A 227,361-nucleotide genomic window follows, 5' to 3' on the forward strand; every position below is an offset into this window, starting at 1 on the left:
CTGCAGCAAGCAGGCGTGTCTGTGTGTGTGTGTATGTGTGTGTGTGTGTGTGTGTGTGTTTGTGTGTGTGTTTGTTTGTCTGCACTGTTGCTGCTGTCAGCCCTATATTTCTACATTCAGTTTGTCTTTGTTTATGGCCATCAGTAATCAGTAATTGTTGTTGAGTGAAGAATGTATGCAGAAAGCAATTGCACCTGCACATGTGTAAACCTATACCAGGTTTGTCCCACCATATAATGATAAATATAATTTTAGACAACAAAAAAGATCTCTGACATACTGTTTTGTGCTCTTGCTTCAGTGTCAAGGTGTGTGTAGTGCCCTTTGCCCCCTTCTCCCTCAGTTTCTCTCTCTGTGTCTCACCAACACAAACACCTTGTCGCCATCACAGTCCGATTGACCATCAGCAGCACCGGGATTCATTCTGCCTGTGTCTGTGGCCCACGGAAACATCCATTAAGATTTTACCATCCATGGAAGGCAGGCAAGGATTCAGCATAGACTCAATAGATACTGCCTTCCCTGTGCATGATCACGTGACAAGCCACACAGCTCTCAGCAGGCAGACAGACCTCAGTGAGGCGTCTATGCTTTCCTTGGGTAGGAAATTATTTCAACACATGCTTGGCCTTAAATGCAGAAAGACAGCCACAGTGATCTGGACAAATATAACCTGCGTGGAGCACTGGTGGAAAGTGAGGAAATATGTGTTTTTGTAGCTTGATGTTGTGTTGATGTTTATTCGGATGGAGCGGAACAGGCATGTGGACATACATGCCAAATGATACTTCATTCTGATGCCAGCAGATTTTCTCTGGAGAAACTGACTCAAAAAGAAAACACCTGAGTTTCTCCAGGAAGTTCACTCGATGCATCTGTAGTAACACGGTGTGCTCATAGACTGACACATTCTGTGGAGTAGACAAAGGTGAGGAAATATTTACTAACAACTATTGACTTTGCTTGCAGTAGCAAAACCACATAACCAGAGCCAAACACTTAAAGGTACAGTGTGTAGAATTTTGTGATATCTAGTGTTGAAATTGCATGTGACAGCTGAACACCCCTCACCTCACCCTCTCCTTCCAAACATGAAAAAGAACCTGTGGTAGCTTCAGTTGTGATAAAAACTCAAAAGGTGTTAAGTTTGTCCAGTCTGAACTAATGTAAAAAACATGGCGGCCTCCGTAGAGAGGGTCCCCTCAATGTAAATATAAAGTATTTAAATATAATACTTACTAAAAGAAAACTACAATTCATACAATTTAGATGAGACAAATTAGTGAACACATCATGAGGATTATTCTACATTAAATACATCACTTCACCTAAATCTTACACACTGGCCCTTGAATTTACAGTAACATCACAGTCCTTCAACAATGTGGATGAGTGTTGTACTCTGCTTCAGAGTTTGATGACAGCACACTGTGAGAGACAGTGACAGAGGGGACAAACCAGCTCCTGTTAGAGTAATACACTGATACTCAGCCAAAATGCATTGTTGTCTGTGTGGAGAGCTTACCTGTGATTCAAATAGTTTCAGCACAGCCTGGCACACCCACTGCCACTGCCACGTCTTGAAACTTGCATGACTAAACTTGGAATTTATGAAAAACACTTGATGAAAACAATGCAACAAAAGCGCACTCAGACAACATTTTTTGCAAGACAAATATGCTCATTTGCTTTATTTCAGAGAGTGAAAAGTAAGATTTATGTCAATCTGCTTTCTGTGTAAAACTAGAGGCATTGTAAGACGTTCAAAACTGAAATGTTTATCAGATTTAATTTGTGGCTAGTTAAGCATCTTATTTTAGCATTTAGCATGTTCATGTTGGAGCTTAAATCACATCTGTGGCTGATGGGAGTGTTATTAGTTTTGCAACACATAAAAAAAAATCGTACACACGTATACAAAATCATCAAATCAGCTGTTTTGGCATTTACAAATGCAAGGAACATGAAGCAACATGGCAAAGCCAGCAACACTGACCACATCCATCTGTTGATACATGCAGCAATGTGAAACATCAACAACGCATAGATAAAGATAGAAATAATCTATAGTCAATAATCATGAGGTCAATCTAGATCAAATGCTATAAGGTGCAGTTGGCAGTAAGTAAATGCCACTATAATTACATGATGATTATGATGATATTATTTTATATTGCTTTATTATTGCTGAATATAAGTTGTTGAATTAAATATATGAGGGCATTCACCAAATAGCCTTACTTCACTAAACCACCACTGAGCACTAGGGAATTATGTCAAACTAAATCTATTGTTGCCAAGGGTTTTCTTATTGTAAGGTCTCATCCTTATTATGTAAAGTGCCTTGAGCTACTGTATGCTGTGATTTGGTGCTATACAAATACAATTTAATTGAATTAAAAAGCCGTGTAGTGCAGGGTTTAAGAACATGGCTATTGAAAAACATATCAAGGTAAAAGAGCAAATATGGCATAAAATGGACTAACTCAGCTCTCAAGACTTAAACAGGGGCACACAGAGACCTTATATGGTAAGTAGTCTGGCGAACACAGAGAGGACAAGCTGCGTTTTTTCTGTGCCATCATTTTGAAACTGTTCATCAGCTCGTGCTCTTCAAAATCTAGTATCAGTTGATACTTTCACTCTAAAACTCATTGTTTCCACTATGAGAGACAGGATCTGACACATAGGTGTGGTGATTCCACAAAGTGAAAAAAAATGACTAGTGTTTGGCGAGGACGGTTATTTTTCAATCTGTAGGTTAGAGATCGAACTCACAGCTCAGGAACATAATTATGTGAATGCACTCACCATTCAGAGATCATATTCCTGCGGACACTTGCTGGACCATTAGAGCGTATTCAGAGTATTTACCTTGTACATCGTGTGGCTGCTGTTCACCGAGGTTCAAGTCAAATGGATGAATATTATTTTTCAGTTTAGAAGGATGCAAATTTTTACTGTTCAAACACATTTCAAAGCTACAGGCCCATATTTCACTTGGCTTATTATTATGTATGATTCCACCTGGCAAGACAAGACAAAGAGCAGTGATAGCTGTCTCTAACTGCAAGTGCTCCTGTGTGTGTGTGTGTGTGTGTGTGTGTGTGTGTGTGTGTGTGTGTGTGTGTGTGTGTGTGTGTGTGTGTGTGTGTGTGTGTGTGGGCAGAAGCCATGCACTGCGGGCTATAGTAGTGCTGAAACTGGATGTTGGCAGCACTCCAGGTGGATGGAGGCTGAGCGACGCCTCGGCGCGCTGAAATATTGATTCAGATAGCTGAAGCAGCCGCAGGCCACAGGCTGCATTTGGACAATACATGCAGAAGAGTGTTAAAGTTCAATCCCTGCATTTGTGCATAGTGTTAGACGACTGTAACATCAGACTGAAGAAAGCTTTGGTTGGGGGGCCACCATGCAGACTCCATTTACACAGCCCACATAGTTGTTTGTAGATTGACGATACATTTGCATTGACAAATGTGCTTAATGAGGTCACAATGTGTCTCTAACCCTGTGGTTAGACCAGTCAGATCGTGATCTGTCCTCAGTGCATCTTGGGCGCATTTACAACTGCACTTACTGACATGTTGTCAAGCACCATACATTTCAATGCCAGGTGTAAGTGTTGCTATTACATAGACGCCCTCCCCTTACATTTCCCACTCAGTCAGTGGAGATTAAGCCGTCACCTTCTACTGACATCTTTATAAACATTCTCACAGTGCCTTTTCCTCTGGCTTGTTGCTTTTACTAGATTAACAAGTTATACCTGAGCCAGGTTTTGAAGCTCAGTGAAAAAGAAATGCCATACTTACTGTATGTCACTGCTCGCAGGATTCATTTGCAAGGAATTCTACTTTAACATCTAACTTCCATGAAAATTTCAGGTCTAGACTTTTCTCCCTCTTTATGGGTTAACAAAAGAATCTCTTATGCTGAGATATTTTTATTCCTTTTGTGTTTTTCATTTTTGCATTAGTTGTGTATCACTCACTCACAGTGAATCCTACTGTTCTCACATGGCCTCCTCTAGACTCTCTGGAGGCTCTCACTCGGACATTTGCAGCCCCTGAGAAAGTCCAGAGGAACTCCGGAGACACCCAACAGTTCACACAAGGAGCTGCACTGATGGAGGGAAAAGGAATAATAACAATAGTAATAATAATTGTTGACTGTTGTTGGTGTCAGATCTGGATCCTCCAGCTTTAGAGTCAGAAATACCAGATACCAGTTGTTGGTCCTGGATGGATCAATGATTTGTAATAGTCACAGACAGGATTATTACAGTAGTTTATTTTTCACATCAGCAAATGTTTTATGTAGTTGATTCACCTGTCCATCATGTTAAAATCTTCTCTTTATCAATGTTGTAAATATTGGAATTTTGATGATACAGCTACATAATCCTTATGAGACAAATTTTGATTTATGAATATGGGCTTAAAAACTAAATTTGATTGATTTTGATTAAATAAAAGTCTTGATTAAACGTTAATTAAATAAAACACAATCTTTAGCATTTCTTACAATTAAAAATGTAAACAAATGAAGTTATTCATTGATTAATCGTTTTAGTGTTTCTGTCTAAATCTTGAAAGTCAAAGTGGATTTAGTATACACCCCAATGTAGGACTTCTGTGCAGTGAATGTCACACTTCCTGGACTGGGTAAATATAGCCAGTAAACATAATCCAGAAGTGTGGGCATGTGAGATTTTCATTTATTGTTTTTTTTGTCTGCTCCCACCTGTAAAATGAATTTAGTGTGTATTTCTTTTAGAAAGTTTTTACTTTCCACTGTCTAAATGCAGTTCAGCAGGAAGATAATTAGGAGGAAACAGTTTGGATTGGGATTCAGATCAGAGGGAGCAGAGTTTGTCAGAGACAGTGAATGGAAGGGTAATAAGACAGTGTGTGCTCATGTACGTACTTGTGTGTTTCCTTGTTGCTGTTTCAAGCCATATGCATGTTCAGGGCCCTTGAGTGGAAACTGTAGGTTTATGTTGCCTATGTGTGTATGTATGTTTGTATGTATGTATGTATGAGGGGGCTGTGACTGACGTGCTCTCACTCGGGCTCCACAAATGTTTCTCTGCCTCACTAGGGGAGGTGTGAGTGGTGCTCTCTGTGTCTTTCACTGGGAAAGCCTCTGTGCCTTTGATTAATTTTTTAATAGTCCCCTGGAGCACGAGCTCCACGCTGCCTCATACTCTGCCTGTTTTTTTTTGTTTTTTTTTCTACTTTTCCTCTCGTCTCTGCTTCTCCTCATTGAAGTTTTCTTTTTCTCTAAGTCAACAGATTTACCACTTCTTTCCTCCTCCCCTTCCTTGTTACTGCCTCTAAACCGACGTGGTAGCATTGATAGCACTTTCGCCCCTTGTGTGACGTGTTCCTTTCAAACTGAATAGCTAGATCCTGCAAGTCTCGCTCCAGTGTGTTGGAGCGTATAGGCCCCACAGGAGACGTGGTATGTAAATGACAAGAGATCAGTAAAGTATTTGCCACATTGGTTTCATTTGCGGGCAATCAAACGAGTCGGCCCCTCATATTCCTCCATCTCCTCCAAGATAGCAAAGACAGAGTAGGAGGAGGAGGGAGGCAGCCAGCCCATCATGTTTCACTCGTCCTACTTCTTTTTTCGTCGCCCTTCCCCCTTCCTCCCATCCCTCAGTTTTTATCTCCCACTGTCTTACGCCTATGCGTTGTGTTATGTCTCTTCCTGCACAAGCTCCATGCCGCCTTCTCTGCACGTAAACAAACGCGCACATCCACAGCACATTATAAGAGCCGCACTGTATGTACACGTGACAGCAGCCCGCTGTGCAGCGCTAACGGTCACGTCACGCCAGCTCAGCCTCATCAGTGTGACGTCCCAGCTCCTTCCCTCAACAACTGCCGATTACAACCCCCACCCTGCACCCACAGAGGCGACGTGGCACCCAGCATGGCCAGTCACCCCCCCCCCCCCCCATCCTCTGGGTGCTGTCTAGTCATATTGTCTTGACAGAGCCTCAGCCAGCATCTTCCCTGGGGGAGACTGTGTGATGCTCTAACCTTTCTTTAGGAATTAAGCGTTGAAAGTGAGCTTCTTTCCCTTTTCTCTTCTCTAAAAGCCGTTTTTCTTTTTTTCCCTGCTCTGGATTTTCCAGCTGTATCCCCAGGTATCTCCAAGGTTTTGTTTCTTTGTTTTGTTTGTTTTTTTTTTCTTTTTGAAGTCTCCTGTTTACAGGGTTTACTTGGATCGCTGCGACAGCCGTGTCTCAAGGGGAGTCCTTCATAGGCTAACCGTGCTGGAAAGAGCGCAGGGTGTGGAGGGCTGCTGGCTGCTGCTACCTTGTAAATTGACTAACCACAGTGAGAATCTGTGGCCTACATACTTCTCACCCTGCAGTTTTTTTTTGTCACCATTCCCCAGATGAGCAGTACGGCCTGTATGAGTCACCCACAGGTGCCCACAGTCTCTATGAAATCGTGCCCACACAGGCCTGGATGAAAGCTGCTGGCGAGGCATCCTGTTCACTCCGTCATGTTCTGTGAGGGCACACCCGTTCCACCATCCACGAGGCCTCTGCTGCGGAACTGTTCAAACACTCGTGTTCACATCTTTAACTGATTTTGGCTGTTGTGGTAATGATTCATGAGTCAGAAACCCAGGGCACCCTTACAACAGGAATGTCCTGAGTGTTTTCTGTTTTGGTTCACTGAGAACCGAAACAGCTGTTGAGCCACACAGATCAATCCGAAGAAGTTCCTCTTGAACTTAGCTTATGTTTGATTGTCCACAGAATGATACAGGTGATGAAGCAATAACATATTTGAACTGTGTGTATGTGACTGTTGACAATGGCCCTGTACACACCTGGTGTTAACATCCTTCCTGAATGTGTCTCCTCTGACCACTTGTGATCAGACCTCACTTCCTCACTCTACAATTTAACGCGTATGTCATCATGTTACTTCAGATCAAATGGTGTTGTTTTGGCCCAGTCTGAGTTTACAGATGTGTCCGATGTCACTGTTTATGTGTGTCTGTGTGTCGGCATGAGAGAGAGAGAGCAGTCGAGGAGCTGAATGAATCTCATGCAGCTGCAGTGAAGAAAGATTTCACCAACTTAAGAAGAGTACCAGTCATGATGTCGTGGTCAGTGTTGATATTTTGGCAATGGCCGCAAACAAATAAAAATAGGTTCAGTTCTTAGTGAAACTGCAGCAGATTCGAGGACGTCAGCTGAGTAGGCGGTCCTTCACATGTGGCCTAGGACACAGTCACATTCACACTGCTAATAGAATGTAGACACATGTGGCCCAGACCACCTCCCAATGTGATCTGGCATGATCAGATCTATTTCTGGGATTTAGACCACACAAACCACATGTTAAAACCAGGTGTGCACAGGGCCTTTGAGATGATACTGCACACTTAGATGTATTTTTGAGCTGTAAACTAAAGTATATGATTGTTCTTTGATTAAATACATTAATGCTGGTTTTAATATCACATTTATTACCAAATTTTTAAAAAGATCACATTCATGGCTCTTAACTCTTAACCTAGTGTTTCAAACTGTCTTGGACCTTTCAGGGCCAATGCTCAGGTAGAGTCAATAGTTTGGGACGTCTTTAGATCATGACATTTATATGTAGGCTGTATGAAAACACCTTCTTATCAAAGGTTTGTGGCTACTCGTGACAAGAAGCAGTGCTGAAACCAAAACACCACACCGTCTACCATTCACAGGCGTCCTCCATCTTCTTCTCCTCCTTGGCTGTCTCACAAACACATATGATGTTTGAAGCATTAGCTCGAGACAACCATGGTTTTCTCCATGGAAACTCCAGGGGTAAAAAGCTTCTACTGCATAGGACAGTTGTGTCACAAAAGTGTGTGTGCTGCAACTGGAGTCCTAGACAACTTAGCGTTAGCGCACTGTTTGTGTGGGGGGTAGATAGGTGTGTCTTAGCCCCACATCCCAGAACTGCTTTCTAGAAGCATTTTTCTGCGACAGAGAGACACTTCAGCCTAAACTTAGGGGTATCGTAACACTGAAGCCAGGATATTGTTAGCTTAGCTTGGCATAAAGACTGGAAGCAGGGGGAAACAGATGCTTTTTTCATCTATGCTCCAACATAAACCAAAAGATCTCTCTCTAAGGGATCCTGTGTCTTGTGTCTATGGCAGTGATATTCTGTCAGGAACTGTAAGGTAAGTAGCGTTCAAACAACAACTTTCAAAATGCAATGTGGGAGCAATCTCTCTCATTATCTCTGATGTCAGAACAGCAGACATCCTCACTGTCAAATTGCTTGTTGCAGGAAGCTGCTCACAGCCCCGCTGTTGTCCACCAACACATAGCTCCAGCATGCATCTCTGCAAAGCCACAATGTTTAGCTTTTACATAAATGAGACATGACTAACATTTGGTCTACTCTCTCAGAAAAAAATGGAAGGCTAATTGAAGTCACCCTTCCACTGAGGGCTTTTCTTTCTTACTTCTATTCTCTTGGGATCCATGCTGAATCACCAAATCACTGAGGCATTTTCATTTGACCTTGTAAGCACGCTGTGCCAATGCCACCTCAGAGTCAATTTGTGAGTCATTTTCAAGAAGCGTGCTTTCAGTGGCCACTCAGCAGTTGGTCTCTCTGTGTTAAACTGACAGCTAGGTGTCAGGCAGCTCGGCTCAGTTCACCTGGAGGAGTCCGCCTGCAGGGCTGCATGAAAGGGCACTGTACCACAGTGTCTGACAGTATGATAATGTCCTGAAGTTTAAAATCAGATAGGTTCAGTCATTGTTTTGGATGGATATCTCAAAGTTTTAGTTTGTGCCTGATCATGGTGGCAGCTGATCATGGACTATGACTACAACAAGACTGCTTGACATACAATATGTCTCCTCAGATACCATTACTGACAATAATTCCTCAATTCATTTACGTTCCATCATACTACAAACTATTTACTCTAACCAATGCTGTAATTATTCTACTATTTCTCTGACGTTCTCCATTACACTTGGCATCAATGCACTTCTGTCCTTCCTGGGAGAGGGATCCCTCTCATGTGGCTCTCTCTGAGGTTTCTACGTTATTTTTTCCCAGTTAAAAGGTTTTTTTGGTAGTTTTTCCTTATTCTTGTTGAGGGTTAAGAACAGAGGATGTCACACCTTGTTAAAGCTCTATGAGACAAACTGCGATTTGTGAATATGGGCTCTACAAACAAAATTTGACTGATTGATTGATTGATATCCAAACATGGACATGTGTATTAGGAGTTACCATTTGTTTCATTGTTAGAGGTTCAAGCACAAACGGTCTCCATCAGGATTCTTCTTCGCTGATAAAACCACCCACACATACCAAAACACTCATGACCACCTGAACTCTGAGGAGATGATCGATTTTCACCAAGATCATTTTGAGATAGTCTGGCGCAGCTAGTTATGCGAGCCACAAACTCTAAGCAGTTTTTGAGAATGAAGTGTGAGAAGGTACAAGTGTGCATGTTTACGTTAAAATCCTTCACAAACACATTCATCACATCTTTTGTATTTAACACATATAAAAATAGAACAGGCAACATTGTGGTGCAACATTATGGAGAGTTTTACTGACCACCAGCAGCTAGCTTAGACTCCTCCATGTGGGCGTTCCAATGTCTAATGTTAGCAAGCCAGCTAAAATACACAAGACGTGAATAAGTGAATACAATTTCTTCACATTTCTCCTTGTGTGGCAGAGATCAAGAGCTACCTTATGGCTCCAGCCTCCAGCTGCAAGACAACACATCCTGGACCAGTGTCTCCAGCGAGTACAAGCCGACACCCAGATGTCAGCGTTACATTAGTAATGAAATGTAATTGCTGAATTTCATCTCTGAAGCTTTAAAGCTCTTCACTGCTGAAGAGCCCTGTCAATGCATTTTAATGAGGTACACATGTCTTTTTGTAACAATTAACCAGCTTCAGATGTATATTTCAGTCAGGCCCAAGCACCATAATCAGCTTGGTTTTATGCACAGAAAGACTGGACCTAAGATTTCCATCATTTATTTATTTTATTAAACTGAGACTTGTAAGTGTTTGTTCTTGAAATAAAATATGTTTAGTGGCAAGAATGGGAGAAGCAGTGGGCTTAACATGATGATGATATTTCTAAAATGAGAACAATATGAAGTCTCTGGGATTTTGGAGGGCCCAGACTTGAATCAGAGACGATCTGAAAGCTTGACCTAATGGAGCCTCTACAAAAAAACATGTCTTCTTTCTCTTGAGAGTGTGAGTGTGCTCAGCAAAAATCCTGCCATCATCAGCTTTCGAGAAATCCCGGTCACAGACAAACACAGAAATGGACTGAAGCTGTGACCTAACCTCAGATCAGAAGCTGTGAACACCGGGAATCGAGGTAAAAATGGCTGTGTATGAGGGAGGTGGCGCAGCGAGAGGGATGCTCTGAAAACTGCAGGATTTTGAAACCAGAAGACCAAGGTTCACATCCTGTGTCCTGTGTGTGGTTGAACCAGGGTTTATACTCCTTCCAAACAACACGTCCAATGCTGGATGGTTGTGGAAACACGTTCCAACATCGGATTAGCAGGGTCTGTGTCTCCTTATGAAGCTGATGATCCGACATTCACACTCCTTCTTCACATGATGATTGCACATCTTTACGAAGGTGAAATAGGATCCAGGCACTGTACCTCTCTCTCTCTGGCTTTCTTTTTTCCTGAGGTATACAACTATCTGTGGTACTAAGAACGGGCACTGAAGATGCAGTCGAGATGGGTTCTAAATATCCTGGATACGGGTGATACCATCTTGCATTTTAGACATAATTTAGAGCCAGAGTTTGCACAATAGTGATCATGCAGTGGAGCTGCAGTATTAATGTTACACTGATAGTGAGTCAGTTTCAGCTGTCAATCACGATGTTTCACACCATTTTTATCAGAAACATGAACACCTAAACATATATCAGTGTGATAAGAACTACCTAAAATGACGATGATGTATAATTTGGTCCATCTTCCATCTGCTAACATGGAGGAAGTGGAGTTCATAATATATACTGCAGTCAGCCAACAGGGGGCGATCAAGATGAGTTGGTTTTACTTTTGAGGAGCTGTCATGTTGTCCATCTTTATATACAATGCGCTGCATTTAGCCACATTCTTTTAGTAGAACATTTGAATGTGTCCTGACCACTGAAGAATCGACTACTCAACTGAGAAAGTATTTGTTTCTTCCTCATTCCATCATTTGTTTAATTGCATTAGCTAGTTTTATCCAACGATTCATTTTGAGGTTGTTGAATATCTTGGGTTTATTGATTTGCCTGGAAAACGTCAAGGAACAGCCCCAGTCAGGGATTTCTTCTATTTTCTTTATCAGATTAGGCACTGCTTCCTCCCACTAATCACAAACTTTCCAAATGGAAAAGATATGCATGTTTATTTGCTTTGAGAAGTGAGACCTGGTGATGATTGGACACTCACGCGTGGAGACACATTCCAATACCAGGTGTGGATTGGCGTATTTGGAGATATCCCACTTGTGATTGGATCACCTAAGATTCACGTAAATACCAAGTATGGGCAGGGCCACTGAGAGGTGGGGTGCACTCTGGGCAGGTCAGCAGCCCATCATAGAGACCATTCTCTCTCACATTCACACCCACGGTCAATCCTCTGATCAACCTAAGCCCCAGTCTGCATGTTTGAAGAGGAAACAGTACATTTCACATAGATAGACCTCAGTTGAACTGGGATTTGACACTAAGACCTTCTAGCAAGGCATCCACTGCACCACCATGCCGACTACACTTTGACCAAATCTTCTAAAATCAAAGCGCAATTACTTGCTTGTTCAGGAGCTTTTGATTTCATTACAGTCTTCATCAGCAGATGGGGTTTTCTCAGTCATTAAACTGTAGATTTTCACACTGGGCACATTTAGAACTTTTGTTTTTGCTCAAAAGCTGAACTTGACCATTAATTCATTACCTTCACAACCACTCAAGTGATCAGCATGCTTCAAACAAAGATCAATACTCTTTGTCAAACTCACTCTGCTCATTCTCCACACAACTATTCCAGTCATTGCACTGATGTTAAAACTAAAAGCCAGGTTGTCCAAAATGTTCACCATTATCTCCATCATAAAAACTTCAAACCTCTTGCATCTTTTTGCGATGGCACATTTGTTGTCCTGCCTTGTGTGACTGCTGGCAACAGTTAAGATACTCTCAGACATGCACTGAACTCCGGATAACATCAGGAGATTATTAGGAGGGGCTATGTGTGAGAATGCAAATGTCCAAGAGTGAAGCTCCTGACTATCTCAGGAGTTCATGATGTCCCTCTCCAGACCTGGTTTTAACTTGACCAGAGAGATCTGACCACAAGTGGTCAGCCCCAAATTCTTCTGTTCTCACCCAACATTAAAATGTGTCCTGAATGTGTCTCCTGTGACCACTTATGATCGGATCTCACTTCCACACTCCATATGCTAATACACACATATGTAATTTCTGTTAGCAAATACAAAAAATTGCGTTGTTTTTACCAAGTCTGAGTTTACAGATGTGTGTGTGTTTGTGTGTGTGTGTGGTCTGAGTGATTGGATCTTGAGATACTTTGAGGACACATTTAAAGTGCGTTCACTCACCAGATCTGACCACTTGTGATCAGACCGCTCAGGAGGGGAGTAGACACATGATATGGTTAAATTGTGTCAATACTCGTTTCCACTGCCCCTGTCTGACAATAAACATTTGGTTACAGCAGGTTTCTTCTTATGATAACAGTCGGATTTATTTTATTTTATGGTGGCTGGTGAGACTGGAGGCTTTATGAAAGCCAATAAAGAAAGAAAGTAACACACAACAACAATGATCCCATAATCCTGTATTAGGATTGAAAGCATTTACATGTCCATCCATCCATCCACGATATGCAGACATCAGGCCGTTTCAGCTCCACATCCATAGTGATTTATCCTTCAGGTTGGGAAAAACCCATCTTATTGGCTCTATCCCAGTGACATCCTGCAGGGCTTACAGCGATGGCAGCTGATGTGGTATGTGGAGCTGCTGGATTGACAGGCAGAGTGCCTGAGACGCTGATCACTTTTGTCAAGCAGAGATGGTAAAATGCTGCAGCAACCCATAAATATTGAACCTGCCTAGGGGCCATTGACCTGCACCGGCTGACTGTGGCCTTTCTGGCAAACCAAGTGGATGTTAGAGAGAGATGAGTCCATTAGGCTGCAGGGGAGTGTCCATTTAGAAAGAGATATGTGGGGAGAGTCTATAGTCTGTTGTTTTTGGTGAGTTTTTCTAGTTGGAATAATATGTTAAAAAACAGCATCAACAGATGCATCCCTTTCTCAATCACCTTATGTTTCACTGACAGCATACAATCCCTTTTCTCAGCCATCAGTGTCCATCATGCTGTCAACAATCAGCAAAAGTCAACAACATCATTAACACATAGCACACTATTATACACTATTATTATACTGGGTAGTTCTGGCCTCAAAACCATATGTTGGAGACTTTCCTTTGACATTCTGCTCCATGTTGACATGACGGCATCACATCATCGCTGCCGATTTGTCAGCTGCACACCCGTGCTGCCATTCTCCTGTTCTACCACAGCTCAAATGTTCTTCTGGATTCACTGGGGGAGAGGTCACTGAAGCTCCCTGTTTGACATGACTTTTGCTTTCCTTCCTGCTGGTTTTTAGAACCTCATACTCACTTTATGTTATGATTCATACATTATCTCAAGGCACTTTACATGGTGAGGTTGAGACCTTATAAAAAACAAGCAGCGCTGAAGACTGTGGCGCGGAAACATCCAGAACCAGACTCAGTGTGGGCGAACATCTACCTCGATTGGTTGGGGTGAGCGGAGAAAAATGGAGGAGAGGAGAGGTGGGTGGAAAAGAGAAAAAATGATCCAGCCTTCTTTCCAAAGTGTCAAGATTGCGATTGCTAAACAGGGTTTGGTTATATCAAAAACCTGTTTAGCCCTAATTAATATTTATTTAGAAAAAGTAACATCATTTCTTGTGTTGTTGCTGTGTAGGATTATATGATATTTTTCATTTCATACATAATAATAATCATGCATCTTTGCTGCATGGTGCCCAAAAGAAGTGCAAGCACGACTGAAAAAGCCTGCCCTGCCGTTCATAAAAAAGAAAAATCCTGGAACTGTACCAAATGAATTAAACATGACTTAGTAATTGACTGTACATTATAAAACAGCAGGAGACACGGAGGCAGCGTATAAGACTGAGAGCCGCAGAGAGACTCCAGAGACTAATGAGCTAACTGCGGGGCGTTCTTCCTCATGTGACTGCTGTAATTGGGTCAGTCAATAGCCCAGTGTGGTGCTGCTGCTGGGTAAGAGGAGCTGAGCGCTGTCTGACAAGCCGGCCCACACCGCTCTGACGATTCAGGCCACAGCAGCAGCCAGAGACCTGCCTCTGCTTACTGTATGGGTGGAGCCGTGATCAGACACTGGGGGAGGAGCGAGACAGCAGTGAAGAAAATCATCACCATAATCATACTGCATTTGTTCGTACTCTTTAGATGTACGTTTATATGGGTCAATCATTTCACCCCTACTCTTAAACAGGGCATTTTGAAAAATGCTCATTTGAACAAATATACATCAGCTATAGAAAACTAATTTACTTATGTGTAGGCCTGTCAAAATTAATGCGTCAATGCAGGATGATCCATTTTTTTTAACGCAAATGCAGAATGACCCACTCCATATACCCCACTCACTCGCTCAGAGTGACACACACAATGAGATCAGCGCTCGTTCATGAAGCAGCAGGTCAGAGACCTCATCAGTTATCAGGACCTGATCAGTCCATGAAGTAACTCAGTGTTTGTTTGATTCCAGAGTTTATGAGACTCATTTAAACATCATGAAAAATGACTCGTTAAAGTTAAACCGGAGCGACACGGATTCATGATCCAACACCGTCGATTAATAACTCGTACGTTTGTCATCTAAATCATCCTAATGAAAAATCAACTATGAATGTGAACTACTTCAATTTCATCTGCATGAACTGAACTTTGAACTCGTCCTTTTTAAGTGTGAACTGGCACAACAATGCTGTTCATTCAGGAGCCAATGACAAGGTTTGGTTGTTTGATTTAAAAAGTTTTAATTCAACCATCCTATATTTAATTCAAAGGCCCAGTGTGTAAGATTTATGTGAAAAGGAACTATCTGCAGAAATTTAATATAGAATCATTCTCATGATTCATTTCATCTAAACTATATGAATTGTAGTTTTCTTGACCTCAGAAAAGGCCCTTTATATTTAAATACTTTATATTTACATGGAGGGGACCCCCTCTATGGAGGCCGCCATGTTTTTTACATTAGTCCAGACTGGACAAACTAAACACCTTTTGAGTTTTTATGACAACTGAAGCTACCACAGGTTCTTTTTCATGTTTGGAAGGAGTGGGTGAGGTGAGGGGTTCAGTTGCAACATGTAACTTCAACACTAGATATCACTAAATTCTACACACTGTACCTTTAAGAAAAGAGCAAAGGCTAACATGCCCCAATTGTTTAGGATACAGGTTATCTTTTATGATTTAAAAACAAAATTGTAAATAACATCATTATTTTTTGCATAGCAAGGAGAAAGCATAGCAAAGAGAAAGCATAGAAAGTATTTATTATTTTTTAATCTCAATAACGCTGTCATTGGACTTAATAAAAAAAAACAAATGTTAAATGCAAATGTAAAGATTTTTCGGGCATATTTACAAATGGTGATAAATCGAAATTAATCCACAGCTACCCTGTGATTAATCTGATTACAATTTTTAATTGTTTGACAGCCCTACTTATTTTACAAACTAACTTCATTTTTCAACCATGAAATTGTAGTCTCAATTTTTTTTGTCTAGTATAGCCCAGCCAGAAGTCATGTTGCGGGTGGTCATGGAGTAAGAAGTACTTTAAGTGGGACCTCTGACAGTAATAGTATTTGGTTAATCACTACAGGCGCCAGCACAAAATCATAACACTTGGACGGCATGTTAACAACCTGGCACTCCCTGATAACTATGAACCCCTGCCCCATCACATGTGGCTGGAAGACACCAGCACAGCAGCGTCAACATTAAATTAAATGTTCCAACAACAGAGCACATATGGGGAAAAATCAATGAGCCAGTTGGACACAGTAAAACAGCCAGGGTCAGTGGCCCAATAAACACAGAGACACACATTTAGTCAATTGTGTTTCAGGGAATGTGTGAGGAGAGTGTAGTCTGTGTGTCGCCCCTGATGTCCTGATATCTGCTTAGATTTTATGAAAGACATTAACTATATGTAAATATTATTTGCAGATAAACCAGGTAGGATGGAGACGCTTTCTAACATCCCTCTGCACCATAGGCTGTTTATAAAAAAAGCTCTGCACACAACATCTAGCACACAAACAGAAAAATAAATAAAGAGTGACAGTATACTCACTGATGACAAGGAATAATTCTGATGTAGCTCAGGAGCTTATCAAAGAAACACTCTTTTAATTATAATGTACATGTATAATTCACAAGATGGAAAGAGGAGATAAAACAGAGATCGTGAAGAGCGTTTCATCTCTCTGAGACCAACTGTGATTTGTGAACATGGGCTCTACAGATAACATTCGATTTATTGAGAAATTGATCATAATTCCAGAAATCTCTGTCTGTCACAGATCTGTGTACAGCAGCTTCAGCGCTCTGTGGTCTGACTGCAGTCGTGTTTTGAAAATGAAACAGAAGTTGTTATTTTTCAGTTTCTAGCATTGTCTTGTTTTGATTGGACTCTATGGTTGACTCCGAATGGCTGTGCCAGCTTCTTTTTGTCTCTCATTTCTCTTTCGGTGAGCTGCAGGTTAGCTGTCAACCAGAAACCTCTGAAACGTCACTTCTCCGTTAGCTTCATCTCCCTGCACTGGATCCTCAGCACACCCGGCCATATAGTGTGTGTGTGTGTGTGTGTCTACACACTAATGAATGTTTACATCAGATGCTGCGAGCCTGAGTGGGCGTTAACTTGAGACCTACAGTACATTCCTTTCTAGTTAAGTGTTTGCAGCTCATCTTTTCCGTTTCACTGTTTTCACAGTAATCATGGAGGTTTCTCCAGCAGCTGCTCTAAATCATATCTGTGTACATAAAGCGGATGAGAGGGTGAAACACGCACAGTGCTTAGTGTTGTTTGTTACGCTGAGAGCTGGCCTCTGCTCTGCACTGCACTCACAACGCATTCTTTGTTTCACCTGAGAGGAGTCGCTAACATGAATGACTGTGACTGACTGACTGACAGAGGAATACCATTGTTCGGCTACAGGCCGCATGACTGTTTGATGACGGACTAACCGTGGAGTTACCCCACTGACCTCTCTTCATCGCGAAAATGGTTATTATCATATGACATCATCTAGTGACATTTTGAGCAGGATGCAGCTATTTTCCATTGAAAGGAGTTGTTAACAGTTTTTAACTGCGTCCTTGTTTCACTATGCACAGTCCAGCCACAGTGTCATCCCTAATATTCTTACAGTCCATATTTAATGAATTTTAATTTTGTCTGTCTTTGTCTGTCTCCGTGTCTTCATTTTCTTTTGTGGAACTCTCTTAATGCTCTCATTAAGAATTAAGCCGGAAAAGCTGAAATGAACTTTTATCCTTTTTTCCATCGTCTTTTCAACCCATGCAGTCATAAGCTGCTTTCAGACTTGAAACTCTGGAGATCCTCCAGACTTCTTCTGGAGGGGCTGTATGTGTGAACACAAATGTCCTAGTGAGAGCCTCTGGAGTTTCTGTGGACTTTGACACAACAGTAGGATGAAACAGCAGTGTCATGCACATAAAAGACAGAAATGTCAAGAGAGCTTTTGGTGATGAGAGCCGACATCATTGTGTGCCCCTGCCTGCTGCACCGCCTGAATCCTCTTGAGATTTCTGTTTTGTTGTGAACGCACCTGAGCAGAGTTTCTCCTGCTGGGTTGTTCATGTGTGAGAGGCAAACTGATGGAGAAAGTCCGGACCCAATTCTCCAGACATGGTCATGGACAGGTCGTGTCTGAAAAGTTGTGTGTTGAAACTCTATCCCAATCATCATAGTATATATTTATATTTAAATGATTTTTTGAGTTCCTATACAAATAAAATGTATTATTATTATTATTCACATTTTCAAACTAGTTGAACTAAAAAGCTTAGTCATGTCTGGGGAGATCAACCAGGTTCATCTCATCATTGACTTAAAGATCATACATGGGCATTGTCTTGTTGCATTATGAGTATTGTATTGTATTGTATGAGTAAGAGCTCCTGCAGCTTTGTGGTCTTATTTAACTTTTTCAAAGTGCAATGCTTCGATGCTGGAGTTCAGTGTGTAAGATTTAGGTGAAAAGAATATATTGGCAGAAATTGAATATAAAATAATCCTAGTGATGTTTTCACTAGTTTGTGATTATCTAAATTGTTGTTTTCTTTACCTTAGAATGAACACTTGATATTTAAATACTTTATATTTACATCTGGAGCAGGTCTTCTCTACGGAGGCCGCCATGATTTTTAAAGTAGCCAAGACTGGACAAACTTAACACCTTTTGAAACTTCCAGTACATTTGCTGTAGCACAGCTCTGAACTTCGGTTTAAAGTACTTGTACTTTACCTCAGTGCTTCATTTTATGGTTCTTTATACATATCAGTGGGAACTAATTTGGCTCGAGATCCTTTGAAATAAAGTAATTTCTGTCAGGTTGTGAGATTTTCAGCAGCATATAATGAAAGGTTTGTAAGACTCTTTGATGACACATACATAAGCAGGGGGTGCTTTTAATGTACAATATCAAAATAGTAGCAAAAAATTAGATCCTCTCCTAAGAAAACATATTTGATATGATTAGTACCATTACTTATATTACTGATTATACTATTATTACTATTATTTACATAAGGTTCTGCTGAGAACTACATTATGTCCATGATTTCATAAAGATGGAACTTGAGGACATGTGATTGGACTTTATTGTTGTTTCTTTCTTTTATATTGTGTGTTATTTAAAAGTAATTGTGAATATATACATTAAAATCCGATTTCAACATGTAACATGACTTAGAATCCATTGTCTCATTCTATTTTGCAGAAGAGATGGATACATGAGTGAGGTGAATTTAAAGAGGCAGCAATAATAACAAACTGTGACAGTGGATCTGGACAAACAACTTTATTTCTGGTAATGCATCTATACACTGTACATTCAGTCACTGTAGTATATAAGCATAGCTATTTTCAAACATAATCTCATAAAGTCCTTTACTTTACAATATAGTCCGTGTCGTGAGAGAAGGGGAAGTGTGATGATGGAGAGATGAGGACGAAGGTGTGAAAAGATGAGGGAAACAAGGGATATAGATGAACAAGCCAAGCTTTTTTCCATACTGTATATGTGGTATTAATAAATGGGAAAGCTTACATTTACCTCTTAGATAAAAATATTTCTAGAATTGTAAGGTTTATATAGTATTAGCAGCAGCACAGGGCTAAAAAGATACATGAGGATTAGGGAGAAACAATCAGAAAGTGGCGTAGTCATGTGTGTGTGTGTGTGTGTGTGTGTGTGTGTAGGTGTGTGTGTGTGTGTGACCTATAGCACAGGTCTGCTATCTGATACTGAACATACTGTTAAAAAATATATATGAACTGGTGAAAAAAAGTCATTCAATATAAAGACTCTACAGTAAAAAATGAAAAGAAATGGGTTAACATGTTTATGTAGGGAATATTCTCTTACGCACTGCATTTACTGTTTTTGAAACATCTCAGTTAAAACACAAATTCCAAAAAACAAAAAAACAAGACAGTTATTGTAAGAAAAGATTTCTTTTTGAAAAAGGAAACACCATGTACATATATTATACAATATTGTAAAGAAAAAAATATTTACATTTGAAAATCCTTATTCAAATCTTCACACTGGCTAGTATTTGTCTATTAATATGGACTGTTATTGCTGCTTTGCTGTCCATTATTTAGCAAAATGATTCTCCTTTAGAAAACAAGACGTTGTTAAACTTTTTGTGTGGGAGAGTGAAGAGCCAATGTCGTTATTGTCTCCCTTATTTTGTAGAAAACCATGAGTAAAGTAAACTACACATTGGCTATCAATTCTTTTGAGTGTAAAAACAACTACAAAATGTACCAATTTTAGGTCTGCCAAAGTCACAGACGCAGTGTCGTCCTCTGAGCAACATCAGTAATGTTGGATAAGAAATGGGCCTTCGACATAATGCCCTCTTTATTATCCTCGACAGGTCCGCCCCGGACAAGTCAGAAAACTGGGAACAAACGGTTAAGTCTTTATGTACAACCCAAAGTAACAATTCACCGAAGCAAGTGGCTTTTCAAGATCTTCTATAAAAATTGTTTGAACATGCATATCATTGATTTCAAATGAATTTTAAAAAAGCACTCATTCAGGAAAAAAACCCTTAAGCATCTAGCCTTTGTTCAATTGTTCTCTGCATTGAAAAAAATTTGTAAACTGGTTGGTTTTAGGAATACTGAAAAAAGAGCTGCTGAGCGAGGGAGGGTCATTTAAATTTGAAAACCTGCAAACAGGAAGTTGATGAGAGGCCCCGCCCCAACAGCTTCATCATCAGTTTTCCTACTCTGGAAACCTTTCGCCCACATCCAGGCACTTGAGGTTGTCCAGCATTGCATTTCTTGTTTTTCATGTCTTTTGTTTTTTGCAAGTGTGAAGTTTTTTTTCTTTTTTTTTTAAAACAACATTTGCAACAGTTTGTTGCTTTTTTAGTTACTTCTTCCTCTTGTAAATAAGATAAATTGCTTTATGTTGCATAACACAAAAAACCCTTACATGTACAGTATCAAATGCCCAATAACTGACTATATGTATGGCAAACTTTTTCAAAGTTCATGCATAAAGAAAATATGAGTTTTCTATTGAAATAAGTGAACATAACAGACGAGCAATAAAATATCTCCACGTTTAAAAAACAACATCAACAACCAAAGAAAAATTAGCATTAACACATTGTACATTCTGATTGCATTGTACCCACTGTGAGGAGGCGGAGTCATGGTCTCTGCCTTTTGGATTGAATCTGATTTGAATCTTTGACCATTTGATTTCTGTTGAGGCTCCAATAAAAATTCACCACGGTGTCGTACAGTAAGTTGTTAATGATTTTTTTTTTTCTAAAACTTGTTACATGTTTTAACTGGGTGGTGAAGCAACAGTTGTGTCATTATATTACAAAAACGTGAGAGTGTGTCGACAAAAACTTTCAAACAATCCCAGACTGCATCAGCAAGCAACAGGTAGAGCCTTTTTTTCTTTATTTACAATACTTTGCCTTAAGAAAACAGATTTTTTATTTGAGATGCAAATAATCAACAAAATGCTTACTGGATTTATATGGTAAAAGTCACGATTAGATGATGCTTTCAAAGTAAGATTGAAGACAATAGTGGGAGTACAATGCATTAAAACAGTATTTCTGTTATGACAAAGTGCGACTTATTATTGTAAAGGAAAAAGGAAAAAAACATATATTTATATTTACATACCTTAATTTAATTCAAATGAACATTTTGTGGTTCTTGCTAAGGACGCCCCACCTGAGTCCACTATGATTTCATACATGATGGTTCTGGAATCAACTGGAGTAAAAACATGCCGGTTGTCATTCTTCTTAAAGAGAAGATAGAAAACACCAAAACGCTTACTTGTGTGTGTGTGTGTGTGTGCGACTTGTTGTGAGAACCACTGAGATGGAGATTATTGGATATTGTTATTGATCATCCAAACAAAGTGCTCACTAAAAAAGGTGCCTCTACCATGGCATGTTTTTATTTCCAGTATCTAATCCAGGGTTCGATGCAAAGAGAGAAACATATTGATTCAATGCAAACCCAACAACAGGGAGAGACGGTTTGCTTTAACTTCACACTCGATGCTTTTCCCCCCTCAGTGGACGGCGATGGCTTCCTGAAAAACCCACAAAACCACGGTGGCACTGTGGAGAGTTCAACTGCTTGTTTCGTTCATCTTCGAATGAGTTTGTATCTTTTATATTTTCAAACTCCATGAGCACAGAGAAACAGAGTAACTGTCTATTTTTTTTCTTTACATATCGCTATGTAGTCTCTTAAATAGCTTATAATGTCTTCAAAATCCTCCTCATCCCTCACCGTGACGGGAACGGCCATGGAGACGTTTTCAGGGAACTGCGGGTTGAGTGTGAGCGCTGCCCTCCAGGCTGCACTGCTGTAACACCTCTAAACAGCTGTGTAGCTCTAATATAAGACGATCATCTTTTAGCATTAGTATCACGGATGTGTATCCAAAAGTCCCCGAAAATACAGGCACAACCACGTTTTGTGCTATACATGTGTCATGTCATCCTTGTGATCCAGTTTTTTTTTTTTTTACGTCTTGTGAGTGTGGAAGGTGCGAGTCAGTGCTTGATTTAGAAACACGTGCTTCCATGTTGCAGAATTGTACTTTGCTGTTTTTAGTCGTTCTCCAAAGGAAACATTCACTTGACTGTTCATGGGCATGGATAAGGACACAGGTCCTCGTCTCTTCTCTGTGGTCCGAGGGTGAGTCTTTGAGTTGTGTGTTCTGGAGGGCGAGCGTGATGGACAGTGGTGCGATGCAGTTGGCCCAGGACTCCTGGGTGTGGTCGTGGTCAGATGAAGTTGGGGATCATGGCGAGAGGGGTAAATGGTTGGGCGGTGAGTTTAGCTGCTTGGTTACTTGTCAGCCAGCGTGTCCTTGGGCGTCCCGTCCATGTCACTGTTGGTCTTGGGCCACAGCTGCTGCTGTAGCTCCTTTACCACCCTCTCCAGGTGCTCCCTGGCCTCCCGCTCAAGCAGCAGGTCGGCTCGGAGCTGCTCGCGGTCGGCCTCTGCGTGCTGCAGCTTCATCTGGAGGTCCTCGATCTGGTAAACACATGGCAGGAAACAGATGAAGTCATGAAACAGAGCAGATCTAACTCCAGGACAGTTTGGAGTAGGATGATAAAATCACTCTTCTAAACAAGCATCTTCCAAACACAGCTCAAGGAACTATATCATTCAAGTGGCTGTTGGCACTATAGAGTCCTACAGCCATCTTCTAGACATCAGTCTATGGTTTCCTACAGCAGGCTTGATATCATGTTCACAGGTAGTTGTGTAATAACTATTGAAGTTGTGTAATAACTGTGTAAATGTGTAATAATGTTTGTGTTAAATTGTAATTATGACTGGAAACTGCAAATAACGTATTTCATTTCATCATTAAGGATATAATCAATCTAAAGTTAAAACAGTGCACACAGATTTTACTGTTGATGCAAACCCTCACAACAATGGTACAACTCTCTTGTGTGATCCGATGACATGAATATTCCAGAGCCAGTATTGGGATCTGGTGCCTTGAAACAGGTGGCGGTTTTAGTCAAATTAATTTTGGAGGACAATGGTCACTGACAAGAAGATTCTGAAAACTTCAAATAACCATCTTGCAGACAGCTGTCCGAGGGCGACTGCAGTCTCTGCAGGAGGCACACAGATGCAGTTGGAGAGCATAACCTCCCTCATGTTTTGTCTAATCTGCATTTCCCATGGTGCCTGAGGGAAGTTGACGTTTCTTCCTGTTTCCTTTCAGTGGGGGACTTACACGTCTGTGCACTTGGAGCTACACCCATTTATTTTTGACTGTGGAAGAGGAAATGTGTTTTTTTTTCTTGCCTTCTCCTCTGCTGACCTTGAGAGTATTTAAGGGAGTGAAACACTGCAATTACTCTGAGGGTGTTGTCTAGACTTTGCACACATTGGACTGTTAAGTGTGTGCCTCTATGCATGGCCTTGTCTGGTTTCATGTGTACCCATGTTCCTCTAATATACTCTCATGTTTAAGTTTCATCGCATCTTTAACAATGACAAGCCTTAAAGGGGAACAGATTCTCAAAACCTAGCTTAAGCCACATCCACATGTAACCGACCTGTGCTGAGTATTTTGCACGAAGACGTCCGGCCTCGCAGCCTTTGTCGCAGACCCTCAGCTGTCGAGCCTGCTCCAGCTCCCGCTTCAGACGGATCCGCGACTCATTGGCTTCCTTCATCTTCTTCTCGCTCTCGGCCCGCAGACGCTCGATTTCCTTCCTAAGGTTCCGCTTTGCCTCGGTTGCCTCCCGCAACTTCTCCTTTTTGGCCACCCGCAAGAATTCCAACTCCTGGGAAGAAGAGATTGTAGATGTTAGCATCGAGGAGAGGCTCAGTCCATCTGAGGTTTATACGTACATAATCAATCGCTTATAAAAGTGTATTTCTTTTGTTAAATATAAGGTTTCCCATTGTGCTTATGCAACGGTTGTGAAAGCCAGTGGATATCCAGTATCTGACACATGGCTGTTTGACTTTGCCTCTGAGCTGTTGACACCCAAGAGCGGTGACTTGTTACAGAAGGCTGCAGTGTCCGTGTCAGTGTTTACACTGAGACAAGTCAGGGGTGAGGGCAACTTGTGGGCTGACAGAAGTTAGGTTTCCTTCCTCTGAATCACTGAAAGAGTGTGTGTGTGTGCGCGTGAGTGTGTGTAGTGGTAACACGCCCATAGTCTTCTCATGGGAACCTAGCAGTTGGGACAAGCATGTCTGTCATCAAGCTTTGTTAGTTCCCACAAAAAGAGTGAAAAGAAACAATCCCCATCACACCCATTACTCTGCAGAGGCTTTACATAAGAACTCTTTGAATACCATCAGGGTTAGGGTTAGTTCATCTTAACAGAGCAGGAATCATACCAGTGACTGGTTTTAAAGTAATTCCACTATTGACATAACTTTTGGTCGGTAGGATTCACTTTGCCTCTGCACAGCTCCTCTCAACACCGATGGAAAGTGAAAGTGGAATGCACTGGAGTCACTTTTCTTTGCTCGGGGTGATTTTTTAGCTCTCCCACACAGACTCCTTCGTCTGCACTTTCTTGTTCTCAGTCCAAAACCAAAAAAAGAAATGCAAGTCTGGCCTTTCCCTTTGCAGCAACATCCGCTGTCATTGTTATCACTTGCCAACTCATGCTAAGCTTTGTGGACAGGGATAAAGACTCCATATCTACTTCTGCATTTCAATGTCTGAGCTCTAGTCATTTCCTCAGTTTGCCAACTTTGAAAAGTTTCTATCGAGTTGATTTAAAAAAACGTTAGGGTAGGCTAAAGGATTGTATGAGTTGTCATCAGCAGCTGAGGCTGGGAAATCTCATTCTCGCAGCCAACATTGACACACATCATGGTGCGTTCACTACAGTGAAATCATATACTATGTAAATATAGCATATAAGTGTGAGAATAGTGACACTTAATCACCGGGGCTGAAGAACTGAATAAAGATGGCTATAAACTGATAATAGGCTGTTGCTATTGGCAACAAAGGAAACATTTATGAGTCAGAGTTTGTATAAGTGTGCTTTTCTATTATGTACCAAACAGATAATCACAACTTTGACATAGAGTTACACTGACACGTGTGACTGCTTGGTGGCCTTGAATGACAAGAAGGTTAGTTTGGGTGAAGCAGCTCCTACGTGTGGTATGATAATTGGAAATACATTCCCTTTTGCATTGTTTTTGGTGGAGCTGTTTTAAAATCTTCCATTGGCAAATGGAAGTGAAATAACTTCAAGTCAACTTCAATAGTGTTTGTCGAGATGCAACTCTTTCTGAATCAATAACCAATAACCAAACTGAGGCAAAGTCTGTGTCAAAGTCTACAGCTCTGTTTTTTAGTTAAGAAAATAGTTTCCCTCCGCTTCTGGTGTTTCTGCCAAGCAGGACCAACAACCCCTCAGACAATAATCGGCACTCAACACACACAAATGAGACTTACATCAAAGTTCACATGTGACAGCACAGAGAGCTTCTTTCTGAGTCGTCAAAACTTTTTTTTTTTACAGATGTATGAATGAAACTTTACCTGCTGGAGGCTGCGTTTGGCCTGCAGGGCCGATCCAAGCTTCTCCTCCTGCTTAACCCTCATCTTCACAATCTCGTGCAGAAACTTCTCCTTTGACTCTTTCGAGTCGAGTCCGCTGTCCAGTGCCTGCCTTAGGCTCTCCAGCTCTGACTCCAGTCCAAGCTCTGGAGGGGTCACGGGGGCTGCGATGGGTGCAATGGGTGCAGCAGCTGTAGGGGCAGTGCCCTCGGCCGATGTGACAGTGCAAATGGGCCCTTGGGCGCATGGCGAGCTCAAGTCCTTGGCTGAGCTGCTGGATGAGGTGAACGATGGTGACGACAGGGAGGACAGGGACGAAGTGACTGGGGGGAGAGGTCAGGGAGGAGAGAGAGGGTGAGGTTAGTGGAAAAACTCAAATGTGCTGCTATTGGAAATGAGCTGCCAGCTTTCTAGCTGTCAAGACCCAGTTGGTCTTGTTAAATCGGACTAAATTGAGCTGACCAGTTGAGCCTCGTAACAAGTGATCTTTACATGTTTCGTAGCTGGTAACTTACACTCGTCACGGCTCTCCACTTCAATCTCCACCTCAGAGTCCTTGTCATCCTGAGGTGGCGGTGGCTTGCTGGCAGTGAAGGACAGTGGGCAGGGGGCCTCAGTCACTGGTGGCTGGAGCTCCTCTGTGGCTCTTCTCTTTCGGGGCCTCGAGTTGGCTCCTTCACCTGGAGGTTCACCTCCGCTTGGGTGGGAGGTGCTGGGTACTGATGGGGACAAGGGACCCATTTTACCCAGGGGTAGAGGTGTGAGGGCAACATTGGGGGCCACACCATTCTCCAGACTCTTGTAGTTGTAGAAGCTAAGAGGAAACAAGACAATTTAAATGTATTATAAAGCTTAAATGTAATACACCAAATAATTTATTAACAAGAGTGTAACTCTATATCCAAGTCAATAGAACCGCAACCACATTGCAGGGTCCAGCCGCTCCAAACCAGGGAAGAGAAACATTCAAATAAAGTGCCTGTAGCTGTTTCCTCCCACTTCATGAGACACTGGTCCAGATCAACTGTGATATGGTGGTGCCTGTACTGGCAGCAGCATGGCAAGTGGGTGCCCACATTATGAGTGTGTGTCAAATGTGTTTGAATGGTATCGTGTGGGAAGCTGTGGTACAGTCAGACTTGACCTCTGTGAAACCAGCCCACCCAGACAAGTGAGGGAGTGTGCTGGGAGCTCACCAGATCCCGCTCAACAGTTGGCAACCACTTCTTGCAGTTAAAGCTCCTCTTAGTGTTCAGCTATTTCACAGTTCCTGATTAGTTTAATTTCTAGTTGAAGTTAAGTGCTGTTTGGTGAAAGTGTCGTATGGTTTGGATCTGGCAGTGCTGTGCTGGACTCACCTGTCTCTCAGCAGGGCCAGGGGGTGATTTGTGGGGTCCTTATCACCAGCAGAGATGTGGGGGGACCAGGGCCTGAAAGCTGATGGTCTCTGTCTGGGCTGGATGCAGTTAAGCCCCTGAAAAAAGAAGGAAATAGTACTTTACATCACAAGCAATTAAGAAATCACTTTTTGTAAAACTGCAACCAGAGAGCTTAGTGACATTGTTCCATTCCTGTATACAGTTGGGACTGTATGTTTGGTTGCTACTACTGATTTGATAACTGAGGTGCAGACTCTATCTTACTTGACTTTGAGATAAAGACCAAAAATAAATCTTTTCATTTGACAACATAAGCAACATTTCTCATATCCTAAATGAAATTAACTGTTCAAGAACATTGCAAAATTTAAATATTATTATTAAACATCATATTAATAAAATCGGTTTTGATTTAAATCCGGTCAAAGGATAAATGAACAAGAATATTAATCTTTTGTGGTCTCCACTGCTTAAGTTGAGTATGTGATAGTTTCCATGATGTGTTTTATGGACACATCCAGGGTATTAAGTACTGATGTAGGGTTAGCCTCTCACATGTAGTTGATGTAGTTCAGTGTAAAATTGTGGATCCACTATGAAATTCTATTTAATTCGGAGCAAATGCAATCTCGGGTATTGTCTGATGACAAATTAGCCTCTGGGGCAACGGCTAATATTGTGTGGCTTCCAGTGTAGACAGTGGATATCCGGGCCAAGTCTCTTTTGTTTGCCGTTCACTGTTTACAGTCTGACTGGTTTCTTTTATAACAAGTTGAACAAGCCTCCACACAAAGCACAAACAGTGATACATTTGTAGGTGTTTTAGGTCCAGATGGTTATCTGAGGGCAACTCTAGGGCAAATGTGAATTGCCTTTTGAGACCTGTCACTGTAGACCTCTCTTTGACCTTGGGTGTGGTTCCACAGAGATGGGGCATTCAATAGTAGAATATTACAGGTCTTGATACAAACATTGGCTTATTGGTGTGACAATGTGCTGCAGGTTGAGGTCAATGTTTGCAGTTGTTGTGTTAATATAGTCCAAAGTCCATTAATTAAAAGGGTGTGAATGGGCCTGTCATCATTGTGCTCGAAATTTAGAGTTTCATGTGTTTGGTGACTGGAGAGGGGTCAGTAGGACGATTAATTGTTGAAGACCGTCTGCAGGGTAGACACTTTTTTTTTAAGAGAGTATTGATCTTCACAGTTGACATCCATCATTAAATTGTGGTTATATTCTGTTTCACTGGTCTCTCAAACTTTGCTCCATCTCAGTAAGCAAATCTGGGCAGATCGTGGCATCTACAGTTACCCTCCTCTGTAAGCACAGCTTGCCAAATCTAAATTTAAGCACTACCCTCATCTGAAAACTTCTGTATAATATTACACGACATCTCATCTCATGCACTATGCATCATTATCATCATCAGCATCTCCGTTCTGAGCTTAGCAACACCAACCTTGGTTGAGGCGGAGAGGGATTGTAGCCAGTCGAGCTGTTTCTCTTTGTCGGCCAGAGGGGATTGCGATGGGAAGTCTTCAAGTTTGGACTTTTTCATCGGGATGGGATCAGATGACTGGAAGAGACAAAGGACATTTGTTTTAAGTTTCAAAAATGCAGGACAGCTCATAAAAGCGAGGTCAGGTCCTTTTCCATTCAGTAAAAATTCTGCAATCATAAATCAAACCAAATCTCTACTATGTGAAACAAGTTTGATTGTGCAAACACATTCAGGTGGATTACTTTTCCCATGTGATATGAACGCACCACAGGTTGCACACTTGGCACGGGCTGTCAGTGTCAGTGAACTAAAAATGTAATAGTGCCAGACAGACCAATAGCTTTGTGTGTGTGTCAATGTGTGTCAATGTGTGTGCATGCGTGTGTGGACGCCTGATAGGGGAGTGCCAACAGAGGTGTCTGATAGCTGGAAGTGTGACTGTGTTTAAATTTAGGTGTGCTGTTGACTTTGTGTGTATTTGTGTGTCTTTCTGTGGCTTGGGAAGTTGTTTCAGGGTTACTAAGTTTTACACACACACACATGCACGTACACATACATCATATTTGCTCATGGGCAGCCAAGAGAGGAGGCAAGAGGTGACTGGGGCAGTGTCTGTCTGTCTGTGTTTTGTGTGTGTGTGTGTGTGTGTGTGTGTGTGTGTGTCTATCATACACAGATACACCCATACATACAGACAAGTAGGGGTTTGTTTCTCTACCTCCCTTCTGGCTGGCTTTGTGGCTATGACCTCAGCCTCTCCAAGCTGTGGCTGTCACTAGCTGCCACACACACACACACACACACACACACACACACACACACACACAGCCACACAAACTAAGAGCAATTGCGACGAAACTGAAGTCAAGGTATTACTTTTCTTTTCGAAACATTCTTCAGAAGGTGATAGTAAGCAGCGCCCCCTGCAGCCACAAGTGATAATTAAGTCTGTTGGGCTCTGAGTCGTAAAGGATTCCAAGACAGGAAGTGCTAACACTGAAAGAAATCTACTAAACCCAATTGTGGATGTTTTGATATATTTATTTATTTATTTTCCAGAATTTTGCAGACGTCTGGTAGCTGATCTACAATTTGGCGTTACTGTAGAACATGGTGGGCCTGACTATTATTACACACATTCGACAGGAGATCATATCTGCTCGACAAAGTTATCAAGTGTGAGAACTAGAATTTGGGGTGTTGACTGGTAATGAAAGAGGCAAAATTCTCTGCAAGCTGCCATTGTTAGATACTTGAAAAAGTAGAAGGTGAGATTGTGAAGTGGTGGAACTCCAAACTTAATAACAATCGAGTTATCGAGGATTGCTAATGTACCTCGCGTAACAGATTTAATGCCAATCCTCCAACATTTGTTGCAATATTTTAGTCTGGACTTCAATGGTGACTGACCAACTGGTTCAAGAAATCTCAACCAATCGCCCCCAAACAGCAAAGTCACATTTATGTTCTATCACTGGCTACAGTTAATAACTGCAGTAGCAATAAGGAATACATTCACAAACATGGTCCAAGTTTGTACAACTGATTAGTGTTGTTTTTTTTAATGGCTTCTTTAAAATCTTTTTCTTTGTAATTATATTTGTTGAATGTAGTATTTGGGCATATAATCCCAAACAATCATACAGAGGAGACCTGACTGTGCTTGGTAGGTCTCTGTGTTATATTAACATAAAGAGATATGTCCTATATAACAGGGCAGCAAAGCAGGGCTAGAGGCAAGAGACAAGTCCCTGCAGTTCAGCCCAGATCTCACACACACACACACACACACACACACACACACACACACACACACACACACACACACACACACACACACACACACACACACACACACACACACACACACACACACAGAGTGCTGCCTCAGGGCAGACTGTCTGTGCCACGTGCCAATCCTTGTCTCGTGGATTACCAGTTGCCAACGCCACAGCTCTCCGTCAGGGCGAGATCCGGCCTCGGTAATGTTGGCCATAGAGAGCGTCGGAGGTCAACAGAATTGGCAGCTGAGCTGTACGGGCTGAGCGGGGGGGGTGGGGTCAGGGAGGGAGAAATCTGCATGTCTCGATTACTGAGCAGTGGGACTGTGAGACATGAGGCAAAAAAAAGACACCCGGTGTGGGAATTCCTTATTTTTAAAAGCACCCCTGTGATGTCTGTGGCACTGGTGCATAGGGTCCCATGTCTGGATTAGGGGGGATCTAGTGCAAAAATGAGCACTGGTTAAATTTCACTATAATTTGATTCACTTAAAATGATCCCATTAAAGTGTGTGATATTCCTCTGTGGGTCCCTGGGATTAAACAGTATCTAATGGGGGACTGTGGCAGAGGGCGTGTGTCCTTTGACATTTCTACACACTCAGACCCTGAACGAGGGGTGAGTGAGACACTTTTCACGGACACTTGACAGTGCTCTTCCGAAAAGCCTCTGACTTACAGAAAGAGCCGGGCTAACTTCAAAGATACACAAGAATGCGTGTGAGTGACAACGCAACCCACCTCCTCATGATCCAGGGTGGATTACACAGCATGGACAGGATGTCACACTTCTAAGATAAGGCCTTCCGATAAGTTGAGGTGAGTGTCAGACGTGCTCAGACTGTGCCGTCTATGTGCTCAGTGCCAACACCCTTCAGTGCCAACATGACACCTCATAATATCTACACAGTGGTATTACACTGCTGTCTGGGGGGTTGACATTGGCCTTATATAAAAGTCAGATATCATTTTATGATCATAATCCCTGCTTCCAGTTAAATGTTCCTGCGCTCTGTGGGAGAGCATCTTTTTATTTTATTTTTTTCATTCTTTTTATATGGCAAAAAATATCAGTGCTGGACCTTTGAAGCACATATCCATCAAAGGCTGATATACAACCTCTAATTTCAAACAGGACTATCCCCTACATGAGAAACTCACAAATCCTCGATGGTGTGGAAACAGTGAGAGTGTGTGGCTTGTCTCAGCCACCATAGAGGGGGCCCTCACACATGTGTGAGCACGTGTCTGGGCAAGTGGATGTGGGTGTGCATGTCTGTTAGTATGGCTCTGTGTGTATGTGTGGCTGCGACAGGATGGGTGGGGTGATAACAGTCTTCTCGGCTGAGGACTGTCTGTGCCTTTTGTAACTCTCGCAGTTTCAGAACACTTCCTCTGTCTGCAGGCCACTGCTGTTTGTCACAGCCAGACAAAAACACCATGAACCGCACTGTTTTCGCAACAATACGAAGTTCTACTTCTTTGCAAAACCATCTTTGCTGCCATCTCTCAGTCCTTTTGAAATGGTCTTTATCCATCAGTGCTGTATACAGTTTGATTTCTGAATGTTTCCCACATGTATTCCATGCTAAGTACATTCAAATCGAATTGAACATGATTTAGATTGTACATAACTGTGAGAAATACAAGGGGAAGTGAAACTTGTTTATAAAATACACTATGTTGATCTGAGGTATAGTTAAATAATATTTTTTCTGAAACACTCTGTCAGTTCCCTAGTGGTCCCTCTATGGGGAAGCACAGCTATAAAAAAAACTGAAAGAAGGCATTAAATGTTACACTGGCTTCTTTTTTCTGTTTCTCTTTCTCTACCCTTTAGAACAAATCAGGAAGGTTGATTCTGTGAGCTAGTGAACTGAAGAGGCAAAACTAGAAGTGAGTCAGTCAAGAGAGAGTTCATGGAGAGGTTTTCTTCAGTTGAACGAACAGCATCTGATTGGAGAAATGGCCACCAAAAAAAACACAGACTGTAGCATGAAGACAGATGTGGTTCATTTATGTCAAATACCCCTAAAAAGGCATCTGATCAGTCTGACTTCATTAGAGTGGTCAAGAAATGAAAGGTTATTTTTGTCTATTTGGTTGTGTGAGGGAGTTTGTGCTTTCTAAAAACACAGTCTTTTGACAACTTAATCTGAGGGAATGAGCTCCAGGCTGAGGCGAAACTTTTGATGTGAGACAACTTACAGTGTTGAAAACAGGAGTGTCACCAACTAAAAGCCACCAGATCCTAGTGGCTTTGAATGGAGACACTCTTGTGTCTTGAGTCTTTTATTAGGTGACGCAGAATCTGCTTCTTGATACTATCCGTCATTTATCCCCAAAGTTTGTTTTTTTCTGCCACTATAACTCGTCCTGTTGTCCGCTCTATTCGTTTGGCTGTCTGAGTGTGTTTACTGTTCCATAGATTACCGGATAGCCTCTACAAACAAGCAGACTCCAGTCGCAGAGAAAGCAAGCAAGCAAAATAAGTAAGACACAGACATCAAGAAGTGTGCTTAAAAGAGAGAATTTAACTAGAAACAGGAACTTGTGAATTCTTAGGCAGTAATTTAGGACGATTGAAAGTCTGTGCGCATATATGTAAACCACCAAGAAGAAGGTCTTTTACTAAAACACTGACTGAAGAATTGACTTGCTAATTACTCCTGAAGTATTACCAAAAAACACATAAAGGCTGAGCATTGTGTGATACATTTAAAAATGGTTCGGAGAATGTAATTCTTACTCATGGTCCGTTTGATGTGCTTTTCTCTGCATCTCACGGTCTTCCTCTGCTTTGCTAAGGATGCTCTGGACAGTGGGCCTCGTGTTATGACTTTTTTGCTGACATAGTTCAAAATGTTTTCGAAAAAAGTAAAATACCTGATAAATGTAACAATGCATTCATGTCAAACTGTGATATTCTTGAAAATACCATGTGTCACATAATGTGAGTCAGTGTCAAGACCACGTGGCTGTTAGCTTGTAGTGGTATGGTGCTAAACAGGTTGCCGAGCCCAACATCCCCCCCAGGACTGGTCCAAGATGAAAGGACAAACAACCTGTTTTCTTGACTCTTTCTTTACTCTGGAGCCACACCCTGCCTGTGACCTGACTTTGGCCTTCCTGCATGTCTTACTAAGGGGCCCATGCTGGTGGAAAGGGAGGAGCCCTTCCTGGAGGCGAAGTGAGAGCTTAGCTCACCTCATACAAAACAGCCACAAAACCCCAAATAGGCTGGGAAACAAACAGGTGTCAGACAACATGTTTGTCCACTGTTTATGCAAAAAAAACGGCTGAGCGGGGATGCTCAGGCTGGATTTATGAGCTGTTGGCCTTTGAGCAAGCAAATAAGCTGCATGTAGCATTCTAGTTCCCCCCTGAGGTTTGAGCAGTTCTTATATCTGCTGAATTGCCGTGAGCAGTGTTGGAAAGGTGAGCTGTTTTGTCCGACAGTTAAACTTTCTCCACCTGTCTATGCTAATTCCTCCGTCAGAATGACTTGTAAGGTTGTCTGTATGCATGTGAGTGTGTGTGAGCAGGATAAAAATACAGCGAGCACCGTGGCTGCTCACTCGAGTGAGATTCCTCGACTGTGTGCGTTTGTGGGTTACACACACGCACAGCTCCAATTTTGGCAACTAGTTCATCCTAACATCGTCTCCTTGGCTGAGGAGTCACAGAGAACAATGGGGCCTCTGTCTTCAGTCAAGTAAATAGCAAAAACACTTTACATAGTTAGAATCAAGCTATTGCAGCACTGCACTGCACAGTGATCAAATTAATGTTATCATTCAGGAGTCACCAGTTATCGGTCTTGCTGAGACAGAGCTCCGACTTTAAGATGAACTGGTTTGCTGACCACACTTGAAATGGCCTCATCTAATATTCACTTTGATTTAATGATGAGCAAATTCTCCTGCGCTCAGCACATCAGTGACTATATTTTTTCACTTTGAGTTTGGAATTATAACAAGCAAGTGTTAACTTGTTGAGAGCAGTGTTCTGCAAAGACACCTTCCAGGTAAATGCACGGGAGTGTGTGTGCACAGAAAAATGGAAGATGTTCAGACTGTCAGGTGGCTGTGTAAAGAGAGGGGGCCCCAGCAGTGCCGGACTGTACCACCTCTCCTTCACATTACATATATATTATCCCATTAGCAGGAAAGCTTTTCCTACATTCCCCTGCTACTTAAAAAAGAATCCGTTTCAGCCCTCTTCCAAAACAGCTTGTGTTGACACCACTTCTCCACTTCCAGGAAGAGTTCGGAGGAGAAGCCTCCCAGAGCGGCTGTCACCAGCTGGGCTAAAGGTTTAACACTTGTAACAACTGATAAAGAGCAAAAAAACATCTGCCACAAAACATAACCTTTCAATTTGCAATAAAATATGTCTTTGATTAAAGGGATGTACACATTTCTTTCCATCGACTGCTGTCTAAGAAGGAAGTCACTTTAAATAAGTTAGTTTATTCATGCATCATGTTGTACAATAAAATAGTTCTGGTAATGATTTCACAGCACCAAGTATAAATGAATAAATGCCAGTTTGTTGTTGTGAATCCTGCACTTTAACATTATGTGCACTCCCAAATGAACAAATACCAACAGCATGTGACAGCTCACATTTACTAAAAAAGGGCAAAGGTAATGCTATAATAGCATAGCACTCACCATTACAAATGCTCAGTAAGGGGCTATGCCAGTCATCTCAGCTATGCTACTCTATGTGCTATGCTTAGCTGGTTTACTGTCGTCACAACTGAGGGGACAAGAGGCTAAATGAGTCCCATAGTCCCAATAGGAAATGAGATCCCATTCCCAAACACATGAGTAAAAACAGAGGGAAGGGCAGTGAAGCAAAGAGGGAGTTAAAACTGGAGGAAAAAGGATGGGAAACAAGAGAAGAATGAACAGTTTGTGGAAGGTGATCGAGTCGAAACAGAGAGGAACAGTCAGACACACAAACAGAGGATTTCTCACATCAACTCCTGCTTATCCTCAAGGAAATAAAGACAAGCAGCCTTAATTTTTAACCCGGCCAAAACAAGTCTGTGTGATGGATCTCAAATGGGGCCATTAGCCACAGAATTTTCACAACTCAAATTCCAATGTGGATAGTGCCAAAGGTTTCACTTGACAAAAGTAATATGCAATGGAAAACCAGAGTATAAGTAAAAGTAAGGAGGGAAGGCAACAAATGAGTCTGCTTGCACCGCAAGCCGTCCCACTGCTACCTAGAGGCCATGCAGAACAGCAATGAATACACACAGAGAGAAAGAGAAGGAAAAGGAAGAGATTGGGAGGTTTGGGAAGGGAGCAGGGTCTCCATTTCCTCTCGCCAAATTTGCTTTGGCAACTCTTTCCGTGGGAATGGTGAGAGACTAGTTCTCCTTAGCCAGACAGAGCCAGGGATCGGCCCACCGAGGAGACGGAAAGCGAAACGTAAAATGGAGAATGTGGGGTGGGGGTAAGTAAATACAGCTGGACTTTTCCATAGCTTTTCCTTTTCCACCCCCTTTCTTGCCTTTTGCTGTTTTTAGATGAATCCAATGCTAATATTAACAAGTTATACTGATAGGCTGGAAGTGCATAATGCAGTGTGTGGGCGACATGTGAAAGGTCAGAGATCAATATCAATTCTATAGTGACTGAAATGTGCAATGTCTCTAAATTTGGCCTTTTTTTACAATTAAGGCATTTGGTTTTATCAATTCTAGATCAGTGATCAGTCAGGATAATAATCATTTTGAGGGTGGATCACACAAACAGGCGGTTATTAAAAACCATAACAACAAACTAAAGGGGAAAAAAATGCAGTTTTAGAAGCATGTTTATGTCTTTAGCTTTGCTTTCAAAACAGATCAGTCTTTAAATGGAATGGAAAAGAATTTAATGTTCCATTCATGATCTAGGAACACAAATGTTTTAGAGCCATCTAAAAGCAGGATAACTCAATTGGCTCCATTTTTCGTTGATACACTAATGGACATTTTCCATTGATCTGGTGTGTGTGTGTGTGTGTGTGTGTGTGTGTGTGTGTGTGTGTGTGTGTGTGTGTGTGTGTGTGTGTGTGTATGACTGCACTTTAGAATATATGTCAAATATTATATAAAGACGGCTGAATGCCTAATAATTCATAATATTAGATGACAAACTATGCCTTTATACTAAGTGGTGCTGTTGAACATCATTTCCTCCAGCCTTACAGTATCTCTGTTTGTGGTTAAAAAAAAATCAAAGGCCTTCAGTTCCAAATTCATGGATTTCTTACGTTTATAGTATCTAACTCTTTTCATGATTTGGCTTGATTGACAGAGGCTGTGACGAGCCAGATTTTTGTTTGGCATCAGAGCTGTGGAACAGCATAGGAGAGAAGAGAATTCCTAGGTTTACAACCCTTGTTGCTTTCTGCACGGAAGGAGGTTGTAGGGAGGCCCGAGTAAGGAAGAATCTGCTGATGGCTCTTTTCCTTGCATCGGTGCAAAAAACTGCCCCGTTTTAAAGGAGGCCAGATGTGAATTATGGGTAACAAGGGGAGTAGTGTGTGTGTATGCAGGATGTGTGCTTGCTTGCATGTGTGTGTGTGTGTGTGTGTGTGTGTGTGTGTGTGTGTGTGTGTGTGTGTGTGTGTGTGTGTGTGTGAAGGACGGTGCATGTATATGTGTGCAGGATCGAGGAATGCAGGGCATAGGGCATATTTCTGCTTGGAGTGTAACATGCCCTAAGGTTGAGGTTGCTTGTGAAAGGGTTAAGTCGCATGGCTGAGCAAATACATAAATAGCACTGGAAGGTGTGTGTGGGCATGGATGCTGCTGCCAGCTGGCATGGAGGGAGAGTGCGTACATGCACACATACATACACACAAACTGGCAGTTTGATTTCTAAGTGTTACTTATGGGGCACTGAAACACCAGCAGGCATTTCGGGTACCCCAGCCCAGTCTGCACTGCAGCAGATGCCTTAACATGTGACATCCCAGCCAAGAGTGTTGTGCAAACGCAGACACGCACACATTGGTGTACCCTTGTTTGAAGTCACACTAACCTACGCACACTGACACACAAATGCAAACACACCAAAAAAAGCAAACCCGCCCGCTCCCACACATCAAAGGGCTCACAGCAGCAGAGGGAAGCTGCAGAGACGGGCCCCATTCCATAATGATAAATCACATCCCAACACCTAAAGAAAACTCTCACTCCTTGTTAACTGCGCTAATATAGACACCCCAAACAAAACAGATGGGTAGGTGCTCTGGGACTCCCTCCCTACCTCACATCATTTGAACACTCTTTCTTCCTGCATGACATTTTCACTAATCTGAAGGCATTGGGACAGGTTCAAGATCTCTGGAATTATGACAGGTTACAATTTGAAATCTGACGTGAAGAATTTCTTGTATTCCTTAGTTATGTTCACGACCCGTTCACCTTAACTGCTTTTAAGAAAAAGTCTTAGTACTTCTTAAAATGGGGCAAAAGAATGGCTGATAATATTTAGCCATATTGTGAGTGTGTCAAGTGTCCTTGTGCTCATGTGCGCTGGCAATTTTCTGTGCATGGCTCCTTCTGTCAGAGAGGAGGATGAGGGGGATTTAAGGGTGGGTGAGGGCTTGCAGTCAAATCCCCTCTCATCTTACAGGCATCATTACGCCTGCTAAAGCCTCATCCCTGGAGCCCTCCACTACCAGGGACCAGGACAGACCACCAATTACAGTCTTAACCTCCCTCTTGCCCTCTATGTCTCTATCTCCCTGACACCTAGAGCTGGAGGAGGGCAGGGGTTGATAAAAATGCTGCCTCATGGGAGACTTTAAAAGCTGCTGGCATTACAGACATTATCTGCTGAGCCGGAGTGAGTGTTTCCCCTGCATACAGACATACTGTATGAGGTTCACCACCACAGTTTCACCATAGCTACAGTGCATCATAAATCATACAAATTCCATTGTGACACCCTAAACTTTTATTATCATCTTCCACTGAGTGATGCATGAATAAATAAAAATAGTACTGTTGTCATGTAGAGGTAAGGTTTGACAGGATAGACTTGTGTCTTGGTGTTATGTCTTGATTTCATTGACAAAAAGCAAATAATGCTATATTTAGGCAAATGTATGTTTATAAGAGAGAATATCACTTCTTCAGATAAACTGGATAACATGCATAGGATAAATGTGCAAAGGATCTGAATGCAACCTGGTCTTGTAAGACGTGATTCTCATTTCAGTTAAAGCTTCTAGAATGCAGCCGCAATATAAATAAAGAGGCTCATGGGGTGATGAAAGAGTGGTCTGCTGTGACTCAGTAGCTGTAAATGAATTGTTGATAACATAAACAAGCCTCCAGCACTTGAGACAGCGAAGGTGATGTTATGGTTAAGAGGATAATAGAAGGTGTGAATTTGTAACGGCCATCTAATAATCTCAACTGCAACCAATCACATCCAATCCACCAGAGCACCTGCAGGAGTGCTGAGCCACAGCAAACAAGACAGCCCATTGGGCTATGATGAATGAGTAGGACTATCCTCTTCAGCCATGTGCGCCTGTGTTTACAGGTTGTGCTTCGAAGTAAACACGGTGACTGGGTGAGATGGAAATGATTTGGCACTGTAGCCAACATACTCCATCTCCACCCCAGTATGACTGCTTCAGTGATTGTCTTAGAATTAGTCCAAAGCATTTTGTCCAAAGCCCGATGTGGTCAGACACGCAGGATCGAGCAACTGGGGCAGGATGTGGTGGGACTATGTCTCTTTGCGGGACTGACACCAGAGGAGGTCAGCAATAGCAATGCTAGTTCAGTCTTCCAACCACTATCTGCTCACATACCCCCCACTCCCACCCCCGAGACTAGAAACACCGACCCTAGCCCAACAACAAAAATGAGTGAGAAACCAGTTATATCTCCCTGAGCATTTCGATATGGGGGAGCAGGGTTAAATCTTTCAACACATGCAATCTCATGGAAACCCAAAGGTATAACCGCTTGTTATACCCACTAGGGTTGGGTTGCTGATCTTTGCTGCTAATATTCATTTGGAGAACATGGCAGCTACAGTTGTCTTTAACATCCAGTACACTTTATTCTTGAACAAATTTTGAGAAGTAAGCAGTCACAGATCACCCGCACATTTCGACTAATCTGCTTTAGCTTTTCACCTTCTCCTACTGGCTGTCCAATGACTAACCCCTTGCTGTATACAAAAACAACTAGCCTTTCAGAGATCAGATGGCCATGCAGAGGCTACACTCCTTTTCCTTCCTGTCTCTGGGGTAGGATTAGGTCAAGCTGTCAGCTGTTTCAGACACCGTGACTAGCCACTGTCACTTTCCAGACCAGGCCCTCATCTGACAGGCCCTGCCCTCTGGGCTGGCCTGCTTTTGAGACAAACCACTGAACACACTGGGTCTTTACAAGCAGACAGCAGCTTCCTATATGCTGCACAAAACACCAGCTGTATCTACTGACGGCTGTGTTTGTTGTAGTTGGGCATTAAGTGGGCTAGGCATGGTCACACTAATGCATTTGGAGACATAGCGGGTCAATACAAGCACCATGCTGAGCCCATCATCTAACATGGAGAAACAAGCTCTTACACACGCTGCTTTGATGCAAACTGTGGTCTTCAACTGTTATTATGTGGAGAGATGAGGAAAAACAAGGCAATAAGGGTGAAATGAATGAGGTGTGCTGTGTAAGACTATAGGACATACTGCCGTGATGTTCGCTATACACACTGAAGCCTGTTCAGTAAACTTCACCATTGCCCTGATGTATTTCTTGCCTTTTACAATAACCTTTCCTGTGCCACATTCTTTGAACTCAACATCCTCATCCAATTGAAAATAATCTTGATGACACATCAAGTTCATATTTTGGTCAAACTGTGACTAGAAATCTTCCTCCAGGTCCACAGAATACTTTAGACAGCTGTCTTATTGGGCTGTGTAGTAGCCTGTTCACAGGCTGTTCACACACTATGCAGCAGTGTTTATCGGCTGGGCTATTTAGAGAGAATAAGCGTTGCCTTATGCCTGTGCTCATGAGTGTGTCTGCAGATGCATGTGCAACAATGTTAGTGCCACCCTTGTCTAAATTTTGCCAGCTATGGATGGAGGGATGGATGCCTTATTGTGTTGGAATCATCGTGCTGAGTAAAGTAATAGCGCAAATTATTTTCTTTCTCATTAAACCACATCATGATATGAAAAGGAAAACTGACACATTTGTTAGGAACTTCGATCATTCATAAATTCATTAAATAATATATCACAATGGATTTCCATCAGCACCAAAAAAAACCCTGTGAAAAGTATTGTAGGTTTAGTTTGCAGACCCCTGTTAAAAGTGGCGGTAGCGCTACTCCAGCGCCAGGGCAGCTCTTCCAGTTCTCATCACATTTGGAGCACAACAATCAAGCAGCTGTCAGAGCAATGCAAGCCACTGACCTGCCTGTGACAACCAGCTATCACAGTATGTTCTGCTGTATCATCTGAGCAGACATAAGTGGCATTAGGATAAGCATTAGCACCTTTTGCATCAGTTAACCGCCTGCCATTACAATATCTGTCAAGAGAATGCACCTGAACATGCCCAGTGATTGGTTTCCCTTCACTCAGACAGTCTAATGGAGATGAGAGGGTTTGTGTATTTGGTTTGACCATATTACCACTGCTGCTCTCCTCACAATAGGAGAGATTACATCTGAGCATGCAGTGTTTCAGCAGCATTTTACATCTCACTATCAAACCACAAAATAGACAGGAGGGTTCAACTTGCCCAACAAACTGAGCATGTCAGACAGGAAGTCAGCAATTGCAAAGTGAAAAAAAGACAATTGTTTCAGTGAGAGACATTAGGTCATGTGCTGCCAAGGCCAAGTGGTGCTTGGGGACCTTTAAGAAAAGAGACAGCAACCATGTTCCTTTAATGCTGCACCAGGAATAGGTGGCTATTACAAGTCATTAACTAGCAGACTGGAGTTCCAACACTTGAAAGATTTATCCCACAGGGGACAGGGCAGAGAGCATGCTGAGCTTCATCCACTGCTGTATCCATAAGGTATTTCAGGGGGAAAACTGTCCAAGCAAAGTCCCCGAACTGTCACATTTATTTTTCTGAGGTGAGAGACTCTCCATTGAGCCTCTTGACACACTCAGCGAAGGTGAGAGAAAATGGTTGCCACTGCACACGTGCTGCATGTACCGAAGTCCCATCTGAATGTCTGCAGGGCTCTGTCTGCTGCCTTTCTCTAGGAGAGGAGGGATAATAGTCTGGGTTGTTAGTGAGCACTCCAGTTGTGCTGTGATGGGAACGCTATCGACACCTTTCAGACACTTGGCACTAATGATGTCCAGCTTGCCCTGTGGCCAGATGGGATTTTTTTTTTCTTCGTCCAATAAGTGCACTGAACAATTTTATTGACATCCATACAAACACACAGAAAAAAAAAACATGTCAGCTCAGCCAGAGTGCTACTGCTGCTCTGACTTTTTCCAAGTTGATGTTCTAAAAAAATAGATGGTCTAGGTGCTTATTGTATCCTGCTGAATCAACTCATTTGAAGTTGACGATAATTTATATACTTACATCTTAAATAACAAGATGTAATATCTTTCAATAATTACTTAATTATTTAAATCAATTGTCAACAAAATGGTGTTACATTCAAGACTAGACCCCAGACTAATATCTGTTCTGGTCAAATTACACTTAGTCTGTGTGCAAAAGTGCCACATATCTGAGAGAGTCTAATCTAATTTTAGAACAGGGATGATCATCCTTGGTTTTCTTATCCTTTGGTTTATTCAAACATGAACCTAGGCCCTTTCAGATTAGGCCTCTCTTGTTTTTAAATCAATGTGAACACTTTGGTTTTCCCATTTGGGATTAAAATGAGAATTTTATTTATATAGAATTGGACATGTGAAGACTTTATGCAAAGCTCTTTTCTGTTGTTTGAGGCCTGTATGTATATATTTTGTAATTATTGGTTTTTCCAGATTGTGCTTCTAAAGCAGATGACTCCATTGAAATCCCGAAGTAAAGGTGCCTTCTGTCATGTTGAGGTAAGGTAGCCAATGAAAGGTGAAAGCCTGTTCAGAGCCAGCCAGACAGAGCGGGCAGGAGGAATGAATCAATGAGCACCAGAGGCTCCCTGAGGGCCAGCGTAGAGGGGGGGGGCAGTTATTGTAAATCAATTGTCGGCCAATTCATTTCCATTGATAGCATCAGAATAATGACATGCTGTAATAAAATGGTAATCAGGGCCTTTAGCTGCGGGCTGTAGAGACTCGTTTGGCAATCTGAGCTGCAGGGAAAGTGGCAGTAGCCCACATTCTCCACTCTTGCATTGTTGAACATGTGTGCACTCATTCATGTGTGCGCATGTTAGTATCTGCTCAATAGAACATGTCATTTGTTGTTGTTGTGGCTGGATAAGTGTGTTTGTCATAAAGCGTCTGTATCTCACTGTGCGACAGTGTGCATGAGCAACATCTCACGTGCTGCGCAGCCTCCGATTTAATCCCTCAGATATGCGGCCCAGCGATGGCAGCAGATGGCTCGGTGAGCCGATTAAAATCTCAACAGCTAACCTCACACCAACCCAAACAGACACACTTTTAAGTGAGTAAGAGGAGCTGAGTCAATTACCATACATTTCCAACTAACTCCAAGGGGAGGGAGAAAACAAACAATGTAAAGTGTATAATAATGTTAATTTTGTTTAGCTCTCCACAACCACAGACACTCAAAACCACCGCCAAACAATGCCAGAGGGGAACAATATTAACTATGGGCCACAGCTATGGATTTTAGTTGGTAACAAACAAAAGTTCAGCCAACGGGCACATGGTTTCACAGGTTGATTTGATGAACTGCCAAGTGAAACCTCTGAAAAGTGTTCAGGTCTTAAGTATGCAGAAGTGAGCATTATGCTGAAACAAAAAAGTATTTTGCACTGAAATAGTTTTTTGCATTTTCATTTAATTAATTAATTTTTTTTTTTTTTTTTTTTAATTATTTTTAATAATTCTTCTTGATTTCAAAATGTTTTGATCCTCAGTAAATTCATTGGTGATAAAACTAATTGTTAATTGCAGCCCTATTATGTTTTGTGTGTTAAGTGGTTTTCTGGGGAATAAGGAGTGGGTGCAATGGTCCTGCTGTAGAAAACAGTTGTACAAGAGTAAAAGGACCACAGTCCAATTGAACCCATCCAAAGGGCAGGTTGAGCAGGGTGAAGTTGGGGTCGCATTGCTGTTTGCCCCAAAAAGAGGGGACAGTGGTGTCTGTTGCGGGAGTTCACTTAGAGGTGAGCAAGCAGACCCATACCATAAACAAGTCTGAAGTTTATAGCCACTCTTTGGGTTTGTTGTTCGACCGCATTCTGGCCCTGATATCTGACTGGTGGGGGGTGGGCAAGGACACAACAGAGACGAGCGAAGTGAAGACGCCGTAAAAAACAAAGAGAATTTTAGAAAAAAACATGTGGCTCACAGGGAGGCCAATGGCCACTAAAAGTTGGGGTCATTCAAAGAGCAGCTTCAGGTCAAACCCTTCAGGTCAGTCTTGTTGCAATCTTGGTTTTAGTTCTTTCTCTGAATGGATAGCTAAACACAGTCGGTTACAGTACGTGTGTCATCTATTCTCCAATGCACATGCACGCACAACTCCATAGCCTTTTTCAGACATGACCTCCAATTGGAGCACAGAGTTTACCCGTAGTCTGCCTTTCACACATGCACAACACAGCAGGAGGTTTTCGCGTTCACAACAGTATCAAACCAGGCAAGTGGTGCAGCAGCCCGGGTGCAGCAGAAAGAGACAGGAAGTGATGTATTAACCCTGCTGCTACTAGGGGGCCAGGTGGCTAAAAGCTAAAGTCGGTAGAAACTGCCCGAGCCTTTTACTCTTACATTTGCGTTCATGTTTGCACCCCCAGCCAAAGAAAACACGGAGGATCTGCGGATCTGAAAGCAGCTCAAAGGAACAAGAGCAGGCACTGTTAAGAACCAAGTCCCTTACTTCTGGAAAAAGAATAAAAAAGAAACACGATGGGAAGGGAAGAAAAAGGGAAGAAAAACAAATGACAGGATGTTGCGGTTATGTGTGTGAGTCTCTGTGTGTTTGTGCATGTTTGGATGTGGGGGTAGCAGTTGCTCTTCTTTCCTCACTGGAATCTGTCATAATTAAATAGGATTGGTTTTACAGTAAGTGAGAGCCTGAGGGGAGCCGGCTGCACTGCAAACATATTCAAGGCAGAAGTGAGGGGAACAAGGTTTGGTTGAATGCTTTCGAGTTCTCATATCCTTAAACACTCTTAACATGGTGTGTTCACGAGACGGTTCTTTATGTGTGACTTCAGCAGAACCTTTATATGGATTCTCAAACATCCCAGTTGGGCCAGATATCAAAACAAGACCAGGCTGAAACCTAAAGAATGCAAAGCTGTTGGTGTGATTTGAATCTATAGAGCAAAATTTTAAGCAGCCACGAGGAACCCTGTTTTTCCTTGGTGTGAAACTTTATTAGCAAGTCATGGAAGGAACACCAAGAGCCAGTTTGGAAGCTGAGTGCAAAACACATGAATGAACCTGGAAACAACTTGCTGTATGTTCTTCAGCTCTTGTTGTTGCCACAGCAAACTGGAGAACCGAGTGGTTGCCAATGAGCAAACACGATTGTGTGTTTGTGCACGTGTGTGTACACTGGGCCTGCCTCCAGTTTCTGTCTAAGGGGGCTGGGACGACACATTGGCTGCTGTCGATCAGGGTTTGTTTAGTGGGATGTTTTAGCTGCCATGCCTTCCTCAGAAGCTACACGGACAAATACACACCTGTGTCAGCAGCTATGCCCTTGTGACAAGCAGACAGTTCTGAATTTACAGTCCATGCGTTTTAGAAAGGCCTGAATATACCACGAGTTACCATCACATTGCATGACGATTATTGTATCAATTTAACAATAGTTTTACAGGCAACCTTTGATGCTTTGGTCTTAAGTGGAAAATATATTTTCCTTGTCATAAAGTGGTGTCTCTATAGATGTTCAGAACTCCAAGATTTTCAACTGACAATGACAAAAAAGGTGTCTGAGTGTATGGAATCAGTGCAAAATATACTTTACATATATGTGTGTGTGTCTGTGTGTGTGTAAAATGCACATGAAGATCACTACATGTTCTTCTCATCTTAAATTATCCTTGAAATAATCCATGTGCCTGGAATGTTACGAGAGTAAATAAGAAAATTAAAGGTAGGCATGGTAAAGTAAATAGAAGTCAGTCCAGGCCCGCTGTGTCACTGAGTCAAGGCAGCCATCCAAGGATGTACTGAACACTTCCAGCTCTCCAGCAATGAGTGATGGAGGCAGCCAATCACATGGGAGAGCCCGAGCTTCGCCATGGCAACCAGTAAACCCATGGCTTTTGTGGAGAAGTGTAGACTAAACTGTTGATACAGAGTCAAAGCAGACCCCAGTGTGACTGATCTGTATGAACTGAATCCCCTGTCTAACTCACACACACACACACACAAGCACGCACTGGATCACTGGATCATCATGACCTGCACGAGACGGGCTATTCACTGTTGTTGTTTTTTCGGTCAAAGTGACATCAGTTTGTTCATGGTACAGGCTAGATATTTAGTGTGTGTGTGTGTGTGACTGTGTATGAAGGAGAGTGGGAGGGTGGGATAACAAGTGAAAGGGAAAGGAGACAGTGAGTGACTCACCTCGCCTGTTTACAGACAGGCAATATTACCCACGGGAAGTCTAAATGTGAGTGTGTGTGTGTGCGCGCACACATGCACACGAGCACCAATGTGCATCGTGCCAATATGTGCTGACTACCTTGCTCCTGGACCCGTGCAACTTCACTCCACAAACGTGTGTGTGCTGGCAGTTTGTTTGTGGGACTTATTTTACTGCAGGTGAGCTGCATACCATGAGCTATGCTGTAGACAGATGGACTGATAACAGACAAGCAGGTACAAGCATGACACACACACACACACACACACACACACACAGAGAGAGAGACAGATGTGGAATGGTGAACATAGAGAGATTCGATGCAGCTGTGTATGCAGCAGAGGGACAAAAAAAACAAGAGTGTTCTGATTTAGTCTAAACATTTCTGAACACCTGCAGACACACACCAATAAAGGGAATGTGTGTGAGTGGTAGCAGAAGCCTTTCTGACCTTTCACTCACTTCAATCTGTGAAATAAAAAGCACCCCATCAATCTGCTTACATACCTCATCTTTCATTCATACACACTCATACAGAGACCCACTATCAATCACATGTCAGCATGGGCTAATGCACCTCATCTTTCATTCATAGAGAGGAAACAGAATGAATAAGCATCAGCTCTGCTCATACTGAAATGTGGGATTAGCTGAACTGAACCTGGCACTGGATCTAAATGGACCTCAGGCAGGATAGTGTAACAATCACAGGACAGTTTTTTGTAGGGTTAAACAAGTGTAATTGGTTGATACCACATTGGGATGCTATGACCAGGGATGGGTGTATTTTGATCTTTGAGAAATAATCCAAATGTCTCTGTTTTTAACTGCACAATTGAAAATTATGTCCAAACACAAGCAATTCAGCCCACCTAATTTGTGTTGGGCTGAAGAGTAATGATCTAAAATCTAAATAATAAGCAGAGAATAAGTAAAAAAAGAAATGAAAATGTGAACCAGAATGGTCACATAGTTCACAGTGAATACCAAATATTAGTATTTCTTGAATTGTTAATCCCTAGACTTGGCTACATCTTGTGAATAGAATACAAATGATAGAGATCAGGACTCAAGTTCCAATCAAATCCTGTTTTTATATTATTCAAATCACTGAACTGTGGGCTACTTAACCTCAACTCCTGCTATTATTTTCACTGCACCTCCTCATACCTGTCTGAACACTTCATCAGCACCGATAACGTGCAAATAAAAAAGGAAATAGAATTAATCTGTTTCACCCTCTCCATTAAGTTACTTTGAATTGTGCAAAAAGCACTGTTAGGTCTAAGTGCAGTGGCTCATGTGAATGCCTACAACCCTCACACTTGAGATGACTCTAATAACATTGCTGTTACTAGTCTGTTCTGATATCAGTTATTCGCAGCGCCGCACTCTTAAGAAATTCTTGCCCGTCAAACCCAAAAAAGGTGCAACTTCAAAGACAGGACTTTTCAAAGCTGCCATTTTATTTCTACTTGACTCGGTTTATTCACAGACTGCGGAGAGAGCCATGTTCCTGCTCTGTCTGCTTAATTTTTTCGGTCTGCAGCACATATACTTTCGGTCTGTTGTGTCTTGCTCTCTGTGATTCCACACCCTCCAAATTCTTGGAATCAAGTTTCCCTCGTTACCCTGCCGTCGTCCCCCTCCCCGTCCTTGCGCATGCTTTTTTTTTTTTATTCCTTGTACTACTTGGAGTCTGGCATGAGCTGTGTTTTTCTCCATAGAAACCGACATAACAGTCCAACGCAGCCAAGCTTGGGCTCAGCAAACAGAGACCAAATAAAATCCATCATTCAGTCGGTGTGTGTGAAAGCCTTTTCCCCTCTCTCTTCATGAGGCACTCACGCCTTATTTTAGAGCAGTTCCAGCAGGACAAGGAGGGCGGGGGGCTTGAACAAAGTTTTGAACACAGACGTCATTCGGCAACTTGCCTGCTAAAGGCAAGAAGCATTTCAACAAGCTAGAACAATCCAAAAACACATGAAGAAAACACATGCATGCTTCAAAAACACTGAAAACTCTGAAAATAGAACTAACGCCAGACGATACAATAACAACAATCTTAAGAGGATTCCTGTTATATTTATTTTCAATGATAAAGTTCCTTATGACTCCATCACCTGGTGGATCATGACATTATGTGCGTCAACATTTAGGATGTATGTATGTGTTTCTACTCATCGTCATATTCATCCCAGCTGTTACAGACTCATTTTTAACAAATCTTTCGTGGTATAACAAACTCACTTTAAAAGCAGTTCTATACCTTCCCAGCACATAAGTGCGACTAAAATCTACCAATTCGATCCCATTCTTATGATGTAATCCCCTAAAATGTTGGATATTTGCTTTAGTTATGTAAGCCCTCAGCCCCCTCCAAACCCTCCACTCGCTCTGCCAGATGGAACAAATGACGAATCTCAGACGTTTGGCGTTTCCTGGCCAGAGAAGCAGGGGAAGGCTTACTTCCAGGCCATTTCCTAAGACGCAAATTGTTCAATGAAACCCACATATATCAGCAAGTGTCTAGAACAACAGCAGTTGAAAGAGACGACTGCACACGTTGTCATACAGGCCTGCCTTCATTTCTTTGTCACTGTAAATGCCAAGGCACATGCAGAAATTTTGATTATTGTAATCTGCCATAGATTTGGTAGCTGCAGGTTTAATACTTTTTTTCATGGATGGGATTGCATTTAAGACTAATTAGAAAAACAAGAAAAATTTGGAAAAAAGGCAACGTGGGTGTGGATGTTTCTGATGTTTTTGACAAATGAAAATCCAACCAACAGATTAAGATCTGACTATCAATAAACAGTCTGCAAAGAAACATGATTTCCTGCAAAAATAATAATAATGAGACCATTAACTAGCTTTCTAGTATTTACTGCAACTTTATGGGCATCAGGAACATTGTGGCAACCTATATATTCAATGCCAACTCTCATAAATAATGTGCTTTTGTTTTTATGAAATGCATGCATTCATTAGGGAGGGCAAACATTATGTACACACACACACACAGTCACTGTCAGCTGACACTGGCCAGCAACCCAGCCAATCGGCTGTCTGTCTGTTGCACTGGACAATCAGTCTTGCTGCCCTTAGCAAACCCCATGGACCTCTGGGATATCTGTGCTGAGAGCGAGGGAGAGGAGAAAGGGAAAGGGAGGGAGGGCGAGCACTGATGGTGGCTATGGGAAAAGTGTACGTGACACACAGACAAGAGCCAGAGTCAGACTCTGGCAGAAGACGTCACAGACTCTCTATCAGCTGTCTCTGGACTCTGTCAGCTGTCTGTAACTGTCTCTCTTTGTCTCTCTATACATATCCTTTAACCTCAACCCCTCAAGTGCCATCTCTTTGTCCTGTCTGTCCTAGTCCATTTAAAACTCTGCACTCTGACAAAGACCTTGCAGATCCTATCATATTTACCATGAAACCTAAAATCATGAATAATAGGAGCATGCATCACAAGCATCACGTCCAGACTCACTAGTATGTTGTACTAGACTCCTAGACTAGACAAGAGTCCTAGATGATCCAAGGCCTTTTCCACTGTTAAGAACAAGGTCTTTTCTCTTGTCTAGATGCTTCCTAGCCTCCTCATTCCCCCATCCTCTACAACCATGACACAGTTACATAATTGCATTTGGTAAACTATGTGACACCCCCCCCTCCTCCCCAACCAATCTCAAATCGCACTCATCTGTTATGTCTGAGGCCTAAGAGACGAGATTTCCAGACAAACTTTTCAGTGTTTTGTTACTGCGCTGTGGAACACACAGTTACTTTCATGTGTTCCTTCAAACCAAAAGATTTAAAAAACGAATTCCTTTCAATCAAAGATTAAATTTGCAGGTCGTCGTTTCAATGCTGAGAAATGCCAGATTCAATTATCTGCCCGTAATCTTCATTTTATCAGTTTAGCACAATACTACACAAATTTTCCTATTGCATTTGTGTTTGTGTGCATTTTCCTCTCAGTGAGCTCATTGTTTTTTGGGCAAGTGAGGCTTTATCAGAGCGGGGGGACTAAGCTGGCTCTTTGCTGTGGGTACAAATGTTCATTTTGGTGACGTACTGCAAGACTTCACAGAACATGTTAGATAGCACATGATGTCGAACCAACCTCACAAAGGCGGGTGCCCTGATGCACAAGACCTGCTGGATTCTGAAAATACATTCGTCAACACTAACTTTCCCAAATGAACCATGTTTGCTGTTTTCTAAACAGAGTAAACCAACATGATTCATCAATTAATATGTTGATATACAAGAACAGTTAATTGAATAAATGTCAGAAATCCATTGGTTCAAGCTTCTCAGAGTCTTCTGTGATATCAAGCTGTATACCTTTGGGTTTTGCATTTATGATCAGGCAAAAAAGAGGGTCAGCATCTAGTGGGTCTTCGCAAAGGCTGGGGTTTTCTCTTTACTGTTATGGTAAGGTATGATCTTGCTTACTCTGTCAAGTACCTAAGAATATGTTCATTACAATTTGACACTGTATAATAAACTTAATGTTTACAAAGCAGTGAGGTTCTGATGGTCCACTCAAAGAATAGAAAACAAAGACAACGCAGTCTTTGCACCACATGTTCAAACATGGTGGTTTTCAGCTATATATATATATATATATATATATATATATATATATATATATACACTATATATACTATATATGATAGGTTGACAGAGACAAATCATTGATATACTTTGGCCCCAAGCAATTAAAAAAAGCAGTCTTGATGGTCCGCCTGTCCAGTGCAGGTACTTACACTTCTAACTTGTTTTAGGTTTTTTTGTGCAAACTGTTGCAAACCTACTTAAATGAATGAATTTGTCTACTACGATACCTTTATAGGTCATGAACAGAGGGGAAAGTGCTTAAATCAGAGTAGGTGTTTTCTCTTACAGGGGTGGAGAATTAAAAGTGTTGTGTCCAGAGTCAAAAATACCAGTTGGAATTGGCAGGCTCAGAGATTTTCCATTGGCTCTACTTCCCTGAGAGGTTCTCCCTCTTTCCTCTCTCTGGCTCTCAACCAAACACTCTTTTTCTCTTCATTGTACAGTTTTATCATTTTATCTTTCCCTAGACAACATGTGAGGATAAGCCTTTCATATACACACTCAACAAAACAGAGAGAGAGAGGGGAAAAGGGAATAGGATGCATGAAGCCAGTGTGGTAGCAAAAAGAGGAAATGGCCATTTCCCTTCGCTTCCCTATTTCCTTTATTTTGTCCCATAATGTGGGAGGGAGATTACAGTTCTGAACCAGAAAAGAGAAAGTAGGAAGACAAAAAACAGAGGCAGCAAATGTAAGAAGAACAGGAGAAAGGGGGAGGGAGGAGAAAAGGCACAAGAAAAATAAAAAATGCATCAAGAGCTGAAGCAGGCAGGAAGCCGCCCGTGGGCTTAAGTGCAGGGAAATTAACATCAAACTGTCTTTAACTACGCTGCTCGCCACAAACAACGGCCCAGCCTCTCCCCTCCATCTCTAGCCTATAAAAGAATTCATGTAAAGGAAGGGAAACTTTCACGTCTTGTTGCTACCGAGTGAAACCTCGTTCAGGTTTGAATTTCACAGAGAATATGTTAATACAAGGCCAAGGTTTACTGGCGTGGAGCAGGCCGGCAAACTCACCACAGCAGATAAGTGCTATGGACTGGAATTGGATGTGGTGAATTAGAACGAAGCTGAGGTGCTAATGGCCCAAGACTAATGAGGGCACTTAAGTCAATTAGGGGGAGTACAACTATCATCCCTCAACTGGCTTCATCACTCGATTTGTCTCGTTTTATGTTCACTCCCCTGCAAAGCCAACAGATCTTATTAGTCGGGAAAAATGACTTCCAACACTTGCAGTGTGTGTTCCAGTGATAAAGAATAAACAAGTGCCTGTGTGTATGTGGGTATGTGATGGTATCAAAAAAGCTGTATAAGAAGCCTATTCACTAAATGACCACACTCTATATCGAATAAGTGAAGCTGCTTTCAGGCACGCACTGAACTCCACAGCTCCTCCGTATTTTCACCAGAGGAGGTGCATGTGTGAAAGCAACTGTCTGAGTGAGATGCTCCATAGTCTCTGTGGACTTTATCGTCCTGACCTCCTGGTATAAAGGCCGTAGAAATCCAGGAGAAGTCAATGTGAGAACACAGCATGGGATACCCCGCTGACAGACGCAAAAACGAAAGGAGCGTAGAAGACGAAGTAGAAGACACCTATGAAGATGTTAACCTGTCAAGAGAGTTTGTGTGGATAAGAGCTGACACTGTCAGCTGTCCGTGTGTTGTCAAGAAAGTCACGTGATCTCCACAGCGGAGTTAATACGTCACTTCTTGCCTGTGTGCTGCACCCAGCTGCTCCACGTCTCGCCTGAATAATGCAGAGGATTTGATGTTGTTGTGAACGGGTCTGTGCAGAAAACCTTCCACTGCATTGTGCATGTGTGAAAAGCAAACTGCAGGTAAACCCAGTAGCCAACTCTCTGGATTTAACCCACAGGTCATGTCTAGTGTGTCTTTGTGTGTGTGCGGGATGAAGTCTCCCAATGTGATCTGACCGAATCCCTTCTAGGCACTGTTGGAGTGTGGGTGGGGAGGTTGTGTGTGTGTGTGTGTGTGTGTGTGTGTGTGTGTGTTTGGGAGGGGGGGATAAGGAGGCAACCCAACACTGGTGAGTCTGCACTGGCTGTAGTGTACCAGTATAACTGATCGATTTCATTGCGTAGATTAGATTTGGGGAGTGCACTTGATGGTGGGGGTTAGGGTTATTGTTGGTGGCGGTGGCGATCATCAGGCGCCTTGTTGGTCTTGTGGAGTCTGCCTGGGCCAACCTACACACACACAGAGAAGCTAGGGGGGATATCAAGGCTGGCTTGGGGTGCAGTTAGGCAGCTGTTAGCGTTTCAGAAAAGATTAGCACCAGGTTCAACTGTAAACAATGAGCTCATTCTCTCTGCTAGGGTGCCGCGCAACACACCACATCTGTTTTGGAACAAGCAGTCTTATTCAAGGCCCACACTGAGGTAATCCACACCACTCTTGTAAAAATCTAACAGTGAAAAGCACTTGAGAGGACCTTAGAGTCCTGTCATGTCCTGAAATGCTGTGAATAATGCTGTATTTTTTAAAGTCACTCGAGAAGACTGAAGAAATAACGATCAATATTCATAAAGACTGTATGGAAAGACTTCCTAATTACTTGAGGTGGGGAGAATGATGCGACAACTTCAGATGTTTAGGTTTTATCATGTGGCGAAGAGGGTGGAAACATGGTTCCAACCAGCATTGCAATTAGCCTCAGCTTTCTGGGGCTCCCTGATTGAAATCACCAAAGGTATTATCTTTAAAAGTGTGATATGGACAAGATGCTGAACCCCCAATTGTAGTGGAAATTGCTTTGAGTGGTCATCAAGACCAGAAAAGCTCTATATAAATACAAACCATAAAGCATATCACTTGCTTTATATGCAAGTCTTTAAAAGGAAATGTTAAAATACATTTTTCGTAACTGCCATCACAAATATCCCATAATGCTGATTTCCAAACTTCTACCTCTACTAGCATGGCAGCATCATCTACATGTGGCTTATGGAAATATTGCTAATAGTTTCATAAAAGTTTTTTTCTGATTAGCTACTCCCCCTGTTTAAGAGATCTTCTTTCTTCACGTTTAATCAGTGAACTACTCTATTAACATTAGGAACTGATTGTGCTGGTTAATAGAAACTGTGGCCAATGAAAGACTGTTAGGAAATGTGATTCTCAAACCCAACAAACCCGTCCACCCCAACCTTTCCTGAAATCTATCAAAATAACGATTTTATAAAAATGTCCCATAGTGGATCTCTAATTGACATTGACAAGCCTCATTTTGTATATCTTCACTAAGACCCCCTTCAGACCTGATATTTACAGTTATCTGATCACACGTGGTTATTGTGTGTGAGCGCATCCTCAAAATGTCTTGCAATCCGATCGCTCGGAACACATTTGGAGGTGGGCTGAGACACGTGGCCACATTCTTTTTGCTATGTTTACACCAAATGTGTCCTCACATTTAACAGACTCAGCTACAATCCTCTGAATACTAGTTTCACAATGAATTAAAAATATGTTTAAGTCTTATCAACAATATCAACATTGACCACAACTTAATAATTTCCTCTTTTTTTTTAATGGCTAAAATCTCCCTAATGACTATGCTTGCTCTATTTCTCTGTTGCACTCTGTTTCACGCGTGTGCTGACACACAGACATTCATTAGACACATCGGTTTTCTCAGACTTGGTAATAACAACATTACTTAGTCTTCACGAACATAAATGGATTACATGATTATTGGCATAAAGAGCAGGAAGTGAGATCTGATCACAGTGGTCACAGGAGACACATTCAGGGCGGATTTTAATACCAGGTGTGAACAGACAGACTCAAAGTTGTCCATTTGTGTTGGATCTCTCAGGAAGAATGTTAATATCAGGTCTAAACAGCACCCGAAAGATGTGTGGGGTACGCAGCAAGCAGCAACAAGTGTACGTGCTCAGTGGCTGGTCCAAACAAACAGACAGTGGTGAAAGCGTGGGTGTGAACCTTCACCCTTCACCATGTGATGTTTTTTCCCAACATAACTGTTTGCAAAAATGTGAATCTTTTTACTTTTCTATTAAAACAACAGACTGAGAGAAGGAGTAGGTGTGCTGGCATTGCTGGAGCCCAAAAATAAAAAAGTGTCAAATGTACTGCTTCCTCCTCACAGTTTTTAGTACCATGGTCCATGGTGCGTGTGGCTGGCATGCAGGTCAAACAGACAAGAGGAGCAGGTGGCACCCAGGTGGGTGCTGCCGGGTTGGTGGCTGAGGATTGGTGGGCGCTGCCCTTTCACGATCCACGTGCCATCTGCCTCGGGCGGCGGTGATTGCGTCCCAGTGACAAAGAGACAACAGAGGGACGGAGGAAGAAAATGGCACTGCCATTTTAGAAAAACCTACTGATCGGGTGTTGATTTTCACCACCTTCCTCCACTTCAGTCTAACCACAGAGCAGCTCTGACAGACTTGGCTCCGGCTCCTGTAGTAGAGTACACTACTCTTACTGGTGTGGTATTATGACAGCAGTGCCTAGATTAATGGTGGCAGTAAATGTGTTGTGCAAAACATTGATTTGAGTCCAGCTTTTTAGTGTTGACTTACACAAACCTACATCTGTTTTGCAGCACGGACTAAAGTAGAGGGATTGGCCCTGTCTCCATAGAGACTTGATGTCACACTCTGCCAATTTAATTTGGCAAACCAATTTATGGAATAGTTAATTGCAACACTGCTCTATTTAACATTCAAATGAGCTCTGGAAGTTGTCCTCGGTCTTGTGACCTTAGAAATGTCATATATTATCAGCCAGGACTGGGAAGTGTCTTTAGCAGTAGTTCACCGTGTGCACTGTCCTTTTTGATAAGATTCAATTTTGTGTCGAGTTTTGACAGTTTCCTCTTTGCAGTTGCTTCTTCAGCTTTTCATCTTCCACATCAAAGCAGGATTTCCATGCAATCTGCTGGCGGCTCATGCTTATGAGCATCTGCTACACCTGGCTTTCTTGTTGTAAAAAAGGAGAATGGAAGAAATAAAACGGGGGCTTGTTGCGGTGCTTAAATCCATCTCAGCTTTCTCTGTCTTCCTCCCATCGGAACGAGGGGGGTGGGTGGGTGGGATGGGGGGGGGGGGGGGGGGTCTTATGAGCTATTTACGAGGAAGGTCACACTGAGAGGGCATGGCAAGGAGCCAGCAGCCTCTCTCCTCTTCCTCCTCTCTCCTCTTGTCTTTCTTTTATCCTCTGCACTCTACCTCTCTAGTAACTCTCTGAATGTTGAAACTTTTATTTTGGGACTGTTTCTGCAGCAGTGTTCAGTTTCTTCCAATGTAGCAGTCACAATTGGCAATTTTACCAAAAATGTACTTGTAGGTTATAACTGCACTTTGCCTCTGAATGGAATGACAAAGATCTCTAAAAAACATTTGGATAACACTCTTCATCCATCATGGTCAGGTAAAACAAGAGGATGTAAAGTTTGCAGCCACTGTAGGCACAAGTCGCAATGTCATTTGCTTTAAAAAATATGATCATTAGGTGACCTAAGCGAGAACTGGAACTGGAGTGGGATCACAAGCAGGAAATGATGCCTGTCAGTTACACAGACTGGATCAAGGTGTCTGATTGCGTCACAGAAGATCGATCTTCACAGTGCCAAAACCTCAAAGTCCTGATCTGAAACAGACCCCTGGAAAATCTATACAAATGTTCAAATAAAAGAGCCCTGATATGAAAGCGACCTGAGGATAATTAGGCACGCAGACCCAAGACCCGCAACCACACACCTATGAAACCCTATTAGCCAGTATTGAATCCACCAAAGATCAGGCCTTGGATAAGAGCAACTGCGCAGACCTCTGAAGAAGAAATTAAGAGCAACATTCAAACTGTACTCAAGGCTTGATCAAAGCAAATACCCCAGGCTAGGTCTTTCCTTTTAACTCCTTCTGCTGTCAGTTAGTGATGGATATATGGATGGACAGATGAACGGATGGATGGATGTATGGCTGTATGGATGGACGGATGGATGGACGGATGGACAGATGGATGGACAGATGGATGGATGGACGGAGTCTGGTCAGGAGCTCAATAATAACTTTTAGCAGTCTAGCCAGGAGGCTGGAGGCCCAGACTGCAGCTGTTCTGTCCTCCCACCTTCTATCCCTCCCCTCCCCTCCATACTACCCATCTCTCTTGCTCTCTGCCTCTCTGCTTGTTCAAGAGCACAAATGCATTCTGTAGACACACTCTCTCTCTCTCTCTCTCTCGGAGTGGCAGGCACAGGGATGCACAGCTCTTCCGCCTCCCTCTCACATCAGTTTAATTAGTGCAACCCACAAACTAGAAAAATGGGAGTGTGTTCTCTAGATAATAATGGCCAATAAATGGACTTTAATTAAAACTCCAACATCAACTGCTAATGTGGAACAGGAAACAAGTTTGATCGATATTATTATCAAGTCAATCAATGCTGCACTGCTCTTCTAGTGCCTAAACCACACTGACTAGTTATGTTATTCAGCATTATGCTTGATCAGAATGTTTCATTTTTATCCAATGATATTTGGGTAATAGACTTTTAAAAACAAAGTTGCATCAGAGGCACAAAATATTATCAATAATCGTTAAACCCAACATGCTCTCTCTCTCTCTCTCTGCAGGTCTGTGGACCGCCAAGCCTCACCATCAGCAAGACCTCCACCCCCTCATCTCCGACAACCCCACCCACCCCCACTCACACACTTGAAACTCAAGAGAGCACTCCAGCAGAAGCAGAAGAGGGTTAGATTGGGTGTGAAATACGTTCCGTGACTTTCAAACAAGGAAAGAGTGCCGTGGCATCGCTGGCGGTGCGGGCGAGCGAGAGCACCTAGTGGAGGGCTCTCCCTTTGATGTTTAATTTAGAGAGAGAGGGAGGGAGCGGCTGAGAGGGTGGGGGATGGATGGAGGCAGAGACAGTGGAAGTGTCGAGTGTGCTGAAACGCCACTGTTTTCCATCAAAGGCTTTGGGTTTCCTCTCCTTTTCATTTATTCACCAACAGTGATAAAGGAGACTGCAGGCTGGAATATAGTAGTTGAGAGAAAAGGCTCTGGGACAGTGAATAAAAAAAGAGGAGTGGTGGAGGGAAGCGATAGGGGGAAGAAGAACAGGGGGAAGCAAGGAAAGCGAAACAAGGTTCTTCAGGAGGTTCTGGTTGAGGGTCGAATCAAATCAGCTTTTTCCACCATTTCCTCTTTTATCCTCTCTTCCTCTTATTCGCCTCTCACATGTGTTTACGTCTCCTCCTCCTCCTCACTATGTCTCTCCTCCTCCCACCTCTCCATCTCTCCTTCCCCTCTCCTCTGCTGGGGAGTCCTCCTTCCTTCTTTCTGCTCACTGAGTGAAAAGTGGAGCTGTGTGCCAGGCAGAGGAAGCAATTAAAAATTAATGGAAGCTGAGTGATAGAGAAACCTGCAAGGGCGTGCTGCCTGCCACTCACGCACACACACACACACACACACACTACGGACACAGTTTCCCTCCTCTTTTCCTGTCTCCCTTCACCTCTCTCAGCTTCACTGTGTGTCTCTGTTGGAGCATCAGCCGGGACGAGGTGACACCGAAACACTGAACACATCAGATGCCAAACTCAGACACCTGCTGTCTGATGGCAGTTCCAATGATTTTGTGGTTTATTTTTATTTTTTCAGAACTACAGGCTGAAATGTGACTCCAAGTCATTGACATTTTCTATCATGTCTGACTGGGCCTTCAGGCCTGCTGATGTGGACAGCTTGTGGTTGGTGTTTTCAGACTCTCACAGTTGGTTTCTTCTACTTTGCTCTTTACCCACATGTAGACAAAACAAAATTAAATACAGTGCACGTGCACAAACAGGATGGTGGGTTAGCAGTCAAAACAAAGTGCTGCATCTGGTTTGGACTGCGAAGTGTCAACTTGAACTTGTCAGCCTTGTTGACCGACCGCTCCCCAAAACATAATGTCTGCAGCTGGCCACCAAAGTCCTGTGATTAGCTGCCATATATGTTTATGTATGTATATCTGGGCTGTGTCATTCAGACTTTTCTGAATATTCTGAATATTCTCCAGTATAGACCCAGGTAACAGATGTGCTTGGTCTTTTGTTTATACAGCACCTGGGATGTGCATATGTGGACACATCCACAAACTCAGTAGAGTCAATATATTTTAATATCCTTTTAAAAACCTTGATGTGATACATCACACAGCAAATTTTGTTGTGTTTGGTCAAAGATATTTTGTGGCTGACCTTTGTTTGTTAGAGTTTCTTGTAATATGGAGTATTGTGCTGTATTGAAGCTGTTCTAATGAGCCATCACAGTCTCATCTCTCTTTGTCTCTGGTCCTGGTTGTTCTCAGCGAAGGACATGACCTCTCACCCCTGCTCTCTGATCGCCCCTCCTATCTTCCAAACACACACACACACAAAGTGGGAGCACTTGGGGGGCAGCGACCACACTATCATGCTTATTTGCATTACGAAGAGTTGGATGCAGACCATGCTACGCTACACACACATGCAGAACCACGCAGACCCTTGACCTTGATGAACTCCTCCCCAGCTGATGCATTCCCCAGAGGTGGACGACTGGCCCTTTGTTCTGAGAGAGGCCAGCCGTCCACAGTGGGAAGAGCATCCTCCTCTTTTGTTAGTGCAGGATGAGGATTTAAATCCTCAACTAGCCTGTGCAAAATTCTTCTGCTTCAGAGAAAAAGATGTGAACTTTGCTTTTCACTGTCTCACTGGTACATAAAACAGCAACACTCCCACCAACGCTGCCTCTTGCATTGGTTTTAACGGGGGCAAACGTCTGTCTGAACGTGACCTAAATGATCTCTGTAGCATCGCTTCATCACTGGACCTTCAGTTAAGATTATTTTGTCTTAAAAGTGCTGTTATGTTTAAGAATGAACTTTTAATGTCAACTCGGTTGTTTTAAAAAAAAAAGAAATAGATGGTCAGTGGCGGCTAAAATGAGGGTTAGTGTTCTGAAATGCACCCAAGTACAAAGCATAAAGCATTGAATCCTAACTGTTGGCAGAACTGGTGTTTTACAAAGCTGTGTGGCTTTGAGGAGCTCTGTGGAGCAGGATCACATTAACTGAGAGATGGTGCCAGGCACAGTTGTGCAAAAAAGTTGTAAGATACAGAGTTCAACAGAGCAAGGCCTTGTTGTGTGCACACACTCAACATTTTGTAGGTCACAGCATGCACCAATGCTACGTGGAAGATAGCAGAAACATGTGGTTACACCCTACTCCATCTCACAGAGGCCTGTGGTAGGCGGCCATTTTGGTTAAACCCATGTTGGTCTGTGCTGGGGGTTTCACTACCGCACCCTTCCCCTCCCCTTCCTTTCCACAATGCAACTCCTCCCTCCCAAAACTACCAGACAAATCTCACTTTACACAGTTTGAAAACAAGCCACATGTATGCGAGCTGGGCTGCTGCTGCTGCTGCCACCATAAAATTACAATTATGCAGCATATGTAACATGACTAACCTGCACAGACACTTTGTGTTTTACTGCAGCTCCAGTGTAAGCTATCATTGTGTGAAAGGCAGCGATGTTTCTAGAAGCATGTGTAGTGTGTTATCAAGGTGAAAATGGACAGCAGCTGTTACATCTAACATGGTGTTGTGACTGAAGAGGGCCCAGAGATAAAAAGCATGAACTGCAGACAGACACTCACCTATAGATGAAAAACAGCAGCAGGAACACCCCCACGGAGCAATGCAAAAGGAGAGAAAAAAGAGAGAAGTTAGTCAAATCATCTTCGGGCCTTCAGTCTAACATCATGGCATTGAGCCTTGATTCCTGGAAAATGAGAATGATCCTTCTTTAATTAAAATGATCTTTGAGTTCTATGAGGTTCTCGTCATTAGTTTCACTCATCATTTGTATTTCTCCCTGATTAAAATGTGCACTTTGTAGATATGTGTGTGTTTGGTTTCTTCAGGTCTCTGGTCAAGGCCCCACAGAGTATTTTAAATCTCAATATCATACATTCCTTGATTACGGGCAGTTTTCCCTGTTAGCCACTGGATTCAGTCTGTGAGGTGTTTTGGGGCTTTTCTGTTGACCACATATGTCAAAGGTGAGGGGTTTTTCTTCCTTTCTTTTCATTCTCTCATCTCAAAATAGGCGGCTGCCTCTCTCAGTAGTGGTTTTATATTTTTCCTGCACTTGGCTTAAGTGACATGGCGGGAGGGGCCTGTAAAATTCCAGACAGCCTCATTAAAGCACAGTAATTGCTTTACGAACAGCAGCTCATAAAAAGGCCCCACTGCCCCATCTCTTCCTATAAAAGGCAAGCTGGTAGGGGGGTATGAGATGGGGTGGGGGGTTGTAGGGGTACGGGACAATGGGGGACCCCAAGTGTTGGCTGAGGAGGTGGGGATCGGTGTGTGTGTTTGGGTCAATGGTTCCTCAAATTCCCTTCCCTCCATCTTTTAACCTGACATCATGCTGAGGTTTCAGCAAATCCAGAAATGTCAGTATTGGTTGTGGTATCAGTCTTTCGCAATCTCTTAACACCCACTGCCACATCCCCACACGAGCAGATGCCTACGCTTGTGTGAGCACTAATGACTAATCATACATACAGAGTGCAAGCACCCACACAGATCGACTCCTAACATCTAAAACACAATGCTCACAACTGAGTCTGCCATGACTTGATCTTCTGCGTGGAGAGGCTGTGACCCCCAACAATATAAGTCCCACTTCTCTCTATTATGTCTTCTGGATTTCTGTCTCACCCCCCTGACATTACTCTCTCCGACACATAACCAGGGGCCTATAGGCCAAAAATGGTGTTCTTTATTGCACCAACTAATGAGGTAACAAGGGTGAAACCTCACCAAATGTGTTTGTTTTTTCACACCCGGGTCCTCCTAATTGCCTTCTCCTGCAACCCCGCTTTTTGCATAATGATGCCAGTTGACAAACCATTCTTCTCATGCTAATCCTGACTAAAGCCGAATCAATACTATGTTGGACAAACTTGAGAATGCATCTTTTCCTCTTGCGGTGTCTCTTAAGAGAGACTCACACACACGTAAAACAATTCACTGAAAAAGAGGATTTGAGTTGAACACTTTGAATAATCAGTCATGGCATCTTTCTATGGTCGTAAGTAAAAGTGCAATTTAACTGACATTGCAGTGTCCTATGTTCCAGATCCTAAACACATGGCGGGCTGAGAACTGGTTTTGATTAAATGTATTAATGTGTTGAAAAAACAACAACAAAAAGAGGAAAGTAGAAATTTTGAGGTAGAGAAATCCTTCAGAGGGTTTCACTTTCACATGCTGATTAATCACTTAAGAAGATTGTGCCCTCCCACTGCAGCCCCCTCCCTTCTCCAGCACTGATGCTCATAACAGGATTGGTCTGGCTAATGTCTCTCCGCTTAACATATTTCAAGCCTGGCTGAAAAGTGGCATGTTTTCATCTGAAAAGGCAGATGAATCGCAAAGACAAAAGACAGATAATAGTGCTTGACTTTCTCTTCTGGGGGGGTAGGGTTTGTTCCAGTGAGGCTTTGCCCCTTCATTTGCTTTTCCTCACTACATAGCTTCCTCTGTGTAGTCGGCGCAAGCCAGCAGGGGGTCCCCACTTTCTCTGCAACTAAAGGGATTAGATGTAATTGGGACAAAAGAACTGTCTTCAAGCTTTTTTTTTTTTTTTTTTTTTTACCCAGGCCCCTCCCTCTTTAGACAGGCCACTGACTACAGTCATCTCCTCTGCAGGAATCTTATCAGTTCTGATTCGTCAAATTTGTTCTGCTTGGCGCCCTTTTGAATTCCAGTTGAAAAAAATTGTTAAAAAACGTGATGACTCAACTAGAAAAACAAAAATCAAAAATGCTCTGAATCTGGCACCCCTAACAGCACTTTCCCGAGGAACTACTTCAAACACTTCTGAATAAAATCCCTCAGTGATTTTGCATCTGAGGTTAAGAATACATGTCAGATTGTGGAAGCACTTCATTTATCTGTGACATTTCCACTCATCCGGCTGTTATTTAAGCTTTGTCTAGTTCTGGTGGCGCTGAGAATGCTCACATGTTTCCTTTCTCACCATTTTATCTGACATGTCTGTAAAGCCTCGTCACCTATGAAAGTGCCACTGAGACCAGCATAGAAGGCTGGGGATAGTGTCAGAACAGCAGAAGAAGATGAAGGTTCTCAGCTGTAGGGAATGCTTTGTTTATTCAGGTTATCTATCAGAAGTCTCACATGGCGTCTTTCCCCTGTCGTCAGCTGATGTCCACAGCAAAATAATTCAATGTGTATTGAATATTGCAGCAACATCCTCCGTGTAAACTTCAGCATGCACTCTGCTGAAAGAAATCAATAAATGATGAAGGAGGGCTGACCATTTGGCAGGTTACTACAATTGTGAAGATGCTTGGGTCAGTTGTGATAACAACCTGCTGACAATAATTGTTGCAACACTGTTTTTGCTGCAATACTCCTCCACATGTGTACACAAAGAAATAAAATGTCCTAACAGGTGAGGAGCGAGGGGCAAATCAGAAGTCCTACACCCTCTCCCACTGAACCTCACCCCCAGAGAGCCCCATTAAACAGTGCAAAAGTCAGGCTTACTGGGTTGTCTTTATGGCTGCCAGATGGCATGAGAGGGGCCTGAGCTGCCTATGAACTAGCCTCCACCCCTGTAAAACAGTGACCAGTTGACCCTGGAGCCATATAACCCTGGCGTCTAAGACAACAAGGCTCCAACCATCAAGCCACAGTCAACTCCGGTGAAGTCACCTGAGGAAGCTGGCTTCTCCTTTACACTGTCACCCAACACCCCCACCCCCCCTTGGCATTGATTTTCAGTTCTTCTCTCGTCCATTGAGTTCACTTTAAGAGGGTAAAATGGCTGTGCAGAGATTCTACAAGGAGAGTGGAATCCTCTTATGTACTGGATATGACTCTGGAATCTCATTTTAAAGAGAGTTGCCTCGTTATTGCTGCATGCAATCATGTGACAATGTTTTGCTTTTACTGCAGTAGAGGTTACTTCAAATATTTATCCCACATAATGGGGTTTGCTACTTATCAGGAGCCCTAATGACGCCAATAGATAAAGAAGTGTATTCCACAGACTAGCCTCGGAGGGCTAATTTCTACGTGTCACAGAAAGTTCACGACCCTTCATGACCTCCTTGTGAACAGCCAAAGCCACCTCTTGATTGACTTTATGGTCTGGACCACTGTAAAAATAGAAAAAAGAAGAAATGGTAGAGCTGGGGGGTGATTGCGTCTGGCCTTTAGAAAGCAGGCTCACTCTGCAAACACTATCTTGAGAAGTAATCAAGGGAGGGACACTTAAAGGCTCAATTGCGCCAAATGTCCTTTAATGAGCAGAAGTCACAGCCCATCTTAACAGACATTTAACGGCATGGGAGCCCTGGCCAGAGAGAGGTCAGAGGGGCTCAGGTTGAATAACAGGCCAAAAGAAAGTTTAGGATGTAACAGCTAACAGCCCATTATGGTATGGGCTAGGAGGTTAGGATTGAGGCCCTTAGAAAAAAGGGTGTTGTGGCTTTTGAGAAAGGAGTTTGTTCTAGAAGAAGAGGCGTCGAGGCCAAAATAGTCAAGGCCAAGTGTACATCAAGAGAGAAAAAATTATAGTAGTGTTTGGTAATTGGATTTCTTTGCAGAGTGAGCAAATGAGGAAACTGTGGTTTCAGGATGCTGTGAGGCCCTGGTGTTGGGTTAGTGTTGATCTGGCAGGACAGAGTTTATCAGCAATAAAAGGGGATCCACCTCCAACTAGACAAACTGCACTGACCACAAGACAAAATGAAACTGGAGTCAAGACTAATTTAATGGGAGTTCATTTTATTTGTCGTCACAGTGTCTTTTGTCCATCCTGTTCCCTTCATTTCTCTCCTTTCTCCTCACATCTGGAAAGCAGAACTGGTTTCCTTGCCATTCCCCCTGCATGCTCACACACACACACACACACACACACACACACACACAGACTGACGTCATGAGGACCACTCTGCTTGATGGGAAGCATATGAGCTAGAAAGGAACATTGGAGGAAGGGGGTGTTGTCACCAGAACACACAATTATCTGCCAGAACTCTACAAAAACTCACTTTTTCCAGGCCTTTTTTCTTATCATACAAGGCTGCTGCTGTTGCTGCTGCTACTCTAAGACTGCCTGACATCAGATTCTTCCCTTGTTGATTGCAATGTAATCCCAATTATTAAATCAGGTGGATACAAGTCTTTCGTCCCTTGGCTTCAATCTACTGTATGGTTTAACAGGGGATCCAACATCTGTTCTATAGATATAAGTCAGTTTGATGCTTCTAACAATTAGTGCATCCTGTCCATGGTAGGTGGCAATGATTCCACTTGGCCCACACAAATAGCTTTTAATAAAAGGCCAACAACTGTAATCTTATTCACTCCTGTAATAGCTTGTAGCTATAAGTAACTCCTTTAAGAAGCAGGGATTGCTGGCTCTCCATGTGGAACTTGGGACCAGATTTATTTTTGCACTCTTCCCTCTTGCAAAACAGTGTAGGGGGGATGTTGATGAACTCCTCCTGGATCTGGCAGGACGATGTATTGCCTGCCTCCCGAACATTTGTTGGCTAACTCTTTCCATAGCTGCACCAATATCAGAGCCAACGCAAAACCCCCCTGTGCTGCTCTCCTCTGTTTGGGTGTTTGCCACTACCACCACTACCATCACTAACTTCTCCATGGTTGACACGAAGGGGGGGGACGAAAAAAAACATCACAGCAAAGAAGAAAATAACACTAAAAGTGGTGTTTGTGGGGGATGTGAACTGATACCTAAAATATATTATGAAAAAAACAATAGTCAAAGATCGAAGGATATTACCAATACTGATTTAAATTCATATTATTTGCTGTAGCCCATGACAATAATGATGAAAATATTATTTGTGATAAATTAATGATATATAACTATAAAATAATTTCTATATCAATCTGATGTTCCTTTATTCAATTCTTTTTGCATTTACTCGTTCCCTCCTCCCTCCTTTTGTGCATCTATGGTTTACACTCAGGACTGTTACACCATAGTGGCGCCACCTGCCACAGGAAAAAGCTGAGACGACTTGAAATGGTCAGTCACGCAAACACGAACAGCCTACCACACGGTCCAACTCTCACATACACACCAGCCATACGCATCAGCACTGCATCTAAACACGAGTGAGTGGTAAACAACAGCACCCACTCGCATAATAGTGAGAACAAAACAGCAAAAACAAGAATCCGATTTAAGTAGTAAGCAGGGTGAGGTGGTGCTGGAAATGAATTGTGCGTACTTTGCAGTTGGTATATAAGCCCTTCCGTGCTGAGGAACGATTACCTAGTTTGCAGCGCTGGTAATCTGAAAAGCAGCTTGGAGAGAGTTTTTAAAGACGCAGCAGTGGTGGCAGCCTGTCCTCTCTCCCCCTGTCCGACATGGGCCAGCCTCACAAGGCTGCTAAGAGGAACCACATAGAGGTGCGACTCACAAAATTTACAGATCCAATATAAATACAAAGTGCTTTGTAAAGTAGGTCAGCCAATACAAGTTGGTCCCCCATGCACATGATGGGCCTCCCACATATAGTGCATCAGTGGTGTTCAGTGTGTAAACAGTGAATCTCCTAGTCAAATAGAGGATGAAAATATGAACGGATACATTAAGAGCTTGTCAGAATTCTTGGCAGCTGTTTTGGTGGTGCTTTCACTGAGACAGCACCATATGACTACAGTATATTCTCAGTTCAGGACATTCCCAAAGGAGAAATAGGGGGCACTGCTTTATTTTTGTGGCGGTCGACCATCTCTTTTCGACCCGGAAGATTAAAAATTCACAAACAAGTCTCAATCTAAACTGTGGCTGAATCCAAGAAGAATTGGAAGGCGAATGACGGGGTGAAACAAACAAGGCGGTACAATGTATTTTGAATGATGAGAGGTTTTGTAGGTACGTTTCAACGCCAAAACAGCGCCCTCTGTCCCAAACTAGTTCAACAATTAGAAAGGGATTCAGATTTTGTTAAATGATCCGACAAGCACTGTTTGAAGCATATCGATGCTGATGAAGATTTAATGAAGAGTGTGATGAAGGGTGAAGTTATTCTTTTCTTTAATTCAACATAACCCAAGTGTTTAGCTTTTAGATTTCAACAGAACCTGTTGCTGCCTTTGATTTTTCCTTAACACCTACTCAAAGAGTTCAACATTAAACACAAACACTTCTTCGACATTACTTCCAGCTTCTCTGTAGCATAATTCACAAGACTTCCTTTCTTATATATTATATCTATTTTGTGCACCATGATAAAACAAGGTATAGACCAAACAACCAGCAGGATCATACTGTAGCGTGCAAACATATGCCTTGATAACCCTTACATAACACTTGTGAACAATGGCAAAGCTCACCCCGTTATGTTTTTGTGTCCAAAACAGAAGAATAGAATGAGAGGGAGAAAAAGGGGGGATTAGTAGGAGGGACGGAGGCCTAGGCCCACATCTGGGTAATTGGGGATGACAGGCCTCGGATCATTCCTCCCAACAACAGGACTCTCTGAAAGAAGAGGGGTGGGTGGTAAAGGGATGGCTGAGGGTTGCCCCAACCCAATGGATGCTGTGGGGGTTTTTAAGCTTTGGATGCACTTGCAAAGACTTGAATCTTTCTTTAGGGACTGAGTATGTTTGTTATTAGCACGTGGAGATGTTTGAGTGTAATTCTCTTTTTTTCCCCCTTTTTTTTTTGGAAGGGGGGGGGTGACATTAGGCTACTTACATGTTTCAAAATAAAGTCGTTGCTGCAAGTCATTGCACCATGTCTCACCAGCTGTCCTCAGTACCTGTGGAGCTTGATATTTTTTCCGGCGACCAATAGCCCAAACAAGACTTGGACTCTTCTCGTCAACAAACGTTTGGTTGATTATTAGTTGGCAGCCTGCTCCACACTGGCATGATTCCAGCAGCAGGTTGTTGTGTTAAACTGGGCCTTAATGAGTCCACAATGACGCTAGTATTATATCCCGCAATGCAAATTACAGGAAACATACTTTATCAAGTTAACATCTGGCAGCCATTAGAGCAGATCATTTTAAAAGATAATAAACAATAATCTTGTGGTTTAATATCTTGCATGGAAAAGATGATTTCTTATTTGATCCTGAACTTGAACCCAGATATGAACATTTTCTTCTCCCGAATGAGGCACACAGCGCCGCTCTCACTATGTCTGACGAAAACCATTGCGAAATTGTTCGGTTCAGTTCTACTAAGGTAAGCATACTCAGATCCTGTGGGACCCTGTGGGTGGGAGTGTGTGTGTCTGTATGTGCATGAAAAAGTGCATTCAAGTGAACTGTGCAGCATGGGCATTGAGGCACACTGTAATGTGGGGGAAAGCAGAGAAAAAGAGAGCAAGAGAAGAATGGATGAGAGAGGGAGAGAACGAGGGGGGAGAGGGGCACAGTGAGCGAGCAAGAGGGTTGGATGGGTGGATGGGAAAGAGAGAGAGAGAGAAAGAGAACAGAGAGACGCTCTGGTCAGGCACGCGATGCTTGGCTGGAATCAGGTCAGGCCCGCATGAGGCCTCCCTCGCACACACACTCTCAATAAAAAGGGTTCCACACAGCAGCGGAGAGCACTTGTGCACAGCTGAACTACATTATATGGTGCTGGAAAGAACCATTTAAAGCAACAGTCCATCATCTTGGTAACACGTTGTATACAGTCTCAAACAGATTAAACTGGAACAGGAATATGTAAATCTACTATTGAAAAATATCAGTATCAAAAGCATTGTTAAAACTTAAACACTTATGTAATGAACAGTTTGATCTGTTTTATGAAGTGATTTAATAGGTTCAAATCACCCAAACAAGAGGTTTTATATATATTCGGGTAGACATTTTGAATTAAGTTGCTCTCTTATCAAAAGCCCTAGTTTATTTCCCTTTTCACAAAGCTAGCAGTTTCCCCCTGCTTCCAGTTTCTGTGCTCAGCTAGGCTAAACACTTCTAGAGGCACAGTGACCAACGTGACATTAGTTCTTGTAAGAAGTGCATTTCTTTAAATGATGAAGAAGCAAGAGGACTGAAACTACTGGAGATGATAAGTTGGCTGATTGAGGGAAATAAGGTGTGTTACAGAACTGTGTCTCTTAGCTATCAAAGCAAGTAAAGTATAAAAAATGTTCAGGTCACAGACCACAAGTTAAAGTCCAGCTAAAGGTAATTCACTGGCCCCAGTATTAAAACAGCTTAAACAAATGAGTTGACTATGTTGTTCCTACAAGGAACACTGTCTGTGTGTTAGTTTGTAATTAATTGGATGCTTGATTCATCTTACACTGAAATAGTGATTCATTTCCTTTGAAAGAAGATATCAGAGCTAAAGCAAAACTACTGAAAAACTCCTCTTAGGTTCGTTTTCTTGATGAGTAAACATTAATTGATTATGAAAAGTGCTTTCATGAAAATACTGAACTAACGGGCTGGTTAAAAAAAATTGGACCACATGTAATATGATGTTATTTCTCTGAAGTTCCCTTTTAAATCCAGTGTGTAGATCCACAAATCATTGCCTTAAAGTTTCGTATTAGCTTTCACTTGGACACATGATGGACGTGATGGATCTGGGTAAATGAAGCAAATTAAATGTGACTTACTTATGATTGAAATGACAAATTATCCACAAAAAGTGGGTTTGGGGTGTCTACCACATCTGCACAGGTGCCTCACAGAAAGTGTGGTCCATGTGTCAAAGTAAGACATGCTCAGGACAAAGTGGAGTGGCTTAGATGTAAGGCGAGGAAATGTGACACTGAGTGTAAAGTTAAAAATAGAAGGCACAAACCCATACGCATATATAGACAGCACTACTACCCCAAACATGTTTGAAAGTGGATCTCTGCATGCACCTTCCGGCCCTTCTCGTTACCACCTCTTGACGTCTGGACAGGCTAATTACTGGCCCTGTCACTCCTAGGTCTCTCGACGAGAATATGTCATGCTGACCGCTAACCTAACAGACTACTGCTTTAATTAAAGCCATCTTCAGGAACTGACCCCTCAGCCCCTCCCCAACTGAGCCTCCATCTCGCTCTTTGACAGACAGTTGACCTGGAGCTGCCATCTCGCCTTAACTGAAACTCGAGCCAGCGACTGGCGGCCCGGTTGGTAACCAGAGAACAGGTAGTAGGCTGGACATAACTCATCAACACAAGACTATCTGCCTTTGATGAGAACAATGATATTGTGTAGGACCATCTTTCTGACTCCCCCATTTAAACTGATTGAATTAGACTTTTGGATGATAATAGCTGAATATTAGCGGTATGTTTTCTTTCCAAAGTAAAAAAGTCAGAGTTTCTGAGTCAATTATTTGACGTTTGAAGCGATATTATTCAACAAGCATTTTAGAACTGATAATTGATGACAAGTTTAGATGCCAAACATTCACTGGTTCCAGCTTTTCAAATGGATTTTTCAGTCATCACAATGAGCTTTTATTTATTTTAAAACAAAACTCAATTAATAATTCAAAACACAGTCATTTCATTAATCAATAGGCAATGACAGAAAAGCTTCAATGAAATAAATATGTCTCCTACATAATGCAATATGTTAAATGATTTTACCTCGACATTCAGCTTTTAACATTAGTGCCAGAGGAAACTGTGATAATACAACAAAACTCATGAGTGTGCCGAAATGAGAAAGGGTGTGTTTAGTTTCAAGTTCCTGTTTGCAACAAACAGTTGTTTCGTTTTCTCCATTCAAAAATTGGTTATAATTGCCAATGAAAATGACAGATTGCAGCTGTATTTAAAATTTTGCATTCTTAGCATTGGTTTGGTTTTCCACATGGCAGCGTTAAATGTTTCAGCTGCAGTGATATTACCAGTGGCCTACAAATGAACTCGGCAGCTGTGCTCATTGACTCATCTGAAGCGTTTGTTGTGGTCCGCCACTACTCTCTGGTTTGTTTAACTCACTACAGGTCATCATGTTCTCTTCCTGAGCAGCTAATAAGTGTTGAAAAAAAGTCAACAGACTCACTACATCAGATTGGAGAAAAGAACGATCCTCTCTGAGGTTGGTCTGGTGCTGCAGCGAAACAACTCTGCCATGTGCGTGTGTGTATGTCTCTGTGTGTGAGTCATGTTAGCACGCAGCAACAATGGTAGCCAAGCCCGGCCAGCCAGCCAGCCAGGAAGCAGTCGCTCCGATTTAGTCCAGGAAGACTGCATTCGCTTAGCAACCACATTACCGCTCCAATCACTGCAGCAGCATTCAGGATAATGTGGGGCCAGAGAGCTGTGCAGTGTAGAGGCGGGGCGATAGACTCACAAGCGAGCACGCACACACACACGCACACACACACGCTAGTCTGATGCCTCTTCTACTTACTGCTGCACCTCCTTCCAAGCATAAAAGGAAGCAGAGTAGTTTTTCATACACGACTGCCTGGCCTTGATGCTCAAGCTACTGCTTAGCCCACTCTGAGAGAGAGAGAGAGAGAGAAATAGAGAGAGAGAGAGAGAGAGAGAGACACTGTCTGGCACCTTGAAACACACACTGAAGTAAATCCATTATCACTTTTCCCCACCCTCTCTCTACGCCGCAGAGGTGTCTGACTGTCTGCGGCTCCCCATCCGACTTACAGACTGAAATAGAAATTTCCGTGGTAGCTGCTTGCTGGTGCTGGCTGTGTCCTGTAGCACTGACCCGCACACACTCGTGCAAACACACAACACATTTTAAGCCATCCTATCCTGGACCTCAGTGCTATTTTTGTTATAAACAGTCAGTCGTTAAGCTTCCAGTTGAGCCAAATTAACACTCTGAATGGGACTTTGTACGACACACCTAGCACACGGAGAGCAGTCAACAATTCGGTGGCCCACGCTATGTATGTGCGTGTAGCAGGTACTGAGTCATATCTATGATGCTGTAAAGCTGAGAGGTCAGGGTGGAGTAGTCAGGTCACCTCAGTGGTTAGCCCCATTATCAAGGGCAGAGAATAACATTCATGCGGCTGCCGACAAGGCTCAAAGTTCAGCAGCACTATTGTATGGAAACACACACACTCACTCGCAGAGCAAATAGAGGCCAGTCTAAGCAGGGTTAACAGAGATTGTGTCTGGCTATCTGTTTATGACTATCCGAGTCTGTGACAGTCATGAGTTTGTTATTTCTGTCAAAACACTCTCCCTGATTGTTACCGTCCCGGAGTTAAACCTCATTTGCACTGGAGCACAATTACCTGAGGACCTCATGTGACAGAGGAATTTCGCCACACACACACACACACACACACACACACACACACACACACACACACACACACACACACACACACACACACACACACACACGCACACACACAGACACACACACACAGTCTGAACAAAGGATCCATGGAAAGGGCACAAACCTGAGACATTTCTGTGCTGATCAATTGATTGCTTAATGGTTAGGAATTTCATCTTCAACAATTTATCAACCAACTCGCCAACCAGGTATCAAACGTCAGGTTGTTTTCCTGCTTTGTATCACTGCTAATGTTTTCACTTTAATTGGGTCATTGACAAAATAGTCAACAGAATTATCTAAATGGATTTTTTAACCATTATTTGAAACCCTGTTGGACGGTTTTGAACACTCAGCACCAAACATTCACATGGGTTGAATAATCAAAACCAATAATTTATGGAGAAATTTACAGGTTATAAAAATATGGACAAGTTACATGATCAAGTATTATTTGTGACTGCAATGTGCTCGCGAAGACAAACATTTGCAGAGCCATCATGGCAGCGTACACGAGGAAGAGGAATGACGGGAAGCGACCACGTGGGGCTTTGTTAGCTCAAATGGAAAACTTCCTTCCTCTGTTTTTCTCGAGCTCATTCACCAGGTTTTATTTGTAACTTCTGTTTCTGGCAGCTCCTCCACTTGGACCCGGTGCACGGGGCTGCAGGCAACCCCTCCCTGGCTGGGACACTGCTGTTAGTTTTGTTTTTAGAGGTGTTTTTTTTTTTTTTTTGCTGCTCGGGGTGTATCTTTGTGAAGGCAGAGCACAAAGAGGCCCTTTGGTTCAGTGCAGGGTGCTGGGCAGCCTCAAAATCGAGCTGGCTGGCTAGCACATACTGGCGCTTTCCACCCCAGAGCTGGACATTTTGTTCCACTGTTGAACTCTGAGAGAGGCAGAGTGAGTGAAAAAGAGACATAGGGGAAAAAAAGAGTGAGAGGCTTCACTCTGAGGGAAATCACATGGTTCCCAGTGCTGAGGGAGGAGGGCTTCAAGTGAGGAAAGAAGGTCAGGAGTGTTTTGGAAGCTTCCTTTAAATATTAAATCAAGCGATTCAGTATCTTTTAATTTGACATGGTTCTGTACCTAGGTATGTTTTCCAGTTTGTTTTGGGCTCAAATGCTGTGTACATTTGCTTCCATATTTACAAAACAAGTTACATAGCAGCACCAACTATATGATCAATAATAAACCTGATGTGTGTGAATGCCTGACTGCATTTGTTCAGCAAGTAAAGGTAGAGCCTCATATTCAAATACCCGGAGGAAGAAAAAAAGGTAATACATGAACATGTCAGAAGAAGTCTAAGACACAGTGGAGATTGTCTGTTGATGGTCTGTTATGTCAGGGGTGCGAAAGATGCTTCCGACAGCAGGGCGGAGACGCCACAGGAAGCCAGTGTGGTGTTGAAACCAGAAGTCAAAGTTGCTGCCTGCCACAGCCCTGCGGTACAAGTTCAGACTGATAGTCTGCAGAGTTGTTGTGGCTGACAGCCGACGTGCTTCTGCCCCTGGTTGTACTCAGAAAAAGGGAAATAGGAGGGATTGCAGTGCAGCAGGTGAACATGTGACTCTGCATGGGTTCACATGTTCAGCTGTGTGTACAGTACGGTGTTTTCATTTTTGTACAGAAAGGTCCATCCCCGGGATTCTGGCTGTTGTCCACTGACAGTCACCCCACACAGGTCACATGACAAAGGGGACAGCAGGGCTTCCATTGGAGCAAACTCTGGTATCAGCAACCTCTCTGACCCCCCCCCCCGTCATGAACTGTGGGCCAGACAAGGAACAACAGGATCACCCCTGGTAGAAAACATTTGCACAATCACAGAGAGAATCCCTTACAGAGGTTGGTGTTTTTGCATCACATGGCATAAACTGTGGTTTTATTCTGATGAAGCTTTGCGTTTTTCTTATGTGTTTGTTCCAGTTAGCAGCTAACTTGTTAAATTTGGGGTTACTTTTCAGTCTCCACTCCTTTCAAAAACTCAATCAGATCAAAATGCTCACTTGAACAAAGAGATCCTAACGTTGGAACCGTAAAGAAGCTGAAACGAAATGGCAAAGGAGCAACTCAACAAATGAGGACTATACTGAGTTCAGCCAAATCTGTGGGCAGAAAGGAAAGAAAGTTCTGTGTCGTTTCCTGTCCGCCATCTCATCCCTCTTTCCCTCTCCCTCTATCTCTCTCCCAGCCAGGTTGGTTTCTCCTCTGACTGAGGGAAGGCTAATGGACACATTAGCCGCCGGCTTGTCCCTCCGCGGCGATTAGATGGCTGTGAGGTCATCCTTTCACTTCTGCTTCCATCCACATTAGGGATCTATCATTTCATTACTGCTGTTGGGGAGGAGGAAGGAAGGCTGAAGCATCCATCATCCCTCCATTCATCTATCCCTCCTTCAATTTATCCATCTATCCATTTCACTGCTGCTTCTTTACAGTCACAACGTCAACTGTGGTAAAGAAATTAATGGGGGAGAGAAACATTTCACTGGATGAATTAGGCTACGTCCACCAGCTTTGAAAGCTCTGTATCATAAATGCATATCATGACCATTAACATGTAAGTAAACCGCATAGACAGGAAGCAGATTGTCTCTTTGCAGGTGGTTGCTTCGTTGCCAAATACTGTGAAGAAACAGCGATAAGTATGACCAGGGATTTATTTTCTTGCACCTAGGATTCACATCTGTTTGTCGAGTTGTGACCAAACACACTCAGGAAGCAAATGTGAGTGAGTGCATCATTGTTTCCAAAAGTCTCCTGTTGTGTCTGTCCAGAAGCAGCTCAAAATATCTGGTTTAGTGTGGACAAAGGGTGTAAACATGTGGATAAGTATGAAATAAACCCGTCAGCTGAGAATGGATAGCAAGAGTGACATTGGATCTAATGAGCACTGATCGTAATTACTAGGTTGCACATTTGACCTTCACTCAATTATAGTAAAATTAAATATTTTAGATTTTGTGGGATACCCTGATGCAAGTATTTGCTCTCATAAGTTTCTTTTTAAATCTCTGCCATGTTGGTTGCCATTGTCTGAGCATGAATCTTCACTCAGTCCCTTGAAGACTGAGTGCCTGTGGTTCCAGCACATCATCAGCAGAATGAGTTACCAAACACATCAGCTTTTAAAAATCTTTTTTTTCAGTCATCACATGCTATGTGATGCAGCCGCAAGCTTTGGGGTACTTGAGTTGAAGCACTCTTCTCCAATGCATCGCCTTCATCTCCTGTACCTCAACACAGGGTCTGTCTAATGAATAAATGTACATAATTCCTTTCAGATCTCCTTGAACTATCTCATGGAACGCCAGAACCCCACTAACAGTGTCTCTGAAGCATTTTCAGTTTTAAAAGATGGAATTTAACTGACTTGACTCCATTCATTTGATAAATTGGGATACTGACAGCTCCTCATCAGATAATGTGAAGGACATCCAGGCCTTTGCTGCTGTCCTTCATTTTAAACATAATCTGATCCTGGTGTTGTACAGTGCTCTGAATAAAAGCCCTTCTCACATATATACAGTGTGAAATCCCACTAGGTGTGTGTGTGTGCGCGCGTGAGAGAGAGAGAGAGAGGGGAAAAACATGTGTGCATTCTCAGCTGTGGATGTGTGTCTGCTGGACCTGAGATGTATTGATTGCTGCAGGAAGTGGAATCTGATGTTTCACAGCACTTCCTGAGCTGGATGGCTTCACCGCAGATGGTGAAAACAGTGAGAGGTGGGTGTCTGGAAGGGCAGAGGAAGGGATCTGACACAGGGGGGAGTAACCAGTTCAAGAGAACATGGAAGGTCGAGAGAGAGAGAGAAGGTAAAAAGACAAAGAGACATAACACCTTTGGCACTGTCCTTGAATCGAGACTAAACACTGCCTCCCATCTGGGCCTCTTCTCAGAACACTGACTGCTCTGTGGAAAAATAAAGTGAACCCTTATCATTCTGCTCTGTCTCAGTCCTGCAGTCTTGTACGATATATCAAAACAGCATCTAAATCTTGACACCATCTAGACCGCAGTACACACTTTTAGAAAAGCAAAGGCATCAGGGATGAGTTGTAGATCATGTGATTAGATGTGACCTCCTAATTCACACTGGATAACATCTATGAGAAAATGTTGCTGTGGCCGATATCTTATACCTCAACTACATTATGATCCTCATAACCATGGCTAAGGTGTGCCAACAGTGTTATTATAATCAAAGCCCAACAGATCATTCAGCTGATTTGAAAGACTTAAATAGAGCAAAACTAATTATCCATCTCAAATGAATCAACCATCTACTAACCTTTAGTGGAAAAATGTGAAATGAATTAGTCCATTTTGATCAATGGCCCACATTTGCTTCAAGTGATGCTGACTTAACTTCTTGTGTTTTAAAATGTTTCTGAATCCAACCAGATTTAAAATAATTCAACATTTCATGTCTATATACTGTATCTTGCATACATGAAGCATTTATTTCTTGGGATATGCATCAACGCTCCCAACAAATGCATAAATCTGTCATAAAGTTAACACGCAAATGTATCTCCAGCCTAAATCAGTGCACAGTGGGGTGCAATTGCATCAAGCTGACATATCAACAGATTCTTATTTTTTTCACACTTGCCTTAAGAAAAAGTTGCAACACTTAGTAAAATCGAACATCTGTGCATGATTATAATAAAATATAGAAATGTGATGATCCTAACCCTGAAGAACAGAGGCTGGAGGCAGTCTCAGTCCTAGAAAGTGGCTCTATATGGGAGATATGCATTGTTGTTGCAATGATACTGGTGGGATGTGAGTGCTATGCAAACCACAAGTGCTCTCACACACACATGCACACACACATCTGGCTTAATCCTCTGCATGAACTATGCAGACGACCAGCAGCCATGCCTGAAGAGGGGGAATTGAGGGAGAAAGGAGAAGCAGAGTGGGAGTGGAGGTGGCGTGGCAAGGTTCAGCTGCAGCCCTGACCTCTGTGTGTGTGTGTGTGTGTGTGTGTGTGTGTGTGTGTGTGTGTGTGTGTGTGTGTGTGTGTGTGTAAGAAGATAATTAAACAGGGCAGACAGATGAGCCCAGTGAGAAGGCTAGAGGTCGCATGGGATAAGTCAGCTTGTCCAACCCAGAGAGACAGACAGACACACACACACACACACACACACACACACTGTCAGCAGATGTATATAAATGGCCATAGACTTAATATAAACAGATGTCCTACTGCTCAAGATAGCCTTCGCAGTTTCTTTGGAGGAAGATGCTGAGAATAACGTCTTTGTGCTTGCTGTGGGTCGGAGGTGGTTACACACTCCGCACATTACCTTGTCTTAGAGATCTACAATTACATTAATTATAGTCCAAGGGCTTCAAGAGGTCTATTGTTTGTTCTAGTGGAGTAGAAGGAGTGTATGTGCATGTGTGTGGGATGTGAAATCAATTGCCTGATTCTGGGTAGGTGGGGGACAGTCTGAGCCTGGTGGAGGCTCAGACTGAGACCTGAGAAGCAGGCGTCCATGCCAGGAGGAGGGATCCCCTTTCAGCATATTGTTTTATTTAGCATCTGCATGGCCGCTTCATTTGCCAGAGTGCAGCTGGGATGGATTAATTCAGGAGATTGGTGACTTGGAGAGGAGGAATGGCCCAGCTAGTCTGGAGGAAGGATGTTAACCACATTATAAGCCTTTGTTTCCAGCATTTCATTCCTGAGGAGTAAACTGAGCCTACTGAGCTCTACCCCTGCCCTGCCTCAACCAAAAGGCCCTGGTTTGCTCACACACACACACACCCAAACAGACACACACACGCATGCTTTGCACCTCGACTTCCTGACAGGCTGCAGCTGAGGTGTGGCCACAGTTCACCGACTTTGTTTCTGTTTCTGCCCAGACAGCCTAAATGAAAACCTTCATGTTCTTCCCTGCCAGTCTAAACTTTTCTCCCCCGGATGGATTTAACTAAGCTCTCCAGTGTGAACTTACCGAGTGTGACTAGCCTAAACCTGCCCCTCAACAACTGGTTTCACTAGGAGCCTAATGATCTCACCCTCCAAACTTCCTATGCGTTACACTGACACCAAATCCTCTGCTGACTGCGGCACACCTGGCCTCACAGCACGTGTTATAAATGACTGTTGTGATAAACTTAGAAAGGTTATAATGGCCAATCAATCAAAGTTCAGGACAGACTTGCTTTGTTGGATCAATAGGGCAGGTCGATCCACCTTCTGATTAATCCAGTTTAAGATTAACCCTTCCTGCCTTAGCATACAGTAACTAAGAGCAGCGAGACACATTTATGAGTCAGAGCAGACTAAACAAAAGTAAAGAAGTGCTGGAAAAACACAGCTTATAAGAAAAGAGCTGCACAAGGCAGCACTAAATCTAATGCACTGAAGGGATGGCTCATTCATAACTATGTTTTGCAACAACGAACCCAGCAAAAGCCTGTAAACAAAATGCACTGCCTGCAGCTTCTGGTGGATCACTACCAGAGTATTACGTTTTGAAAGTGAATATTTTGAAGGCATACAGTCTTATTATGTTGGTCTAAACACATTCCCTCAGAAATGTAGAGGCATTGTTTTAAGGTCTTGACCTTTAAATGTAAAGTGCCTTGAGATAATGTAAATTATGAATTGGCGCTATATAAATAAAATTGAATTGAATTGAATTCAACAAGATGCATTATGACACAAAGAAGTTTATTTCTATTTATTTGGGACAAAACATATTTAAAACCATATGTTGCTTTCACATGTGAAACATTCATTAATTTACTGTTAGCACTACCCTCCAGCTGATTTAGCCATGCCGACATTGCTCTTGGTAAAAGCTACACAGTGACTGATTATGCTGGCTAGTTAGCCATCACCATCGTTTCACATAAATTCAGTCAATACATCATAATGTTCCTGCTAGCAGGATGACAATGATGAATCCAATTCGTTTTTTTTAAATATATATTTAAAACAATTTCAGTTCACTAACCCGTCAACATGATGCAGGTCAACTGCTTTTAGATTTGTTTATGTCATGTCACTGTTTTGGACAATATCAAGAATGCTTGCTCGAGAATCCGTGGATCATTGTTATGTGCCGGCAAAAAGGATGCTGACCTCAATTCAATTAATGTCCACTGTCATTAATAACATGGATGTTACATACAGTATCTTTAACAAAAAAGTATTGTATAAAATGGCTGCCTCATTTCTTTGTTTGTGCTAGACAGAGGCAGTCGTGATGCTTCCTGGAGAGACCAGCTAAGTCATAAGCAGGAGGAAGGAGGGTGGGGGTTGGGGTTGGGGGGGTCGGCAAACAATGAGAACTAGCCCATGACTCAGGCGCTTTGGGACCAGTGATCATCCAACAGTGGAGGGGGTGAGGGGTGGGTTATCACCTCTATCTGTCCCACAATCACAGATCCACAGCTGATACCCACCACAAAGGAGGTGACAATGGCTAGCCGGCAAGCACACACACACACACTCACACACATATATTCTCACAGAGCTCCTGGGAGCTGCCCTTCCACATGGCTGAGGCCAAGCCAGTATGACCCACCCCCCCATCCTTTGAAAAGTCAATGCAGACCCGGGCCTGCATTCACAACAGAGAATACATCACAGGCCCTTTCAGTCTCTCCATATACCTTCCTACCTCTTTTAAACCAAAACGAGCAGGTACACACAGGGTTTTTAAAATCTGTGTAAATCTGCGACAAAAAGACGCAAATGCACCAATGCAGCGCTGCAATACATCGCGCAGAAAAAGAATAGGTAATTGGTGCTTTCACACGGGTGTCGTTTTTCCATCACTGCAAAACCGGAGCGAGAGGCGATTAAAAACTGTTTTTAACTGCGAAGAGTGAATGCCAAATGTATCCATTCCCAGTGCAGACAAAAGCCGGGTGTTAGTTGGTGTTAGCAGGTTTTTTGATCAGTGTCTGCCTTTAGATTGGCCACCAAATGCTTGTTGGAGTTTCTCTCCAACTACTGTCACCATTCGATCCATTTGGCACTTTGCAAAGCTGCTGAGTTGACTTGGCAACTTCATCCTCAGAGCAATCCTACCAGCTCAATCAGAAATAAGATAAACACAGCTTAGCTTGACAAGCTCCCTGTAACTGCCTGCTCTGTCTCTACCTGTCCATCCCAAACCTTGAGATTAAGGATATTCCTCCCCTTAAGAGAAAGCAGTCCCCCTCGTTGACTGTCCTTCCAACTTTCTGAGAAGGACCACTAGCTACTGACATCATATTATGAGAGTATATTCTAGGCCATGCCTGGTGGATGTTGTGTTACACAGTGCCAGTGCAGCTGACAAGTCTGTGTATGTGTGTGCGCGCACATGTATGTGAATTTGCACGTGATTCTGTCTGCTTCTGTATTCATTATAAGACTGAAAAGGCATTGCGGGGGTGGGATCTGGGCACTGTGTGGATGTCTGTGCTGAAGTATGCGTGTAGTATGCAGTGTGTGTGTGTGTGTGTGTGTGTGCACGCAGGAGGGGGGCATCACTGTGGGAGACAGGCAGATGGGGATGGAAATGAGTAGGCAGTCAGCTCATGCTAATCTCCTCCTACAGCTCCTACAGCTGATCCAGGCACAAAACAAGCACAAGCACATGCACACGCACATACACACGCACACGCACACACCCACACCCACATTTACACACCCGCACTAGTACAAATCATATGCTCGACCAGCCCAATGCACAATCACCCACCAAATGAGGCAGAGGATACCTTTGCTATTCGAATGATTCCATGTGTCTCATGCATATTTTGTGGGGTGAGCCCAAAATCTTTCACTGAAATCTTAAATACATTTGAGCCCACCATTTATCACACAAGCACTCATTTCAGTTTATCGCGTTGCCTGCAGATGATGTTTTAGATTGCAGTGTGTATGTGTGCGTGTTTGTGAGGGAGAGTCTAGCTGCCTTCGTCAGACAACCATCTGCCCCGTGGGAGTTGCTCAGCAGCACGCGATTGGCCGACTCCATTTCAAGAGAGGCAAAGGGTGAGGTGGGTCACCTCTTTATTTGGGCTATGAAAGGTCGCGTGGTGCTGGCTGCTCTTCCAAACATATGGGTGCAAAGGGAGAAAATGGATGGGGGGGTAGGGCAACTCCAGAGGACAGCGCTGCTGTCATATACAAAGCATGCTCCTGGGCTGACGCAGCACAAAGTAAAACCCCCATCTCTGTCGGGCAAAGCTGCACTGCCGCTGGTTTCTAGTTTTAAACCTTCATGTTTAAAAACTACCAGGTTCTATTTATCGTGTTGTTCTTTGTTAAATATTTACACTCTACTTTTAATTGTCACATCTACACATTTTTTCCCCCCAATAAAAGCTTGATATCTCTTCAAAGGTTATGTAGGTTTTGAGTGTTTCCCTGACCACCATCACCACCCCCTCCCCCGCTGCAGCTATCGTCACAGAAACAATCTGATTGTCTGATTTTCACCGGCAGAGAACAGTTATGGTTTGCAGGGGAGTAGATATCAGTGCATTTTGGGTAAATCTGAGACTAAGAAAATGTATTCTGGCACTGACAATTTCATTGAAAATGTCCATTTATATGAGTTTACATTTTTTTTAAATAAATGATCATTTGAATCATTTAAATAAAATATATATTTTTGGCATTTTCATGATAATTATGACATGACATTTTTTATTGTGATAACAGTGTCCATTATATTTCTACCAAGACTGAATATGTTGCATGACTTACAGAGTTTGGTCTGACCACCAGACACATAAATGCAAGTTGTGTGTGATGCCGGGCTTTGGCCGGACATTGGAGCGTCACTAGTAAACATGGTTAAACAGGTTAGAAGAGGTAAAAGGTTAGAGGATGGTGCTTGGGGATGTGTAGTTAAGGCTAAAGCTGGGCTTACAGTGCCATGTGTGTTGATGAATATTTCAAAGACCCTCTCATTAAATAAACACAACGGGCCTCACTGCCTATGGTAACCTGCCATCAATATTGTATGCTCGCAAAAAAATTGACACAGTGTCGTTCACAAGCCAATGGCCAAGCCCGACATCAAATTGCACCATCTGACTGTGGTAGAGCTTTTCCCATGCAACACCTGGAGGAGGTCACTGGGTTCTTCCTTTCGTGCTGCTCTGACAATAATCCCAATAGGATACGCTCAAGGTGCTTCCGAGACTTAAGAATAGCCATCGCAAGCTGAGTGTGCTAGTTAGTTTCACTTTATAGGGAGGAAATACTTTATTTCCACGCATGCTCCTGGCTCCTCAAACAGATTTGCTATTAGCTTTGCATGCACTACTTTACCAGACAACTTGCGTGCATGGTTGCCTACAACACAAGCAACGTTATCTTCTTCTTGAGAACCATGTCTTCCCTCCCGTCTTCTTTGAATGGCTGATCGGGAAGGTGGGAGGTGTCCCCCTCATCCCAAAGAGCCTCCTTTCCTTTCCCTACCTCTTGTGTCGTCCTCCCTACATCGCACGACTACAGCAGGACAGTCCAAGCAAGGTATATTGATACACTGTCCCCTTCCATGGGCTGTTCACAAAGCACTTGGCCAGTAGCTCTGTCAATTTGTCATATGAAAACTGCTGGGGGATGGGAGAAGGGTAGAGGGGGTGTGGGGCAGACAATGACTTGCAATGAGGTTCTAAACATCTCCCTTTCTTCTTCCCCTCAACCATTCTCTCATACTGAAAAAGCTATTCGTCAAATATCTTTGTAATGTCAAGGTTTTTGTTAATCATTGGGCACAAAGAATAAGAATGCTGAAAAAGTTGTCCTCGGAGAGAAGCTGCATTTAACCCTTGAAATTCGACATGATATATTTTTAAAGCCTCAAAAACAGAATTGATCAATTTCTTAATAGGTTAGACAAATGCTTGAAAATGTTCTTCCAGTGTGATTCCCAAGTTTGGATATGATACTAGTGGCAGATTCTTATCTTGAAAAACACAATGTTTTCGTAAAGTTAGATCAAAATTCATCTCCTACACAAACCAATGACAGCCCCTTGTATGGTTCATTATATCAAGCATCATTGTACAGAAAATCAGAATGCTTACATGAACACAGGGACATTGTGCTGATGGATCGGCCAGACAAGTGACAGTAAACTCATAGTGTCACAACAAATGTACTTTCTAAATGCTTTCATCCATTGTGCGCTATCGATTGATAGTCACTGGGAAAATCCCCCTTTGTTCGCAGTGTTTTAAAGGCTTTGAAATAAACAGCTTCTGGCAGGGAGACATGCTGTATGAAAAGAATCACTGGACTTAATTCATTTTCCGCTGCTACTTCAGTAGCAGCCTTTTGAAAAGATTTTCCAGACAACACAACACGCTATATAACCTGTGATGCTCTGCCACTCTCTCTGGTTTCTTATAGCGCTTTCCTGTCTATGAGCGCGCTGGAAACACAGGCTGAGACTGATGTTTAAAGGCACATCAAAACCACTGCACAGACTTTTCATCTCATCTCACAACACAATTGTTCCTCAAAGTTTTTTACATCAAGGAATTGCAGAGCAGTCGCTCTTTGCTGAATTCTTTCTTTCCTGAGGGGGTGAAAGGAGCTAAATAAATGTAGTTTTTGCAGATGGGTTTCTTCAGGGATTAAGAATAATGAAAGAAATTTGAAAAAGGGGCATCATATGTGGACATTACCTAAACAATTCAACTTAATTATGATCTGTACACTGTACACCACTTGTTTTAATTTAAACTTTCATTTGTATTATTCAGGTTAAGAGTAACCACAGAGAAATCGGAATGTAATCTATGCCTTAACAGCAAAAATGCATTTTTGGCAAAATAACACATTGTTTTATTTTAGAGCAAACTAGCCAGTGAAGTCCACAGAGTTTAACTGAGCTTGAGATGTGATGGAGTTATCAATCACACTTGACATAAAGACACTTGAATGTCAATATGTCATTGATCTCCCGGGCCCTCAGACATGCCTTGCAGCATGGACTGAATCTCCTCCATTAGAAACACAGACTGGCAGCAGAGCAAGGCAAAATAACTCATTCTACAGGATTAAACTGTTGGCTTCTTCCCTTTTTCCAGCGTGTAAATTCTAAGGCTCTGTTCAGACCTGTGGTTAACATGTCTCAGGTTATTGGATCACAGAGGACAGCTCTAACTACAGGTGTGAACGCAACCAGGATGCATTGAGGACTCATTTTAGAGTGCATGCACAAATAATTTACCTATGGGTTAATTTGCATATAGAACAAGAAAGTGAGATCCAATCAAAAGTGCTCACTAAATACATTCTAAAAGTGTCCAAAATTTGACTGACAAAGACAAAAACATCCAAACAGACACAGATTGATATCTATTAAAAACTCTTCCTCACACTGATGCAATGACAAACTGAAACTCTGCGGCAGACTTTGGCAACAGTACCATTTCATCAAACACCCAGGAAAGGGGAATAAAAATATTCCCTTGCCTGTCATTGCAATGCACAGCCACCAGCTGCTGTCCTGTCCACCGTGTGGACATGGCTGGATGTCAGCAGGCTTAGCCAACACTGCGCCTTGCATATGAAGCAGGACATGGGCCTATATCCCCTTGGGGAGTTTACTTCCTCTGAGCCCCCACCGCCACAACTGCCCCACCTCCCTCTTGAAACAAGCGGCCCCTTCTGCTGGAGGCCAGATATCCTGAGCAGCCGTGAGGGCGTCTTGGGGTGGGGGTGGTTATGAAACTAACGGAGGGAAGTTTGAGCACATGCACACCCAAATATTTGAGTGCAATGTTTTATAATAATAAAAAATATCAAGGGCAGTTCTGTGCTATGCAACTAGCCAGCTTCTCCTACAATGAGCCATAGGATAACAATGTACAGGAATGTGCTGGCAGTCCACACTGTATACTAGCATATTTGGTGCACAAACACAAAATGGGTGCTTTGTTGTTCTCAATGAATTCTTTATACACATGAATCTCAACAAATCACTCTCCACCACCGCAGAACCAAAATTACTCACTGGAGGAAATCTTCACTTCCTTTTCAGCTGTAAGCAATGGACTCACTGGTGACTGAAGGAATATTCATGGATGGGGACATGTTTCACTCAAGCCCAGTCAAAAGGGTTTCCATGAACAGTAACTGTTGTGTTAAACATCTTCACGTAGCTAAAGATGTGGCAGAAGAAGTTTGAAATATAAGAGACTGAAAAACATCTTGTGTCCGATCCAATGACATCAACTAAAAAAACTGCATTATTTCTCAAAGTGATATAATTGGTGAAAACATACGAGACCTAGGGACTATCGCCACTTAAGAAGGAGCTTACTAAATTAAAGTCTGACGTAAACTTGCTGGTTTTGAACAGCACATGAGTCAAGCTCGAGTTGGCTTAAAGACAAAACGACCCCCCTCCCCCTCAATTCTCTTTCTCATATCTGCCTTACACAGACGGATTGTGAAGAAATCACATCATCTTGAGGGCAAATTATAAAGTTAGCAACATACTAAATCTGCAGCAGCAATCCTTATCTAAACATCCTGATGCGGAAAGCCACTGATTATGTGTGCCACCCACATGTGTACCAGCCAGAAACCAAAAGACTTGCGGCTGGGGGGCTGGCACGAGCAATCCGGAGAAGTGTTCCACACTCAGCTTATAAATGTATTTAAACAATTCAATAGTGCTCCGGCTCACATCCTCTCAGATAAGAACAGAGAATGAGCTCATGCTTCTTGTGCAAATACAGGCAGGGAGCAAAAAGTGAAAAGCTGTTTTTGCTCAAACAGCCCGTGAGTCAGATGTGTGTCTGTGTGCGTCTCGTGGGGGGGGGGGGCTCTCAGATGAGCGTCTGCGAGGAGGGAAGTGCGGCAATATCACTTCCTGTGTCTGTCTGCATGCGAGACTGCTGCTAACACTTTTGTTACAACCTTATTAATATTCACAGAGCCACCCAGTTCCTGGCATGACAGCACGCAGATGATGGCATTTTCTTGTGTGCTAAAAGGTAGAAGGCGGCGCAACGCAGTCTAGCACTTTGCCTAACATCCTCCATGAAGACTTTCAAAGTGCCTGGGCTGTGCTGAAATGTGCTGACAACAGGGAGCTCTGTTGGTGTAAGTTAAGCATTTTTCCTCAACTCCTACCCAGCATGTATTCCTTCATTAGTGTTTCTTGAAACAGGGTAGTTGAGGAAAGAAAAGGAGGAGTCGAATTAAAAAGCAGGGTAGAGGCTCAGAATGAGCCTTGAGCTTAACACTTGAGTGCCCCATCGGCACTTACAAAAATAGAGAAGGCCCCTGAAAGTGGGGGTCCTTGAGGTGTGCCCACTCGAGTCTGAATGAAAGTGTGTGCCAAGAGTGGGTATTCACCATGCATGGCAGGACTTTGGCACTCTTCGGGACTTCAAGGGTCTCCCTCTGAATTCTCTTTCTTTGGCAGATTCCCCTGAAAGAAGCCGCAGCAGGGACTTGGGGGGGAGGGCTTCTTGTAAACACTTTTGCAGTTACTTTCTGTGCCTCATCAACAAATCTGCTTCCCCCCATAAGTCCACTCCGGTTTCAGTCAGGTTGGAGTAAAGATGGAGTTAGGGGGGGGGGGAGGGATCAGTGTGAGCGGGTGTGTGTCAGAGGTGGGTGGCTGGCCTGAGTTAGGTGGATGTTTTGGGGGGTGGGGGTGGGGGGCTCCCGATGTTTGCTGAATGCTCCCCTTTGTTGGGATCATATTATGTTTCCACCACAATACTTCTAAACCCTGCTTCATCAACTCCATTCATGTGTAACAGTTCATGCAAATGGCCACACTAGCCTTTTTTTCCCCAAAAGGTGGGGTGGGGGGTGGGGGGTGGGATTCTTTTTATCAGTCTACCACCCAACTACCCTCTCTTCAAACTCCTGTCTGCACACTGAAGGACAGATATAATCTCTTCATACATCTTTACAGCCCGAGAAGCAGAGCTGAGCAAAGCACTGAGAATCCGATTAAAATGTCCGAGGCCAGAGTCTGCGTGGACGCTCGGATTCTGATTATTCAAACATTTAATAAAAGAGAATCACGAAAAAAATAAGAAAAGACTTCGACACTGATGGCAGCACTTATCAAACCAATCAAAAGCCAAACAATTGTTACAAACACTTACTGTGGCACAAAAGGCTCCCGACATACACACAGACAATTGGCAATTTTTCACATGATAACAATAATCTCACTGCTGACCAAGTGTATCTCCTGGGAACACACAGACTGATAGAACAGCCAGAATTGTAGACTGAGCAAGATATAGCCTCGGTCCCAAGAATAGAGAGAGAGAGAGAGCAAGAGCATCTGTGTGTGAGTCAGAGAGAGAGAGAGAGAGAGAGAAGGGGAATGGAAAAACTGAAAATTCTTTAAATCTGAAGAAAGGAAGAAAAGGTGTTTCCTTGTTGACATCAGAGCTGATGTTTGAGCTACACACTTCTCCTGGATGATATTTACTGTTTCCCATTGAGCCATTTGTTGGTAAATGAGACTGTATTTACAGTACAGGCCAATAAAAGCCTGAGAGGTGTTTCACAGGCAAATAATTGTTTTATTGCCACCAGAGGCGTTTTGTTGTCACTGCTGGATGAGGCCTAATTAGTGACAATATGTCAATGATGACCAAATACTAAGTGGTCTCTCTACAGGAAGGGGTCAATGACCCCCTGATAGCCGCGCATGACATACAGTATGAGACATCCATGTGGCGCGTCCCAGATACATTTTTGAAATATGCAGGTAACATATTTGTATTATTCAATCTGTTGAGGGGCCACAGGGAAGCCTCCCAAAAACAACAAGGATTCAAGGACCACAAGCTGAACTATGAAATCCAGATCTTTAGCACACCCTCTAGATGTGAACATGTCTTGTGGCATGCAGAGAAGTTTTGGCAAGTTCAATTTTAAGGGCCATAAGTTTGCATCTAGGGGGCCACACTACATGATCAAGCTGCTGGCTACTAATGTAGTGCTTTTGAAGGTTTGGATAATGTAACTGTATTTTAAAGGCAATATGAAGAATGCTCTGTGCTGTTAGAGGGAGGACTGCATGTGTGCATGTAGCTTCTGTCCCGCTGCAACAACAGTAAAGAGTATTTTTTTTAAATAAACTGGGTCCTGACAACAGGGGAAATCAAACCAAACCCAAAAAGTAGAGGGGCTGCACAGGAAGGAAACAGCTCCCATGGTGAGGGGGCAGCAACTCACCCTGGATGATGCTTTCCTCTTGTACTTGTTGGCGAAGTCAAATTTCTCCTTGATCTCGTCCAGGAGCTGCTCCAGACGGGCCTTCTCCTCTTTCCCCGTGTAATCCTGGCCCAGGAGGATGTACGCCCTCCAGTTTGCCGAGTCGAAGCCCCAGTGGCAAGTCCTGTTCTCCTGCGCCTTGTGACTGTGCACCACGAACTTGTGGGTCGGGTACATAAGTCTGCAGTCCATGCACTGGATGCACGCTGCGTTGGGGCTGCTGTACAGCTCCGGCACGAACAAGCCCTTGCACTTGCCGAAGCACTCGTGGTAGACTTTGAAGCTCCTCTCGGTGAGCTCCAGCTCCAGCGAGCCGCCGCTCAGCTCCTTCTTGCAGCGCGGCGGGTAGGCGCCTCCGTAGATCAGGGCGTTGCAGAGCCGCTCGGAGTCCGTCTTGGTGATGAGGCCGCAGGACGGCGCCGAGAAGGGCAGGATCCCCATGACTTTCAGGATCTCCAGCTGGTCCGCCGTGCACCGGGAGCAGTAGATGTGCAGCTCGTCGCACACCGAGTTGATCTGCTGCAGGCTGAAGTCCCGCAGCACCGTGTTGAGGATCTGCGGCAGGCACAGGCGCTTCTCCCCGCCGACCACGAAGCACGAGATGGTCTCGGCTTCCAGCACCGTCTCGCACCTCTCCGTGGAGCGGTCCGACGGGATGAACAGCGGACCGGGCATCACCGGCGGCGGCAGATGCTGCAGAACCGGCTCGGGCTCCTTACCGTCCTTCTTGAAGAGGAGCTCATGTTGCCACCGGGCAGAGAAAGCCGCCGGTCCGCCCAGAGAGCTCATAGAGCTGAGGTGAAACTGCTTGAGAGTTTGTTGCAGTCCCGGATGAGGCTGGAAGCTCTGCCGACTTACTGTCTCCATGTTTTTCCTGCAACTTTAGAAGCGCAAATACTTCTCGCCGTCGACCGGGAATCACGAGTATCAATCCGTTCCTGAGCCTGGTAAATCCACTGAGTCCCGGAATTGACCAAAATGTCGAAGCGCTTCATCAAACATCCAGTAAAAAAAAAAAAAAGTCCCACACGGCGAGTCGGCTGTTTAATTCCTGCGGCTACTGAGTGAACACCGGCCGGTCGCTCCCTGCAGCGGCTCGCCGACTGTCCATATCCGACGAACACGGCTCTCCAAACTCCAGAGAAGAGAAAAAGTTCCGAGGGGTCGAGGTCCGGGACGAGGAGGCCGGAGACGAGACGACAGCGGCGGCTGTGGGTCGATGCGGCTCGATGAGAACAATCCTTGTTTGAGGTGGCGTCCGCTGTCGAGGAGCAGAAACCCGCTCCGTCTGCCCCGCAGTTCACTGTGACTGAGAGACGAGAGGTCTGAGAGCCAGCCTCTCTCTCTCTCTCTCTCTCTCTGCCTGTCTAGGTCTCTCTCTCCCTCTCTGCCTGTCTATGTCTCTCTCGCTCTCTCGCTCTCTCTCTCTGCCTGCCTATGTCTCTCTCGCTCTCTCCCTCCCTCCCTCCCTCGCTGTGTGTTTGTGTGTCTGGTTCAGTCATTGAATCGCAGCCAGGAATGTGAGTGACTCTGCAGGCAGCAGGCTGAGCTCCTCCAGGAACACGCCTGCAGAAGAAGAAGAATATATATATATATATATACATCAAATCTCTTACAGCAGTTGGCTCATTGGTTTGTCAGTTAATAAAAAAAACAATTATTATTATTATTGTATAACTATTTCTTCTATCATTAATAACGTCATTACACATCTCTCTCTATTTTCACCCTCCCCCCCATCTCTCCTCTCCCTCCCCCCATCTCTCCTCTCACTCCTACCGGTCGAAGCAGATGTCCGCCCACCTTGAGTCTGGTTCCGGTTCATGTTGTTGGTGTTAATGTTTGCGTGTTGTGGGAACTGTTGGGTTTGGGTTGGGTGTCTCTCTAATATTTTTAAGGATTTACTAATACTACTAAGTGCCTTAAGATGATGTATGCTATGATTTCACACTATACTGTACAAATAATCATTTCATTTTAAAAAAAACCCAGGCGTGTGTGTGTGTGTGTGAGAGAGAGAGAGACAGGATGGGTGGTGACAAAATTAGCTCGGGAAGGGGAAATACAAATTGCACTGACTGCGTTTTTTTAATTTTCTCTTCTGCTTGAATGTGTCAAAACTGTTTGGCAAGTAGCAAAGAATAAACAGGCTTCATGTGCTGGCGACCTTGGGAGACAATCCTGCTAATGAAATGATGAGACATAAGAAAGCGTTTGTAGGTGGTAAAATCACCACCACGCTCAAAAAGAAATCAATCAAGATATTTAGATTCCTCTGTTCATCTATTGATTTTACCTTGAAACATATACATTGAAATCTCTGCAAAGGCCCTTTTTGTAGAATATGTTTCCATGTTTGTTCAAAGGAATGAAAAGATTCCTACATCCAGTTACCACTGTGGTATCTGTGCAAGAATGAATGGGTTTGGGGGTGTAACAGCCTATTGGTTCTGAAATATCTGCACAATTGTTTCTAATGTTGTCGTACGTTCAGGGGAAACACTGTGACACCTTACTTCAGGGAGTGAAGAGGTAACCTGAAGAAATAATCCACCGGGGGCTTCCACATCAAGGGGGTTGTGTGTCCACAGCATGTTCAACTCCAGCAGCGATGAAGCACTTTGCTGTTCCTGTGGCGTCCCCTAGCCACACAGAGCTGTAACTGCATCATGATGGCAGAGGGGGGGATGTGAAGGATCTGGAAGAATGTTTCAGTGCAGGCAAGCAGAGTTGGGGGGGTACAATTAAAGAAGGATGCAATTATATATCTAGTTTTATCTATCATCTATCTCTAGTTGAGACCATGGAGGGCAATGGCTCCAAACCTGGAAAAGAGACAGTAAAGTGTGAGTGAATATTATTCACCCTGTCTGTTAAAGGGAGCTTCTATGTTTGATCACTGGGTATATTGAGTTTTACCAACTTTTAACCACAGCACAGAGCAGGAGCACTCAGAGGCATATGACCCCCTCAGAGTTTACCAGTACTTGGTGGTTTGAGAATGGTGATAACAGCAATATATTCCTATAATTCTCATACATTGAGCAAACACAGTGAGGTGGTAAATCACACATTTGATCAACCTCAGATTTGTAAAAGGTTTTACTCTTTATCGAGTGTCTGTCAAGGAGTTTAAAATAATAACATAGATTAAAGAAATAATACTGTTGCTGTTGGCTGATATGAAGATTGATCATTTCTGGTCTCATCGCCAAATTCGTTCGCTCTACCATGGCTTTGTCTCCAGCAGACAGAGGGATGTAGGGCGTTCTCCCTCTATTGATCAGACAGGCCATCTCAGTATCCTCTTTCAAATCTCTTTAAAAAAACTGGACTTGTGTTTGTTTTACTCAACATTACAAATATGATGAAATAATGTTATTATCTATTTTTATATTACTTTTAACTACACATTTGTGTGTCATTGCTTTATTTGACCTATTGTCGTATCATCATTATTACTGAATCTGAGGGTTTTCTGTCTCCTCACAGTATAATCAATTCAAACTTCAATTGTATTCGCAATTACACCATACATTATCTCATGTCCCTTCACATAGTAAAGTCGAGACTTGCTTTCATGTTTTTACTGTGTTTTTATCTTCACTGTTTATGTGACACAGCTCTATATTTATTCATTTCATTTGAGCACTCCCTTGTTTCAGACCACCTAAACATGCTTGTTGGCCTCCTTGTCACATTGCATCCTGTGGATTATTGTTTCTCTTATATTGAATTTTCTTGCTTTCCTGTCAAAGCACTTTGTAAAATGGAATATAGGTAAAGTTTATGATTATCTGTCTTGTATTTTTCTGACTATTCTGTTGCCATACCCACGCTTTCAGTGTCTAGCTATCATGTGCTGGGCCTTTGAGTTACCCATAAGATAAGATAAGATAAGATACGATAATCCTTTATTAGTCCCACCATGGGTACATTTGCAATATGCCAGCAGCTACAGTCAAAAATAGGAATCTATGGGCAGCACTTTTTCTATAAGGGGCAATTTGGGGTTCAGTATCTTGCCAAAGGATGCTTCAGCATGCAGATGAGGAAGACTGGGATGGCCGACCTTCTGGTTAGAGGACGACCGCTCTACTCCCTCAGCAACAGCCACCCACTGGCCCACTGTTGCATTATGTCTGAAGGTTTTAGGACGGTATGATGAAGTTTGTGACAGTGTGTTTTAGTCATTATGAATGTTCTCCACTGATTTTCACTTTTGATTCTTGGAACATTTGGTGTGAATTAGAGAGTAATGAGTAGAATGAGTGGCGTTCTGTGAGTGCATGAATGAAAAATGATGCTTAAATAAGTGCAAACTTCAAATTTTGATTTTTAGATTTACATTAAAAAAAACACTCAAAGCCATTAATCAATTATCAGAATAGCTGCCTATTGATTTAGTGGTCGAATACTGATCAGTCTACTGGTTAATAGTTGCAGCTTCATTCCTGTAGGTTACAGTCAAGCTGTTTTTAGGCAAGTCCTGCAAAGGAACTGCTGAGAATTGAGTCCAGACTTTCTCTGCAGGAGATTATCTGCACAGACGCATTTGCAACAGCAACAAATTCTCCAGAGGATTCAGGTAAGGGGTAGTGCAGCAGACAGAGTGATGTCGGAACATATTTTTTCTGCTGCAGAGATCACGATAGAGATACTTGTTTTCTTCTCTTTTTTTCATTTTCATCAACGCACGTCATCAACACACCCACTCGCTTGCAGTGAGTCCTGCAGAGGCTCTCCTGCTGTGTTCTCACACCGGCTCTTTCGAACATTCAGCAGACTTTTTGCCCAGGGACTGGCCAGAGGAAGTCTGCAGAAACTCCAGAGGCTCTCACTTGTACATTTTGAGTTCACAGATACAACCCCTCCAGAGAATATCCGGAGGATCTCCAGAGTTCAGTGCATTTCTGAAAGCAGCTATTATGTCAGACACAGTGTTAACTGTTATTAAGAAACACACATAACTCTTTTTAAATGTGTGTTTTTTAAAGAAGACACAACATGTTAATTAGTGAACTTTAGAGGTGTTGGTAGACATGCTTTTGAGATATCTGCTCCCCCCTGCTTGTAGTCTTTATGCTAATCTAGGTACATCAGATCTGGATTCAAATCCAGCGTCTGCACAATATATTACATGCAGTGCTTTAGTGAGCCACCAAGCAGTGGCATGCAGTCAGTGGATAGTGATGGTTCCAGTGCTTGAGCCACAGGACTGGGCTTTGTCCCATCTAGCTGGCAGCTAACTAACCTTTCCGGAGGGGGACCAGAGCCTCCACGGGGCCTATCAGTCTGGCACGAAGCCGTCCTCTCTGCCAGCACTGAGCTCTGACAGCTACAGGCAGGATGTGGGCCTACAGTACTATACTGGCATACTGTATCACTGTCTGAGTGTGTACGTCAAGTGGTAGTGGATACAAGTGAGATGCAAAGCTTGTGCATCCTCCAGGCTTTTCATCCTATCAAGGCCAAAGCTGCTAGACAGTATGTGCCGTATCCCAAGCCACATTTTCAATGATTCATATTTTCCCTCATGAGATTGTCTGTGCTCTTCACTTCCCTGTGTTCTTTTTATTTGTTGCCATTCACTCTGTTGGAGCTTTTTAATTCTTCCCTCGTATCTGATGATAACCTCTATTACAGCCCAAAGTGTTTTTCTGGAGAGCTGCAGCGTCTGGTGCACAATAGACACTATCTCCTGCTCACTGTGATTAAGCAGACCCCCCCTGGATGCTGGGCCTTCCCTCATCCTAGCAAACATTGCATTGCATAATGTTTGTTGCAAAGTGACGTGATCATTGCATGGCAGTGCAGCTGCAAGTGCAAAACTATTTTGAAAACTCCTCCCTGCTGCTGTGTTCAAGAAAGCTCTGGCATCCAGGATTTCACAGCCAGGACAACAAATCAAGAGTTTCTGCTCCAGTCCATTTTTACACTGGACCAGTCAGTACATAAAGTAGACACAGGTTTTAGATGAAATATTCTGCTTTGGTAAATCACCAAAAATTCTCAGACACGTCTGGGAAATTACATTTCCCAATATGGTGGTTTCAGACTGCATTAGAGTCACCATCAAATTTTGTATGACATTAAGTATCCCAGTGATCTCTTGCCAAACCCTTGGAACAAACCTCTTTATTACAGCAGCATGATTGGCTCGTTAGAGGTTCTGACGATCTGTGGTCAAATGTGTTGGCAGAAATTAAATATAAATTAATCCCAGCAATGTTCTCACTAGTGTGTCTCACCTAAATTGTACAAATTGTTGTTTCTTTACCCTTTGCCCATTTCTATTTAGGAGGGGGTCCTTTCTACAGAGGCCGCCATGCTTTTTGCAGTCGTCCCGACTGGACAAACTAAAACCTTTAACACTACACACTGAACCTTTAAGCAAAAAAGAAAAGGACATGAAGTCAAAGTTTTTGGAGAACCCAGGCTGTGTTTTACATCTAACTCTAAGGGAACAGTCACACATATGCAAATATTTCAGATGCGAACCTTTGCCTTCCGTTAATTTCCAATCAGCACGTATGAGTGAGGGGTAAGAAAACATTCCTTCCTGTGGATACGCCAATCACAGTGTGGCTTTAAGTGGAGTTTAACTTTGACCCAAAATATACACTTAGCATTAGCATTTGTGTGACCAAACTCTGCTACAACAATTACAGTGTAAAGACTGCATATCATCCATATAACCCAACCAGGTGCAGATCAGAGGGATCAGATCAGATCACATCCCGAGGTTGCACTGAGATGGGCCTGGTGTGTCAACATGTTGTCACTGACGAAGAGCATTAAGTGAGTAAATACGTAACTGGAAGGAGTGGGAGAACTACAAAGTTTTCAATAAGTCATTTCTTCTTCGTAAAGGTCAGTTTTCTAACTGGCTACAATCTATCTGAATGGGTTTATGTTCTCAACTATCCATGGAGAAATGAACTGTTGTTGTTTGCTTCTCTTTAACTTAAATGGTTAAGGCTGCTGCCACCTCACTTTTATTCTCCTCCTCATCATCTTCACCATTGCCATGGCAGCGCAGCACAACACAGCATCACGTGGGATGGATGACATAATGTTTCTTTCCAGGCGCCGGGTTGCTTTTTTCCCAGAGTAGCACTATGTACCACAGGCCTGGCCCACTGCTCTGCCTTTGTGTTTCTTCTCATCTGTGGTTGAGGTAGGACAAACTGATTGGCCAATGTCAGCAACTCAGCGGCAGTCCTTCTGGAATACTCATCCAACGGGTTACTGTTTCCAAAAGAAGAAAAAAAAACCTCTCACCTTATTTCGAAGTGGCAGGTTTTCCCATAGTGCTGTTTTCCATTCTTTTAAATAATGCTTTCCTCTTTGCCTTCTTTTCTTTTCCTTCCGCTCAGTCCAGCTTTCCCTTGTCTTTTTCCATTGCATAATTGTAGCCACTCTCCGTTGGTCCCTCTCTTCTGGCCAAAAGCTTAAAAGGCTCAGAAAGTCCCACCATTATTATGACTTCAACTTTCCACTGTATGTGTGTCCTAGCAAAGGGAACAAAGTATTATCGTTGCAGTATTTTTGTATGACGTAAGCTTCAGGTTGCACCAAGTACACACGTCCTTATGCAAGAGTGACATAATATTAAAGTGAGTGTTGATGATTAGATGATACAAGCAAACAGTGCACTAAAAAAAGCTTTTTCCCATGCTGTTTCATTTGGAGAGAATCGAACACTGATGAACTCCATCATCTGTCCATTTTCTTTCCAGAACTATTATTCACTTATGTTCTTTCCTTTCACTGATTTTCTTTGATGACTTCACTTGTTTTACATGTTTTTAACATGCTTTTTTTCTTCTTGCCTTGATTACTGTAAAGTTTTCTCTGGAGCTTCTGCAGCCAGTTCCCTGCTATAAAGTCTGCAGAAAGTCCAGAGGAGCCAATGAGACAACACAGCAGAGGAACCTCCACAGGATTCCCAGTGAGTGAGTGGGTGTGCTCATGAAACTTCTAACACGCAACAGACACAAAAAAACAAACACAAAGAGCATTTTTGGTGATAAGGGCCGACGTCAGTGTCAATGTGCTGTAAAATCTCAGCAGCAGAATCATTACGCTACATTCTGCCTTTGTTCATGTGTGAAACTCTGCGGAGAGTCTGGATCCAATTCTCCAGAGATCCTCCAGAAGTCATGTCTGAAAACGGCTTAATACACTTCATTCAGTGATCAGCTGCTTCTCCCTCCACCGTCTCCAGCTGATAAAAAATGCTGCAGCCCGGTTTTTGACAGGAACGAAAATGCAGGATGGCCCCTGTGCTTGCCTCCCTATACATTCTGCATGCTAGATTTCCTATTGATTAAACATTCCATTGCTCACATTTAAGGTCATAAATGGCCTTGCTCTAAAATACCTGATAGATGTATCGACCTTGTATCTTCTGACCACTGAGAGCTGCAGGTACAGAGCCCTGCTTTTTACTCCCAGGTCACAGCTTGTGTCTAAAGTTCAACAGGCCTTTGCTACTGAAGCATCCACACTATGAAACTCTACCTTCTTTAAAATCCTGTCACTTTTTTATGAAAGCTTTTAGAAATTGGCTTCACCTTTCATATATACAGACTAATCCTATTATTTTGAACTTAGCATTTATATTGTTTCCACTTTTGTCATCTGGTTTCATTTCCTTTTTTGTGAAGCATTTTGTTACGATAACTGCTATATAAATAAAGTTCATTATAATGGCGTGGGTACTCAATGTTCAGTGTCTTTGCTTGGTTTTGCCATCCATTTATTTGTGTGTGCATCATTGTGACATCATTGCTTTTGCAGCACTGATCCTCAAACCGTGGAATGAGATTACATTTGCTTTATGTGTACATCTCTTCCTAAAACTTTAATCTTAAAAAAATGTCTGTGGATTTTAATTCACTTAATTGTATTGTTTCGTTGAAGCCTTCATGCTTTTGTGAAGCACATTGAAACTTTAGGAAGAAAAGAGAATAGAAATCAAGCTCATGATGATGTTATTATTATGAGTTATTATGATTATTATAATACTCTTCTTGAATAATATGGTAATGTGGAGGAAAAACACAGGCTCTGATTGGGTAGAATCGGGTGACGTCAGGTTTCAGGAAGACGGAAGTGCCGGTCGCTCAGGGTTAGCGCGCGTTTTCAAAGAGATTCAACGAAATGGAGGAAAATCCGCCAAAGTCCAAACTGAAGCGGAGGAAGACGAGTGTGGAGAAGCCGCAGGCGGAGACAGGTTCCCGGGACAGAGAGAGGAGCAGGGACATCACAGAGGAGAGCCGTGGGTGGGTCTGTCTCTACTGTCTCTACTGTCTCTACTGTGTCCACTGTGTCCACTGTGGATCAGTCTTTACAGCCCCGTGTTTCATTTAGTGGCGTTAGTTTAGTCTGGCCAGGAAACGCGGCGCCAGACGAGTGAACGAACCTCCGTTGAAAAATAGAATGTTTTAATGTTGTCTTGCCTGTGAGCTGGAGAATATCATCGAGAACACTCGTTTGAAGGCTTTTTACGAGCAAGCGAGTCACAATAGAATAATTCGGCTTGTCCAACAACAGCGTTAAATACAATGTTCAACCGATATTATTCCAAATTCCAAAATTTAATGACACTAATGTGAAATGATTATATTCTGAATGAAATGTGTTCAGCCTAATATTGTCGATATCTTATGTGTATCTCTCCAGGATGATAATAATGATGATGATAATGATAATACTGATGATGATGGTAATATTAAAAATATTTACTTCATTTATTTAGCACCTCTCAACAACAGCACCGGAACATCAACCCCATTCACTTGAAGGTACAGTGTGTAAGATTTAGTGATATCTAGTGTTGAAGTGTCATGTTGCAGCTGAACACCCCTCACCTCACCCTCTCCTTCCAAACATGAAAAAGAACCTGTGGTAGCTTCAGTTGTCATAAAAACTCAAAGTGTTTAGTTTGTCCAGTCTGGACTAATGTAAAAAACATGGCGGCCTCCGTAGAGAGGGTCCCCTCCATGTAAATATAAAGTATTTAAATATAAAGGGTCTTTTCTGGGGTAAAGAAAACTACAATTCATACAATTTAGATGAAACGAACTAGTGAAAACATCATGAGGATTATTCTACATTAAATTTCTGACAATAGTTCCCTTTCATCTAAATCTCACACACTGGACCTTTAAGTTTCTCTCTTTTTATTTCTATAGAAAATGTTAATCTCTCCATTATATAGATTTCGTAAATCATTTTGAACCAATCGTCTAATGTTAATGGTTTGTAACCACTTTCTTTTCAAGCAAAAGATTCCCTGCCAATAAGTAATCTTCTCATTAAGTACTTATCTGTTATGTCTGAATATTCAATGTAATAACACCCATATATATTGTCAGAGCATCAAATGGGATAGTGATCTGCAATGTAGTTTCCAAGGATTGTGAAGTTCCTGCCAGAAGGATGTCATTATTGGGCAATCGCAAAACAGATGATAATGGTTAGCTGTGGTTGATTCACATAACCTCCAACAACTCATTCCAGCACCTTGGAATCTCTTCTGGGCAGGGTAATACAAAATCTTATGATGCTTTTCCACCCAAACTCTCTCCAACTGTGTGAAGATGTAGTCATCCTTTGTGATTTACAAATATTTCCCCTTTAATCTTCAGAAATAACCATTCCTTCTTCTCTTTTCACATGCTGAGTTCTCGCCTTTGAAGAGACCTGGAAGCTGGTGTATAATCTAGATATTATTTTGCAACCGTCTTTGTAGGTTGAAGAGATGTTCAGTTTATCATTGTCTGCTTTTCCCATCCCCTCAGTTATGACTTCATTTACCTAGGGGCTCACATGTAGGTATCTTAAGAAAATCTTGGTTCTCCAATCAGTAATCTTTTTTTAATTTTCCAAAAAGCTTCATTACTCGTATAATGTAAAAGTATGCTGTGAGCCCTTTTTTCATCCTTGCACAAACCTTGTACAATTTGTAATATGCACCAAATTGCACACACTCATAAATATCTGTCACCTGTGATGTATTTATTTATTTTCATTAGGAGCCATGAATTATACTGTGATAATTCAACAAAAATGTTGAAAATTGCGCAATGTTCAAAATGTTGTTGTGTTATCCTGCCAACAATCAAACAAATGCAGACGGAAACATAACCTCCTTGGTAGATAAGGTGGCAAATAATTAAATATAGTTCATATAATCCAGGCACATTTCAGCTTTAAAGGTTCAGTGTGTAAGATTTAGGTGAAAGGGATCTATTGGCAGAAATTTAATGTAGAATAATCCTCATGATGTTTTCACTGGTTCATTTCATCTAAATTGTATGAATTGTAGTTTTCTTTACCCCAGAAAAGACTCTTTATATTTAAATACTTTATATTTACATCGAGGGGACCCTCTCTATGGAGGCTGCTATGTTTTTTACATTAGTCCAGACCAGACAAACAACAGCTGTTTTTTCATGTTTGGAAGGAGAGGGTGAGGTGAGGGGTGTTCACCTGTAACATGCAATTTCAACACTACATATCACAAAATTCTGCACACTGTACCTTTAATTATTTAATATACACAGAAGAGGCTCGTCATGAATCTATGTTTTATTTTGTATTTACAAATCAGACACTGAAACAAGCAGTTTAATAAAATGCTTACAAAATAATACACAAAATGAGAAACAATTCCATACTGGATGTTGGAAGATTTGTTATACATCTGGAAACTCATAATCTACTCTTCGGTTAAAATATTGAGGAAAAGACTGAGCTGCGTTGCAGAGGGAGAAGCAGACTGCACACATGGCGGTTGTTTGAGGCAGACAGTGTGTGATCTGTGCTTCACAGGTCAGTGAATCCGGCAGCAGCGTGGTGGAGCAGAGAGGAGCTGCCTGCAGTGGAGAGTCTGTGGGCGATCACACTGAAGTCTGCTCTGCCGTACCTGCAGGACCAGCACTGGCACCTGGTCCCTGATCTTCCACATCCATCCATCGTAACTCATAACACTGTCTCTCTAGTGATGAAACGCACAACAAGACTCTCATCAGAGACACACACCATCACAAAATGATCTTAGTTCAGGCGTTAAGAAGTGCTCTTGTTGTGTATTTGCATAGACTATTTATAATTCAAACAATATAGAGTTCGTAGTTGTGCTAATTTTATATAATTTGTCAAAATGACATTATTGGTGCGTGATGGCAGCAGCTAACAAATCTCTCATTATTTCTACAGCATGAATGTGTGGTTATTGTTTTCTGGATTCGTGGTTCTTCCCACTCACTGCATTCACCATCAGTTAGCACTTTTCAATATAATCCACACTAATTGCTTTACCACAAGTGGGTGCCACTGGTGAAGGAATTTTGGCTTTGCAAGATGTGAGCCGTAACTATGCATAATGTGTATTTAAGGTGCTACACTCTCATAAAACCTCTAGTATGTATTATAAAATATGAACCCTGATGGTAGATAAAAATCTTTTCACCGTGCAGCAGCAGTTGTTTGTTTCCACTGTGGGATTTTATACAAACCAGGAGAAACCTCAACATGTCTCTGTTGATTTAACACAATTACCTTTTAATTAGTATCATTTCTATGTGTTCTTTTTTTACACATTGCAACATAATCATCTGTGTTAAATAATAAAAACCATCTCCCCTTTAGTTGCTCAAAAGCTCCCACATTCAAATGAGTCTTACATCTGATTTTGTTTCCATGGCACCTCAGAGACCTGCAGCACAACAGTTAGGTGAACAATGGTGGTGTGACCTCAGAGAAGAGGTGGCCCCTCTCCCAGAACCCGGTCCACCTTCTCCGAGGACTTTGTCGAGTCCGGATCCTCTCGGACTCTGCTCCCCTCAGCAGGATGTCTCAGTACACACCAAACCTGCAGTGCACACCTCTGACACACAGTTCTCCTCTCACAGCAGCCATGCTGGCAGAACAGCACCACCTCGAGCCCTCGCCAAAAGACAGTGGTCATCCCTCCATAACCGAGAGGAAGCGGCATCATCAGCAGGATGCTCAAGTGTTAGGGCAGAGGAGGGGAGGAAAGGAGGAGAGCAAGATGAAGCCGTTGGACCGGTGAAAAGACTGCTTCTCACAAAGCAGGTGAAGGAGAGAGGAAATGAAGAGGAGGTTGTGATGGATAAAGAGAAAGAGGAGGTGCTGGGGAGAGCCAGAGGAGATGAAGGAGCAGCAGCAGCAGGAGGAGGAGGAAGGCTGCAGTGCTGCCCCATGTGCCTTCTGGTGTTTCCTGTTGGGTAAGAAATGAAACAAAATCTCTTCTTTTTTTCTTTAACACGTAAACATGAGCAGTCCTCCAGAGGATTCAGGTGAGGGGGGCCGCGGCAGGCAGAGGCAGGATCGAACGTATTAATTCTGCTCTGGAGATCAAATGTTTTTGTTTACAGCACGTCAGTGTCAGCAGCTCTTATCATCAAACCTCTCTTGACATCTACGTCAGTCGCTTCTACTTGTTTGGCACAGCTTTTTCATCCTGACATATTTGTTTTCTTTTAGTTTCTGTTCTCAGTTTTACCGTCTGTCGCTTGTTCGAAACTTCTTCAACCCCGCCACTATCTCGCGGTTAATCCTGCGGAGGATCTCCTGCTGGGTTCTTACATTGGCTTGTTCCGATGTTCTGCAGAATTGTTCACACATACACCCCGTCCTAATAATCTCCTGACATAATCTGCTTGCATCAGCAAAACTCTTGAAACTCCTTGTTTTTCTAAGTTGATGTTTGTTTCTGCTCTTCTTTGTGCATTGCTCCTCTTTTTCATCCTGAGATATTCTGTCCCATGTCAGAAGCGTCAAAAACACGCCTATTTGCCCGCTGTGAAGCCTCCAGATAATCTACTGCTGTGCTCTCACATGGGCCCATTAGAACATTATCTGGGGTTTGTCCGAGAGGGCTGGCAGGAGAAACTCCGTAGAAAGTCCGGAGGCTCTCACTCGGACATTTACGTTCTCACATACAGTCCGTGATCACCAGAGTTCAGTGCAGGTCTGAAAGCAGCTCGACAGTGTAAGTACTGAAGTGTAGGTATTTATTAAGAACTATGATCAGGATCTGGCCCAAAAAAACGTGATTGCAAGCTCCCCAGTGGAAATGCTAAGAAAGTCAGTGAGAATAAAGTGTTGGTTATGCTGCTGTGGGCCTGGACCTGGTCTGACCTGGTGACTCTGTTAACGTTGGCCTGAGCAACAGCAGCAGCCTGTGCTCTCACTCTGCACGTCTCCTGCAGAAACAATGGTCACCTCTGTGTGAGTGGACACAGAGGACCACAGACATCTGCTGCTGCCCTTACTCTCCTCGTCCTCCACCCATATTCCCCTCACACGTGCACACCTGCAAATACTATTTTGAATAATGGGACTCGCACTCATTTTTACCACTGCGAGAAATTAAAGGATCGGAGTCAGCTCAACAGTTAAATTTGTCCAGTGCTTTGACCACATACTTACACTCCAACACTAACATCTGGCTTTTGTCTGTTATCGTGACTCCCAGGTCAAATAACTCAGCAGATAACTGCAGTAGACACAAGTTTTTATCAACTCTAGCGGTGATCGAAACATAACCTGGGCAAACGAGTTAATTTGGCAAGACAGCAGGAGAGAGCTTCTGTTGTTAGCACGTTCGTGATGTTGAACCTGACGTGCCGTGGGAGAATAACAGAGCGGCAAACTCCTCTACTGGCAATGGGAAAGGAGTCAATGGCCTTTTTAGCAGGTTTACTTCAGGTTTTTAAAAATCCAACTGTCGCCACTAAATTTAGTGTAAAAGATGTACTGTCTAACATGCCAGGATGTGATGGGTTTGGATTCAGCATCCTGACACGTTCAGTTACAGCTTGACATCTTTTGTTTTCCAGGTAGAAGCCTTTGAGCAAAATGTCGTTGATATTCATTCTAGTAAAATGTTTTATTTAATTTAATCTAAGTATGTGAATTGTCGGGCTGTAAGTATTCCTATGTAAGTGTGTGTTCACGGTCAACAGAGCTAAATCTCCTTGTTCCTGTCACTCCAGGTTCACACAGATGGACTGTGACGGCCACCTGGCCCAGTGTCTGTCGGAGTTGAACGTGGACATGACCTGGTGAGCCCACAGGTGGCTACACTGGCTGCCGTCCAGGAGCTGCAAGCAACCCAGATGCCCCGCGCTCTACAGGATCACACTGTACGGTGGACACACCCAGAGCACAGGGAGCGCTCATACTCAGTGATGTTCTGACACCTTACACAGGCCGCACACTGACAGGGGAACTCCTGCTGGGACAGTGACAGCATTCATATGTTCCTGAGAGGGGTCTTTTTGAGAAATTTCCATCTGGCTTTGGTCACATAATGATGGCACCTCTCAGAGGACCCTGCTGTCGTATTTCAATTTACCCTCTTTAGACACTAGATCCCACTAAATTTGGCTCCACATGATGGTTTCCACTTGCCCTCTGGTACTTTTGATACCAGCCAGTCGAGAGGATCTCCAAACTAAAGAGACAATTCAATCCGTCACATCCTCCTCCGGGAGCTATATCATAAGTACTCATTCGACTGATTGATTGAAAGACACAGTTGTTTTCTCAGAAGAAACACTTTTGAATTAGACAACTGCAAATACATAACCACTGACTAATATTAGGCCTAGAAAGTAACAGACATGAACTCCAGAGGATGTCTGGAGAATTGGGTCTTTTTCCACGTGTTGCCTTTCACACATAAACAACAGAGCAAACAACAGCACTAAATTCTGTGTGCGTGCATGACATGCATGAACAATTTCACTTTAATCAGAAATATTCTATAATATATTCTGTCTTTCTGTCATGTTCTTCCTCTAAATGTACTTTATGTGAAGTGTAGATGGTTATGAATGTGCACACTGGCCTTGATATGCACTGTAGAGTGACTGCGCTGCAGAGTTTTCCCATGAATTTCTATAAAGAGTTTATTTTTTACCAATCAATAAAAAAAAGATAAGGATTTTTGAAGATGAAAAGTGGTTAATGGTCTGTATGAACAGAGTAGGTGCTGATCAGAGAAATACACACACACGACCTCCCCCACACACACACCGACACACACACACACAGCAGATTGTTCTGCTGTCGTCTTCAAAAAGGAAGGAGTCCGTTCACGGAAAACCAGTATCATTTTTAATAATTACACATATTTACAAAGATGCGGTGAAGCAAAATAAAGCATTCCCCACCAGCGGTATGTTACAGCTGAAAACAAGGGCCATGTTCATTCATTTTAGACGAGGACTCTGTTTTAAAATGGCCTTCACTCTTGTGTACTGTGGTTTCAAGGACTCCCAGTTCATCTATTGGTCCCTTCAGAAAAAAAGAATGAAACGAATGTTTCACCTGCTGTGTAAAAACATGACATTAACAAAGTTCAGAGGGTCGGAGGACGAAGCTTCCTTCAACGTTGAAGTGATTTCCAGCTTCTTCAAGTGTGTGTGTGTGTGTGTGTGTGTGCGTGTGTGTGTGTTCAGTGTGGTGAACTAATCGGTGACTGTGGAACTGCTTCTTTATCTCTCCTCTCTCTATCTGTTCCTTGCCTGACTGTAAAGGCCCTGCAGCTAATTGAGACCCTTTGACTCAGGATCATCTAATTAATCCTATTACGTTGTTATCTAATTAACACGGGTCAGATTTTATCAAACACTTCTCAGCCAACACACAGCTGTCTTTCCTCACAAGTGCACAGACAGCGACCAACACAAAGCTTGTATGAGAAGCAATTTTTTTTTTTAAATCCGTGCTCACGATTGATATTCACAGATGTGTTGTGCATGTGTTTGATTTTACCAGCACAAGGCTCCTACACTGTGCCGCTTGCTGTGTATAAATGTGGCAGTGTATGAGGTCAAACCTGCCGGAACTACAAACAGCCTAAAACTTCCCTGTATACAAATAAGCTCATGGCTTCTCGTCGTCGTTGTGGTTGATGGAGTACGCCCTGCACCTGCGCAGCATCAGGCGCAATGAGAATTGTGATTAAAAACCCTCTGATGAATGAAAACTGCAGGGCCGAGCAACAGCATGGAACTGAGCCTACAAACAACCGGTGCTGGAGAGCTGAGCATTGTGTGTCAGGCTGACTTTACACTGGGCAACTGTCTGTTATTGATTAAGGCTCCGACTGATGCTGAAGCTTCAGTATCAATAACAAACTGCAAATGTAAACATGGTTAACTCAATTATTATAAGTCAACTTTGTAAAAGAAGGATGTCTAAATAAATTATAGCCTGATGTGAGAAATGTTTCCTGATTTAAATTGAGACATGTGTGACCTAATTAAGCATTTGACGCCAACTTTTGATATTCTGTCTGGATATTTGATTGTGGTCGATACTCAATAAACAACAGTTCTGTTCAGCAGCGGTGCTCCTGATGTTCAGGGGAGGGAACAGTCTAAAGACAGACAGCGGACGAGCATGCAGCTGCGTTTTATCTACGTTCACATCTCTTTGCATGGTATTAAGTGTTCACAATAGCTCTGTGTGAACAGATACTGTTCGTAAATACAGTATGTACAATGATTATTGTACAAAGACCACGTTTAGCGTACACAGAGACGGTGCTGAGTAGAGCGTTCATGTATTGTTTGATAGCTGCGAGATCCCACCCCCGACTTTCTCTGATTTTTAAGGATGCGGCTAAAAACACTGCTGTGCTGCCTGCTAGTTCAGAGTCTGTCACAGCCCCTCCATGTTAACACATTAACACAAATTAGAAAACAGTTACACACTGTTACTTCAGACGACTAATTAATACACGTATTCAGTCCAGTGTGCCATGTAGAGTTGCGTCAAATGAAACATGAAGGTTGAAGTAGGAAGTGAAAATGATCATTTTCTATAATCGACCAATGGTTATGATTTATTGAAATCAGCTGAAGTTATTAAAGGTGCAGTGTGTAAGATTTAGATGAAAGGGTTCTATTTGGTGGCTGTGGCTGAGGGGTAGAGCGGTCGTCCTCCAACCAGAAGGACAGCAGTTCAATCCCCAGTCTTCCCCATCTGCATGCCAAAGTGTCCTTGGGCTAGATAATGGTGAACCCCCTCATAGAACAGAAAAAGTGCTGCCAATGATGCACTGTGTGAATGGCAAACTGTACTGTAAAGCACTCTGAGTGGTCATCAAGACTAGAAAAGCTCTTTATAAATACAAACCATTTACCATTTATTGGCAGAAATTCAATATAAAATAATCCTCATGATGTTTTCACGAGTGTGTTTCATCTAAATTGTATGAATTGTTGTTTTCTTACTCAAGAACAGGCCCTTTATATTTAAATACTTTATATTTGCATTGAGAGGGTCCTCTCTGTGGAGGCCGCCATGTTTTTAACAGTCCTCCAGACTGAACAAACTAATCACTTTGAGTTTTTATGACAACTGAAGCTACCACAGGTTCTCTTACATGTTTGGAAGGAGAGGGTGAGGTGAGGGGTGTTCAGCTGCAACATGACACTTCACCACTAGATGTCACTAAATTCTACACACTGTACCTTTAAGTGTTGAGTCTTAAAAATCTTGAAACTTCTTCATCATGAGTAACAACTGTCTGTCGTCAGTACCTGATGTTGGAGCTCTAACACCTAAGTGAAGAAAGTATCGATAACCCGATGTTTAAATTGAGAAACATAGTTTTAATCTCCATGTGAAAAATGTATAAACAAGAGAAATTTGATTCCTGAGAGTAAAATGGTGATTATTTAAAGTCTAACGTTAAATGTCCTCAGTATTTGACTTTGATTTAAAAGTCCTCATAATAAATTTTATATTGTTTCATCCTAAAAGCTGCAGTTCTGTTTAGTATTACTATTTAATGTCACTTTTAATAAAATGCTGTCTGTCCTTTGCCTGTTCTCTACAGTCAGTTTAGCTGTCCACAAAACAAGAACGCTGGCCACCCACTCTAAGACCTTCCTGAGGGATTAGCACGATTTTTAATCCAAACAGATTATTTTTGTCATTTCACTTGGTCTTTATGACTAAAGGAACAATTTCACAATGTTAGTGGCTTTGCAGTAGCATCAGAGTTGCACCATGTAAAGTCAGCCTCAGTGCCGTGATGGAAACACACAATGAGCCCGAAATAGAAATGGAGACACGTTTCCACGAAGCAGAACAACCCACCGGTCACATGACATTTTCGACTGGCTGCAGATGGTCACGCAGTGGCAGCTGGTGTGGAAGAATCCGAGCTCGGCCAGCAAGCCTGTACACACTGTGGAGGCCAGAGCCAATGAAATGCCTCTCAGCCGAAGCCCTGATATCATGTTTTTTTAAATCTGCCAGGCTGTGATTGCACCGTGGCCTTCATACACCTTCATACTGGGTTTTATCCAGCACTGTATAGACGCCCTCTGCTGGATCACAGCCACCTGTGACAGTTCAAAATGATAGTTTAGCATTGGAAAAAACTCTCGGTAAGCAGGACACAGTCATCGCTATCTATTATCTATACAGTAGACTTCACCTTTGAGCCTTTTGTCTCTTACAGCCACCAGATTCAGTCATTTATTGAAGATTCATTAAAAACCTCGATTTATTCATTGAAAATGAAAAGATTCAGTCATGTGTCGGACTGTGGCAGCTCACTTTGCTCCAAATGTATTGATTCCCCTCTAAATTTGAACAATGTGGGCCAACCCTGGCACAGCTCAGCCACAGCTGAGTCCATGATGGGTGAAGAAATGTTCAGTAAGAGATAAGTGCATTCAGAGACAAGGTCATTAATTTGATCTTTGAGGCACTTCTTAAATAAAAAGTTGTGTCCCAGTTTGCTATCCCCCCCCCCCAAGTGTTTGTGAAAACCATAAGAGATAAAGATAAAAAGGAAAGTTTGTGATTACGGATGAAAATGTGCCACTTGCATCAATAAAAAGGCATCGTCAATTTTGGATTCACTACCTACAATATAATACACAATAATAACTTATTTTTTTTCCTGTCATCGTACATTCTTGCTCGTGTGAGGCCTTGCCCCGCCCTACAAGATAAAAAAAAAAAGGAAAACAAAGTGCACATAAAATGTCAAGTTCTTTAGCAGAACTATCATATTCATCCAGGGATGTGAGTCAAGTTGAAATGTGTTCATGATGGCAGGCACAGAATCAACAACAGCTCTCTGTTCAAATTACAAAGCCAGTCGTGCTTTGACATGAGGATGGACATTCTGACGGAAAAGAGGGATGAAGCCAGGGGAGATTAAGAAAAGAAAAGAAAAGGGGGAAGACAGTGGAACAACAGGGAATGTTCTTGTAGTTCAGGGTCTTTATTTTCCTTGTAGAAAGAAGAGTTTGGTACTCCCAACAAAACAAAATCGTCCAGGAAGGAAACTCTCCCACTCCCCTGTTTGCCTTGTTGACAGGTCCAGAGGGTGAGTTCGTCCTCCCCGTCGTCCTTTACTCTTCTGCTCGCCCTACAGAGTTGGCGAGTTGCGAGTGGTTTTTGGCTGAGACGGCAGCTTGGACAGACAGTAGGTGGGCGAAGGAGGAAGCTTCGTCTCTCCTTCATACAGACTCTTCTGTGGATAGCAGCAGGGGGTTGATGTATTCAAATCCCTCAAATTCTGACTGGTCTATTCTCTTGATGACGTCCCTGAGGAGATAGGGAGATGCAACGGAGAGTTAGAGGTGTCATTTCAGCACAAACGCAGAGCACGGTGTCATTTCAGCACAAACGCAGAGCACGGTGCCATCTGCAGCAACCCTGGATCGAACTCTGAACAAAGGCAGGGACAGGTTTTACAGCATTGACAGAAAAGACTCTCCCTTCATGTTCTTTGCTTTGCAATTGCTACTGGTATTCATGTTGTGATCAGGAAGAGAATGGGATGTTGCCAATAATGAAACATGAGCTGTATCTCAGTTCAGGGGCTACATCCTTCGGAGGTGTCACAACAGCACAACTAGGCTGTCTCATTTCGAGGTTCCTTCGAATGCCCCTAAAAAATCCTCTTCCTGAGAAAAGAAGGCTTCAATGTGTGGATCCTTCACATCTCAACCTATCTCAGGATGTATTGCACTGTAGTGACAAACATTTTTCAAAGCTGTAAAGGCGTCCAAGTTTTGAGTATCCCACTTCAACTCAATGAAACAGTACTGGTTATAAAAAAAAAGGGGGCATTAAAACTTTCCCATTGTGCCCAACTTCAGCTTGTTGCTAGGCAACAGCAATAAGGGCGAGACTAGCTGGTGACGCTGATCATGGAAAGCCTCTGTAAACCAGACCGTCTCATTTGGGTTCAGCCTTCATGGTCTACATTCCAAGAAGACTTCCTCCTTCATGGGCCGCATAAATCATGTCCTCTGAAGGATGCAGCCCGTGAATTGACACAGCTATGATCTGCTTTTAGGAAAAAGACAGGTCATGTGTGATTGAAGTTGGGATGATCATTTTTTTGACAGGAGTGATGTGCAGTGAGTAAAGTGCAGAACTGTGCTTTGGTTTTTCATCAGCTCTGCCTGTTTTAATCACTTTAAAGATGACATTACTAGTAGGTAGACCTAATCATATGAGGTTACTGTTTTTTGTTGCTGATGACTGCTACAGTTTTGCCAAAGCAAAAAAACTACCAGATTGTGTGATGTTTATTTGTCAGTAAATCCTTATAACCTTATAAAAATCTCTCAGTACATGATGTCACATGAAGCAGAGGAAACATGGAGTGGACCAATCAGTGGAGGAACTTTTGTTTCCTGACGAGCTGCTTCCATTAACAAAGGCATAATCACAGGTAAATGGAGCAGAACCCTATAACTAGTAGTGGGCTCAGAGAGGCTGCATGGGTAAAAATAAATGTACTTCCTTAGTAACACTCCTGGCTTCTTCTCCTGTAGCAACAGGCTGTTTACTCATCTGTGTGTGTGTGTGTGGTGATGAGATGAAGGACTGAAACCCCAAAAAGGAGGCCTCTCTCCGGGAAAGGCTGAAAGGCTTTCTCTCTGCAGAAAGAAGCTTTGAAGTTAAAACAAAAGGTGCGTTCACTGCACGTAACCCTACTGTACCAGGTGGGTGGGGGTCTCACTTTAAGGGCCACCAGCAGAGTCACACAGGTTGCAGATCCCACCCACATGAAGAACCGGACAAGTGAATGAAATGCTACACTGTCTTTGTTTCAGTTTGCTGACCGGCATACTGATGAAGCAAATATTTTCCCTCTATCTGATCTCATGTGAAGTACTCTCACTGTACGAAGAGGTCAACCACCAATTCAACAATTACATTGAGAAACTGCTGTTTTTCTACGCTGGGGTTGAGAAGAGAACAGAGAGGCAGAAAGAAAGAAGGACACATGAAAGAGAGGGGAGAAGGTTTGGGAGTTGACCAAAACAAACAGTGTGTTCAACCAACGTAAAAAAAAAAAAAAAAAAGTTTTCTCCAGGGTTTGGAGGACTTGAAAGCATTACCAGATGCAGAGTGAAGAGGGGAGAGTGAGGAAGGGACCGAGGAGGAGGGAGTGAAGTGGCAGAGAGGGAACAAGCATGAGGCAGAAAAGAATGACGACACCTAAAGAGCATTTCAACTGGTTTGTGAAAACAGCAAACACCTTGTACCAATATTAGACTAAGAACTCCACACTTGTGTTCCTTACATTCTGTATACATCAAGATTTGACCAGAGGCTGTGCACTAACAACAATGAAGGCCTGGTGGAATCCAGATTTTGTGTTGATTTTAATATTTGTTGACAACCTAACTTTTGGAAATGACAAAACGATTGCATCTTTCATCAGTGACTAAAACTAAATGTAAAAGACCAATTAAAGGACAAATGACAAATTACTTTGGAATCACACATTATAGCTCCTGATTAGCAAATTAAAAGAATTAGTTCTTTGTTAACTGCACTGTTAACGAGAAGCGTACTCAGAGAGTGCAAATCCTAGCCCCATCTCGCAATGTAGAGGAAAGTAAAAAAAAAAACATTTGGATCCAGTCCCTTCCTTGAATCCCTTCCAAAAGTTAATGAGTTCTTCTTTGGCCCATGCCCCACCCTTCCACCAAGTTTCAATATAATCGGTGTCGTAATTTTTTCATAATTCTGCCCAACAGACAGACGTAACCCCATTGCACAGGTAATGGGCACTTTGGATTTGGTCTGTGTTAGTAACACTGTGATCTAGAAACAGATCTATGTATTTAATTTATCGACAGTCCACTGACTACTGAACAGAAGTGGCAGAAAAAAACTGCCACGAACATCTTTTGTTTTGCAAACAGAAAGCATTGTGTGAGAAAGTGAGTTACTTTAGTGAGGTACATTGTTGTATATAATACGTACATCTTTCCAAAGTCACCTTTTTGGCCCGTCTACACTGAAAAGCAACCCCAAAGTTTTCAAACGGTAAATCCTCTGTTTTGAGGGCTCAGAAGCTCCACAGTAGTGTGCACAGCAGGTATAAATGTAGCAACTGTGATGTGTCTAAAACCAACTTGTGTTCTGAACTGTAGATTTGTATTTGTTGGAAAGAAGAAAAGGGGAAGAATTGATAATTACGGAGTCATCAGCTTCCTAAAACACAACATCTATTTTGCAAGGCAACAGGTTCAGGGGACAGAAGAGAACAGTCTATTGGTCCTCGCCTTCATGTCCAACCATGAAACAACCACCAGGGGCCGAGGCAAGAGTAGACCAAAGCATGCTTGCCTAGGCCCTGGCTGCCATTTTCTAAGAGAGGGAGCTGGCACTGAAAAACTAAAGCCTCTCTCCCCCTCCTCTCACCATGCTGGCAAGCCCCCCCAGCAATTCTGGCTTTTAACGTCGCCATGTAAATCTCGAACACGGAGGGTTTACCCTTCTCTCTGCCTACACGACTCTCACTTCTCTTTCTTCTTGTGCCAAGCCCATCACGAGTGGGAGAGAAGGGAGACTGGAGAGCTTTTTGCATCACCCCCTCCTAGCGGGAGTGGGCGACGTCAGCCCCTCTCCCTGGTAACAGAGGGAAAAGAAAGGGATGGGGAGATAAAGTGCGAGACGAAGGGAGGAGGCGTGCGTTGTCTTTTGATGTACGGTGGTGTTTGATGCCAGGTTGATATCTCCACTACTGAACTGGCAATGTGCTCTCCACCCTGTTCTCCCACTCACCCCCCCCCCCCCCTTTCTCCCCTCGCTGTATAACCCCAACCGATTCGAAAATTGCCTCTCCAAAAGTCTGTCAGGGACTCCCGTTGTCAAACCCTGTCACAAATGAGCTGGGATGAGCTTCAGAGCCGTCTCGCTGCAGAACCCTAATGAGCTGCGAGGCTCACCCACTCCGAGGCTGGTTTGAAGATCAGTGTCTACTGAACAGCAGAGGTGTACAGCACCTTCAAACAGAGGGAGAGCCCTGGTAGCTACCCAAAGACATCTGTCATGGGTGCAGAGCATGATGGGCATTTAATAAGGCTCCAATTAACACCAGGAGCTCCCGTCGCTCCATGCTCTGCCATTTCACAATAGCGTATTTATTGCTGAACATGTTCACAAGTCGCACCAGCAGGAAAAAACAGGGATGGTGCCTCAGTCAGTCTCCACCCGGCGGAGTGTCGAACCAGTGGTGATTACATCACTGACTGCCTAAATGTGGCATTTTATTTTAAGGCTGCTGCAAACTAGAGGATAATCGGGTTGATTGAGTCAGACCCCCCTGATCTGGAATCTTAACATTTACAATAATCGGCTCAGACAGAGACCCACAATAGCCAGAGAGAGGAAGCTGACCGGGAAGCGTCACCAACCGGATGTTGCGTACTTGCATAGCTGCCTCCGGCTTAATATAACAATACAATTGCAACTCACTTCCAGCTTGTGCTGCAAAATGTAAAAGAAAATTCCGCCTCCTCAGTCATGACTTCTTTTGACTTTATTTGTTTTCCGATGCAAAACAGAACACACAACGTCAGTCCTCCACGTTGGATTTGTTGACTCCAGTTCAGAAGATGGCAGGAAGTTGCCTACAATTTGTTTGCCAACTGCCATAAAAAAAATGAAGAAGAGAAGGAATCTCTGGAGTGTATGAGATTCCAGTTCAAATTGCCACTTAGAAATCGTTCTGCTGCAAAGGTCAAGTGTGTGTTCCTACGTTCTGGCCAAATCAAATCAACAGTATGTTTGTTCTGATGATTCTTATCTTAAAAACCGATTAAATCTGTGCTCATGTCTGTCGTCTCCCATGTTTTTAAAACTGGTTAAAGGCTGTAAATCCTCTGGTGTGCACCAGGCTTTAGAATCTTAATCCTGCTTCATTTTAAGTCAAGAGTGATAGGTGGTACAGATGGTTCAGAGAAATGCTGTGTCCCATTCAGGCTGAGCAGAAGAACCACTTTGCCCCAGCACAGTTTATTGTTCCATTGCTGACCGAACCTCAGGCAGTGATACCTTGCGTGTTGCCTGTACCTTTAGGCTTCATTAAGTTTCAACAGTCTGTCTAAAAGGCTTTTTATGTCAAAAAAGGGTGGGGGGGCTTCTTGTCTTCTTTCTGAAACCTGCCAGTCGCACACACTCTCCAATCAGCCACACGTGCTAAGGTGCAAAGGTGGACGTCTCTCGTCTGTTTTCCTTCTTCAAACAGCTACTTGGGTTACTTCTCTTGCGCACAATAAAGTGCACGGTGAATGCTTTCAGGGCAAACTGTACGATTCATTACGTAGAGACTACAAACACAGTGAAAAGACAGAGCTTTTGGAGGGAGATCAGAGAGAGAGAGAGAGAGATCAGAGCTTGTATTGATCATTTACTGTATGTTCTCTATTCACCATTGCTCATGCAAGAACACAGAAAGGGAAATCTCGCTTTTGTTCCGTTATAGATTTTCAGAAGGCATGAAGTGTAAATCACCACCTTCTGCTTAAACTACTTAAATGTAGTATTAATGGGACTCTTATGAAGCTGTGGAAGTTCTTTATCAAGCCTCAGGTGCATGTGAGCAGCTTAATGACTAAAGACCAGTTTGGTTTCCAAAGGCTTTTAGAGTTCAACAAAAAGGGATGTGCTCTGTCTGCACTTCATATTCATCACTTCATAGCTGAGATTTAGAAAGCAGGTATTTAGGTCAGACTTTCAATTTTACAGTCGCTTCTTTTTTTCTGCAGATGATGTAGTTCCTTGGCAAACCCCAAACAGGCTCCACAGGGTAAATATTCCACATAATGGGTGAAAGTAAATGGCGACTGCAGATTCACCAAGATACAACTCGGATCATGTATTTCAAGTTCATGCTTCACATTGGTTCTATTCTTTTTATAACGTACGGTGAAGCTTTACAATGATCCTGGTCGTGACGCATAAATACAACTTTAGAAATCTTGTGTTTGTCCAGTCGTGCATTAGGGATGTGCAGCAAACACAAAGTGAGTAGAAAACAGAGCTATGTGTTTTTTCTTGGGCGTTGAAACCCGTCAGTATGTGGGAGACACAATGGGAGCCGTGTGAAGTTGGACAAAACAGTGACATGCTGGGATTGTGGGGTAAGTTAATTGACATGTCTGACAACAGAGCAACAAAACAATTCAGTTATTGGGATTATTCAGACATGATTCACTTGAGTCCGTATTTAGAAATAATGAAACACCTCTTTGTTATGCTGCTATAGGCCTAGATTCTTCCCCCTCCTCTTCCTCTTCATCACATTACTGTCTCATTAATACATGGGACTGACTTGACTTTTTTCCCTGGAGTCTTTGTGCTTTATCGTTGCAGAATCCGGATCACGGCTGCGGCCACATCGTCGATCGTGATCATGGTGGATCGTGGATTATTAGCACCAGACTGTGTAGATATACAAGGCCAAGGACTTATATATACTACTATTACTGGCAATAGCGCTATACAATTGTCATTGCTGCTCCCTTCATCTCCGTCAGACATTTTCTTCTGTATAAATACTTTACACATCAATAAGCCTCTCCACTTTTTGTTAGACACTGTCTTTTCTCATGAATGGTGTACATTTTGTTAAGTTGTTGATGTGCTCCACTACAAGCGACATCTATTGCACTTCTGTCCAGTGTGGGGGAGGGATCCTTCACATGTGAGTCTCTCTGAGGTTACTATGTTTCTTGCTAGTTTTTTCCTCACTCTTACTGAGGGTTGATGGTAAATGAGGCATCTTGTTGAGCACTATGAGACAAATAGTGATTTGGGAATATGAGCAAATAAAATCTGATTGATTCATTCTACTATTTGAAAGTGCTAATAAGCAAACTTGAGAACATGTTCTAACTGAGCCAATTACCGTCACAAGCAATGTGTCTCTCTGAGGTCTGTGCTAAGGCCTTTAACCTCCACACGGTCCCAGAGGACAGGGTGTGTCCCCAGTGTATCTACTATACTTTCTATTATGGGGTTCAACTTTTCTTCAGATTGTGTGCTGGGCATCAGGCTGCTTAATACGACAGATAAATGTATTGTATATACATGTTTACACATAACACGTGTGACATGCGTTTTTTAAAAATCAGTTGAATATGAGAGGATTGTACATGTAACCGTTTATATCTGATGTAGTAATCTAAATGTAATGCACTGCACATGCTGACAGCCCACATGGGAAAGTTCAGACGTATTAAACTTTTGTAAATATTAATTAATTTAAAAGTGTATAGAGATGTGACTGTGTCAACATTTAATGCTATGATTGTTAAAGATTTTAGGTAATATCAAGATAATCATCACACCTTCCTGAATAATACTAATATAAGAATAAAAACACAGAACAGTAACTCTGCACCTGAGACTGAAACAAACTGAAAAGTGAACAGTGTGTGATAGCCACCTTTTTTTTTTCCTGTGGCCTCTCCAGATCTTCCACTGATAAAAAATATTTCTCCTGAAATAATGTGTTATTGGATATAAACCACTCCATGAAAAACTGAAATGATGGTGACTACCTTTATGAGTGTTTTCAACGGTATTTTTACCTCTGTGCTTTCCTGCTGCCCACTACACGTGACAGAAAGCAATGTTCCATCATGTGAACAGAAAAATAAGGTTAGCATCTTCATCAATAAGGTTAGGCTGTCATACCTTCAATCCTTCGAATACTTTGGTATAGTAAATACCATAAACATTCCCATTCCATATTTTTTTTTTACGTATAGGACATTATACACCACTGTGTGGAATTACAAACCCTTATAATAGCACTAAACGCTAATAAGGATTTAAGTGGTAAGGTGCATGGTGTATCTCATTTTCAGCTCAGCGGCGTGATGAAGCTTGTCGAGATATAACTGGCTAAAATCTGTCCGATAAAAGCTTTGCAGGAAAAATATAAACATTAGAGCCTGAAAAATCAATCCAGCATGGACATAAATGAAAATCTTGTCTGACATAAGCCTGGTAATAACTATTGGCAGGGCCCAACAAAGCCTTATGGAATCCATTTTGTGATGGCACAAAAGAAAGCGGGCTGCGCTTGTGTTTGCGTGCAGCGGCTGCAGACAGTCTGCAGCAGCGGAGCCTGCACTGTGTCTGTTGTCGTGCCAGATCTCTTCAGCCTTTTCCCTGCAAAGTAAAATCTTAAACAAGGAATCCTGTCAGATCCTGAAGGCTACATGTTTGCATTGATGAAAACAATGTCTCTGATGGATAAAGACGTCAATGTTGGGAACTCGGGTGGGTGGGGTGGTTGCGTTTTTCTCTATTGGTCCTATAAGTCCTCTGGGAAGGTGGCACATTACCAGCTGTTTGTTTGACAGAATCTACTGATCATGTGTGCTGTTCTTTTGGTTTTACACATTTCACACTTGCCAAGTACAATCACTGTAATGTCCTGTGGGCTACTGCATTACGATACTACATGGATTCCGCGATTCTGGATTTTATTTGCTGATTGCGACACACTTACAAAGAGAAGATTTTAATTATGTCCTGCACTCATCTTGTGCTTCTCCCCTCTTGTGTTCTGTTTGTCCATGTATGGTCTGTGTTTGTAGCTGGGTTACAATTCAGGGCCGCAGCATAGACGCTACATTTGAAGACTGATGGCGTCACAGCAGCTCAAACCAGGCTGTCCTGGAAGACTCAAAACATGGAAATGCATCCTTGCATTCCAGAACACTGAAGGAAGCAGCCCCTGAATTGGAGCACAGTTAATGTGTTGCGTTGGTTGAATGCACGTGGCTCTCCGGTTTCCTGCTGCCACTATTTCAACAACACAGCTGAGTCGCATCATCATATCAAGTCAAGTTTGAGCACAGACGCCTAAGCTGCTTTCAGACATGCACTCAGCTCCAGAGATCCTCCGCAGTTTCTCTGGAGGAGGTCGGGGTTGCAGAAATGAACATTTGTGATTGTTAGCGGATGGGTTTGGGCGAATTAGGCAAATTAGACAAGTTATCAGAGGACAATTTGCTTTCTTTATGGAGTAACATGGCAGCTCATTCCCACAGCTGCTGCAACTTGCAAGAATTTTGTGCATTCCTGCAACAAGCACTGCACGCAAGCGCTCATTCAGCGCAGCAGGGCACATCGTTGAGGCGCCAGAAACTCCACTTGAACATGAACTTTCTTACAAAAAGCCTCTGTGGAGAAGCTCCTGAGGATCTGCGGAGTTCATGTGTGAGAGCAGCTATATCCATTTCTGCAGTGTTACTTTAACTACATTTAATGACATTACAAGAGAGAACAATTCCAAACTGTGTTTTCCAGGAAAAGTGTCAGGAGCAGTACTTACTCATCATCCGGTGTTAGCTGCACTGGTTCATTAGTAAACTGCGTGTCAAAGTTTTCGAGGCCATAGTCGTCAGAGATTTGAGGTTTGAAGGGCGGCGTCACCTCTTTCTTCTCCAGCTGAAAACAAACATAAAAATGTTTCATGCACAACTGTTTTTGCTCAGCAATGGAGACAATGGAGAAAACACCACAAAGCTCTGCAAACACATCATGTGCTTCTGATTCTATCAACTTCTGATAATCTGACATGGACAGGGAGAATCCGAATGATAAAATTCATCTTTTTCCTTTAGCAAAACCTTTTAGCTCAAATGTAAAAGCTGTGAAGGTGAGGATGGTTGTTTTCTTCTTAAGCCCCTTCTCCAATGGTCTAAAACCCCACTAACATCTGGCTTTCTTCTGCAATGGGAATGGATAAAAACGACATTCACTCCCGTGTCAAAGGTCCAATTGCCAGTGATAGAAACATAACACAGGCTGGATGCCGCAAAACGTTCTGACACGCATTGAACTTCAGGGCAACAGCGAGTGGATAGCCCTGAACATTTGAAAATAATGTGCAACAATTGTTTCTTTTCATATCTGACAAAAAGCATCCTTGGCAAGGCAGAGCGATGAGCGAGCTTCTCAGTGTTGGGCATGTTTGTGATGTTCAACATGAATAACTGGGGAATAAAAAAATAAACAGCAAGGCAAATGTCACTACTGTCAATGGGAAATGAGTCACCTTCGGGTTTAACCATGTTTAAAAAACCTGTGTATACTCACTAACTTTGGTGTAAAAGAGGTATTATTTGATTTTTTCACAATTTACTTAAAGCAAAATACATACGGATGATGCCTGGGAAACTCCAGTAATGTTCATTTAGTTTATTTTTCAATATGAACTGCAATAGTTTCTTTCAGTGTTTTCTGAGGACTCATATGGCTCAACAATTGACAGCCTGCTACGGTTTTTATTTACAACTTTCACTGGATCATCGGCACTGATTTAACTCAAATTAAGCATTTATCTCCATTTGTGGCCACTACGTCTAATTTAATTTAGTACTGGACCGGTTCGACAAACACATGTCTATGAATGAGTGACATTAAGATTTTAGAAGGACAGCTGACTTTGCAGTGCAGTGCAGAATTATGGCTGATAAATTGTGACTGGACCTTGCTGTTCAGGTTTAGTGGTCAAATGACCTTAACAAGTACTGTGTGTATTAAAGCCCGGTGTGTTGTGGTCCAAAATCACAAACACTGTAGTATATTTGGACACATAAACACTGTAGTATATTTTGACTCACTAAGCAACATATATAGATTAATCCTCTGAAATGTGAAAACAAATGTGATGTTTTCTCCTGTTTGAGTAAATGGTGTTAAAAACTACACTGCTCTGTTGTTTTAGGATAAGTTGTTGATATATTCAGTTTATGCTAATTTGACTCAATAAATATAAAAAAGGAAGAGATGCTGCACTTTTGAAACCAACAGTGTTATGCACAGTGCACCAGGCACAGTGGCTCATCTCAATACCAACTACAGCGTGAGACTAACACCTTGTTGCTAGATCGCTCTGTGGCAGGAGAAATGAAGACGGGACTGAAAAAGGGAGAAAAAACAACAGAGTGGAAAGGGTTGAGGCAGCAGAATAATTGTGGCCGAGTGATTCAGCCAGGAGAGTTTTTGTCTGTTTGTTTCCATGGTTTCACATCCGTCCCTCATCCTGTTAAAATGTGCACGGAGAACATTTTCTGAGAACACGATGAAGTCAGATGAGCACAGAGAGACTAAACATACACAGGTTTACTCTCCATCATGATTTTAGCTGTTCCCTCATCTAGGAATATACCACTTGAGAAGTAGGATTATCAGAAACTGAGGAGGCTTTAAATAGAGGTAAATAAATATTGTTTTTGATGGCTGATCCAGGTGCTCTCTGATCTGATGGATCCAGATTTTTTTTTATCCGTAAATATCATCCCACTTAATAGTTCTGATTTTTAAAATTAAGTTGAGTGCATTATTTCCTGAAAAAACATGACAATAAAACTTCCTATGTCGCAATGTTAAAGAAAGGGGGAAAAAAACCCGGATCTGCATCTGCACCAACATTTGATGGGTTTTTTCCTATCACAGGCCCCACCCCTCCAAGTTTGGACAAAATCTGCTAACAAATACACCAATGAACCGAAGACGTAATGATCCCAGTCCAAAACAAGGCAATGATGCAGTGATCTTTTAATAACTGCAAAATTGGGGCACATGGTGGTAGATACTCTGCAATACTGTGCTCATTCTTAGATGGGGAAATAATTGGATAAGAATGAAGTAATATATCAAAGCAAAGTAATATCAGGTAATGTTTCCATAGTGTTACAGTAAAGCCCAATATCAGGTTGGATTGGCTTTTTTATTCCAAATGTTCTTCTCTGTTGAAACCTGGCAACCATAATACCCAAAATGCAACTCAACAGTTGAGTTAGAGATCCAGATGTGTGATGTTAATTGCAGCTAATGTGGGAGACATTCATCAGGCTTCACACAGCTCCCTCTGCATTTGAGTACTACACACCTGTGTGAAATACAAGTGCCCCTTTAACCAAGTTGTTTTATTTGTCTATTGCTGAGCACACAGGGGTGACAGAATATGTGCTCATATGAATCACTTTTGTAATATTCCTATGAATAAAATCCACTGTTCTGTGGAAGAAAACTGGTGAGAAATCTTTTATTCACTCACTGTTGAGCGTGTGTGTGTGTGTGTGTGTGTGTGTGTGCGTGTGTGTATATGTCTAGTCCCTACAAAGCTCCAGGTTCTCCTGCTGGTTTTTGCAGATGTTTCAATGCTTCATTAGTGTTATTGGTGTCGATGTAAGAACAACTTCAAACAAACGACACAAAGGAACTCACTTTCTTCCCGATTCTCTCTCTCTCTCTCTCTCTCTTTCTCTCTCTCTCTTTCTCTCTCTTCCCATCAGTCCCTCACCACCAAATTGGCCCACCTTCTCCTAAACTTGCTCTTGCTCACGATTTGATCATTTCTTTTTCAGATTTTTCAGTGCCAACCTACACTCCTCTGTCAGTTTCACCCCCCCCCATATCCTGCCTCCACCTTCCTCCTCTCCGTTTGTCTCTGTCTTACTCATTGTCAATTCTTTTATCTTTTCACATCACTCTCCTCTCTCCTCCTACTTTCCCCAGTCTCTCTGATGTGTTGTTGGGCAGGCAGAAGCTCTGTGTGAGGGTAATGAAAAACACTGAAGGCCAGAGACGAGTCTGGCACCTTTGCACACACCCATGCACGCACACAACCAAGAAGTGCCCCTGAGGCCAGAGGGGCACATGAAAGAGTTAAGTGAGATGCCAGGGCTACAGAGGAGAGCCATGGGTCTCAGATCAGAGCACCTGTCAGTGTGTGTGCATGTGTGCGTATATGTGTCAAGGAGAAGAGTGTTGGGTGTATGTGAATATACATGGAACACTGAAATCCAAACTAAGGCTGTAGCGCTTAAATCACACACTGTGAAGCCAGCATCAGTTGTGGCGCAGAAGCACATCTCCACACGAACATGGTGATTAACATCAGAGAGGTCAAGTACATTCACTTCACTGCTGGTTTGAATACTGTAACTGTTTCTGTACGGAGCTAGCTTCAGTGGACATGCAGTGGCTGCGTTAGGGAAAAAAGTCCTGGTTCTGTGTGAACAGTTCTAAAACATGAAGGCCAACAAATTCAGACTAGTTATAGTATATGAATGAATGATTTATGTTTATTTGTGCAGAATGTCTATTCATAATCTATCACCCCACCACCACAACACCAGATAGAGAAAAATACTTACAAGATACTTGTACGCATTCAAAAATGAATTCTCTCTTCTCTCTCACTCTTAACAGATACAAGCTGCTACAGCAAAAATAAACCCGACACGTGACACGACCGCACTGAGACCCAGCAGCCACCAACTGGCGGACATCAGCACCCTGGCTGGAATGACAGTGGATTGCCTCCGGCAGTGAGGACAGAGCTGGAACTAGATGTAGCCATGTCTAGTAACCATTAGCAGCTTGTCTACACACTTCAAGTATAGCAAGACTATAAAACATAAATCAGCCACACATACTTCTAGTTCAGAGGTACGACACAGATGCAACATAGAGGACGAATATGTGGTTTACTGCCAGATGTGATCTGAGAATCAATGAGAAATAACTCTGATAGTGAAATCCAGTGAAATCCATGCTACCTGTTTCCAAATTATCAATTTCTTCTCAGTGTTCATCAACTTGACAGTTCTCTGGCAGTAAAGAAGTGTGCATTTGGAGAGGGAATAAAAGAGGACAGCAGGTAAATGATATTCAAATGTGTCATCTCTTCAGAGAGAAAGCTCAGCGCTCCCTCAGGAACTGTCTGATGAATATTAATAAGTGGTAACAACAGTAGCGGTATGCCAGGCCTGTCAGGTCTGGAGACAGGTTTGTAGTTTGAGGGCAGAGAGCGTCGCTTTTCCACTTCTCACAGCTTTGTCAACTTGTTTTCCCTCTGCGCTACACGGGAGCTTTGTCGCTGGGCTCAGGATTCCTCTTTGCTTTGATATCTTTTCCCAGTTTGCCTTTGGTGTGCACTTCACAGGCACCATGGCAGCACTCATTAACACTCACTGACAATTGTTTTCCTCTTCTTTTATACCACTGCACTACCTGCCACTCCTAATTGTCCCATGAGGGACATGGCAACCACAAGGACAGAGAAATGGCCTTAATTCATGTTAAATTAGCAATTGTGCTCGTATCTGATGAAGTAACATATCAATGGAGATCTTACAGAGTATTTGTAAAGTGGAAACAAGTGCAACTTAAAGGGATAGCTCACCAAAATGTTTTTAAAAAGTTTTTACACTGATATCTTCCTACGAGGTACATTCACAGATCCACCATCGTGGTGCTAAGTACGCTAGCTTAGCCACTTCCAGTGAACTTTTAGAGTTGAAAATGTGAAGGTCAGGGCTTGAAGACACTGGGATGAAACCACACAAGCAGTATTGAGGCATGTTATGTTATTTCTGTTGTTTTATTATGTCTGAAGTGTAGGTCAATTGTATCGGTTTTGGCTGCAAAAAAGTTTACCCCTTAAACTCCAGAAGTGTTTTGTGGACTCAAACACTTCACCCACCCCTCCATCGGCATAGTCGTGAGTAGATTCTGAGTGAATTTTCATTTTTCAGTGAACTATTCCTTTAAACAGTGGAGTTTTGTTTATTAGAATTATAGTTATATAAAATATGTCCTCCATTTTTATATCTTCCAGTACAATAAATAATGCTGAAGGAATAGACCCACCTGTAAGTATTGATTATATTAGCTGAATAAAAATATGGGCATCTGATAAAACTCCAACACTCTTCAAATTGAAAAGATGATGCTGGAAATATTCTGTAAGTTTCCAATGCAATCCAATAAAAGGTCAAAAACCAACAATGCATGAATTCATCACTCAGTTCTCCACCATTTATTTGTACTGAAGACATACAGTAACTCTCCTCTGCCACAGAAACCAGTGAGGCAGCAGCAGCTTTGTAGCTAGCAGCCATTAGCCAGTAAACACAGGGAGCAGCATCCTCACAGTCCTCAACTATAAATGTTTTTTACTCATGGGTGATGTGGAGTGATGACATAACCAATCACAAAGCACGTACTGTATTAATAGCAGGTGTAAAAGTAATCAGCTTAAAATCTGCATACGGAACTATTTTATTGGTTTAAATGAGGGTTTGCCTGTAATAGCATCTGATACTGTGAGATTCAGATGAAAACACAAGGAGTCTTTGGTCAAACATGTGTTTAAAGGTACAACCTGTACATGAGTCATACTACAAGGATTGCTCATGAATTTAGTTCATGAGGATAACTGCAGCGAAGGGAAGAAAATCCTAAACAGGACAAGACAAGGGAATGCATCTGTTAAATGGTTAATTCCATCTTGGATCCATCGTGTGTGTGAAGGCCTGGGGACCCACTGATACAATGCAATCACAGTCTTACAGTGTTTTCACACCCAGCCTGTTATGTTAAGTTTAAACAAACTGAACAACCAGAGGGAGACGTACAATACCAAGCATCAGAACATTCAGTGCATCAGACAGTGTAAAGCAGCTAACTCTACTGCTTGTTGTTAATTAAAATTAAAAAACAAGGTGATCCCAGAGTAATTCCCAGAGTGTAGCTGTTGAAGAGCCACATTTTAATTATTATCTACAGGTTTCTCTATAGCAGAGATGTCAAACTCAAGGCCTGTGGGCCACTTCTGGCCCGTGGTACAATTATATTCAGCCTGCCACAAAATATCATATGTCTATCTTAACTGACCCGCTGGTGTGCAATGCCCGGCTAGACGCACAGGGAGCCCTCCTCTCCACTCTCTGAGTGGGAGCCAGACGACGTCCACGGGCTCCACAGGCCGAACTGCTGTTCGCAAAGCCCGGCTCCTATCCACTCACTCGCCAAGGATGATGAGACTTGAGCACGGAACTTTCTTTCAAACACTTTGCTTGCATCCCATAAGCCGCACAACAGCAAGCTTGATTGATTTATTTAACACAAACATAACACATCTCTCATGAAAAGCGACTGGACCCCACAACAGACACCACATCCCACAGTCCTGGTGACCACACAAGTCAACTTAAACAAACACAACATTACCACCCAACAAACACAAATACACAAAACCCACATGAGCCAAGTCTGAACACAAATAAAACATCAGTCAAAGTGGCTAAATATCGCCAAAAAACTCCCATGAGCCCTTGTAACATGCCGTCCAATCAGAGCGACTGGCTCACCTATCGCTAGAATATTAAATTATTTTTAAATGCCTGCACCATCAAGTTCACCGTGTCTCTCAGGCTTATCTCTCTCTTTTTCTTCCTGTCTTTCTCTCTTCATCTCGCTCTGGCCAGACAGACAGGCAGAGTGCACAGGCTCCACTAGCCGAGGCTCAGTGCACAATGCCCAGCTAGACGCATACGGAACGAGCGCCCATCCTCATCTGCCGAATATTTGGTGTTAGTAAATTATTTTTCAGGTGTTCCAGAGGTCACAGTGCCTGTGTGCTGCTGTCTGTGCGCCGTCAAGTTCACCCACATGCTTTTCTCTGTGATGAAGATGAACAAAAGCTAAACATCAAGCTGCAGCCTAATGATACTTATATGACAACCTGTGACTTCTGTCACACATGAGAACAGAAGTTAACACAGAAGATTCAAAGTTCTACATGAGCTGCTGTAAGTCAGGCTACACCCACACTACGTTTTACCCCAAAAGACACAATCAGCAAGCTAACGTGAGTTTCTAAGTCATAGTTTCCTGACATCTCGATTTCTTCCCGTCTAGACTTAAGTGAAGTCCTGGAGTTTAAACCTGGGCCAGCAGCTTTTCCAAACTACCCCATTTTAGAGGCTCTAAAAGTCTAGAATAGTGTAGACGTCAGGCGCATCCATAGCAGAGTTGATGTGTTTTCAAATGAAAATTTAATAATAATAATAATAATAATAATAATAATACTTCATAATTATATTATAATTATATCAAGGGTATATTCAAGGCTGTCATAGTCGCTGTACATGGTGAAGGATAAAAATAAGGAAACAATAAAATCTTTAATACAAATAAAAAGAAAAATGATGATTATGAGGTATGGTAAGAAAAACAAAACAAAAAAAAAAAAACATGGGGTGGGGGGGTTTAGCTAGGAAGGCAAGTCTGAAGAGGTGGGTTTTGAGGGCGGAGTGTGGGGGCATTTTTGACGTGGGGGGTAATGTGTTCCACAGAGACGGGGCGGCGACTGAAAATGCCCTGTCACCCCGCTGGGTCCTAGAGACCTGCAGGAGGTTGGCATCAGCAGATCTGAGGTGTCAGGTAGGGGGGAGCCAGGTTGTTGAGGGTCTTGTAGGTGGTGAGTAGGATCTTGCAGGATATCCTGTATTTTACAGGGAGCCAGTGGAGGAGTGGGGTGATATGATCAGTTGAGCGGGTAATGGTGAGTACGGCAGAGTTCTGGACATACTGGAGTTTGTGAAGGACTTTGTTTTGTGGCACCAAAGAGTAAACTGTTGCAGTAGTCAAGTCAGGAAGTCACAAAAGCATGAATGAGAGTTTCTGCCGCAGTAGGTGAAAGTCAGGGACTGTTTTGGTGATGTGGTCGACATGGGGCGGGAATGAGAGGGTGGGGTCAAGGATGACTCTAAGGCTGCAGATTGGGGTGGAGGGGGTGACCATGGAGCCATCAATATTGAGTGTGAATTCCAGAGTGGGGCAGGTAAGGAAGTCTGGGCCAATGATTGAGACTTCTGATTTATTGCAGTTGTGTTTAGTAGTAGTGTGGATGTACAATCACAAGAAATTAAATCAAAGTGCAAAACTGATTTTCCTTTTTTAAAACGGGTTCACTGATGTACATTGGGTGGACAATATTTAGAAACACATGACCTTATGCAATACCTAATACAGAACACAAACTACACCCTCCGAACTAGTCCCTCTCTAAACAGTTTGATCTAGAATGTGACTCATAGAGCAAACCACTAATGAAGCCACATAAAAAAAACATTAAATCCAGATCTGCACACACATTTTTTTCATTGAGATCCATTTATATGAGAAATTGGTATAAATGTCAAAAAAACAAAAACTCTCTTAAAATTTAAAAGACAGTTATAAAGAAATATTCTGGATCTGCCCCTTTGAATTAACCCTAAACAAATTTGAATGGTTCCTGACTAAGCCTGATTAGCCTGAGCTGGGTGGAGTTAAATAAACTACTCACTGAGTGTAGTTTGGAACAGCAAAGATCCTTAATATTGTATGATTGTATCCTTCTTTCATGTCAGTTTCATTTGTGTGTCAGGTCTACGCCATCAATCACTCAACGTACACATCCACAGCCACTGCTTCAGTTGGTGTGAAGGTGTGTGTGATTAGGAATTCACTTTTATTTGCCTTGTTGCTGCACAGAGGGGGGAGGGCAGCAGTAGTCTGCACACAGTGTCTGTAAAGATGTCATCTATTTTTTAACACGCACACAAAGGGCTCCACCTCACTCATGTGCCTGTTCAGACTGTAAATGGGAGGGTGTGTTCTCCGCGTTGCCGGCGCTCTTCAAGTCTACAGTAGACACACACTATCCAGTTTGACAAAAGCAAGTCAGAACACAGTGTGACAGCAGTGCACTGTTCTCAGAGCTGATTGGCATTACATGTGGGTGTGTGCCGTGTTTGTTCTGTGTCTGTTGTTGTCACATTAGTTCTGCATTAACTGACAGGTTGTAAAGTCAAACCCCAGATCAGCTGTCAGCAGCAGTCTGACAGGAAGCTGCATGAAGCCGCATCTCACCAGTGATCAATGATTCTACAGTAAATATGTGTAAGTGGAACATGTGGAGGATCACCTACTCAAACTGTCTCCATACGAACAAAGTCGTTACATAACCTGGAGGTGGTAAACCCCATTCTTTCCTCTTACTGTTAAGTCCCTTTCCACTGGTCTAAAAACCCACTAAGACCTGCTAACATCTGGATTTTGCCTGCAATTGGAATTTATACAATCAGAATCCACTCCCTTGATAAATGACTGAGTGCAAACACGATACTCCAGAGAAAACAAACTGTAGCTGTTTTCAGACATGAGCTCGGGAGGATGTCCGCAGAACTGGGTCCTGACTTTCTCTGGAGTTTGCCTTTCACACATCAATGCAGTAGGAGATTCTCTGCTCAGTCCACAACAACACGTACATCTCTGTGCCAACTAGAGACAATGTGCATGAATGGGTGGAGGGATATATAAATGTTTTATCTGTATAAATGATGCTACCCAAGGACCATATATGAAATAGATTTTCTGGAATAGGGGCTCGCTCTGTCCTCCAAGAGCAGTGCACCAACACAGTGAATTGTGGTAATTTACCTTGATGTTGGTTGCCACCCGCCATTAATCCAAACAAAGATAAGAAGAAGGTGAGGGGTGGTGCAGCAGGTCAGTCGCCTTTTTTACTGGCTTTTATCCGCATAAAAAAGCCCCCAAAAAAGCCACACATATATTGATTTAGGTGTAAAACAGCTATGAGAGACTCGATATGTCGAGCACACAAGTACGAACAAGCCAGAGTCTGATTCAGTTGGACTAAAAATCTACGTACGTGGATCTGCCTCAAAGTGGATGTATATTAAATTCTCCTATTGACCAGTGGGTTTTTACAGTGAATCTTGGCATCAAGCGATGAGAAGAAGAAGAAAAGCAACTCTCTGACACTGACATCGAGGAGTTTGTTAGTGAGGTGGAGGTGAAGAAAGACAGATGGTTTGGTGGCCACAGCAGTGATGTCACTAATAAAGAAAATACACTGATACGTTGCTGCTGCTGCGGATAATAGTGAGTGAGGGTGAGGACGATAGAAAGAACGGTCTCTGAAATAAAATATAAATCTACTTCATAGGTGCAGGCAAAAAATTAAGCACACACACAATAATCTGGCAAAGTGTTGCACATATTCTGTAGAAAATGGCTGTTGTCATATTAAAGCATACACTATGTCTTTGTCATCAATTTATATCGATACATCTATGTGATCCCTGCTCTGTTTTGGTCACGAGATGTGTGTAAGATTACAGAGTCATTGTGAGGGAAGAGTAACTCCGTGAGATGACAGCAATACACAACCGCCTAATGAATAACAGCAGGATGTCTCTTCTGTCTCCTCAGGCAGCTCTTACCTGGTCCCAGTCTATATTGCGGAAAAATGTGTGTGACTTGATGTCTGTGAAGCCCGTTTGGACCTGGCATCCCAGCCGCTCCTTAGGATCCTGTTGGAACCAAAACAGTGGTTCAGGAATATTAATGAAAGCAGTTGTATTTTCCAGCAATGCAGTGCAAAAATATCTGCCCGTAAATTCCACAAACATCTGTCTGTCTATATGTGGCACATATATCTCGCAAACCATTCATCTTATCGGCTTTGTCTGTGTATTGTTAATGGCCTGAGCTAGGTTTACTTAAATGTGGGGCACAATTTGGACATGCAATACTTTCAATATTAATAAAATGTGTTCTCTGCAGCAGTCAGCAGGGGCAGAGCAGTGTGTCCTCAGTCTGCAGACTGAGTTGAACATGTCTTCTTCTACGTCTTACTACAGCAGTTGTCAGCAACTGGAGGTCTGCCAGTAGTATTATCTGTACCCACCGATCAATTTCATAGTTATTTTTATTTCACCATATTAGAAAAAAATCAGTTTCATTTGATGAAAAACATTGATTGTAAAATAGAATCCTGTAGATCATTGGCCTCTTTTACAGAAGGAAAACTGCACTCTCTCTACGAACTTCAGCATGTAGATGTAAATAACGCAGCTTTAATGTCAGGCTAGTTCTACTTTATATGAACAGCAAAAAAAGTCCATGGAAGGACTTTGTCAAAAACAATACTTCTATTATGATATTTCTGATGTGTTCCAGGTCCTGAGAGAAGACACAATCACCATATTAGAACACTGTATTACTGTTCACTCACAGAATATGACTTTCATACAACTTTTAATGATTTACTTGACTGTTTTTTTTTTTTTTCATACAATGCATGTTGGCTATTTCAATCTTAAAACACAAGTTCACAACTTTTCAAATTAAAAACTCAGTTTATATTTTGAACACTGTGCTTTTACTTTAAAGTCAGGAAGTGATTCTGTGAATGTTGCGGACATGATGGAGATCAGCCTCCATGAATGTTTGTGTCAGTTCAATATGAGTTAAAAAAAAACTTTGATTTTCAAAATGATGTGGCGGTGAATGACAAATTGACCCAGTTGCCGATTACTGCTGAAGTTTATCTGACGTAGATGAAGACATGTTCAACTGATTCAACACACTGGAGGTAAACTGCCCTCCTCACTAACTGCTACTTAGCTATGCTCACTTGTCAATTCAGATTTTAATAATATCAAAATTGTCACATGTCCAAATCACACCAGATTCAGCATTGCACTTGTTTGTTTACAATACACATGCCATGTGAAGCAGATTAAATGAAAGACTCCATATATTAGTAGATATATCAAACAAATAGCAATTTATCTCGATCTTCTACGCATCACGTTATTGAAAGTTCTGACCCCAGGGTCGAGAAACCATGAAGCTGAAACCTTCAACCACACTGGTGGAAATGTTTTTTGGCATCATTCTTACATAGAGGATTAAGGTATGATTAAAGTTTCACATTATTGTAGAACAGGAATAAACACATACACTCAGGCACCCTGAGCCCTGAGCTAAACATGCCGATTTGACTGAGCAGCAGTGTGCGCACACACACACACACACACACACACACACACACACACACACATACACACACACACACACACAGAGTCCTGATTGGGAGTGGACTGCTCTCACCTTGTTAAGAAAACCTTTAAGCACACTGGCAGCTTTCACCGACAGAGACCTTGGGATGCGAATGGGCTTCTCAAGAATAACTGTTGGCAAAAAGAGAAGAAGGACAGCAACAAAGAGGGAGAGAGAGAGAGAGAGAGAGAGAATAAAAGGACAATCGTGAGTAGGGAGGAGGATGATTCTTTCAAACTGCCTGTGGGTGACCATGTCTGCTGGGTGGGCGTCAAAGGAAGGGAGACGACCCTATTCTGTTCTTTCACTCACTTTGTACACACAGCCTTGAGACTGCTACAGCTCAACAATGTCATACTGATGAGAACAAAGACACTTTGAAAAATATTTTCAAAACCTAAATCCAAGGATGCAGTGCTCCTTAACATGTTAGTGCTATGTGCTGAGGTGCCTGCGCTTTCTCTTCCCAACCTCAGTTCACAGTGAGGAACCATTGTGTGTTCTTACACATGTGGATACTCCACATTAAACTCCAACATCGCAAAGCGGCTGCTGTGCCAAAAAAACAACAGAACAGAAACTGTGAGGAGCATGAGGTATAGTATGTCTTCTATAAACACCAACCACCTCTGGGTAATTATAGCAGCAACAATCATTTGCTGCGATGTGCTATTTAATCGACTCACTCGGGATGAGAACCCAGAATTTCACAATTTAGCTGGTGAAGCAAATGTTACATATTTGTTTTATATTCGGTAAAGCAGCAATTACACAAATGTGGAGGGTTTGGAGTTTCTCTGATGACGACGTCTGTACAAATTGGACCAAGTCTTCAAAAAGTAATACACTTGTCTGTGCCGGCCCCAGGGCCTGTGCCAGGCCTTGTGTACGTTGTGTTGTTCTTGTGTGTGTGTGTCCTGTCTTGTGTTGCAGGTGTCTGGTTTGGGTGGAGCTGGAGGCCATCAGTGAAGTGGAGGCAGCTGGCCACTGCCTCTCAGATAAAATAGAAAAGCAACGCTCATCCTGGCATTCAGATGAGCTCCCTCCTCTGCACCACACTGACTTTTAATTTTTGTATTATTAATCTGATATTCTTTTTTTGTTGGTCTGGCATTTAGGTCCTGCCAGCTTTCTTAAAATAATTTATATTTTTCTTATCTTAGTTAAATGAAAATTTATTTGCATTAAATAATTACAATCTATTTGTTTTAGTTATAGTTCTTTGCTATAGTACACGCCATCACTTCTTTGGGCTGTGTCGAAATCAGTCACTATTCACTATGCAGTCCACTATATAGTGATTTCGCCATTTTGTAGTGCTGTCCGAATGTTTAGGGACATGTTTAATACCCTACATCACTGATTCTCAAACTATGGTAGGCGCACCAACAGTGGTACGCAAGCTCTCTCTCAGGACAGACAACAGGGAGCCATGCACAGCTCCACTATGTCCACCGTCAGTTTTAATGTGGGGGATTTTCATACATCTTTGGACTGTGAAAAGTAAAAAAAAAACATTTCACTGTCAGTAATTTACATCCTCTCTGTCATTCACACTGTGCGAACCATATCAAACCAAACAGAGCACGCCGCAATCTTTACTAAGTTTACAAAGTATTGATCACTATGTGATGATCAGTGTTAAAACTGTGACAAACAAATAAACTTTTAAACTGTAGCGAGTCAGAAACGTCAGCAGAGAGAGAGAGAGACACACACACACACACACAGCAGCTCAGTCTGTGTGTGTGTCTCTGTTACTTTTCCCTCAGGTGTCACTAAATTCTACACATTGAACCTTTAAGTGTCAGAGGGCAGCAAGAACAACCCGATCTCTCATACAAATGTCAATAAGAGCAGAGCATCACAGCACAAATTGAGGTGAACAAGTTTATTTCTACGTTTAACGATGGTGTATCATGCTTTTCTCCATACATGATTAATATAGTGTAAAAGAAACATTTAAAAACCTTAAAAATGTACTGTTGGATTTTCCACCGGCCAATGTTGTCTGCGACAATGGTGTCATTGACGATGCAAAGAAAATGCCAAGCATTTTTTTTTCATCTGCCGATGATCTCACTATATAGTCCTCGAGAAGACCTTATATAGTGAATTAGGGGTTAGTCAATGAGTGGGTGATATCAGACACAGCCATGGTCTCAGAGTGGTGACATCAAACAGTGCCGAACTACATTGTGATTCTGTTGCTTTGCTTACATTATGTAGTAGAAGTTGAGAACAAATTTTAGTTTACGCAAACACAGGACCTGTGTGACATCAAACGTCAGAATGAGTCTGGAGAGAGGAGGCAGAGGCAGATGCTGAACCTGATGTGTGTTCATCTTTCCTGTGTACTTCCTTTTAGCATTGCATGAACAGTCAGCATTGCATGTGAGCAAAAAAGCCTGCTATGTTGTGTGACCGGAGCAGGAAACTGCGTTTGGTTGTTGTTGTTGTTATGATGATTGCCCCAGCGCTGTCAAACACGTCCACTGCATAGCATTTACCACAATAAGCATTATTAGACTGGTTTTTTTACCCTAGGTTTTGTCTTTAAGGTTACAGAGTCAGACTTGTTATCTTGTCTTCATGCATATTCTACATGTTACTAGATTCATGTTTTATATTTATATATCCAGTCAGCCAAAGAAAATGAACAGCATAAAGTCTGTGTTGTATTATATTCTACAAACATGCACCATCATCTTGCTGCTTCTTATTACCAGCATGAAGAAGACTTGTTGACTATGAAAGCTCTGGGAAAAAATAGGAAATTGATTTGCGTATGATTCCATTATATTTATTAAAAAGCCTCTTTTAATGTGAATCCCATCTTGTCACTGGCTTCACCACTAAATCAAATATTTGCCTGTCTCACTCTCCATGTCTGTATAAAGCTCTTGGAGTTGACATGTGGAGCACTGATACCCAAAGCAGGTCTTAGCGCAGGGTCTAGCTAGGTGGCATATGGCTGGGTGGCTCCTATGGTGGGGGGTTGGTTTCCGTTGGCAGGCACGCTTCCAGGAACCTGGTGCTCTGCCGGTAAGACCAGATGCTAGCCATAGTGCTGCACAATTCTCCTGAAAGTCCCAGCAGAGACATGATGCGTCATACAAGGCTACAGTAGCATGGAGGAATTTCTGTCATAGAGGACCATGTGGGGTGCTGCGTGAGAGAGGGAGGGAGGCGGGGGTAAGGGGACCATATGGATTGAAGAAACACAAATGCAAATAGAAGCACACATATTATAGATGTTCCTCTATAATGTGTGATCACACCCACAGTTTGTTGCCTTTGGTCCAAGCCGCCCACGTTATGTGGGCACTGAGAAGTGCCTTCCGATTGAGCTGAGTTCTGGTACTGATAAGCTTAAAGGTCCAGTGTGTAACATTTAGGTGAAAGGGATTTTTGGCAGAAATTGAATATAAAAATAATCCTAGTGATGTTTTCACTGGTGTGTTTCATCTAAATTGTATGAATTGTTCTTTACCATAAAATGGGCCCTTTATATCTAAATACTCTATATTTACATGGAGGGGGGGTTCTCTCTGTGGAGGCCACCATGTTTTTTACTGTTGTCCAAACTGGACAAACTAAAACCTTTTGAGTTTTCATGACAACTGAAGTTCACCACAGGTTCTCTTTCGTGTTGGGAAGGAGAGGGTGAGGTGAGGGGTGTTCAGATACGTTAATATATGAAGATTCAGGTGAATGTTTCTGAAGAACACATGGGGGAAAGTATTGTGGGTAATGATAGGCTGGGAAACAACAATAACAAATTTGGAAATGCCATTCACCATCAACCCTGCATCATACATGATGTTTTAATGTTGATGATATGTGGGCTTTTTATATCCGCTTGGGTTTAGGTGGGAAAGTTTCACTGCATTTACTTTCCGCTGAAGAAATCTTCAAACCGTCAATAGTGCAGATATGGAAACCTCTAACCCCTGACCTCATTAGACAATGTCCCCCTGTCTCATCATTGAATGAAGATGATATTAAAGCATAGTGGCTCCAGAAAGCTAACATAGTAAAATGAATTGATGCATCACCACCTCTATTTTGATTTCACATGTGATACCACGTATGCTACATTTGGTCTTCGCTACAGTCTATGCTTTACAATGAAGGCAGCAACACACCCACATGTACGCATGAGTCCAGTCTCTGGTCATTTTCCCTTGTCTCATTTCGCCATGTGAGTCTTTGCCAGTAACCAGTGTCTACATCCGTCTCCTTATACTATTAGAATCATAACATAAAACAGTGTCCTAGCAACAGGAAATGTGATCATAAAACAGAACGTTTCGGGTGATATTTCCTGATAGTGTAACTTGAACACTTACTTTGCAGTTTGACTGATGGAAGACAGAGGCTTATGTTATCAGATGCCTCAGTGTGGTTATTTGGCGCCATCCTGTTTCAATGAAAATGCCATCAGCTGCCAGCTCATGGAGAAATGCTCAACTGTTCCACAAATGCACCCTAAATCTCAGCTGTGACAGAGGCTGTGATGTACTGCCACATTTTCCACTGCTCATGAAGGGCGGGTGAGCAGCATTTGTAGACTGTAGTACATTATAAAACATTTTTTCTAAAATATTAACCCGCACACATATAATTACAGCAACTTTTAGGTAAGTAAGACTACATTCACACAGCTGGCCCAAGTGGCCCGAATCTTATCTGATTCTTTAGTGAAAGTGTAAACAGCACAGATCACATAGACTCTGATCTCAAATCAGATTTGGGCTGCTTTCAGATGTTTTTCTAAATCATATACAGACTGTCCCGTATCAGAATTCAATGCGGCTTTTATGTCACTCAACTTTAGCTTTTCTCATCATTTTGTGCAGGCAAAGGGAACAAACAAGGAAGACAGCTGTGAAGGAGGTAGTCAGTTGAGGGACAGTGAGGTTTTAGACCTTGCTTGGGGGGAAACGTCTGCACAAGCAAAACTTGAGGGGTCGTAACTGGTCTGCGACATCTTGTTGTTCTTCTGCGCATGTGGGTCACATCATGGCCATGTCCAGTTCACATTGGAGACTGATCCTGGCCGCAATTAAAAGATAATGTGCTATATAAAATAATCTGATCTAGAAAAAAAACAACTGAATTGAGCATTCAAGTTTGTAGTGCGAACATAGTCTAAGATCCATGTCCAGCAGACACAGCCATCACAATCCCACCATCCTTTAAGACTCACCAGACCAGCATGCATTTCTGCACCCGTCTGATGGAGAGCTCAGTTAGCCTGAACAGAACATGCAATCTGTCAGCTGAATTAGAAACACACAAATCACTCTTATAGATAAGGTGGAAATACATATACACTGTACGTATAAACACACACATGCACGCACACACACGCACACACACACACACACACACACACACACACACGCACACACGATATTAAGTAGACTCAAATGGTCACAGAGTAATACAAAACAGCAAACTAAAACGAATTAAGATTGAAGAGAAATAAAATTAGCCCTGTTTTCTGAGATTCTTTCATTTTAATGGAGCATACCATACACACACATCTAAGCCTGGATTTGCACAGACATTAATCCTCTGCAGCCTGGAGCTGATTGTTTTTCTATGACATGGAGCCTGTTTTAACCACTCTCAGAATATCAGTTATGCGTCACACAGGTTTAAATTAACATGTTTTTGTTTAAATGGCAGCAAACGGACTGCCATGTGCTCTCAATATTCATATTTCCCACTGTTCCTCTACTCTCACAATACAAACCTCACAATACAAAAACTGTTTTACCCGACTGCTGCTGGCCTCGTCAACAAAGCTCGGGACCCCATCACTGCACTGCATAACTGCCCCCACCTGAGACTGTAAAACTGCAACTTTCCATGGCCATTAAGGGTCATACAGTCATCCATTGTCAAATCCCTGTCCAATTTATATTGAACAAATTCGTTTTTGTAATGCTTACAATATTTTTATATTTATATCGTTTGAATTATTTTTTTACATTTTTATATTCATGCTTGCACAAAACATACCACAGCAAATTCCTTGTATGTGTAAACCCACTTCTAATTCTGATTTCTGGTTTAACAAGGACATTTTCTTTTTTTATTGCAAAGTCAGTTGGTCAGCCCACCACTGTGTTCAACCGCACTAAAGATAAAATTTGAGATCAAATACAACAGTGTAATGGACAGCACTCTGCCTGTTGTTGCCTGTTTGCATTCATCCCATAATGATCGAGGTGGCAGCTGATGGTGGATCCTGACGGTGGCAGTGGATCACGACGATGGATTGTGGACTATGATGGCATCCGATCGTGTTGGTGTATCCTGATCGTGGACTATGACTACAACAACTACGACTGCTTGAAATACAATATGTCTCCTCAGATACTCAGATACCATTACTGACAATAATTCCTCAATTCATTTGTGTTCCATCAAGCTACAAACTGTTTACTCTAACCAATGCTGTATTTACTATTTCTCTGAAGTTCTCCATTACACGTGACATCTATTGCACTTCTGTCCGTCCTGGGAGAGGGATCCCTCACATGTGGCTCTCTCTGAGGTTTCTACGTTCTTTTCCCCTGTTAAAAGGGTTTTTCGTAGTTTTTCCTTATTCTTGTTGAGGGTTAAGGACAGAGGATGTAACACCTTGTTAAAGCTCTATGAGACAAATTGTGATTTGTGAATATGGGCTATACAAATAAAATTTGATTGATTGATTGTTTGATAATGTACTGCCCTATCGAATGGAGGATAATCTTGGGATCTTTGATGAGTGACTTTCTGTAGCTAGCCATAAGTGTGCTTGTCAAATTGACCTTGACTCAGCTTAAACATAATTATACACATAAAAACTGTACATGCACATGGAAAATTATTTATTATCTATTAGCTTTTCTTTCACAGTAGAAAGTAAACAAGCAAATTATACTTTGATCATCTCAAATCAGTAGAACTTAGTATTTACTCAGAGCCTATGCTCTCAATATGCAAATTCCGCATCTGCAGATAAATAACAGAAATGTTAAGTTGACGTGCATCTGTCTCTCCAACTGAACTGGGCAATGCATCTCCTGGCCACTAACAGGACGGTTTCACTCTAACCACAGTCAGAGTGAAATACAACTAGTTCTAACCAGTGATTAATGTTAATGCACAGAAATGTTTCAAAACTTAAGCTAAGAGAAAGATAACTGTGTTGTGCATGAACATGCATTCATCTGCATCCTCTAGCGCCACCAGCAGGTTAATGTTTTTAGTACAGAGTGGAAATTCTTTAATGGCTAGGGTTGCCAGAAAATGACATTCTCATCTAATGACAAAATCTGCCTTGGCTGTACTATTTAGAGCGAACTAGCAACTTGACCTTACCTCTAAAGGACTCTCAACGGTAATTGGAATTTTCCGTATCCACCAAGCAGATGCTACCAATATTTAAAAAGCTTGCTCTATCCTGAAGAACCTTGTCAATGTGGCCAGTTGTCTCAGCCTCAGCCATCATTTTTGAAAATAAGTTTTTGCTAGAGTTGCTTCCAAAAGACAGAACGATGCCGAATAACTTCAAACAAAATCTGATTTATTATAGTCAGAAACTCTCTTCACTAAAACGTCTAAATGTTTTAGCAAAGATGAGTTCTTCCCCAGTTCCTCCCTGCACAGTGGTGCCATGAAAGCTCCTCTTGCTCTGTGGAGATTACAGGGAAGCTAAAAGGAAAATTCTCTGCCTCACCTTGAAAGAGGTACTCCTCTGTGTTCATGTCAGGATTGTCAGTGATGATGTCAAACGGGGACCTGCCAGCCATCATCTCAAACATCAGCACGCCCAGAGCCCACCAGTCCACACTGAAGCCTGTTGCAAGAAATTCATTGAGATATACATGTATGTGTTGCATGATAGACATTCAGCAGGATGCTGCTTTCCATATTGTTTCAATCATGTTAGTATAAATCACAAATGTGAGTGTTCTTAGTCTCTGTTGTAGATCTTCTCTTTCATGTGTGTCAATGCATGTTGGGATTCCACAGCACAGTTGGCTAGTGATTATTTCGGTCCGTCTTTCATTGTTTGTAGCCACAAATATACATGATGGCATCAGTAAACTGTTCCAACCCAGTGTGACTCTAACTCGTGTACTAACCATAGTCCTCTCCTCTCAGGATCTCAGGTGCAATGTAGTTGGGTGTCCCACAGAAAGTACTGGTGGTGTCACCTGGTCTGATCCCTTCCTGGGAAGGAGAATAATGATGTGATAAGTCCATTTACATGAACGGCGGAAAAAAGGTTGAGGCCCTATTAGTACTTCCCGTCAATACTAGACCACTGCATTATTGATTACCCTGTGCCAGCCATCCACACAGTCTACTGGAAAATCAATGCGTCTTTTACCTTGCACATGCCGTAGTCTGTGAGCTTGATGTGTCCCTCGTGGTCCAATAGAACGTTGTCCAGCTTCAGGTCACGATAGATAATGCCCTTTTCGTGCAGGAAGTTCAGAGCGATGCAGATTTCAGCAGCATAAAATCTACGAAGAAGCAGAAATAAATGCAGAAGATGATGTGTCACCTATCATCTGACACACCGTGTACAGTACATGCCAGAGTAGATAGCTTAACTGAAAGACAATTAAAACTAATGTGGACACAACAGTGTAAACTAAATGTGCAATGTAGTGTCAAAAATATACCAATGAACAAGATTTCGACCGAAAACGTTTGTTAACTAATGTGACGAGAAAAAACAAAAAAACGTTCATACTGATGTGAGTGTGTGAAACCATGAACCTAAATTGAATCAATATGTTTAGCCTCACTGTACATATCTCACATTACATTTTCCATTTTGTATAGTTCTTTATAGTATGTTTCCTTATTGTTACTTTACTGTCTTCTTTTGAAGGGCTCCTTGCTGCTGTAACACTAACAATATAGGATCATCTTATCTTATCTTATCTTAACGTGTGGTGAGACGGAGTGAATTTAACTATCTATTTTCATTCCCCTGTGCTTACTTCATTGTGTTGCATACTTTCAGGTGGTGAATGTAAGGACCAATGCAGCCTCTAGGGGATGCTTCTGTGGCCTGTTTAAATGATGGGAAATGTTCAGCACACTGTCAGTGATCTGTTCAGATCTGTTCACCTCTAACCGGTGTGTTCCATAGAAACATATTTCAGGTCAACATTAGACTTTACAGCCTATTGCTTTTCCACTGATGAGATGTACTTGTTGTGTATCTGTGGTGAGTCAGTGGCATGTTTCCTCCGCATGTGTAGGTTGTGTGTTTTCTGTCTCTGGGAGATAAGCCTTCATTAACACTGATGAGCGTCTCTCTGTCTGCCTGCTGAAAATCCACGATTGTCAAACACTGAGGGAGAGACTGTGGTGGAGAGGATGTTTGACGGAGGAATCACAAATCCCACATTGCTCCCCCACGTTCTCACTGTGACAGGCCTCATTGTGCACCCTTGTTTCACTGCTGGCATCAGACTGATGGAAGGTGCGTCCTATCAGCCGCACCATCCGCCGCCCACCGGCCCGCCTCCCCCACTGCGCGGGGGAATGCAGCAGGGCTCTCGGTAAGAGCACTGCTCATGAATATGTACAATCATTATGAGTGATTAACATGCTGTTTTGCATATGTGCAGCCACTGTCTCCAGAATACAGATTGCAGGGGCCGATTGGGGCCCAACAGTGCCTCTCTAAATTACTAAGCCTTTGATCCAGCATTTATCAGTTGGAGTGCCCTGTAAGTAGACAGGCACAATGAATTATGGGTGCTCATTATATTTCTCAGAGGTGGAGAAAAACGTGCTAAGTTCAATTCTGTCTGTAGTGCCGCGTCCATGAGGAGCTGCTACTTCAAACTTTGGATGAAACATAAGTTTGTGAAGATGCTGTTGAGGAACATTTCAGACTGAGTGCAAAGAAGGTGAATACAAAAGTATCTGCAGCCATTACACACACGCACACACACACACACACACACACACACACACACACACAAACACACAAACACACACACTCCAGCTGTCCCACACCACAAAACACAAGCTGCTTTCATGAGACTGAGGCTTTTTGTTCTGACCAAAAGACAACAACTACAATGCAGTGCACACTGCCCTTTCACATAAATACATCATGTGAAAAACAAAGAAACCCATCTGGAGGAAGTTCAATCAGTCAGCCCAAATTGCATAGATGTGTTTCCTGTGCAGCTGACTGTGCCATGTCAACTTAACCAAAATCCACTTATAAACCCACCAGCTCTCTATGTCATGCCCTGGTCAGGCAGCTTAAAACTGCAGGCCTCACAGCACTGCGTCCACATGATCCTGATATTTTCGAATCGTGTGGACATTTGAGAGCAGCCAAAAGAAAAACTGTATGTTTGTGAATGATACTTGTACATGCACCAATAATCAATCAATGTGAGTTAAGATCCTGACAAATATGAAAGTAACACGGTTACGGACTACTTTATCTTAATATAGATCCTTAATGTATGGACTGGGACCTTCTTATCATGGCAACAGATGTTCTAACACCTGGACGTTTACCTGGCATGTTCTTCTGGGAGCTTCCTTTGTCGTTGCATATGAAACATCAAGTCCCCGCCGTTCACATACTCAATCACCAGAAATAACCTGGAAATCAGAGCATGATGGGAAAATCCACCAGTATACCATTAATACTGTGAGTACAGTTTTAAAAAATGAGGAAAATATGATACATTACAACATATCCTGTAGATAAGATGTAATCACAAGTAAAAATGATGAATTTCCCTTCAAACAATTATTGTCTTTGTGGCCACACAGCTCCAGTGACATTGAAAGGTTGCATTTCTGTCACACAAGTTTTTTTGATTCATTGCGATAAAAAGGGTTGTTTTTCATGACTCTGTATTCCATCTCACACAGACGTCTCTGAGCTCCGTCAGCTTCGTGGTTCAGAGTTTACACTCCTCTGCTGGTTTGATGAGCTGAGGGGAATAAACTGCATTTGCTGTGTTCAATGCATGTTCACTTTTCACCACATTGTTTGGCTTGTGTATGTTTTTATACTTTTTGAACATAATTTTGAGACAATGGTAGTTCTGAAAATGGGAAGCTGGTATTGGGCTTTAGAGCTTCATCACGTCAAATATTCGACAAAAAACATTCACATTCACACCTAGATTTTTTCATTCAGATAAAAACTGAGGGTAAATCACTGCCTGAAGCAAACAGGAGCTCTTCCGCGAAGTTATTTGTCATCTCTCAGACTGGTGGAGCCCTAGTGACTCAAAGCTCTTACTATTATGAAATGTCAGAAGACCAATTTGGCAAACCTACTAAGACCAGGAGGGACAGAGGAACTGGGCCAGTGGACCATTTGCCAGCTCAGAACTGTGAGTGAGGTGGGGATTTTGTTGCAAATTCATTTTGCTTTCTTGTCAGGAAGTAGTTTTGTTAAATAAAACTTTAATTTGCACCTTTAAATCTGTTTCTGTTTCCTATTTCTCTGCCTGGGCCAAAATTATTTACATTGTTACTCCCCCCCACTTCCCCTTGTATGAGTTATTGACAACATATCAGTATATCGTGACACCTCTTATATTAAACATTTGCTAAATGAACAGCACTCAGCAGGAGAAATGTATTCCTGTGGGATTTGTCAATGATAATGTAATGGTAAAGACCAACCTCCTCCATTAATGAAGAGCAGAGCAGCATCAGAAAGAAATAATTCACAGTACTGAAAACCACCGTCAGGTGCTGTGGGCAGTGTCAGCCTTATCACGCTCTTACCGACTCTCTGTCTGGAAGCAGGAGTGGAGGCCTACTAAGAATGGATTGGTGGACGCCTGCTCAAACACATGCTTCTCTGTCTGCACCCAGTCAATATCCTGCAGAGATGAGGAGAGACAGACGGAGACAGCACAAAGAAAAGATAATGTATTAGCAATCAATTTGTCTGATCAATACACATTCTCAGACAGAGATAGAGACAGACCACACCACAGATGAAAAATATAGTCGGAGCAGAGAGTTCTCCTCTCAGTCAGGATTATCTTGAGACTCTTTGGTTCCTTGGGCTGTCCCAGTTAAGTGGCTGGACCTTGGATGGTGTGCCAAAAGATAACAAGGCAGCATGAAAGCCGGTCTTTCATGCTGCCCGTCTGTTACAAGTCGTGCAGTTGTAGCTCAAAGGTAGCATGTTCCAGCTTTGTGGACATGGATAGTTTGGTTTTATTTTCTGTCACCATGCTAATTTAGTGGCTTGGTGTTTGAATTGTGTTTGGTTCAGTGGAAAAATTGTTGTGATTGGCGTTTAGCCAATTTTCTACCTGTTCTAACAAAGTATAGCATTTCTATTTCGTCAAAACTTGATTTTCTACATGTTATCTTGACTGTGTCTGTAATATCCACATGTGGGTTTCAAGAGATTAAAAAAATGGAAGATATGAGCGTGAACTCGTTTTTAATATGTATCATCTGAATGTTGAGCTAGCTCACAACACTGTGGGCATGGACAGTCAATCTTACTTCCTGAGTCCCCTTTGTGTCGTACAGCGCCACACCTTGGAAAATGTCCTAATACGGAACTCACCTGCTTGATTTATTGGCTGTTGTTATGGTTATGTGGTTGATATAAAACCTCAGCAGTGGTGTGATGATGGCTTTAAACAATTTCCGACAAAATAAAGCTATACATTATAACATATCCATTTGGACCAGTGGTTTAACCTTATATTATATATTATTGGATTATTCGTATTATGATTACTGATATATTCACATGTAAGTTAAGCTTATTCTCCTGTCTTCTTTTTAAATCAGATGTCACAAAGTGCTTCACAATAAAAAAAAAACATGAAACACAGGGATGATATAAAAGTGCTTTTCATCATCAGTCATTTGTGGATTTAATTGCTCAGACCTTAGTTATAGAGGTGTCAGTGTTCCGCCAGAGGCCAGGGTGTTTTATGCTGCTTGCGAAGTGTTGTTAAGTTGATGATAGTTAATGTTTTATGCGAGCTACAACAGAGTATAGATTTGGAGCCCCCCCTGCTGCGCTCCAACACCATATTGTTAATTCATAACACCACAATAAAGACACCATCCTGAGCGCATGATACCAAATTCCTTCTGGTCAACTCATTACTACTGGAGGAATTTAGAATAATGTGGAACACGCCATCACAACACATCTGTTGGTCATCTCAGCTACTTCAGTAGTTTGTAGTCTGTGGAAAGCCCGAACAAGCTTCCTTTGATGTGAGGCGTGAGACCACTGCAAAGATTAATTATTAAATTACTGTGCATGGATATCGTCATGAATAAATAAATATGGGAGGTTCAATCAAAACACTGGTAGAACAAGTAGAGTTCCTCAAATCTTTCTTATTAGGCCTAATCTGTTACGGAGTCCAGCGTGTTTTGTTCCTCGGCTGTCAAAGGGTTTAAGTGTGAAGTGTGGAAAAGAAAGATGAGAAGCTAATGAGAGAAGTGGAGGCGTGATCTGTGTCTTCATGGATTCGTTGTGCAGATGCTGGATGATGTGGTCGCTCTGGTCAGTGATCCTTCTCTGGCTACAGAAGCCCACAGGACTGTGGAGTGCTTTTTTTTAAGGAGTTACAGAAGTTGAGCAATAGTGCCATCTGGTGGCATTACATACCAACAATCAGTTTAAAGTAAAGGGTCACATTCAACACAAAGTGTTTTAGTATGAATAAATCAATAAATATATACATTAAATACACTAATTGTAAAGGTTATTTGATTTATTTACACTAAATTCAAATTATAGAAAACACTTAATTAAATGTGACCACATAAAGGATGTAGTGGAAATGGAATATGTAATTCAAACACATAAACTCTAACCCTTTAATAAACATGTTGTGTTGTAAAAGTTCCTCTTCATGCATGCTTATGAATTAAGAAGGAAACCCCAGACTGAGCCATGCAGCTCCATATACATGAATAATAAATAATGCATATGAATTATATGTATGTTTCCTGCTATAAGAGCATTATGCAGACATTCCCTTTCTGAAATGAATTTCCCGTCATGTTCATCTGATCATTCATCACTGCAAAGGCGATGTGTTTTCCGGATTTTTATCATCTCCGGTGAGTCACCCACTCACTTGCTGCTGCTTCCTCCTAAGCCCCTTTCTTCAATTCATAAGCTCTCTGCCACTTTTGTATCATTTCCACCCCCACTCCGTCTTTACCCCCTTGTCCCACTTCTTTTTCCCTCATTCCTTTCAGAAGCTCCTCTTTGCTCACTCCTGCTTTTCTCCTCCCCATACACCCTTCACTGTTCTATTTCCACCCTAAACTTCAAATTATACTTCCATCCCACTGTTGGTCTCTGATCACTCTCAGACCTGTTACATAGTCCGGCAGTTCTCAGTCCCTGCCTGCGGGACCCAGAGTCTTTCTACTTTCCTTTTGACTGGCTCATCAGGGACTGCTCCACACTTAGACTGCAAGGTCAAAGCAATTTAATATACAAAAGCAGAAATCCTTTAAGTCTAAGAACATGCACTGAAAGTGTAATTCAGAAAGTATTTAAAATTCATCTCCTCACCCGTGAAACACTCACTGATTTCACTTTAATCTACCCTGGACCAGAACAGAAACATTTCACACCATCACCTTCTGTGTCGTCCACCCCACAGTGCAACACACACGGGCTGGTCTCAGTGTATCATGTCTACAGCACAAATCAGAGACCGCAAACAGACATACAAATGAGTGCTGTACAGAAGCTGGGATGCATCAGTGTGGAGAGTGAATGTGATTAAACTGCTGCACTGAAACAAAGATGGTTTTAGATGGTTTTTGGATTTACAAAGACGAGTGCTGTGCCCCCTCATGTCTGTTTGTAATGCTCTGTTCTCTTGTCCTGTGTTGATGCTCTGCAGCTACTCTAATAATTATTCTTTGTAATCAGTGAGTCCTCCTCAAACAGTTCTACAATAGTTTTGTATTGTTTTGAGCTGGACATTGTGTGCAGAGCAAGTCTATGGTGCAGAGTGAAAAGAAATGAAAGTGAATTTGCTTTATTACTGTCATTACTTTACTTTTTTCATACATTTCATACATGTCGGCTATTTCAGAGGTCTGTGAAACAACTGACACAATCTTCAGGCCCAATAAAGAGCATTACAGCAACAAGATCAACTTTGCACTTTCACTTTGAAGGTAATTTGCTAAATAGAAAGTGATTCTATGAAAGTACCAGTCAATGTCTGTCAGTCTGATATGTCAGTCATGAAATGAAAACAATGAAATGATCAAAATTATCTGGTGGGACAGATATTATTGGCCAGAGGCTGACAGTTACGACCACTGCTGTAGTTTGTCCGAGGACGTAGAAGAATCTTTATCATCGTCGTCACCACTCAGGCTCATCCCAATGCTACACTGAGCTGAGTGAAGTTGAATAGTTCTTTCTAGGCTTGTAGATGAGACATTATCTTACACAACCACAACTTTACTACAAGTGTAACTTCACCCCTATTTATGACGTATCGATTAGCTCGCTAAAGCCAAGGTATCTAGGTTGTCTCTCTATTAGCGATGACTCCAGATAAAGCAAACACATATGCGACAGAAATGTTTGCTGATGGCCCAGACCATGGTCGCCCTGAGCCACTTGCACTGCTGGTACAGGTTGATGGTGCTGAAACTGAAGCAACAAACCTGGCAAAAGACATCTATAGTCTGGCGTCCAGGAAACTCCAGAGGAAAGAAGCTTCTTCATTGGACATTTCTCTCACAACAGTGTGTGTGTGTGTGTGTGTGTGTGTGTGTGTGTGTGTGTGTGTGTGTGTGTGTGTGTGTGTGTGTGAGAGACACAGCCAGGGCTGAGGATAGAGGGGCCCTGCAAGGTCCAAGGCTGTTTGCAACAGCAGCTGGCGTTATAAGCCGTGTTCAACCCATAGATGTAGGTGTTAATTAAGTAATAAATGCAATATTAAAACCAGCATTACTGTATTCAATCCATGAGCAGTGACATTATTTAGTTGACTGCTCAAAAAAACACATTGGAGTGTGCAGTGTCACCTCAAGTGTCTCTACGGTTTGAATGAAGAAGGTGAAGACATCTTGGCTTGACACAAGAACAGAGATGGTTCATTATGATGTCCTCTACAAGTGTATCCATGATCACACTCTCTGTCTCACATGCTTGACATCCTTTGCGTACTGAAGTGTCTCACCTCATCGTCGTGGACCAGCTCCTTCTTCACCACCTTCATAGCGTACACCTGCTCATTCTTCTTTAGCCGAACCAGCAGCACCTTGGCGTAGCTGCCGCGGCCGATCACTCGGATCAGGTCAAAGTCACCCAGCCCGAGAGCCAGGCCCTGGGACAGCTTAATGCCATCAATGCCATCCACTACTGCCTTGATGTCCTGAGGGGGGTAAGGGAGTTTTACTTTGACGTTCAAGCCGAAGGATGAACAAGTAAAAATGCTTTTAAAATTACGTAAAAGAAAAATCTTATTCCCAACTATGTAACACATGTACTACATTAACTGAGCCCTTCTTACCTCAGTATCTGCATCATCTGTTTTATCCACAGTACAGTTGTGTGGTAAAAAGGGTACTGCAATAAACAGATACACAGAGTCAGTGAATTATGATCATTTGTAGACAGATACTGTAACAGAAATGAAGCTGTACTTAGAGGTTTAGCATGTGGTAATATTTCCAGCCAGTAGAGGGAGATACAGTACACAGAATAAGGTCAGTCTATCCACAGGAAATACCAAACTAGGTCAATCCACAGGGGGTTTCAGCGCATCTCCTGCCAGGGACCCCCAAACAGTCCAGCACATCAGTCCACAGTGGCCTAATAATAGGATTTACGACTCTGTTCTCTGGGATCCATCAGGGAGCAGTAATGTGCTTAGATAATGGTTGACTTATGTAAGAGATGACAGTGAATGTGAGGTGAAGCGACCAGGGTCTCAACAAAGTAACCACTCTATTAGTCATTCATTTGTCACACACACACACACACACACACACACACACACACACACACACACACACACACACACACACACACTACAGTTAATAAATTAAATCAACACAATTTTTCTTTTTGCACATCTAAAATTGTATGAGGTATATGACTTTGTGTTTTTGATGGTGTTGGTGTAATAAACTGAAGATTGTGGATTTGAAAAATATTTGACATAAAGCAAACGTCCACCATGTCAGGGGTTTTGTAAATTTACAAGAAAAAAGTATTATAACAAGAATAAGGTCATAATTCATGTAAAAACTATTCTTCATTTGTGGAGAAAGGTTATTTTATTTTGACAATAAAGAAAAACTAGAATTACCGCACTGTGTTTGTATGCCTCCGCCAACCAGTGCAGTTTTCGTGTACATATTTCTACATACTTTTTAAAAATATTCATATAAGGTCACTGTAAAAAGTTAATCAGTGAGTCTGAGTGAATTGTTGCAGATTTTATGACAATCCTTATGGCCAATCGATATATCACATTTATCACACTTGACCTTTGACCTCCAGGCACCAAAATCGAATCAGTTCAACTTTGAGTCTACGTGACAGTGAACATTTGTATTAAATTTGAAGACAATCCTTTCAAGCTGATCTTCATTTCAGTCAGACGACTCAGGTAGAACATATTTAGTGAGTGTTATTAAGGGAGAATGACTATTCTTGTGGACTCCGAAAACTGTTAGTTAATGGCCTGGTAGTTGTAGAAAGTCATGCAGAATAAGGCATTTTTACATGGATTCATTTTTATTAAATAAGAAACTAAACCAATATCCTGACCTCTCACCTCACAGTGCTGTGTTAGCACTGCTGCATCATTATCATTATACAATATAAGAAAAAAATAAATTATTTCCCCTCAAAGAAAATGCCACAACAACAGTGAAGACATATCAACAGAGTGACTGCCTGATCCAAATCAGTGTCAAAACTCGCCGTTTTCAGTTTGTTGGCTACAGCTCTGAGGTTACTTTATTATTATTATTATTATTATTGTTTCCTGTAGTGCAGTGGATTTTGAGAAAGGTAATATGCTGGAAGTAGAAGGGGAGGAGAATGATGCCTGATGCTCACAGACTGCACCTGGCCATACAGACTAATGACGAGATATCTGAAGTGCTGCTGTAGTTCTGCTCTGGGCTGAAAATGTATTCTGCTGGAAGTTTTTTTTTATTTTTACTTTAAATTTCATCTGTGAAAATCTTGTAACTGTGAATTATTTTGCAATCTTCTTAATATATTTTTTGGCATGGACACCTTTATTATGACAGAGACAGGAAATGTCGGGGAATGACCTGACACAACCTGCTGCTGAGGGGATGTTTGTCTGTGTGCATCCTCCCTCACCATTCGGTTATCGGGACACTCATTACTGCGAATTCTTCCAGAATACAAACAGTGGACAGCCCTGAAAGGTTTGACATGGTCCCAGCAGCAGCCATGTTTTTTTATAATATAAAGTTTATCCAGAATTAGAATTCCTTCAGATAGTCAAACTTTAAGCAGTGGATGAATTTAAATGTCTGTCCAAGTATGAGGATAATGGCTCCTGATGGTTTCCTCAGAGCTTTGGTTGTGTGCGCCCTCAGAAATGAAGACTCTGAGTGTCATTTGAGTGTGTTTCACTGGGTTGCATTTACAATGTGGGCACAATATCAGGATGTGAGCTAAGAACAGAAAAAGGTTTGAGTGTCTTACTTCCATCTGTGTCCTCTGTGTCATCTGGTGGAAGGTCCACCTCCTCACTCTTGGCGTCTGACGGGGGCTCCTGTGATGGCATGACTGAATCCTGAACAAAGAAGTGAAGAAATCCACCTAAATATCCATCACAACATTGCCCCGAATATCCCAGGAAATACCCACTCCAATAGCTACACTCCTGGAAGAATTAATGATGAGACATGAGGACTAAATAAATGTGTCTGTGTTTAAAGAGATGCTAAGCTAATGCACAATAAGTTGCTAAGTCACTTTCGGCACTGAAGGAGCTGAACTGAAGCTGTGATCAAGGGGAGGTTTCCCCCCTGCTCACAGCAGACAGTTCGCCCAGCACCACAGCATGTACTGTATTGACTACATTGATTTTCTAGTCAGGACTGAGTTGTGGATCTTTGTGTTTTTTCAGACGCTCTGTGGTCAAATGGATTTATGCATGGAGCACACTGAACTGCTGTCACCAAACTTGAGCTCTTGTTTCAGGGGAGGGAAGAAGACAGACAGTCCACAGAGACAAACAGGAAACGTCCAAAGGGAGATTTTCAGAGTTGTGAACTGCACAATCATATCAAACTATTAACTGCCCAGAACAAAACTAAATGAAAGTCTGCTTATCAACACACAGTGAAGAGCAGCCTGATCGCTCAAACAGAGTGAGGATCATTCATTTCCCTTCATCAAAGCCCACGTGACGATCATGTCAAGCTGTCAGCCCGACATTTCTAAAGTAAGATTCTATTTCTGCTCATGAAAAGAAACCTTCTGCTGTGAGTCAGGTTTCATCTTCACTAACAAACAAGTGGATACAGGAATATTTCAGTATATAACAATGTGGGCCATCGCATTGTATCATTTAAGTGAATCTGGCTGTTTTTTTGCATATATGAATTGCTGGATGCTTTACCTCAGCTATCCTGCCAAACTGAGGCTGTTTTAGGAGGTGTCAGTTTTTTACTTGTTGTACTAAATGTGCCTGACCATTCTGATCTGCACCTTCATAATCACGATATGGAAATAAGCACATTGAGGGACTGAGACTGAGAAGAGGCATGACGAATACAATGTTGGAATACACTTCGAGAGTAATATGTTATTTGTTAGTCTTCTCTGCTTATGACTGGGAGCAGATGGTGGTGGTGACTGCTTGCCAAAAGATTCACAATAGATTGTTGTGAGAGACAAGAGGATATAACAAGTCCTCTGAGACGCACCACGTCTTGAAAGCTGACTGGACCAGACAGTGACTGGCTATCAGAAACTGAAAAGACAGGTTGACCATGCCAGGGCTACTTGGTTAGCATGCTAACTTCAATAGAAGCAAAGCAGTGATAGAAATAGAAACAAAAGCTCTGCTCTGGAGCAGGTTGCACAACATCTTTCCATCTGTGTCACCATTGTGTGACAGATGTGATGTGACGGAGGGCACGCTGTTTCACACCTTCTGGACCTGTTAAATATTTGAATGGTATTCAAAGGCCTATATATACGGTATTTGAAGCTGGACCTGCCACCTTCCGCTGCTCTCAGTCTTCTCACTGTAACTATGCCACAATCCCTTACGCCTGGTGATGACTGTGGCCAGAAGACTTATTTTGAAGGAATGGAAATCATCCTCTCCCCCGTCATTCAGAGTATGGAGGGCTGACATGGTCTCAGTCACACAAATGGAAAGACCAAGGTTCTTTAGGACCAACTCAAACAATTTCAGCTATCTGGGATCGATTCCTTGTCCCCTCGACACCAACGAATAATTCACTGATGTCATACAGTATATTATTGCCTCTGTTTGCACCCTTGAACGTCGTAGATATCAGGCAGTCTCCTGTTATTTATATCTACTTACTACTTTATTCCTTTGTTTTATGTGTGGTTTCCTTGTTAATATCTGAGTTTGTCAAGTATTTCTCTTAATTCTTTGTCATCACTCAAAAAAAAAAAGCTTCAAAATAAAATATAAAAAATGATTGTCAGTTGAGTCATCGTTGGTTTGAAAAGTAGAGAAATCTTTGCATATGGAGTTAGTGGATCAGAAATATCACAAAAACTCTTTTTAAAGCTTTGTGACAAAGACTTTTCTGTCATTAATGTTTAAATCCGCTCATCAGGTTAATTGCAGGGATCTTGGAGATGCAAGAATCACCAGCAGTCTGACAATCAGAGACTGAAAACAACACCTCCATAATTTGACAAACGGATTCGAAGGAGAAGTCCACAGTGACCAATGAGAAATTATAAGCCTCACTGTCCATTGGTAATATCCAGCACATTTTATGGAGCCACATCAGCTTTGACCTTTCTGTTTGTCTATGAAAGAGGGATATTACAAACATTTCAGGTGTTTACGGTGTAGTTTTTTTATATGAGGCAGTAGCCAACCTGTTTTAAGTGTTCCATTCTGTACAACCTCATAGGCTACAAGGTCAGCAACATGTTCTATGCGTTTTACACTGGTAGCTGAGGCTAAGGGTGGTTGTTTCTTCTGGAAGCAAGTCATGTGATAAGAACAAATAAGCGAAGGTTACGCTGTGACAGGAAGGACCCAGTTGGCAAGTGTTTGTGAGTGTCTCCGTCACTGTTTCTAAACATCTCTGTTTCTGCCCGTCCAGACTAAAACGCAGCCCTGGAGTTTTTAAAATAAAAGGGGGCCAGCAGTGTCTCAAAACGTGCCATGGATGCCAGCCGTATCCGTAACAGAGTTGATGCATTTTCAAACGAAAACATAGTAATGGATACTGTATATTCTGACTACTTGATCCATTCAGATTATAGTGTTGTCGTGTTCCATGGTCTCAATAATGACTCAAATATGTACAGTATTTAAATAACATCACATAGAAATGATGACCAAACAAACATGAAGACCCAAGTTGTGATAAACCAGAATTATGCTTTATCTCAAAAAGTGAAATATAGAGTAATCACTGCAAGTCACGGACATGTTCAGTTAAAGTATCTGAGACATGCTCCACTTGTCCTGTTATCACTAAATACTCTCCGGCTGAGGGAATGAAATCTTCATCATACATGTCGACAACACATAATCTGGATTTGAGAGTTTCTGGGAGACTGCGTTGGTGTTAGGTACGGAAAGCTGGCACTGTGCTTCCTGCTGCTCAAAACACAAACATGAAATACTCACCATAAGCCTTTGGCAGGTCTGAGGGATGAGTCTGTGACAGCGCTTATGGACAAGCAGTTTGCAGTTGATACACTTGTAGCCCTGCCTGCCCAGCCCCCATATCCTTTCACTACAGTGGCCACAGTAGGCTTTCTGTAAGACAAGAACGGGACAGGTTAGACCTTACCTCACATATCAAATGATTAGTAATCAAGGATTTATGAAAAGGGATCATTAGCGGTGTCTCAAATCAGAGGCTGCATCCTTCGGAGGCTGAATTGAAGACTGACTGTCTCACAATGGGGCGACTTAGCTTTCCCATTTCCAAGACTCCTTCAAATAAGGCAGACAAATGCCTCCTTACATCCCAGAGAAACCAAGTCTCTAACGGGTGGATCCTTCCCAACCCAACCTATCCCAGGATTCACTGCGCTTCAGCAACTGGTAATGACCCCGGTAAGTAACCAGACACCCAATGCTTGACTCCCACGCTTCAACTCAACTGAACAGCTGACAGAACCAAGGGGCTCCAACTTCAGTTCTGATTCTAGGCAACATCAATATGGGCAGGACGAGCTGGTGACACTGATCACAGAGGTCCTCTGTAGACTCATTTCGGTTCTGCCTTTGTGGTCCAAGCGGACCATGAAGGAGGCCGACTTTGTTAGCTAAGTCCTCCAAAGGATGCAGTCCCTGAATTGAGACACGGCAGTGGACAAATATACAGTGGCAGGATGTGATGGACACACAGTGACAGCATCAAAGTGAGTTCATACATCAGATTAATTACACATTTCATTGGATTCTTTGTCTTTTCTTATCCTCCTCTGGTCATGGTAACGCTGCCTATTAAATCCTAATAATTCTCACAAACCAACATGTATCTGTGACTTTGCTGAAAAGGAACTCCAGTGAGGACAAACTGCCTGGTCTGAGACTTCCTCCAGATATTCGCTGATTTAACTTTGAATCCATGTACGATTTACTGATATAATACTGAGAAGAACCACAACATGCTTAAAGTCACACACACTGGACTTATATATATTATGGTCTTGATGTGGAAAATGATATAAATGAGTGTCTGAGAGATGATGCAATATTAGCATTCATCTGTTTATTCACCCCCAAGTACACACAATCACATGGATGGATGGATGAACCAAAACCACCGAACTTCACAAATCAGCCGGTGTGTTCTGGATCATGAGCAGATCTTTTTTTTTCAACGCTTTCGAAGAGCTTCACTTTGGTCTTAGCCCAGAAAACATTTTATCCTGAGACTTTTAAATCATCTCTGTGCTTCTTTATTTAATAACACACAGACGAAGGTGGAAGGAAGGAGGTGCTCCAGGATGATACAGGGAGTGGTCTCTTGAGGGGACTTAATGGACAGATTGTATATCAGATGTATCATTTACATCTGATATACAATCTGTATACATATATATGAGAAATACACTTTAAAAATGGAATACAAACCTATAACATCTTATGAATTACATTTAGAATAATACAGAGCTAGGGGAGGGTTATATAATAATAATAGTAATTTAAGTTGCAAATGTATGAGGAAAATACTTGGGTACTCAGTAAAAATAAAGTACAAACTTTGCATTAATCTGAGGTAAATTCATGACTTCCCAGTAAACAAAACATGAAAATATTCTGTTACATCTTCTTTTCCAGGAACCACCGTCAAAACAGGAGGTTAAACTTTCCATCGGATTCAGCAAATAGGAAACGCATTTTAGTCCAGAAACAGTCATGTTTAAAAATTGAAATCTACTGTAAATGCAGAACACAGCTACAGGTTGCACAAGTTTACACCCTGGGAGCCTGACTGCGAACTGCTGAGGTAACAGCAGGACTGACCCTAACTGACCACAGGTCCAAAATCAAAATGGTTACCTTCAAAATGTAATAAAAACTTAAGTTAGGTTCATAAGCAAATGTATAAAACATTCTTGCTTATACATATTGAGCCCATCACTTGTGTGGTGAAGCAATTCCACCTTCATTATATTTGTGTTTTTTGTTGCATTTTTTTCTGGGTTTGTTTTCACTTTCACTCTGTGCTCTGTCTTGCAAAATGAAATGGTTCCTTTTAAAGATCCTACAAACTTACACATGTGTAAAACAATAACATTTTCAGATAAATATTCCACCTCTGTTCTAGAGGTCTTTGAATTGTGTTCTTGAGTCAATGCAACTGTACAGCTCCACCAAACTCAAAGCGTCTATTTAATGTTGTTTTTACTGAATCCTTCACACAATATTATCCTGCGTACAGTGTGTTATTATGTCTGGTGAAGGGCTCGGCCTCCTCCCTTCCCTCGCGTACTGAAGTTCACTCTCTGTTACACAACATGGTCTCCAGAGAGTTAGTTCTTTGATTGGTTCTTCCTCTGTGGTTATTTTGTCACTCGTCTCTTACACTGCTATATTAGTACCAAAGGATGTTTTGTTTGCAGCTCAGCGTCCCTGGACATCAATAAATCTGTCGCTAAAACGTTTCACCGGAGACTAAAGACCTAAGATGCAGTGCGCGCACTTCAATATATCGACAACATTCATCACGGGGTGTGCACGCCGACAGTGTGAAGAACAAAGAGTCCCCGTCACCGCTCTGTTGCCATGGAAATTCTTCAGCGAGACATCAAAGGCTTCCCTCAGTATTTCTAATCTAACTCTACACAGAGGTTAAGGAGTAAATGAATCACATACTTTTGCCTCACTCTCTGTTCCCTTCCCTGCACTGCACACAAGCTGAAAGTATTCACCAGTGTGAGGTAAAAAGAGCTGTTGCCGTCACTGCGTCAGTCTATGGACGGGCATGAAAACACCAGGGAGTGCTATTAGTTATGCCTTTTATTCTTTAGCCCAGAACACATCCAGTTCCACGCTGCTTTACCCCCAACACTGATAAATAGGCAATCACATAAAGTCAGACTGACATCCTTAAGCCTCCCTTTGCAGCACTGTGTGATTGACGGCACAGCAGAGGCCCCGCAAACATGTAAACAACAAGTCTAGATCCAAGTTAACAGCTCTGCAAATATTAATGCTCACATGCTCACAATGATAAAGCTGCCACAAAGTGAACTGACTCACGGACAACACTGTTTTCTATCAAGAAAGAGATTCAGAGTCCAGAGTGAACCACTTTATCCTGAGTGACTCCGGTATTTTACAGCACAGATGTCGGCTCATTAACGCTGTTATCACTGACAGATACATCGTGTAACTCAATAAAATAACCTGGTCATCTGTAAAGATCTGACATGACACATTCTGCTAGTTTCTGTGATGACAAGAAACTCATTTCACTTCAGTCAGGGCTCAGCAAGGGTTCTTCAAAAGCCTCAGAGACGTTCTTTTCAGTAAGAGCTCTAATGGAAAGATGAAGAACAACTGAACAACTGTAATGCTACAGCATTACACTTTAAAGTGAGGGTTTGCAACATGCAGTGTTTTAGCCCATCTCTAGTGGCTCCCTACCCCCCCCCCCCCAAAAAAAATGGAAATAATAAAAATAATGTACACATTGCTGTCATTGTTGTACATCTAAAGTCAAAATTATGTATTTATGAACACAAACACAAATAATCTATAATAGGCCATGTGTAAAATGTGAAAAAATTAAAAAAGAAATGTAAGCACTTAAATACTGCACATCAAATGATAACTCAGTCCTGCAACCAACTTAATGGCAGTGACTTTAGTGTGTGTGTGTGTGTGTGTGTGTGTGTGTTTGTGTGTGTCTGGTTTCAAAATTAAGAAGTCTGTTTCATTTGCTTTCATCACTGCTGCCTAGTGCTGCCAAATATTTGATCTGAGGTGAGAAGTTAGTAAAAAATTTAATATTTAAATTGGCTGAGAAGTGTCCGGCTGGGCCAATGCTAGAATGTTGCTAACTCAGGAGATAAGTAAGGCGTGGAAACACATTCCCATGCAATAAAAACATACTAATTTATCAGAGCAACTATTCAAACCCTTTTCTTTAGTGTGGCACTTAATTTCATAAATGCACCAAAACATTGCCTTATTGTTAAAGAAATGCAAAGTTAAAACAATAAAATAACTATAGATAGCCTACCTCAGGCACTTTGTCTGACTGACAGCCCTCCACTCCCACCATGACAGATCACATGACTGACTGGAACCTGACTGGTTCATATGCTGTGAAATGATGTCTGATGCATCGTGACTCTAAAAAAACTCATCAGAGAAAACTGACCAATGATAGTAAAACTGTGCAGGGTAATCAATTATAACCTGAAGTGTAATTTTGACCTTCGGCATTCATTTTTACCATGTGACATCGTAAGTCATGGCATTACCACCCTGCTGTTGTTTGCCTCCGCCAACCAGTAATGTTTTCTTTTTTATATTCATATCACCTTGACCTTCAACTTCTGAAATCAAATCAGTTAATCTGAGAGTCTAAGTGAACATTTATGCCGAATTTACAAATGGCAATTGGCTTTCATAAGATTCAGGCATTAACAAGGCACAGTGACCTTGAACTTTGACCTTCAAATTCTAATCAGGTCGTTTTTGAGCCCAAATTAATGTGCCAGATGCAATGAAATTCCCTTTGTGTGTTCATGATATACAGTATCTAATTCACAAAAGCATGAGGTCACAATGAACTTGACCTTTAACCAAAATCTAATCAGTTTGTACCAAAGAATTTCCCTCAAGTATTTCTTGATTCGTTTTCACAAGACCAAAACCATGTTCGTTAAGGTCACAGCGACCTTGAAATTTAACCTTTGACCCTCAAAATCGAATCAGTTTATCCTTGAGTCCAAATAATTGTTTGCACCAATTTTGAGATGTCGTGTCCACAAGTGTGGGATGAATGGACAACCTGAAAACAAAACGCCTCTAGCCACTGGTTGAAGCCAGCAAAGAGGCATTCATACATGTTTTGAGGGGTCGCTGTGACCTTGAACTTTGATCACCAAATCCCAATCAATTCATCTGTCATTACACGTGAACGTTTGTGTCAATTTTGAAGAAATTTCCTCAAGATGTTACCGAGATATCAAGTTCAACCTGGACACGTTATGCCTCAGGCCATGGCAAGGAGGACAAAATAAAATGAGGACACAGGTTTTCTGATTAATTACCTCCATATTGAGATCTTATCATCCAGTATCATCTAGTAACATATGAATATATTTTAATTTTAGAACTATTGTGATACTTGACTAAAACTGAGCATATAAGCCTTGTGTCTGTCAGAGTCAGCCAAAGTTATTAAGTTCCTGAACCTACATTTGTACAAAGCATGCACATGTAAACCTGTGCTGGCCATTCAGTGAAGAGTGCTGACAAAATGGTATTCAGCCAAACATAATGGCTGAGCACTGTTGCATTTATTTATGTGGGTACAGTCCCTTGCTCTTAACCCCCATGTTGTGGCCCCCTGCTGGGGATGGAAAGGTAAAAGCTGCTGCCCATCACTGACAGAAACTCTTTCTATCTCATCTAAACCTTGTGTGACTTCCAGCTGTCTGGCAGACAAGAAAAGACCAGTGGGATGGAAAACAACATTTCAAAATAAAATGTGAGCGTCCAGTGAATCTCTGGAGATTAATGTTTGTGTACGTCCATTTCACTTCAGCTCTACCCTGATAACACATCTCAGCCAGTCAGCGTTGGAAAATATCACTTCCCAGCTCTCCACAACGTCCGTGAGCCAGGGTGATTGTTTGGATTTTCTACCATGTTTGTGAGTGGCTCTTGCCTGTCATGACCCTGACGGAGCGCTTGTGGAGGCAAACAGCCAGCAGGGAGGCGCCATCATGTGGGAGAGTGGAGCTTAAGAGACTCCACTATTTCTAATGGGAGGGATCCACAAAGCCGCTTTCTCTGCTGCAACATCAAGCGGAGATGCAGCAGACAGGGAGGAGGCAGACGAGACAAACATGTAGCACTCAGAGGAAGGAGAGAGACGGAGTGAGAGAAGGGAGGAGAAACCTGACCTACTTCTCCTTGGCTTATTTATATGCTGAATACAACAGATTGAGCCAACCAGAATCTTAGGATCTGGCATAGCAACAACAGTCAGAAAAACCAACAAGACTGAAAACCAACTGGTTAACAATGCAAACAGTTGCAAAATAATGTTAAGACAGCATCTAAGGAAACTAAAGCTTATCCCTTCTTCTATAGAATATTTTTTACACATCTAATAATGAGTTTATAACTATATTTAAATACTAGTACTCTAAGGGAAAGGGTTATGATATTCTATTTCTTTCTGTCAACCAGTCACTTAAAAAGACTAAAACAAACAATATGTTAAGACTTAAATCTTTGACGAAGGTCTACAGCCATGTCAGCATATCTGTGAGGCTGCACTTAGGCACAGTGATGCTAACATCAGCATGTTTCCATGTTCACAATTAAATATCCTAACATATCAGGTTATATTAGGTTTATGATTTCGTCATCACCAAAAGTTCTGGACAAATCTTATTTTGACCTGATGGTGGAGGATCGCTAATAAAACCAATATTTGTTAAAGGTACAGTGTGTAGAATTTAGTGATATCTAGTGTTGAAATTGCATGTTGCAGCTGAACACCCCTCACCTCACCCTCTCCTTCCAAACATGAAAAAGAACCTGTGGTAGCTTCAGTTGTCATAAAAACTCAAAGTGTTTAGTTTGTTCAGTCTGGACTAATGTAAAAAACATGGCAGCCTCCGTAGAGAGGGTCCCCTCGATGTAAATATAAAGTATTTAAATATAAAGGGCCTTTTCTGGGGTAAAGAAAACTACAATTCATATAATTTAGATGAAACGAACTAGTGAAAACATCATGAGGATTATTCTACATTAAATTTCTGCCAATAGATCCCTTTCACCTAAATCTTACACACTAGACCTTTAAGCTATTCTGCACAATAGTAAAAATGTTACTCAATTTTTCCTTATAATGCATTTTATAAATATCTTCTGAACTCTGTTTTAATTTGTCCAAACAGATGCCCTGTGTGCCTCACAAATGAATGAGAAATCATACTTTTAGTTTGTGACTCATTCAGCCGGGGATGCTACAGATACAAATGTACTTTGTAGACGACAGGATTGAAAAGAATCCATTAAAGAGTTAAGACATACGGTATATGGGCAGCATGAAGGACTGAGCAGTCGTCTAGTCATTGTGATGATGTTTCTGCATTATATTTCTATATAGATTAGCCATTATGATAACTGAGTTTACTTTGAGTACTGAAGACTTTTATTGAACATGCCAGGCTCCACAGTGCATACAGTAATGACCGCATCCAGGAGTAGATAGTGGGGCAAAGCACTGAGTCAGCCAGATGTCTGCACACTGAGCGTATCCACTCGATGGTGCAGACAGTAAGACTGTGGCAGCCATGGGAGATATTTCATCCAGACCAACTGTAACAGTGATAGATGTGAATTCGCAGTGGCACTGTGTTTGAAAGCTTAGTATGTCACTGAAATGAATTCTCCACAACACACCTTCTACTACACATAAGCTGATTTAAAGCAAACTGACTGTCACTGAATGTCTTACCCTGTGCAGTCATGTTAAAGCTACCTTTCCTTTACAGCATTTCAGATTCACATGCTGTACACTGACTGACTGAACTGTACTTTTCTTTGTCTGCCTATTTATCTGAGAGCTGTCTCAGTAAATACAGTACATTTCCATCTCAGAGAAACTAGAAGGTGACAGTAAGTAACAGTCAGACCATAAAACGTGGGAGAATAATGTGATACCGCAACATGATACAATCTGGCTAAAGCTTAAGACTCAGCCTTGTTCTCGCTGCATGAGAACCAGAACTTCTTTCCTCTCCTTCAGAAGAAACACATCAGACATTATGGTGTAGTTTGGACATTTCTGAGTGTGTGGACATCTTGGACTAACACAAATATTTTGGAGTTGTGTGGACATTTTAGAGTTATTTAGACATTTTGGAGTTATGTGGACATTTTGGAGCCCTCACAACTTGAAATGGTTTTTGGGTTTAGATTAGAATTACATTTAGGTAAGGGTTAGTTTGTGTGTGTGTGGCATGGAGCTGAGAGCTGACATGAGACAACTGCTAAAGAAGTCATAACTAGGACATCATGTATTATTTAACAATATCCAGAAAGCTTAGCGGCAGCGGTGGCTTGAGTGCCTGTCACATAGTATATAATGTAGCTGCAGCATGAAAGACTATATGCGGTATACTACACACATACTCGTGTCCAGGAAACGGGTTGGTTCTGAGTAGTTTGTTAAATATTTGTAAATGACTGTTTTCCTGATATGGATATCATCATCATCATGTGCTCAGCTGCAAACTGTAAAAGATGCTGCTCTATGAACCACAGGGCATTTACAGACACTTATAGAGTCTGAAAATCTGTTAAATGTAAATTACATCACCAACCCTACCAAAAGAAGGGAACAATGACATTAGACTTTTCTGAAAAACTCAAATTGCAAATAAGTTTTGTCTAAGGTAATGTTAGGCAATTAAAACAATTTGATAAGATTTTGATCAGGTATCTGTTAGGATTTTTTGTTAATAGTTTTTAACCCAAGTCTTAACTGAAGTTCTGATCTGCATCTCAAGGTTACTGATTGACTAATGCCTCTTTTTCTTGCTCTGCTCATTGGTAGACATTGTTTACCACAATCAGGTGGAATAAAGTCCAACAGCTCAAATTAAACATACAACTTGGTGACATTGAACTCCAGGAAACATAAAACATCTCCAAAAGTCACACTCTAAAACCCAAACCCTGATAAAGCAAAGAGTAAACGTCATTTTAAAGCGTTCCCTGTCTTCCAGTGTTCCCCAGTGATACAGCTGGACTGACCATCACAGCCTCTAGTTCCCATTGTTTTAGGGAGATGTGAAAAAACTCACCCTGTTAAAGCGCTTGGCCTGGAAGAGGTGTCCGTTGACTCGGTAGAGTTTCCTCCATCTTCTGGCCCCGCGGCGATAGATCGATTCTAGGAGAGAAAGCAAACAGTTGTAGAGTAGGAGCATGGTGACAGACTGATGAAGAGGGGGATGGAGGTGTGCTGCACCGGACAGGGGAAAGATGGAGATAAGGTGGAATGAAGAATGTAAGAATTAAGGTAACGGTGCTGAGGCTCTTCCTTCATGTGAAGTCTGAGTTCAAGAAGGGAAATATAACCATCAAATAAACATCATGCATACACACACACACACACAGTGCTTGGCTCCACCTCCACTCCCCTGTCTACTCTCTTCTTTCACCCTCCCTCCTCATCTTCCTCCCTCTTTCTTTTCCTCTTCCCTCTCTAAAAGCCTCCATCCCTTTACTCTTGGTGGTGAATGGACTTCTACGTGCATCTTGCCTTTTTTCAGATGAGAACATGAGGGTGTAGCTTTGTAAAAGGAACACCTATTCAGAATCTGCTGAACATAAACAAGCCTTTAGCAAGATGTGACACATTCCATTTTTACATTGCGTATCATTTTTTCCAAAGCCACTTACAATAAGTGCATTCAACCATGAGGGTACAAACCGAGAACAGCCAGAATCATAGAAGTACAATTAGTTTACAAAAAAGTGAAACTACATGTGCGACATGTATAAGTGCAACTCAACTTTTCTCTCAATTTTTTTTGAACTTAACCAAAGTGTAGTTGGAAGAGATGGGTCTTTAATCTGCGGCGGAAGATGTTTAGACTTTCATCTGTCCTCATGTCAACAGAGAGCTCGTTCCACCATTCGGGAGCCAGTACAGCAAACAGTTGTGATTTTGTTGAATTGTTAGCTGTTCCTCGCAGTGAGGGACCAAACACCATTTCAGAATGATTAAAAACATTCTTCACTCTAACAAAAGGTTTGCTGGGATTAAGCAACATTTAGACCGGGTGAGCACTGAGAAAAAACTCATTCGACTTTATCAGAGACGGGGGGTTGCGATAATTCAATATGGTACAAGGTTTATCTGTTTCTGTTTTGGTCTGGTATTTTCTTGGGACGTTTAAACAGATTCTCAGTCAAGGTGACTACAGGTTTATTATGCCTCCTGGATGTGCCTGTGTTACCTTGGCTTTGCCTTGTGTTTGCTAATGTTTTCTCTTCCTGGTGGTGCCCAGTTTAAATCCTGACTAACAAGTGGATGGAGATAAACAGTGGAAGTGCACAGTCTGAGAATACCAATTTGTTGTTATTCATCTCCTCCACTGTGAAAATGATATTTTTATTCACTCAGTCAAAGTCAACCATTTTCTTGTATAAAAGTAGTCCTGTGTAATCACACAGATACCAGCACTATACAGTATGAAGCCTTGCATCTTCTGCTCCTGCAAATATTTCACAATAAAACCCACTTTTTAAACAAAAGAATGGATTCTGTCAACAGAAACGCTGGAGGGCTTTTATTTTCAAACGCACACTGAAAGTGTTGCAACCATTTATGTTTGTGACATAAATTCATCCGGAAACATTCAAACTCAGGTTTTAGAGATCTACCGGTCGATCGCCATCGACTGTTTGGCGACCACTGGTCTCATATATCCCACACTTTGATGTGTGCCAGTGTAACAAGACAATCAATGTTACTCACTTTATCTTTGGGTGGTCGTAATGTTTCAGCTCATCAATGTACTATATCCAATGCCAGCCTACAGTCCACTGCCCATATCATAGGCTGTAATGAGCATAATTACTATTTGTATAATCATTATGCATCATGTATGTAGTTCATATTACTAAGTCATGGTCCACTCCGATTCCAGTGTGCAGATGAGATGTATCTTAAAAGTGACAAGGTAAGAAGTGATTGCTACAGAATTATTATGGGCAGCCATTAGGATTCTATTAGTAGCATGAAATCTGGATTTCAGGGAATTACATCAGCTCTAAGAAGAAAAAAGTTTAATTTGATGTTCTATCACACAGCAAACACCAGTGGACATTAAGAGGAGTGGAGTCAACATGATTTGTTGATGTGTGACCGATGAGACATCAAAGTGGTCATGATGCCATGTTGATGATGATTCACTTTTATTTTGGGGAGATTAAACTGATTAACATGAAATATTTGTCCACAGAAACTATTGTTTTTTATTGTTGTTCTTAGATAGTGATAAAAAGGAAAATAGTGCTGTCTATGTATTCGTAAGCAGTTTCAAAGTGGCACAAAAATCAACAGATATATTACATCAATTTGTAACAAAAAAAGAAATCCCTAAAGCTTTAAGGGATGTATAAGTACTACTTACTAATGAGGCATCACGTTAGTTCATGCAGGACACGGAGTCATGTGCTCAGCTGTCAGCTACCAATAGGTTTATGGGTGCTCATCCGTCACCCACCAATCAGAACCCATTCTCTCATCAAAGCGGTCCCTTTAAGTACGACCTCATCCTCACTGATCCCTGCTCAGCTACACTGCCACTCAAACCCTGCTTGCCTCCACCTTTTAGCACGGAGTCCAAACATGGTCGTGTTAAATCATATTCATCTTGAACAAATGTATCTTGCCTGCTACGCCCACTGACAATTAATAGAAAACTTTTCACATGTTCCGTGTTTTATTTTAGCATGCTACTTTGCTAATCCAGGGGACATCCAAAGAATGCCAATCATAACTGAATCCCCTCTGTGCCATTAAACGGTGAATCAGGACAAAGTGTTCCTGACTGAACTGGATGTCATTCATCTGTAGGCTCAAGTTTAAAAAAGCCATAAAAAAAAGGTGACATTTTATCTTTCATACAATAACCTTCATGGGAGCATTGGATCAGCTCCAAATTCATTCTGCATCAGGACAACGAGCCCAAACCCATTGTCAACAACTTCTCCAAGAGCAAACTACCTGAGTCACGATGTTACACTGATTGACAAGTTCCTTCATTAATTGACAATTTAAAAAAAATTGCTATATCATTTGAAGCCCACCCATTTTATCTTATTTGTATAAATCCTCTTCTCGTCCCAATAGCATCAATAAAATCGAAAAGAAAAGAAAAGATACTGGTGTTTATGGCCCTCGTAGGACTGCAATAAACACGAAGTCAGAGAAAAGTTGGTTTCTATTAATTGTCAGTCAGTACATGTTCATTTGTTTTGGGGGCATAGCTTTGAAGAGGGCCAATGGGAGGGAGTGGAATGTATTGGTGGCATTCTGTCATTGTTTAGCCCATTACTGCTAGCTGTTCCAGGATTATCCTATTGATGGTTTTCACAGGCTGAGCAGTACACAGTTATATGTCACACTGGTGCAGTCTTACACATGCAGAGAACTGAGTGGTGCAGTTCACATGCAGAAGCAGGAAAAAAGAGTTGAACTGAAAAACCTGCTATAAAAGTCATATAAATCATTAAATTATCAGTCAGTTTACATATTTGCACTGCCCTCGACGCAGCATGGATGGATGGATTTAACTGGTTGGCTGAACCCCATCAGCCCCCCCCCCTGGTTTTCCAGTCTGGTTGGTTGCTCCAGTGATGGGTGCAGCTGTTATATCTTCCACTCACTAACTCGTTTTTGCCTCTGTTGCTATGGTAGCCACAGCCTACCATCTACCAGCTGTTATTAGTTGGTTGTGAGGTATATTTTAACAACACTGACCCCTCTCCTCTTTTGAAAACTGATTCAACCAGTGCACAGAGGAAGGTGGAACATATGTATGCCTATTGATTGTCTATATCTTCAGCGGCGGGTGGAGAGCTATGTGGAAATGTTCATACCCTTAGGTGACCTCTTGTTCCAGATGGCCTTAACAGGTACCTCTCATTTTTACTTTTTAAGTTAACCACCCAAACTATCTCAGTCTCAAATGTCTGTAATGTGCAAAACATGTGTGGTGAGCAATACTCACAAGCAGATTGAGCCAAAAATGTAAGTTGTGTTCATCTCTGTATGCAAATGTGAAGCCATAGAGAAAGGGATTTAAACAGACACTTGGCCCATGAGCTACTGACTCGGATTAAAGCAACACTGCAGCAAAACTCCTGTCAGAGTGGTGGTGTGAGATAAGAGCTCTGCTGTGTTTGAAAAGAAGCATTCTGTCTTTTCTGCAATGTGATGAATGTGTGTTTTTTGGGATTGTCATTATCTTCCTCTCCAACTGAGTCAGGGCAGAGGAGATCAGAGTGAAACACAGAGACACAGAGGGGCTCTGCTCTTTACGGTCTCATCTGTGAACTCCCCCTAATCCTGTTAACTCAAGGCCTCTACAAGAAAGTGGCGCCTGCTTCAGAGATTCACCTCGCTGTGTTTCCATAGTTACCCTGGATTTCTCCCTCCGTGCCCTCACTAGTGGGTGACTGAGGGAGTTGGGGATAGACACAATGTACCGCCGAGGCTCTGTGTATGAGTCAACGTGAACCTACACATCATGTTACGCTTCCTCAGTGCCCACGTCAGATGCTAAAAAAAGTGTGTGTGATTAAATAATTAATTGCGACAGATGTTTGGACACAGTGGTAATTGCATCACTTAGCTCAATGTCTGATGAATGTTTTCCTCTTAAATGTGTATCTACTGAGGCATCCATCATCTCTGGGTTTAAACCGTGAAAATATTCTTAACAAAATGTCTCCGAGGTACAAGCACACTTTGATGATATATATAGACTCCTGTGAACTCCTTAGATTAAAGCTGCTTTCAGTAGCCAAAGTCATTTGCACTGCTGTTATTTTTTCATACAATGCATATCGGCTATTTAAGAGTCTGTTAAGCAAGCAACACAATCTTAAGACCCAAGTTCACAACTTTTCAAAATAAAAATCCTGCATGTCCAAATCGCACCAAACTCGGCATAACAATACACATGGCTACTGTGAAGTCAAAAAGATGAAAGGTTCTTGAGAAATGTGCTCCACTTACAGACAGACAGACAAACAGACAGACATGTGTGGAATTAGTAGGTATGACAAGGCTCTCAGTCACAACAGTTATTTGTCATTTCCATTCATCAATCAGAGTTTAGCAACATTTGAAGTTAAATGTGTTGATAGTTGTGGGATTGTTTGCTCATGTTGTTAGCCATGCAGGAAAAAAACTCTCAGATGAGGCAGATTAGTTAAACTCTTTATAAATAATATCTAAAATGTTTTTCTGCACTGATTGTTGCTCATTTAGTCATGAATGTTTAAAATGTAATGAATATTTAAGACTCAACACCAATTAAGGACCCTGTTTGTCACTATGTCATGAATTATGTACTATTACTATTATTACTGTTAGTCCACTTAGTGGGGTGATGCACAAACAGCTTTGTGCATCACCCCATGAGGAAAATTTGGCTTTGATGAATATGTTCTGGGTCTGACTGTCTACATTCTCGTTAATTTATATAAGGATTTATGTACATGAGGGTTGGGTCCAAAATGTTTGTTTCTATGATGATATCTTTTGAATGATGATTTAACACTGAATGTGGCCCAGAGAAATACGTTGTATGTAATGTGTCTGTAAAGATATCTCATCATATAATTTACCTTTGCCTGAAGAAACTGGACAATACATTAATCTAGAAGAAGAAAATCAGATTTGTCCAATGTGATGTCTAAATGATGTTTCCATATAAAACATAAATTACTCAGATGTCCTAAGAATCAGTTAATTTTGAATAATAAAAATAATATTTTATTGTTCTGAGTATGATCAGTTCATTTGGAATTTTTGTATGTCTTTTTCTTCTTTGTGTGTCTCTTATTTTTCTTTTTTCCACATTTGTAAATGAAATACCAGAAGTTACATTTGGTACAGTAAGAGTATCTTGTAATCCCAGAAAGGGAAAGACCAAATCTCTTGACATGACAGAAAAATAAAATTAATATATAAATGAATAAATATCGTGTGTGTGTGTATAATCTGCATGTTAAAATGTTTTGCAGTGGCCACATGCTGTGAAAATTCAGTGCTTTGATTTTTGACTGATATCACATACTGAATACGGCTCATGGCTTCTTTTAAGTTTGAACCACAGCAGATGCAACATGTACCACAAACAACTGCAGCTTTAAAGAAAAAAACTGGTTTTAACCAACAAGAGCCTGAAATATCTAATAAATCATGTGACTCAAGTGTAGCTGTACAAGAAAGATTGTTTTTGTGTAGAAGTGGCAGATGAATTTACAGTGAAAGGCAGGAGAGTGCAGGATATGTTAAATGTGAGGTGAAACCTTTTCTCTGCTCCAGCTCTGACTCATCATAATGCCGTAAATCCTGTCATACTCAAGACTGAAAAACCACCCACAACTACAGATAAACACACCAGTGGGATTTCCCAGCCTCAACTATTCCTTCACATTTTACCCAAAGATAACAGCACTCTCTTAAATCCCCTCTGGTTATAAAGCAGACATTATTGATGAATGCATCCTATTAAAAATTAATATATAGGCCGAAGGGTGGATCAGTTCATGTTTACAATCTAGCTCGGATTGTCCACGCAGCCTGACAGCGATGAGACGCTGCTGCCTCAGACAACTTAGCAATTGCATTGGCAGACCTTCAAAGAGCTGACCTATTACAACATCCGTGTTGCTTTGCCCCATTTTCCTGCCAAGGTGCCGGAATGAGAGAGAGAACAGAGTCGAACCACTTTACAGATCATAAATCAAAACACAATACTACACCTCCGGATGTAAAGGCCATCACGCACAGTCCTGCCATTTTGTCCGCAGAAGGTATAAAGAAGAGTAGACGACCTGCTGTTGTTATACTGTAGATTACACGGCGAGACGCGGAGCAGGGGAACAGGGTGGTACGACCAAATCTCTCCAGGACAGGACATTTACGAGGGCTTGACTCATTTCCAGACATTGTTCTTCAAACTCACAGGGAAGCAGCAGCGTACAAGTTGTTACCAACAACACCCACCCCCTCGATAAAAAAAAAAAAAAAGGCTGGGGATACACTGGACTTGTTTTTCAGGAATCAGCAGCAATCATATGTGTGAGTGCAGTGTAAGAGGTCTCCCCCTATCCAGGTCCATGGCACAACTTTTGCAAAGTGCAGAGTTATTTTGTGGACAACCTGCTCCTGCTGCCAGTTGTCGAGAGCCATTATAGAAAGCAAGGTTATTAAAGGCCTACACTTCCAAAAGGAGCTGAGAGGGATCAATGGAACAGCCTCGAGGCCTTTTCAGACACAATTAGACCTCTGTGATAGAGCGGCTCAATAGAGGCATGACCAACTTTGTTAGTTTGACTTTTAATTAAACCATTTATTCAATTGTCCTTTTAATCAGTGCGTTCCAGATAAAAGGGGGAAGAGGACGAACGCTGCAAAGTGCATGAAATTATAAAAGACGTCTAATTTAAAAGTAGGGATCACTGAAATCTGATCCGGATTTAGAAGAAGCCTCATAAAGACCGCAGGGGGTTCCTGAAGGTGATAGGGTGGGAGGCAAGCGCGGGCGTACTGTTTGTCAGGCATACAGTCAGAGTGTGTGTGGGATTCCCTGGGCTGCGGAAAAGTCGGAGTCAAATGTTGATGATGTCAGCCGTTCGAGGTGACACCATAGCAACAGATCTCTGTGTTATGTCCTAATCACACCACTGAGAGCTGAGTTAAAACAAACTGAAACAAGCTTGGCAACATAGGGAATTCTTTTGTGCTCAAGTGAGCACTGATACATTCAAATGTATCATTTGCTACAAAGTGAAAAAATGCAGATTCACACGTCTTCTCCATGCAATATCTTAGTGTTTCTCAGACATTATTGTACTGTTATACTATGAATACTGCTCATGTTTTCTGTATACTAATAAAAGAGGTTGCTGAACTCAAGAATAAATGGCAACTTTTCACATCAAGATAGAAAATTCAACTGATTCAAAACTCAGTGAAAGACAATGTATAACCTAAATGAACATATTTCTGGGTGTCAAGGTCAGAGTTCACCTTCACGATTAGAAAATAAAACTGAATGTGGCAGTCTCTCTATCGAAGTTTTATCAAAACGTGCTTCCTTTTGTCACTGTTATTAATCAGTTAATAGATGTAACCTCAGTTGTCAGTATAGTACTTAGTACTAATATCAGTGAGCTTTAGTTTTATTGTCCTTGGATCTCATGTATGCATGAAAAATAAAAAACTTAATTAACATAAACATATGAAAGCAACTAAAACATTTTAACCAGAACAGTGACCTGCTACTGATGACCAGATGGTCATTGAACTTGAAATTCAACTTGAAATCATACTTGAAATCATAATATGAATTGCAACATGAATGTTTCCCCAATAACAACATTGCTGCATGATGCTTTCAATGCGATGGTTTGTAGTAGTGTTAAGGACAAATGTAAAATGCCATGGTTTTTTTTGTTTGTTAGGGAAACAGAAGACCACATCGAGTGCAGTGGGAGATGATTAAGTTTCAAAATAAATCTCACATGTTCATGCCAGACGGCAATAAGAGAGGAGAAAAGTCTGTGGTGACTAAGAGACGTTTGCCTTTTATTATCTGGCGAAATGTGATGATTTACTGTCTCTTCGTCTACCTTAGTTGGTGGATTGGTTAAAAACAATGGCCGTTTATAAATATTGCAAAAATATCCATCAAAGCACATCAAGGCGGGTGCTAGCATCGAATGTGAACAGTATCGATCAGGGAGAGGAGCCGTGGTCCCGCCTGACCAATCATAAATCAGTCATGATGTCTTACCCTGTTATTAGCTTCAACCAACTAATTGGAAATGTGAACACTTCACATACATCAGTGTCATAAAAGCTACAACAACAGAAACCATCTACTTTTAAGTTTGGTCCATGTGCCATCCGATAACATGGGGGAGGCAGGGTTTGTGACCTATACAACATCCAAACACAAGGGCTAGATGTTTTGGCTTCACTTTTAGAAGCTGTCAAGTCGTCTTTGGTTTATACATGTGTATATATTCTAGACTATAAAGATATACAATAGGTGGATTTTAAATCAGATTACAACAGATTTTCTGCCTGGTTCTGTTTTGCTCGTTTGTTAAGCACATGTGCAATCGTGTAAGAGACCTTTAAATTTCAATGGTCAATTAATGGTGTATTATTCCACTTCATTGAATTAAGTATTCATTTTTATTGATCAGTTATTTTTACTGGTTAGATTTATCTGAAGCTGGTCCACCGTTAAACTCTTAATATAATAATTTTACACAATTGTTTCAGCTCTGGTGTTTCTGGGTAGCACTCTAAGTACTATAGAGGACACTGAGATTATGTCCTTGAGTTTTTTTTTCCTCAGACACTGGGGAGTTTACACGTGAATGATTTCAGGATTTTTACACAAGAATTATTCTCCTGTAGTTTAGAGAAGGGTTTAACCTTGGAAATGCATATCTAGTCAAATAAATAAATCAAATATGACAAAACAAACAGTAAAGGTTTTTTGGGACTTGTGTGTGGGTTTAGGACCTCAGCATTTCTCTGAAATACTCCTGATTTTGTTTTGCATACAAACATACATAAAACAGTTACTCGTGTTATTTATTTTACAGTAAAGCTGTAATAATGAGTTTATTTTGAATTTAGTAAAAATTAATAAAACAGTCATGACTTTCTGTTCTATGTTGTGAACTGAACCTTGGGGTTTGGACTGTTAGTCTTTTTGGTTTTGACAATATAAATCTTAATTACAAGCTTTTTACTGGACCCTTCTTTGTGATGAGGGGTCCAGGGTAAAATAGTTAGTAAAACTGTTTAATGGCTAAAGAAACTCTGATAGAAACCATTAAAATCACCTGAAAGCTCTGATAATTTTTGGGAATTAAAATTGTGATGGTAATTTAAAATACTCAACAGAAAAATAATGTAAGCAATGATGATATTCAGGCATTGTGTGCTGCTTTACATTTACAGCTTGTATGTGTTACTCTTGTCCGGATCCATCATTTGTTAGTATGATATAAAAACAGCAGGTACTGAGAATACAAAGAGCAGTTCATCTCCTGCCTGTAAGACAAGTGTTGCCTCAGATGGCTATCTTTAAATCAAGACTGACACATTTTGAACATAACACTGTTACTGAGGAAGACAGAGACAGACTGGTTGTATTAAACAGGTTACAAAGATCCCAATCGGCAGCTCAGTGCCACTGAGAACAACCAAGAGGCATGAGACGTCAGGGCTGACAGTTTGCAGACGACAGAGAGACTCACGCTCCAAGCAAAGAACAACAGAACATGTTTACTTTACTTGTAGCTTCTGATGTGAAGGAGAAACACACTCTGTTTAGTCTGGACTGACCTTGTAGGGAATGGATCTAGTTCATTGCATTGAACTCAAAGGATGCATGCAACTATAGTGGAGCAATTTCAGTGCATTTTAGATGATTTATGAAAATAAGAGATCATCAACCCAAGTATTTTACTTAATTGACTGATACTTTATGGTTCATCTGACATTAAAAACTCAGCTCCTTCTCTCTTCGATCCTGATGTGCTCCCTCTACACGCCTGCATGGACCTCAGGTGACCTGATGCTGTGACAGAATTGTCCCCACATCCCCCTACCTTTGACTCGAAGGTAGAAAAGCAGCGTGAGCAGCATCCCTCCAGTTGAACGTCAGCGCTCCCTCGCCTTCACACCACGGATCTCATGGCGGTCTACTGCACCTCTTCTCTTCATCCCGTCTTCCTCCTTCTCCTCCTCCTCCTGCTCTATCCGAACAGCTTCACTTGTGTGTCTCTGTGTCGCTCTCTCCTCCCTCCCCTCCTGCCTCATTTGTTCTCAATCCTCCAGGCTGCCTGTCTTCATCTTCCACTCACACTATACACACACTCCTGGTAGCAGCCAACCAGACACATGCAAACATGCAGCTTTTTTTCATTTCCTATAATGTACTTGATTCTAAATTCTGAACAGGAGTCGCAACAAATGATTGAGGATTGTCACAGGAACCTGCTGTCTCCTCCATGTTGCATTTGCACAATGTTGCCCACTAGATGGCAGAAGTAGCTCTGAATCCAACAGCTGCATCTTCTGCACACAACACATTTTAACCTAAATTTAAACCTTGAGGACTATTTTTAGTGGCACTGCTGTGTCTACTAGAGCACATCCTGGATGAAAGCCTTTCTATCCTCGAAATCCGTGTCTGGAAACATCTCCCACTTTCATGGAGCTCTATATCTATTAGAGCTCTGTGTCACTGTGTATCACCTGCAGACAGTCATTTAATGCTGCACTGCATTATAGGAGCCAGAGGTGCATCATATTGAAATTTTATGTGATTTAGGATGTCCAAACTGATGCTTGTCTTTCATTTATGGTCATGAGCACATGAAACAATCTTTCAAAGAAAATTCCAAAGTAGCAAAATTAAAAATTTCAATTTGACATAAATTGAAGGATCTGGTAGAAAAACCAGTTGTGTTTTTAAGTTCCAGTTGTTCCTATACCAGTTTTCCTTTACAAACCATGGATCAGATGCAAAAACTAAAACTGAAATGAGAGGAAAAACAAGCCTTGGTAATGTTTGAATTTAATTAAGTCACCGACTTTTTAAGATTTTCCTCAACAGAGACTATAATAGTAAAGTTTAGATCCATGTAAATCTAAGTTTTCCTGTAACCACCTGACCAATGACCTATTTTAAAGCTTTTTAAAACTGGATTAACTAATTATTAACTATTTACTCATTAATTTATTTTAAGACTGGATAAATACATTGGTTAAATGGGTAAAAGGGGTGAGGATTTTGATATTCATTTTAACTGACTCTGGAAAAATGTATGCGGTGATATTGCCTTTGTAATGATGTTATTAAATCCGATTATAAAACCTACTATTTTTAGAAGATTAGTATAAATACACTCACATTAAACCCTATTAGGTTTGAATTCTTAGCTGTCAATCTAGTAGTTATATTATTATTAAATAATAATAATTATGTTGTTATTATTATTGTTTAATACACTGCTCAAAATTAATTAAGGGGACACTTAATTGTCACAGTAAAACAGCAAGTCAGTTAAATTTCATGGATATCATTCTGACCATTTAGGAAGCAAAGGTGAAAATGAATCAATTTCTCCTGCTTTGGTGCAAATTAAAGTTTCGGGTGTGATGGAGAAGTAAAATCAAGACAACCCCCAAAAAGAGAATGTAACATGTAAAACACATGTTGTGGCCACAGACAGCTGACCAAACAGTCACCCTCAGAGAGACTGCCAGACCTTACGCTGGTGTAGTGGGTCCTGGGTTCCTCTTGGTGCAGGACAATGCCTTGCCTCATGTGGCCAGAGTGTGTAGGCAGTTCCTGGATGACGAAGGCTTTGATGCCATTGACTGGCCCTCTCGTTCCCCTGACCTAAATCCAATTGAGCACGTATGGGACATAATGTATCGGTGCATCCAACGCTGCCAAGTACCGCCACAGACTGCAGGAGCTCAGCGCCCTGATCCAGGTCTGGGAGGAGATCCCCCAGGACACTATCCGCCAACTCATCAGGTACAACAGTACAACCACCACAAGATTTGTGCTGTTCAATACAATACCATTATATAACCAGCAAGATGGATTTTAATCTGTGCTACTGACTGCTTCAGCTGCTGGACACAACACAAACCTGGACAGATGTTTGAGAGTCTAGCTGGATTTTGACAATAATCCCACAATATGATGACACACATAACAGTCATGGAATCCATGACTGGTTCTTTTTTTCTTAATCCTAGTTAAAAAATAAATATTTAACCTTTAACTATTAAACTTAGATCCACAAATATTATGCAACACAATCCCTAATTATTATAATTACTAATGCAACCCACGTGGTTCTCTGTATATATCTTTAATTCTCTATCGGAATTCTGTTACTTTTGTCTGATAATTCATTATCAGACAACTAAATTCCAAAAAATAATATTGTGCTGCAAAGAGAATGTGCCTGTAAAGCAAAGTTTGTGTCTTAGATGACACTAGCACACTCACTCTCTCCCTCATTCTCTCTCTCCTAGTCAAACATACACTTGGACACATGTACGTCTTTCCTCTGCTGCCAGTGTTGCAACACCGGGAGGTTGTGCAAGCATTTTCTGCATTCCTTTACAGTGAGGGTGGAAGGCTGTACTCTAGGCGGGACCCTGGGTTTTATCAAAGCAACTTTCAAGACCTATTAACGTTATCAGCACGACCAGGAGCAGGCGGTGTGGTGCAGCCACTCATTCACTCTGAGTCAACACTGTGGCTGAGAGCTGTGAGCTGTGAGTGGTGCATTAGAAAACACAAACTGACTGATTTGTAAAGAGTTTCTGTGAAGGGAGGAACTGAGATATTCCCTTTACTCTGTGTGGTCACTGGCACCAAGTCTGTTGAACTGGCTAACTTCATTCTAACAAACATCCTCAGTAAATTGAAAATTCTAGAGCAGTGTCCGTTTGAACCTGCCTGTTTGGGATGGGCTGTTTGCTTGGCCCACAGTTATGGTTGGAGTTTTCTTTCGGACACTGTAAAAGTGACTTATGATCAACCAGATTGTTTCATCGATTTTATAGTCAATGTTTTTTATTTAATGAAACTTGAAACTGAGTTTATGAGACACGTATTTAAACACATTAAAAAAAAAGTCTGACGTTTTGTGCGCACACAGTTTACTTGCTACACACTACATGAGACTAGTTGGGATTTTTAACACGATAATAAATCTGGGCAGATGATACTTACTGTACCAACCTCATATGCAGTCTATGGTACCCACTTACAAAACCCTGATCAGACCAGAAGGTGCACAGTCCACCCACACATCCTCACGAAGTACGAAGCATTAACAACTTAGTGACAGTCACTATTTGTAGCGTTAGAACTAATGTGTGTGTACCTTCTAACTACTGCAAACTAAGCAGCCATGTATATTTATATAAATATTTATCTTATATGTTAAAACCATCTTCATGTCCTGATCATCAGGATCATCAATAAATTAAGTCATCTGAAAAAAGAAAAGAATCCAGTGTCTTTGGGCCTCAAAGGACTGCAAACGAGACCAATCATTTCACCCAGCCCAAATGAACTGATTGGCTGGCGTACCTGTCTGTCACTGCCCGACCTAAAGGAGCACACCCCACTGAAGCAGAGACGATAGACAGAAGTAAGCAGCAAAGTTGTCTTTTGCCAGTTGCCAGGCAGTGCACCTTCATGTGTTTTAGGGCATAGCTTTGACGAGATGATGGAAGGGGGAAACCTGCTGTTCCAGGATTACCAACCCTGGCCTGGACCACCCCATGACATCATTTGCACAACCTTTTATGAATATGACATACAAGGTGAACTCTTTGGCAAACTGGCCATTAGAAATATCTGCAGTTGATCTTTACATTTTTTTTTAAATTATCAATAAATATAATGACACTCAAAATCAAGTGTTAAATAAGTAGCTTCTTCTAATGAATATTAACTATTTGAACATGAGCTGCTTGCACTACACATTTTCTAACTGGGAGTCAGGAAAAAATCCAGCTGTAGAAGTAAACCTGAAACAATGCTGGACATTAAATTTTGACTGTGTAGCTTGTTGTGAAATGTAATTTCACCCTCAGCCAACCAAGTCACAAAGACACACAAATCCACAATACTACACACAATATAGTATACTTTAGCTAAATCCCAATGACCTGAATACATCCAAGCTCCCCTGCTCATGATACATAAAGCTTCATTCCCTGAAAGGCCATTGCTCTGTCAGTCTACCTCATTCCCGAATTCTGTCAGCTTGCAGGGTTTTGCTCAAAATACTTTGATTTCAGAAATCAAACACAGCAAAGAATCCCAAAGTGTCAGGCATGTGGTGCACTGAGCAGAGGAATGCAGACCAGAAGACATGGAAGAAAATGGGCAAAAGGAAACAGTGATGAGAGGAAGAAGGCAAGGTATGATAGAAAAAAAAGCAGAGATTGGCAGATGAAGGGGGTTGTGATGTATAAGAAAGAGGGGAGTTAGACAAAAGGGGAAAAGCCAGGGAGACGCCTCTGAAACGAGGCCAGCAGCTCAGCCAGACAGTTCACAGCACTCAAACACGTAGCAGCTCAGCAGACCTCTCCTCTTCCTGCTCGGCACGTAGCCTCACCACAGGCCAGCTTCAGCGACACCATTGTTGTGTGGTTGTTTAGTGCCAGCTGAAGTGGTTGCCCTGTTTAAGCATTATGCAAGAGTGCAGCTCTTTGTGGATTAGCCTTCTCAACAGATGTGCTCCAGGCTAACACTTTTCAGTGCACAGGTTCAATAGCAGGACATGCAAACCACTCCAAATCCAGCTGCACAACAGAATGAGGTCAGTAGCTGATCTAGAAAAGAGACGAGTGGCTACAAGGTTGTGCTGATGTTTACTTATTTATTACCTTTTTACTAATGACTTGCTGCGGTAACACTGCAGATTTCATAGGACGAACAAAGGACGCTCATGTGTCTGATTTGTTATCTGTGTACTTTAAGCAACAACAAATGCTTGATATCAAACCTTGGGTGTGTCTGTATTGTATAACACAGTATCCGAACCTCTAATAGACAAACTTCTTTTCTACTGACTTAAATCATAGTAATTTGAGAACATCTGTAGTGTACTGAGTACTAAAGATGCTCAAACCAAGACAGAAGCCACACAACAAACGTCCACAACCATGTGTTGTGGTACTGGAAGAGGGAACTGTGATACCTCAACCTGCTGTCTACTGCTGCAGCTGCACACTGCTGGGCTCTCATTACTTTATTAATGTAGCAGCACTCATTTTTTGTTTCACAATTAACCACAAAGTATATGAAAATATTCTATTTAAATCAATGGCAAGCTGTACATCAGAGACAATGACTTGAAAGAATCACTACATGTATACTACTACATTTTTTGTATGCCTTTTTTCTTACAAAAAAGTATAATTGTGAAAATATTCTTAAAAAAAGGTATCAAATTGTGATTATTGGTGTCATATCAGCTCAAACATTCAAATTGTAAATGTTTTGCATAATAAACAATTGTTAATTTCTTAAGTCTTTGAAGATCAGTGCTTTGGCCCAATCATGTCTCTCCAATACAGAAACATGACCTCCTTCCTCACAGCATTGCAGTCAGACCTATTTTAGTAGGTAACATTTTTCCACCTCATCTTTGAGTCACTCTCCTTGTTGTGAGGAGAAAAAAAACAGGTATTTCAATGTGGCAAGAACCATGCGACACACACAATCAACTTATTGGCTCTTCCCTGAGAGTCCCACACTGCTCTGGTTCACCAGACAGACAACCCATCAAAGGACAAAATGCTTATAATATAAACTGACTGCAATTCACGGTGCCAGAGAGCTGCAGCAGAGTCATCTTTGTATAAAATGCCCCAGTTCTCAAAGCTCTAACAATTTCTTTCCTGTAGATTTGCGAGAAATGGATTGAACAAGGAGGTTGTAGAGAGTTTTTTAACATTTCCTCATCTGAAGAGTCATGTAACCCAAATGTGGATAAGATAACTACCATTAAAGGTTTAGTTCCAGCTGAGTTGCGGGCAGCTGTGGCTGAGGGGTAGAGCGGTCGTCCTCCAACCAGAAGGTCGGCAGTTAGATCCCTAGTCTTCCCCATCTGCATGCCGAAGTGTCCTTGGGCAAGATAATGAACCCCAAATTGCCCATCATAGAACAAAAAGTGCTGCTAATAGATGTACTGTATGAATGTGTGTGTGAATGGGTGAATGGCAAGCTGTACTGTAAAGCACTTTGAGTGTCATCAAGACTAGAAAAGCTCTATATAAATACAAACACTTCACCATTTGAGTAAGCAAAAAAAGAAGAGAGGAGAAACTACTGCTCCCTAAAGACTGTTGACTTTGTTGAGGCCCAGCTATTGAGGAATGGAATAATTCATTCACACATAAGAAGAGTATCTAAGAATAGTTCAGGTCAGATACTAATGTTATGTGAAGTCATATCACCTGTGGAATCTAAGAAGTTGTCAGTACGTATTTATCAAACAGTTAGCTTAGTGCTAACCACATAGACTCTGGTAGTAAGGTTCAGTATTGGCATTTATTCAAGTGTCTTACATTGCACATATATACATTTTACAGTATGTGTAGTAAGGCTGGCTGCAGTCGGAAGTAAGTGAAGGAGGTGCTGCCCTGCGTCACTGCTTCATTAGGTTTTATTTTAGCACCAACATCTGTCATCCAGGGAACAGAAAATCAAATAAAGAACAAAGCTGTTGTTTGAGAAAAATCAGTCATCTTTCAGAATGTTTCTGCTGCAGTGTCACGGGAGTATTACTCATCATGAGCAAGACGTTTCTTATGATCCAGTCTTGAACTACATGCATTTCTCTGTTAATCCTCTGATGATACCCAATGATTATGTGATCCAAAATGGCATGCTATAGTACAGTCTAGTACACTGAATGCTAAAAGCAGAGTAAAACTGATCTGAGTTTGCAATTCACTCCTATACCTTGAAAGAGCAACAACAGAATGCTTGGAAAGGAACAGGGGTGTTATGTGTGATGGAAAGTGCCAAAACACAGTCTGGCATCTCTAAGCTCATCTAGCACATCCTCTGACCACTAAGCTATGTTTTCACTGCCTTAAGCAACAAACAGTGGAGAATAATGTTTAGTTGGGTAAGCTAATTGCGTTTCTCGTGGTCTTCCTGGGGGCCTTCTGCTGAGGGGCCTCCTCCCTGACCTGTGAGCGTTTCCAAACCTGAGCCCCCAGTTCTACCACTGCAGCTCTACCCGCTTTAAAACCGTTTGCTCTATCAGTTAGTCTAAGAAAAACCAGAGGTAGAGTTCTACTTCATCCTTTCATCAATGCACAGACCCGCATAACTTTGCTCCTAACCTGTGTGGTGAGGGTATATGGCTCCACAGCTCTGCAACTATGTCCCATGTCACTAGTTCTTTTCAGTTTTGCTATTCAACAAGAATTTGGAGGATCTGCACGAATAATTTAATTTGTAGAGAAGTAATATGTGTAGAATTGGACCATAACAACAAACCTATTTAAGATGTCACTTTGTTTTTTTCTGATATCTTATAAACAGAATAATTTATTTGAGAAAATCCGCAGATTATTTGTCAGATTGACCCAACTCCACATTCAGTATATACAACATTCCATTGTTGGTCAATAGGTAAAGGTTAGACATTGACTTAGTGAGAGACAACAGACAATGTGGTGGATGTAAGGTTTCACTGATCTTTATTTTAGCGATCCATCTCCCAGTTAAATTAGGGAAATCCAGCAAATAAAAAAGTTGGAGAGCTCAGATGGTGAAAGACAACCTGATGACACATTTCAAGCTGTTGCAAGTAATTTGGCTACCAGTATTTGAGATCTGAGTATGCAGCCAGCTATTTGTGGTGATAATGTAACATGCACCATTTTTTATCCTACTCCTCCTCGTCTGGATTCCTTTTAGACATATCTAACATAGGAATCTAAAATTCTGCAGGAGATTGAAATGTTTACTAAATATGCAAAAAATATAAATACTGTATATTGATGGGATAAATGAGCAGTGTATTTATCATCAACAGGGTTTATCTTGTAAATACCATTAATGTGCTGATTTAATCAAAAGCCTATAGGTGATGCAACTCTTCACATATGCAGTGGCTGGATTGCACCATGTGTCTTCTGCTCTTGTCCTCATCATTGATCAATCATCTCATATGATATGGAACAATCCTTCACCAAAGTAGAACAAGGGAGAACATTTTCCCAACCTTTGGTTCTAGGTTAAAGGTCAGGGGTCACAAAGTCATTTAGAGTCATCCTTGGGGAGCTTTAAACATCTAGACAAAGTCCCAGCAATCTGGCTAATAGAGATAATTGCTGTTGGGTGTCGCATAGACTGACAGATATCGCCATCCCTTGGCCCTGCATTAAAGTAAAATATATATGCAATGTGCATCTGCAATTTTTAATGACAGCTACATTTTTTTGGTTAAGCTAAGCCCAGACCATGAAATTATTTTCTGTCATGCATCCATAGGCCATTTCAAAGAGCAAAAGAACTTCAATCTTGTGCACTTCTTCAAAATAAAGAAGGGATTCAGAATAAAGGGGAAAGTAGGTGAAGTTGTATAATCTGCAGAGCAGTGAGTTATTCAGAAGGCAGCCTGTTTATAGACTTTTTAAATGGAATCCACCTGAACTACCCCCATTGAAGATCATATTGAAATGTCAAATCCCTGCTTCTTTTTCTTCTCCGACAGACTGAAATGAATCTGGGCTTTTTCATCGGTGCCCTCCCCTGGAGAGAGAGATTTTCTTCTCTTGAAGATGAGAGCATTTCATTAGCAAAGAGATGCCATGCTAAAGCTGGGTAAAAATAACCTCAATGCATCGGAAAATGAAATAACAGTGATTCCTCACAGAGACCAGAGAGTCATTTTTTCTTCCATCTACTCGCACAGGAACCTGTCTCGCATCGACTCACAGGCCCACACAGTACATGCACATCACTAAGACAATGTAATGAGAAATCAATCCACTGGTTCTTGAAGCTGACAGCTCAGAGCAATCACTCCTGGGATAGCAGGGATTCCTCTGTAGGCGGTAGAGACAAAGGGTGTCCTTCTATGTGGGGTTAGGGTCGGCTTTGATGGCCTATACAGTCACCTCATAATGTGACATTATGTATTCAGGACAGACAAAAAAGCTGCAAACTAGATACACACCGAGATTTGGATTTGAAAACTAACAGTGGCGGTGTTGCAGCTTTAAGAACAAGTTGCATGATGGTTGTACACAGCATCAGACAAACACACTGTGATCCTGTAATTAATTGAAAGCCCACATCTTTGTTAAACTAGCTCAACATCCTGTTCTGTTTCCTGTTCTGTTTACAATAATTTAGATTAACGCTCACTTTTCTCTGAGTAACTTGAAGAATCTCAGCTGTTTTTATTAGCCCTCATAAATATAAAGCTGCACTATAATGGATTAAATGTTACATGAAAAGTGTGACTTATTGTTACATATAGAGAATATGCACCAATGTGCAGTTGTCCTCAGTTCTGTTAAGTTTTTTAGGCAAATTTATGTTAACCTCTTTTAGCTAATGATGGTATTACAGCCTTCAAATCACCTCTTATCAGCCTGTTTCAGGCAGGAGCATTTGCAGGCACTTGGTTAGAAAATTTAATTTGGATATCGCATCATTAACAAGCTACAAGCTAATCACACTTTTTCTTTTCTTTCGAACATTTAAAGTGTATGTTAATTGTGGTTTGTGAAGCAGAGTAGGCAGCAAAGTGTGATTTGATGAATGTAACTGATAGCAGAAATACTGAATTCAAATGTATATTTGCAGAGGCAGTGTTAGTGTATCAAACTATATGTCATACTCAGAAACTATCCAGCTGAACATATTTCATTAGCAAATTTTTGTCTTGTCACCAATCGCTATGTGCAAAAAGTGTTGTTTCAGGGCTTGGATGCCTCAAATAAAGATAAAATGCGATGTGATACTATACGACATGAGACGATTCACTTGATAAAGCAGAAGATACCAAATGAATGACAAAAGAACACACAAAAGTGTACGATAAAATAAAATAGAAAAATGAAAAACAACACAATATGATCCCATTAGATTTGGTAACATTTCTATAGAAATTTAAAGAAAGAGTAAACGGGACATGACGACAAAAACCCTTAGAAAGTGGAAGGTCACAGTAGGTGCATCATAATCAAAACAGCAAATCATACACAGTTGTAACTCTCCCCTCACTCTCTGTGTGTCCCTCTTTCTTCTGCAAACATCCACAACTGGAACTGGATCATTACAGCCTAAAGGGAAAGCCATTTGAGTGGAATGGCATCAGAGAAGTGATGAACACTGTTAAAAGTGTGTTGGGTTGGGAAGTGGGGCACAGACCAGCACCACATTGTCAATCGCTAAAACTGTGACAGTTGAAAGGAAATGCGTTACATGTCAACACCACTCACATAGCAATGTATAAAATGTGAGGAATCTTTACTGCAGAGCACCTTATCCTTCCACCAGTGAGGACCTCCAAACTCTCGTGGGTGTACGCAGCACCGTAACAAGTCATTACAATTCCATCTTTGCAAAAGCAGACACAGATATAATCTCACTCAACAGAAACATCACAACCATGAGAAGTAAGACAACACATAACTATTTTACATTTCCTCATTTCTATTTCAAATGAGGCACAGGTTGGTCTGCATATCCTAAAAGATACTTTCTGATAAGGTCTGTTCAGCAAAATATCTATGTTAAATCTGTTGTGAATTTTGCCAAGACGGTGACCTGCCCCAACCTGCCCTCTCTTCAGGACCTGTTCGCCACCAGCTCCTTCCCTTTGGGTTCACCTGTCAGCAGCAGAGGAGGCACCACAGATGAACAGAGCAACGTCAAGTGTTCAACCTTGTCTGACGTGCTTTCAAACTTGATTTTGGGAAAAATTCACAGCCCCAATATACAGTAAATATTTAATGTTGTTTACAGAGCTACAATGTGCTTGAATGAGATGACATCCATAAAGAAAAAGACATCCTGGCACAGAAGGTGGAAGCTCACTCACTAGGGCTGTCAAAATTGCTCCAAAATGACATTCGAATATTCGCTATAAAAAAACACATAGGTTCGAACCTAAAAAAAAAACACCGCTCCGTTTAAATAGACAATTTGTTTATAACAGTCGGTAATAACCATAGAGTGTAAAGGTAATAACGGGTCTCTGTGGCTGACATGAGCTGAAGGTAGTGGGAGTGTATGTTGCGAGTTTAGGGGGCACGTCAGCCAGAGCTGTAGTGGGTGTGTATGTGAGTGAATGAGTGAGTGAGACTGCTGCCTGCTGAACAGCGGGTCGCAGGAAGAAGGATCTGAACTTCCCGTGTTTCGGCTACAACACCCCACCGAACCGATCCGAAACCAGCCCAAATTTCTATCCACCCGCCTGGAAACCGTGGTCGCGTCGCTGTGGCCTGACCTGTCATGCAGTGCGCCCACTCACAAAACAGCCGCTGATGTGTTTTTTTCCAAAGTCGAATATTAATTTTCATAATCGAATATTCTTCTTTTTTTTTATATTCGAATTAAGAATATTCGTTGACAGCCCTATCACTCACCCAGTGCTTTGTAGGAAAACCATACAAATATTAACTAGTTCCTCCCTTTGCTTTCATACAGTCTCAGTTCTTCAAATCATTGATTCCACAAGATGTTGGAAACTTTCCGCAGAGATTCTGCTCCATGTTGACATGTCTGCCTAACGTTTTAGCTCCACATTCATGCTGCCAGTTTTCCTGTTCTACCAAATCCCAAAGGCTCTTCTGTCAGGTCATGAAACCAGTTTGAGACGACTTTTGAGTCAATAGCTGTGTCTTAATTCAGGGGCTGTATCCTTCTGAGGACACGGACTGAAAAGGCTGAACCAAAGTTAAACAGTCTGGTCTTAAGAGCCTTTCAGTGATCGGCAGCCAGTCCTACACGTATTGCTGTTGCCTAGCAACAGAGCTACATTTGGACAAAACAAAAACGTTTTAATGCCTCTTGGCTTTATAACATGTGTGCCATTAGGTGTTTGGTTGAGTTTAAGTGTGATTCCCAAGCCTTGGATGCCTCATCGTTTTCCTTTAGCCAGTTTATCATTGACTCACAGTGAATCCTGGGATAGGTTGGGCAGGGAGGGATCCACCTGTTGGAGCCTCTGTTTCTCTGGGATGGAAGGACGCATTTTCCGGCCACATTTGAAGCAGCCCTCAGAATGGGCAATGCAGCCCTTGAATTGAGACAGAGCTTGTGTCCCCTGTGGCCTCAGATTGTTGTTCTCAGCTCACAGGAGTTGAACCTGATATAGTCATCTACTGTTGATAACTATCCACCTCAAGGTTGCATAGAATATTATGTGCTTCAGTGAGACGGCCCATTAAAAGTCAGCCTTTAGTCAAACATATAGTCTTAACACACACACAGTGCTGTCTCAGGAGAGTGCCTCTGTCCCCCACAATGCATCATTCTGGTCAGTATAGAAACCACAGTGTGTCACAGGCAGAACAAAAGCACTCTGCTGTGCCACTGTCCACGCTGCATCAACAAGGCTTCCATTGACAGCTTTAGAACTATGTTGGCTCTGTTTGGGTGTTATGCTGCTGCAGGAATAGACCTACACAAGCACAGATTACCTCACAAGAATCAACCACAGGGGGACAGGAATAGTCACAGCCAGTAAACGCTTATAAAGGCCATGATAATATGATAATGATATTCTTACAGGTTTCAACACCTCTTGTTCTTTTCTTCTATTTTCTTCTATCCCACCTCTTTTCTTATTTAGCTTTCTTCTTTGGTCATTCTTGCTTTAAGGTTCAGTGTGTAAGATTTAGGTGATAGGGATCTATTGGCAGAAATTGAACATAAAATATTACTTGTGATGTTTTCACTACTGTATTTCAACGTAATTGTACAAATTGATGTTTTCTTTACCCTAGAACAAGCCCTTTATATTTAAATACTTACTAAATACATCAGGATCCTGTCTATGTCTATGGAGGCTGCCATGTTTTTTACAGTGGCCCAGACTGGACAAACTAAACACCTTTTGAGTTTTCATGAAAACAAGTTATTTCCTTCATATTTGGAAGGGGAGGGTGACGTGAAGGGTATTCACCTGCAACACTTCACCACTAGATGTCACTAAATTCTACACACTGAACCTTTAAACCTTTATAACTAACTAACTGATGCTCTGTCCGTCCTGAACAGGCTTGTAGAGAGTTTGATTATGGAAAGACTTCTTTCATACCTTTTTAAATGCTGTCCTTAATAATTTTCTTGGGGCTTCCACTTGACAGGTGTCTTATATGTTCAGTTTGTGGATGGTGCTAGAAGAGGAGTCACAACCCAAAAAGCGCACATTTGCATTTGTACATTTTTGCTTGTAACTTACTATGTATTTATTAATGTTACCCTGTTGTAGTTTTCACTTTTTTATTTCCAATTTTGTGAGGATCAATGATTTTTTTTTATTCTGAATTAGAAATTTGCTGTGCTCACAATTGGATGCAACGATTGTTTTGTGCCAGATTCAAATTGTGGCTCTAATTCAGTATTTGTTCACACATGTAATGGACAATAGACCCAGACATGAGTTCCAGGAGAACTGCTGATGCCAACTATTGATAAAAAATAAGCAGTTATCTGCAGATGGAATACATCCTATCAGAGCAGACGAGCTTCTGCATTCAGATCAATGCTAGAAAGCCTCTCAGCTGCTTGGTTCTCAGCAGCAGGGGGAACATGTGGGTGTGCTGCAGTGCAGCAGGGAAGCCTGACACATTACAAAACCACTGTTGCTATTTCTGGAGCCTGAGATGCTCATAAGTCAAGAGGTGTGCCGAGAATTAAGGGTGTGGAGCCTGAATCTGTGTCCAGCTGCTCTCATTAGTGCTGACAACTAATGACATAGGTCATTCTCATTGTTTCTAAATGAGCAGAGGCAATCAGACAAGGTGAGGGAATTAATGTGCAACATACTGTAGCTGCACAGTTCTGACAGGTATCTACTGCTGCCGCCAAAGAACGTCTCTGTCAGCTGGACACAGGAGGCTGATGTCTTATAGATTTTGGTTTTGTTAAATCACATGATGTTTAAAAGCCACAAGTCAGATCCATGTGCTGTATAACAGGTACAGTTTCTCATAATCAGATGGCTGTTTATGTTGAAAGTGATTTAATCACAACATTGTCTTGAGATCTCTTTGGATAGATGTATTATTTTGTCTCAAATAAACCTGGATTATGAAGTCTCTACTCAAGTCCCAGGGAAGATATCAAGCCAAAGCCTTACGTCAAAAACTTTGTCAAGCCATTTGCTTACAACTTGGCAAAACTTAAATGTAACTTAACACCTCTGTTTAAACTAGAATTTAAAACAGCAACATTTGGACAATTCAATTCATTCTATCCCAACCAGTAATGGATTTAGATCGGAAGAGGTGGTGAGGGAGCTACAGTTCAAAACGGAGGAAGCCATTTACTCTAATTAGCAATGTTACAGCATCTGCTTTCATTAATCTATGTTGGAGTAACAAAGAGGAGCTGTTTGCAGATGTTTACTGTGTGAGAGAGGACGGCTCAGGAATAAACTGTGTCTGCGGACTTCCACAAGTTAATGAGCTAATGACTTAATCAATGGACTGAAAGCAAGAACTTTGTCTTCCCTCTTCAGACATTGGTTGTTGAATGAGATGGTGAACAGGGGGCAGTGTTAGCTAGCGTGTTAGAAGTTAGCCCTGCACTTAAATGCTTGTTGATCGTTAGATATATGGAAAAATTAATCATGATCATAACAATGAATCAATATCCTGTGAGGAAAATAATTACAATTAAATCATTATTGTGAGCTAAAAAGCCAATAATGTGTGGGGGGGTTTTTGTCTTTTGTTTTAATATGATACATTTTTATATTTAAAATCTGACTGTAGCTCAATCTAACTGATCCAACACTCTAACTGATACAACATGAATGACAAAATTATTAAGTTATTCGTGCTTGATGTCCAGTAAAACATTTGTATGTGTAACTGGAAGAAAAGTGACCTGACATGAACCACACTTATTGACATGACACACAGAGGATACAGAAATGATTTGAACAGCAGTGACTCATGACAACAGTCGGGGTTGTGTTTCAGCGGAATGAGGTCACTTTAGGAAGCAGCATCTGAAAAGCTGAACTGATACATTGATATTACTGTAAGAGGTGTTATCTTGAGCCTCCGCTCTGTTGAGAGTAAACTGATGTAATAACACAAACATACCAACAGGTTTTTACTGTATTAACAAATAAGAATAGGCAGTTGGGTCAAATGTGACAAACAAGGAAACTACAGTATAAATACAACAGGTCCTAGTCACATCTTTCATTGTTTTTTGAGACTATGAATATATATCTAATATGACAAACTAGTGCAGAGCACATTGTTAACATGCCTGTTTGGAATGGGCTGTTTGTGTGGTCTGTGTTAATGACCCAGAGCTACTTATATACAGGCTATGGGGGGGTTGTCTTACTTGCACACAGAGACACAGTTTAAACGTTGATTTGTTTGAAATGACTGCGATAGTAGACACTGAAATCATAGTCTGTGTGTGGCAGGCTGCACCTGCATTAGTGTTGGACGGGGGTGATTAGCCAACATTGTCCATGAGCCCAACCCCACTTTTTATTAGAACTGAATGTATCACAAGTCCAAATCACAGCAAACTTGTCACTGCACTTTCTTTGGAAATTTTGAATAGAAATGCCAAATGGAGGGCCAATAAGTTTAACAGTTCACAAGATATGTGTTTCAAACATACGTTTGTGGAATTGGCCGGTAGATGAATTTCCGTAAGTGTGCCAAAGATATATTCTTAATGGCAGAAGCTAACATTACCACAGGTAATTTGTAGGCAGTGTCATAATAGGTTTATATGCAGGGACCGTCCAGTCACAAACACTCACTCTGAGTTTGCGGGGAGATATGTCGATTGACTGGAAGCTGACATATCTACAGGCCCATTTGAATAACTTGGATAAGATGACATCAGTATTTCCAGTTTAGGGTCAGTTCAGAGTCACTTAGTACAAACTTCAAGAACATATCTAATGGAAAAACCTGTTTCACTGTTGTTTTCCATAAAACCACCTCTTAAAGGTTTTTCAGACTTTCTGAGGGATGTCAGTGGACAAAGGCCTCGGTGGATGACTACATGACAGGTTTGATTCCAGTCGATTAACATTCTCCCCCCGTGCCTCTTGGCCCTCCCTCTCTGTCTCTCAGTCGTGCACAGACTAGAGTAAGTCATCATTGCCACACTGGCTCCCACACTTTGACAGCTGAGTCTTGTGATGCGTGAAGGACCTGCATGCTGACTCCTCTCTCTCTCTATCTCTCTCTCTCTCTCTCTCTCTCTCTCTCTATCACACATGCAGGACATGAGGCTACAACAGGGCACCATGCACTCAACAACACCACACACAACACTATAGATGCATGTTACGTATTATGAGGTATCAATTCCATGGTTCGATTACCATAGATACTGTTTTTTTTAGACAAAAGAACGTTCACAGAAGTGAAATTTCTTAATTTGCAAGTGTTATAGCATTTATTGTTTAATGTTTTGTAATGTTGTATTCAGACATGCACTGAACTCAACGCAAATGTTTACGTGAAAGCCTTCAGACATTTGAGCTCTGTAAGACTGGTTGTTGTAATGAAAATAATAATGAGAATCTTTAATTGTACCTTTGTGTCATCAGGTGTTTCAGCTTTTTGATTGCAATAATGTTAAAAGCAGAACATGAGGGTGAGCTGAGGTAAATCTTACTGGCTACTGGCTTGTATGGCAGTGTTATGTAAGTCATTTATGCATTTATACCTCTATGCATTTTTTTTTTTTTTCAATTTTCTTTTTGAAGGCCGCAGGGCATCAAAAAATTGGTTGGAACTCTTATTGTTCCTCTCCACGGAAATCTTTAGTAAAAGGCGAAAGATTTATACAATCTGAAGAGAAACAAGAGTGATCTCTCTATGCATTTTTAAACTAAACTAAGTACCTACTCTCATAGGAAGCAGGGTTTAAAGCTGTCCTTTTTAAGAAACTACATGAAATGTGGTTGCAATAAAATTAATAAAGGAGTTAAAACAATATGGTAGTACCAGACTTCCAAATCGCATGTTAAAAATGCTTTCCTATAAAACTTAGTTTTGAGCAATGATTCAAAGACAGGCAGTGAGTTCCAGCGCCTTGGTGCCCAGACAGAGAAAGCCCGGTCACCCTGAGTAGCCAGCCCTAGGAACGGCTAACAACTGGAAAAGACAAAGGCATGTATTAGCTAAGTCCGGGAGAGATAGGATTGATTTAATTTTGGAAATATTTGTTAGATAGAAGAAGCTGGATTTAATGATGAACGCGTTTTTTGAAATTCATCTGGGAATCAAATGAGAGACTTCGATTTTTAGCTGTTGTTTTTATATTGGTTGTCAGAGTTTACCTGCTAGCTGGTCAGGATTATTATTATTATTATTATTTCTGTTTTGTTTGAATTGAACTATAGGAAGTTAAGTGACATCCATTCCTTAAAGGCAATTAGGCGCTCTTAAAAGACAGATATATTAGCCAAGGATGAGATGTTATATCCGAGGGAAATGGAAATTTCTCTATCTGAGAAAAAAGAATTGAACTATTGATGGGCAATTCCAGATATGCTGACGCACCGCGTTAGTCTATTGATGAGATGTTATGATCAATGGTGTCAAATGTTGCACTGAGGTCAAGGAGCAGTTATACAGAGCAATCACCAACATCGGCAGACATCAATAAAAGATTTGTAATTTTAGGGAGAGCAGGGAGAACTGTGTTGTTTGCAAAATCCAGACTGGAATTTGTCAAAAATGTTATTATTGTCACACACAGCTAAAAGTTGGGTTAGTTGTACCTTTTCAAAAAAATGTATGTGAATGGGGGTTTTGAAATGGGCCAATGATTCTGTGACTGGTCAAGATTTTGTTTTTTCTGTAATGGCTGAATGTTGGCTTTCTTACAATAATCAGAGACATGGCCAGAAGAAAGGTAGCAATTCATAATTCTTAGAAGGCTAGGGCCAATAGTACTGATTACTTCTTTTAGGAATGAGGTGGGTAGGAGGTCAAGAGGGCTGGATGAACGCATGTGAACGCAGGAAAAGCGGTGCCATACACGTAAAAGACACAGATGAAGATTTCAAGAGCTTTTGTTGATAAGAGCCAACACCAGTGTCAGTGTGCAATAAACACAAGCATGTGATCTCTGCAGCAGAATTAATACACTGTCCTGCCTTTGTCTGCTGTACCACTCCTCACCCGAACGCTCCACAGATTGAGAGTGTTGTCGTGAACGTCTCTGATTGGATCATCTGCTGATGTGTTGTCATGTGTAAAAGGCAAACTTCAGAGAAAGTACAGATCCAATTGTGACATCCACTGGAGTTTATGTCTGAAAATGGCTCTACATTGGAAAAGTATTTGGAGCACAACGGCCTACAGCAGCGGCAGCAGGTTAGGGTATTGCAGTTCTGTCATGCTGATGTAAGACAGTGGACGTTTGTATCACAGTTCCAGTCTCAGTCTCAGAATTGTTCCACCTCTAATATATACAATAGAGGGTTCAATTGCAGGACGTACATAGATAAACACCTAAATTATTAACAGGATCAGTGATAAGGGATTTATATTAGTCACTGCACATTCTTCCCTTGATTTGAAGATAAACAGCAGCTCAGTTTACTCCACTAGTTTTACGATTTGGGAACCATTATAACATTAAAGGGCTGAGAGATTAGAAAAAGTCCAATGTGAAATCATATACTTTATATATATTTTAAGTGTCAAATGTCCCATTGTCACTGGAGCGATGTTACACAGATGCTGCAGTGAAAACCCTCCAGCCCTGCACACACGCCGTCACATACACAGAGCTGAGCATTGGCTTTAAGACCCTCACCCTTTCTCTGATACCATGACATGTTTTGACCCCTGCTCGTCATATGACTTCATCTCTGACGGCTGGACTCAGAGCAGGAGATGTGATTCACTGACATGATACAAGCCAACAGTAGAGGTAGGAACCAGACTGAGAGTAGCAGTACTGGGCTTAACTAAGATTCAGCAGGGTAGCCAGAGCAGACATTGCAGGTCATGTGACAGACTGACTTGGGCTACATCCATACAACTATGTTTTAGTTTAAAAACAACTTCTTCAAACTACAACCATCTCTGTCCACAACAGCGTTTTGGTTCTGTATCAGTTTTAATCCCTGTCTGAAAACATATATCACATGACCACACGTACACTGGACATGTACATGCCGGTGAAAACAGGAAACTGTGGTTGTTAGTTGCAGAACTGTTGCTGATTGCTCGAACAACATCTCATCTCCTACACATGTATGATTGTAAAATTCAGAATTTTACAGCACAACAGCTGTTAGCAAAGACAATCAGGTCAGCAACGCTTGTAATTTATGATCCATGTTGTGTTCTACACTGGTAGCTGAGGCTAATGGTTTTTTTTTTTCCTTTCCAAACATCTTTGTTTCTGCCCATCCAGAGAAAAATGAAGCCCTGGAGTTTTAAAACTTCTCTGTATTATCAGCTCTAAAACTCCAGGGTACTGTGGACGTTAGGGGTATCCATAATGGAGTTGATGTGTTTCCAAAAGAAAATGTAGTAATGTGAATGAAGCCTTACAGCTAATGTGCCATACACACGCATACCTGAACAAATAGCAGAAAACATCACACATTCAGAAAAGTATTTTGTATTATTACAGTTTGAGTCTTTCGCTCCAGCATAAAAACTAAAGCAATATTTTGCCATTCATGTGTATGGGCAGGTGTGTAGCTCTGCCAGAGACAGACCTGCTATAGGCCCAAAAATGATGACGAGAGGACCTTTCACTAGAATGACTGGAACATCCCTGCTACAAAATTTCACACAGATCTTGGAAATTACCTGTGGAACAGTTAGCTTCTGCCATTAAGAATACATCTTTGGCATAATTGTTAAAATATGTGTAAATTAAAAGAGCCCAAAATCACTCTAACAATCAAATAAGCACTGAGCAACATAGTCAGTGTCTGTAATTAGTGGTATAGTATTAATGGTGCCATGGCAAATGGGTCTCGCTATTTAGTTTATAGTTCCCACAGCTGCTGACAACAGTCATAATGTCAGTGTGATGTATCTACGAAATGAAAATGTGTGTGTGTGCTACATACCAGAAGGTCGGAAGTTCGATCCCCAGTCCTCCCATCTGCATGCCAAAGTGTCCTTGGGCAAGATACTGAACCCCAAAACTGCCCAATAGAACATCAAAAAAAGTGCTAGCTATAGAAGCACTGTATGAATGTGTGTGTGAATGGGTGAATGGAAAACTGTAGTGTAAAGTGGTCTTCAAGACTAGAAAAGCGCTATATAAATACAACCATTTACCATTTACATAGATGCAGAGAAGGGATTTGTGAACAACCTCAACCTAATTCCAAGGTGTGCAGAGAGGAAAAACAGCCTGCAGTCAAAACTGCAGCAGCACTGCCTTTATCACAGACTAAACCCACATTCATTTGTTGATAATGGATAAAGTGTTTAGTCAAGAGGTTTTAAACACATTTATTAATTGTCAAAAGAAGATCCCTTTGAACAGCCTCAATGTGCTCAGAGATGCAGTCATTTTTTGGGAATTTTTCGGTGTGGATTTTGACCACACCTCTTTTGATAACCTTACATTACTCATTACTTACTACATTACTCTTACTGTTGGTAATGACTTGCATTTTCTGTAATGCTGTTGATGTCATCACCTACAATATGACTGCATAATGAATATTGTACATACTATAAACTTATATGCAATGCGATTCATATTCTCTAAAAATGTTTGGCCAACATAAACCAATTACCTTTCTTATCACACACACACTAGCAACAATGGTACGTCAGAGGTTTCAAATCTAGTAGACATCAACATGTGGACAAGAGGAGCCAGGATCGAACCACCGACTATTGAAGGACCTGCTCCACCTCTGAGCCACCGCCACCGCCACCCCCGTGGTGGTCGGCGAGTAAGGTGCTGACCATGAAACACAATATTCCAGACAGTTCATGTCTGACTGAAGATCTTGAATACATTCCATTACCATTTCTCTCTCCACTCACTTCCTGCCATCACTATACTGTTGGCTTTGACTTATAAAGACAGAAAATGTATCTCTAACTTATTATTATTATTACTTGGGCTCTGTAATGTCTCAAGATTACCCCAAGGACTGGCCAAAAACGACTTGCTCAATTAAACCACCACTTTGCTTCAGTAATATAAATAAAGTCTTGAAGTAATAGTGCACAAAAAGGAGTTGCACTTGTCCAACCAAATGTAATAGCTACCCTCCCAGAAATAAATTCAACATCAATGAACCCATATTAAGAGGCCTTCTGTATGTAAAGTGCTGTAGGATATAACACAGCTTCTGTTCTGAGTGGCCAGGGTTCTGCCAACAGTCACATTCTAGATACAGTAGAGAGTAGTGACAGTAGATCATAACTGATTGGTTCCACATTAATTACTTAGAGTGTGGTGACCTGCCATAGTCTAATATGTCCCGACACAGGTTCATAATGAAGCTAAATCTTTTTAAACTTCCCACTATAACGCAAATGCAGCAAACCACGTGCTGTTGTAGAGAACCCAAACACTCCCACCCCCACCTGCAGCTACCGCCAGAGACTGATCTAATTCGGAAGAAAACACTAAGATAGTTACAAATGTCAAAACACTAAAGTATGATGGTCGAAAGATGCTGCCTGAGAACACAGTCATCCACATTTTAACACATTAAAAGATTGTCATTGAATTACCATTACATTTTAAGATTGGGGGTGGCATGGTGCCACAGTGGTTAGCTCACAGCAAGAAGGATCTCTCAGTCTCTGTGCAAATCTCACCCAGTTTGCATGTTCTCCCATGTCTGCATGGGTTATTCTCTGGCTTCTTCCCACAGTCCAAACATATGCAGATTGGGGTTAGGTCAACTAGAGACTCTTAATGGAGCTGATGGTGTGAGTGGTTGTTTGTCTCTGTATGTTTGTACTGTGATACACCGTCGACCTGTTCTGGTTAAACCCGCCTCTCACCTAATGTCAGTTGGGATTGGCTCCAGCTCCCCTCACGACCCCTTAAAGGATAAAGTGTATAGGTAATGGATGTATTTTATCATTGACTTCTTGAATTGTGAGCACAACACCCACTGATTACGCCCTGCATATTCTCACAACGAGCACAAGAGATTTTCATTTTGAAATGATTCCGATTTTTCAAAACAAATAACAGAAATTACAAAACTGAAATTTAAAACTGACAAGCAGTCCTATTCTCTGGTTTAATTTTTAAATTTAAGATTTGATCTGGATGTGAACCATTGGTATACAATACATTTACCCTGGACAGAGCTTGTATATGCTTTAGTAGAGGCACTAATTCCTCTCAGGTATGTGAATATCATAATAACGGTTACTAGTGGTGTGGTACATCCTACACAACATAATTTAAATAAAATCCATAAAGAAGTTCCACTTCACACTAAGAGCAGAGTATGGATCCAGCATCAAAGTATTCAGTTTCAACACATTGTTGACATATCATTTAACAGACAGCATCTACATATGTTCTGTAAAGGGGATGGCTTTGACCTGAACAGTCATTGAATGGGAGAGGAAATAAATGAGATGCTGCTGCTACGCTGAAGTAATTGGACCAATCCCCAGCCTATACTTTAACCCATGCCCTGCTAGGTCAGCACAATTTACACTGGATTAAAACCATTTCTCTCACTCTAGATTACTGCACTGCTATAGATGTTATATAATGCACTGGAACTGTCGTGCTTTGATTGACAATGTCTGTGACTCTGGGCTCAACCTAAATCTGCTTTAAAAGTGATTGAAGTGAATGTCATCAAACTATCAGCACATTTTCATCATGTTTTACAAACCCTGCAAAAGCTCCCTTTATACTTTATGGGGATATGGAGTGAATTAAAAAACATTAACATTGGCAGAACATCAACAAGGGGCTCATTTAAATGATGAGGAAAGGTGAGCAACCGTATGCTTTATTATTAATGAATAACTTTATACCCATGTACACCATTTGATTGATTTGCCACTGTGTGGTAACGTCAAGTTTTAACTGAAGGTCCTCTTATATATTTGTACATACATGTATTATTTCTTGGTTGGAGCAAATACTTACAGCCATGAGCTCAGTGAGAGATACTATACCAGAGTTTACTCCTTCATAACTTCTGCAGTAGCATCGAGGCATAAATCTATATGTGAGGCCTTATTCATAGACAACTTTATCCTCCCAGCACAAGTCAAGATTCCTCAAACAAGTAAATTGACTTGTCAAATCTAAAGGATTTCTGATGCTCGCAGAACACGTTCATTAAAAACCTGTATTACAAATTAGCTGTGAAGTTACAAAGACATGGGTTAAAAATAACAAATATTCGGAGCTGCCTTTAAAAGAATGTTTTTCTTAAAATCTGTCTCTTAAGTCCAGGCCACCCTCCCTGCCATGAGTTAGGTACTGGCGGTGTTGCAAATATTTATGTAATGACATATTCAATAAATACACATTGAAACTGTGATGAAAGATCATTTTCAGTCTTCTTTGAAGACAAATGGTTACATGGATGCCAAATGAAAAGCAAAATGCTTGCCTTACACACACACCACTCATTCAATTCAATTCAATTTTATTTATATAGCGCCAATTCATAATTTACATTATCTCAAGGCACTTTACATTTAAAGGTCAAGACCTTAAAACAATATTAACATAGAGAAACCCAACAGTTCCCACAATGAGCAAGCACAGGCGACTGTGGAGAGGAAAAACTCCCTCTCACTCATGCAGCCAGTGTGGTCCCGGAGTATCTGTACTTCACCTGAGTGACCCTCTGACTAAATGGACGGTCTGAGTGACAAAAATACTGAATGTTTATTCAAAAACTGTACTTATATGCAGTCTTGAGGTGCTTGCATTTTTAAAAATTAATTCATGCAACTTTATACACCTACTTCACTACATTAAATAAGTTAATATTGTATGTCTACTCTTAATAGATTTAGGTACACCCCAAATATGTGATTTGGTTTAACCAGTTAAGAAAATATGATTGTTATGTAATAAACTGCCCGACAATATAAGAAAGATACACTATAAGGTGCAGGACAAGACTTATGTTCATGTGTAAGTTAGATGATTATACCCGTATTTTAATTCTTGTAACATAAAACACTGACGTTACTGTCATATGGAAGATCTGATTGGCTGTATCCAGATAAGGTTGCTATGCTAAATCTACATGTATTCTGTCAAATAGTGCCATTGCTTTAGATATACATATCTACATATCTATCTAAGTATGTTGTAGCAGATAAAATAAATAAATGTCTCTTTGTTTCTTTGTCTGCTAAATTATACACATCTGCCTTTACTTCATTATCTGTATACTACTACCACCACTGACCACTGGGGCTAAAACAGAGTCAATAAAATGTGAATCAGTGAAAATGTTCTCAACAAATTTAGGGGCACAAAGAGTTACTTGGTGGAGTTTGTGAAAAAGAACATGAGCTAATTCAAACTGAGGTTTTCTTTAAATAAACTAGTCTTTGATTGGGGGGTGTCAGATGCAGATACAATCTTTTAGTGACACCAATCAAACTTGTTACCTGCTCTAAAGATGAACACCTGACTCACAATGCCTTTCTTATGTCCAACCAATGCTGGTACGGCCACAAACACTGCACAACACACTAAGTGGGCAACGTAGCATATAGACAATATAGACAATCTACGCTTATGTCTCATGGTGTTGACAGTCATGATCAATTCTACCATACACAACAAACAATGCCTCACCTTTAATATTAGAACAGAACATCACTGACTGTGGCACCACAGATCATACTGTAACTGCTGGATAATGGATGAGTAACACTAGACTCAAGGTGCAATAGGAAGCTTTGTGACATTATGCCACTGAACAAGGTAGATGTTGTTGCCTGGAAGCTCCTGTAGTTTACACTGTGTTGTTGTTGAAAGCCTGTTGCACTTTCATCCTCAGGGGGTTGGTCACAGTTTCAGCGCAGTGATTAATTCTTGCTAGTACATTACATAACACTATTGTTACAGATGCAGCTGATGGCCCTTGCGCGTAAAAAGTAAATTCACTTTGCACTGCTGCACTCGCACTGTCTATAAGACTCTATTAACCTAAATTGATTATTTTCTATTTTAGCACCACATTGTTTAAGGATGGTTTTTAGTGCCACTGATTCTGTGCAAAAGATTTAGATTTGATCATATGAGCATACATATATGAGGTAAAGTACTAACAGTTGTCTTGTTCTATAAACAGTATATTTAAGTATATTAGGGTTAAACCTTTTTTATAGAGTCTAACAGTGAAATGTACAACGTGTTTTCTTTTTAAACAGGTTTTAGATGACTGCATGTTACTTTCCATACCATCACTTTAGCTCCTGATGCACTAACAGACTGTGGATCGACTGTAGAAAAAGATAGACAGAGTTGTAACATCCTCTGTTAGCATCATAGAGACATTTCAAAGGGTTTCCTTCTTGACTTGACGAGTCATTTTATCAAAATGTGTTTACTGATTTTGTGTGTGATTTGTTTTGTATACAACCCAAATTTAGGGGAGGCAGCAAACCCCATTAAGACGAACTCCACCCATGGCAGGTGGGACTTCATAAATAAGAACACCCTCTCTCTGGTCCTCTTTTGATTTGTAAGACACTAGTGAACACTGTTGGCTCCTGCGTCATAGATGGATATCATAGTGGATCTGTGTGGGTGTCAGAGGATCAAGACAAGGAAAGGCAGAGTCAAAATGTAGCTGCCACCCAAGACGACATCAAATAGCCACTTGTTCTATTGAATAGTGAGAGTGAGTAAATGAGTGCAGGGACTATGAAAGGAAGCAGAAGTCATTACCATGGGGGTCAGGGGTGTTTATATTACTCCTTGAAGTCTCCTCTGACTCATCTGTGTTTACTGCTTCTCTTATACAATTGATAAAAGAGAGCATTGTCTAACCACTGAAGCTATACGCTCACCTGGAGCCCCTGTGAATAGGGTCATATGCCTTATTTCTATAGTTGTCGCCATCCTTTCTACGATAATATGCATGATACTATTGTTATATTCAAATCATTTCTGAAATCTGGCACCATTGTGACATTGCCATAACAGGAGAAGTCCAAGGATCTGAGAGGTTGTAAACAAACCAGCATCAGTATCCATATTGTTAGGGCTGTAGTTCTAATGGTCTACTAGTTTGCCAATTTGCTCTCGTCCAACCAAAATCTCATTGGCCAGATGCCTGGTGATTCATTTTCATAACATCTGATGGATTATTTTATTTCAGAATGTGAGAAGGAGCCCAACGAATAAAAAATGTGCAATTGTCCTTCTGGTCTTAACTTGACAGTTCTCCAAGGTTTGATATTTGTGTCTGATAAATACTGACTCTATGCATACACTCTGAGTACTAAATACTGGTCAGGCAGTTTTCATATCACTGGTTTCTGTATTCATTTTATTTTGTGGTATTGCGGAAGTAAATTAATTCACAACTGACAATCACATTATTTCTTTGAGTGGAGGCATCCCAGCGATTACATCACTGGCTACAACTTAAAGCAAGTAATGAGTGGGCTGAAATTGAATTTTCAAAGTAGCTTCCCCATCTCTGGTTCCAAGCCAGGACTGATGGGTTTACATAATCCCAGTGTGCCAGGAGTGAGCAGACTTTCCTTCTATGATGCATCATAGCAATAAAGCATGACAACAACATAGGGTCATTATTTAACAGCCTTAATTGGACTGACAATAAATGTGTTTTTGTACTTAAGTCCTTGGGTGATAGTACCTAAGATCCATACTAACTTATGCTCATCCATTTATGGTCCAGAGAAGTACTAATACAAGCAACCACCTTCACCAATAATTGGCAGTGTTGTGTCCAAAATGCCCATTTAGAACTAGAGCATCATCTGATGTGTTCAGTGAACCTCTCTTTTATCTTCCAGCCATGACTGGTCAGGTCAGTCTGAACAACTCTCTGCAAGAAGTGAAATACAGAGCCTTTCATTTTGACACTGTCTTGTTGCACATGCTTTACACTCATTTTGCATTTGGAGAGGAATGAGTGGACACGCTGTGAGAATGGAAGTGTATGTGTTCGATAGCATAGTGCTGCAATAGTCAAAATTTTGGCATAGATGTTTTTTACACTGTCAACTAGACATTGAAGGCAGCAGTCAATTTAGTCAGCTGGTCTCTAGTTAACCAGTCTTATCACTTGTAGACTGACTAGGGCTCCATAATGGAGTCCCCATGGGCCCTCTCACAGAACAGCAGAAACCCAGACACAGCTGCTGATATGCACTCATATACATGATCACATCCACTAACTGGAGCAGATGGGTCATTATGTGGTATTACATATCAATGACTGCATTGCAGACCGACTGGTTTAACTGAGCATTATCCATAAAGTGCTATTAATAGGTCAGGGACCAGTCAGCAAAACTGACACACAGGAAATAACTTCCAATCACACACACAATCCGCAGAGGCTCATAAACAGTGGGAAACAGTGTGGGGATCAATACAAAGGATGACTCAGATTGTACAAAGCATGGTCACTACAGCTCAAAACCTGAATGGTCCAAAACCAGAGACAGCATCTGAGATGTAATACTCCAGCTCGGTGTCTACCTTGCCAGCACTGCAGAGAGCAGGCCAAGGACAGAAAGCCCGGATGCTGGAGCGCTGTGTCATTTTAGGTAAATAAACTGTCAGGGTCAGTAAACAGGGAAGAGCCATTACTGCCACACCAGCATCAGAGGATGCACTGTAGCAATTCATAAAGTGTCGCCAGTACAATGAATCATGGGAGAGCTTTGAAGGATGAGCACTCAGTCTGGTGTAACAACTAGAAACATTAAGACAAATCAGCTTGAACTTTCCTTCCAGATGTAAGTGGCCTTACAGAAGTAACAACTGTACAATTGGCAGGTTTCTTCGATCAATGATACTAATATTAAAATAACGTCTCTAAGTAGAAGCTACTGCAGCTTCTGTGTCAAATGAAAATGGTATTGGCAGGGCTGATGTGCCATTTGCTATTGACTGGCTACATCAAAACAAAACAACTCCCCTGAACAGAAACCAGCTGACATGAGCACAGTGTCAGGCTGAATGAATGAAATCAAATGCTTTGGCAATTCAGTCATATGGTCAGTATCATAGCTGCTAGCTCTAACCCTGGCAGAGAAAAACTATCTATTCTTTCAAGAAGAAAATCATCACACATCCCTGCAGATGGAAATCTATAGTACAAGTAGACAAACTACCTTTGTCGTTGTCATACAGACTGAAAACTAACTTGACTCATTCAAATGATCCTCCTGCAATTTAAAACTGAAATTGTTTAATGCTCAGAAAATCACAAGATAAAAATGGTCAATTGATCGCTGGTGAAGATATTTTAATTCTTTGTCACTGGTATGGGCCAAGCTCCAAAAACACTTAATCCTACATTTCCCAAAATGCAATCTGATCGTTTCGATAAAGGCTTATTGCCTGGTGAACATGCATGTCTTTCCAACATCACGCACACCAGAGGAATTCTGTTAAAAAAAGTGTTGTCTCTTAACCCAATTTGTAAAAACCCTGATGAAACCACCATGGTTATCTACTCAGATCTGAGAAAGCTCCTCTAGAACCACAGAGGACTGCAGACGGGCTGAGTAGTACTAACCATGACAAGTAAATTGATAATGGTATGTAAAATAACCCCCTTCAGACGTGTCTAATATATACACAACTATGCTAGACTCCTTCGTCTATCTCATACAGAGACAAGAAGAAATGACATGTATTTTTATACTCTTTGTTCCTTCAGCCTCTCTTCAGTAGAAATGAGCACAGCCACCAGGTAAGCAATACCCTGAAACCCACACACACACACAAATGCACGCACACACACGTGTATGCATGTCTGACTAACAAAGACAGCGAGGATGTTTTTGGTGCAATTAATGCAGCATAAAGAGATGTTTGAAGGTCAATCTCACCGTTGATATTTTCAGATTAAAATGACCATCACTACTGATTTGTCACAATTTCCAAAAGCATCATTGAATGAAATGCACAAAGTTCTTTGACAGAAATGTATTCATGTCAGAATGGATATGCCCCTGAAACAGCAATTAGTCCAGCATGCAGTCGATTGATGCTCCAGTATGAGCAGTGTAACAGTGTTCTAATGTGCCATCGACCTGCATTAGAGCCATTACACCAGAAGCTGCCACACATCTGAATTTAAGACCAGTGCCAGCCTGATATAATGGTGAAATCCAACTCCTCCACAACAATGCAGCCATTGCACACGCAAACACAATCACACAAGCACACCGACACCATGTCGCACTGGTTGGCAGGTGCAGCCTCTGAGTGGACTGCTAAAACGACAGAGCCACAATACAGTGACGGAAGCCAGCTGGGAGCAGCCCCCGTCCATGCTAACAGAGCTAGCAGGTTGCATGCACACAATCCCTGCCTGCAGTGCGTGACACGATGGGCGATAAGGCATAAATCAATCACACAACCTAATCATGGGGGCAGATGGATTTCCCACACACACAAATAGGAATCAAGGCAAGGACACACTCGCCCAAATCCATTGTCTCAGGGTATGGTGTGGAAAAACAGACAGATTGATGAAAGAATGGATGGATGGATGGATGGATGGATGGATGCAAAGAGAGATAGCTCACCGGTTTGCCTTCTTCCTCTCTCACCAACCTCTTTCAGCACATTATCCAGGCTGTGTGTATGTGTACTTGTGTATGTGTGTGTGTGTATGTGTGTGTGTGTGTGTATATGTGGTAAGCCGGCGAGGATACACACTGCTACATCCCCTCCTCTCCCTCTCTCTGACGATCCCTCCCTTTTTCTCTCTCTCCTCCCTGGGATATATTTAATTATTTCCTCCCTCCTCGTCGCTCTCTCACTTGCCCTTTCTCCCTCCCTCTCTCTCTCCTCACAGCTGATTGAGTTGCTTAGCTTTTTTCAAGGTTTAATTCTCTCTCTGTCTCTGTCAGCTTGTCCCTCGCTCTGCCTAGAACTAGTCGTATCTCGTTGTTTTTTGCCATGGCAGGCGAAGCCAAAAATAGAAGAATAAAAGGGGTAAAAATGGAATGCTTGCCTTGTATCTTAATAGCCGATATCTGCACGGTACAACGCTCCCTCTCTCTCCTCTAGTTCACTTTCACACTATGTCCCTCACCCGCCTGTGTGTCTTGTGTGATGCAGCATCGTGTAGGCTCCTCCCTGGAGAGACAGCAGTGCCACACAGCTGAGAGAGAAAGAGAGAGAGAGAGGGAGAGAGGGGGATGCTGGGCAGAAGGAGGAGGGTGGGGCTGTGGGGGGATGGGCGGGGCTTGGTGCTGGTGATGGGGATGGGGGCTGGCGGCTCTGCCAGAGAATCCAGTTCAATGCAGGGCAGCCTCCATCCACTGAGCGCATCATCCAGGATTTTAACACTTCCATCTCCTCTCACCCTCCATCATTCTGTGTCCACACTGAGGAGGACTGTTCACACACACATGCACAGGCACACACACACACACACACAGCCACAACTCATTGATATAATGCATTATCTAGCTCCTTACCCTAACCTGAACCATCACAACTAAATCCCCTACCCCAACCTAAAACAAACCCAGAAATTAAGTCTCAACCCTTAAACACTCCTCACTCCATCAAAATGTTCCACACAAAGATACACACACAACCAAACACACACTTCTTAACAGTTCTACCTTTCATGACCTCAGTCGTTTTAAGGCTAAGCTTCTCCCAAGCTTCTCCCTGAGTCAATAAAACATTTCTGTTTTTATTTTGCTCACATAAATTTCACTGTGGCAGCACAGAACAAAGACAGATTACTTCTTGGCACATAAAACCAGTGATGTCCTTCTACAACAGAGCTGTAGGAGATAAGCTGATAGAAAAATCACTGCTGATGTGTTTTTAGTGTTGCTCCACTACTTTCTTTATTTCCATTAAATGTGGCACAGATAGCTATAGCCCCCAGAGGATGCATTCTACCCACCAACTATGGCATGAATCTGGTACATTATAGTCAGTTGTGTTCATCATGAATTGTAAAGGATGATTAAAAGTTTGATTCCATGCCCACATTCCCACCACCTTAAATGGTCCATTGTGTTTCGTGCTAATTAACAAATATTTGGATGCTTACACAATAAGATAAGACATGAACATGGTACCCTGATAACAATGCTGACATATAAACTCCTAAATCCAGTGGATAAAATATATAGCTGATCTGTATGTCTGTTTCCTCATAGTACCCCCTCCCATGTTATTTTAGGATCTTGCTCCACATCATTATGCTGCTTTGTGATGGTTCTTTATATTATAATTTGTCTGGTTCCAGCAGCTCCACAGCAGCAACAAGACTCTCTGTAGTAGTTAGTGGAGGCACGACAGTGTGCTAATAGTTGAACATCTTCTTCTTCATCTTCTGAAATACTACAGCAGTGGTCAACAACAAGGTCGACTTGCAGGTCAAAATTGCCATCAGATCATTTTGATCAAATCTTTTTTTTTATTTCAATGAATTGGACTGACAGAGCCATTTAGGGGAGTTGCTGTCATGGCAGCAACATTCACAGAATAACTTCTTCTTCAGCAATTTCTCTACAAAGTAAAAGCACAGTGTTTTTGCTGTAATGCTTTATAACAAGATTTTATTTTGAAATATAGAAGTTGGATCTGAGGATTGTGTCGGCTGCTTAAGACACCTCTGAAAGAGCTGACATGCAATGTATGAAAAAATAATACCTGCTCTTTAAATGATTCAAACTGATTTAAATCACAAAACACAAATTCACTTTCATTTTATGAAAGTCACTGACAATCGTCATTGCAGATAAACCAGGTAGGATGAAATTAAAGTCCAGCACACAAACAATAAAAAGCCACAGTATATTGTAGAACGGTTTGAGGAGGACTCACTAATGACAAGGAATCATTCTGAAGTAGCTCCAGAGCTTTAACACAGGACAAGAGAACAGAACATCACAAACAGGCAAGTTTTGAACGGGCTTTGCACTATCAAATAATCAATATCAATAACAATCCGCTTTGGAAAAACAGCATAAACCACTGTCCCTGTTACTGCAGTACATTTTACCAAAAGCAAAATGCTCCTGCGCTGTATTCTGATGGCTCAAACGAGTCTCAGTGGAGGACAGTTCAAACCAAAGACCACCAAAACTTGTAGAAATTAGAAATGTTGTTTGTGATGATTTGGGTGAACCGAGTATTCAATGTTTCAGTATCGACACAAACTGCTGCATGCTTCAAGAGATATGAATACAGAGTCAACCTTGAAAAACAGACACTTTCTAAACATGAATGAGAAACAATGTCACCCTCCTTCCTCCCCTCGTCATCTCTCAAAAGGAACCGCTCTATCCTTCCCTCCTCTCTGCACTCATATTCATCGTCAACAAGTGAGTGTGTGTGTAATGCTGTACAAGTGTGTATCCATCATTACCTATCAATAGAATGACCGTCACACTCTGCTCTTCTCAAAGCAAACCAGTGGTCTGCCTCTGGGCAAAAAACACAGGACTGCCCTCCAATCTCTCTCTCCCCCCCTCTCTCTCACACATGCAATGTGCAATCCAAAAATTGCTGAAACATGCTGTCACAGCAAATAGACCGTCAGGGAGTGCAGCAAACAACATGGGAGAGAGATGAGACCACTCACATTAACGCAACAACAGATACTACAGTTTAACAACAATCCTGTTCGTACACCATACCTAATGGCACAAAACTAACAAATTAAAAAATGTCAACATAACTGACATTACTATCAGTATCTGACATTAGTAAACTAAAGTATCAACAGGGATGATGTTTCAATAAATGCTGTATTTAATAAATGAGTTGTGACGATGTGCAATAGTCGCAGTGTGTGTTTGTGTGTGCACACATGCATGTCTATCTAGTTGTGAGGGCCTATTTTGGTGCAATAACATCATTGTGTGGATATTTTGAAGCTGTGAGGACATTTTTGCTGGTCCTCACAAATTCAAAGGGCTGATTGAGGGTTAAGACCTGGTTTTAGGGTTAGGGCTAGGTTTAGGTTAGGGAAGGGAAAAAGGCTAATTCATGCTTCTGAGTTGTAGCTATACGCTTTAGCCTGACATGCACCTCCCCAAAAATGTAACTACGCGTCGAGGCGATGCATACCGCAAGAGCTGTGATTGGTCGCTTGGCAGCATCGCATTTTTGGCCGATTGTTGAAGGAACGAGCACAGACAACGTCTTTCTTTTCTCTGTTGCAGCTCTTAAAGAAGTGAAGCTATTGCTTTTCATCATCTATCAGCTCCAACTTCAAGAAGATCCGCTTAAAGGGATAGTTCACAGAAAAATGAAAATTCAGTCATTATCTACTCACCACTATGCCGATGAAGGGGTGTCTGAAGTGTTCGAGTCCACAAAATAATTTTGGAGTCTCATGGGTGAACAGTGTTGCAGCCAAATCCATAACAATTGTAGTAACTGGTGAATCCTTCTTCAGGTATAATACAACAACAGCAAAAAAACACAACATGCCCCCATACTGCTTGTGTGGTGTCATCCAAGTGTCAGGAAGCCCCGACATTCAAATTAAATTTACACATCATCACAATTACGGCATCATATACACTGTGTTTTGAGTCCACAACCAGAAGTGGCAATGGTAGCAGATGTATCACCCCACGCACGCCCTTGGGCAAGATCTTGTGTGCAATGTTTACAGTGTGTGCATGCAAACACAGCTCCGAGGAGGAAATCAGATGACATGTAGGCTTAAAACATGGTTAAGGCATTAAGATGTGATGGTTAGGTTGAGGGTAAGGAGCTGGGGACTGCATTACGTCAATGAGTGTCCTCACTAAGGTAGATGTGTGCATGCACGTGTGTGCTTGTGTGTGCAGCATTCTCATTCTACTTCCTGCAGGCATAGCTGGCATGCCAACAGTTCATGATGACAAAAAGGTGGCTCAGGAGGAAGAGCAGGTCACTGGTTCGATCCCAGATACCTTGGCCAAGATACTGGACCCCACATATATAAATACAGACTACAGGGAACACCCACAGACACCAAAAAGCCAGTCTGTAAAAGAAACCTACGCAAATAAAGAAGTCCACACATCAACCAGACAAAGCATCCTACCGACAGAGACAGAATGTGATAGGTAGCTACACCACGCACCTGCCCTGAAATATGAGTCTGTGAGGGTGGAGGTGACTCAGTTGAGCACCTCCGGCTGCAGCAGGGGATGATTAGCAAAGGAGTCCAGATAGCTCATCACTCCCCTGTTCAAATGTGCCAGAGCTGCCACAGGGAGACAGAGACCGAGGAGAGCGACTGAAATGTAGATCCATGAAGATCACATCAGAGACAGGAGAACCGTGCACCAGAGCAGCCAGGTAGCAAGGTGCACGGTGGTGCGGAATTCTTGCGTTTACTGCGTGTAGCAATGTAATAGGTGTTATCAAAGCTTTGTGTCCTGTGTGCATTGTGCTGAGTTAACAAAACAGTGGAAACCATTGATGTCATTAAAGGTACAGTGTGTAGAATTTAGTGATATCTAGTGTTGAAGTTGCATGTTGCAGCTGAACACCCCTCACCTCACCCTCTCCTTCCAAACATGAAAAAGAACCTGTGGTAGCTTCAGTTGTCAGAAAAACTCAAAAGGTGTTTAGTTTGTCCAGTCTGGACTAATGTAAAAAACATGGCAGCCTCCGTAGAGAGGGTCCCCTCAATGTTAATATAAAGTATTTAAATATAAAGGACCTTTTCTGGGGTAAAGAAAACTACAACTCATAAAATTTAGATGATATGAACTAATGAAAAGATCATGAGAATGATTCTACATTAAATTGTAGTGTTCTTTACCCTACATACTGTACCTTTAAGTCAAAAGAGTGGGAGATTTACAGTTTGAAGGGTTTGAGGCTAATGATAACTTTGGCCTATTTGTGGCTAAAATATCAAAGTGGCAAACATGTCAGTAGGCAATGTGTAGGGGGAAGAGAGATGCCAGAAAGATGGCAAAGATTCATCCAGAGGGAAGGTGCATGTGCATGTTCAGCTTCGAGATTTGCATTGGAGGAGGTAAGAGCAGCGATGTGGTCAGAAGCACACCGTAAACAGTGGCCAGAACGGCAGAGAAAAGAAAAGAAAAAGAAACCACAGGAGTGCCGTTTGTCAGTCAGACTGACCATCAGCAGCACTGGTAGTCATCAGCAGGCAGTATTCAGCATAGAACAAGCATACAGTCCTCTCCACACCTATCTGATCAGCTTCAGAATTGAATTACCTGGAGATGCCCTCCAAGGCAATAATCAAACCAAGTTTGCTGAGAATCGATTGTTGAGATACACACACACGTTTTATCAGTAAGTTAACATATTACTGATAAGCTATCTGTTTTCCTAAGTCTGAGTTAAAGCAACACTATGCAACTTTTTTTTACCTTAAAATAACAACTTCAAAATCATTTGTACTCTTCTCCAACCATCAGGTCTTTTTTATAGATCAAATTCGTCATACTCATCGATAGTTTCAATCTGTCCATTCATTTATTGAAAACAATTTTACTCGACAGAGTCATGATCTCAGAGGATTCATAGTAATTTTTTCAGGAACTTGCTACAGATCCACCTTTGGTGACTGATCAGCCAAAATAGTGAGGTCCGCACTATCAAGATGGTTTGATTTTGGTCAGCTGCCTTAATTCACACATAAAAGTTTCACCAGAGTAAAGACCCAATGACTATAGCTACAGAACTTCAAACCAGATGGTGGCGGTTTGATCCCAGTCTCCCTAATTCAACGTGCCAAGTAGGCAAGAACCCCAAAATTGCCCCTAAAGGTTGTGCTTGGAGTGTGTGATTGGTGAGTGGTAAGTACTGCCAACAGATACAGTGTATGAATGTGTGTGTGAAAAGTGTAGTGCTTTGAGTGGTCATCAAGTCAAAAAAAATATAAATATCGACCATCTACCATTTATCACATGTAGAAGGTGACAAGTGAGCTTTAGAGGAGTAATTGGTAGCTTTTGTAAAATCCTGGACAATATGATCCATGAATAAGCTTCAACAGACACCACAAACCACACATGAGACCCAACAGTTCATTGGATCCTCTACCTCCCTTTTGCTGAGGGAAAGGTTCTTTAATATGCAGAGCTGTTGTTTGATAGCTGTAGGTTAAATTCTAGCTGTGTCTACATACCTGTATGAAGAAATATGCATGAGTGCTCTCCTTCTATTAAAACTGTTTGCCCTGCGTGTGGTTAGTTTATATTTAATTGACTCCATTTTACAGATTAAACCTGCATGTGTTATTTACTGACCACGGTTAATCTTTAATCGTCACTGACAGATGGCTGGTACTCAGTGGAGTCTTCTGGAGCTGCTGAAGCTCAGACATGCACTGGACTCCAGAGATAGAGTGTGGTGATAAGAGCTGATGCCAGTGTTGACTAACAAAAACACCTGATCTCCATAGCATCCTGCCTCTGCCTGCTGCACCAGCCCTCACCAGAACACTCCGGAGGATTTGTTGCTTTTGTGACGGCGTCTGTGCGGATAATCTGCCGCTGCGTTCTTCATGTGTGAAAGGAAAACGCTGGAGAAAGTCTTTCATGTCATGTCTGACAACGTCTGCTGAGGGTTAAGGGCAGAGGAAGTCGCACCTTGTTAAAGCCCTATGAGACAAATTGTGATTTGTGAATATGGGTTCTACAAATAAAATTTGATTTGATTTGACAAGGGCTTATGAGTCCAAAGAGCTCTCGCTCCACTTACAACAAAGCCCTGTTTCTGAATAGGCACTGAACCAAGTTTTACAATCCTGCTGGATACAAGGTGTGGGATCTTGACTGCCCATAAGCACATAACATTAGGGGTCCCGCTGTGAAGGGAGACCTAGAAAGGGAGTAGTGAAAGCAGAGCAGGTTTACTCACTGTCTTCTCCGGGACAGGACATGCCAGGCTGCTCCGGGATACTGGGGAAAACTGCCAAAGATACACAATCAGAGAAAACACATTTCAATGTGCTGTTTTACTTTCCCAAAGAGAAGTGTGAGGAAAAAAACCCACAGGTCATGACAATAAAAATCCTGCAGGCCTGAAATGTCCCTTGAATAGAATTAAAGTAATACGTTTTAAAATGTAGAAACACATTAGCAACGATCGTGACTAATATACAGCTTTAGATACACAATAAACAGCTTGATACATTAATATCCTCAACAAAGGTTTAACAAAATGTCGAGCCATCTCCACACTCATTACAGTTATTGAAAAATACACACTCGATTCAAGCCATTAATAAAGTGTTTAAAATGATTCTTGTTCTGTTAGAATAGGACCTAGCTCACCGTGCAGCAGCAGTCCAGACTTCTTGGTTCGGTGGTAAATTCGAAACGCTTCCTCCAGCTCCATCTGAGATGAGATGGTGCAAGGGTCCCCTGAGCAAACAGACAAACACAAACACGTTCTTATCAATATAATCACCTGATTACAGCTACAATGATTAGTTGATGTAACAGTGATGTTCAATGTTCATTTAAAAGTATGATCTTTATACTGTTATATTTATAGTAATTGAATAATTCATTCCAACAAGTGGAGTTTATGTTTCATCTGGATTTGTTTGTTTGTAAATTAGCAGGATTAGGCAAAAACTACTCAGCCAATTTCCATGAAACTTTACTGAGGGGTGGAGCATGACCCAAGGAACAACCCATTAAATCCAGGAACTTTTTTTCACTTTCTTTAAAAGTGTGAGATAAGGTACTATTTAAATGTGATTTCATCAGAGGTGAAGGCTTTTTTTAGCTGTTGGTGTTATCTGATGTTATATGGGCCACATACATTGGAAACCAGTATGGCTGTTTGCCTTAAAATTAAATTAAGTCCTTCCTTTATGCTAAGTGATACATGATCATTTCAGATATCTCTGACCCCGGAACGTCAGGACAGCAACTTTACCATTATTACTATTATTAATTACAATATCTCAGTAATTCATTATGATATGAATTGTGTCTGTTATCAATAATAATTAAATGTCTTTACACTGTTGTTTACATTTTAACTAGTCAGATCTAATACCTGATGGTGCTCAAGTGTTCCTGGTCTCTCTCGCCTCCCTCTCTCCCCCTACTCCCCCTCCCCACTATCACTCTCTCTTCTCTCCCCTCTTTTCCACCCATCTCTCCTCTCCTCCCCCCTTTTTCTTTGCTCACCCCAACCGGTCGAAGCAGATGACCGCCCACATTGAGCCTGGTTCTTCTAGAGGTTTCTCTCTGTTAATGAGGGAGTTTTTCCTCCACAGTCACCAAAGTGCTGCTCATTGTGGGAACTGTTGGGTTTCTCTATATTACTATGATTTTAAGGTCTTGACCTTCTATGTAAAGTGCCTTGAGATAATGTATATCATGATTTGGCGCTATACAAATAACATGGAATTGAATTGAATTACTGCTCCCTTCATTTCTGTCAGACTTTTTATTTTGTATAAATACTTTTATTGATAAACCTCTCCATCTCAGACAATGTCTCTTCTTATGAATGTTGAATATATTGTCAATTTGTTGATGTGATCTGTTGCTTGTAGCATCTATTTCACTTCTGTCCGTCCTGGGAGAGACGTCCCTCATGTGACTCTTGAGGTTTCAACTGTTTATTTTCCAATTAAAAGTAGTTGTTTTTCAAAGTAGTTTCTCTCACTCTTTTTGTGACTTATGAGACAAATTGCAATTACAATTACAATTTGATTGATTGACTTACATATATCTGACTAAAATGAGAAAATACATTTTGCAACAAAACCCCCCAAACAAACAAAACACTTCCTCTGTGACAGCTCTTGCTGCCATGTATTAGAGCTTGGAAGCAGAAAGTATAGTGGACAGATGGAAATGAGCATTTCAATTCACACCAGTGGCTTCAGACTGACCACTGTGCTGTATTTCTTTAGCCAGAGTTCAGCAGTGGTAGGAAAACACACAGAAGGTACCCTGAGGACGAGACAGAATGACGCACAGAATATTAATATGAGGCATACCCACCTTCATCATCGATCCACTTGAGTGTGATGGGCTGCTGCTTGGCAACACTGCATATCGTTCTCACCTCCTCACACAACTCCACAAAGGTTACAGTGGGAGCCAGGTCTGTGATCAACATATTACTGAAAGCAAACACAGAGAAAATGTCAAGATTGAGTCATTTTGTCTAAATTGAGCAGAGATCAAGAAATCCCCCTCTTCAGTGAGTCAACAACAATGTGAAAAACACAGTCACTATTAGTGGTGGAACAATTCTCCAAATCCATTGGTTTTGGACAACAAAAAATATTTCCACACTGCTGACTTCAATGTGCCTTAGGGGGGCATTAAAATAGTCTAACACCTTGTCCACACTAATGTGGATATTTTGCAAAACAACCTTTTCCCCCTGAGGCTGCTCATCCTTATGCAAATGGTGTTTAATGGCATTAAAAAAATGCTTCTAAACACCTTCCAAAGTGAAGATTCTCAAAAATGTGAAACAGAGCATTTGAGAAACGATGACCACAGCTTACTTCACAAATACCCACTGTTATTTGGTTTAATAAGCATTCAATACATTATTATGAAGCTAAATGTATCATTTAGGCACCACATTACCAGCATTCACTGGTCTGCCGTGCCTAATATTACTTGGATCATAGTGTTCTTGTCTGATATTTGACGGATCGCTGATGTAGACTTTATTTTAACCTACTGACCCGACATGCTTGTTCTCGCCTTGAATGAGATATTTTGTAAAACGAAGGTGTCGTGTGGACAGAGTTTTTTTTTTTTAATGGATGACAATATCCATTCAAATAATATCAACAGTAGAGAAGACAAGACCAAACTTTTACTACGGATGTGATGATTTGATACGACCAAAATAGTTTGAAGACGTGTGACGTGTGACATGTAATACTTTTTACTTACTCACTATACATCAAGCCCTGACTTTTTCTGATTTACATGTTGATTGTGAAATGAAAAATGATTTTGGTATATCATGATTTTGTCGTTGTGACTGTGGACATTTCAATAGTGATTTCTGTCTCTGTTTCATTACACCTCACCTTACTCACAATTACTGAATGCAGGTAAACTTCCTCTACAGTCTTGCACCGTGGTTACAGATGAGGAGGCCTACTCTTCAGATAGTTTGGTGAGTTCAGCTGGTTTGACAGAGTACAGCAGTATAGCCCTTTGACTAAGAAGAATGTGAATTACTGGACCTGTCTGCTGTGCAGCAGGTCAGTCTCACCTGCTCATTGGTTTAAACACTGATGTTAACAAGCACAGTTTGAATAGATTATGCAGCATTTAAATCCAGGCACACTTCTGATTTTGCACCTGATGATCAGTCACTACCATAGACTGTATATAAGGTCACTACTCTGACAAAACAATGGAGTTTATACCATCTGTGGATGGAAACAGTGGAAAGTGATTCAAAGCACTGAAAAAGAGGCTTTGAGAATTCTAGAAACACTTCCACACCAATTTGAAAATTATCCACATTTTTTTGCAAAGATCACCTGATAACAATATTGCACAAGACACAAACTGGGGCATTGTCAGTGACAACGTAACAAGACAGAAAGAGGTAGTAGTCATAGCAATAGAAAACGAATTACTCATATCTACAGTTGTATACAGTATTATACAATCCCTGAGTTTCTGTACCGAGGGTGAATCAATACTTTTTCATATTTTATGCAAACTTAAAGGTCCAGTGTGTAAGATTTGTTGGTATACTGTTTTGGTACATCTAAATTATATGAATTGCAGAATGGGGCCTTTATATTTAAAAACATTATAGTTACATGGAGGGGGGGTCCACTAACTGTCGTCCAAACTGGACAAACTAAAACCTTTTGAAGCACAGACTGAGCTGATTATCAAAATAAATTACAAACAAGATGATTTTAAAACCAGTGGCCATTACTTATTTATTTCTCATCTCTCTGTTGTTGAACATGAAAAGCTGAACATGAAACAGAAGTGGCTGAATTTCTTGTCAGTGCCAATGGCCTTCAATTACTCTTATCAGCTAGATGATTTTAAAGAAGGGTGTGCACGTTGAGTTTAAACATCAACTATCATTGCCCCGCCGTTGCCTGACTACAATGCTGTGGACAACAGTAATCGAAACAGGCCAAACACACCCCCAGGTGATATGCTGTATCATAACCTATGTTTTTAACCGTATGAGTGCTGGAGCTGCCAAATAAATACAATACATGTGTGTGTGTGTGTGTGTGTGTGTGTGTGTGTGTGTGTGTGCACATGCGTGTGTGTGTGTGTGACTCAGTGTTTATGGGGAGTGTTTGTTGGACTCTGACAAGGCACAGACAGCTTGCTTCCCAGCAGGAATTGCTTCACAGAGATTACACCCACACAAGTCAGTGTGGATTGATGTGTCTCACACGAACACGCACATAGAAGGGTTATGCCTATATATAGACAATCTACCTCATATTGATCCAGTATTTGAGCTGCATATAAAATGAGATCTGGCTGAGCTAACTCTGATACAGTATGTTGTATGATTAGATGATATTGTATATTGATTTGTCATTTTATCAGTTGCTTCTCTTATCGTGCTTTTCATACTTAAGCAATTGTATAAGGAAAGGCACTAGTGCAGTTAAAGCTCTAGTCCTGTGTTAAAGCTCTGCAGCTACTTCAGAATGATTCCTTGTCATTAGTAAGTCCTCCTCAAACAGTTCTTCAACACACTGTCACTTTCTATTGTTTGTGTGCAGAGCTTTTTTTGAACTATGGTGCAGAGTGAAGTTAGAAAACTTTGGGTTCATCCAATCTGGTTTATTTTATAGTCAGTGTTTTTCATAAAATGAAACTGAATTTGCTTTATTATTCTTCACGTGTGTTGTTTATATATAAGTTTGAATGATTTACTGATCTGCTCTTATTTTTTTATACATTGCATGTTGGCTGTTTTCAGAGGTCTGTTAAGCAATTGACACAATCTTCAGACTCAAGTTCAAAACTTTTCAAAATAAAGCACATAATTCAGCTTGATACTGTGTTATATATTGTAGCAAAAGGAACATTGTGCTTTTACTTTAAAGACACCTTGCTAAAGAGGAAGTGATTTCGATGAATGTTGTTTCTATGATGGATATAAGCATTTTGACCAACAGTTGACCCAGGTCGCGACCACCGCTGTAGTTTATCCGAGGATGTAGACGAGGACATGCTCAACTCGGTCCACAGACTGAAAGCACACTGCCTTGCCCCCATTGGCTGCTACAGAGGGCTTTAGTCAAGTTACAGTATGTAGCTATGTTAATATTGAATGTATGGAATGACAAAATTGCTTGAAACTTGTCTCTCTCAGGCCATTTAAAATAGACATGCCAAACGTGAAGCCGATTAGAAGAACAGTTAACAATTTATACGTTCCACATATAGACAGACAGAAAGACTATGGACCGAGGGGGGAGTTACATGGGTCTCCTGCCTCACTTTTAAGACACACTAACCCTTGCTCTGTTTACTGAGTAATTATACTCAGAAATGCTCGGCACACTGGGGGATCGGTCATGTGCAGAAACCTGAAGATCAACATGTTGTCAAAAAGTGTTTCTTCCACCTCTGGCATATAAAACTGTGCAACTCACTGTGTGCTGGTTCTTTGGCAAAACCACTGACTTTTCTGTTTTCACCTTACTGTGGGAAACTCCATTAAGCCTGACTGGTAATTTATGTTTTTTTAAATAGCCCTTAGTCAGTGTGCATGAACTACACCCAGCCATCCGTCTTTTCCATAGCTCGGAGGTTTTAACAGATGATGAGGATGTCTCACATATGATGATGGATTATTGTGGCAGCCTCTGGTCATATTAACCCACCAAGCGATTGATCTGTAATTGTGGGACACGTGAACACTGCCCCTGGGAGATATAATGTTACTGACTGACTGAAAGAATGTTTTGTAACATTTACTGCATATCAGTTCTATTTGTATGCAAACATATACACTTCATAACAGGTTGCCATGGGAGCATAATAACAGGAACTTGTTATCTATACAACATTGATCTTTTTTTCCCTCATGTTGGAGAGAGCCAATGCATGTTCAGTTTAAAAAGAAACAAATCAGAGACATAATATAAAAAGTATAAACAAGCCCATTTTACAATTCTTGCTTTAAAACTGACAAAAAAATACATAAATGATAAAAAAATTAATGACTAATGACGGCATCTAACCCTCTCAGCCATAGATTCTACCTTTCTCAATAAGTCTTCTTGATTACCACTTAAATGTGTCTGGAGCAGAGTAACAAAAAGTCAAGATGTTCAGATTCATTGCCTCCTTTACTATTTACCATTTCCAAACATGAAAAAGAACCTGTGGTAGCTTCAGTTGTCATAAAAACTCAAACGGTGTTTAGTTTGTCCAGTCTGGATGACTGCAAAAAACATGGCTGCCTCCGTAGAGAGGGTCTTTTCTGGGGTAAAGAAAACTACAATTCATACAATTTAGATTAAATAAACTGATGAAAACATCATGAGGATTATTCTACATAAAATTTCTGCCAATAGTTCCCTTTCACTTAAATCTTACACACTGGACCTTTAAATGTTAAAATACTTGGCTTGCACTGTCTGCTCAGTATATGACACTACAGTTCTTAATCAAGGCGTGTGACCAACAATGTGATGGTAACAAGAGGCACATACCATGTCATTTGGGAGTTGTGTGCTGTAATATAGAATAGGATTTGTCTAATTTTAATGGGGATTTTAAAGTGTGATTCATATTCAAATTGAAATATAATATAAAAATATTGTCCCCAAAAGCTGTATGTATGTATGTATGTATGTATAGATGGATGGATGGTTGTCATTTGTAAACCTTTAACTTTTCAAACAAAGAAGAGCGGAAACTCACAGTATAATTTTGAGCAGTGTGGTTCTTCGTGCTAAACAGATTAATAAACTATTGAACAAGGAGGCTTTTCTTTCTCACACTCAATATTTGAGTGTGTTAAACCTTTTCTGACCTCTTCATTATGAGATGCCAGTGTAAGCCTGGCTCAGTATGCTTTGGACCTTGTTACTGTTAATCCAGCATGGATCTAGAAGGCATTCCACAGCACTATTCAGTCAGGCACTTACACATGATGTGAGCAGTCAATTAGTCTATCAACAGGAAATAATTGATAATATTTCTATTCATCTATTTAGCAAGTAACGTAGTTATATACTGGGATAACAAAGTATTCCTACACAGTCACAATTTGCATGATTTATTTTGTTTTCTTTTATTAACCATGAATGTTTATTCAACAACATGTAATGATGCTGTAAAAACTTATTTTATACATTTTGCAAATGGACTGAAAATCAAAAACTGAAATATATCTAAATTACAAAAGCTGTTTCCCTTACAGAAAGTAATGGGCATTGTACGTGTTTTTGAGGAGCACCTTCAACTAACACAAAAATACATTTTATTGAGATATCCTACTATTATTGTTTTAAAACATTTGTGTAACTGCTACAATTTTAAAAGGAGGCCATTTATTAATGAAGCCCTTAGAACCAAACCAAGTTGTCCCAGAGCAGTCATTCACAGTTTCAGTACAGTTTCATTCTTTTTGTCCTGTTTCTTCAGGAGTTGTACACCAGTACATGGGCAACTCGAGTTGGTTGTGTTTCTTAAAAATAGTTCATCTCTCAACCAAGAGGCTTCTTCAGTTGTGAAGACCATAAGATCCATGCACCTAAGTACAACTCCGCAGAATCTTCCCAGATAACTTGTGCATATACTGTGTGATAACACGGTAATACACTGGACACTGCTTATAGTGATCACAATATACTGATCAACTGTTTATATGGGTCAAGAAGCTTGGGATAAAATTGTTCTGATACAAATAATTCGGTTATATTGATCAAGCATATTAATAATCCGCTTAGAGCGTTATTTTGGGGTTTTCATACAAGTTTGTACCTTAAAAAAATTGCTTTGTCAGTAATTTACTGCTTCTCACTTCTGCGCACTGCCAATAGGATTAAGTCCTCAAATTCTGAGACTATAATACAGAAGCTACGCAATTCGTTTACAGTAATCAACCACTCATAGTGGTAATTTTAGCCTAGGACACACATGATCACTGGAATGTGAAGAGGCTTGGGGTTCAGTAAAACTTCAGCACTGAGGTGCTTTGGTGTTGGTCTAAGTTGCTACTATTTCCTTTTGAATATAAACGCTCCATCATGTTTAAAAAGAGGCAAACAACAGTAACAGCCCAGTCACTAAGACATGCAGATGCCTCATGCGAATGAAATATACTTAACAAACTGACAGAAATGAGTAAGTAACTAGAATGGCTCTCGGTACTCATGTATCTCGCAGTGTTGAAGAAATTGATATAAATTGCTGGATTTGTCACTTTGTTCGGAGCTGCACCAAAATTTTATTGGGTCTTTTTCTTGGCCCATGTTCCGTCCTTCCTCCTGTCGTGGGAATCATAAACTCCAACAGCCAACACTATGTATAAGGAGCGACTATAATTGTGTATAGAATACACATCAGTTTTACTCAACGAATGAATATTGGTCATGCAGCTGTGTTGTTGAGATTCCAACACGACCAGTTTCTTTATCAGCCTCAAGACTAAAATAGTCAGCAAGCTCATAATTATTCCCCCTCCTATTTAAACTGATTTCCATCCATTCAGGTTGTTGCATCACAACCATTCATCTCAAATGAAATAATGCAGTATTTATCAAAGAAGCATCCAATGTCAGTGCTGCTAAAGCATTTCATTTACTACCAAGATGACTGCCACAAATGTGGAGAATCTGCTGAATCTGCTAGAGACAGCATTTAACTAATTAGATGGTATATCTTCAATTTTCTATAGGTTAGGATAATAATAAGTGTTGCCTGCTTTTTAAACAAATATGGCAAGGATAATGGTCAGAAACAACTTGAATAACATTTTTTAAAAATCTTTCAAATCCACTTACCATGGAAGTAAACTGCACCTAAGCTCTGTGAAAGCCAAAGAAAAACCCAGAAAAATGATCATACCCTTTGCTAGCACTCAGTTGCATCCAGTCTAAAACCTATCTGAAGCTATTCTCAAGCCCCAGGTCACCATTATCAGCTGATATTAGCTTATCACAGATGTATCGTATCCAATCTGTACCTACCAGTCGTTTGACCTGAATGTTAACTTTAACATTAGCATAGTGACAATGGTCTTTCCATGTTAAACCAAAAACTATATTTCACCAAATGTTGTGGGTATAGCTAACATGGGTTTCTTAATTGCAGGTAATCCCACTTCAAAAAAGGTGATTGACTCCTTTCCCATTGTTAGAGGGTTTTTACTTTCTGAATTTTTTCCCCACTGCATCCTGTTCAACCTCATGAACACACCAAAACCTGACGCTCTCTTTCCTTGCTATCTTGCCAAGTTAACACTTTGACATTTTCATCACTGTTGATCAGAGCCAGGACTGATAAATACCTATGTTAACTGCAGAGTAATTTGGAGTGCTGATTGTAACCTTTTCGATTACAGACAAAAGCCAGATGTTAGAGGGTGTTGGTGGGTTTTTTGACCAGTGGAACAGAGGCCTCCTGACTGACTATCTTAGATATGCTTCTATTTTGTGTAAATAAATATTTCTCTGCTATGCACTTTGCTCTGCTGTGCTAGAAAGCATAAATAGATATGGAATGGCAGCATGGTATGGCACTCTCACAGTCCAGCTAAAATCAGAAATTCATAGCATGGTAAAAACGGCTATTCAGGTTATGGGCAAAAAAGACTATCCTTCCCTTCAGACCATCTACGAAGGTTCTGTGGTCAGACTGGCACACATGATCCTTAATGACCCGTCACACCGGAATTTGGCTGGTTACCATTAGGCAGACGTTACAGAGCCTATAAGTGTGAAACCAACCGCCTCAAACTCTCATTCATCCTGACGTCTATCACACCATCAATAAGTGTTGATACGATCATGTATCTCAATACCCATTGCACTTTGTCTTGTACATTTTACAGTTTTTAAGTTTTAATGCCAGTTTTTCGTCTTGTTTATCTGTTATATCCTTTTAGTGTTTTATCATTTTAAGTCTTTTTAGGGCAGGTCCAATATTCAACTCACCTTTATTATGCATTATTATTCTGGGTTTTGCGTTATATGTCCTTGTGTACTGTTTTTGTTGTTGTTGTTTGTTTTGTACAATGTACAGCTTGCAGCTGCTGTAGCACTTTGGCCCAAGAAAAAATGTCGCTATGGGACAGTAATGTAGATTTGGATACTTATACCATGTTTAAAACAATATTTCATGCATTTAAAAAACAACATGGAAGAAAATAAACTGATCCTCAACCTGTGGTTATGTCATTCCCCCAGAAGCTGACCTTTCATGTGCCTGGAGGCTGAAGCACAAGCAGGCAGCAGCATCTCCACAGCCCGTTAGTGACCTGTTGCTGTGATTAAGCAAACTAGAGATGACCCCCATGGTGAGAGAAAGAGTGTTGAGAGTCGAGTGTTGTTTGGTGATACTTTGCCTTTGAGGCAAACAAGTCAATCTATAAAAGGTTACAAATGTGTTTCGACCAGAGGAGCTAAATATTTAAAGTACAGGCATCCTAACTTTTTTAAAGGATTTAGAGAGCCAATGTTCCATTAATAAAATGTAATAAGTGTCATTTATGAAAGCCAAGTGGCTTATGATGCTGTGATGCAGGTCAGCTCAGAAAGTTTAGCAGTTATCATTATTACTAACTATCATTAACGTGACCGTTTATGCAAAGCACGACTGTTATAGCTCAATCTAGTCTCAGTGTTTCCATGGTAACAGTTATCCGTCATAAATGGCTTGTGCAGCTGTGAGTTGCAGGAGGACGACATAGTACCATGGCATGAATGGTGTTGAGTTTTAATTTCTCTTCTGTGATAGCAAACACAATAACATTACACAGCGCATTTACTAGTCACCGGTTACAGTTGGCTAGAGTAACTTTTCCCTGCAGCAACGTGATGGTACTTCACTCACACACAGACAGACTCACTTCCTGCAACAAACCCACGAGACTGTGTCTAATACATCATGTACCATTATAGGTCTGTGTTGATAAACAGAAAAACGATGTTCTTGCAGTTGCCGTTGAAACAAGATTTAAAAAGAGGATAATATAATATGAGGCATGATAATTCACTGTAGACGAGAGCTGGATTACTCAAATCATTAGTGTATCAGGAATTTGCTAAATCGGGCCTCTAAAATATGAAGATTCACAACTTTTTCTGTCATCTATGCTTGTAAATAAAATATCTTTGGGTGTTGGACTACATAGCTGAACATTACTTTGAGTGAAAAGGTGTGATGGCCACTTTTCACTACTTCGACATGTGGTAAAATAATTGTTAAGTGCAGTCCAACTGAAAGGGACTGGAAAACCAAATAAAATCACCATCTCTAGATAGACACAGATATCATGTGTGAAAATGGCATGCATTAGCTCATTGCTAATTCTCAAATCAAAGTATTTTTGATGTGTTGCCTGGTCTCACATCATTATTAATTAAAAATCTTTGGGTATATGAAGACTCACACTGGTGTCTGGGCAGTCATGTTGGGCATAAATCCTTATTTACAACATTTTACAAATTATTCATGGAGTAACCATTAAAAATGGTGAGTTGCAGCCATACAGATAAAACTGAACCTCCTTCACCTCTTTGCTATGGAAGCCCAATACCGATGATACTCTGTTGCTGTTTGTATAGATTATTATGAATCTGTGTAAAATACCTGTGGCTTCTATGGGATTTCCTAACATCAGTAAAAATAATGTGAATAAAACATGTTTGAACAACACCAACACTATCAGAGAATTATTGTAATACAAGCACAAATAAGACACAGTTAAGTCGGGACATTCAGCAGTTAACAAAAATATACAAACTCAATATAACATGAAGTCCTGTCTAAAGGGATGGGACTGTTTAGGGAAGCCTGCAGTCACATAAAGATTACCAAGGAATGACAATCAGAGCCATCACCTCGAGATACACTGGGGGTTTGTTCAAAAACCATCCAACAAGGATCCAATCACAGAGTCCTGTTGTTGCGGTGTTCTGTACTACTTGCAGTTGGGAAATGTGTGATGCAAGCCAAGAAGAGGAAGAAATGACGCACAAAAATTATATTTTCCAGACTACAGGAAGATATAAAGTAATCTCTTTTTTTTTCGTTGGAGTTAAGAAAAAACAGACTTGTCTTGTTTGCCTGAGTTAACCTTATTAACAATGATGACATAACCACATAGTTGAGACGATGAGATGATGCAGCAGAAAAAGAATCACAGTGTGTTGATAAACAGTGGAGACATACAGTGATTTAAGTCCACACACACACACACGGCTGGCCAGTCAACTCAAGAATAGATGATCCAGTGACAGGTTTACAGTTCAACTTTATGTTCTGTAATAGATGCTGCCACTGAGGCAGAGACAGGAGGGATGTAAACACAGTCATCCTCACCAAGGATCTTCAACAACTTCATCTCACTATTTTTTACTACTTTTAGTGGAATCACTGCATTTTTGTCAATATGGAGGAAGGTCAGTTATTATATGATCAGTCACAACAAGGTAGTGTTGAACGGCACCTTGTCATGGACTCACCTACCAAATTAATTCCACAAACATCTGTCTGTCCGTCTGTTTGTGAAATGCATATCTCATGAGCTGTTCATCTAATGGACTCAACACCTGACAGTTCTTGAGTAAATTGCCTGAGAACGTTCAGTACAGATTTTGGTGCAAATTAGACATGTGTTGTTCAACGTTAATAAAGATTCAATAAACAGTCGTTAAGCACTCTGCAGCAGTCATAGTGGGCTGGGCAGTGTGCCATAGTCTGTGGACCGAGTTGAATAGGTCTTCTTCTACATCCTTAGACCCCAGCAGTGGTTGGCAACTGGCAGCATACAGCCAATAATATCTGAACCACCAGATAATTTTGATAATCTGATTATTTTTATTTCACCTTATTGGTCTGACATAGACATTGGAGTCACTGGTGCTGTTATGCTTTATTAATCTGATTTCAGGCCTTTATTTTATTAAAGATGCAAACTTTGGTGTGAAGATTGTGTCACTTGCTTAAAGGTTCAGTGTGTAAGATTTAGATGAAAGGGATTTTTGGCAGAAATTGAATATAAAATAAACCCAGTGTTGTTTTCACTGGTGTTTCATCTAAATTGTATGAATTGTTCTTTACCATAGAATGGTATATATCACACAATAACGGAGCAAAATTTGTTTCATTTTATGAAAAAAATGTACTATAAAATCTTCACTACAGATAAACCAGGTAGGATGAACACAGACACTCAGCACACAACGTCCTGCACACAAACAAAAAAAAGAGACAGTATATTGTAGAACTGTTTGAGGAAGACTCACTAATGACAAGGAATAATTCTGAACTAGCTGCGGAGCTTAAACACAGGACAAGAGAACAGAACATATGAGGCATGAGAAGCAACATGCCTCATATGCAGTTCAATAATATAATAAACTATATTCCCAATAAGTAGTCAACATTGACTACTTATTGGGGCTGGGGGTGGTTTAAACACTTTCTTCAAAATGTCCTCACGTGTACCCTCAGTGTTTCAGTGTGTCTGGAGGAGCCTGACTCTGGTCACCACTCGGCAGTGACTTGGTGAGGACACTTGAGGTTCCACAGGTGTCCAAGTGTGTGTCCATGGCTAACAGCAGGCTCGTGTGTGTGTGTGTGTGTGTGTGTGTGTGTGTGTGTGTGTGTGTGTGTGTGTGTGTGTGTGTGTGTGTGTGTGTGTGTGTGTGTGTGTGTGCTCACTCACCCACAGAAGTGTGTTTTCATTTTCACCAGCTCCAGCTCCATTGTGGATCCGTTACAGTGCATATTCATGGTGCACTTTGGTTTCCCCCCCCCCCGGTGCTCGGACAGGCCGGAACTCTTCCCTGTCAGCCGCTCACCTCCACATCACACGGTCAGAAAGTAACGCTTCGCCCGACGCTCTCCGGAGGAAAACTTGTCGAGCTGCTTTAAAGTTTCTTGCGTTTAGAAAACATCGGAGGCTTTGCTGACGGAGGAGTTGTCAAAGAGGCTGGAATGAAATGACAATTTCTTGCCTCTCCTTTCAGAATAAAACGCACTCTTACGGTTGTGTGTTTTGAGGGGATTGCAGGATCAAAGGAGCGCTTTTATTTTGAAGCGGAAATATCTTAATTCCCGGTGGCGTGGGGGTAAAGTGTGGGTAACTTGGTGGAGTTTCTAGTCTCGCTATGGTTACGGTAATCCTTATTCACCTGCCCCTCTGTCTCAAACAGGGCCTGTTGTCTGCACCGGTAGAAAGTCCAGTTCATTAGTCACTGGTCGAATATGACTTTATAACGAACTGAAGGTTGAGTGTTTTTCCTCTGTACTATCCATTAGGTTTCTACAGGTGATCTGCCTCACCCATCAATACTTCCTTTAACCCCTACGTGGAGCGTCCTTGTCAGTCCCAACACCAGGAATGGGGTTTTTTTGTATTCCCTGAAATAACTGCCTGTTGATGTCCACAACATGCCCCATTACAGTTTTCAAATGTATTTCATTTCTGGGTATTGATCATGTCTTAAACATACATATGCTGTAAGATGTATAACAAGGGGGCCCTTCAAGGACATAGACGAATACGATAAACACAGGGTCTATAACATGGATTCAAGGTGGGTCAGGCCTCAACCACAACACTGCATATCTGAGGCGCTACCTGCTGGTCAATTAGTGAACAGCTTAAATAACACACCATCGCTCCAGTTGAGTGCATGAACTTTGAATGATTATCATCTTAAACATATAAAAATATGTTCATGATCTATCTCTATATCTAATATTGCATTACAAGTATAGTTTACATTTCAGATTGTTCAGTTTCCTCCAATTAATAAAAGCTAATGTGTTTTTGTACATTCTATATTAAACTTGTACTGTATTTACTACTAACATTGTGTTTCTTTCTCTCTCATGGTCTGTACTCTCTATCTCTCCTTCTCATGCTCTGCAGTTATCTATGACTTAAAGCTGCATGATCCCGATTCAACACCAAAATAGAATAATAACAATCATTATTATTATTATATATTTTATCATTATTTATAAGAAAAAATAACAATAATAACTGCTGCAGCTATCTATAAATATCACTGTAATTATTTCCATTATAACAACCAGTCTACCAGAACTTTAATATGATGGTTACACAATTGTTTCTGGTCTCTCTCTCCTCTCTCTCCCCCTTTCTTCCCCCCTCAGACTGGATTGCCATTTCCACATGTCTGTCTGATGTTCATCCTTAGCAGGTCTCAGCTCTCATGCACACATACCGTCTCTTCTCCATATGATCATTTATGATTTGGTCATTGAGCTTTTTTTCTTGTGCATGTGCCATTTTTGTCTTCTTACCAGGTCATTGTGGTGCAGAGAAGGTCAAGGTCCACCACTGCTTAGTGGTGACCGAAGGTTTCTTTGCAGAACTGTGATTTCCAATTCTTCATTTACTGTATGTTTGTACACGAAACACCTAATACAGTGTAATCAAGCTATTTCCACATGCTATATTTTCAGTATTGTTGTTTCTGGTAACTTTTGTCCATCTTCCAAGGTTTCTCCATATTATAATACTTTTCTCTTTTCCAAAATAAAAGTTTCCACTTTCCACAAAATGGCTTTTCAAATTAAGATGAGTTAAAACATGTTTAAGAAGGCATGTTATGTGACAGTATGTTAAACTGACTCCAGCCACTAGAGGTCAGGAGTACACGGTTGTAATGTGATGAATCTCAGAGTTTTGCAGCCATTATATATGTATCAGATTTTTCTGTATCTTGAGTCCCTTTGAACACTGGGTGGTGAATGGTTCCAGGTAATTTGAAATTAGGCGAGCTCAGGTGTGGTGATTGGGGAACAGGGTGAGCATATGTTAGTTTGTAAAAAATACACTTTCTGTGTGTATTGACGAGTGAATCCCTGGAAAATATTTCCATGGAAAAGATGAATAAGCAATGTAACATTGTACAAAATTTTTAGTAGTAGTAGGAAGCATAAACTCAGGACATTGTCAGAGGATTAAATCCTCCTAAAAACCTGTACCTTTGGTCAACACAGGGGAACATCTTACATTTGTATCTGTGTTACAATAACATGGATTATAGTTTAAACACAGTGTTACCTGATGAGTAACAGAAACACATGGATAAAAGCTGAAGATTTTAATTTAACTTTTTATTTTGTGGAAAACATTTCACTTTATTTTGTTTGTAGATAGCTTTTTACCTTTTGTTGTTTGTAGATACACGATACGGATTATACATTCCGACACCTACACATTACACCTACAGGTCTTGTGTCTTTGGACATTTTTGACCATTCATCCAGAAGAGCATTTTTCGAGGTCAGACATTGATGTTGGACAAGAGGGTCTGACTTGCAATTTCCATAATAGTTCATCCCAAAGGTGTTCGATGGGGTTGAGGTCAGGACTCTGTGCTGGCCAGTCAAGTTCTTCCACACCAAACTCACCCAACGATTCCTCTAAAGTGAAATCAAGAAACTCTGATTGATGGCGCTGGTAATGGCGACAGGCAGCAGCAGTTGTGTGGTGCGCTGTGGAGTGTTGTGGTTTTAACCTGTTTGTCTTGTTTTTTTCGTCACTACCAACTTACTTAAAAAAGAAACACAAGCTGGACAGATGTTTGGTTCCAGTTTGCTAGAATGAATCTATTCAAAGTCTCCAGGACTGCTACAGCTGTACAAACTGGGACTTATTCAAGGTGTGTGTGATGATGTATCGGCTTACATCACTTTTGGTGAGGAGTCATTTTACCATAATAATAAACCATGTCTTTCCAACTCAAAACACAATGAACCAGCAAGATATCAGTTTCAGTCATGACTCTGTAAAGGGAACTACAAAAACAGGCCTAAACTTAAGCTTGCTAAACGTAGCAATAACTCAAGCCCTGCATGCGAAGGGGTAATGTCCATGATGGGAATAAAGCCCAAGAACTTTTTATAATCACTTTCATGTTTACGATTTTAGTAAGGAGCAGTCCATCTTCATGGATGTGGCTCCCAGGCAGAATTCTGTTCATGTGGACAAGTGTAAAGTCCTGAGGCTGTGTGTGAAGGAGAAGAAAAGCACTGATGGCCTTAGTAGCTGCATTCTAGAACTGTGCCCAAAAACTGGCTGATATATTCCTTTTCATCTTCAAGTGGTCAAACTCCACAGGGTCCCTCGCCTAAGACTCCATTATAGTTCCTGTGCCAAAAGTTAAAGCTCCAAAGCTATTAAATGACTCTAAGCCTGTAGCACTTACCTCTCTCGTCATGAAATTGCTTGAGAAGATTGTGAAGGATGTACTCCTGAACATTGTTAAATATATTTTAGACTACATTTGCCTATAGGTCACAACGCGGTGTTGACAACGCCATCTGCACATCATTGAAAATGATTCTGACACACTTAGAGGGCACTAAAACTTTTTTGCGGCTCTCTTGTGTTCGCTCACCTCTATTATGTTATTTTAAATTCCAATTTATGTCAAAGCCACCATAAGGCTCAACGTATTTTAAAGTTTGTTGATCATTCTGTCATTGTGTCAATTTTAAAGCTCTGATGACCCTGTAGTAACAGATTTTATTGACTGGTGTAAGTCGTCCTTTTTAGATATTAATGTTGCCAAAACCAAGGAGATGATCATAGATTTCAGGAAGAATCTAATTGTCATCTCTCCTGTGGGGATTAATGGTCAGGCTGTAGAAGTTGTACAGCAGTCCAAGTATCTTAAGGCATTAACTGATGACAAGCTGACCTTTGAACATAACATGGGTGCTTTGTAGGAAA

At 41.5% G+C, this 227,361-nt stretch overlaps 3 protein-coding genes and 1 pseudogene across 5 annotated transcripts; 1 reads left to right on the plus strand and 3 right to left on the minus strand.

Moving 5' to 3' along the window:
- Positions 1 to 19,259: 19,259 nt before the first annotated feature.
- On the minus strand, positions 19,260 to 90,072 carry skia (v-ski avian sarcoma viral oncogene homolog a). Its single transcript, XM_020103259.2, has 7 exons — positions 88,653 to 90,072; positions 28,884 to 29,000; positions 27,404 to 27,519; positions 26,561 to 26,859; positions 26,028 to 26,368; positions 24,064 to 24,294; positions 19,260 to 23,017 (listed from the first exon to the last, which is right to left on the minus strand). Exons 1-7 carry the CDS (start codon positions 89,556 to 89,558, stop codon positions 22,829 to 22,831), a joined length of 2,199 nt encoding a protein of 732 aa, XP_019958818.2. The 5' UTR covers positions 89,559 to 90,072; the 3' UTR covers positions 19,260 to 22,828.
- A 7,716-nt stretch (positions 90,073 to 97,788) lies between these two features.
- si:ch73-70k4.1 (FA core complex associated protein 20) lies at positions 97,789 to 106,893 on the plus strand. The gene is made up of 4 exons (XM_069526650.1): positions 97,789 to 97,981; positions 100,536 to 100,680; positions 101,418 to 101,953; positions 103,727 to 106,893. Exons 1-4 carry the CDS (start codon positions 97,860 to 97,862, stop codon positions 103,797 to 103,799), a joined length of 876 nt encoding a protein of 291 aa, XP_069382751.1. The 5' UTR covers positions 97,789 to 97,859; the 3' UTR covers positions 103,800 to 106,893.
- prkcz (protein kinase C, zeta) lies at positions 104,830 to 223,579 on the minus strand. Of its 3 annotated transcripts, XM_020103240.2 has the most exons (18): positions 223,312 to 223,579; positions 211,434 to 211,555; positions 209,739 to 209,828; positions 209,323 to 209,373; positions 161,551 to 161,636; positions 152,657 to 152,788; positions 149,500 to 149,590; positions 147,317 to 147,372; positions 146,984 to 147,178; positions 142,557 to 142,654; positions 141,324 to 141,410; positions 139,153 to 139,288; positions 138,905 to 138,992; positions 138,496 to 138,615; positions 130,809 to 130,888; positions 129,134 to 129,223; positions 118,375 to 118,490; positions 104,830 to 109,316 (listed from the first exon to the last, which is right to left on the minus strand). In XM_020103240.2, the coding sequence occupies exons 1-18, from the start codon at positions 223,377 to 223,379 to the stop codon at positions 109,229 to 109,231; spliced, it is 1,794 nt and encodes a 597-aa protein (XP_019958799.1). In that variant the 5' UTR covers positions 223,380 to 223,579; the 3' UTR covers positions 104,830 to 109,228. The 3 variants fall into 3 exon arrangements, with proteins under 3 accessions (XP_019958799.1, XP_069382750.1, XP_019958800.2); XM_069526649.1 differs by lacking the exons at positions 209,323 to 209,373; positions 209,739 to 209,828; positions 211,434 to 211,555; positions 223,312 to 223,579 and adding an exon at positions 172,133 to 172,289; XM_020103241.2 differs by lacking the exons at positions 209,323 to 209,373; positions 209,739 to 209,828; positions 211,434 to 211,555; positions 223,312 to 223,579 and adding an exon at positions 168,257 to 168,448.
- LOC138410650 (U5 spliceosomal RNA) lies at positions 189,033 to 189,139 on the minus strand (annotated as a pseudogene).
- Positions 223,580 to 227,361: the final 3,782 nt, after the last annotated feature.

The sequence above is a fragment of the Paralichthys olivaceus genome, chromosome 6, assembly GCF_024713975.1.
Source record: "Paralichthys olivaceus isolate ysfri-2021 chromosome 6, ASM2471397v2, whole genome shotgun sequence".
Taxonomy (NCBI): Eukaryota; Metazoa; Chordata; class Actinopteri; order Pleuronectiformes; family Paralichthyidae; genus Paralichthys; species Paralichthys olivaceus.

Coding starts and splice junctions, on each gene's coding strand:
- skia (XM_020103259.2), bottom strand. CDS start 89,558: ATGGAGACAGTAAGTCGGCAGAGCTTCCAGCCTCATCCGGGACTGCAA. Junction 29,001..88,652: donor AGAGGAAAGCATCATCCAGG/GTGAGTTGCTGC, acceptor TGTCTCTTCCAG/TCATCTGATCCCATCCCGAT. Junction 27,520..28,883: donor CCCTCTCCGCCTCAACCAAG/GTTGGTGTTGCT, acceptor TTCTTTTTTCAG/GGGCTTAACTGCATCCAGCC.
- si:ch73-70k4.1 (XM_069526650.1), top strand. CDS start 97,860: ATGGAGGAAAATCCGCCAAAGTCCAAACTGAAGCGGAGGAAGACGAGT. Junction 97,982..100,535: donor ATCACAGAGGAGAGCCGTGG/GTGGGTCTGTCT, acceptor TGTGCTTCACAG/GTCAGTGAATCCGGCAGCAG. Junction 100,681..101,417: donor ATCTTCCACATCCATCCATC/GTAACTCATAAC, acceptor ATGGCACCTCAG/AGACCTGCAGCACAACAGTT.
- prkcz (XM_020103240.2), bottom strand. CDS start 223,379: ATGAATATGCACTGTAACGGATCCACAATGGAGCTGGAGCTGGTGAAA. Junction 152,789..161,550: donor AGGCCAAGCGCTTTAACAGG/GTGAGTTTTTTC, acceptor CTTGTCTTACAG/AAAGCCTACTGTGGCCACTG. Junction 139,289..141,323: donor CTCCCAGAAGAACATGCCAG/GTAAACGTCCAG, acceptor GCTTCTTCGTAG/ATTTTATGCTGCTGAAATCT.